At 41.5% G+C, this 282,653-nt stretch overlaps 3 protein-coding genes across 12 annotated transcripts; 2 read left to right on the top strand and 1 right to left on the bottom strand.

Moving 5' to 3' along the window:
* Nucleotides 1-52,366: 52,366 nt before the first annotated feature.
* Nucleotides 52,367-57,106, top strand: CKS2 (CDC28 protein kinase regulatory subunit 2). The gene is made up of 3 exons (XM_074954052.1): nt 52,367-52,654; nt 54,609-54,736; nt 56,605-57,106. Exons 1-3 carry the CDS (start codon nt 52,596-52,598, stop codon nt 56,655-56,657), a joined length of 240 nt encoding a protein of 79 aa, XP_074810153.1. The 5' UTR covers nt 52,367-52,595; the 3' UTR covers nt 56,658-57,106.
* A 4,411-nt stretch (nt 57,107-61,517) lies between these two features.
* SECISBP2 (SECIS binding protein 2) lies at nt 61,518-109,296 on the top strand. Of its 3 annotated transcripts, none has more exons than XM_074953096.1 (18): nt 61,518-61,653; nt 64,655-64,791; nt 67,247-67,508; nt 69,712-69,838; nt 70,286-70,521; nt 72,828-72,909; nt 75,768-75,931; nt 76,726-76,875; nt 81,507-81,611; nt 83,034-83,165; nt 85,272-85,404; nt 92,824-92,993; nt 94,661-94,799; nt 99,652-99,811; nt 102,767-102,987; nt 105,089-105,243; nt 106,159-106,363; nt 107,542-109,296. In XM_074953096.1, the coding sequence occupies exons 1-18, from the start codon at nt 61,618-61,620 to the stop codon at nt 107,649-107,651; spliced, it is 2,724 nt and encodes a 907-aa protein (XP_074809197.1). In that variant the 5' UTR covers nt 61,518-61,617; the 3' UTR covers nt 107,652-109,296. The 3 variants fall into 3 exon arrangements, with proteins under 3 accessions (XP_074809197.1, XP_074809196.1, XP_074809198.1); XM_074953095.1 differs by having other exon boundaries at nt 75,765-75,931; nt 107,542-109,295; XM_074953097.1 differs by lacking the exons at nt 61,518-61,653; nt 64,655-64,791; nt 67,247-67,508 and having other exon boundaries at nt 69,821-69,838; nt 70,290-70,521; nt 75,765-75,931; nt 107,542-109,286.
* On the bottom strand, nt 96,399-263,508 carry SEMA4D (semaphorin 4D). Of its 8 annotated transcripts, none has more exons than XM_074953104.1 (18): nt 263,216-263,508; nt 168,375-168,768; nt 161,012-161,157; nt 158,444-158,506; nt 156,647-156,745; nt 155,268-155,361; nt 154,060-154,173; nt 152,793-152,944; nt 150,658-150,833; nt 150,404-150,560; nt 149,068-149,290; nt 145,937-146,052; nt 138,131-138,303; nt 137,736-137,779; nt 133,419-133,625; nt 116,258-116,467; nt 115,328-115,425; nt 96,399-96,681 (listed from the first exon to the last, which is right to left on the bottom strand). In XM_074953104.1, exons 2-18 carry the CDS (start codon nt 168,466-168,468, stop codon nt 96,631-96,633), a joined length of 2,217 nt encoding a protein of 738 aa, XP_074809205.1. In that variant the 5' UTR covers nt 168,469-168,768; nt 263,216-263,508; the 3' UTR covers nt 96,399-96,630. The 8 variants fall into 8 exon arrangements, with proteins under 8 accessions (XP_074809205.1, XP_074809207.1, XP_074809200.1 ...); XM_074953106.1 differs by lacking the exon at nt 96,399-96,681 and adding an exon at nt 113,389-114,434 and having other exon boundaries at nt 263,216-263,507; XM_074953099.1 differs by lacking the exons at nt 96,399-96,681; nt 115,328-115,425; nt 116,258-116,467 and adding an exon at nt 170,533-170,758 and having other exon boundaries at nt 133,488-136,310; nt 263,216-263,507.
* Between the last annotated feature and the right edge of the window lie 19,145 nt (nt 263,509-282,653).

Below are 282,653 nucleotides of genomic sequence, written 5' to 3'. Positions count from 1 at the left end.
CACTTCTGGAAACCCAGCGTAGAGACTTACTCTACTCCAATATGACCATTTTGGTGTAAAACCAATTGAGATGTCCTAGATTTAGAAAAACTTTCTTTAGTGAGAAAAGCAACTATTAGGTGATTATATTTGCAGTCTGGTTATTGTTTAAGTGTACTGGAAAAAAAAAATCTCTAGTAGTCAAGTCCACACCATTCAAGTCCTTTTTATTTATTAAATATATTAAATAATTCAGTAATTCCCTGTTCAGCTTCATTGCTCTATTCCTGTTTACTTTCTTTATCCTCTGTGTTTATAGCCTGTTTTTGTTTGAAACGTAGTCTGACATATTTACAAACTAGTCCAGTTCTATTTGCTCTCTTTTAAAACTGGGAGTGAAATCCTGGCCCCACTCAAGTCAATGAGAGTTTTGCCATTTACTTCAGTGGAGCCAGGATTTCACCCTGGTTCTTTTTACACCAACCAATATTAGTGCTGTAATAATGTAACAACTACAGAAATTTTAAATGTTTCTGAATTTGCATTCAGAGACCAATTTTGGAGCTTTCCCAGATACTCTGAGTACCTTTCCCAGACCTGAAGAAGAACTCTGTGTAAGCTCAAAAGTTCATCTTTCACCAACAGAAGTTGGTCCTATAAAAGATATTACCTCGCTCACCTTGTCTTTCTAATATCCTGGGACCATCACAGCTACAACAACACTTTTTTCTAGAATTCTGAAAATATTAACAGTGCACATTTACAATGTAGTAGAGATACTCTTCCTGGTGTATGCCTAGCCAGTGTGAAACTATGGGAGGTTGGCTGAGGGATCATGAGACTGGGGCTGACACTCCTTTAAGTTGGAAGGACAGATAGTGAGCAGGAGGAATCTGCTGTGTTATGAGGAATGTTTGTGCCAAGGAAGGAAGAGGTGCTCAAAGCTCCTAAGCGGATCTGTGAGCAAAGAACAGGAAGGGATCCTAAAGAAGCAAGAGCATTAGTGAACCGGGATGGAGAAGGGGAGGCTTAGCATGTAGGGAAAAAAAAACACTATGCAGAGTTAAGACTCCCAGCAGGGAAGTACTATTCCAGTGCAGTGTGAGCAGTGTAGGAGCTTCATATGATTGCAGTGATTTCTATTCCTTCCCAGAACCTAAACTGCATGAGAACAGAGTTTTGCCGCCCCCGCATAGGAGCTGTGTAGAAGGGGAAAGCAATAGTCATGTGGACCTCAAACTGTGCAGGAGCAAAAACAGCATTAATTCTTAGTGTTCCTTCTGGTGCTGCTACTGAGTGGCCAATAGCAGCACAGCTCTTGGACAGGAGGAGGTAATCCACCAGAGTAACAAGTGCTTTGTCTGTCTGATGCCCTCAGATGGGTGGTTATTGTCCTCTCAAATACTTTGTGTCAATAAAAATAAAAGGTATAAAGGGTTTATAGCATTTATGGACTACATTTGATTATTCCTATGTGCTTGCCTAAGGTATAAAATTATGCTCCAAGGCTCAGTTCATTGAGAAATAATCTATGACTGGTGATAGATGCATTTTGATGGTATCTGAGCAATAATGACATTTAACACATTAATTAAGAAAATGTCAGTTTGGAGATACGAGAGCCTGTCTCCTGCCTGACTATAATCAACATGATTGCTCACATTTTAATACGTGTAAATAGGCTGAGTCCCTATCTATCCTCAGCAGACTACCTGGACCCTGATTTAGCATCTAAAACTCACCTCCTAACCTCCTTTTTTCAAAAAGTTTAGCTTAGTCTCATTTTTAATGTTCTAATGTGTGCGATTTTGCACACAACCATCATTCTCCTTTCATCAGAAAGTTCTGATAATGCATTCTCCCCTTTGGATTTATGAAATTATGTCTTTTCATTCCTACTCTAAGTTCCTCTTAGACTCAAAAGTGCCTCAGTTACTCATTTCAGCCTGAATCCTTTATGGAAGGCAGCTTTATTTTTACTTGAAACAGCAGAGAAAACAACAATGCTAAAATTAGTATTTATCATGGTTGCTGTCAGATATACAATGGTTGGGTGCACAAGACTGTGTAATGCATGCACAGAGACAGGACACTCAAATAACCTTGGGAATGTACATTGTGCACATCACAATCATCTAATGGAAAGGAAACCTATTAAAAGGGGCTAGGGCTGTGATGTGTGGGTGGACTGGCAACACTTACAATCACTGTTCCTTGCTAATAAAATTTTAGTTTGTTTTAATGTATCCTGACCAAAAATGTCTGTTTCAAAAGAAACATTAAGAGTTTAGTACCCCAAGAATTATTTTACTATGATGGCAATGGTGATTGCAAAAAAAAAAAAGTGCAGATTGTATTTAACTGGTTTCATCCTACAGAAGTCACAAAAATAGAAAAGTGCTTTCATCTTCCCTTTCATGGATAAAAGATGACATTCCATATTCCAATAAACTTATACAAACATAAAAGACTTACTTGCTCCCTCTGCTGTGTAAAAGGAGGAAGAAAGCATAGGGATTGGGTGTGTCTACACTGCAAATGGGACGTGTGATTCCCAGCACAGATAGACAGACTTGTGCGAATTAAACTCAAACTAGAGTGCTAAAAGTCTTAGGGCTTATCTACATTACCCTCTGGATTGACGGGCAGCAATAGATTCAGCAGGGGTCGATGCATCGCTTCTAGTCTAGATGCGATAAATCGAGCGCTCTCCTGTTGAATCCGGTACTCCACCAGAGCGAGAAGCGCAGGCGTAGTCGACGGGGGAGCATCAGCCGTCTACTTACCACAGTGAGGACGCTATGGTAAGTCGATCTAAGTATGTCGACTTGAGCTACGTTATTCATGTAGCTGAAGTTGGGTAACTTAGATTGACTTTTTTTTTTTTCCCCCTGCCCCCTCAGTGTAGACCAGGCCTTAGTATGGATGTTACAGCACTGGTGGTGGATAGGACTAGCTGCCCAAGCTTGGATCCAGGCAGCTAGCTATACCATATAAGCTACAGAGTAGGTTAACTCCTTCTAGCCTGCTAGGAGCAAAGGCCAGCTCAAATGCCACCCTGAACGTACCTTAAGAGAGAAATGGTCTGTTGGTTAAAGGTTTATTAGTATCATCAATTATTTGTATTACTCTAGTACCTAGGAGCCCTAGTCATGGACCAAGATCCCATTGTGCTATACTCTGGACAAACAAAACAAAAAGACAGTCACTGCCCTAAGGAGCTTACAATCCAAGCATAAAGAGACAGCTGGATACAGACAGGTTGTCTCCTTGTATTCCCCCATCAGTGAGACAATACTAGTCAACATGATAGGCAGTGGTCTTAGCACAGTAATAGCCTAATTGTGGTCAAGTATTCTGTAGGTATCATGGCAAAAAAATGAGCATTTTCAGGAAGGATTTGAAGATAGAAAATGAGTTAATTTTGCAAAAATTTCCTGGGAGTTCCTTCCAAATGTGAGGGGTAACATTGGAGGAAGCACAAAGGTACTTGTTTGGAAATTTAACAAGTGGGTGATGGAGGCTGGTATTGTGGGCCAGTCAGAGGCAGGGGAGCAAATAGGTAGAGTGGGGTTAGTTTTGAAGGGCCTCAAAACTGAAGATAAGTAGCTTATGTTTGGTGTGATAGAGGAGAGGGAGCCCATGGAGGGACTCAGACTGAGTGGATGACAGGTTGAGCTGCGTGAATGGATAGGAAAGGCCATGTCTTAGAGATGTTATGCAGAAAAAATCTAAAATATTTAGATGCAGCCTGGATGCGAGCACCGAGAGAGGTCTGAGTCAAAGATGACACCAAAGTTACAGGCCTGAATCACAGGCAGAATGGTGGTGTTGTCCACGGTGACCAAGAAAGGAGGGAAGAGCTTGGGGAGAAAGAGTTCTGTTTTATCTGTTACCTGAATAAGTGCTTTAGTTTGAGAACCCTCAACTCCTACTGTCTTAAATTCAAAACTAGCCAATGTACTAAGGAAAGGCATGCCCTCTTTGCATACCTCCACAGACTCCTCCAAACAAACTCTTTCACTTTCAAGGACCTCCACAACCTATCCCCACTCAACCTATCCTCTCTCATTTGCTCTCAAACTATTGGACCCCTCCCTCCGATCAGCCCATAATGCCAGCTTCCACCAACCACTTGTTACGTTTTCAAACTAGCTCCTTCATGCTTTCTCCCATGCTGCCCCTCACACTTAGGACAAGCTCCCAGTAAATGTCTGCAAAGCTACTTCATTATGCAGCTTCTAATCCCTCCTCAAACTCTTCTTTGCCATGTTGCTTACAAAATCTTGACAATGGTTAGGCTGCTGGTGTGTTTTGGCCACTGCCTATCACCAGTAATGTTGCATTGTTTCTGTCATCTCTTGTCTTGAACTGTAAGCTCCTCGGGGCAGGGACCATCTTCTGTTCCCTATTTGTATAGTGCCTAGCACAATAGGCTAGTTCTGGTCCATTACTAGGGTTCCTAGGCACCATGGTAATACAAATAATAAATAACAAAAGTTGTTTACCAAAAGTAGTCCAGCCCTACTGTTGTCAGTAGTTTTACTAAAGTAATGACCCAATAAAAGAATATTGTTTAAATAGTTGCTCAGGTCCTTAATGTGACCTGCACTACTACTATAGATTATCAGATTTTTTTCCCCCTGAAACAAGTGTGTGTTCAAAATAAATAAATGTTCCTGTCCTGAAGTTAGTCATAGGGACAATTTCATCATTTCCTTGACTCAAATCTTAATGAATGGTCTTGCGATAACATTCAACCTCCTTCTCTGATCCTTTTTTATGCAGAAAATAATTATTCTTCCTAATGTCTTAGCCACCATGCCCTCCTCTTGCATTTTTGCTTTGACTGTTCTTACATTACCATCTTTCTTCCTTCCTCTTGTGCTTCCATTTTTTATGAAGATGTTTCTTTTCTATTATTATGGGTGGTCCAACCTCTACCGCAAAACTCTCAGCCATGGAGGTACCCAGCTGAGATACATGATAGGGGAGAAGTGATAGATGTGTTACATCTTGACTTAAGTAAGGCTTTTGATATTGTCTCGTGACCATCTCATAAACAAACTAGGGAAATACAGCCTAGATAGAGCTACTACAAGGTGGGTGCATTACTCGTTCAAAAACTGTTCCCAGAGTAGTTATCAGTGGTTCACAGTCAAGCTGGAAGAGCATATCAAATGGGGTCCTGCAGGGATCAGATATGGGTCCATTTCTGTTCAATGTCTTCATCAATGATTTAGATAATGGCATAGAGTGTACACTTAGTTTGTGCATGACACCAAGTTGGGAGGGGTTGCAAGTCCTTTGGAGGAAGGATTAAAATTTAAAATGAACTGGAGAAATGGTCTGAAGTAAATAGGATGAAATTCAATAAGGACAAATGCAAAGCACTCCACTTGGGAAGGAACAATCAGTTGCACACATACAAAATGGGAAATGACTGCCTAGGAAGGAGTACTGCAGAAGGGATCTGGGGGTCATAAGCTATATATGAGTCAACAGTGTAACACTATTGCAAAAATACAAACATCCTTCTGGGATGTATTAGCAGGAGTGTTGTAAGCAACACACAAGAAGTAATTCTTCTGCTCTACTCCATGCTGATTAGCCTTCAACTAGAGTATTGTGTCCAGTTCTGGATGCCACATTTCATGAAAGATGTGGACAAACTGGAGAAAGTCCAGAGAAGAGCAACAAAAATGATTAAAGGTCTAGAAAACATGACCTATGAGTGATTGAAAAAATTGGGTTTGTTTAGTCTGGAGAAGACAGAGGGGACATGACAATTTTCAAGTACATGAAAAGTTGTTACAAGGAGGAGGGAGAAAAATTGTTCTCCTTAACCTCTGAGGATAGGACAAGAAGCAATAGGCTTAAATTGCAGCAAGAGAGGGTTAGGTTGGACATTAGGAAAAACTTAACTGTCAGGATAGTTAAGCACTAGAATAAATTGCCTAGGGAGGTTATGAAATCTCCATCCCTGGAGATTTTTAAAAGCAGGTTAGACAAACATCTGTCAGGGATGGTCTAGATAACACTTAATCCAGACATGAGTTTAGGCAACTGGACTAGATGACCTCTCGAGGTCCCTTCCAGTCCTGTGATTCTATGACAATACAATACATCAGCAACGTAGGGTTAACAATGAGTGGTGTTGTCATGGAGTTGCAATGTGGTGACACCACATCGTGACATCAAGTAGTATTCAGATTTAAGGGTTTAAACTGCATTAAGTTGTGATACAATGTTGGGGCCTCAAACCTCATTCCTTTGCTCTAAAATCTTAACATTGCTAATAATCTGGCTGATAAAATATGGCCATCTTTTAAAAAAAAATTTTTACCCCTACTTGTCTTGAAAGGTGGGATAAGTCTGCTATAAGTGCTAAACAGAATTGACTTGAATATATCTCACCATATCTCTAAACCTTTTTCCTATTGGTTTTAAAATTGTTATCCCAATTAAGGGGATGAAGTAGAGGCTGCAGCTGTGCCATGTTTCCAGCTGTCATTTTGAACTGACGAACAGGGTTGGCGGGGAGGAGGACATGCATTTGCTGGGCGGGACAGAAGAGGGCAGGGGAAGGAAAATGGATAAATGGGCACATACCTTACATATCATAGGCCTAAAAATGGTCAGATGTGGGGGGTTTACCATGAGACAGAGGCCAATTGCCCAGCCAGAGCAACTGCCATTTTAGAAACCTGTATGGTGGTGCCAAATGGACAGTGTGGGACAAGGCAGGGAGGGAAAGTGGGGGGCCTAGGAGTCTGAAAGGCTCCTAGCTCACATCCACCTAAAATGGTTGCAGACATGGGGCACCCAGAACAGAAGCTAACATGGCAGCATAGCACACTAATAAAGGGTAGAGATAGATACTTACATGTCAAGGTTCCCTCCATAGGAGGTGATGCCTCAATCCCAACTTCGGTTGCTGTGGGGCAAGGGTTGGGCTTGTCTTCTACCTGCCTGGCCACAGGGTCCTGAGTCCTGAAGAGATCCTGGCTTTCCAGGGGGATCTCCTCACTGGCCTCCTTCTGCTCAGCCTCTGATGAATCTTGCTGCTCATGGAGGTACAGAGAGAGAGCAGATAGCAGGCTTTCTCTGCTAGATTGAAGAGCCCATTATTAAATACTTATTTCCCATGTATGTACTTATAGACTGTGATCAACTCACCCCTTAATCTTTTTGATTGAGCTCTTTGAGTCTATTTAGTTTATCACTATAAGGTCTGTTTTCTAATGCTTTACTCAATTTCATGGTTCTTCTCTGAACCTTCTCCAATTTATCAGCATCCTTTTTGAATTGTGGGCACCAGAAATGAACACAAATATTCCAGCAGCAGTTGCACCAATGCAAAATACAGAGATAAAATATCCTCCGTGAGATTCCCCTGTTTATGCATTCTAGGATCACATTAGCTCTTTTGGACTCAGCACCACACTGGGAGCTCATGTTCAGCTGATTAAACACCCCAATCCCCAAATCTTTTTCAGAGTCACTACTTCCCAGGATAGAGTCCCCCATCCTGTAAGTATGGCTGACATTCTTTGTTCCTAGATGTACACTTTTACTTTTAGTTGTATTCAAAAGCATATAGTTCACTTGTGTCCAGATTACCGAGAAATCCAGATCACTCTAATCAGTGCCTGTACTTAGAGAACAAACAGTCAAATAACCCACAGAAGACAGACCAAATGCACCATTCATCAAGTTCTGCTATGTCCAAGCACAGGGTCTGTGCTATATTGAATTGTCATGTGTACACAAGCATTTTCAAACCAGATTCACTCCACTCAATCTAGTTTAAACCACCCATGTGCACAAATCTTTAGTGTGCACTGTGTTCCCAAAGTTCCACATATTAAAGTTATTACCAACCATTTCTGTCTGGCAGTCAAAAATTCATAGAACCATACTAAGATTACTGTTTGGTATTCAAATCTCAGGATTCCTTAGTGTTTTTGCAAAACCCAGTCAGTAATCCAGTTGCACTTCCGTTACTGCTGGCAAACGGACTACCACCAAGAGAAAATTCTCTAATAACAAAATATGATATTATATAGTCAACAGTTTAGCACTAGGATTAAAAACCTAACCTTAATATTCTCAATTCACAGATCCCAAGGCCAGATGGGAGTATGGTGGTGTTCTAGTCTGACCTTCTGCATAACGCAAGACTTCTCCAAAGTACTTCCTGCTTGAACTAGAGCATCTCTTTTAGGAAAGAAAAAAAAAACACAACACCGGACCTTGATTTAAAAATTGCCAGTGATGGAGAATTTACCACAGCCCTTGGTAAATTTTCCAGTGGTTAGTTCCCCAATAAATTGTTTTGTTTATATGTATACCTTACCTAAAATATGACTTCAGAATATGACCTGGCAATCATATTCACAACATTTTAATATGAAAATCTTTTGTTGACATTTGATGCAGAATGATGTATATCTAGTGCAGGGGTGGCCAGCCTGAGAAGGAGCCAGAATTTACCAATGTACATTGCCAAAGAGCCACAGTCATACCTCAGCAGCCCCCCATCAGCTTCCCCCACCCTGGCTCCCAGCGTCTCCCACCCACTGGCTGCCCCGCCAATCAGCCACATATTAACTTCTGAAGAGCAGCATGTGGCTCCAGAGCCACAGGTTGGCCACCCCTGAGTGATTCATACAATTGCATCAGACGAATGACGATAGTATGTTAACAGAACGTGGACAAAATCTAAAAGTAAAAAAGGATACTAGTCTCTGTGTTTTGGATGTGTGCTATCTTATTGTGCTACTGTTGTTTTCTGATTACTGTATATCAAGGCATTTAATGTACCAGTAATACCTATGATTTTTATATGTAACATGGAAGCCTTATCTAAAGAATGAATGGAAATTTTTCAGAAAGTATCATAGGCACTATTGGAGGGGGAAAAAAACCCTATTATTGCTAAAGAACTAACTGTGGCGGTGTATTCTAATATTGGCATTTTAGGGGATTGCTTTTTAAAATGCAGTCATAACAAATCCTTGTTGTAAATAAAATGTTAGCATTTAAGACCATGTTATTTACTGTAGGTTTAATGGTTCTCTCACTCAAAACAACTATACATACAATTTAAAGTATATTGCCAGTTTATTTCTAAGAGCTTTTCCTTTTAAGCTATGTTGATTAACTGACTCGATTATACATATAGCTTGATCGAAGATGTGATCTATGATCTCCGATTACAAGGAACCGAATAGCAAAATTAGTGAACATTTTCTTCTGTAATCCAGTTTATTTTCTCATTAATATATAGTACTTGACTAGTAAATATAACCCTGCTTTCCCCATTACTTCCTTAAAATACATATTCACTGCAGAATGCCCATATCAGTGTTTAGAGCATATTAAACTCTTTTAATTCTTTAAAGTCTGCACATTAAAATTAGCAATAATATTAAATCAGTTTTAATTTCATCAAAGGAAGCCTGGTACACTTACAAATAACTAGCATTTAAAGCCTGCCTTGCTTTTCATTTTAATTAGGAATCATGTCACTTCAAAACTAACATTTGAGTCTGCTTGATATGGAAATGAAAGTCAGTGCTTGTAGGGTTAATCTGCTGAGTCGTGACTACTTGTAACTGTCAAATTCTCTCCAAGGATAAATAATTAAAGCTTCAGAAAGAATAAGCACACAGGAAGCAGTGGAGATTGGATGTACGTAGGTGTTGAGGGCATTCATTTTTACCCAATCGCTGAATAAAAAGCGCATTATTCATGCAATCTTGTTCATTCACTGCTACGTGACCTGCACCACAATAGGAGACTGCAGCATCCAGTGCTGAACTGAACTGCATTAGACAAGAAGGAAAGAACTGTAACTGTACCAGTACAAAGAAAAGGAGGACGTGTGGCACCTTAGAGACTAACCAATTTATTTGAGCATAAGCTTTCGTGAGCTACAGCTTACTTCATACGGCTGCTACTCTGAAACCTGTACCAGTACAATATTTCAAACAAAAGAACAAAATGCTGCCCTGTAGGTGTATATACAGCCTGTGGTTAATGTTATACTGAGATGAGTTACAGTTCTGATGACTAACATTGAAGCTGCTCATAAAAAAAGTATATTCTTTGTCATAGTTTTTCTTCATACTCTACAATATGACTTGCAAATATTAGCCTTAAAGTGAAATCTCTCCCTCTCTTTTAACCTCTCTCTTAAATTTGTGATTAAATAGTCTCTTCCAGACTTTTAAAAAAACAACCTAACAGATGGATGCTGATCACCTATTCAACAATTCACACAGAAATGAAGAGAAATTATTATCTAAGAGCAGCTTATATTGTGAAATATAAAACCTGTAGTAAGGCACCTTAGCACTATAACTTTAAAAACCTGTGTTGGGTCTTTTTTAAAAGCTGAAAGTCTTCCTGTCCTTTAAATAGTTCCTTTTTTCTCTATATACTCCATGGTATATACACCACTTTTACTCATTCTGATCTCCATCTTTGACATGACACATCATATCCCTTGTTAACACTTCTCATTGTATGTCTTTCCAGATATAATTGTTGCTTGCTTACCTATTTCTAAAACCAAAGGGAAAAAATGAACTCTCCCCCCCACAACATGACTAAATCAGCTAATACAAATTTTAAAAAGCCATAATATAGGATCAAAGTCAAGGAAAAATATCATCAAGCTAGGCTTTGACATACCCAGAGGCAAAAGCACCACTCTGAGAGATTTATACCTTTTTTTCCTAACTATGCAGTTTTAGATACCAGGATCGACTACATCCAGCTTCATCATCTTTGGTAGTATATGTAATAGATTTAGATATTATATCCCAAGTCTGGACAGACCATGCAATGGTTGCAACCCTATTTAAAAATCAATAATGGTGATCCTGGAGAAAAGACTTGGAGGCTGAATAACTCTAACAAAAGATTGTTATTTTCAATGCTGCAGTAAACAGAAACTCAGTTCTATTTTGATACTAATGATAAAGGTCAAACATTATCCAGGATGCATATAAAACAGAACTGAAAGGGAAGCAGAAAAAGCAAAAACACAAGAAATTGAAAAAGTGCAACCTTTGTATACAAGAACTGGGTCGAGAAGTATATTAAACACCTCTCCCCTTCCTCAGAGGGATAACTAAATGCCATTCTTATTGATAAAACTAAAGCACGTCTCAGCTGGCTGAAACAGAGTATTATGAGTGGTGGAATAAAGCTCATAAATTCCTCACCTATAGATTAAGAAAAGGAAAAGTCAAATACAAGCAAATAAAAAAAGGAAAATATAAGATCACAGAAATTGTTGAATTCAGGAGGTTTTATACAGATCTTTATATCTTCAACTAGAAAGAGCCTATGGGAAAAATTAAGGAATATAATAATGAAGATAACATCCCAGGGTTAATTCAGCTGATTGATTTAGAAAGACAAATAGGGGAAGAGGAGGTTACAGAGGTGAATAAATCAATGTCAACACACAAATTCTTAGGACAGATGCAGCCTAAGTAGAGCTTTATAAAATATCAGAAATCACTGCAGGTAAATTAACTACTCTATGTAATGATTTGTAGAGAATAAGGAGGTTCCATATACACTGAAAGAGGCAGATATAGTAATAATACCAATGCTACAAAAAGACAGGCTGCTATCTCGCTTCTTAATGTAGACATGAAAATATTTTCAGAGACTCTTGCCAGATTCTTGCTATTCAGCACTGGTGAGGCCATATCTGGAGAATTGTGTCCAGTTTGGTCCCCCCTGCTACAGAAGGGATGTGGACAAATTGGAGAGAGTCCAGAGGAGGGCAAAGAAAATGATTAGGGGGCTGGGGCACGTGACTTACTAGGAGAGGCTGAGGGAACTGGGGTTATTTAGTCTGCAGAAAAGAAGAGTGAGGGGGGATTTGATAGCTGCTTTCAACTACCTGAAGGGAGGGTTCCAAAGAGGATGGAGCTAGGCTGTTCTCAGTGGTGGCAGATGACAGAACAAGAAGCAATGGTCTCAAGTTGTAGTGGGGGTGGTCTAGGCTGCATATTAGGAAACACTATTTCACTAGGAGGGTGGTGAAGCACTGGAATGGGTTACCTAGGGAGGTGGTGGAATCTCCATCCTTAGAGGTTTTTAAGGCCCGGCTTGACAAAGCCCTCGCTGGGATGATTTAGTTGGTGTTGGTCCTGCTTTGAGCAGGGGATTGGACTAGATGACCTCCTGAGGTCTCTTCTAACCCTAATATTCTATGAGTCTAAATAAGAACAGAAGTAGTCCATCCTCAGTCAGTACACTTTGATCAAATAGGGTTCACATGTAACAGAAAACTGAGTGATCACATTAGAAAAATTATTAGAGTAATACATGATATACAGAATTTTTAAAAGGACTACTGCTATCCTTTGACACTGAGAAGGCCTCTGATAAAGTAGGGTGGTTTTTCCTAAAGACACTGCATTTGACGACGGATTTTGGAGGTGATATGACAACTTGGATAACTATATGACTTTCTTTCTCTACTAGGATAAAAGTTAATGGAGAATATAGCAAAGAACTACAAATAAAGAAGAATCAGACAAGGTTGTCCTCTATGTCCCTTGTTGTTCACCTTCTTTATTGAACCTCTGACCCAAAAATACATCAGAATAATAGCAAAACAGGGGTTACCATTAATAAAAGATAACATAAAATTGAGCTGTAGGCAGATGATGTAGTTCTAATGGAAACCAATCCACTACAATGTATGACTTGCATTCAGAATGTTAATAATGAACTCAGTGATATATCCTGTTATAAAATTATACTAAATCTGAAATATTAAATGTAGGACTGGAGGAATGTATGATTAAATAACTACAAAATACATTTGAGTTTGTGTGGTATAAACAAATAAGCACTTAGGACTGAATATTTCTCCTAACCGCCATTGGTTCTATGAAATGTATTTTCCTTTCATTATTTCAAAATAGAAAAATGATTTCTCTGAACAGAAAAAAACTATATTTGTCTTGTCCTGGCTCTATAGCTGTGGTAAAAATGAATTAGTCGACAAAAAATAACTTCCTGTTTCAAGCCCTACCAATATGGATACCAGAAAGAACTCTAACGGAAATTCAAACAAGAATTGTTAAACTTGCATAGCACAATAAGTTCCCAAGGACAAATAGCAAAAATCTCTGTAGACTCACTCGAAAAGGTGGATTGGTAGTACCAATTTCACTAAAATATTTATTGCCAGCTCAGTTAAGATCACTATCAACCTGGCATCATAATGACCTCAATAAATGCTGGATGGAAATCGAACAGGACTGAAATATAAATTTAGTGCATTGATTTTCTTATCTAAAAGATTTAGACCAAAGCAACTGGATAACAATCCAGGTGTCCGAATGACACTTTAGTTATGTTCACCTGTTTTTTGTGGCCTACAAATCTATATGTTGTGTAGCATTGTGTAGTTATAAATATCAAAACTTTTGGATAAATTAAATGAAAAACCAGGTCATCCCATAATCTTATTCAGATATCAAGCAAATAAAAAACTGGAAAGGAGAAAACTGAGAAATAGGGGGTCTCCTTACATGAAATAGTAATTCATTCTCCAGGCCCACTCAGGTCTGACATGTTGCTATATATACATGCTGCATGTGGGAGGTTTCCAGGTTCAAAGCTCAAGTTGTATTTCTGTTGTTTTGTTTGAGCTTGTCTCCTAATGCATAATTCAGACTCAGATAATTTTCATATTTGGGTCCAAATATATGAATATTCAGAACACCAAGTATAAATCCCATACAATCTTTAAAATAAGCTATTATACTATCCTCCTTCATATTAGTATCTCCCTCCCATGCACACTCCTCTTTAGTTTTTTCTGCGGAAAGTAGTCCAGCGGTCTTCTAATCACCTCTCCCTACAATGTTTGTTGTCTTCAAGAGAAGGCTGTTTTTTCCCATTATCTCTTCCTTATGTGGCAACTTGGTGATGAGCTCCTTGCTTCTCTGGGAGAGCAGCAAGGTAGACCTGTTTAAGTTTTTTCTCAGGTATCTGCAAGTGGGTGAGTAGCTTGTCCACCCACCTCAGTCAGTAGACCAGTGTACTCTGGGGATGAGGATCTGCTGGGATCTTCAACCCCCACCCACTAGGAAGAGACAGGGCAGGAAATAAAAGCACCACCAGTTGCCTAGCTTTATTCCACAGAGTTTATTGAGAGGGTCTGAAGAACCTCTGACAAACAGCCTGTTGGAAGTTATACTGAATTACAGGATACAGAATGGTATCGCCAGACTTGGAAAATGCTAAGAAAGAATCAAGAAATAGTCAACTTTAATGCCGTGTATTTTATACACATTCTACTCACCTACCAACAGTTTAAAAAAGATTTAATATTGGAGACTAACCAGTTGATGCATATAATACATGTTTTCTTAGCCAATTTATAATTAGACAGTAAGGCAAAAATAGTGATTGTGATTATCGTAAACACAGCCCTGAGCCTCTTCAAGAAACAAAAACTTGCTGAACTCTAACATCCTTAGATATAATTATCTCATGATAAACTAAGTCACTGGAATTATCCAGCTACTCAAATTTATATTCTGAAGAAAAAAAATGTGAATTTCCTATGATGATAGGATATGTTCATCACAGCTCGAGCTCTACATAAACTACATAGTCTATGCAGATTAACCTACTCCTTAAAACCTCCACACCAACTTACGCTGCAATGCCTGTAAGAAATATAAGGTATTTCTTTTAGATATTAAAAAAAATTCTGCCTACCATGCTATACACTAGTCCTTACTGAATAACCGCATACTCTCACAGATATAACCCCTATCCATCCCCTCCCCCCTGCTCCTCTTGTATCATGGATGTAGTTAAGCCCCAATCCTGCAATAAACTATGCATAGGTGGACTTGCATACTCACACAGAAACTCAATGGCTTTACTGGGGTTCTGTACACAGTTCACTGGCTTTAGATTATGATCTCTTCAGAAGGTTCATATATTCAGGTGAATAAAAGTATTGGAAGCTATAGTAATACAATGAAATGAAATAAAATTTAAAATACCTTTCTCTCAAGCACCAATCAGTATGTTATTTCAGTCCTTACTTTAATTTTATTTACTTATTGTTGTCAGTAAAATAGTGTAAGCAGAGTCTGAATGAGCTCTCCCCTGGCATCTAGTGGTGAGCTGTAGAAAGGGATTTCAGGAGCTGATCTCATTTGCATGGGCACACCCACCCTGCCTAGGTGCTCAGCATGATGGGATTGCTTGCCCAATTGGTCACTTTTGGCTAGTGTGGGATCCCCTTTCTCCTTGTTATTGAGGCAGGAGTAATAAAGTCACTGATACCTAGGTCTAAGTATTAGACCTACTTTGGGACAGTGTCTCTGATGCAAGATACTGCCCAGTGTGCATCAGCAGTGAGGCTCCCCCGCTAACAGCTGAAATCACTGAGAGCTGTGTTAAGTGGTGGGCCCTGAAGACACCTTGGTGCAGGGCAGTTGGCAGAGAGGTGCAGCCAGCAGGGTGGCTGGTGGAGAGTACCAGAGCAGAGCCCTGCAGAGACTTGTGGCGAGTCAATGCCTGAGCACCAGAATGAGTAAGGTGCCTCCTTATCTTCCCCACCCCCCCAGGGTGGGGAGGTGAACTCTGCAGATGCATCTCTGAACTCTGGGTCTGCACTGTCCAAAAGACAGCAACTGTGAGTGCAGAGAAGGGACAGGTACGTTAAAGGGACTTTTGGGTTGCTGGACTGAAGAACCTGAGGGGAAAAGGACACTGCCCAACTTACTTGGTGGTGGGTCTTTTGCTCATGGTTTATGTCTATAAACCCTGTTTGTGGTGTTTCCCTAAATTAATGCTGCATTATTTCCCTCCTTTTATTAAATTTTTTTTTGCTACACTCAGACTCTGTGCTTGAGAGAGGAGAAGTATTGCCTCTTCGAGGCATCCAGGGGGTGGTGTGTAATTGTCCCAGGTCACTGGGCAGGGGCTCAAGCCAGTTTTGTGTATTGTTGAAAAGGAACCCCTAGATACTGAACCCAGCCTTTGCTATCAACTCTGACTGGCAGAAGAGTTACAATAGGAAAAGAACACTTTTCCTTAAAATGTAGCTAAAATGAAAATTGGGAACAAGTACATTTTAGGCCTAGTTCTCCTCTCACTTAAAGTCAGGAATCATTCCAATGAAGTCAATTAAAGTGATGCTGATGCACAAACTGTAGAAGGCTTACCAGAATCCTTTTTGCTTTGAAAGCTTATTTTTAAACTACATTGTAAGGACCCTTAGCCTTCTTGTTGGTCATCATCTTGAGGAAACAAGATCATTTTTTCAGCAGTCTCTCACAATTAGCAGCTTTGTTGGCCATTTCTGTAGAGAGATGAAGAAAAAGTTGGGCATAAAGACTACAAGGTCTGATTCTCCAGTACGTTAACTTTGTGTAGATATTTACACTTGTGATTGTAAGATGCTACTATTCTCATTGGGTAGAATTTTACACTCATTATGCCTTGTTTTATTCAGGTGTAAATGACTATATAAGGTGCAAGGTAATTGAGAATCAGGACCTGCATTTTCAATTTCACCCCCTAGGTCAAGGTTGATGTTCATTGGCAGAGCAATGTGAGGGAAGCCTGTTCTTCAGATACCTTTCTGCACCTGTACTATGGATGAAAAGAGGACATCACTTCCCAGGGCTGTCAGTCCAGCAACATACACAAGCACTAAAATTCACTGAAAAATTAGAAATAGAAACACAAAGAGCCCAATCCTGATAATTGCAGATGTCCCTTATCCATATTGTTATTTTTTTTTATTTGTATTGTGGTAGTGCCTAGAGATCTCAGCCATGGACCAGGACCCCATTGTACTGGTACTGCACAAACAGAACAAAAAGTCACTTCCTCAAATAGCTTACAATCTTAAGTAAATCCTGTACAGAAGAAGCTCCATAGGGACCTGATCTATTCTGTGAGGACACTCAGGCTAGTGCAGTAGAGACTCATGAAGATCCAGAAGCGTGCAGGCAACTTATTCAAATGATCTGCACCTGAGCAGGTCTCCACAGACCCTGAACTTTTCAGGAGAGAGATCCAGAAGAGATACACAGAAGGACAGCAATAACCCAAATTAAAATCCATATCTAGGAAAGAGAGAGGGACCAAGTGGTTGGGCAGCTGAGAGTGGAAAGGGGTTCAGACAGTACATTCAAATCTTAATTGGAGGATAGGGAATTGGATAAGTCAAGAAAGTGGAAAACGTGATGGCTTTCCCCCTCCCAATTGCCTGGGTTGTGGAAGAGATCAACCAGTTCCTTTCTCAAGAGGCAGATCCTTTCATTTGGCTCCAGGTCTGGTTGGATGTGGGCATTCTTAGCCCTTAGGGTCTCCCTGGCAGAGAGACAGAAGGGAGCCTGCCCCCATGTTGGGATGTTGTGGGGAGACACCTCCTCCACAATGTCACTCCCCTGGTAATTCCTTCACCCAGAGCCAGTGCAAGGCATAAGCAGACTAAGCAATTGCTTAGGGCCCCAGCCAGCTGAAGAGGGCCCTTTTTAATTGTTAGCATGTGTTCTGCGGGGGGTGGGGGTAGGGGCAAAAATATTCCTGCTTAGGGCCCCCACAACGGGCTAGCACTAGCACTGCCTCTACCATATGGATCAGTCAATGGGAAGAGCCATGGACTCAGCCACTGGAGGGATGGGCAGAGCGGATCAGCCAGAGACCATTCCACAGCTACTGCTGAGGAGTGCTTCCCTCACTTGAGATGCCATTAGCATTTCATGAGTGTGAATCTTAACAAGGTTAGAGAGCTGTGGCCAGTCTCTGTATGCACTGAGGATATTTCACTTGATTTTGACAGTTTCATCTCTAATCCAAACAGCTTCCAGCATTTTTTCCTGGTACTGAAGGCAAGGCAAAGCTTATGGCTTTGTAATTACCCTCTGCCATTTAATGTGTGCATGTGTATATTTAGTACTCTTGAAAGGTGTTTAAGTAACAGCCCTGGAAACTGAAATCCTCTATTTAACCATAGAAGAGACCTAACATTGTCAGTGAAACATGCAAGTTGCACCATCTGACAGGGCCTCAATGCTCACCTAAAAGGATCACCTCCCAAGCATAAGATTAAGGAGTCTTTTTTTCAAATCCAAAATCCAGGACAGTTTCATGGCAACATTTTTACAGGTATAAAATACTCAAGTGCTCTGCATTCTGCCTCTTTCTGTGATCTGCTTCACCTGGTAGAAAAAGCTCCAACTGGAGCCATGGAATAGATCAAGGCAAGGTTGATTTCTTGCTCTGCACTCCCTTTTCCTACCTCCATCCTTCACTTCCATACTATCTATGGTTCTGGTGACCATGACAAGGAAAAAAGTGAGATACAGGAGGACTGCCAGGTGCTTATCCACTTTCCTCTCCAACTCCCTCCCCTTCTTTTTTGAGGGTCCAGAGCAGGGGTTTTGCACTGGCTAGTCTGTGTCATTGACTCATCTTACAATTTGCAATGTTGGTGCCTGACAAGCTTTGGCCTTGAACAATGGATGGTTCAGAACACCTGCTCACTATGTAACAAGAGTGAAACAGCACATACAAAAGTTTCTGTAGTGGTGTAGCATTATGTAGTTATAAATATCCAAACTTTTGGATAAATTTTATGAAAAACCAGGTCATCCCAAAAAGTTCTTGAGACACCAAGACAGCATATAAAAAATTATGCGATGGTCCCGAGAAAACTGAGACATAGGGGTCTCTTTAAATAGTAATTAATTCTCCAGGCCCACTCAGGTCTTGACCTCTCTGCTGACACTCTCAACAATAACAGCACTAATTTCGGTAGGGATTAGTTTTGGTCCCAGTCCCATGGGAAATGACCACCAAACAGGCATAAGATTAAAATTTTCAGACACTCTGAGTTGAGCTGGATATGAACTGACCTATAGGTAAAAAGCTCTCTCTTACCCCTATCCTCAACCATCCAGTTCACTAGCTATACTTTTTAACTTCATCTTTGGGGGGAGGGGAAATTTACCCTCCCAGAAATGTTTTGAGGAAAGCTGTTTAGGGTTAAGAAAAGCTTGTCATTTGTTCTGGTATTAATTTTGATTTATTGAATTTTCTCATGTTTAACTGCCAGATGATACATTAAAGCAAATAATCCAGTAATGTATCATCAATCATATGAGGCATGATTTTTTGTAACAAATTTATTTTAGCATTCTGTTTCAAATTTCTGCACCAGCAAAACCCTTTTCTCCATGTAGCTCCATCTGCTGATTGAAGAAATGTTACAAGGTACCATGGCAACGCTTGCTATGCTATAACACGTATTGAAGAAATACATTTCAGACTCATGAGGCATAACTAAGACATACAAACATGCACAAACACTAAGAAAAACACCCTGGAGCAGGATTACTTTGAAAAAAAATACCACTGATTTTTTTGTTTTAAATTAAAAAGACAATGTAGTGGGAAAAAATGAGCTTGCTTTAATAAAATGCAGTTTTGTGTTTTTAAAACGTATTAAATCCTGCAGTTTGAAATAAAATTCAAGAACTTGCAGTGGCTTGAACTGACAGTTTTGATGCCTAGGCTTTACAGCTCAGTGCTCAACAACCAGTTCACAACTCCCCATGTTATTTAAAGGCAAATCCAGTCCTGTTCTTCACAGAATGCCCCTTAGCACCGGCAGAGTGTGGCAATGGAGAGGAAAAAACAGAACCTTGTCTGGCTAGATGACATTAACGGACCTACTTGGATGGAAGCAGGCAAAAGCATGAAAGGTCCCACAGTGCCTATCTCAGCCAAGTGGAACCACTGGAGGGAGGATTTCTCCTCCTGGCCCACCTACTCAAGCTAGAAGTTGGGCTTTGCATTTACTCCTTGCAACGTTGTAAACAAATGTCAGTAGCTCACTAATATGAGAAGTGCTATTCTAAACAGTCTCTCCTTTGAAGAAATGCAATGTGGTTTTCACTGCTAAAAATACAAATGTTTTTATGTAGAATACCACTCTTGCATTTGTGATTTCAATAGGATTGTGGCTTATTGTTTGTTTATATTGTCAATGATATACATGACAATGGATAGACAAGGCTATAAAAGAAAAAAAAATTCATACATGAAATGGAAAGCATTTTATCTGCCACGACCTGAATTCAGGACTCAGAGTTTCTCCTACAACAGCTGGTGACATCTCTAATACTGAGAATGGAACAGGTTAGTAAAGAAGGAAATAACTGCCAAATATTTAGTTTTTAAATTATTTTTTTGTAACACTGGGGTAGAAATCTGTGGATTAATATATTTGCATGTGCTCCATCTGTAGAAACCAGGGGAAGAGATGTACTACAAAGAATTCAATATGCCAGCAGTTTTAATTTGGGATGTTCTAGTACAGCAGAATGCTTCCCCTTCATGAATTCCTGTCGCTAAAGAGTTGAACATAGATAAGAAATATTAGTATTCCAAAAGTGGAATAAGATATGGTAAAACTAGGTAGATCTCTGGGAATTACCCTAAAATAGTAAGTTTACAGAATTGTACTGTTCATGTAGGGACCTATCCAAATCCCATTGAAGTTGAACAGTCTTTCCATTTACTTCAGGGGACTTTGGATCAAGCCCATAAGCTTGGGATGACTGTAGGATTAGAGCAGAAAAAACAAAAAGACCGACACACCAAAAAACAACAACAAAAATGAAAATAAAAAAACTCTACATTTTTCAACACATCTGCAAGTTGCAAAACCAGGGCTCAACTCAGTATCCATGACAACTCCACTGATGTGTTGCTAAAAACAAGACAAAGGCATTAAGTTTTAATACCTATACAGCTAGCTGAATCAGTTTGTCTGAATCGTTGCTGAACTATGCATTGCTTAATTTTTATTAAATTCAGACTATTCCACACAGAGGTTTACTATATACCCTGAAAGTATGTAGATGTTCTCCACTGGAAGAGCGCCATCAAGTAAGATTTCAACCAGATGTCTACATAGAATGACTCAAAAAAGGGGGGAAGGGGAGACATCATAGAAATGTAGGTCCTTGAGAGGTCATTTAGTCCAGAGATTCTCAACCTTTTTCTTTCTGAGCCCCTCCCCCCCGCAACATTCTATAAAAACTCCATATGGGCCACAACACCTGGTTTTCTGCATATAAAAGCCAGGGTCGGCATTAGGGGGTAGCAAGCATGGCAACTGCCTGGGGCCCCATGCCACAGGGGCCCCCACAAAACTACATTGCTTAGGCTTTGGCTTCAGCCCTGGGGGGGCTCAGGGACCCAGACTTCAGCCCCATGCACTGGGACTTCAGCTTTCTGCTCTGGGCCTCAGCGAATCTAATGCTGGCCTTGCTTGGCGGCCCTCCTGAAACCTGCTTGTGGCCCCCCAGGGTGACCCAGACTCCTGGTTGAGAACCACTGATCTAGTCCACTCTTCTATGCTCAGCAGAACCAAGTACACCAAGACAATCCCTGACAGGTGTTGTCAAACCTGTTCTTAAAAACTTCCAATGATGGGGATTACACAGCCTTCCTTGGAAGCCTATTCCAGTGTTTATCTATCTTCATAGTTAGAAAATTTTTTCTAACACCTCACCTAAATCTCCCTTGTTGTAGATTAAGTTGATTACTTATTTTCCTATCTTCAGTGGCCATGGAGAACAATTGATCACCATCCTCTTATAACAGCTCTTAACATATCTGAAGACTTAACAGGTCCTTCCTCAGTCTTCTTTTCTTAAGAAAAAGCATGTCCAGTTTTTTTAACCTTTCCTCATAGGTTAGGTTTTCTAAACCTTTTATCATTTTTGTTGCTGTCCTCTGGACTCTCACTAACTTGTCCACATATTTCTTAAAGTGTGGCAACCAGAACTGGACATAATACTCCAGCTGGGACCTCACCACCGCTGAGTACAGTGGGACAGTTACCTCCTGTGTCCAACATATGACACTCTTGTTAATACACCCCAGAATGATGTTAGCCTTTTGCAACTGCATCATGTTGACCTATATTCAATTTGTGATCCATTATAACCTGATCCTTTCCAGTAGTACTACCAGCTAGTCAATTATTCCCCATTTTGTAGTTGGGCATTTGATATTTTCCTTCCTAAGTGAAGTACTTAACACTTGTCTTTACTGAATTTCATCTTGTTTATTTCAGACCAATTATCCAAATTGTCAAGGTGATTTTGAATTCTAATCCTGTCCTCCAAAGGGCTTGCAACACCCCCCAGGTTGGTGTTATCCACAAATTTTATAAGCATACTTTCCACTCCATTATCCAAGTAATTAATAAAAATATTGACAAGTACCAGACCTATGATTGACCTCTGTATATGCCCTCCCAGTTTGACAGGAAGCCATTGATAACCAGCAGGAGAGCTCCTGGTAATAGCTCACCTTAAGTGATCACTCTCGTTACAGGGTGTATGGTAACACCCATTGTTTCATGTTCTCTATGTATATAAATCTCCCCACTGTATTTTCCACTGAATGCATCCGATGAAGTGAGCTGTAGCTATGAAAGCTTATGCTCAAATAAATTTGTTAGTCCCTAAGGTGCCACAAGTACTCCTTTTCTTTTTGCGAATACAGACTAACACGGCTGCTACTCTGAAACCTGTCACATTTACCTAGTTTGCTTGTGAGTCTGTTATGTAGGACTGTGTCAAAGCCTTACTAAAAACATCAAGATATATCACATCTACTGCTTCACCCCTATCCACTAGGCCAGTAACCCTCTCAAAGAGGGAAATTAGGTTGGTTTGGCATTTTTGTTCTTGACACATCCATGTGGGCTCTTTCTTATATCCCTGTTATCCTGAAGGTACTTACAAAATTGATCGTTCAATAATTTCTTCCAGTATCTTTCCAGGTATTGAAGTTAGGCCAGCTGGTCTATAATTTCCCAGGTCCTCTTTGTTCCCCTTTTTAAAGATATGTACTACTGCTGCCCTTCTTCAGTGCTCTGGGGCCTCACCCGTTCTCCATGAGTTCTTAAATAATAATTGCTAATGGTTCCAAGGCATAAATTCAAGGTTCTGTATTTCTCCTACAAGAGATGACAGCTCTAGCAACTAAGACAAGGCAGGGAGCCACAAGGGACCTAACAAGTTGAGAAATATGGGGAGGACAAAAAGGAGATTTAACATGAAAAATGCAAGATACAACACTGGGAGAAAAAGATTTCAAATGGATCTTCAATGCAAGAGAGGAACCTGGAAATGAGCAATACTCAAAATTATCTCATGGTCATAGAGAGCAATAAATTAAACAAGTTTCCATGAGATATGGCAGCAGAAATGGCAGTACAGTTATGCGGTATTATACATACACAGGCATTGCCACAAAGAACAGAATAAATGGTCCCTTCCCTGTACTGCTCTGGTGCAACATTGTATTCAGTTCCAGAACAAGTTATTACCAGAAATAGGTTGATAAACTATAGGGAGCTCAAAGAAGACTAAAAATAACTAGGAGTACTGATTAAAAACACTAAATATGTATACTTTGGTTAAATTAATTAAATGGGGGACATAACAATCAATACCAGAAGGGTATAAACACCAAGGTCAGACAGGAATTTAGGCTTGTATAAGTAAAAAGTATAATAAGAAATAATGGAATTAAATTAGGAAAAGCAAGATTGAGTGGGGTCAAATTACTCTTCCTTCAGAAACAAAATTCCCTTAAACTTCAACCAGAGCAGGATTGGGTAAAAAAATACTAGGAAAAACTGACAGTGAGATGTAATGTATTAGTCCTCAATTCTACGCTCAGACTCTTATTTCAGCAATGGCCCAGTTTGCTAATGGCCGACTCATCTTTGAGCCCAAGCTGACTTTAGCGCCATGCTCAGAATAGGGGGGCCAGAAGGCACCCCTTCCTGGAGCACCCTTGTGCAGCTAGCCAGGGCACAACAGGCATGCTTGACTCAGTTTCTCTTTCAGAGCCCCTAGAAGTAGTCCAAATAGTCTAAGTAGTCCTGTACGTCATGTAGAGCTCCTCACCATGCCCCAGCTCTGCAGTACTGTCTCACTCTCATCCTTCAGCTCCAAAAGCTAGCAGACATCTCTCTCTCCTATTCTAAGCATTCAGTTCTCACCGGCCTTCTCTGCCCTTGGTTCTTTGGCTCAGGGGGATAAGCAGCTAGCCCCTCCTCTAGCTTCCTGATAATTCCTTCCTCTTTCAGGGAGAGAATGGTAGGGGGAGGGAGGAATTCCAGATCCCCAGAGACCTCCTGCACGCTCCTGACTCTCTGCCAGCTCCCTTTTCTTGATGATTTTCACAGACTTCTGAATCAGCTAGTCTTCTCCCTCTCAGGCTATGTTCACACTAGGAATGCTACAGTGGCACAACTGTGTCAATTTAGTCTGAACACTTACTATAGTGATGGAGGGAGCTTTTCTGTCACTGTAGAAATCCACCTCCTTGAGAGGCATAAACTAGGTCAACAGAAGAATTCCTCTGGCAATCCTGAGGCATCTACAGCAGGGCTTAGGTCAGCTTAATTACATTGCACAGAGCATGAAATTTTTCACATGCCTGATCCATGTAGTTAAGCCAACCTAATTTTGCAGTCTAGACCAGCCCTCAGGCTCTCCCTGGTTCTTTATAGCCCCAGGTGCAGCCCCACCCTCTTAATTCACCAGACTGGCAGCACCTGTTCTCACACAAGGAAGCTGGACCTGCTTCATTTACAGGGGCCAGCAGCCATCCTGTGATAAAAGGGAAGGGTGAGTCTGCCAGATTTGGGGGTAGCTTTTCCATGGGCAGGAAAACCTTGACACAATGATGCAGGGTTGTCCTCTCTCGTGGCTTTTACCCAAGAGGGGACAATCTGGTCCTTGGTGTTTATTCTATGTCATTTAGATCCTCCTACTTTTGGAAATGTTCCTACACCATGAAACTTAATCACATAGCATATAGATTTTCAGATGAAAATCTATCACTATCTGTACCCACAGGTACCAAAAGTAGACATGCACAGAAATTATCTGCAAAAATTCCATTATCTTCCAATTTTCTCAAAATGTTTAATACATTTTGATCTCCTGATATTACCAGAGCCAAAAACTAGGGAAAATACTAGCTTTTAAAGACCTTCTGGTCATTTAATATGGCATCAGTGAGCCCTCCAGTGGCTGTTTTAAATGTTGCACATTATAATGCATATTATAATAAAGTGTGTAAAACAAACACACAACAAAAACACTAATCCAGGAACCTATCCTTGCAACAAAGCCCGTTGCCAACTGTGTCCACATATCTGTTCAGGGGACACCATCATAGGGCTTAATCACATCAGCCACACTATCAGAGGCTTGTTCACCTGCACATCTACCAATGTGATATATGCCATCATGTGCCAGCAATGCCCCTCTGTCAGGTACATTGGTCAGACTGGACAGTGTCTACATAAAAGAATAAATGGACACAAATCAGACGTCAAGAATTATAACATTCAACAACCAGTCAGAGAACACTTCAATCTCTTTGGTCACTCGATTACAGACCTAAAAGTGGCAATTCTTCAACAAAAAAGCTTCAAAAACAGACTCCAGCGAGAGACTGCTGAATTGGAATTAATTTGCAAACTGGATACAATTAACTTAGGCTTGAATAAAGACTGGGAGTAGATGTGTCATTACACAAAGTAAAACTCTTTCCCCTTGTTTATTCCACCACCACCCCCGTACTGTTCCTCACACATTCTTGTCAACTGCGGGAAATGGCCCACCTTGATTATCACTACAAAAGGTCCCCCCTGCTCTCCTGCTGGTAATAGCTCACCTTACCTGATCACTCTTGTTACAGTCTGTATGGTAACACCCATTGCTTCATGTTCTCTGTGTATATAAAATCTCCCCACCGTATTTTCCACTACATGCATCCGATGAAGTGAGCTGTAGCTCACGAAAGCTTACGCTCAAATAAATTTGTTCGTCTCTAAGGTGCCACAAGTACTCCTTTTCTTTTTTGCGGATACAGAATAACATGGCTGCTACTCTGAAAAGAAACATTTGTGACACTGCACTCCATATTCTTCATAGTTGTATGATTATGATATAATTATGACATAATTATGATGCATTTTGTACACCATATGTCTTGTCAGGTGTCTATGCAAAAGTTATGATTTGCTGAATATGATCATCCTAGTTGTATGCATGTATCATTTTTGTATCTGAAGTTCTGAATATTGACTAGGTATCTGTATTTCAAATGTGTTTACTCTGGGAACATCCACAGCTAGCCTTTCAGGTTCAGCAATAAAGAAGCTAGACAGTGTTGATGGCCCATCAGCAAAGACAATGGACTATGGAAGACTTAGCCTTCTTGTAAACATTTCTAGAGCCGGGGCACACCTGCTGGGAGCCGGGGCTGAAGCCCCAAGACCCACCCCCCCCCCCACTGAACAGAAGCCCCTACCCCACCACCCCACTGCAAGGCATAGGTCCCGAGTTCATCCCTCCTCCCATATGGGAGGCGGAGAATGGGCAGACTGGGGGCTTGTGAGCTGCACTTTAACAGTAAAAGAGCCGCATGTGGCTCATGAGCCACAGTTTGGACACCCCGCTATATAAGGTGGGGTGTGACATCATCTAGTGGCCTCACTCCTCACACAAGAGTACTCCTGGAAACACCCGAGAAACAAAGACTGAACTGGGGGAAATGCTGGTCCCAAGCTAAAGGGATTTCTAGCCTGTGTATGGAAACTTGGTGGACTGCTTGTATCATCAGCCAGAGTGAGAAATTGCTAATTCGTATCAAATCTATCTAGTATGTTAGGCTTAATTTGTGGTTTTGTTTATTTACTAGGTGTGCCACTCTGTACCTCGGAGGAACACCCTATATCCCCATGTTCATCCTTATAATATGATTGTGTGGTATCCAATGCAAAGTTTGTCATTTGGGGTGTCTTCAGATGGCTCACGATGCATTGTTGTTATAGTAATTGTGAAAAATGAAGTGGGGGGTAGCTCCCTTTTATGCACATCCATCCAGCCAGTTATCTATAAAATCCCTGTTAGTAGCTATTCTCTACTTGCTTTACCAGTAAAGGGTTAAAAAGTCCATAGGTAAAAGGAAGGGAGTGAGCACCTGACCAAAAGAGCCAATGGAAATGCTAGAACTTTTTAAAATTGGGAAAAAACTTTCCCTTGGTCTGTGTGTGTTTGCTCTCCCAGAAAGGAGGGACAGAGCAGTGATGCTGTAAAAAGCTTTGGGCCAGGTATGAAAATCATCAGATCATAACTAGAAAGAACTCATTTGAAACCCCAGGTATGTAGGTAGATCAGGAAATGTCTAGGAAGACGTGATTAGGTTTATCTCTTTTTATTTCTTTATGGCTTGTGGACTCCTCTGTGCTAACCCCAGGTGCTTTATGTTCAAAATGATCCCACCACTGTGCCACCATGTCAAGGCTGATTCCCCATTCTGGCACTTCGCGTGCAGAAGGTGGGGGCCCGAAAGGATTCTAAAAATTAATACTGACCACTCCAGGCTTGTATTAAACTCCCAATGTTACAGCCTCTCTCTGATCTTAGATGGGTAGATGCTGCCATAACCCAAGTGCAAAAAACCCCTTTTGGAACCCAGGAATGCGCACTTGGGAATTCCTTCCTGTGGGGTACCCTCAAGCCCTTTCACCCCACTCCAGGGAAGAGCTGAGAAAGAAAACAAAGAAAATTAGCTGTTGCCACCAGCTAATTAAACAACATATGCACAAACCTCTTAGGATGCAAAAATCCAATCCTGTTCTTAAAAAAAGGTAAATTTTATTAAAAACAAAAAAGAAAGAAAATACATTTGGAACTTAGGCTTTTTGCTAGATTTAAAAGAAAACAGTTACAAGGATTAAGCATCAAGATAGCTTTCTTGAGGTCCAGCTTAATGGCTACAAGCAAAACAAAAGCACCTGGAGTTAGCACAGAGGAGTACACAAGCCATAAAGAAATAAAAAGCGATAAATCTAAGCAGATATTCCTAAACATTTCCTGATCTACTTACATATCTGGGGTTTCAAATGAGTAGTTTCTAGGTATGATCTGATGATTTTTCATACCTGGCCCACAGCTTTTTACAGCTTCGTTGCTCTGTCCCTCCTCTCTGGAAGAGCAAACACACACAGACCAAGGGAAAGTTTTTTCCCAATTTTAAAAAGTTCTTCCCATTGGCTCTTTTGGTCAGGTGCTCACTCTCTTCCTTTTACCTATGGACTTTTTAACCCTTTACAGGTAAAGCAAGTAGAGAACAGCTACTAACAGGGATTTTATAGCTAACTGGCTGGGTGTCCATATCCCCCCTTCATTTATCACAGTAATGTTAGAGGTTGTAATTTTATGTATATAGTTATGAGGCTGAATATGTGTCCTCATGGCTTAAACCAAGCCCAGGCAAAACTCTCCAAGAGCAGAAGGGAAGTTCACACCTCATTAAGGCATGTATGGGACAATCCCAGCCCAGCCTCACAGGAACAAAGGACACGGGCCCAGGCAGCAACAAAGGATCTGTTGGACTCTCGAGTGAGTCACCCCCCTTCCCTTGGTCAGTTTGGGACTACAATGAGGTAATGCTCCCCTGACTCTGAAGCAGGGAGGAAGCCAAGAGGGAAGAAAGAACATGATAAAAGGGAGAGACATTTGCCATGTTCTCTCTCTTCCACCTCCATCTACAGACACCACCACCAAGCGACTGAAGCGCTGATCAAAGGGGAGAGCCTGGCTGAAGGACAACCAGCCAGCCTGTGGTGAGAAGCATCTAAGTTTGTAAGGGCACTGAAAGTGTTAAGATAATCTTAGAATGCATTTTGCTTTTATTTCATTTGACCAAATCTGACTTGTTTTGCTTTGACTTATAATCACTTAAAATCTATCTTTTGTAGTTAATAAATTTGTTTGTTTATTCTACCTGAAGCAATGCCAGAGACTCCCCTTGGGATAATAAGCCTGGTACATATCAATTTCTTTGTTAAATTGACGAACTCATATAAGCTTGCAGTATCCAATGGGCATAACTGGAAACTGCAAGACGGAGGTTCCTAGGGTTGTGTCTGGGACCGGAGATATTGGCTAGTGTCATTCAGTTGCACAACCAAGCAGCGGCTGGCCAAAAGTGCTCACTCATGTAGCTAAGAGCAGCTTACATGCTAGAGGCTGTGCGTGAACAGCCCAGGAATGGGGGTTCTCACAGTAGAGCAGGGTAAAGCTGGCTCCCAGAGATGAGGATTGGACTGACCTAGTGGATCACCAGTCCAGATAACGCCAGGGGAACATCACATTAGATAATCTGCTTTGTTCTGTTTGCTATCACTTATAATCACTTAAGATCTATCTTTTTGTAGTTAATAAACTTGTTTTTTGCTTTATCTAAACCAGTGTGCCTTTGAATGAAGTGTCTGGGGGGAAATCTCAGCTTGATTAACACATGCTTGTTGCATATCCACATCGAGGGGAAGGCAAACTTTATTAATGAGCTTACATTGTACAGATCCCTATGCAGTGCAAGATGGTATAACTTTGGGTTTATACTTCAGTGGGGGCTGCGAGCCTGAGGAGCTGGAAAATTGGCTGTCTTTAAGTAGCTTAGGTATGCACCCAGGTAGCTCAGTTTGGGTGTGTGGCACCACCTGCTGTCATGTCGGGTGGTAACAGGGCCTAGTGAGGCTGGCCCTCCAATCAAGTGTCTCCAATCAAGAAGTGTGGGCAGGGCTAGCCCAGCTGGGTGATTAGAGGGGTACAGTGGTTCCCACAGCTCCCAGACTGCATCCCAGGGGTGACAACCCATCACAATATTCTTAAATTGTTTTTACATAGAAGTGATTTGTTCAGCTTCTATTTAATTTTAATCAAATTCAATGTCCCAGTAATCTTACACTGCTCTGTTCATTACATGTTATAAAAACCCAGATGCAAACTTAATAATACAATTTCAGCTCAGGTGCCATCTGTTCCCTCTCATGTCCCTGATCATTTTGAAAATAAAACAAATAAATAATAACTCAAAACAGATAAAACTAGAGAAACAACCCACAAAAATTAATGAAGCAAAATAAATGTTCAGAATTCTTTGTAAATAATACCTGCCCAGCTACAGTGTTTGCTTTTGTGTCATTGTGTTTGATTCCCATCATCTTCTCTCACCATGTTGTGTTGGACTCTCTCATTGTGTTATCCATCTAATTTACCCCGATACTGCCAAGACTTAAACATGTGCTTAATTTTTCACACAAGTACTTTCAGTGAAGTCAGTAGTAAGAATGTGTTTAAATCTTTGCAGGATCAGGGTCTTAGACTTCTTAGTGTAGGAAACTTGAGTGAGATTCACAAAGGGACTTAGGCGTTGGACTGATGACCATCACAGTGCTTACCTTTTAGGCACCCAGAAAATCACAGGAACACTCCCGTTCAAAGCCTCTCTTCACCTCAGGTAGAGAGTGGGAATTGAATGTTGATCTCCCACACCCCAGGTGAGTGTCTTGACAACTGAGCTAAAAGTTCTAAAGTGGGGACTGGCAGCACCACCTCCTCCTCTGGCTGGATTCTGAATCGGATCTGATCTGGTAGGCCTCTGAGCACACTTACTGGATTGGGCTCTGTGTACAACATAGACAGATGAATGCCTATCTTCCCCTGGTCTGTGAATCGCTCTGGGGCTTAGGTAGGGAGATGGGCATCCAGATGCTTACCGGGAGGCAGCAGTGCACCTGCTCAGAGGCTGAAACTTGGGTGCCTAGGGAACTTTTACCTAGAAAGAGTAGGCAGTGAGTGCAGTTAGGCACCTACAGAATTTGGCAGTTGTTTTATTGATTGCAGTGAAACCAAAACTGCGATTTAGGTGCCCAAACCTGAGACTTTGTGGATCTGGGCCCTTATCTCTAGACTGCTATGGACATGGAAGGCAATGAATAAATAAATAATAATAATCATTACATCAAAAACTATTGGTAACTTAAAAATAAAGCCGTTTTCCCACTTTGGGGTGTTGTGATGCTGAACAGCCGATGAGGAAATTCTGGGCAGGATTGTGTCTCCTCACACTCCATTTTCTTCTGCTTGATTCTCCAATTATTATACCTTGTAATCCTGTCTTTGAGATACCAGAGTCAGTTGCTATGGAAATAATCATTTCCTAAATTCAGTGTTATGATTTCGTTAAGCACAAGTATTCTTCAATAGTGACTTCTTTTGAAATCCATCTATACCTTACTACTGTTCCAATCACTCCCCTCACAAGAAAACATCCAGGAGTGGAGTAAATGGAAGGAAATCTCAGCAAAATTATCCTCACAGAGATGATTTGCCATGAAAAAGTCTATGGGACCGGCCCCCAAACCCTGTGGATCTGCAGGGACCTGCCTCAATCCTAGTGAGCAACCAGGAGGCACATATGCAGAGGCCCTGTACTTCTGCTGTACCCAGCCCTATGCCCAGCCCTGGTAGTATGGCTCCACTGGAGCCATGCAACCAAGACTTTCCCCGCATCTGGCTGCCCTATGGACCCTCCTTAAAAGGGGAGAATGTTCAGAATTCTTTGTAAATAATGCCTGCCAGTTACATTGTTTGCTTTTGTGTCACTGTGTTTGTTTCCCATCATCTTCTCTCACCATGTTGTGTTGGACTCTCTCATTGTGTTATCCATCTAATTTAACCCCTGATACTGCCAAGACTTAAACATGTGCTTAATTTTACACACAAGTACTTTCACTGAAAGTGCATCTCTTTCCAGTCCTGCCTGGCCCACCCACTCCTTCCTAGCATATAAATTCTCCCACCAGCTCCCTACTTAGAGAATCATAGAATCATAGAATATCAGGGTTGGAAGGGACCTCAGGAGGTCATCTAGTCCAACCCCCTGCTCAAAGCAGGACCAATCCCCAATTTTTGCCCCCGATCCCTAAATGGCCCCCTCAAGGATTGAACTCACAATCCTGGGTTTAGCAGGCCAATGCTCAAACCACTGAGCTATCCCTCCCCCCCATAAGTTGGAAAACTTATGGATTTCCAAATCCATGGAGCACTCTCTTTAGTGTATGGGCTGCAGCAAGGACACTGCCATGACAGCAGCTCATTCAGAATGCTCTATGTGAGGTGTGATCTACACACGGAGGTTCCCCATTATGTGGGTGCGCATTATGCAGGCACAATTGAGCCCTAAAATGCTACACTCTGTGGCACCAAAGATCTGTAAGTCTGATCTAATTTACAGTTATACCCATATTTTTACTCCTTTCCTTCAGCCTGACTCTCAAGCTGACAGAAGTAGCAGTTCAACTGTTGTTTATATTTCCAGGTCTGATTCTGCTCTCAGGTAGATACACACACAACCCTATTGAACCAAATTCTGTACGGTTATCAAATAGCTGCAACTCTAACTGATCTGAATTTGGTTGAGTGGGTTTCCACCAACGAAACATTCTTCAGTAGAGGTATGTATACATGTTTGTGGGTAGAATTTGACTCAAGTGACTAGAAGTAAAAAACTGGAAAATTACAATATAGCTCAACATACTACTTCTTTCCTGAGAAGAAGAATGGCTCACTGGTCATGATACTAGTCTAGGACTTGGGAGATGCAATTCAATTCACGGCTCTACTACAGATTTCTTGTGTGATCCTGGGCAAGTCATTTGGTCTTTCTGTGATTCAGTTCCCAATTTTAAAATGGTGATAACAGTATTTCCCTACCTCCCAGGGTTGCTGTGAGGATAAATACATTAAAGACTATGAGGTGCTCAGATAATAGGGGCCAAAGACGTACTTTAGATAGAAAGTCACTAAGGTAAAGAACTGAAATGAATTCAGGACATACCATGCTTTGATTCTAAAGAAATCAGGGATTAAAGGTTGATTGAAAATTAAAAAAACCAAAGTTTTTCAAATGTGGGGGCTTGAATTTAAACATAAATCCATCTTTACACTGGGGCGGGAGGGGTTTCAATCTAAGGGTGTGTCTACTACAAAATTAGGTCGAATTTATAGAAGTCTTTTTTTAGAAATCGTTTTTATATATTCGAGTGTGTGTGTCCCCACAGAAAATGCTCTAAGTGCATTAAGTGCATTAACTCGGCGGAGTGCTTCCACAGTACCGAGGCAAGCGTCGACTTCCAGAGTGTTGCACTGTGGGTAGCTATCCCACAGTTCCCACAGTCTCCGCTGCCCATTGGAATTCTGGGTTGAGATCCCAATGCCTGATGGGGCTAAAACATTGTCGCGGGTGGTTCTGGGTACATATTGTCAGGCCCCCGTTCCCTTCCTCCCTCCATGAAAGCAGCAGCAGACAATCGTTTTGCGCCTTTTTTCTTGAGTTACCTGTGCAGACGCCATACCACGGCAAGCATGGAGCCCACTCAGGTAACCGTCACCGTATGTCTCCTGGGTGCTGGCAGACATGGTACTGCATTGCTACACAGCAGCAGAAACCCCTTGCCTTGTGGCAGCAGACGGTACAATAGGACTGGTAGCCATCATCGTCATGTCCGAGGTGCTCCTGGCCATGTCGGCCAGGAGCGCCTGGGCAGACATGGGTGCAGGGACTACATTAGAAGTGACTTGACCAGGTCATTCTCTTTAGTCCTGCAGTCAGTCCTATTGAACCATCTTATGGTGAGCAGGCAGACGATACGGATTGCTAGCAGTCCTATTGTACCATCTTCTGCCGAGCAGCCATGAGATGTGGATGGCTTGCAGTCCTTCTGCACCGTCTGCTGCTAGCCAAAGATGTAAAAGATAGATGGAGTGGATCAAAACAAGAAATAGACCAGATTTGTTTTGTACTCATTTGCTTCCCCCCGCCCCCGTCTAGGGGACTCATTCCTCTTGGTCACACTGCAGTCACTCACAGAGAAGGTGCAGCGAGGTAAATCTAGCCATGTATCAATCAGAGGCCAGACCAACCTGCTTGTTCCAATAAGAACAATTACTTAGGTGCACCATTTCTTATTGGAACCCTCCGTGAAGTCCTGCCTGAAATACTCCTTGATGTAAAGCCACCCCCTTTGTTGATTTTAATTCCCTGTAAGCCAACCCTGTAAGCCGTGTCGTCAGTCGCCCCTCCCTCCGTCAGAGCAACGGCAGACAATCGTTCCGCGCCTTTTTTCTGTGCGGACGCCATACCAAGGCAAGCACGGAGGCCGCTCAGCTCACTTTGGCAATTAGAAGCACATTAAACACCACACGTATTGCCAGCAGTATATGCAGCACCAGAACCTGGCAGAACGATACTGGGCGAGGAGGCGACATCAGCGCGGTCACGTGAGTGATCAGGACATGGACACAGATTTTTCTGAAAGCATGGGCCCTGCCAATGCATGCATCATGGTGCTAATGGGGCAGGTTCATGCAGTGGAACGCCAATTCTGGGCTCGGGAAACAAGCACAGACTGGTGGGACCACATAGTGTTGCAGGTCTGGGACGATTCCCAGTGGCTGCGAAACTTTTGTATGCATAAGGGCACTTTCATGGAACTTTGTGACTTGCTTTCCCCTGCCCTGAAGCGCATGAATACCAAGATGAGAGCAGCCTTCACAGTTGAGAAGCGAGTGGCAATAGCCCTGTGGAAGCTTGCAACGCCAGACAGCTACCGGTCAGTTGGGAATCAATTTGGAGTGGGCAAATCTACTGTGGGGGCTGCTGTGATGCAAGTAGCCCACGCAATCAAAGATCTGCTGATAGCGAGGGTAGTGACCCTGGGAAATGTGCAGGTCATAGTGGATGGCTTTGCTGCAATGGGATTCCCTAACTGTGGTGGGGCCATAGACGGAACCCATATCCCTATCTTGGCACCGGAGCACCAAGCCAGAGAGTACATAAACCGCAAGAGGTACTTTTCAATAGTGCTGCAAGCTCTGGTGGATCACAAGGGACGTTTCACCAACATCAACATGGGATGGGCGGGAAAGGTACATGACGCTCGCATCTTCAGGAACTCTGGTCTGTTTCAAAAGCTTCAAGAAGGGACTTTATTCCCAGACCAGAAAATAACTGTTGGGGATGTTGAAATGCCTATAGTTATCCTTGGGGACCCAGCCTACCCCTTAATGCCATGGCTCATGAAGCTGTACACAGGAGCCTGGACAGTAGTCAGGAGCTGTTCAGCTACAGGCTGAGCAAGTGCAGAATGGTGGTAGAATGTGCATTTGGACGTTTAAAGGCACGCTGGCGCAGTTTACTGACTCACTTAGACCTCAGCGAAACCAGTATTCCCACTGTTATTACTGCTTGCTGTGTGCTCCACAATATCTGTGAGAGTAAGGGGGAGACGTTTATGGTGGGGTGGGAGGTTGAGGCAAATTGCCTGGCTGCTGGTTACGCGCAGCCAGACACCAGGGCGGTTAGAAGAGCACAGGAGGGCGCGGTACGCATCAGAGAAGCTTTGAAAACCAGTTTCATGACTGGACAGGCTACAGTGTGAAAGTTCTGTTTGTTTCTCCTTGATGAAACCCCCCGCCCCTTGGTTCACTCTACTTCCTTGTAAGCTAACCACCCTCCCCTCCTCCCTTCCATCACTGCTTGCAGAGGCAATAAAGTCATTGTTGCTTCACATTCATGCATTCTTCATTCATTCATTCATCACACAAATAGGGAGATGACTACCAAGGTAGCCCAGGAGGGGTGGTGGAGGAGGGAAGGAAAATGCCACACAGCACTTTAAAAGTTTACAACTTTAAAATTTATTGAATGCCAGCCTTCTGTTTTTTGGGCAATCCTCTGTGGTGGAGTGGCTGGTTGGCCGGAGGCCCCCCCACTGCGTTCTTGGGCGTCTGGGTGAGGAGGCTATGGAACTTGGGGAGGAGGGTGGTTGGTTACACAGGGGCTGTAGCGGCAATCTGTGCTCCAGCTGCCTTTGCTGCAGCTCAACCCTACACTGGAGCATATTGGTTTGATCCTCCAGCAGCCTCAGCATTGAATCCTGCCTCCTCTCATCATGCTGCCGCCACATTTGAGCTTCAGCCCTGTCTTCAGCCCACCACTTACTCTCTTCAGCCTGCCACCTCTCCTCCCGGTCATTTTGTGCTTTCCTGCACTCTGACATTATTTGCCTCCACGCATTCGTCTGTGCTCTGTCAGTGTGGGAGGACAGCATGAGCTCAGAGAACATTTCATCACGAGTGCGTTTTTTTTTCTTTCTAATCTTCACTAGCCTCTGGGAAGGAGAAGATCCTGTGATCACTGAAACACGTGCAGCTGGTGGAGAAAAAAATAAAGACAGCGGTATTTAAAAAGACACATTTTATAAAACGATGGCTACACTCTTTCAGGGTAAACCTTGCTGTTAACATTACATACATAGCACATGTGCTTTCGTTACAAGGTCGCATTTTGCCTCCCCCCACCGCTTGGCTACCCCCTCAACCCTCCCCCCTCCCCGTGGCTAACAGCGGGGAACATTTCTGTTCAGCCACAGGCAAACAGCCCAGCAGGAACGGGCACCTCTGAGTGTCCCCTGAAGAAAAGCACCCTATTTCAACCAGGTGACCATGAATGATATCTCACTCTCCTGAGGATAACACAGAGAGATAAAGAACGGATGTTGTTAGAACGCCAGCAAATATACACTGCAATGCATTGTTGTACAATGATTCCCGAGTACGTGCTACTGGCCTGGAGTGGTAAAGTGTCCTACCATGGAGGACGCAATAAGGCTGCCCTCCCCAGAAACCTTTTGCAAAGGCTTTGGGAGTACATCCAGGAGAGCCGCGAACGCCAGGGCAAATTAATCCTTTCACATGCTTGCTTTTAAACCACGTATACTATTTTAAAAGGTACACTCACCGAAGGTCCCTTCTCCGCCTGCCGGGTCCAGGAGGCAGCCTTGGGTGGGTTCGGGGGGTACTGGCTCCAGGTCCAGGGTGAGAAACAGTTCCTGGCTGTCGGAAAAACCGGTTTCTCCGCTTGCTTGCTGTGAGCTATCATCTTCTTCGTCCCCAAAACCTGCTTCCGTGTTGCCTCCATCTCCACTGAAGGAGTCAAACAACACGGCTGGGGTAGTGGTGGCTGAACCCCCTAAAATGGCACGCAGCCCATCATAGAAGCGGCATGTTTGGGACTCTGACCTGGAGTGGCCGTTCGCCTCTCTGGTTTTCTGGTAGGCTTGCCTCAGCTCCTTAAGTTTCACGCGGCACTGCTTCGGGTCCCTGTTATGGCCTCTGTCCTTCATGCCCTGGGAGATTTTGACAAAGGTTTTGGCATTTCGAAAACTGGAACGGAGTTCTGATAGCACGGATTTCTCTCCCCATACAGCGATCAGATCCCGTACCTCCCGTTCAGTCCATGCTGGAGCTCTTTTGCGATTCTGGGACTCCATCATGGTCACCTCTGCTGATGAGCTCTGCATGGTCACCTGCAGCTTGCCATGCTGGCCAAACAGGAAATGAGATTCAAAAGTTTGCGGTTCTTTTCCTGTCTACCTGGCCAGTGCATCTGAGTTGAGAGTGCTGTCCAGAGCGGTCACAATGGAGCACTCTGGGATAGCTCCCGGAGGCGAATACCGCCGAATTGTGTCCAGAGTACCCCAAATTCGACCCGGCAAGGCTGATTTAAGCGCTAATCCACTTGTCAGGGGTGGAGTAAGGAAATCGATTTTCAGAGCCCTTTAAGTCAAAAAAAAAGGGCTTCATCGTGTGGACGGGTGCAGGTTTACATCAATTTAACGCTGCTAAATTCGACCTAAAGTCCTAGTGTAGACCAGAGCTAAGTTACGCAACTTCAATTAGGTGAATAACGTAGCTGAAGTAGACATACTTAGATCTACTCACTGCAGTGTCTTCACTACGGTGAGTCGACTGCTGCCGCTCCCCCGTTGACTCTGCCTGCGCCTCTCGTGGCGGTGGAGTACAGGAGTCAACGGGAGAGTGCTCGGGGGTCAATTTATCACGTCTAGACTAGATGTTATAAATCTATCCCTGCTGGATCAATCGCTGCCCGCCGATCTGGCTGGTAGCGTACACATACCCTATAAATTAAGACAGTCTAATTTTCAGAGGCCCCAGTCCTGCAACAAGCACATAATTAACTTTATGCATGTGAGTAATCCCACTTAAATTTTCAAAATCAGGGCTTCAGCATGGGGTTTGCTTTTTATTCTAATTGTAAGGTTTCTTGCAAAGCCTGTGGTGCTATATAATTCACAAACAACAACAAATGATCATGTGTCATCAACATGTAAGTGTGATTCACACTCAAAATCTTCCCAAACCATCAACTGCTTCAGTGATTGTTACTTATTAAGGCAGGGACTAAAGGTTCTTTTGGCAGTAATCTGACTGTTCTACTCATCCAGGAAAATATTCTGTGCCAATTTCTAATAAGAACATGTTTGAAAATAGAACTACAGTAAAAGTACATCTAACTTAAAATTCCTCAAATATTTTGCAGAATTAAAAAAGAAAAGGCTGCAGAGAAATCTAATCAGAAATCATTGTGTAGACCACAGATGGGAAGCTTTTCACCTTCCCCTTTCTGCCAAAATACAAGAAAACTATTTTTATTTTCATGTGCTAGGCACAAATCCTGGGTCCTGTGCATGTAACAGTAAGGCACAGATAAGCCCCTTGTCACCATGTGTACTGGTTTACAATAGCCCAACAAACGCAGCGTATCATCTTCTTGTCATGTCCTCATACTGCTTTCCACCACACCTGCGCACATCCAATTGCCTGATCATTGCACTCTGTCAGGTCATTGGAAGAGCATTTGTGCTCAAGCAGCTGGCATCACAAAAGATGCTTCATATTTTGAGTCTGCTATAGTCACCGGTATTGGACTCAGTGATGTAGCCCCATTTTATCATCAGGTCTCTAGACCAGCCAACTCCAGTGCAGACGGAGTTGATCTGTACCGGGAGATAGGTGCTCAACTGGTGGCACCTGGAGCACACGGGCTACAGGGTCATTCTCTACTCTTGTTTGCCATAACTGAACCCTTGGCTGTTTGGGTGATAATGTTAAGGGGTTTAACGTGGCAAGAAAACTCTGTTATGACTTCAGTTGACTCAGAGTCAGGGTTATATCATTACTCCTGGGGGAATTCTGCACTACTGTGCACTCATAATTAACGTGCCATGCATATTTTTAAATTTTTGCACAGAAAAAGAGCTTCTGGTGAAATGTTGCTGAAGTTCTGCCTTTTTGCCCACTAGAGGGCACTGTGGCTATAGAACACAGCAGGTCCCAGCCAGCTAGGAAAGAGAAAGATCCTGCAGAGCCTTCTTCGCAGTGGGCCAGGTCAGGAAACAGGAGCTACGGGGAGACAGACAGCATGGGGTTCTGGGGGGGTCAGACAGAGGCTCATAAGGGCTAGTAGGGGAGGACAGACTGGGGCAGGGGCTGAATGGGAGCGGAGGCACAGGGCCACAGTGGGGAGGGAGGTGCAGGGCAACATGGTGATGGGAGGAATGGGTGTCTGCATGGGGGTGGAGGGACACATGTGGGTGAAGGAACACATGAGGATAGGGGCAGATGTGCCTGACTGAATGGGAGAGGCTAGGGGTCAGCCAGGGTCTGCATGGGGGAAGCTCCTTAACAATCCCTCTCCGCCCACCCCCCAAAAAAAAACCCTGTTCCATACTTTTCCCACCCATACCCAACAACCCTCCAAGTTCACACCCAGGCTCCTTCCCAGCAATGTACTTCCCTCTCCCTCAACATTTCCGTTAGCCCCAACTCCCAGAAGCCTTTGCACTGCTTCTGAGGGGTGTGGAAAATAAGGGTCTGTATTTTAGTTTAAATGAATTACTCATAATTCTATATTAATATGCCTAGTAAGGAATCTATTTGTCAAAAAACATTTCCTGAATCTTTTTTGTTGTCTGTATTGTTACAGACATACTTGCTGACAGGTATTTTGAAATAAATGACCAAAAATAATTGAAACTGGTGTGATTATATTGTGTTATATTGACAAATAAAACATGCAGAATTTTTAAATACTGTGCACAGAATTTTTAATTGTTTGGTGCAGAATTCCCCCAGGAATATACTTTCTTTTTCCTCAAGAAAGGAGGAAAAATGGCTTCATGATTTAGATTTTGAGCTGAGAGTTTGACTACAGAATTCAACTAAATCGTGATGGACAAAAACATAAGTGCACTTTTTCCAGATTATTGACAATATAGAGGTAAATATCAACAGAAAATTTGTTTCTTTAGAAAAATATATTAAAGCTAAAAGTAATAACAAATACATAATTGCATTTATACAATTATTTGACAGTGAGTGCGTAGATGAGTAAGTATTATTAGCCCAATTTTGCAAATGGGGGTACAAGTGGTTATAGGAGTCAATAATAGAGTCTAAGAATAGACCCTAGATGTCCTTATAATTCTGCCTTCTCAAGTACACAGACACGTTCTAGTAATCTTATATTATTTGTTCAATCAACTGGTGTAACCAGAGATGGGTTAGCACTAGGACCTTCTGGAATTAGTCTCTTGGTTTAAACAATGTAAATGGAACCTGAAAAAGAGTTTTGTGCAAGCTTAAAAGCTAGGTATTTTTTAACCAACAAAAGTTGGTCCACCTTTGTGTCTGTACATGTAAATAGACACATATGCAGTTTTTCAGCTACCTAGAATCCTGTTAAATTTTTACTCTGTGAAAACAAATGTATCCCAAACCATTGCCAGACATCTTACGGATATCCTGTCCAACAAAAGCTAGAAAACCAGCCCCAATAAAGCATGCATTAGTCTCTTAGTCATTAACTATGATACCCAGTAACCGAGCTAAGAGAAAACAAGTACTGTGGTTGCCTGCTGGTGAAGTCAGTCTGTCCTTATTTGTGCCTTCATGACTCTTATGGATTGCTGGATCTGTGACTCTGGCATACAGCACTTAAATAGTTTTGTCATGCCAATGAAACACTTTGAATTGACTGTCTCTCAATAGCCTAAGAACATTCCTAAGTAAAAGTCTCAAAAAGCTAGAGCGGGGTAGTCAATAGCCAGACCATAGGCCAAATTCGGACTGCCACATGCTTTTGAACGGACCCCAAAATCTTTTCATTTACTTACTGTCATTATCATTGGGTTTTTTTATGAATTATTAATTATTATTATTATATTCTCTGGAGGCTGGACCTTGACTATACCTTTGACCAAGAAATTTGGACCTTGACAAAAAATAATTGACTACCCCAGAGCTAAAGTAAAAGCATCCATACAGGGAGATACATTAGTGTAACTCTATATTTATAATTACACTGGTATAGTTTGCTTGTAAATTTTCACACGTAGACAAGCCTTAAGACTCAATCCAGATAAAACAAAGGCACTGTTGGTAGGTTATAGGAAGTAGTTGGATGAACTGGCAAGTATTATAACACCATGTTTGTCAGTCAGGGCAGGTTTACACTTACAACGCTACATTGGCACAGCTACATCAGTACAGCTTGGCTACTGTAGTGCTTCAGTAAAGATGCTACTATGCCAACAGGAGAGTTTTTTCTGTCGGTGTAGTTAATTCACTTCTGTGAGAGGCGGTAGCTATGTCGATGGGATTTTTCACACCTCTGAGCAACGTAGTTATACTGATGTAAGTTTAGAGCAGACCTGGCCTCAACTTTACAATTTAGGGGTATGGTTAGACCTATGGCCACTTTAGTTGAATAAGGAGAGAGTGACCATTTATTTTTGATATGGACCTGGTAATACTTTATCTACCCATGGCTTTATCACCTAAAGATTAGACTGTTGTATGTTAAGACCATTCCAACCGAACAGATGCAGCATTTATCAGTTTGCCTACTGAGGCCAGGAGTTCATGATGGTATCTGGTATTTGCTCTGGCTACCCATGAATTTTTGGGTAGAAATAATGGTTTTAGCATTAACCTTTTATCCCTAAATGGGTATTTGAGAGAACTTGTCTCCTGTCATGCAATTCTGCTGCAGAACAAGTGCCCTTGGTCAAACTAAGGCAAGTTGAATCCTCATCCCACACTTGTACGGTACATGTATATCCCAATCCCTGGGTGCAAGCTTGCAAATTGATAGGTGTGTAGTTTCCAGCCTTACCAAGATGCACCCATTTATGCTCCTCAATAGGTACAAGGGATGTTCATTAGAGAAAATTCCCAATGTAATAAGCAGATGTACTACTTCCACTTGAGCCTGTTTTAAGGTCAAAATTATAGAGATGATAGTATCATTATGTTCATAATACGTAAAGGTGAGCATTTCACCATTGGTGATATTGTTTCTCAAAGGAGGATACCTGTGGGAATATGATTCTCTTGAATTCTAGTGGAATTCATTGATCTATCCCATCTCGTATTATAGACTTAGCCACTGCAAGTAACTATTGTTGGTACTGAATACAACTTAATGCTTCTGACAGGTTAGATTGTAATGTCCCTAAAGCCTCATTAATGCATAAGTTAACAACTGTACTTCCACCACAGTAGATATAACCAAAATTTTCCCACAATGGATGCAAGCTAATGTTGAGAAAGCGGAGGCTATAGGTTCAGATAAAGATGCATCATGTGCTTGGCTACGTGCCACTGATCAACAGAATTTAACATTTCCAAACTAGCTGCCACTCCTCCTAAAACCGTTGCTTCCAGGTCTCACTTATTACGAGTTAGAGTTTGTGAATGGGGTGGGAGAACTCCCTGCAGCCAGGTTTTCCATCCTAATATTAAAGGAGCAATATAATATGCACAGGCCTGATGGATTGTGGCCATAGAAATTTGCATGGGCACAATTACCTTTAGGAGTAAATATTGGGACTCTAACATGAGAGTTCTTGAGACATCTCTCTTAACAGTAAGAGGACCCATACGATATTGCGAGGGAGGTGGGATTACCTGTACTTCTCGCATTATCTCAGTTTCAAAAGGTGCCTTAAAGAGCCATAGTCCTGAATGCAGTAAAGTTACACTAACCACTAAATTACCTATAAATATATCAAGTTATCATGGGGCTGTTCAGTAGACAAAACTTAGAAGAAGTATACTCAGGAGTTGAAACATTATGACCATATTTCAGAGGGGCACAATCCATGATCAAGATTAAGCTAGAGTTATTTGGGGAGAGCACTCGGACCTTTATTTTGGTTAATTGAGGGTCCTGGTGGATCATTTCCCCATGGATGCGAAGCTCACCTGGGACTACTAAGAGAGGCATGTCTATTTTTATATAGATGTATTTTGAAACATTTCCAAAGGAAAGCATTAGTGAGCAATTTGCGAACATATCAGCCACAATATTACATTCACAATTTGGACTGATTTTCCTAATGGGCCCAGCTTCAGCTAGGAAGGGTCCCATTAGCTTGTTAGTTACTGTGAATGCTAAGTACTATTATGTATATGTTCTGTCATGACCAGATGACAAACACCTGCTAGCTGATTGGATGCCAATGGCAATAGTAGCCGTTGTTTGTTATAGACTGCTTCTCTTTTTCTTTTTTCGGTGACTGGCTTAAATTGAACCCATCCTTGCTGCAAGTCTCCTATGAATTGTTTTGATCTTATCTTTTCCTTCCTTTGGGGCTGCAATTTCGAGGTTGAAGGTTGTATTGTAGAAAGAATTGTGGGAACCATTACCTCGATATCCTCTTCCTATTCTTGGTTGACTATCTCTTCCCGAGACCGGAGTATGTCTTCGATGATGTTTACGCTTATATTTAGCTCCACTTGCGAGTTATCAATTCCAAATCTTGGGAGGCCTAAGTCCTGCACAATCTCTGGTTGAATCATGCACTCCCAATGCTTGTTTTCATGTATCCTAAACAGATATATTAGATGGTTCCTATCCTTTTCCAAGTTCATCTGATAAAAAGATATAGCAACAATATACAATAAAAAGAATATGGTAGTACTTTCCATCTTCTCTGGATGTTTATACCTGCAGAAAGAGAAGAGAAGACTGATTAGTACTTCAGCCTACAGAGGTTTCTGATCTTCTGCTTTATGTTTGACATCTGGAGTAACCCCCTTCCATGGCTTTAATTGGGTACTGTGAAACCATTTAAAAAAATCTTTCCTTTTCTCAGTACTTAGTTCCAGCAGATACACAGTAGGACCTGCTTTTTGTACAATTTTGGTGGGACCCATCCATCTGGGACAAAGTACATGGTACTGTTTGAGATATGATTTGAATAGGACACGGTCTCCTAATTCTCATTCCACTATTTTAAGATTCTCCCTAAGCCTCTGGTCCATGGCTTTGATATTGCTTTTGAGGTTGACTGCCACAGACCTTTGCACTTGTAAGCAAGTTTTGTACCCAAGCCTCTGTGATTTGTCTGAGGGGGAATTCCTCAGGAGGCACCCCTCCTGGAAGCCACCAGACTTTGGATGTCCTCATGGGCCTTCCAGTCATGACCTCATGTGGTGTAAATCCGTGAGATCCTACAGAGGATCTTATTGCCATGAGAAAGATGATGGGGATCTTTTCATCCCAATTCTTTCCAGAGGACTCGATTACTTTCCTCAGGCAGTCTTTTAAGGTGCGGTTGGTTCTTTCGACCAGTCTGCACAATTGCGGGTGTCCGGCAATGTGAAATTGCTGCTTTATTCCTAATGCCACGCACACCTGTTTCATGAATTCAGCAGTGAAGGGACTCCCTTGATCAGAAACTATAACTCTGGGGAGCCCGAACCTGCTGAAGATGTTTTCCAATAAAAGCTTTGGTGTTCGTCGCTGTACATCTAGTTGTCGGATAAGCTTCTATCCATTTGCTGGATGGATCTTAGACCACTAGACAATAAATATTACCCCTCCTTGATTTTGGCAAGGGGCCAATGTAATCTATTTGAAGGCGGTGCCAGGGGCCTTCTACATCTTGATGCTTGAGTGGGCCCTTTAGGATTCATGCATCAGGGTTGTTGACAGTGCATTGGAGATAGTTATTAACATAAAATGCAGTGTCCCATTGTACAGACTGCCACCATCCTATAGTTAACATGCATTGCAATGTTTTTTCAGAAGCAAAATGCCCTTGTTGGTGTGCCAACTGAATCAGTTCCAATCTGATAACTTCAGGAATCACCAGTACAGGCAGAGAACCCTCCCCTCCTGGACCGTGATCTTGAGCCATGATAAGCCCTGATTCATGGGTTGTAATAGTCCGGTGTTTATATTTTCCGTGCTTTAGCAGCTGATGGAGCTCTGGGTCAGCTTTTTGTAAAGCTAGAACGTCCATACAGTCTACTGATGACTTTCTTGGTTTTACGGCGATTATTGGAGCTGGTATTTTATTCCATAATGCTTCTGGTCCCATTCTTGCTGCCTGCTTGGCTAATTTGTTAGCCGTGTTATTTAAAACAGAGACTTCTCCCTGATTTTTCCTGTGAGCTCTGACCTTGAATAAAAATGTTTCTCCTGATCGCTTTTCTGCCACCTTCCATGCATATAACAGATATTCGGAATAGGTTATTGGATTGTTGTCACTCGTGGTCATATCTCTAGTTTTCCACATGATCATCCAGTTGATCAATGCCCTTACTACCTAATCCGAGTCAGTACAGATGGTAATATTCTCGGCAGGGTCAGCATTTTCTAGAGCTGAGGTGACTGCAACTACCTCCGTAGCCTGAGCGGAGTGTTGGGTTACTTTTTCCTGAAACATCTCCCCTATAGTAGCGTTCATGGTAGCAAAACCAGTGGCAGGCTTGCCATTGTGCATTAGGCTGCTGCCATCTACCACCCATATGGTTTGACCTTGATTTTTGGCATTCTCAGATTTCGCCTCTAATTTAAAAGGTGACTTGAATTTGACCAGCGATGAGTCCGGGATTGGACATTCATGATTGCTGGTGTTAGCCAGAAGCACACAGAGCGTGTGTGAGTTGACTAGGGGAGCCAATTTTCCTCCACACTGACCTGTTTGTTAATAAGAGTAAGCATCCAATTTGCTAACCTCAGGTGGCTAGTCTGCCTTTGGTTTGCCTTGCCAGATAAAACATATTTTACTGGTGTATGAGAAGTCCAGAGAAGCACCGGGGCAGTACCTGTGAGAAATTCCCAGTGCGATAGGGCCCACACCAAGGCCAAAACCACTTTCTCGCAGCTTGTGAATTGTACTTCCACAGGACTTAACAACCTGGACCCATATGCAATCAGTTTTACTGAGCTACCTTGTTCTTGTAGGAGCACAGCACTGATAGCAGTGGATGTACTGGATATTTGAAGGTGGAAGCCCTTATTTGGGTTGCGGAATGCCAAGGCGGGAGCCTCCATTAAGGCCTTCTTGAGTGCCAACATGCCTCCTGTTGTGAGCTTCCCCACTCCCATGGTTGTTTTCTCCTTAGTAGGGCATACAAAGGTTTAGCCTTCTCACTATAGTTCTCAATAAAAGTCTTGCAAGAACCCCACTAGGCATAAAAAACGCCATAATGAAGTGATGTCAGTTGGGGCTGGTAGTTTGGAGATAAGTCCCACCCTGATTTCATCAGGGCAACTTCTGGTAGAGTCTAACTCAGGGGTGGGCAAACTATGGCCCGCAGGCCGGATCTGGCCTGTCAGGGCTTTGGATCCGGCCCGCGGGATTGCCCCCTGTGGTGCCGCAGGCTCCGCGCCACTCTCAGAAGCGGCCAGCACCACATCCATGGGGGGGTGGGAAGGAGAGAGGGCTCCATGCATTGCTTCTGCCTCCAGACACCGTCCCCCGCAGCTCCCATTGGCTGGGAAAGGGGAACCGCAGCCAATGGGAGCTTCAGGGGAGGTACCTAGAGGCGTGGCAAGGGCAGCATGCGGAGCCCTGTGCCCCCCCCGGGCCACGCAGGGACGTGGTTCCGGCCACTTCCTGGAGCGGCGTGGTGTGGGGCCAGGGCAGGCATGCAGGGAGTCTGCCCTGGCCCCGGTGTGTGCCACTGCCACCCCGGAGCTGCTTTAGGTAAGCAGTGCCGGGCCAGAGCCCAAACCCCTCCCACAACCCACCCCCAACTCCCTGCCCTAAGCCCCCTGCCTGCATCTTGCACCCCCGTGCACCCCAAGCCCCTGCCCTGAGCCCCCTGCTGCACTCACACCCTCCTGCACCCCAAACCCCTACCCTGAGCCCCCTGCTGCACCCCAACCCCCTGCCCTGAGCCACCGCTGCACCCCACACCCTTCCTGCACCCCAATCCCCTGCCCTGAGCCCCCTCCCACAGTCCACACCCCTCCTGCACCCCTGCCCTGAGCCCCCTCATGCACCCCAACCCCTTGCCCTGAGCCTGTTCCTGCACACTGCACCCTCTCCCACACCCCACACTTCCTCCCGCATCCCAATCCCCTGCCCTGCATACAATTTCCCCACCCAGATGTGGCCCTCGGCCCAAAACGTTTGCCCACCCCGGTCTAATTTAACCCCTAAATAGGTTACTTGCTGTTGAAGCAACTGGGCTTTCTCGGGATTTGTGAGGAGCCCAGTCTCCTCAATTATTTGTAGCGCTTCTCCCAACACTCAGCGATTGTCTTCCCGAGATCAGGTGGCTATTAAATGTCATCTGTGTAACTGACAACATGCTTAGAGTTCTTCAGGGATTTCCTCATTGCTGAAACCAGCTTGTGACAGACGCTGGGGGCATTGTGCAGGCCCTGTGGCACGCTGGTAAATATGAGAGGAGAGTTGTCGAACGTAAAGGCAAATTTGCGTTGACATACCAGGTTTAGCAGAATAGAGAAAAAAGCAACGGTGAGGTCCAGCACCGAATACCCCTGTTCCCTAACTGTAATTACCACCATGTCACACTGCAGCACTCACCCCTGTGGTGCCTCCTGCTGGTCATCCAGAGAATTAACATTCCAGCCTCCAGAGCACCTTCTGCAAGCCGGTGTCCCACTTGCTGCTGGCACCCACGTCCCTCCCAGACCCCGGTGCCTCTTTTACCCAGGGTGCTCCCCCTGGGCAGTATCCCCACAGTCTCTGGGTCTCCCCTTCCCAGGGAACCCCCACCTCACCTCAGTCTTTGGCTACTGTCAGTCACCATTGAGCCCCCGCACACTGGGGCGGACTGCAGTGTATAAACCAATCATCACAGGCAAGGTGAGTTTGGACCTGCTGCCTCTGCCTACCCGTGGGCTGCCCCCTGCAACCCCAGTACCTATCTTCAGCCATCTGCTAGGCCTGCAATCTGGGGCTTTTCCAGTCTGGAACCTCCCAGCTTCTCTGGCCTTCCCCAGCCCTGCTTCACCTCTGGTACACTCCCCAGCAGCTAAGCCCATCTCCCTCCACAGCTAGAGGAGACTCTCTCTGCTTCTGGCCCACTGCCCTCTTATAAGGGCCAGCTGAACCCTGATTGGGATGTGGCCACAGCTGAGCCTGCTTCCCCAATTCAGCCTGGGAACAGCTTGCTCCCAGCCACAGCCCTCTCCTGGGCTGTTTTAAGCCCTTTAAGGCCGGAGCGGGTGACCACCCTCTACACACCATTATCTCCGGATACCATGTGATCATAGGTGCCATCCTAGGGGTATTTTTGTTTAGCCCTTGGTAATTGATGGTCCACCTTGCGGTCCCCTCGGCTTTTTTGATGGGCCATATGGGCGAGTTACACAGGTTATTGCAGGTAACCAACACCCGCTGCTGGAGTAGGGCTTCTATAGTTGGGCATATACCCTGTTGGGCTTTCATCGAATAGCAATACTGCCTTATAGGTTTTGGGTTTGGGCCTTGGATGTTAATGCAGGCATTGATTTTGCTGCAGCTTAATTTTGATTTTGCGAAAACCCTCTCGTGTTTGTTTACCACATTCATCACCTCCTGTTCCCAAGCTGGCATTTTGAGTGGTTGAGGGGCCTTAAACACAGCCACTCTATGTGTGACTGAATAACTTTGCCTTCCTTTCCCAGCTCTGCCAAGCTTAAGGTCTGATGCGGCAGATCGACTATAACTCCAAACCTGCTCAGCATGTCAATTCCAAGAATACCCTGCTCCTCTAGATCCTCTAACCCAAAAGACCCCTTCTGTTTTAGCGAACCTAGGATGCACATAATGTCCTTTTTAAATGGAATCAGGCTCTCTTTTTCATTATATGAAACAAAAGGCCTAAATTTATGTATTGGTAGTTGTATGTCATTTAAATGTGTCTGATCCAAAACGCTGGTGGAAGCCCCTGTGTCCACCGAAACCTTTTGGGAAAATGTCCCCAAGCTCCCCTTTAAAGTAATTCTCACAGTCTGCCTTCCCCATTGATCATTTTGAAAGGGGGTCACTGCGTTGGGGCTTAGGGAGCCTGAGCACCCTCAGTAGGACGTTTGCACAGACCCACCTTTGGAGGTGGCTATTGGATCCTTATCAGCCTGCTTCCCTTACTTGTATTTGATTAGTCTGGAAAATAGAGAGTCTAGGTTCAGTTTATCTACCACTTCTTGGGGTTTGTACTTATAGAGATGCTGAGCTAACACTTGCTTAGCAGCCCCAATATCTTCCTTGTTCCCTTGGATCATATACTCTCTTGGTCGATAAACTGATCTTTTATAAGACTCTGTTTTTTCTTGGATTCTATTACCTTTATTACCCTTAATTTGGTTGTTACCATTGTTAAACGCAGAAACGTGTTTTTTGGTTGGTATACTATGGGCATTGGACATTTGCTGGAGCTCACAGATTTCTTTAACCTGAGATTCCAGCTCCTGGTTTCCTACATGTTGTACATTTATAGGACTCAAGGCTAGCCTAATCCCTGGTCTGAGCCCCTGCAAATAAATACCTCTTAACTCTGCTGTATCATACGTTGTAACACCATTTATTGTTCTGCCCATTCCCGCAAGCCAAAATAATAACTTTTTTCTCAAAAATACCTTTCAGGTTTTTCCCCATCTTGCTGTTGATCTGCATATGCCAAGCCCGTTACATTCTCTTGGGGGTTGAACATTCTAAAGACACCCCTATATACTTCAGTTTGGTTGTTATGCATATTCATAATGACATCAACTGGGACATTTGCAAAATCTTCCATTGACATACATTGCCTTAGCAATGCAATGAAATCATCGTGGGTTACACTTGGAATAACAGAGATTCTAGGTAAGTACTCTAATGCAGTTTCCCGCATACACTTCCCTAGTTGCTTTCCCAGGGTTTGGGTTTGTTCTGGTGTTAACACCCTGTTCTCTTCCTTTACTATAGGAGCCTGATTTAATCCTGGATATTGAGTCACCAACGTGACGATTGGAGCCATAGGTGTTACGGGCGAACCATCATAAGTAGCATGGCTAAAATAATCTGGGGCAGTGGTGAGACTAGGACACATACTACTGTGATAGTCCCGGTTAACCATTTTTTTGTTATTATAAGTACACTGGGGTTGATTCTTTTCCTCCGCCTCCATTGTACTTTCATTGTCTGATGAGTCCGCATCCGTGCAATCCTCCTTGGTTTCAAAAGCTGCTAGAGGATTGCAATTCTGTGCCCCCAAAAATCCTTTGTCTAATCTGAGTTCCTTTTGAAGGTTAAAAATCTTAAACTGGCATACAATGTGATTTTGTTTTGAGGTGAGCTTCTCCCAAACCTCTATCAATGACTGTCTCACCACAGCCTGAGCCTCTTTCAGTTCTACCTCCCCCTTTTCGGCTGCCCTCTCTGCTGCAGTAGTCCTTTAAAATGTTTCTCCAATTTGCATTTCTAACATGGAGACTTAGGTTAAGGAAGTGGTTTGGGCCTTTTCGGCATTTAAGTCCAAAAGGCATTGTTGGGCTTGTATATCACATTCCCCTGTTTCCCTTTCTAAGCAGAGAATTTTTTCCTTTAATTGCCCAACTTGATTTTGTAGTTCTTGGCTGGTTAAAGCCAGATCGTAAATTAAGGCGCTTCATTTTTCCTTTTTCTTAGGTTGTGGTTTACCAATGTTATCTCTTTCCCATAATATGCATGGACAAGGCCTCCACCCCAGAAATAACTCCCAGTTTCCAGGGGTTACTTCCTTTACCAAATAGTTCCACACCATGATCCAGATTAAATTTATTTTCCTCTGACTCCCATCCGCAAAGACTGAATACTTGGTCCATGACAGCTCCTAGGGAGTCCTATCACACTCCCCAATAAAAGGTTGCAGAAAAATGTTCTTGGATGGAAAACCTTAATGCCAAAATTATGCGGGATCTCTACGCTGGTGGTTGACTCACCGAGAGCCACCGTTAGCTGTGAGGATATCTCCTTCACCGGCCCCAGCTTCGAGACTATCCCTCGCCTATCACAGCACGGTATTCCCATTCAGGAAAAGACAACACAAGTGCCTAATTAATCAGCTCCTGGACATTGCTTGGCAGCCAGTGCACTGTGTGCTGGGGTAGTTGAGCACTAACTAACCCCTATTGCCTACTTAAGGAAAGAAGGGGAGGGTTAAAACTAATGGGTTCTTCCCACAGACCAGCAGTATTTATGTGCCAGTTGTCCTCCTACTGCTTCGGAGGTCACACCACGCCAGTGGATTTCAGAGTATGGGCTCCAACCTGAGCAAGGACATCTACACTGCTATTTTTGCAGTGTAGACGTACCCCAGGTCTCCACCACTATTGTAATCTGAGGTAAGAACAGACAGCAGAGTAGCCAGACAGCATGTCTACAGTGCAATGTAAGTGCAAATTTAGGAAAACTTGAGTTAGCAGAGGGGATTTGTTAACGTAAGGCTTGAGCAGCTACATTTATTTGTAACCCCAGGTTAGGAATTGTTGAACCCTGATTCCCACCTGCAGATACAGCCTATCCACTGCATTAAACAGGTCCAAGTCCAGCCACCCATATCCCAGACTTCCTAGTGCCCTCCCAAAATGTGTCACTCTGGCCTTTTGTTCATGGTGCAGTGTGGAGAAATTTGACTGTCCAGCAGACAAAGCCAGGCTGCCCATGGGATACTTCTAGGGTACTCCCAGAGAGAGCACAAGTCCAATGAGGCTATGTCTACACTGTAAAATGATAGGGCTTGAACCCTGATTCCTGGCTTGACTCAGGCCTCAACCCTCGACTCCCATAGGGTCCTAGGTGCCAGCTCCAGGTTAGTGTGATTCGGGAGCAGGGGAAGGAGTTAGGCTTGAGCCTGTTTGAATCCTGTGCTGACACTACAGTATAAGCACACCCAGACCGCCTCTCACTGCTAGCTGCAGCAGGTAAGTAGCGCTGTGGGGGGGCGCTGCGGGAGACACGCCTCAGCAGAGGGTAGGAGACGAGCAGGATCGGCCCCTATGTCGGGAGGAGCGGGGCAGCTCAGCAGCCTGTCAGCTTCATCCGCACATGAAGCTGAAGGAAGTGTACAATACTGGAACCCGCCCCGTTCCCTAACCGCTGGCAACCGCAACCCATCCCGCCCCTAACCGCCCCACTGCAGCTCACGAGGCAAGCGCATGTCTGGGGAAGACCAAACGGCCTGAGCGAGCGCACGCGCTGACTCCAACTCCCTCCCAACCTCTGCGCGCGCACCGCACTTTAACCGTCCCACTCATACGCCATACCCTTCGCTCTCATGGCCTCTAAATGCTTGGTCGGGAGAAAGTGGAGGGTACGGGTGATGTAATTGTCTGACGTATGTGATAGCGCGTTCTGTGATTGGCTGGCACCGCCCGCCAATAAACGTTGAATTGTTGGATTCAAATTGAGTGGAAAGCTGAAGGGGTCAGTTAATCAGCGGGCGCTGCCTCAGGTTGAGGAACGCGAGTTGGGTGCTGCTGGTGTAGCTGCCTCCGCCATGGCCCACAAGCAGATCTACTACTCCGACAAATACTTTGACGAGCACTACGAGTATCGGTGCGTGAGTTGCTTCTCGCTGTCCTTCACCCCCTTCCGTGCCGCGGGGCGTGAGCTGGCTGGCCGCGCGTAGGGGCCTCCGGGGAGGAGGCGCGGGGCGCAGCGCTCTCTGGGGTGGGGGGTGTAAATGCTTTGCCCCGCTGCTCCCCTCTGGGGGTGTGGAAGGGATCACTGGCTCTTCTGGGGCTGCGAGGGGGCTCGGGTCAGAATATGGCGCTCTAATATCGGGACCCGACTCAGGCTCTCTCCGCCCGCCTGGAGCGCAGCCGCCGCCAAGTCCGCCCCGGGAAATGAGGGGAGGGCTGCTCCTTCCGCAGGGGTTGGGGGAACAATGGGCCCTGCGCGGGGGGAGGGGAGCCTGGGGCGGTCGGGCTGTGTGCGCTGAAGGGGCTCGCGAGCCAGTGACTAAGTCGCGGGCGCTGCTCGGAGCGCTCGGCGCCGTCTCCCAGGGAGGCCAGGTTTCCTGGAGTTGATCTTGGGAGAGTTGCTGTGAGCTCACTGTCCCCGAAATTCATTGGGGACACTCTCTAGCGGCCATTGTTGAGCACTGGCGGGCTCGCAGGTCCCCTTACCCGCTCGGAGCAGACATTGGTGGGACTGCGTTTTACTACCTGTAAACAATCCTGATCTCTGGAATGGGGGGGCAACAATGGCAACTGCCTGTTGGCCACATCAGGGGAGGCGCCTTTGGCTCCCTCCAGAACCTGACTCTGCTTTCACTACTTCAGAGTGAGGCAATTCCTGCTCTAGTCACTTTATAGACGCTCGGTGAGACCACGTGGCCTGGGCAGATGTGCACTTAGCCTTTTCGGGTGTAGCTGTTCTGTAATGCAAGGGAGTCTTGGGAGGCTAACTTGAAGTGTATTAACACACACTACCCTGAACAAATCTTAGTAGTAAAGATGCCATGCTTTCTGTGGGAAGTTTTGGTCGGGGTATATTGCTGACTCCTTATGCAGGTTAATGACATTGAGTGCAAGGCTATGGGATAGATGACCTCTTGCTTACCCCACTTGAGTGTTTTGTTCATTCAAGCCTGAAACAATGCTGTGTGACCAGTTTGCATAATAGGGAAGAGAGGGTCTGAGAGGGAAGAGGTCAACAGACTCCTCAGTACCCTATGAAATACATTACAGTGCCTCTGTTTCGTGACTTTATTAAATGTTACTCTCATGAAGATAGGTTTGTGATCTGCATGTACAGTTTGGTATTCAAGGGCGGAGGTGAGATTATGTTGGTCAGCAGTTGACTTGGCTGTCATAAGTGGTTTTAGGCAACATTCTTATACCACCAGTCCTGATTCATTTATCTGATCAAGTAGATAGGAGTTTCCTTTGTCTCTTAAACAGTGTGGCAATAACCAAGTGCCAGGAGCACTCTTTGCTTTGACTAGGCAGGCATTCTCTCCTGGCTCAAATATATTTCAGATGAAGTAGGGAATGGAGTGCATGATTATACCTTCCCTTACACGGCTGAATGTTTAACATCTACAGTACTGGCTCTTGGATTTCAAGATTTAGCATACCACCTCTTTTAAGCTTAAAAGTATTTTAATATGAATACTTAAATCTGCATGAATTAAAACTATTGAATCTTTAAATAGCCCGTATATTGCCATTGGTACATCAACATGTAGAACAGTTGGTGTCTCTCCCAGGAAACTTGAGAACAGATGGTGGGCATCCTTCTAGCAGCTGACCAAAATAGATCGGGAGGGGCACAATATCTTAGGAAAAGTGCACTGGGCTTCCCACTGGTGGTCAGGATATTGCCAAGTTGCCTGATATCATCCATCTGGAGGATATAGTTTTTCTGGTGTCTGGCAGACTGAGTCCTGCTTAAGACGTTTCTCTAGGAAAGGCAGTAAGGGTTATAGCCTACAAATACGGGTGTCCTCAAAAAGAAAACTGATCTGTACTGTAGGATAACTTTAGTACTATTATATCTTCAACAGACATGTGATGTTACCCAGAGAGCTTTCAAAGCAAGTACCAAAAACCCATCTAATGTCTGAAGAGGAATGGAGAAGACTTGGTGTCCAGCAAAGTCTTGGCTGGGTCCATTACATGATCCATGAGCCAGGTAAATAGAATGACTGTTCTATTGCTATAATGGCACTTTTAACTGACTACGCAGGTACTTGTTGGGATTAAAAGGACACCCTGAATCTTTTCCTATTAGCAATACCCAATGTTACAGGAATCAAAAGATTGTCACAGCTCTGTAGTTGCTTGGGAAAACTAACAGCCGTGGAGAAGCATTGAGGTCATTTTTTGTGGGGGGAGAATGGGAAGGGGTGGAGGGTGTGGCTTCAAATTTCCCTAACACGTATTTTTTAGATCCAGGGCAGGATTTCTCTGGGTCTAACTAGTGGGCATCTCATGTCTAGTTTGTAGCTCTCAAACTTTTCAAGCCCTGAACTAGAAAACTGACAAGTTGCTATCTGTGCTAGATTAAAGCTTAGACACTAAGGGCTACTCTACACTGGCAACGCTAAAGTACTGCCATGGCAGCGCTCTAAGGTGCCTTGTGTGGTTGTGGCACACTCTATTTATTTATTTTATTTATTAAAAAAAAAAACCACCTCAACGAGGAGCGTAGGTCCCAGCACTGGGGCACTGTTTACACTGGCACTTTACAGCGCTGCAACTTGCTGTGCTCAGGGGTGTGTTTTTTCACACCCTTGAGCAAGAAAGTTGCAGTGCTGTTAATTGCCAGTGTAGACAAGCCCTTCGATGTAGGTAACTGTATAACTTGGTCTTCGTGAACCAGAATAAAACTGTCGTCCAAGTGGCTATATTATAGCTGATTTGCTAGAAACGACAAAGGTTAAAGATTAGAAGATCTTAACTGAAGGGACATACTAAATAAAGCATTTAACATTAAACTGTATTATAATCTTTGTATCAAAGTACAAGTGACTCAATTTCAGACCCTACTTTGGTACTTATCATGAGTGTTTAAGAATAAAACTAGTACAAACCTGACTGACAGTTATGTTAACTGTCAGTGGACAAACTGCAGGTGATCTCAGTGGTCTTCCAAGTTTGCTGTTTGGAAGAACCAGCAAGCAAATTCAACCAAAGGTCGATGCAAATTTTCTGCAAGTGTGGCCTTTCCTTCCAATGACTTACTGTATTTCACTCTCCTGGTTAAGGATGTGGATGCACCACTTGGCCTGAAGGTCTTGTTTAAACAAGGAGGTTGAATCAATTAACTAGACCTGCCTAGAAATCGATCTAGTTAAATCAATGTACCCACTTGTGGGGACACTCTTGAGCCAGTTTAAAACCGACAAGCCAGCTCTCTACTAGAAAAGGTTGGCTAGTATAGCCAACCTGTAGTGTTGATAATGGAGCATAAAGGTGCTCTTGCTAGTATAAGCCAATATAAACTGCATCTACATTAGGAAGGTTTGGTATGGAAATGTTGCAAAAAATCAAACTCTACTGACTTTACGGTACTAGCAATAGTCTTCTGTTAAACTGGTACAAATTCCTTACCGAAACATGATCATATGCTTATGCATTACAGTTACACATAGAAAAATATAATTTCACACTAAAATGTGCTGATCAGTCACTCAACGTTTAACCTTCCAAGTATTTGAAACTTGAGCATTCATGGAAATACTTAACTATTATAGTAATTCCCATCTTAATTTTGAGTGGCCTCTCTTGGCACCAAGGGTAAAACTTCTTAAAAGCACCTAATTGGCTTAAGATCCTAAGTCTCTCAGGTGCTTCTAAAAGTTTTACCCCATATAGAGGGGCAAGCTTGAAGGCACTAATAGGAATGGTCATTTTTCTTACACTCAGTGGGGAGACTTAACGTTTTCTCTATTAAATGTAGTAATTGAGTACTAAGCTGCTGTACACAAATGTGCAGGACTGGCAATGATAAATATTGCAGGATAACATTGAAATTTGCGTTGAATCTTATTTCCACAGAACCACACATCCTTCTCTTTAGAAGACCTCTTCCGAAAGACCAACAAAAATGAACTTTTTTTTTCTGGAAATCTTCTATTAAATCTTCTGGAACTTTATGTATATGAGTGTATATATGTTGGTAGTATTCAGTGAATACTTGAAAAAAATGTACAAAACATACATCCGTATCTGTGCATGAGCTGTATTATTCACAGCAACAGAGCTCAGTCAAATGCAATTCCAAGTAGGCTGCTATGGTGTCTAAAGATTAATAAAAACATATTCCTTTACTGTAATATAAATGCCTATTTGACTTTTTATTAAATTACTTTTGTTTAATAAAGTGTTCATGTTGCATGTCTATGTCTTGACTATAGACTTTCACTTATTACATGTGTTTTTTTTCTTTAGAAACTTGAGTAACTCAGTATTGAAACGATGTACAGCATTGTAATTGCATATGTTTGACTAGTTCAAAGCCCATGGCTTCCCGACTCTTCACAAGGGGTCTGAAGAAATAAACACTCTCAATTCTAGATACTTACTTTTGTGAAGTCTTTCTAAGAAATCTTGTGTTAGCGGATCGGAATCAACTACATAGAATTTAGGTGTTAAAGCTAAACTAGTGGAGGAGGAGGTACCTGTCCAAAAGTGATCATGAAATCACTGCATAGGTGGAAAAAAACCACAACCGTGGCTTCACAGGGACATAGTTCTCCGCTATGACATAATGCCTGTCTCTGGGAAGACACAGTTGCTGGCTGACTACTCTGAATCAAGAATCTCTTCACAAAACAGGCTAATATAGGCTCTGCGGCCCCACAACAGAATGTGCCCCATCACTTTGCTGCCCTTAGGCTATTTGAGCCACCTCTCAAATCACTTTAGTATGATGAAGCTAGTCAGAAGATCACACTAAAACCAGCTGGAGAATGCAGTTGGCTGTCCTGGCTTTAAGATTATAAATATGCCTTGTGCTGCTTGAGTTTGCATTCAGTGAATAGCAAAAATTCCATGCTGTTCAGGTATTAGCTGTATCTAGGTCTTCTGACCACTCATTCCCTTCTGAAGAACTTCCTGCTATAATTTTATATCTATGCCATCTCAACCCAAGCCTGGCAATACACTTTCACAGGGTGTAGTGTAAATCCAAATCAAAGTTGCTACAGTAAGCTTACACCCCGCTAAGATAGCTGGGGTATCAGCTCAGGCATCTGTATTTGTGGATTTCTAGGCAATGTGCAGGTATTTGACTCTCTACTATGCCATTATACATGAGTCAAAAGTAAATGACTGCTAACTAGGCCTTCTCCCTAAAGGTCTCTTGACATTAGTGCTTCCCTTTAGAAAGGCATAATTTGTCAAAAATTTAAGTATATGAGCAAGCCATGCTGTTTACTGGAGGTGTAGGAGGGGAAAATATATTAGCTGACAATAGTCTAGCCCATGAATCATGGTTAATACTTAATCACAGTGCAATAAGCTGTGGCCTGAGAATACATCCTTGAAAGGTGAATAGGATAGAGTAAGGGCTGTTCCACTGGAGTCAGTATATTCAGAACTGTGTGTAGATTAAAAGCATTAGATTGTAGAATGGTATAGGTTGATAAGGCCATTGGGGCTAGAATTGTCTTAATGTCTTTCATTAAGTACTTTGTAGAGCTGAATCTCAAAAATCATTAATGTAACTTCATAAATTATGTTGTAGCTGTGTTTGGTCCCAGGACAAGAGAGACAAGGTGGGTGAGGTAATATTTTGGGATCAAGTTCTGTTGGCGAGAGAGACAAGTTTTTGAGCTTACACTGAGCTCTTCGCTTCTAAATTAGTCACCTTAATTGTCTCAAAGTTCTATCCTTGCACTGGTCAATAGACATACCAAGTGCCTGTGGCTATATCAGATTTAAATTGGGGCTGGCTGTCTTTAGTAAATTTACATGTTGGTATTTTATGTTCATGTTTGTACAAGCACATTGCTAAGCATGACAAAAGTTTAAACAATGAGATCCTTCTAAGAGTGAAAATGTCATCCTTGTTTTTTATTTTTCATAAAGTTAACTGACTTAGCTCAATGTAAATCAGACATTGGAAATATATTTCAGACATGTTACAGACATTGAGAATGGGCTCTCTACTAGTGCAGTTCTTCTATATCATTACTTCAGATTATTAAAAGATTTTGTGGAAGAAATAGAAATTTTACTTATGATCATAAACACACAGTTGCACACAACTGTCATAAAAATGGAACTGCCTCGGCAAAAAAATGTGCTTGTGCATGCTTCTCACAATGGTGGTGATAAACTCTCCTTGTTTCCTTGATGGAGTCATGTATCTGACCCACATGGCTTGCAGTGGAGGGCTGCAAAGACAACACATTCAGAGAACAGCAGCTATGAGTAAGTAATTTTTCCAAAACACATCTTCATATGAGTGACTACTAACTTTTAAAGGAAATAGAGACAAATTGGATGAGGTAAAATCTTTTATTGGACCAACTTCTGTTGGTGAGAGAGAGAGAAGCTTTCAAGCCACACCAAGCTCTACTTCAGATCTGGGAGAGGTACCTGAAGAAAAGCTCCGTGTAGCTTGAAATCTCACCAACAGAAGTTGATCCAATAAAAGATTTTACTTCATCAACCTTGTCTTTAATATTCTGGAACCAAAATAGCTCTAACTACATGCCATAAAGGACATTTGCATGAAAAGTTTACAGGATGCCACCCCACAATGTTTTGTTGCTGGTGCAAAATCATACACTTGTATCAATTTTTGAGTCTTTGCATTGTTATTGTTGAAATACAGGACAAGGAGGGTCCTGTATTGACTTGATGTGGAACTTTAGGCACTGCAATGTTTATCACCACTCAGTCATCAGGTTTTTTTAAGAGAGAAGACACCACACATATCAACTGGCAAGTACTTTGTTCAAGACTACTCAGAAATATCATATGCAAAGGGGAGTACTGGGCACAAACTTCCATTCAAGAAATTGAATTTTGCATTGCTGATGTACTCATAGCAAGTCTCAGAGGGATGAATGTGGTGCTTTCTTGATGGCCAAAGCTCTGTGGTTGGGAGTGGTGGTGTAAAGTATCCCCCCACACACACACTTTTTAAAATTTATTATTTTAAATAGGAAGGAGGGAAGAAATTGAGAGGCCTTCAGTTGCCCCTACGCTAAGAAGTTCTCATTCTCTTTCTCACTATGTGTAAGAGCAGCCTTAGATGTTGTGTGCATGTGCCTATTAGCTGGCTCTAGATGCCTTGTTTTATTATTACTGCGCTGCTGTCGTCCTGGGGAAACAAACAGGACGGGGAGTTTATAGAGATGCTGCAAATATAAATAGAAATGGTGAAAATGGAAAGAAATGTGCCTGATTAATTTGTGCAGTGATTGATGGGAATAAAGTGTTCTCAGATGGTTGTAACAATCTTGGGGTTAAATAACAAACGAGTGAATGAAAAAGGCATACAACTTTAATAAAATTGGAGAGTAGCTGTGGTGAACTGAGGCACACAACTATGCCGTGTTACCAACCCTTGCCTCCAGGGCACATCACCAAATGCCTAGGTTCATAATGTTAGGGGGCTTATTCCTTCACCCACTTACTTCCCTGGTCCCTCTCGCATGAACAGAGAGCAACGCTACCCAAAGTCCAAAAGTGCAAACAATTTGATGTTTATTGGGGTGAACTTCCAGCAAGCATGATTCCAGTTTCCTTCCTTAGTGTCCACCTTCCCAGCTCTGACACCACAGAGCCTTACCTGTGTCCCTGTTCCCGTTCCCATTCCCTGCCCCTTAGCAAAACATGATTCCAATTTTCCCATTCCCACTTCCCCCCCCTTAGCAAAACATGATTCCAATTCCCTGTTGCCATTTCCCCCCTTTACTTCCTGACTGACTACAGACTATATAGTAAAACTTGAGTTCTGCTTAGCTATACCTTAACCAATCATTTTCCTGAAATTTAACTAACCAATCCTAACCTATTGTAACATGATTTAACCAATTATATCCCACTACCTTAATTAGTTTACACCCAGCAAAATTAATTATACAGCAGACAAACAATCTCAGAACCAGACAGAGATTATACTGACAAATAGGGAAATGGGGACTACAATGATAGAACAACACAGAAATGAAGATTTCACAACTACATCTATAAAGACATAAGGGTTTCCCAGCTGTGTCTATTGATAAGTGAGTTCTTGCCCGACAGGATGCTATCAAACTAAGTGTCCTTTTACATCTTCTAGGCACTTCCCTTTCTCTGGAGGTGATAGGTATTATCATGACAGGATTGTATTCCTAACAGCCCAATAGCACCTTATTTCAGTGTGACTAGTTTGGAATGTGAGGAGGTGACCGGTCACTTCCCAGCTTATGGCTGCCTCTGCTGCTTAGCCAAAGGCCTTAGCCTAAGAACAGGGCCTCAGACTGTCACAGTAAGAGAAGGCCCTTACACTGGCAGACAGTGATTTTGATTCTTTTATACCTCTATAACTAGTGAAGTGCTAAGAATACACCTAAATTCTCAGAGTATAGGCCTTTACAGACAGGCCTGAATATCTATATCCTAACACGTAATACTATCCCTCATAAGGGAGCATTTCCAAATTATAATAGTCTACAAACATACCACTATAGTGGTTATTTGGCCATGGACTGCAAGAGCCAGATAAGAGGGAAAACGCTGGAAAACGGACAAAAATACCATCATTCCAAATGGATTATTTTCACAAAATAACACAAGCACCTTTCCGTGAGGCACACGCACAGGAGCGTGTCACCCAGTCTTGCGCACTACCTTCAAACTCTTGGGTGGCAGGTTGGGCAGTACGGTCACGTGACCAGACCAACAGGCTCCTCGTCAGTCCCTCGCTGCTGCCGTTGATTGGAAGGTGACGTAGAACCAGCTGCGCCGCGGCCCTTCTGACGTCTTTGGCGGGCGTCGTCGGCCAGTCGGGCTCGGGAGCTGGTTTGGGGGAGAGGCGGCGTGTGGTGTTGTTGCCCTTCCCGACCAGCCATGGCCACGGAGCGGGAGCCGGGCACGGCCAGCGAGGTAAGGGCGGGGAGGCGGCTCTGGGCCGCGGAGCCCCCCAGCCGTTACATAAGCGGGGGCCTGGTTGCACCGCTGGCCCCGAGGCGCCCTATGCCGTTCCCGAGTCCCTGACAGCGGCGTCGGGGGAGCCGTCGGGGGAATCACTTACCATCCCCGCGGAGCAGCCGCCCGGACCTGCCCCCGGGGGTCCGTGTCCTGCACGGGGAGCCGGGTGGAAACCTCCCCCGGCGCTGGACTGCCCCTGCGGACTCGTGCGCTCTGCAGCTCTGCCCTGGGGTGGAAGCAGCGGCGGCCTCAGCCTTGGCCCTGCGTGTGACGGGTTAAGGGGCTCCGAACTGGCCTTTGAGTCCAGTGGCTTTCTTTTTAAAGGGACCATCAACTTGAAATGATACTTCTGGTCTGAAAATACTTTACCTGCTGTTGCTGCAAGTACTCCACCGGTATTACTGCAGCTGAAAGGGAGCCGGGTCAGGGAGATACCTTGTCTTTAAGTTTTTCTTGTGCTTTTAACAGTTGTTTAGCCTTGATCTTACAATCAGATCCGTGCAGGTGAGCTCTGTGTGCGTGCAGAGCCATGTCCAGGTGTAGGGATTTGCTTATATATGGCTCTGATTGCAGTGGGAGAGGCAGGTCTTTGCCTGTCATAAGTTTCACACTTTCTTTGTGAAGTCTTAAGACTTGTCTATATGGGAAAGTTATACTGGTGTAAGCTAAAGTGTGCATATAGATCTACTGGTATAACCTCCTGTGTGAACAATCTTATTCTGGTGTAAAGAAATGGCTCTTTTCTGTGTAGCTGGTGTTGCTTGGGAATGGGTTTAATGGATTCTGCAAACACTCAAGCATGTATGACAGGGTTTCAGAGTAGCAGCCGTGTTGTAATTTTACTCCTGATTAGTCCAAGTAGTGTTTGTCCCTGATTCTGCTGCTGGATCCATGCAACCTCTATGGCTCTCTGCATAGGCGTTGGCGTCTGCCTCCTCAGATCCAGTTGCAGGATTGAGATGTCAATCCTGCAAAAACTTAAATACGTGCATAAGCCTTTACAGAATCCAGACTCTGTTGTTTGTGTGAGGCTTTCACGCAACATCAAGGAAGAGAGAAACTTTTTTATGAAAAGGAATATATGTTTATGAAACCACAAATAGTAGGAGAGTCAGGAGCTTATGTAGTAACTGAAATATCTTATTAATTTTTAAAGATGGTGTTTGTTCTAATTATCCCAAAGAATTAAAAACCTTTTGTGAGTATTTTGTGCAGCATAGGAGACTAAAATTCTACGTGCTGATTTATATGTGAAATATACTTTTCTCCCAAAGCCCTGAAATAGTTACTTTTGTCAGATACTTGTGGAGGAGAGAAGCAAGTAATTCAAAGAAGTATATACAATATTAAGAGCATACTTAAAGGAAACTGCTCTAGAATGCTTCAAGTTCTTTGACTAAAATCAGTCTTTTTACCATTACAGCGTTATCAGCAGGAAATGTACTTGAATAAGCATTCAGTGAATATATTGCACCAGTACCTTAAGAACCAAAATCTCATGTTAAGAGACTAAACACACTGTAGGCATGGTGAAGTGTGTGTGTATGAGAGAGAGAGAGAGAGAGAATATGTATGAAAGGAACCCATTACTTTTAAGAGTCAACTATGCTATGGGGTAGTCTTCTATTACATTCATTCTGTAAATAATGCCCCCTAGGTTGTGTGTCAAATATAAAATGTACATATATAACCAATATGGCACTAGATTCCGTAGAGATCTCCCAGTCAGACTGAGGTGTTCTTAAAATTAATGATCAACCCAAATTAAAAGTATTTTTATGGTTGGTATTATTTATGCCTTATTCATTTGTCTGGTAACTAAGCTTTAACTCCAAAAATAACTTGGATTTGTTTTTATATTCGTGTGTACATATTTCATGTCCTATTTCTCACCAATGCAATCTATATTTTGTATTTAAATGGCCAGGATACATTTGACAACAGTTGAAGTGGACACACTTCCTGACAAACCCATGAAGCCAAGAATCCATATTATCTGTTGGGTTGTAAAAGCCTTAATCCTCAAATTTCCAGGTGCACACTTAACCACAAGAGGGTGCTCATGTGCATTCTAAACACTGAAATTACTGTCAGTGAAACATTTATATAAACAAGTCTCCATGTGCCCTTGCATGGATACAGCAGTTCATGAAGTTGACTTTGTTTTACTGCTTTAACAATGAGAACTAATAAAGCAAGTTATGCCATTGTCTTAGTTATGAAGACCTATATAATCAGCTTTAAAATGACTTACTGCATGTATTAGAATGAATAGAATTATGAAATACTACTTTGTCCAAGCACAAACTATGAAGTGCAAGCAACAAGTAACATCAATAAAGACATTCTGGTTTTAACTTTGGAGCCTCCTTTACATTCAGAAGGCCTCTTGAAGGCAGTAGTAGTCCAGCATGTGGAACACCTCCAAAATTGGGCACGTCAATATGAATATATTAGTGCTGTGACAATCTCATTAAAAAAATGTAGAATTTAATGTTTGATCCATATTTTTTAAAAAGTATGCTTATAGTCAGTCACAATTACTGTACCTTTGGAGACAGCTTTTACAATAATGCTAATAATCTGCTGAGATGATTATACTGATTAAGTGACTAATCTGAAAATGGAATATTCTTATTTTTGCATCTCACATGTTAAGCAGGATCCTAGCATTTTTGTAATGTAGCTTTCTTTGTGTGTTTTCTGTTAAATGTAGGCATTATGTGGAAATAACTTTCCAAAGCAATCAAATCTTTGCTGTTTGTTGTTTTCCCCTTCACTTTCCTTCTGAGAATTTTGTTGTTTCACAGCTATTAGTATTATTATTAGAACAAGTGAACAAACTAGCTCTTTCTTGTGCAGTTTTGCTCTCATAGAGAAGGCTGGTTCCCCTCCACCCCACTTACTTTTGGTTCATCTCAAAATGCATGTATCCAAAAAACGTTTTGTTTCTCAGGGCTTCAAGTTCTCAGCAGATGTCAAACCGTTTGTCCCAAAATACACGACAGTCACTGTGGCATGGTCAGAACCCTCAGAAGCATGCGTCTTTCCTACTACATACTACCCATGTGTTCAGGAACAGTCTGTGGATAAGTATGTATTTTTCTGAATCTCATATGGGTAATTTTAACCTTCTAGTGCCTTGACTTTGACTACTTTTTCAAAATTGCAGTAGGAGCCTCTAATGCTTTAATTCTTCTAACTGTAGTAGTGCTTGCCCAATGGTTTAGACTTCTGCATTGCTCTCTGAGTGATACAGATTTGGTACCTAGGTTGTTGATCCCAAAGACCTGGTATTGTGGAGTCACTAGAGAAGGACAAGGAAGAGTCGTGTTGCTCTGCAGTGCCTAATCTAGCTGATTCAGATGTGGTGTTTGGCTCTGGAAGGAATCACATTCAGTCCTGGGGTAGAAGAATGATAGACTGTTATATGGATGGGAGAAACAATAGTTATATATAGAAGGGGAAGGGAGGACCCTTGAGAATGGGGAAGGGGGAGCCTCCCCAAATGCCTTCATTCTAGATATAAGGAATCTTCAAGGTCCTTCCTTGGCGCTCCCCTCCTCCTCCCCCCCCCCCCCCCCAAAAAAAAACAAACAAAAAACCAACTTATTTTAAAAGGTAAATCTAGTAAGAATAAGATACATTTGCAAAAAAAACCCCAAACAAATCTATTTTCAATGTAGCAGTTTTCAGGATTTCCAAAAGTAGATTTTACTAAATGGATTGTTAATGCTGTATATTAGGATAAGAAAAAAACAACAATTAGAAGGGTTGGGTTTCATATTCAGTAAGTGTCCTAACTTTTTTATTAGTTTCTCAGAATGGTAAGCGTTGGTTTCATTTTAGGCATAATTGCAGTGTCCTGCAACTCATTTATTGCCTTAAAAAAAACCCCCAAAGATTGTGTTCTTTTTTTTATGCCTTAACTGACTTTTCCCACGGGCGACCTCAGAATTGTGACAACATTTTCTTTGTATGCAGCCTGTATTCTGGATTGTTCTGATCCATTTAATGATGAGCTGAATTGAAGTCTGATTTATGACAGAATATAATATAATTAAAGACATAGTGAGAAGCACCAATATTGTGATTAAGGTTGCATTGTTGGGGACTTAAGTCAGAAAATGAAGGTTAATGGTTGATGCACTATTGTGCATATTTCTCCATATAAATTAGGATAGGCTGAAGTCAAAACAACTCTTACTACCAGAGAAAGAGCATTTCTTATTTTGTATTGCATATCTGAAGTATCTGCTTATTCCAGAATTGAACAGATATATGAAAATAGGAAAACATCAGGCTTATAAACTCTGGCCACACTAAACTGGTTTTTAAAATTGGATATGCATAAGCTAACATTTGTTTGCTCAAATTGAGAATGTCACCGCTAGCTGTTCACTTTACATCTGTAAATATAATTTATGTGGGAAATGTGTCTTCACTTTCAGAGGCCTGCTTAGAATTTGGCATGATCTGGGTGGTGGAGCCCTTACTGATATCAATTTAGAAAATGTTTCCTTTTTCTCTCTTTTTTTTTTTTTTTTTTTTTTTTTTTTAACTTTCAGATACGTTGAATTTGCGGAAGCTGTATGTAAGGCTTCCTTTAGCCACTAAGCACAACCCAAATATCTACCATCTAAGCCAGTGGTTCCCAAACTTGTTCCGCCACTTGGGCAGGGAAAGCCCCTGCCGGGCCGAGCCAGTTTGTTTACCTGCCTTGTCCACAGGTTCGGCTGATCACGGCTCCGAGTGGCCGCGGTTTGCTGCTCCAGGCCAATGGGAGCTGCTGGAAGTGGCGCGGGCTGAGAGACGAACTGGCCGCCACTTCCAGCAGCTCCCATTGGCCTGGAGCAGCGAACCGCAGCCACTGAGAGCCGTGATTGGCCGAACCTGCGGATGCGGCAGCTAAACAAACCAGCTCGGCCCGGCAGGGGCTTTCCCTGCACAAGTGGCGGAACAAGTTTGGGAACCACTGATCTAAGCACCTTTTACTATATTGTTTTATTGGGATAAATTCTGTCCTACAGAGTACTATATTTATACTCCTGTTTTTAAACTGTATTTTAAAACAAGTTTCAGTACTTCATATTCCATTCCTTGTAGCGAAGTGCATTCACACACACCTCTTAGTTGTATTACACTTTCAGTCCTCTCTGTCTTTTAGTTTAAGCTCACTCTTTACCACAAGGAAGTCTGGCAAAATAATAAAGAACTTCCCATCAACTGTTAAAGCTGAAATAGGGAAGTATAACTTTAAGTAAAGCAGAATAGTTTTGAAACTCAGTAACAAATATTTTATAGGTAGAATCATTGTGGTTTTTGAATTTTAAATAACCATTATGAAAGTTTAACTGTAAAAAGGAGAGAAACATTAATATTTTAATCATGTTTGAGGAAAAACTTGAATTTTATGGTTAAAACACTTATCTAGAAAGCAGTGAGTAAATACTTAATTGAAATTATGGACAATGCTTTTCTTGCAAAATATTATGCCTGCCTTGATATTGAACAAAATCTTCAACTAAGGAATGGTGTATTTATTTAGGCCACAGATGTGTGCGGAAGATGTGTCCTGGAATGGCGCTTCATCTCTTTCTCAATATATATCTGGTAGCGTTATGGGATATACTCCACTTGGTGAATACTCCAGCTCGCTGTCTTCGTCTGATGCTGCACCAAATATGTACTCACTAGCCAGTGCACGGTGTAATTATAACAACTCTCAACACTACAGTCATTCCAGGATAGTTAATGAATGTGCCGAACAAATTTGTCCAGTCAGACAAGAGACTAGAAAGACTCCTAAGGTAAGTGAATAACTTCTTCTGTGAGCTTTAAAATGAATAATCACTATTTGTTCACTATTGCTACTACAACAGCATTTAGAGAGATGTTATTAGCAGTAATATAGACTAGATTTAGATTTTTGTAGCAGCAAGATTTTTTTTACAGAATCGAAGACCAATAGAAGTATTTCTATGAAACTCTTACAATTCAAGTATGCACAATATTTTAAAATTCCGCATCTTTTATTTGTCAAAATAACACAATATAATCATGCCAGTTTCAATTAGTTTGTTAATTTATTTCAAAATACCTGTCGTCAAGTACATCTAACAATACAGACCCCAAAAAGAATTCAGGAAATGTTTTCTGACAAATAGATTCCTTACTAGGCATACTAATACAGAACTGTGAGTAATAGTTCATTTGAACTACAATACAGAAATGTATTTCCTGCACCCCTCAGAAGTAGTACAAAAGCTTGGGGGAGTCAGGGTAACGGAGGAGCTGAGTTGCTGGGAAAGAGGCAGGAAGTGAACCTGGAGCCTTGTTGGGTGTGGGTGGGAGAAGTACGGACAGGTTTTTTTTTGGTGGGTTTTGGAAGGGGTGGGGGATTGTTAGGGAGCCTCCCCCATGCAGACCCTGGCTGACCCCTAGCCTCTCCTATTCAGTCAGGCACATCTGCCCTGTCCCAGTACCTCCATTTAGCCAGGCATATCTGCATATGGCCCCTCACCCCCACTCACATTCAGCTCCTGGTTCAATGTTGTCACCCCACTAGCTTCCGTGTCTCAACCCCAGTCTGTTCCCACCACTAGCCTTTCTGAATCCCAGTCTGAGTGAGCCTCCCAGCAGCCCTGTGTGCCCTGCTCTGTTCACCCTCCCCTATGCCTCGTGCCTGATCACCTGGCTCTGTGGGCAGGGTGCTGTGAGGAAGGCAGCCTCTGGCCTATGAGCCAGTTGCTCTCTCTTCTGGCACCACATCAGACCCTGGTGGGTGAAAGGTTTAATTATAGTGCAACCCCTTTCGTGGCTTCCCTTAGCCTCCTTGTAAGAATCAGTTCTTCTGCTGGAGGAAAAATCTGTGGTGGACATTAATTCTGCACTTGCGCAGTGGTGCAGAATTCCCCAAGGAGTAATATATATTTGAACAAATAAACACATCTCTGAACTGAGTTGTCAATTCTCCCAGTATTTTTGTGAGTTGCCACTTCTTTTGTAGCATTAAAATTGTCCTCTTACCATATCGCCAGAAATTCTTGGTGGGTATCTCAAGGTTTCTGACTGAGATTAAAGAGATACTGCAGTTCTTGCTGCATCCATCAAAGGCCACAGGTAGGAGACTAAATAGCGGGGTTTGGATTTCCGTTCCAGCTGCCACCAGCATAGGCTGCTTTGACAGGTTTCAGAGTAACAGCCGTGTTAGTCTGTATTCGCAAAAAGAAAAGGAGTACTTGTGGCACCTTAGAGACTAACCAATTTATTTGAGCATGAGCTTTCGTGAGCTACAGCTCACTTCATCAGATGCATACTGTGGAAATTGCAGAAGACATTATATACACAGACACCATGAAACAATACCTCCTCCCACCCCACTCTCCTGCTGGTAATAGCTTATCTAAAGTGATCATCAAGTTGGGCCATTTCCAGCACAAATCCAGGTTTTCTCACCCTCCGCCCCCCCCACGCACAAACTCACTCTCTTGCTGGTAATAGCCCGACTCAGACTCAGACTGCCTGTCCTGAAATTGCATCCACATAGCTGGCCTCCTGCGCCAGTGCTGAGCCCTACTGACTCCAGTAAAACCTTGTCTTTGTGCGGTAGCCCACCCATGTAGATACAGTTGCAGGATCAGAGCCTAAGTATGCATTAGCATGAAGTGTCATGAGAACCTCAAAGTCCAATTGATTAGAAATAAGTGGACTAATGTAGTTTTGTTGTCCAAACTGTGAGATATGCAAAAACTAAATAGCAGAAATAACAAAATGTAAATCGGATTTAATAATCTAAGATGTTCCTCTGATTTTTATTGGTCCTCAAACTGTGTTGGTTATTTTAGTACTAATTTAAAGTTCAAACTCTTAAGGTTATTCTAGTTAAGTATAACTTAAGTTATGGTAATGCAAATATAGTGATCTGACCAAGTGTAACTAAAAAATCTTCTGGAAAGGTTTTCATTTATTCAGTTGTTTCTTATTCAATTGCCAATTCATTGTTTCTTACAGAGGAGATCAAAAGGCGATGAGCAGAAATTGGACAATAAAAGGCTTGATGGAAGTGAGTCATCAGACAGAACAGCAAATAGAAGTTCACTTCATACTTCTGTGTATGGCAGAGATGCTTTGAAACCAGGTACAGGTGCTAATATGTGGCTTAGTTAAAATATATGCAGTAGAAATTATAATTGTTAACTATTTAGTAGTTTCTAGTTTAGTGTGACTATATGTTTCTGAATCTCGAGGTGCCAAGTCAAGGGGTATGGGGAGAATACTTCTTCGGGTGACTCCCTTTTTGAGAGAGGACCATGAATAACCTTATTTGCTGACTCCACAACATAAGGTAGATTGATATGAAGAACTTCCTAGGCAAGCAACTAACTTTAAAATTACTCCTAGGTTCATCTTTATGCACCTTTATTATAATGATTAGTGTACCAACATCTTCAAAATGAGTTATCGTTGACCTAAAACTATTCTATTACAATCAGCGTGCTTGGATATCATGACATTTGAGGTGACATAAAAATCTGGGTATAATTTAGTGATAGTTGGCTTCTTTGACTTTACATGTTTTAATTAGACAGGTCTCATAAAGCCATGAACTGGAAATCAAAACCGATTCCAAAAAACGAGTCTCTTCCAAAACCTGCTTTTGAAGTTACCCTTTCGGATTTCCCTAAGTTGCAGAGTCTGGGAAGCAATGATGTAGTGGACCTACAAAAACATAAATGGGGGCCGTTATGCTCAACTGAAGGCAATACTGCACTCTTGAGACAACCAGTGAGAACACAGACTTCTGCTTTGGTGACCACAGAGGTTAGTTGATGTTTGCACTTTGGAGCCTTGTAGGGTATTTCATAAAAGACTTGTTTAGTGATTCATTAAACCACTTGTGTCATCAGTAGGGTGATTAAGTAACAAACAGCTTGTAGGGGGAAAAGATAGGGCGGGGCAGGCTGCAGACTGTCACTGTAATAAAGTAGGAGACAATTGCTTGAGAGTAGACTAGGAATTTAAACTATTACTCCTGGGGGAATTCTGCACCTAAAGATTCTGTGCACAATATTTTAAAATTCTGCATGTTTTATTTGTCAAAATAACACAATATAATCACTCCAGTTTCAATTATTTTGGTAACTTATCTCAAAATAATTGCCAACAAGTACGTTAACACCCACAAAACAAAAGAGATTCCCCCGGAGTAGAGTTACAGAAACCCCTACAACTACCCAGCTCCAGGTGGGGGGTACTGGAAGGGGCTGTGTGGGGCCCCCAGGGTTTTTGTGAAATCTGCAGTGAAAGTGTTCTTAACATGAACAACATGTGCTGGGTCATCATCCAAGACTGTTATAACATGAAATATATGGCAGAATGTGGGTAAAACAGAGTAGGGGACATATAATTAATAATTATAATAAAATCATGAGTGGTATAGTAGTATAGAGAAAATAAATAAGGAAGTGTTATTTACTCGTCCTCATAATACAAGAACAAGGGGCCGCCAAATGAAATTAATAGGTAGCAGGTTAAAAACAAACACACAGTATTTTTTCACGCAATGCACTGTCAACCTCTGGAACTCCTTGCCAGAGGGTGTTTTTGAAGGCCAGTACTGTAACAGGGTTCAAAAGGGAGCTAGATAAATCCATGGAAGATAGGTCCATCGATGGCTATTAGCCAGGATGGGCAGGAATGGTGTCCCTAGCCTCTGTTTACCAGAAGCTGGGATTGGGTTACAAGGCATGGATCACTTGATGATAACCTGTCTGTTCATTCCGTTTGTGGCACCTGCCATTGGCCACTGTTAGAGGACAGGATACTGGGCTTGATGGACCTTTGGTCTGACCCGGTATGGCCATTCTTATGTAATTCTCCCCCAAGGAGTTCGGTCACAAATTTAATTAATGCATTATTTTTTTAACGAGCGTTATCGGCATGGAAGCACGTCCTCTAGAATGGTGGCCGAAGCATGAAGGGGCATATGAATATTTAGCATATCTGGCACGTAAATACCTTGCAATGCCACTACAAAAGTGCCATGCAAATGCCTGTTCTCACTTTCTGGTGACATTGTAAATAAGAAGCGGGCAGCATTATCTCCACTGTAAACAAACTTGTTTGTCTTAATGATTGGCTGAACAAGAAGTAAGACTGAGTTGACTTGTAAAACTTCAGCGCCTACATTGTTTTGTTTTTGACTGCAGTTATGTAACAGAAAAAAATCTACATTTGTAAGTTACACTTTCATGACAAAGATTGCACTACAGTACTTGTATGAGATGAATTGAAAAATACTATTTCTTTTGTTTATCATTTTTACACTGAAAATATTTTTAATAAAAAATAATATACACTTTGATTTCAGTTACAACACAGAATACAATATATGAAAATGTAAAAAAAAAAAATCCAAAATATTTATTTAATAAATTTAAATTGGTATTGTTTAACAATGCAATTAAAAGTGTGATTAATCATGATTAATTTTTTTAATCGCGACTAATTTTTTTAGTTAAGCTCATGAGTTAACAGCCATTAATTGACAGTCCTACTTATTAGCAACTGATGGATAACAGCAACCCCTCAGGTGCCAGCAAAAAGTTGCTAATAAGTTGAATCTATGCTAGTAAGATGCTTCAGTAGCCCATCCCCTCCTTGTTCCCTCCAGCTACTTTCTTACGGGGGGGGGGGGGGGGGGGGAGGAGGATAAGGCAACAACCACCACCTCTGTGCAAGGCATTGCTTGTGGATTAATGACTAACTGGCATCAGCTTCAACCAGTCATTAATTACGAGGAAATGCTCTGCATCTCATTTTTATTGCTAAAGTAAAGTAAGTCTGTGTTCTGATTTGCATTTCGTTCACATAATTACTGGAGCCTGAGAGCAGGAGTGTCATGGAACCTTTTATGCCAGATCTCCACTGGCAGGAGGTATTCTCAGGGTGCCATTTCTACCCCCTTTTAAAGATGCTTTTTTACTAATTGAATGGTATAAAAGGGTCTTGGTATAGATGCAGAATATAATCGGGCCCAGTGATTCTGTTCCAGATGAGTCTAAAAAGTTATGTACATTTGGGAGTCTTCTGTATTTAAGAATACAAAACAATATGTTGCTTTGTAGGATGAAGCATCCGTGGAAAAGAAAACTGTATCAAAAATTTATACAGGAGCAGGTTCAGTTTCCTCTTCACTTGATACTAGAGGTAAGTGCTGGAGAAACCCCAAAATATCTGCCACTTACTGGGTTTGAATTGACTCTGCATCTCCTGAATATAAAAGTTACAGTAGTGCTGAATGCTTCTTGAGAATAAAATAAGTGTACACATTTAAAAATAAAAACCTACAATGTGAAAACTAACCAGTGAGAGATAATGAAGCAAACTTGAAACCAATTTCTCCTTCACTGAAGTGTCTGTGTGGCTTGAGGGGACACTTAACTTGAGTAATTGTTTTAATTGCTATGTAAATATCTTGACTTATCACAAACTACTTCCAAAATATATGTAAATAATGGATTTCTAATGCAGCAAGGGTTCTTAGTTTGTAGCAGATCTCTAGGTTTAAAGTTAAAAATTCACTTTTTAAAAGCAAAAATGGCAAAAGGAAAATTGTTCTTCGCAAACCACTTTGCATTGAAAATGCATTCATTTTTCTTTTAGGTCTTAGGTCTCCTCAGATTTTATGTATAAGCTTCTCTTGTAGGGTTAAGAATATTTTATGGTAATGTATCAGTTTTTATATGTTTCAAAACTATATCCATTTGTATTGCAGCATAAATATCTGCTCTCTCAATTAACCGCAAGTGGTTAACTGGTGTATATAGAATTCACAAGCTAATTGTCCCATTTTCGTCTGTGATGTCGTGGACATTTAAAGAGTAGTGCTGATGTACTTATTCCTGTGCTGCTGCTTTTTTTTTTTTTAATTAAGAGAAATTATCAGGTATTGAAGTATTTGAAGTCTAGTGATCTTCGACTTCTGATGTTAAGAGTACTCCAAGTTTAGAGCTTTGCTTTCTATTAAAAAAAAAAAAAAAAAAAAAAGGATCAGTAGCAAATTACAAGTACCCTTAACAAAATTTAGTAAACCTTGATAAGCAAACTTGTTTTGAGTGGTTGACTACCTGGTTGTTAATAGCTGTCTTCTTTCACTGGCTGGCTGAGTCCTTGCCATTACAAGTATATTTCATGCTGTTTTGCAGATAAAATGGATCCAATTCAGACTTCACTGTCTGTTTCTGTGGCTGCAGGGCAGTGTCTTGAGAGGAGAAATGCAAGGTCTTCGCTGCTTGAGTTTGGGATAGTCAGTCTCTCTCTCTCTTCTCTCCCCCCCCCCCCCCCCTGCTCCTTGAGATGGCAGAAGTGTTGTGAATACTTTTTGTCATGAGCTGTGCTCTGGACTCGTGTTCCTTGCTGGCTGAAGGCCAGGATGAAAAATCTGGCTCAATTTATTGGCAGAGGTCATCAGTGCCTACTTTAGGGAGAATAGAATGCTGGCTTCTGCTAAAGAAATAGCCAACTATCAGCAGTATCATCCAGTATTGTGGCAAGACAGTTCTGAATATATGGCTGCCTCAGATCTCCTTGATGCAATCTCAGTACAGACTTGAGCACAGGAACTGGTAGCGCTATTAGATGAACTCCTAATGTCTATGCTGATATTAAATCTATCTCTGCCTTTGATCCATTGATTGTGAGGTGCTGATGCTTTGTCTCTGAACCCCGGCAGGAGTAGATGGGACTGCCCTTTGGTAATTTTGTTCTTATGGTCCATGTTGTCTCTCCTCTATTGAATAGGTAAGTGTTGCCTATTATGGAAGGCAATTGAAGGGTTTGAGTTGCTCTCGCCCAGCCCAGCCAGTGCTGTCAAGACATCTGGTCAAATATCTTGGTATAGTAGGGTAGACAAGGCAGGTAAGATGGTAATGTTTGTTGGACCAATTTCTGTTGGTGAGAGAGAGAAGCTTTCAAACCACATAGAGCTGTGTGGCTTGAAAGCTTGGGCTTGTCTACGCTTACATTTTATAGCGCTCTAACTTGCTGCGCTCAGGGGGGTGATTTTGCATACCCCTGAGCCAGCAAGTCTGAGCGCTTTAAAGCGCTAGTGTAGAGAGGCTTCAAGCACTGGCAGCCGCACTCCCAGCTCTCGGAGCTAATCCCCTTATGGAGGTGGATTACCAGGAGCGCTTGCGGTTGCGTGCGACCACACTCGCACTTCAAAGTGCTGCTGCGGGAGTGTTCCCACAAAAGCGCTTCGAAGTTTCCAGTGTAGCCATGCCCCTTGTCTCTCCCACCAACAGAAGTTGGTCCAATAAAGGATATTGCCTCACCCACGTTATCTCTCTAATATCCTGGGACTGACACAACTACATCAATACTGTATACAACATTGATATGGTTGGGACATGGATAAGAGCTAGCTGGCTGAAGTTCAGCCCAGATAAGACTGAGGTAGTATTGGTAGTTTGAGTGAGTGGGAGAAGGGAGCTGCTGGCAGGAGGTTCTTAGTGTGAGGATTCCTATTTCTCTTTGACTCTCGGGGCACTCTCAAACCTTATTTCTTTATCAGGGCTATTGTGGGGTAAGGGGTGATGAGGTGGTATTTAAAACAAAGTTATGTTGGGGTGTTCGGTTTCTCATTTTGGCTTTATGGTGGCTGTTTATAGTGTTTGGTTTGTTTTGTTTTGTTAAATCGAACACTTGAGCCTAGAATAGTTCGGAGGGGGGGTCCTCTTGAATTTAACTGCAGTTTTCCCAAAACTTAATTTTCAGTTCTCTTTTGCAAATAAAAATTAATGTCAAAGCCCACAATCTGCATAACAACAAAGAAGTGTGCATGCCCAGTGGAGGAAAAATGTAGTAAGGAAACACCTTGCTCTCTAGCTGCCAAGTAACTAATTTGAACAGCAGTCAAAGAAACTAAATTAAAAACATTCAGAATACCTTGTCACTAACTGTAGACGTGGTAGTATTTGATTAATTCCTAAACCTTTTAAATATTAAGTAGCTTGTGAAATAATTTACCTTTAGATATCTCTGAATATTTTTTTTCTTTCCAGCAGCCCTTCCTCCGACATCTGCACCTTACTCCACGCAGTCACATTTATCACGGGCCACCATACTATCGCAGGCTCCAAAGAGAGTTGTTTCCTCACCAGCCTCTGAACTTATTTCCAATAACCATTCTTGCAGCAAAGAAAAACCAGATGTACAGGCAAATAGTAAGGTATTCAGAGAATTGTCTGTTACATTCCCTTGATCTAACAGTGGTTCTCAAACTGTGGGTCAGGACCCCAAAGTGGGTTGTAACCCTGTTTTAATGAGGTTGCCAGGGCTGGCATTAGACTTTCCGGGGGCCGGGGCTGAAGCCTGAGCCCCACCGACTGGGGCTAAAGCCCTTTAGGCTTTGACTTTGCCCCCCCCCCCCCCCCACCTGGGACAGTGAGGCTCAGGCTTTGGCTTTGGTACCCCTGCCCAGAACGGCAGAGCTCAGGTGGGCTCAGGCTTCAGTCTGCCTTCTTGGTTCAGCGAAGTTTGAGAACCCCAACATCATCCATTGACACATTAATGGCTTTTTTTTTATAGTATCTGTAAACCAAATGCCTCTTTGCTAAGGTAGTTTAGGTGTAATTTTACACTGTTTGTTAGAAGTGTTGTCCATAATTTTAAATTACACTTCTTCCACATCTTGCTGTCTTCAAAAGTTAAAGTTGAAACATGTCCTCTTTTAGGAGAAATGTTTTCTGCCCAAATCACTGTATCCAAGGTATGCTGTGATAGTTGTGCAGTATGTTTACAGCAATATATTTTCTGCTGTGCTCTAACTGCTGCTGGGTCTTAAATGATGATCAAACTCTGCCCATATGCTATCACAATGTAGATTGGTTAGGGCATACTTTGTTGTACATGTTTGATCATTTGCATAAGTTTGGTGGTTTTTTTTTTTAAATATTTTTACTTGTATTCTGATACTAGTCGTCTGTAAATTGTTGATTTACTCCACTCGTGGTCTTTCAATAGACAAAAACAAGAAATGATGCTCGTGAAACAGAGCCTGAAGAAGGATCAGAAAAGAAGAAGAAAAAAAAGAAAAAGAAACCTAAATCAAATCCTGAAGTGGAAAAACCTCAAAATGACAGCTTTATAGTACAGGAACCACCGAGGATTGAGGTACAGTCGAAAGTTTTGGTAATGTGTGCACATTAAGGGGTTGGTATATGATTTCTAATTTGTAGAAACCTGGATTCAGATCTGTGGTGTAGACTGATTCTGTATGTATATTTAAGAAGGTAATTTTCTCCCTAGTCCCAAAGTACAGTTGTGACCAGAATCCCAAGGGATCCAGCTGAGGTCACTCAATTAAGGTGAACTGCAAAGAATGGGGCAGACAATCCCCAAAGCTGGTGGATATTCCAATACTTATATTTACCAAGCCAGCACAAAACAGCTTCCATAATAACCTCACTGGTTACCTAGAAACCAACAACACAGTTTCCTTAAAGTAACCCAGCCTCAGGCCTCCACCGAGGCACCCACGTTAGATATGATGAGGATTAACGAATCTTATTCATCATACAAAAAAAGGTTCTACCAGTCCCAAAGGATCAGACACATTACTTCCCAGGTCAATGAATCTTCCAGATCTTACCTAAATACGCGATAAGAATTACAGCCAATTCTTATTAACTAAACTAAAATGTATTTAAAAAAAAAGAAAAGGGAGAGAGGATTGGTTAAAAGATCAGTATACATACAGACATGAGTCAATCTTGAGATTCAGATTCATAGCAGAGATGGTGAGCTTGTAGATGCAAAGAGTTCTTTCAGAAGTAGTCCATAGGTTATAGTCCAGTGTTTATATTTCAGGGTGGTCCAGTCAGAACTGGGATCTCAGTCCTTGTGGCTTAGGGTTCCCCTGCATGAAACCTCAAGCAGATCTGAGATAAACAGGATCAGGACCCAAGGGTCTTTTTAATACAGTTTTGTAGCAGCCACTTGACCATACAGTCCTGGGTAAACAATAGGCTTTTGATGTAACCTTCTGTTTCCTAAGCACCACCAGTAATTAGTTACACAAATTAACATAGACTGCCTAATGGATAAATTGCTGTATCACAAACTTCAGAGAGACATATAGACATTGACATTATTTCACCCAAGATTCATCTAAATGTTAATACTCCCTTTTGATATCTGAATTAATAGTTCTAGTCACAGATAGGAACGGTCTGTTTACATGGCTAAAGTTTGAGTGCACACAGACAATTAGTATCACTTCTAACAATATAGGTTTGCATTTCAAAGTTCTAGCCAATCTAACATCGAATGGTCCTAATTACCATTTCTAATATTCTCTACAGGTTGGCTCTGGATTGGTTAGCCTGCAAGCTATTTAACCCTTTCTGGCTGCGTGTTACACTTTGTATAAGATTCGTTGCAATTATATAACAGTGGTAGCAATGATGATTTGCATGGTTATATTTTAATTAGACAATGTCACAACAGTATATTACAAAACCCTAACTAAGAAGTTAGGCAAATCAGACTCTGTATGTGACAGTGGAGATCAGAGGGGAAAACAGGGTGTGGTAGCATGACACTTGCACATGTTAAGTCCCACTGAATTCCACACCAGTACTAGTAGATTCCTCTGCAGGATTTGCAGCCGTAATGTGCATCATGACTACAAGCAGCTAAAACCTTCAACTTGGGATTTCTTTTTGGTAGCAAAGGAAGCAATTAAAATCTGCTTCTTATTGCTTTGCTACACTGTACAGCTAACAGTGTGTCATGTGCAGAGCCTTCCTTACCCATATGCAAAGTACGCAGCTGCGTAGGGTACCAGGAAATTTGGGGCTCAAAATTTCCTGGTGCCCTGTGCAGCTGCATACTGCTCCGGCTCTTCCCCAGGCCCCCGCCCCTGCTCTGCCCCAGCCCCGCCCCCACTTCCCTGAGGACTCCAGAAGCAGTCAGGCCTGCACTCACCGGTAAGTAGAGCTACCCGGCCCCAGCCTGCTCCGCTCCCGTGGCTCCCAGCTGCACCGCCGGTGAGTGCTGGGGGACGGTTCCCCCCTCCCCCCAAGGCTGGGAGCCAGGGGAGCAGAGCAGGCTGGGTCTGGGTCATTCCACTTCCTGCAGGAAGTGGCCCGCCCCGCTGCTCCCCCCTGTGGAGGCCTGGGGTCGGGGCCCCCCCGCGGAGGCCTGGGGCCCCACACCGCCCCCTGTGGGGTGGCTGCATAGGGCACCAAAATAGCTAGGGACAGCCCTGGTCATGTGCTTCAGATTAAATATTATATTGGAGTGAGGGAAGATCCAGTTGATTTGTCCAATATAATTATTCAGGAGAAAATCAGGTATTCTGCTAGGTAAAGATTACACATGTACATTTTTGTGTTACATTTAAAAAAAAAAAACAGAGCCTTTTAATGGTAAGTAGTAACTCTGAACGTTTTTCCCTAAGATTACAGAATTGTTCCTGTGTTTGTGCATTGGACAGCACTTTGTATGTTAATTTTTGTTTCTCTAGTAAATGAAGCAGTTTCCATTTGTTTGTGTGACTCTTTCCTCCTACAGCAGTGGGGAGAGAGGCTTTTTCAAAAATGTGTGGTAAAACGTTGAACTGACTGGGACTTGGAGGGCAGGACATGTGTAGGACCTCAGATTACCCTATTTTTTTGAAATTGTCTAGATTTTAAATTGGTTTCCCTTTTAAGATTTTCATATTAACCTTAACTCTTCCACCTTACCTACATATAACCCAATTTGGTCTTCAGATTCATGCAACTCCTGCTGAAATTGATCAATATGAAGGCATAAGTACTCCTATTTTTATATAAATGGTATATGTTTACAACAGAGCTATTTCAAAATATATGTGTAATTTGGGCAATTTAAGGTTACTGTGAGAGTATTAATGTAAATTTGTGTTTTTCCTGCCTCCAGAAAAGAATAGTTCTAATCAGCATTATTTTTACTCTAAATTCCTATTGTGGATTTTATTAATCTATTTTATCAGTTGTAATTTACTATTGCACAAATAAAACTGAGAAGTAGTTTTCATAGATAACATTCAGTTTATTACTTAGTGTAAGTTGCATTTTAAAGTACATTTTGATTGAAAACTGTTTTTTTAATATATTCAAAAATTCCATTAAGCATAGTGTTATGGTGCTAATTGGCTGAGCAAAGAAGTCTTTCACTCAGCTCAGAGATGTCAGTCTGTTCATTACAGATATTTGAACACCACATCCTGTCAGTTCCAAAACTTAATGTTCTAAGCGTCAGTGAGCAAAACTCCAGTCGATCTGGGTAAAAATTGAAAAAACCTGAAGGGGAAAATAGGGGATTCATGGAGCTCCTTGAATCTTGTAGCAGCTTCAGCTACCTCTGTAATGGTCTTTAGATTGAAGAACTAGTTGATGGCAGCCATTAACACTTTCCAGTGTATCTATATCACCCATCTCAGATCTGCCTATCCTCCAAGTACAGTTTAAAATTGTTGACATCCTGAATTACTTACCTCCCAGTCAGAGAAAAAAAGAAATGAGAATGTGGGGAGAGGGAATAGGGAGGAATGAGTAGGCAGGCCATTTGTCCTGCTTTTTGAAGGTTTGTTCCTGTCTGGTACTGAGACAAAATTAGACGTGGCTTCCAGCGGAAGTGGAGACATGCCATTCCCAGAAGTACTCTTGAAATGTCGTATTCTGGGAATATGTGAGTAGCCTTCTTAGGAATGAGGGCACATACAGAGCCTGGGGACCGCAGGGGTGGGGTGGGTGGGGAAAACATGGAAAATGGTATGGTGGGAAAGGGAACATGGGGGAGAGAGACGCCTACCATGTGGCAGAGTGTCCCTGCTCATTTCCCCACAACTCCTGGCATGGGAGGAGGAGGACAAATGGAACACAGAGCTCCTGGCATGTGGCAGCAGGAAATGGGGAGGGCACACAGAGCCCATGGCATGGAGAGAATGGAGGGCCGTGCTATCTTTGGCCTGAGGTGGAGGGTGGGGTGGCTGCAAGGAGCCCCTGAAATTGTGGGAGATTGGAGCATGGCATACAAGGAGCTTGTGCGGAGAATGAAGGAAGTCAAGGAGTCTGTAATGTGCTTTTTTTAATGCCCTCGTCCTACAGAAGCAACAAGAGTGTGGCCTTCTAGTTCGTTTAATATTGTATACTGCATACATGCATTCTCTGTGCTGTTGTTTCACTGTAAAAGTACATAGTCAGTTGTATCAAAACGTGCATATACTGATTTCTTTGAGTTCACAATTCCATAGTCCAAAACTTGTGGCACTCCGCTATTTTGTCCCCCTTCTCTCTCACCTACGCTTTTTAAGTCAGGACTACATAACTGGAGGCTAGAGTTGGAAATGGGGGCTTTGTAGTTCAGAATGCTTGTAAATCATCTAAAGAGTGGTTCCTAAAAGGAGCCATTTTGTTACTTTTAACTGTCCATACTAGTTGGCTGCAGTACTGACTGCACTCGGAGTACTAGAAAAGATTCAAGGTCTGGCATCTGTTAATGCAAGCTTTTTTTTTTTTTTTTTTTTTTTAAATAATCCCTTCATCTCTGAACTATTTGCTGCCATATGCAAAATCTGTGCCTTCTGCAGCTTTTAAGCATTAAGATGTTGTTAATAGTTGAAGGAGACGCACTCAGATCCGTGAACCTCTATACACCAAAACAGATGATGTATGTTTCTTTATGTGGAAGAGAGGGAGAGAATGTATATTTGATTTGTAGCTGGGAATTTGGAGCTGATTGTCTTCTTTAAAAACGATGGCTTGTATTTTATTTAGGATGCTGAAGAGTTTCCTGACTTGGCAGCTGCTGCTGACCGAAAAAACAGGGTGGGGACTCAGAAATCATCCTATACTCCTCCTGTTAGCAGAAGGCAGCCTGAAGTAAGAAATCTTGTCGGATGACTCCCATACACTTGCTTTGTATCTCCAAAAACTGAACAGAGAAAAATGGAAACTTTAAAATGTTGAATTTCCATAGTAGTTTTGCTTCTATTTGGTGAAGAGGCTTGCTCTTAGAACGAGTAAGGGAAAATGGACACAGATGTCTACTGCAGTGTTGTAGCCATGTTGGTCCCAGGACATTAGAGAACAAGGTGGGTGTGGTAATATCTTTTATAGGACCAACTTCTGTTGGTGTGAGACAAGTTTCCAAGTTTACACAGAGCTCTTCTTCAGGTCATATGTAAGCTCGAAAGCTTGTCTCTCACCAACAGAAGTTGGTCCAATAAAAGATATTACCTCACCCACCTAGACTCTCAGATGTCTGTTGCTGAGTATCTTCAACTTCTGGCTCTGCAGCCTGATCAGTGTTAAATCTACTCAATTATATATCTAGGGCACCTAGAACACTACATTTCAGTGCCAGTCTGCAGCAAGGGTAAGAACTGTGCAGCTTTTTGGCAAAAGTAATCTACCTGCATATGCATTCCTTTCACTATTTTCCACTTCAAAATTATTCTGCAGTGAAGGAGTAAATCTAAGGCTTGACCTGTACTATCAACTTATGTCAGCATAACTACATCGCTCAGGGGTGTGGAAAAGTGACATAGCTATACCAACCTAACCCCCAGTATAGACAGCGCTGTGTTGATAGGAGGGCAGCTGTCATGTCAGCATAGGTAGTGTGTTAGCTAAATGCTACAGTAGCACTGTGAGTGGGTAGACAAGCCCTAAGCCATTTCTGTATTACACTGGAGTAGTGTTTATAAATCTTTGGGCTGTGATCTGCAGGGGGATAACAAAAGACAATCAGGGGGTGGGGTGTGTCACAAAGTATTAAAAACTTTTATTCTAAAGCAAAAAATATAAAAATTCCAGAATAACTTGGAGGCAGCCCAAACCTTCAAAGTTTGTGAGATGAAGCATGGTCTCAAAACACACACACCCACCATATAGGCTTGTCATATTTTTTTTTATTGTTGTAATAAATGTAGAGGGGTCGCAAAAATATTTTTCACCACCAACCAGAAAAGAATGAGACATTGCATTAGAAGAATCTAGGTACTGTCATAGTAGGCAAACTAGAAATACTGAAGAAAGATAGAGGGCTTGGATGTAGTTGACCAATCTAGCAGCCAGTGAATGCTCACTGTTTCCTCACAGTGAGAGGAAATTCATTGCTTACTATTTCAGGTCTGGGTCACAGCTCCTGTTACTATAGGTAGACTTGACTACCACATGTTCCCTTTATTCCCCTGCAGATATTCATATTGCTTACATTTTGGTGTTTTAAGTCTATATGACTGGAGTCTAAACATTTTCTGTTCCTTCTTGGCACTTTCTTTCTGTCTTTAAATTTCAAAGGTACATCTAACGAAAGAGTCCTGTGACCGCCATTATCAAAATGATATGTCGCACTTGGGAGCTGTTGTAACAGCAGGGAAAAAAACAGGGAAACAGGCTTCATCTGCTATGTTGGAAAGAAAAAAACCTCAGGTAAACCAGTTCCCATGGAAAGTAAGTGATCATAGGCTGAAATTGCAATAAGGACCAAAAGGTTCAAGCTTAAATGCAGGTGTATCTTTTTTGTATCTACAGTAAGTGACCTGATTCTTTAGTTGGAAGCACTTGGCACCTGTGAAAATCAAGCCACTTTAGGTTATCAGATGTGAAAAAATTTGGCCAGTGTGTCTTTTCACTTGTTTTTGCAGTACATATGTTTTAAGTATTGGAGATTGTCCCCTTAGCCCAGGGGTTCTCAAACTGGGGGTCGGGACCCCTCGGGGTCATGAGGTGGGGGGTTGCGAGCTGTCAGCATCCACACCAAACCCCCCTTTGCCTCCAGCATTTAGAATGGTGTTAATATATTTAAGTGTTTTTAATTTATAAGGGGGAGGGGGGTCGGACTCAGAGGCTTGCTATGTGAAAGGGGTCACCAGTCCAAAAGTTTGAGAACCACTGCCTTAGCCCATCTGACTTGATCATGACGTGCCCTATCCTAAACCAGTGTCTTAAGAATTCAGGAACAGTTTGAGCTGGAGTCTGAAGGATATTACACACCCAGAGATGATATTCTCCCTTCTACATCCAACCATAGGCTCATCATTTTTAAGCTGTGGAAGGAAAGCAACTTCTCTTTCGGGCTGCAGTGCTGCCCCAAGCTGCCTTTTAAGACATAAGCTGCCTTATTCCAAAAAATTCTTGCTGGATCAAGCTTGACTTGGATTTATTAGCATTCTACTGGGTCTATATTGTTCTCTCTAAACTTTGAGAAATGCTTTTACTGTTTTAGTGAGCTCTTCAAAATTATTTCTATCTTGATATCAAAGAGGTGGTAGGGCAAGCTAGTAGTCAGCCATGCGGAGCTAGGTTGTAGCATAGCTCTGGTAATGGAAGTAAATCAGAATGCCCTAGTCTCCTGCTTCCTGGCTTGGCTTGTTATTGGGTTGGTACATTACTAAAATGATGATGGCTGGGACTATGAGGGAAGAAAGAGTTACAACAATTTAGGAAGGCAACCTTGGTTTGGATATATTGCTTACTCTGGCATGGTTTGTGTACAGAAATCAAGGAAGACCATGATCCTGCAGAGATCGTCTTGTGTCTTATTTAGGTAGCTATAAAATAACATTTTGTTAATACTTTCTGCAACCTTAGGCCTGGCCTACACTTAAAAATTAGATTGACTTAGCCATGTTACTCAGGACTATGAAAAATTTTGCACCTGGAGTACTGTGGTAAGGTTGACCTCACCCCTGGTGTAGACACAGCTAGGTTGATGATAAAAAAAAAAAAATTCTTCTGCTGACCTCACTACCACCTCTTGGAGTAGTGGATTAACTACATCAATGGAAAAAACACTTCTGGTGATGTAGGAAGTGTCTGTTAGTGGCACAGCTATAGTAAAGACATACCCTAAGTTTCATGTTTCTGCCTCTGTTAGGTTATTTATTTACAGTAATAAAAGCAAGTACATGGAGCTTCTATAAATTTGGATCTAAAATTAATTTTGTCTCTGGACAGAAGAGGCTACTGAGAAGTATAGTGCCAGCCATGGAGGAGGCTACTTGCCCACCTTCTTGAATAGAGAGACAGGAATATAAGGCTATTTGTCAGATGACTGCACATAAAGTGGGAATCACTAGAGAATTCTTTTCAAAGAAAGTCATGGGGAAGGGTGAAGTATCTGCACCAGGCCCAGGTGTTGAAAAACAGCTGCTAAAAACAAAAATGCATCAACTATTTATCCTATATATTTCTGAAGTAAAATTAGTAACTCCAGTAAGCCTTTTTAGTAAAAGGTACCCTACATACTTCCCAAAGCAGAAGCCTGTTCAGTCGTGAAATGTCTGCTGATGCTAGTGTAAAGAGGTCTTTGATGCTCCATTACAGTAGGTGTCAAAAAACATACATCATTAATCCAAAACAATCACTGTTCCAAAACATTAAGATTTGATGTGTTTTTTCCACTTTAACTTGTTTTAATCTTTGAACACAAATATTCCTGAATGAATGTGTCCATAGTATATTGTATGTCACAAGAAATGCAGCCTCTTAAGATCTGAAATGGGACAACCCCTGTTTTATTCCTGTCTTCCTTAGGAAGCTTCTAAGAGCAGTGGAAAGAAGAGTCAGATTCCAGTGAAGTTGGATTTGGGAGGCATGCTGGCTGTATTGGAGCAGAAGCAACATGCAGAGAAATCAAAACAGTCCTCAAAACCTGTGGTGCTTTCAGGTACAAGCTTTGATTAATTTCCTTTTTTCATGTCAACTGTGTTGGTTTCAAATATGGGAAATTTAAAAATAGCCTCACTTTTAATATGTGGTAATTGGAGGAACATACTTCACATTTGTGATGGACAAGAAAATCAAAGTGAAGCAAAGTTATATATGAAAAGTTAAGATAGATAACATGGGGTGGAGGTAGGGAAGAACCACAATTTAGCTGGATAATATCTATTCAGATGCGTCGGAAAGATGACTGAAAATTAACCTGAAAAGTTGGCAAGAGGGGGACATATTTGGTCTCTTTTCTGCCCTATGATGTATAGGGATGGCCGAAGTCTATTTTAGCTTTTGTTTTTAAAATTAAAACTGTCGGGTCTTGTTTGCTCTTCCTTTGCTTGAGGTCCTCCTTATTGACAGTTGGGGAACTGATAAGATTATGACATTGCAAGTGGTAAGATTGGAACCTGAGCAAATGAAAGCGAAGAGAATTTCAGTCAGTTTCATTTTTTTGAACACTGATTTAACTGAAACTCCTGACCAACACTTGGGAGAAAAGCTCTCTGGTAAAGATTCAGACCTTTCCATCTCAGCCCTTTCAGCTGAGGGCTGAGAACTCCCACAGCAATTCCCTGGTTCATGGAAGAGTTATCTAGGCAAAAACAAAAGACAAGACTTAAAGTGTCTGTTAGTTGTAAGGTAAAAAATGAGCAAAAACCTGGCTATGGTGAGGGAAAGAAATGCTTTCAAGCTTTATTTGTATATCCTAAAGAAACAAAATGGCACAACACATTGCATTGTAGATCACCTATAAGGAAAACTTACATTTAACTACATTAGTTCAAGTAGAAAGGAAAAACTTAGTAATCCATATCACTCGGCAATGATTAAGAATTTCTCTCCTTATTTTGGTACTGTGGAAACAATATACTGACAATATACAAATGTTACTGAGCCCTTGTAACTCAGGGCTCAGTAACATTTGTATATTGTTACAAATAATTTAGTAACAATATATTATGACATTTTACATTAATTTTACGGTAAATACGGTAAAATTAATTTCATAACTTTTAATACCATGCCATTCTTGAGATATCAAAGGAATAACTGGATATCAATTATCGGTGTTTTTTGTCTTTGTTCACTGTGAGAACTTGGAATACTTTGTGTATAATCTCTCTTCTAGCATTAAAGGCAGCCAAAATATAATATTGGAGAGGTTCTAGCAACTACAATTGTTAATCCTAAATCACAGAATAGTTTTTAAAAGTACTTACATGAGGATAATTTTAGGTGGGGACAGGGCGAGTGGTGTAGCAGGAAGTAAAGCATCATGAATCATAGCGTCTGCTCTTGTAGTAGTAATTACATTAGATTACTTGTGTCTGGTCTTGTCTCGTAAGAGGGATGAGAATGTCTTGTCTGTACCGAGGAGGGATAAGACAGCTATTGCATTATTAAGAACTTTTTGAGACTCAAGTGTTCACAATAAATCACTTGAGACTGAGCCAAAATTTGAGTCTGGCTTATAGGTTGTGAAATACCTTTATGCTAACAGCTGATATATCTGCAAAAAAGTAAAGAGAATAGGAAAAGCCACAGAAATCTAATAGTGTGACAAAGATAGCGTTTATTCACATTATTGCCTTTCTACCTTGTACTTCATTTTCAGAGTATGGTGAAAGTGAGAGAGTGGCTCAGTCATAGTAATTTAAACAACTTTAAATTTTATAAAGGATGCTTATATATAAAGACATCTGTCATTTTAAAGAACTGGAAGGAGATCACATCTTAACTATGTTAAATTACTGACTTGTTTGACAGCTTCAGAGATTATTAAATGTGTGTTAATTGGTCCTAGAAACAACAAATATTAATCTCTTAGGATCTGCCTTACATCATAGTTTAAATTCTAAATCATCAGCTGATTGGTTCTTGAGTACTTAAATTGAGCAATATCCTTATTTTTTTTTATTATAACTGTTAACCGTTAGAGGGCAAGACAAACACACTTGGATTTATTAATGTCTGAAGGTAAAATGTTTGACTCTAAGGGCTAATTTTTGAAATGCTATAACCATATACAAATGACTACAGTATTTACATTTTTTGCCTTCAGGAATGCTAGCAAGGGCTCAGTAAATGTACAACACTGAGTAATTTCTTAGGGCATGGCTACACTTGCAGATGTAGAGCGCTGTGAGTTAAACCCGCCTCCTTAGAGCGCAGTAGGGAAAGTGCTGCAGTCTATCCACACTGACAGCTGCAAGTGCACTGGCGTGGCCACATTTGCGGCACTTACAGTGGCATTGGGAGTGGTGCATTATGGGCAGCTATCCCACAGAGCACCTCTTCCCATTCTGGCGCTGTGGCTTGTGGGAAGGGGGCGGGGAGTGTGGGGCATTCTGGGTCCTGTCCCAACACCCTGTGATGCATTGTTTCACATCCCAGCATTCCCCTTGCTTCCGTCCACATTTGGTGCCATCTTTCAACGTTTTTTGTACTGCGTGCTTTGTCTTCCCTTTCGGTCTGCGGGAATGGAGCCCGAACTGCTGAGGAGTATGCTGCCGAGTCTCGCCAGCGTGTCATGTTTAGCAGTCGAGTTTATTCCTTATGATCTAAAGTGACAGTGAGGGCTCCGACGATGCTATTGACTCGAGTAACGCATATGACACGAGTTTGCTTGTGGCATTCACGGACATACTACCATGGAACGTTGCTTTTGGGCTCGGGAAACAAGCACTGAGTGGTGGGATCACGTTGTCGTGCAAGTCTGGGATGACGAGCAGTGGCTGCAGAACTTTCAGAAGAGAAAACCCACTTTCATGGGGCTGTGTGAGGAGCTCACCCCCACCCTGCGGTGCAAAGACATGAGATTGAGAGCTGCCCTGATGGTGGAGAAGCGGGTGGCTATTGCAATCTGGAAGCTGGCAACTCCAGACAGCTACCAATCAATTGCTAACCAGTTTGGAGTGGGGAAGTCTGCTGTTGGAATCGTGTTGATACAAGTTTGCAGGGCCATTAATCGCATCCTGCTCAGAAGAACTGTGTCTCTGGGTAATGTGCATGACATTTTGGCTGGCTTTGCACAAATGGGTTTCCCTAACTGCAGAGGGGCGATAGATGGCACGCATATTCCAATTCTGGCACCAGCCCATCTAGCCTCCGAGTACATTAATCGGAAGAGGTATTTCTCAATGGTTCTCCAGGTGCTTGTGGATCACTGTGGGCGTTTCATTGACATTAACGCAGGCTTGCACAGAAAGGTGCATGAAGCACGCATCTTTCGGAACACTTGCCTGTTCAGGAAGCTGCAAGCTGGGACTTTTTTCCCAGACCAGAAGATCACTGTAGGGGAAGTCGAAATGCTCATTGTGATCCTTGGAGACCGCGCTTACCCTTTAATGCCGTGGCTCATGAAACCCTACACAGGGAGCCTTGACAGCAGCAAGGAGCGGTTCAACAACAGGCTGAGCCGGTGCAGAATGACTGTGGAGTGTGCGTTTGGCCATTGAAAGGGCCGCTGGTGCTCTCTGGGAAGCTGGACCTGGCCGATGACAGCATCCCCACGGTTAGAGCCGTGTGCTGTACCCTCCGTAACATTTGTGAAGGGAAGGGTGAAAGATTCACTCAGGAATGGAACTCGGAGGTTCAACACCTGGAGGCTAAATTTGAACAGCCAGAGAACAGGGCTATTTGAGGGACCCAGCACGCGGCTGCAAGGATTTGGGATGCCTTGAGGGAGCAATTTGAGGCTGAAAGCCACCAGTAATGTCTGGTGCCCTGCACGGGAGTGAATTGCAGTGGTTCCAATGTTAGTAGGAATCTGTGCTACGCTGACTTGCAGTGCCTGTTTCTTTCATGGGCTAAGGTACCTTTTACTTTATGCAATAATAATGTTTTCAAAGCCAAAAAATCCATTTATTGAAAAGAAACGTAACTGCTTGGGAAACAGAAAGGGGTGGGGAACAGTACAATCACAGATTTGTGTATGTCTTGTTATCATACTCGACCTTCTTGTCTGGAGTGCTGTGCAATGCGTGCTGCACTTCAGAATGGCTATACTGCATGGTGGTGGGGGTTGAGTGCAGTGGGTAAGGGTCGTAGTTTTCAGGGCTGGGTGGTGAAGCTACAGTTGTTGGAGGCAGCTGGTGGCGGTAAGAACCCGGATGTTGGGGAAAGTGGGTTGGGGGTGACCTGGGGGCACAAGGGAAAGAGTTTTGGGGCAAGGGCTGCGGGGGCGGGTGGGTGCGGTAGTGCTCCGCCTGCATGGCTACAAGCGCCTGGATAGAGTCCACTTGGCGCTCCATTATGCTTATCAGCTGATCCATGCTTTGCTGCCAGAGCACCACACTTTTGTGTCGGCGTTCCTCATTCTGCTGGCGGATCCTCCTTTCACTCTCCCGCCACTCCTACACTTTTCGATTTTCATTACTTGAATGCTGCATTACTTCATGCAACATGTCTTCCTTGCTTCTACATGGCCTCTTTCTGATTCTTTGGAGTCTTTCGGCCGGTGATAACACGGACGGCTGAGATCTCAGTGTTGCATCTGTAAAGGCAAAATGCAACACTTAACAGAGACAGCATTGTTTACACCAGACAGAGCAATGATTTCCCCTGTATTTAAGGGCAAGCACAGTCTACACAATAGCATAATTTGCCCGTCCCAAAGCGAGCGCACATAACCCACAGGAGCCCCAAAATGGTGAGTAAGCACAGGGTCAAGCGTGACTGACTGTTTCACGGCTGTACTGTCCTCCGGATTTCCGTGCCTTGGGGAGAGCCAACAGCGGTAGGGGGCCCCTATACTGAACACTGTCCCCACATTTTCCACAGGAGTTCATCCTGGAAGATATCTCGCTGCTGAGGGTGACCTGGGAAGCAAGGGAGGGTCTTCTGCTGCAATGTGGATTCCGTCCTGTCCCATATGCAGCTTGCCTGTGTGCAGCAATGGTCCTCCCGCCCCTCACGGCACAATGGCGTGGACAAGTTAGCCTGACTGGGACAAGGAACACGGTGGCTCTCCCAAGAAACCTGCGTAAGCACATTGCCCAAGTTCTGGATGAGACCTTTGAAGAGATCACTGAGGCCGATTACCATGATGTGAGAGAGCACATCAACGCCCTATTCCGCATCTAGGCATGCTTGCAGCCCTAACCCTCCTCACCCCAAGAGCCTGCATCAAATAACTTCCTTCCCAAAATAAAAGCCACTTACCGGGAACCTCCTCTGGTGTTTGGCCTTCCCCAAGCACCGGCTGCCACGGCTGGCTACCTTCCTCCTGGCTTGAGAACAGCTCCTGGCTGCATGCATCTAGGGATTCTGAGGTGTCTTCCTCCGCCTGGGCACCCTCGCTCCCGCTTTGCTGCTCCTCCTTCTCCTCCCGCCTTGTTGAACTGGGCTCTGAAGTGTCCATGGTGGTCCTCGGAATGGAGGTGAGGTCGCCCCCAACTATCGCGTCCAGTTCTTTGTAGAAACGGCAGGTTGCGGGGGCACCACAGGAATAGTTGTTTGCCTCATGGGCTTTGCGGTAGGCATTCCGCAGCTCCTTCACTTTAATCCTGCACTGCAGTGAGTCCCAGTCATGGCCCCTTTCCATCATGTCCCTTGATATCTGCCCGAAGGTATTGTAATTCCTACAGCTGGAGCGCAGCTGGGACTGGACAGCTTCTTCCCACCGAACACTGATGAGGTCCAGCACCTCGCCATTGTTCCATACTGGGGCTCGCCTGGCACATAGAGGCATGGTCACCTGGAAAGATTCGCTGAAAGCACTCCACACCTGGCTGAGCAAACAGGAAGGGGATTTTCAAAATTCCCAGAGAAGTTAAAGGGCAGGTCTGACGGTTGGTTACCGGAGGGCAGGGCAGTAGAGTTCAAAAGTGATGACCGGAGTGGCTAGAACAGGTATTGTGGGACACTTTTGGAGACCGATCAGAGCTCACTATAGGATCAGGGCATCCACACTGGTGCTGCGGCAGTCCAGCGGGGGCGCAGCAAACATTATTCCACTCACCGAAGTGGAGTACCAGCAGCGCTGTAGCCGTGGAGTCAGAGTGCTCTACGTGCCTTGCCATTGTGGATGGGTAGTGAGCTAGGGCGCCCGGGGTTCCTTTATTGCGCTGTAACTCACAAGTATAGCCAAGCCCTTAATTATTTTTCTCCAGGCTGTGAATACGCAGGTGATATGCATAGATTGACAGATGTATTGGAGCCTCAGGATTTTATGCATATTACTGGATATGAAGCAGCACATAACCTTTAGCTCTTCCTACACACGCCTTTTATATTGCAGAACTTCCTTGGCTGTGTTCTCAACTCAGTTCTCGTTTACTAAGTCTAGCCTGAAAAGAGAAGCTGTCTTGTATCAGCTTTAAGTAATCTGAGTGCACAGTAGCTAATCAGCTCTGAGTAACTTGCTTGATATTAGAAAGGTACTATGCAAATTCCCTTGACAGTTCTAAGTAGAGGTGGCTGAGAGATACAAAAAGTGACTTGCAATATTTTCAGGAACAAATGTGGCAATTTCACTCTGCTGTTACTTCTAATGTCTTATTCATTGAAGTACTAAGGTAAAATGATTTCTGTGCAGATCCTGAAAGTTTCATAGACTTAATGCATCTACAGATTCTTATTGGAAGCATGTTAGAGGAAAGATGGTCTAATGGTTAGTGTGCTAGCTTGGGACTTGGGAGATCCAGGTGTAGTCTGTGCTGTATCACAGACTTCCGGTGTGACCTTGGGCAAGTCACTTACTGTCTCTGTGCCTCAGTTCCCCATCTGTAATGGGGATAATACTTCCCTACCTCATGGGAGCATTGTGAGGATAAATACATTAAGGATTGTGAAGTGCTGAGATGATGATGGGAGCCATATAAGTACCTTAGATATCTCGTTCGTTTGTTACACTCCAGTAGAAATAGTGTGATGTTGGCTTGCAGGCAGTTCACAAATAGGAGGGGTGGAGGAGGTTAGACACACTTAACTTATTCACAACAAAGAATTCTAGAAGCTCTAGCACATCCTTGAAGCTACCATAGAATCTGTTTGTGGAGGGGACAAAACCCCAAATGGCAAGTCTAGTAGAACTTTAAGTTTCCTAAAATATCCCAAATTGGATTGGTATGATATTGAATGAAGCTGCATTGCAATATTTAGCTTAATTTCTTCTCCATATTTTTGAGATTGAGAGATCAGAGCTAATTAATAGAGATGGGTGGGGTAATATTTTTTTGGGAAGGAGCCGAGATAAACTAAAGCTCTTCTCTCGCCGCCCCCCCCCCAACTCGATATTGCTTAAAAAAGTCTCTTTATATGATAGGGGACCTGTTGCATATGACAGCCAAACACTAAATTTGCCTTAGATTTTGTTCAGATGTTAACATTGAGTTACAGCTGTCTGATTAAAACTCTCTTATCTCAGTTGGCGGTGCCATACCATTGCTTTCAAAGGAACCTGCAGCGGTAACAAAAAATCAACAATTAAATCAAGGGAAGACACCACATAATCCATTGGACTCCAGCGCTCCTTTGGTAAAGAAAGGAAAGCAGAGAGAAGTCCCCAAAGCAAAGAAACCAACATCTCTTAAAAAGGTGCTCCAATTTATTACCTTTTATTAAATAGCTCTACTATTCTTTTTAAGCAATCACCATCATCTGTTAAATGTATTAATCTGGATTTTAGCCTTCCTACAAATTCAGTTTTAGATATCCTTGATTTAAAAAAAAAAAAAAAACTTTGTATATGATGAAGCTAAATATATTATTCAGTGTTCCAAATCAGCATTTTCTAGTCCTAACTCAAGCCACTTTATAGCACAGGGCTGTCTATATGAAAAAGTGCTCAACTCTTTGGGATGGGGAAACGTATTAAGTACCAAGTTTTTTAGTTTAGCCAGACTGTGCTCAGTGCAGGTTTGGGCAGGATGGTCTGATCCCTAGTATAAATTAGAGCAGCCCGAAAGCTTCTCTAATTTCTGCCTGGTTGCCCATGGAGCTTTTATGGAAACTGAAAATATAGGGACATCCAGGCCCCTTCGCATACCTCTTGGACATCCCTTTTATGCTGTGGGCAGTGGCGTAGCATTAGTTCAGTATCACCTGGGATTCCTTAGTACAAGGAGATCCTCATGGAGCCAGTTAGGATGGCTTAATAACTACTCTGTACTGCTGAAGTGCACCTGAAAATTGTACAATATAAAAACTATAGCTAACAAGCAGTGTGCAATGTGCTGCCTTGGACGACATCACCCTTTGTGTATCAGTTTTCAGACTGTAAACTTAAGGGATGTGGACCATGTTTTGTGGGCTTTTCTGGGGGTTGGGGTCTGTACAGTGGTTAGTACATTTAGGAGCCATTGTAATAGAAGTATCTGATTTTGCTTTTTCTTGTTTTTCCCCTCTTGAACTGGGCCCTGTGGTGTGAGTGGTCACAAAGCTTGGACCAGTCAACTGAGCCAGTAGCCCCATACATGTTACCTGCTGCAATAGCAAGCTACGTTGGGGGCTGTTGCAAATGCAGGGAAGGATGACTGATTTCAAGAAGCTGTCCACTGCTCTAGCTATAGCAGTACACTTGGAATGAGTCATCAAACTGGATCCAGTGTTACACAGCTTTCCTCATCCCCAATACTCCCCTTTATCACCCTGTACCACCACTCTCCTTTCCTTTGTGTCTTCTCTGTATCCCTCAGATTTGTGTCTTTTCCCTCCCTCCCCCATGCCTCACCCCCACAGTTGAGGAACACTGATGTACTACAAACTGACTGGATTTTACATAGTAGGATGGGAGGGAATAAAGCGTCAATCCAGCAAAGTACCTTAAATGTGTATGCAATTGGACTACTCCCACATTTTACGTTCATACTTAAGTGCTTTTATCTGCCCCTTTGTTTTGGGCCAACTTCTTGCTCTGACTCATCCCTACTCTTCAGCTTTTCTCTCAGTCCTTGTAGTTGGCCACCAGAAGTCTCTCTTCCAGTTATGATGGTATCCATTAGAAAGCATCAATATTAATGTAGGTGCAGAAAATTCATCTTTTTCCCTTTGATACAGAGGCAGGCTAGGGCATATGTGGCTTTTGGCTTGAGACTTTACACTTACTCTGACATCAGGCTGCTTACCCCTGGTGTGAGGGGATACACCTACAATGAAGCTCAAATGTTAGTGACATGGAGGATTTGGTGTTTGTGTATTTGGTCTTGGTGTTAAAACTTGATTGTATTGGTGCCTGCTTGACACTGAACTGTTTAATTTTTAAGATTATTTTGAAAGAGAGAGAACAGCGAAAACAGCACCTGTTAGAACAGACAACAATTCCAAAAGATGACGGAGATACTGTTCATCAGTGTGAAGAATCCACAACTGAAGATCAGACACTTACTCAGGATACCAAAACAGGTATTTCCTGATGCTGAATGTCTTATTTTTTTATTGGTATGGGGGAGGCTCTTTAATTTTTTTAAAGAGCTAGCTAACTGGATACAACACCAGCAGTGTCACACTGCAGTGGTACTTTCTGCTGAGTAGACAATACAATGCGTAGGTGGCGGTGTGGGTGTAATTGCGCTTGCTGCTTTAAAAAACTTTTACACAAGACTTGTGAAATGAAGATTAGTATAGAGCTCAGGCCTCCACTAGGGGTTTTCTAAAAGTTTTTTTTGCAGAGAACAATTCCAGCCCAGCTAGAAGAGCATGTCCGAGCTGATGTCTGTGCTGCTGGATAATTGCAAGTCTAGTTGTTGTTGCCTCCTTTCTACGCACATTGGATTTACTGTATTTGTAATGGTGTCACAGCCCTGATAAAGCTCCTCCTGCTGGACGCTCACCATGCTCCTGTGATTGGGTCCTACCACACTTGGCCTGTGTGCTCTTAAGCTTCCCATTGTGTCTTTTCTTGACCCCTCTGGCACACTTATGGGCACTGGCTCTGTCACCACTTCATTGAAATGGGGTCCTGCCTTCCCGGGGGCCTAAGCCCAATAGCATTGACACCCCCACCCAGACTCCCTAGAAGCTTAAACATACCCTTTCCCAGAGCTCCAACCTTGTGGGCACTCTGGATTTATACTTCACTTCTTCAAGGATTATAGACTTTGTGTGGGTTCCAGTCATTTTACTTTAGCTAGTACAAGAAACATGCAGATGTAGAAAAAACAATAAAATATCTATACACACTTCCCTGCTCAGTTTCTGCACCACTCTGGCGTAAGCGCAGAGAATGCTTCAGAGGCCTCTACAGTGTCAAGGATCCACTTCTTGCAGCCCATGACTTCTCTGAATCATGGAGTCTGTTTTGCTCCTGCAGCCAGCTTTCTGCTCCTGGTCTCTTCTCCCCCTTACTCTAACTCCTGCATACAGTGCTCTTCTGCTGTCTTGGACAAGCTTACTCTAAAATGGCTGGTGAGTGACCCTTTTTCATAAACTTCAGTCCCTTGTGTCAAGTAACCCCACCCTGCCCTTCCCTCCTCTCCCCATCCTCCCCACCCCTCATCTGCCTTGTCAAGTAAAGAAAGTCCCCAGGAAGTCCCCTCTCGCTCACATACCACCACCCCTGGAATTCAGACTTGAAAAACAAGTTTGCCATGGGTGGTAGCTGTTTGTCCAGGGGCGCTCTATATGAATGAATGATCAGCAAAGTTTAACAACCCTCCATTGTTATCCTTGTGCCAGGTGCAAGAATTTCTTCTGTCAGTTCCTGTGGGTTTTAGCTCAATATGGAGGCAAACAAGCCCCATGTTGAAAATGAAGTTGGAAGTTTGATATAGGCATGCAGTGTCTCCAATATCAAACAGAATTTGTAAATTGTACCAAGATTGCCCAAATTGTCAAACCGTAGTAGTCTCCAACGGAAGTGTTACCTAGCGTGCATCTATGTCTTTGTCTCTCTTAGGTCATCTGATCTGTTGTTATACCAATAAAATAAAAACCAGCAGGATCTTATAAAGGGGATAAGGCAAAATGCCATGTTTATTGTGAATACAGAAAGAATCAGAGTAAGAAATCAGTTATAGCTGTAATATCTCATTCACTCTCATACACATACACATACACACACAAGTTCTGCAAAGTTGTTATAGTTACCAGCCTAGGAGTTGTTCGTGCCAAGTCACTGGCTAGGTGGCCTGGACACAAGGGCGGAGTAGGGCCGTGTCAGATGCTCCTGGAGGTTGGTTTGCAGAATCAGACCCAAAGTCGAGGAGTACTTGTGGCACCTTAGAGACTAACCAATTTATTTGAGCATAAGCTTTCGTGAGCTACAGCTCACTTCATCAGATGCATACTGTGGAAAATACAGAAGATGTTTGTTTTTATACACACAAATCATAAAAAAATGGGTGTTTATCACTAGAAAAGTAGTGTTTATCACTACTCCCCCCACCCCACTCTCCTGCTGGTAATAGCTTATGTAAAGTGATCACTCTCCTTACAATGTGCATGATAATCAAGGTGGGTCATTTCCAGCACAAATCCAGGTTTCTCCCCACCACCCCCCCCCCACCCCACCCCCAAATCAGCGGCACTGCTATGGGTACCCGCATGGCCCCACAGTGTGCCAACATTTTTATGGCTGACTTAGAACAACGCTTCCTCAGCTCTCGTCCCCTAACGCCCCTACCCTACTTGCGCTATATTGATGACATCTTCATCATCTGGACCTGTGGAAAAGAAGCTCTTGATAAATGATTGGTGCACACAAGAGGGCTTTCACTCAAAGATCCCTTTTTTTTTTTTTTTTTTTTTTTTGCGCCTGAAGTGCACATCTGAAATAGTCTAGAGCAACCCAGACATAGTTATCCAAAACCTGAGATGGTGTTGAATGGTCAGTGGCAGGTTTCTGGTGGCCAGCCTTCCTCCTAGTCTCTGGGGACTTAGATGTCAGCCTCCTAGCTTGTAGAAATCCTCTCCGAACGTCTCCAAATTACACACACTAACTAACCTTTTAATAGGTTTGCTCAAAACAAAGGACCTAACTCGTAGTAACCCCTAGTGGACTACCAATTTTCCTAGCATCAGCAAAAAACCTCAGAATTCTACTCTGAATTCTGTCACCAAAGCAACTCCTAGTCATAACAGCACGAAACTCATGGTCATAGATACCCAGGTCCAAGGTCAGTAATCCACACTTCTCCCACTCTCATGAATCTGTCACTTACTCTGTCCGTATTAGCAAAGCTACCACTGCAGCTATTTCGCATGCTTATGCAAACCTCAAGTTATTCCTGACTTTGTGGTGGTCTCGCTTGCAGTTAATGATGGCTAAGTGCACAAAATGGCTGTGGTTATGTCAAGTCCAGTTCTCTCGTAACAATAGCCTGAGTGTGCTCAAAGAAAAGAGAGTAGCTGCAATTCTCATCAGTGTCAGAATGATCAAAGTGGTTGCTGAGCATTACGAAGTGAACCCATAATAGAAAGCTGTATTCTAATTGTTGGTGTAAAGTTTACATTTTTGAATGTAAAACCATGATCCTGGCATCAGTCAAAAGAGTATTTTTTATTTATCATGAAAACTTAACACAACAAATTTCAACTGATAATAATCAATCCCATCTCTGCCAACCAAGGGATCATGCTTATCAATTTTATTTCTTAGTGATGTGTAATTATTTAGAAAAAGGGATCGAAGGAAATGTCAGACATTAGAAAAATTTTAGTCACGTTGTCCTCTTTAAAACAGTCACAGCAAACTTCAAATTGTATTTTCCCCCTGTAAATTGCTATAGAAAAATTGAGTAGTGCACAAACTATTTATTTATTTTATTTTATTTTATTTTATTTTTTAAAATGATACTCTAACCCAAATGTGTGTAGAACTTTTTCACACCTATTAAAATGGAAAATCTGTGTAACCTTAACTGTGGTGGCACTGCCATCCATATATTACTGTGCCACATTAGGGTCAGGGATAGAGATAGTGGTGCAAGTTGGAATTACTTTGTCAAGGGATTCTCAGGTACAGCCGCCCCATGAAGAGCTCAAACACTTATGAGCACAGTGAGATTATCTTGAAAATTGGTGTACTTTAACAGGGGCTGGGGTAGATTTTGGGATAGTGTGGGAGGATAACACCCATTAAAATGAATAGGTTAATTCACACTTCTCAGAGTTAAGGTTGATTGACAGTGTCTCATACCCTTTCAGAATGTCTAATACAGCTAAACTTCTTAAAACCTGGAAATACAAAATTAAAGTACATACCAGCCCTGCACTGCCCTTCAACCTTAGCTGTTCTCTTTGAGTGACGCCCTGTGCAACACCTGACAGGTGTCGTAACAGTCTATCTTTGCTGATGATATGGAGCACTGTGGGGATACAGCATGAGTACGATAGGAGAAACCGAGAATGGCGAAGTTGCATTTAGGTTGGCATAATGAACAGCAGTTGGCTATACCTGGTGTATATTCAACCACTTCATCTGCTCTTTCCAAGCAGCCAGTGTTGCCAGGTGTCACCACCCCCTTGAACCTTGTCCTGTAGATTCCCTCTAGAATATTACTTGCACTTACCTCTGCTCTGTATGCTAGCAGACTGCTACAAATCCCCATGGCAAGGATAGACTGTTGTGCTCCTTTACTTGCACAACTGACATAACTTAGCCCAGAAAGCAGACGGACCTCTCCTCATTACAGTGGCAACCTGCTGCAAGTAATCTCTGCACTGTACATTCAGCTGTCCCTGACACAGTAAAGGGCAGTTGGGAGTGCATACAGGTGAATGAGAATACGATTCTGTGGGACACACCACACCATGTAAAGTGGCATACTTACTTAGTCATTCCTCATATCTGTTTATTGTAGGGCAGCTGTGACTTACAATATATTGTATCTTGCGGGTCCAGTGGGCAGACTTAGTGTTGGCACAGGGCTGGTGTGTACCATAACTCTATTTCCTTTCCTGGTTTTCAAGGAACTGCCAGTCAACCATAACTCTGCATTAACAATGTTTTTAGGATGTAAATTCTTATCTAATGCTGCGTCTTAGCCAAACCTATCTAAAATTGAAAGATCTGAATCTATAGGGAATAGATTCTAAAGCACTGGGGTCATATTTTAATAGTACTTGCTGAGTTATTCACTTCAGTAATAGAAATGATCCAAATAACCCTGAAACAAGTAAAAGAAGGGCTTGTAGGAACTACCTATCCTATTTCTGTGTAGGAGAGTCCTTGAGTTATAGTCTCACTTATAGATCAGTTCAGTTTTTCATCTGCCTTTTATAACACAAATACAACAGTTTATTTCTTTATGCTTAGATATAGCAGATGATGATCCCATAACCTCAGTTTCTGTGGCTCAGAGCAGTTCAGAAGTATTCCTGGAATGTAAAGACCTCAAGGATTCTACAGAAAGTTCCTCCAATCTAACACAACTAAACTCCAGCCTTCCAAAAATTCATAGCAGGAGATTTAGAGAGTAAGTATTTGTTAGTATTGGCACTTCCTTTATACTATGGTACCACAGGCAGGACCTTGCTTGAATAAGGTAAGTTACATCAGTAACATCCTGTGAAATGCTAACTGAATTTTAAACTCACAACTCTGAATTCTTATTTTCAGCTATCCTGCAGGTTGGCACCTAATAAGTGACATCCCAGTAAGCAGCAAGTGCAGTACTAATATGTCGTCAGTCAGGCTAGGAAGGCAAATCCAAGATCAGCAGAGGAGAGGAGGATAATAGGTTTAGTGACGGAAAAAGGAAGGAGCAGCAGATACTCTTAGAAACATAACACCTTGCTTATAATGTGGAATAAATCACATAGTTATACAGTAAAAACTGTGTTATCTGGCCCTGTAAAAACCGGAAAGCTCTCTAAACCGGCATTTCTAACCATCATAGAAAGCCCGGTTTATAGTCCTGTTGGGGCGTGGCCGGCTGGCTCTCTGCCCGGTTCCCTGGAAGGGGTGACGTGTCCCTGCCGCTCCTAGGCAGAGGAACAGCCATGAGGGGTTCGGCGTACAAGAGGGGATGCGGGGCTGGGGGTTTAGGTGTGGGAGGGGGCACGGGGCGTGAGCTCAGGAATGGAGTTTGGGTGTAGGAGGGGGTGCAGGGCAGGGAGTGGAGGCACAGGATGGATTTCAGGGTGCTGGATCCAGCGGATGCTCACCTTGGGCGGCTCCCCGCAAGTGGGGACCTGTCCCAGCTGCTCCTAGGCAGAGGCACAGCAGATGGTTCCTGGCCAATGGGAGCTGTGGAGCCAGCACTCGGGGCAGGGCGGGGGCAGTGCGCAGAGCCGCCTGCTGCGCCTCTGCCTACGAGCAGCTGGGATAGGTCACTGTTTGTGGGGAGCCGCCCGAGATGAGCCCCCCCAGATCGGGCACCCCGAAACCTGTCCCCAGCCCTGCACGCTCTCCCGCACCCAAACTCCCTCCCAGAGCCCGCACCCCCTTCTGCACCCAAACTCCCTTCCTCTTAGTTAACTGGCATTTTTCACTTACCAGCAGCCCCCCATACTCCAACATGCCAGATAAAAAAGCTTTTACTGTACTGAGAGAGAGAATTAGGGCTCTTTCACCTTTCCGAAAACACTCTTATTATGGTTAGAATATTTTTGTTTTCTGCTGCCAGACAAAATGATTGAGAGGTACAAAGCAGAATGTGATTAGCAAGATGACATGTTTGTGTTGGATGGAAAAATCAAGGGGACAAGTTAGTTGCCCTCTTGTACAAACACTTTAAATGTTATGATAGCAGCTGTGTGTACGTGTTTCCTTTTAACAAGAAACTTTGGTTATTGTGTTTTGAACAGCAGGTCAAAGATCCACTATAGGAAAAATGAAACTCTGCCATTGACATAACTGCTTAATATGTGTTGCTTTCATCTTCATTCTTCAGAAAGGCACCACAGCCTTTTTATGCGTCACGATTTAGTTAATGTAAAAAAAGTCACTGTTTTTGTATTCCCTCTATCCTAGGTAAAAGTAAAAGCAAACTTTTAATTGCTTTTTTTAAAGTGAACAAATTTCTTGGGTCCACAGCAACCGAACATATTTCACTGAAATGGCAGATAGATCTGGATATGCTCAGGGCTACTCAACCAAAGAGATCTTCTATTGCTTGGCATTCAGGGTGGAGGATTCTTTTATACAGCTAGATTACATTGTTTTGGATTTTAATGGGTTTGTCCATTAAACTGTACTGAGGTAAATCTGAAATGGTAAATGAAGTTCTTCTACCAAAAAAATCCCACTGAAATATAAGACTAACCAATATGAAATCTAGTTTCACTTGTAAGATGAGTAATGGTTAGAGATAGGGGGCCAGATCTCACCCTTCATGGTAATACCTGGAGGAAAGGGCAAGGAACTCTTTGGCTCCCCTTGTGGATTATCCCTGCATTCTTCTGGTGTAGGGAGAGTTAGTGGGCTCCAGTATATCTCCAGAGCAAGAAAACAAGGGTCTGACTTGCAAAGTGCTGGGATCTGTGGGGATACAGGACCATCCATACAAAGGCCCTATGAATCTGTAGCCACTTATTTTCTGGTAGCCTGGCTTCATGGTGCCAGGGATTCCCTTCACTACAGCTGTCCCCAAAACCCTTTTTTAGAGTGGTTACCAGTGTTGAGGAAGTCTGTGGGAAACTTCAGTGCAGCTGTCTAAGGCTACGTCTACACTAGCACTTCTGTGAATAAAATTTATGTTGCTCAGGGGTGTGGAAAACAGCCCCCCCACACACCCTGACTGACATAACTTACATCGACAGAAGCTCCAGTGTGGACAGCACTATGTCAGTGAGAGATGCTCTCCAGCCAATGTAGAGCTGATGGGAGAGCTCTCCTTGTTGCCATAGAGAGCTACATGGGAGACCTCACAGTGGTGCAGCTGCATCGGTGCTGCTGTAAGGTCTCTAGTGTAAACAGCTTAACTTTCCATACTGATTTCCACTGGGTGCTAAGAGGAATGAGGTTCATCTACTCTTCCTGTGGATCCCCCTCCATGGGCAGATCACAAGGGGATCTGGCCCAGAGATAAGTAAAATGATGATACAGTTGATTTTCTCCCTTGCCTTTGGCTCTTGCTCCAACTTTGACATTTCTATCTTGTTATAGGTGACAGTGCTATAAAAATCAACTAGTACTTCTACAATATGGTTGCTATCTCTTGATTCTTGTGAGTGAAAATAGGCTGTGACCTTAGGAGAACTTTTTCGTTAACAAAACTTGTCCTTTTTCTTGATGTGCATGTCTTGGTATAACTTGATACAGGAGCTGGAGTGTCAAGAAACAAACCTCCCTATACCTTTTAATACACTGAAAAACCTGGAAAACTTTTTTTATTGTCCTGTACATAGAGCTTGTATTTGAGAGAGTGCAGTTATGTTTGCGATTGCAGAATATTTAACACTTAAACAACTGATTCTTTTTTTTCCAGTTACTGTAGCCAGGTACTTAGTAAAGAAGTTGATAGTTGTGTGACAGATCTTCTAAAAGAACTCGTTCGTTTCCAAGATCGCTTGTATCAGAAAGATCCAGTGAAGGCCAAGACAAAACGCAGACTTGTTATGGGACTCAGAGAAGTTTTGAAACACCTGAAGTTGAAAAAATTGAAATGTGTCATCATCTCTCCAAACTGTGAGAAGATTCAGTCAAAGGGTAAATGTTTTGTTTTCAGAAGATAAATGTAGAACAGACTTGTTATATTGATGGTAGTACCCTTTGAGGGCCACATCTTACACTTGGAGAAAACTGGCATGGAAGACCAATGATTTATTGGTGCCTTCCTTGAAAAGTAAATCAGATTAAGGAATGTGAAAGCAAATGACTGGTTGGAGGACGTATCAACTTGTCATTGACGTATTGTTGTAATGTTATAAGTACACCTCTATCCCAATATAACGCGGTCCTCGGGAGCCAGAAAATCTTACAGCGTTATCTTCGAAACTGTGTTATATCGAACTTGCTATGGAGGGCCGAGTAGGGAAGGCTGTGCCTCCCCAGACAGCCTGGCCCCACCCCCATCCGACCCCCACCTACTTCCCGCCCCTTGACTGACCCCTCAGAACCCCCGACACATCCAACTCCCCCTGCTCCTTGTCCCCTGGCCGCCCCCCGAGACCCTCTGCCACTTATTCCACCCCCCGCCCCCTTAACATGCCGCTCAGAGCGTGTCCGAGCCAGACATGCTGCTACCATAGGCGCCGACTCCGTGGGTGCTCCAGGGCTGGAGTACCCACAGAGAAAAATTGGTGGGTGCAGAGCACCCACCAGCAGCTCCCAGCTCTCCTCCGCTCCGCCTCCTCCCCTGAGCACACTGCTGCTTCTCCGCTTCTCCCCACTCCCTCTCAGGCTTCCTGTGAATCAGCTGTTTGATGCGGCAAGCTTGGGAGGGAGAGGGGAGAAGCGGAGCGCTCTGGGGAGGAGGCGGAAGTGAGCTGGGGCGGGGAGCAGTTCCTCTGTGGGCTCTCCCCCCCCCCCCCCACCACCACCACCATTACTTGCTGCGGCCCTCCCTGTGCCCCGCCCGCTGCCTCCCCCCCCCCTCCCCCCCAGGCTTATAGATTCATAGATACTAAGGTCAGAAGGGACCATTATGATCATCTAGTCCGACCTCCTGCACAACGCAGGCCACAGAATCTCACCCACCCACTCCTGTGAAAAGCTTCTCACCTATGTCTGAGCTATTGAAGTCGTCAAATCGTGGTTTAAAGACTTCAAGGAGCAGAGAATCCTCCAGCAAGTGACCTGTGCCCCATGCTACAGAGGCAGGCGAAAAACCTCCAGGGCCTCTTCCAATCTGCCCTGGAGGAAAATTCCTTCCCGACCCCAAATATGGTGATCAGCTAAACCCTGAGCATATGGGCAAGATTCACCAGCCAGATACTACAGAAAATTCTTTCCTGGGTAACTCAGATCCCACCCCATCTAACATCCCATCACAGGACATTAGGCCTATTTACCATGAATATTTAAAGATCAGTTAATTACCAAAATCATGTTATCCCATCATACCATCTCCTCCATGAATTTATCGAGTTTAATCTTAAAGCCAGGTAGATCTTTTGCCCCCACTGCCTCCCTTGGAAGGCTATTCCAAAACTTCACTCCTCTGGTTAGAAACCTTCGACTAATTTCAAGTCTAAAACTTCCCAATGACCAGTTTATATCCATTTGTTCTTGTGTCCACGTTGGTACTGAGCTTAAATAATTTCTCTCCGTCTAGTATTTATCTTGCGCAAGCCTGGGGGGAAGGAAGGGAAATGCTTTACCTCGTTATATCGGATCGCCTTATATCGGGGTAGAGGTGTAACTACTGTTCAGATTACTGTCTTTGATCTGTGATCTTGAAGTGATTTTTCTTTTTTTGACAGCCATACTTTAGCAACACTGCATTGTTTCATACTGTTTATAGTGGTGCTGGTGTGTCAGTCCAATCTTTGTTCTTCAAATGTAGTAAAATCTGGAATTTAGTAGCAGTGTTATCTGAGGATTCTTGTTGATTCAAAGGGAGAATTGTCAGACTAACCTTTTAGATGAGTAGATCCTCCAGTACACTATCGAGCTTCAAGTAATGTTTCTGTGCACTGCACATTCATAAGTATATTTTAACACATACATTCTGGCATTTCTAAATGCTGCATCTTAAACCTGTAGCTTTTACTAAGGGACTTCTGGCAGTAATGCCTTTTAGTTATAACTGGATTGAATAAATGATACTTTTTGAATAGTCTCATTCTCAGTTCGCTGTCTGTTCCAGGTGGGTTGGATGAGACTCTACATACCATTATTGGCTGTGCCTGTGAACAGAATATCCCATTTGTCTTTGCTCTCAATCGCAAAGCTCTAGGACGTTGTGTGAACAAAGCAGTGCCTGTCAGCGTGGTGGGAATTTTCAGTTATGATGGTGCTCAGGTGAGTTGAACAAAGACACTGGTTCATAGCTTTAATTATTATTACTCTGTGTGTGTGTGTGTGTGTAATGAGTACAATAAAGACCTGCCTCTTAGGCAGCTAGACAGTCTCTCTCTCTCTCTCTCTCTCTCCATTTTCTGTATAGTCGACAGGTCAGTTGCTTTATAATGTTATACAGAATTAACATTCATTTCCACACCACCTTCCTCCTTTTTGCTTTGTTCACAGATGTATTTTTGGCCAGCTCTCTGCCTCTTCTCTACCCAAATCTGCTCTTCAAAAAGCTTTTCTTGAGGATAACTGGTATTTTAAATACCTGATGAGATGTCTGGAGGGAGGAGCCTAGTGGCAGCCCTTTTTTAAAAAACAAAAAAAACCTTGTTGCAAATTGGGAGAACAACTAGGGACAGAGAGGCGGATACTGAATGTTTTTAAAAGAGACATTTGAAAACGTAAAATCTTCCTCTTCTAGCTGGTAGAATATTAGTTTGAATAACTTTGCAGGAAGGGGGACTAAATTTTCAAACTGGTACATAATAAAAATAGTATTTATAACCCATTAAGTTCAAAGCAATCTATAAAAATGCTATAGCAATACATGTCAGATGTGTGGCTAAAACCACACATTGCTTAAAAATGTACCTTTGAGTTCCTCACTGCATCAGAAAGTCTCTTGATCTATTTCCCTGTTTATCATTAACCAAAACAAGATAAAACAGTTACTAAACAAAATCCAAGTACATGGTTTATTCTGTTTTGCCTGCTCATGTGCTTATTCAATATGCGGAGTAGAAGGCGTGCAAAAACTGTACCCTACATCTTTACACACTTCAACAGAGAAATATGGTTTAAGCCATAATAGTGTTTCATGTTCTCTTATCACTGGCTTCTCTCCTACTTTTTTTCCCATGTTAGGACCACTTTCACAAAATGGTAGAACTGACAATGGAAGCCAGGCATGCATACAAAGATATGGTGGCAGCTTTAGAGGAAGAGGCAGCTGAAGGGGGAGGAAGTGAAAAGCACAGCACAATCTTAACCACTCAATATGAAGAGAAGAGCTTGTCCAAGACTGGTAAAACACCCCATGTGGAATCTGATGAGGATGTACCAAATTACAGTGAGTGTTCAGTGGTTTATTCTTTGTGTTCAATCAGTTTTCCTTCCTTTGTACTAAAATTCTCTGATCAGAATCTTCGTGAGGCAGTGCAGACTAAGGATGTCTGGTTAGGAAGGGCAAACATCTCTCTTTGGCCCATGACCTTACCAGACTTCATGAATTGAAGGCCGACCTGGTCGCTGTTTGGATGGGAGACATCTAAGGAAAACCTAGTTTTTCATGAAGTTGTATTGTTTACACATCTGGGTATGTCTGCACAGCAAAAGCTTTGCATGGGCTAGCCTACCTACGCTGGATTTAATCCAGCTAGCGCAGGTAGTAATAGCAGTGAAGTCAGCATAGAGCAGGCTAGCAAGCCAAGTGTAGTCAGGCTCAGTGCTAGGCTTGTGCTACCTGCGCTGTTTACTAAGTTACGCATGCTAGCTGGGTTTAAGTTAGCTCAGGTAGGCTAACCTATGCACAGCTTTTGCTGTGTAGGTGGACATATCCTTTGTAAATGGCACTCTTCCTTTAAGTAATTTCTGAAATAGTCCACCTGGTGGTAGATGGTATATGCTGCTCATTCATATAAGACTTGTAACAGAGCTCCTGACTGTTTTTGTGGCTAAAATTCCACTGGTGGTACTTGTAAGATTAGTTGGCCCAAGCAGGCTGGCTAAATTCTGATTAGTTTGACAATTTGCTACTACAGCTTTCTGTCCTAAAATATTTCTATGCTGTATGAAGGCCTTCAACCCTGTAGGTAACTGCATTTGCAGTACTGAAGGAATGATCCCTTTTTGTGTATAACTGTGTGCATATTAGGATCTGTAAATAAAATGTGCTCCTGATAGAGCATTAGAAAGTTATTAGTCAGATCATTACTTTGAAACAGCAGTAGGCAAATGAGTCTGTATCCATTCCTAAAATGCAGCAAGTAACATAGGGTTTAGATAATCTGAAAATTCTCCAGGGGGACTATCTTCCAGCAGGTGCTCGCAAAGTATGTTGGCTTAAGAGTCCCTTACATGCTGATTTCTCCCTCAGTTCTTACATTGTCCTTCATACCGGGAGATAGAGCATTTCAGTGCTTAAGTAGGGTTGTCTTTGAATACTAAACTGGGGGGAAGAGAATCTGTGGGATACTCTAGGAGAAATTAAAGTGACTTTCGTACTAATATTCTGTTCTTTGTTTATAGTCAAAATCTGGAAGAGAAAGCTTGAGGAGGAGTATAACCCTTATGCCTTGGAATTAGAAAAGATTGCAACTACTGAAATGCTGACCTTGAATTTAGAAGAGCCTCAGTAAAGCTGGATCATATTTTATTGGGCCTTATTACTTTTTACATAGATACGTAAATATTGAATTATCTAAAATCAGTGGTCCATCTAAGCTGTGAGGTGTAGCAAATAAAGTAATCTAGGAAACGTTTAAAGTTGGCTAAGACGACTATTCTGATCTCACTTAAAATGCATTGGAATGCATGAAACATTGGCTGATTCTTACAGGTTTCTGTGTACTTGACTGGCTACTAAAGCTGCTGCTGCTTCATTCTTTGTATTAGAGAATTAATTTGAAGGGAGGGGAAACTCGTTTTAACCCAGGACCACTTAAGAATGGGCTTGTTTTAATACATGCCATGTTTTTAAGGGTTGGTAAGGCTGATTACTGCTGGTGTCTGGTGCCACAAGTAGGGCTAGCCAGAAAACAAAATTTCAACATTTGTTTGAGAGACAGAAATTCTGAAAACCTTCATTTTGGGAGAATATTTCACGTTGCTGGTTGTCTGCCTGGAAGACTCTGTTAATTTCACTTTCTCCCTGCAGGCAGAAAGTGAGATTGATAAGAACCTTCCAGGTGGGAGCAGTCACTTTAGTTTTCCCAATAGAAAATTGAAATTTTCTGAAGGGAAAATAGCCTCCTCTTCCCCCTACCCCCCCGCCAAACAAAAATCAAAATTATCAACCAGCTCTAGCGTCTACTAAAATCTCCTTTCCTTCCCTTGGGGCATGCAGCAGCTGGGAGGGGGATAGGGGTAATGAGTCAAGAAATTCCTGAGAGATGGGGAAGCTGGTAAAGTTAAAATGGACCACAAAGGAGATTCCTGCCCTAAAGAGCTCTTAAGATCTGATGCAGATAGAGCCCTTCTGCTGGCAGAGCTTAGGAATGCTTCAGGGAAAGAGGTGGGCCAGCCTGTTCCTGCCCCCTCTCTCCTCTTACAGAATTTCTTCTCTGCCTTAGGAGTACCACAGCTTGGAAGAAGCAGGGCTATAGCAGTGGTACTCAATTCTGCAGGGAAGGGCAACTGCTTTCTTCAAAATGCACCTGCTGCCTGCATTTTCTTTAGCTGTTGTCCGGCTGCCTCAGCCAAGCCCCAAGGGCAGCCATTTGTGTAGCATTGTTGCATAAGGGAGAATTATACAGCAATGTGCTTGGCTGCATAAACACAGTATGTGAGCTCTTAGCCCTTCCCTTCAGAAGAATTCGTCAGTCTTGTTGCTGCTGTTTTTTTAATGTACAATTGTGTATTTTGATTCAGATAATGAAGTCTTAATTTGAGGAAAAAGAACTAATATGTTAGAGCCAAGACTGACTGTATATAATTGTGTATCAAATGTAGAGAAGTTTTCTGAAGACAGGCTTAATTTACTTTTGATATTGAGACTTTTTTTAAACTGGACATGTACCTGGTGGTGGTAGAGCACTTTTGTGGGAGATTTCTTTTATAAATAGCAATGCTTATATATTTTTAAAATGAAGATGGCACACTTAATGGAGAGGGCCAAATAGTGTAGTAGAGTATTCAGATTTGTATAAAGGTGAAAACGAAAATTAGGATTTCTGATTTCAATGTGTGCAAAATAAAATGGGTGTAAATCCCAGATGCAGCTAGTACCTCTGTGTCGTCCACTATGCACTGCTTCTAACTTCTCAGAGCAACTTTCATTTCAGCTTCTCTAGCACAATCCTCCTGAAAAGCAAGTGCCAGGGGGAATCACAGGTAAGCCAAAAGCAACAGAGGTAAAATCAAGAGTCAGCCTTGAAATGATTTTAAAGTATAAAACTGATGTCATTTTATCGTATGTAAGATACAGTATATTATTTATATTAATTTCAGAAAATATGGTTGGGGTTGTCATCTTTCTGACTTGCATAGCATCCTGTGGTTAGAGCATAGCTAATGCTTGAGATTGATGTGTGAACCACAGTCTTATGCTCTGGGGAGTAAAGTCAGTAAAGGAAACAAAGCAGCTCTGCATTGACACTGAACTGATCACTGGATAGGAGATTGTTCTATTTTTCCATAATTGCAGCTGACCTTAACTTGACTTTGGGAGTGGGGAAAGAGTCCAGTGCTGAAAGATGATTTGGGCTGGCAGTAGACATTCCTGGCCCGGTAGGAGGTTGCTGTGTACTCACAGCAATGCAAACTGTTGTGTATGAAGGTAGTTATGGTTGCACTCTGCTATTAGACTGTTTATTGCTGCAAATACCACTACAGGAGAAGCTTTGGTTTTGGTTTGTTATGGCGGGGGGCAGGTGTTGGGCAGGTTCGCTGCATCATGGAAAACTCTCCAGCAGCTGAAGAGGCAGCTAGGTTTTTGCTTTACACAACTTCCAGAAGGCAGAAGTGCAGATGATAGAGAATCTGTACGCTCTAGGGTTGCTACTCTGCACAGGTCATTTTGCACTCCATGGAAGTGCATAAACATGACTGTTAGCCAAGACTTAATGCTAGCATCCTTAGCAGTTTTCATTGTAACAAATTTAGGGAGTTACTCACCCATGTCCTCCCTAAGAAACCCACTGTGTGTATGGTGAGAGCTGTTGAAGGCAGAATTAGTGTGGAAGATGATTAAGCAGTGAATAGATATTTTTCCTTCAAAACAGCTTTTGAGGGGTTGAAGTGTTCAACCTCATTATCACTCAACCATCCCCTTTAAGACAGTAGTTCTGTGGGCAACATTGTAAGAGAATCTCTGCTGGATCCCTCCCCCCCCCCCGCCCCCTAATCCTGTTGCTTAGTTTCCAAAGTGTTTTTACTTCGCATTGCCACAATGTGCTCTGCTTCTCACAGTTTGAGATCTAGCTTAAGTTAAAGCCAGCCTCGCTGCCAACCAACCCCCTCTGCTGGGCCAACAGTCAGTTATAATTTCTACACATTTAATTTTTCAGTATATAAAATCACCTGATAGTAGTTTCGTCCCCATAGCGTCCACTTTTTTGTGTGGTTGGGAGGGGGGCAGAAAGGCCTGTGGTGTGCTGAATTACAGCCTAGCCAATTGTAAAGGCTTCCTTTCTCCTTGATACTTTGGGCCACTGGTTGGGGCAGTTCTTGCTGAGGTAGCACAGCAGTAGCACATATCTTTGCGCTCGCCCTCTTTCGCTTTTTTTAACAGGTAAAGCAGCAGTATTTTAAAAAATTGATTATCTTCAGTGATACCGCAACAGACCTTAATAGCAAAGGGAAGTCAGGTCTCTTGTAGTTTCGGGTAGGAAGAGGAATTGGCCTATTTGCTCAAATTATGCACAGGCAGGTGAAGTGTAAAGTAACCTAAACTGAGAGTAATGTTCTGAGAACAACTTACAATAATGTATGTCAAAGAAGCTATCAGTACTTCATAGTAGGCAGGTAACTTCATTTCTCTAAAGACCGGGTGTAATTCAAGTGTTTCTCTTCGTTAGCCATTGCACCCCAGCGTAGCAGTAGTCTTAGCAAAGCCTCTGATCACCGCTCCTTTAGGACTTCAATAGCGTAAAAAGGAAGGGCCTGATTTTTGCCTTTGTTTTGCTTATTAGTGCACCCAACGTTTTGCTCCAGGAATGTCACTTAGTGTATCAAACTTTTTGAAGTGGGAGGACTTTGGTCCTCTTTTTCACAACTGTCATTGAGGAAATGCAGCTGGCTTCTTCATCCTAAGATTCACAGCTCTGTTAGAATGATACTTCAGCATTGGTCAGTCACTGGCAGGAGGGGAGTGTCCAGTCCCTGAAGTTCCCTTCAATTTTTCCTGGCACATTAACCAGGCCCCCCGATTTGCGAATTCCAGCCTGTTAAGTCTAAACATTTGAAATGCAATGTGTCTCATTCCTAGCTGTGTCCGAGGGCAGCATTTGATTTTAGGGGTGATTGTCCCCTCAATTCTGCTTCCCCTTTTGATGCATTTGCAGATGCTGGTTCTCCTACAGGCTTGCCGGGGGGGGGAGGAAGAGTGCTAGACTGAGAAAAGCCAGAGGCACAAAGGAAGGCCTGTCTCTCCAGCTGCCCCCTCTCTCCTCCTTACCAGTTGTCTTGTGGGGGGCTCTGCCAGCTCTGTGTAGAGGGCATTTTTTCCTCACAGCTCAGGCCCGGTGGAGTTGGCTCATCTCTTGCCTATGGAAGAAGAGGCAGGTGGGATTGGAAAAGAACAGGCTCTGGGGCAAGCAGTCCCATCTCCATGAGGGGAGCGAAGCCAGAAGGGCAGTTGGAAGACCATGCTTGAGCTCCTACAGCCTGCACCAGCAGCCATGCCTCTGACTGTAGAGCTCAGCTACCTCATGGATGGAGGGAACAGGACACAGCACAGCTGCTACCAATTCCAGAAAGTGGTAAGGGGCCTTCAGACCCAGCTTCCTCCTGCTGCTGCCACCTCTAACACCCTTCTGCCCAAGGCAGTCAGGGGCTCAGCAATTCTAGCTGGTAAATTTTTACCTGAAAGATTAACCTCTCTTACTCTACAGGCCCTTCACAGGCAGCCACCTCACAATGAAAACTCAGCCCAAAAAACTAAATATGAACTATCAAAGTGCCCCTGCATGCTTTCACAAGCAGTGCTAACATGAGTGGACAGTATTTCACATATGGTCCTTCTCAACCTAAAAATCACGTGGCCTTTCCCTGAGGTAGGGAAAGGGGGGATTTAAATCTGTTTCAGGGAAACATATGGGACTTTGATCCTTGGGATCAGCTACTGTGACAAATCTGTGCACTGACAGCTGGAAACTGAACTTAAAGTATGGACTTTGCACCAGCCAGTAGAATAACTACCATGTTAAATAAAACCCCGAAAGGTTTTATTGTAGGTAATATTAAATGTCCAAGCAAAAAAGCCAAGTGTCTGGAGTGCGATGTGTTTAGCATGTTATGAATCTTCCTTTTTTTGATGATTCCCAACATGAAATGCTTCCTTAGGGCAACCAACTTATTCCAGTTTCGTGATGTCATAGAACATGACCTTCGAACCTCATTCTGCTCCTCACTGTACTATCCAGATTGGACATGGGGAGCTTTCTCAAACAAGACCTAGTACTGTACTTCTAATTCAGAAGGTAGGTGTAAATTCTGTAAGTAAATTAGAAATATTGTTCTTCGGTTAGGCATTCAAGTTCAGTCCTTATGAGCACCGACAGTCTCAGGGCAGAATAGTCATGTCTTCTGTACTGAGACTGCCTTCATCAAATTCTACATATTACGCATCCAGTCTTGTGCCAAAAAAAAAGTAAATGGCACTGGCTAAGTCTTCTCCAAGGGCCGATGTCCATGTCCTGCTTCCCACCCTAGAGGCAAACTGCTACGAAAATCCCATTGTAATGGATCTGTGGACCCTAGAGTCAAGTGGATCACTGAGATGAAAATTAACATTCAGGGACTTAAATTTTACTTAATGAGGACAAGCCCACCATGCTTTGCTTGAGGAAAAATAACAATTTCTCCAAAGTATATTTAACAATTTGAAGTATCCTGGCTGTGGAAGTGCTTAACAAGAGGGAACTTCAGGCATGGGGTATTCCCCTGCTGCCAGATCTGGTCCCCCAAGCTGCAGGCAGGCTGAAGTACCATTGTAAAAGATCTGTAGAGCTTGCTGCTTAAAGAAAGGAATTATTCAGGTAAGTGGGGAAAAGTTTTATTTCATATAAATTCAGGGTTATGGAGAGAATACAATACTTTTTGAATGACCATTCCCAGCACAATCAAGCCAAAGCTTTTATATAAAAAGTGAGGGATTTATGTGCAATGCTAACAGTGGAAATCTTGAGGACAAGAGAAGAACAATTAAATGTCTCAAACTTTTTATTGATCCTTGGCAGAAAGATAAAACTTATTTTAAAACAGCACTGTGGAACAAGTAGGTCCCCAAAATTTGATTGGCTACCTCACTGTTAAGTCTGCAAATGTTTACTAGGAATAATAAAAACAATCCTGGTATCACATTAGCCCTTTATCAATTGCTGAATATTTGTTTAGAGATGTTTAGCATAAATCAGACTTGATCTTCCACAGTACCAAATATTATGCATATTTTGTAGCTCAGTGTGTGCTGTGATTTACAGTATGCCAACTATTTTCAAGTCCTGTAAATAAATATTTACTGTACCTTAAGTTGTCAAATTTTGTTTGGTACAGGAAAAATTGTATAATCAACAGAAATTTAACTTTTCAAAACAACCTTTGTACATTAAATTGAAAACTAAATTCATGAAAAGTATTAAAGTCTCTCTACTGTGATTCATCATGGACATAGTTTCTTTTTGAAATACTGTTGTAGCTTTGCTGCCTATTTATACAAACAAGGAAAGTGAACTTGCCCCCACCAAAAAGGAATGTTCTTTAAAATGCCAGAACAGACTTTCAAGGTAAACCTTACTCTCCCCGTTACTTTTCTGAAAAACATAAGTGATCCAAATCCTTGTTAAATCTGCACTGCTTTAATAATGTTAAAGAGCATCACAATCAAAGTTACCTCGTCTGCTTAAAACAGGATTTAGGGGTTGCATTACAATGTTTGAGCACCACAAGTCACAGGAGGAACACTGTGTTCCTCAATAACTAGCAGAAAAAGAACTGATATCAGGTTGTTCAAAAGGGGTAGGAGAGTTGTCTTGGTAGTAGATAAATCATTCTTCAGTGCAATGAGGAAATCCTGTTTTGCCTAAATTTTCAGCAGATTCTCCTGAACAGCAAGCTCCCCTGCCAGCTACCGTATCTGCTGAATCCTTTTTCAGATATGCTGGTTAGAGTACTAGAAGCCTCGTTTTACAGACATTTCCTTGTCAGCCAACTCTTACTCCTGTCTCTGTCCATTAGGGGGTGTCTTTCTTCTTGCAACTCTCCTGAATGAACAAGACCATTTCATTTTACTTTAGAAAACTAGATTAAATAAAATCAGCTTGTTTAATATGAAAATATTAAAGCCAACCCTATGAGCTAGCAGTAGATCTATCAAGCTGAATCGTCATGCCCATAAGGGTATGTTCTCTTGAATCTGCTTTTTCCTCAAGACCAGAAGCACTGGAAGTGGCTACATGGAACCAAGAATCTGGTCATCAGACTGGTGGTGCAGAGGGGCAATAATGGCAGCTGAAGGGACATACCCACAGTCCTTGGTGTTGGGGTAAAAGGGATCAGCCAGGAAGCAGCCCTGTGGCTCCAGCTTTCCTTAGCAGCTGTAACAGTCCCTTGGAGGCAGGAGCAGGTGGGCATTATTTACAATAGCCAAATAAGCCCCTGGTCTGTACACTTCTTAGAGAAAGGAATAGATGTAGCGGTAGTGGAAAGCCACTTCAAATCCCCACCCCACATTGGTCCTTTATCAAGGAAAGTTGGGCCTACTGATAGTACCATCCATCTCATAGAATCAAAGGGGAGGAGGAAGGGGAGAGAAAATGTGCTCACTGATTTGTCCTGGTCCTAAGGTGGACTTTGAGTTGATGACAACATATCCAGGTATGATTCAACTGGCTGGAGACAGTTTGGTGTTATCTATAGGAACCTGGATTTCATTCCTAGCATCAACCCCCAAGATCTTAACACCAGAGGAAGGCAATTTTTATCTAGAAGTAACTGAATGACAAGCAGGCAGTACTATATATGGACTACAAATGGAATCCCATCCTGTTCTCTCAGTCCAATATAGTGGTAAGTCAAAAATAAGGATTTTCAGGCTCCTCCCACTCACTCACTTAAACAGCATAGCACAAGACAACATGCATGTCACGAAGCTTACCCAGGTAGTCTTCCAGCTTTGCATCATTGCATGATGTTCACTGACTGCACTTTTCCAGCTGTCATACTCCTTTACCCATCCAGCCTGACCAGCACTATCTGAAAATTGTAAGTAATGAAACAAGCTATATGAATAGGCTGTGATTAAATAGATGAGTATCTGCCATTGACTTCAGGGGAAGCTTTGAAAAACATCTGAGTTAACATCAGTGGAGTTTGGAGAGAATGCTGGTGCTCTCTTGATCCCCAGAATCAGTAGGCACCAGAGCACTTGGCTAGATTTTCAAAAGTGCTGAGAATACAACAGCTCCTATTGCCTTCAGGGAGAGCTGATGGGTACACTCAGCCCCTCTGAAAATCAAGCTCCTTATTTAGGTACCTAGAGATGGATTTAGGAGCCTAATGTTAAGCACCTACTTTTGAAACCCTTCAGCAAGTGCTTATTCTGGAAATTTTACGTGACTTCAGTAATATAAATGGCAGGGGGTTGAAGTAGCTACCAAACACAGTAAATCAGTACTGGAAATATAGAAAGCTGACAGCTGTATTCAGTCAGGAAACTAAAAATCCAAGCTTGTCTAAATGAACATGTTTTATGGTTGTTTCGAAATTACCCGTCAGCAGACTGCCTGTTTTCATAACTCACCAGCTATGTAGTCTAGAAATGAAATCATAACAGCAATCACATTAGTCAATATGGATATGCTATTTATTCCTTCCAGAAACAAATGCAGCCCTCATGGGAATAAGCCAGTCTTTTAAATATTGTGAACTAGGAATCCCTTCTACAATAACATCTGAAGTGGACACTAAATTTACTTAGAAATTAGAGTGTTTTTTTTAATAGTGACAGTCTTCAAGCATGTATATGGTCTTTATAGGTGAGCATCAGGGCCAGGATGAGCAGTGCATACCCACTGCAAGAGCCTACCTTTTCCTTCCACTGTGATGAGCACTTTTGATGATTTATTTCCAGCTTTTGAGAGGACTGAACAATGGTATTCTGAGTTTTCTGCTACAGCATCTTTCACCCAGCTTAGAATATGCACTCTGCCATCAGCCAACGCATGAGATTGCTCACTGACACACACTTCCACTTTCTGTCCATTCTTCGTCCAGACAAAACGTGCATCACTGGGACCTGTGAAAATGTTAGTTTAATTACTGAAGAAACCACTTGTAAGAAATTAAAAATGAAGAGAGTGTCAAATGTAGATTAAAGTGTGATGAAACATTAACATGAAACCCTGAAATTGTGATGATTAGACAGCACCAGATTCTGGATTTTAGAATATAAATAGCTGAAGATGATAAGAACTGTTCTGAGGGCTCTGTTTGTTCTTATGGTTCTTGAGTGCAGTGTGGTCAGAAGACTGGGGACAAAGAGCCAGTGTTGATGATCAAGTAAGAATAAAAGCTTAGCACTCCAACAGAAGAGATTCTCAGGGAATTGTTAAGTGGGAAAGAAACACCTGGATTCTGACATTCTCAAAAGTAGAAGCCACCCCTGGAAGAAGTAACATGATTATAGACTGGACAGTGAGGGAACCTAGGTAATCCCATGTGCAAGAGGTACAGCATTCGTTTTCTTGAAAAGACCAATACCAAGTACAAGCCAGTAGCAGAAAAAAGGCCAGAAACTCAGAGCAGTTGAAGATATTAGGTGTAATGGAAGCAAAATCAGATGAAACAGAAGAGACATCACAAATGTCAGCAGGGTAGTCAGATAAAGGAGGTGAAAAAACTTGGCATCTTAGGGTAAGAGGAGCAGAGGGCAAATAGCTATCTAGCCTTTTTGCCTAATCACCAATATTCATACCAGCCGTGAGGAACAGAATGCAACCAAGCCAAAGATTGACATTGTTTTCTTGGGATAAAGTAAAATGGGGGCTATCAAAGACAAACAAATGCAATTCTGCTTGGTGTGTACAGTTAGGAATTTAGCTGAGACAGATGTAGCCCAGATAAAGAAAACAGGGATGTATGCTATCTTCGGCTTTCCATATCGAAAAACTTTAAAAAAAAAATCCATTACCATTCTGAAGGCAAGTCCTGATGTGCCCATGAGACCTATAATCAAACACCCTTATTGAAGAACAGAGGAGGGAAGATAGCAGTGAGGCAGGTGGTCTTAGGCTTCTTTTTGTTGACAACGAAGGGAGAAGACACCATATTAGAGAGACTTACCTACATTGCAAGGGGTGGATTCACTGACCACTACTATGAACTGTATAATGAGTTGATTTGGATTAGTGATTGTCACATAAGAGAGACACTGACCTAGGTTCAAACAGGCAGACCTTATTAGGTAGGCTTTGCATGGAAAATGGGGAACTTTCACATTAGTGTTCTACCACCACACCCAATGCAGTAGGCATTGTACACATACCAAAAAATCTTCGTCCTTAGCTCGGGTTTCAGTAGACAAAGTGGAGTGGTTTGGAAGTTAAAGGAATAAGAAAAGCTTCCTGTTTGTTAAAATACCTTACACAAATGCAAAGAAACAACAAAGTGGTAGTGAGGATGAATGATGGAGATTATGATCTAATTAAACCTTGATAGGACCATTCTGTAAGAGCAAGATAAAAGGGAAGAGATTGGCACAATATATTTAATAGTACTTAGATACCAGCTGACAATCAAGATGGGAGAGTAAATTATTTGGGAAAAATATATAATGAACTGAAAATACCTAACCCTCAACATCTGCAACAGCCCAGGTGTGCAAGAAGACAATGGAAATGAAAGTTTGCTGGACTATTTGCAGGACACTGGTATTTTAGCTTCCCCAGTATCTGTACAGTAAACTATACACAAAAAATGACAAGGTCAGGATTAAAAAAAAACAAAGGCCACACCAATTCTGTGATTTAGACTGATAATTAAAAGGACTCTTGTGGGACTAATGCCCACAAGAAACTTGAATTCAGTATAGTAGTGAATCGGGCAAGGATAGAGATTTTCTTGCTATTCTTTCTACTGATCCCAGATGTGTCAAAGTCCAAGGATATTTTAATTTCAGGAAATCAAATCTTGGAATTAAAAATTTAGATCCTGATTCTTCAAAGCCTTACGTAGTTTCCTACTGACTTTCTGGCATTGTATTGATAGTAATGTTGCAAGGGACTGCATTCTTCTTGCAAATAAAGAGTAACAAGTTAATGTAGCTTTTACTATCCCTGGAAATGGAGAAGTGAGAAATGATCCACCACAAATATGGAAGATCAGTTTAAAAAGAAAAGGCTGATTCTAACTAAAAGGTTAGAAGACATAAAATGGCCTTTTGCAAATGTCAAGATAAAAAACGCTTGGAGAGAGAAAGTCCATTGATACAGTGGAAGGGATAAATTTAGTAATGACTTCAACAGCTGAGGAAATTAGTTGCTTTTCCAAAATTTCTTAGAGAAATTGAAATTTGACCAATTGAAAGTCTAGAAATACTTGTTAAAAAGAGCAAGCTAGAGAATACTGTGAAAGTTTGAACAGAGAACAGCTACTAGGTAATTGGTTTACTAGTATAACACACTTCATTTTATGACATGTCCCATAAGAATTCATGTGACCTTATCTAATCTTATCTTCCCACTCAGTTGGCATCGTATCATATATATTACTAATCAACTAAATTTAACTATTTGTTGCTTTTAGCAGTGACCTAACCCAGAAGGGGGAAAAGAGATACTAAGCTAGTCTTTGCCTGGTTCACTATTCAAGCTTTTCAACAGTTGCAATATGCATTTTCTTTTAAATGAGCTAGTGTAAAACTATTTAGTGTACTCAAGTACCACAAAGGGTAAGAATGCAGTGTATGACAAGCCATCCTAGATAATACTAACTCTTCTCAAAACCTTGCAAATATACCAGTGTCTGGATAAGTATATATATTTCCATGCAAAAGTAATTGTACAGCAGAATATCAAGATGACTGGCACTAGAAACAACATAAATGGCATACACAAGAAGATGAAGCAACTTATTCCCTTTCCCTCAAAATCCTAATTCTATTCGAAATACAGATCTTCACTCATCCTCTTGCTGTTTGGAAGAGAGGGTCCCGTGATTAGGCCCTTGCTTGGGACTTGGGCTATCGAGGTTCAGTTCTCTGCTTTATCAGACTTCCTGTGTGACTCTGGACAAGTCCCCTCTCTCTGTCCCTGATCTGTAAAATGGCTAAGATACTTCACTATCTCACAAGATTTTTGTGAGCATAAATACGTTAAAGATTGGCAGGTGCCCAGACACCACATAAGCATTTAAGAGTGTCATTTTCAAACAAATGGATTCATAGTAGCTCAGCTACTAACTTTACCAAGTTTGATTTGAGCTACTTACTATCTTGACCTTCTAGAATGTCCCTTTTTCCTACAGTAGTGGGCGGGCCATATCATGAAACAGCACGGTCAATGCAGAAGACCATTTCCTGCAAGCTTATTTTCAATTAATTAGAAATGCAAGTCAGTGTGATTTCATGCTATTTCCCATTTATACTGAAGTGCCAAAAGAGTTGCCAAGCGCCTGCTCTGTTTTCATTACCAAAACAATCTCAATTCTTAAAAATCATAATGGTCTTGGAAAGGCTTCAGACGCTTCAAAAAAGCTGTAGTTTCCAAAAACAAACAAACTTGGGTTTGGCAATCCCTTTAGAAACTTCCTCGTTCTGGTTATCTCACAAGGAGTGTGATCCTGGGTCATCACTCTGGGGAGTCACTGAACAAGTGACTACTTTGCTGTCTTCCCACAAACATCCATCATATGCATAGTCAACAGTACTGGGATTTCCCCCACACACTGCAAGATTTTTGCACATCAGACTTTTACAACAACCAACCAGGATGCAAACAACATGTTTGTGTCCTTTTTGGTCTGCTTGGGAAAGAAAGCTTTACTGGCCTTTCTGCACATTTCACGGTAGTTCAGTCCTGATTCTCTAATCTAATCACATCTTTCACTGTGGTACTTAGTTTCATTTGCTCAGCTTCCCAGAAGCATGCAACAGGTTAAAAAAAAAAAATTGCTAGGAAACATCTTGATCTCCCCAATCTTCTGGGTTACATTAAGTACTATATTATTATTTGCATAAATCTTGATTCAAACACCTATTATGTGTAACTCAGCTTTAACTCTCCAGAATCCTCTGAGATACGTTGTTTCTGTAAGTGATATTTAATAGATTCAATGAAAGAATGTCTGCTAAAGTTTCTTGCAGAGATGTGCTTGTGAATCCAATACAAAGGACTGTGCTTCTTTTTAAATTAGATGATGATACCAGATGATAGAAGTATTGATACTGCTGAGAAATAGTTGGCAATCAGGTGTCATAACTAGAAAATTTATAGTTTCCTTTGTATTTATGAAGTGGGTAGAACACAGATTGAATACAAGAGAATTGCTCACTGAGTGACCATAGAATTTCATATCTTGGGGTCTTCAAACATATTTAAATACTTACATTCAGTTGTTATCCTCTCTTTGTGAGTGCTTGAGAGATTTAAAAAAAGGATTATAAAATGAAAGAAAAGGATCAAATTAATGCATAATAATAGGAGTGCAATATTCATCAGAAGCCATTCTGCACATGTAACCATCAATATAGTAAAACCAACCTTAGGAAATGGACTTTTCAGGGGTGTTATCTCAAAGCCACTGTTTCAAGCAAAGTCACTAGTTAAAGAAAGCCATCAACACTTGGACAACTATTTGGAGATTTACTTGAAAGGAGTAAAATTAATGGTCTGTCATATATTCACATAAAAAAGCCCCACGCACCACTCTCCCAACAAGCACTCATCTTGAGACTGAACTATTCTTTTCCTCTGGAAAGCTCCTCCTGGTCAGTATGGAGTGATTATCTGGGTAGTGAAAAGAAGCTTGCATTACCTGTGTTATGCTTGTGTGCATATATACAAGGCTTCATTTTCCAGAGCTGCCACCCTAGTACATTTCACACAAAGCCAACATTTTTAGACTTAACACCTTTGAAAATCAGAAACTTAAAGTTCCCCCAGCTCCAGTTCACATCAATGGGAGCTGCAGATCCTCATCACCTCCAATTCGGGTTACTTTTTAGGTGCCTAATTAGGCATATAGGTGCCTAACTTTAGTCACTGAAATTTGAAATGTTCTAAATTCCCTTAAAAAATTACAATTTTAAAAAGCAAAGTAAAAAACTCTCCAATGTATGAAGAATACAGCTGCAGATGTTCTACTGGCAACATGCAAGAATACACTTAGAATACTAAAATTCTACTACCAATTTACTGATTATTAAAGGGTTCACTGTATACAAACCTAATCCTGAAACAGAGTGCAGACTGCTTCCAAAAAACCTCTGAGATACTAATTTAAACAGCTCATTGGAATGAGCTGTTTCCTTGACACGAAAAGCAGTAGTACGAGAAAGAAAGATTGCCTGAAGGAGAATATTGGAAAATCCTGGGTCCTGTGGCCAAAAGGCTTCCATGCCTTGCAAAAGAGGGGAAGAAAGTGAACGTCCACCACTTAATGAGCCACTTAAAGATGCATTATGCAGAACACAAGAAATGCTGTCACACTGCCACTACACAATTTAATGTAGTATTTTTCCAGAATCATGCTATTCCTGGAGCTAAAATGAAGAAGCTTAGATCAGGTCTCCCTGAAGGTCACTCTAAGATTATCAAGGATGGAAATTAAATAGTAAAGGAATGTGACTAGTAATCAGGTAAAAGCAAAGAGTGAGCTGCTAGCAAGAATAAACAGCTTAGAGTTGTACCTAGCTAACCTCTAAAAGTCACCAGTGAATTGATATCCAATGAACTTTAGTGATTAATCAGCAATGGCTGCAAGGGAATCAGAGAACCTTCATCTCAGAATAGAAGGGCTTTTGTACTAGCCTAATGAAAATTTACTCTGGCATCTCAGGTGTGTGCTAAAGCAGGATAACAAGAAGGACTCTTTGTACTGATGGTTGGAATGATGAGAGAAAGGCACTATAAAGAGAGCCAATAGAAAAGGGTGTCATTAATGAATGGTGTACAGGTATGGAAGAACAGAAAATATATACAGATAGAAGATGTGGCTGGCAGCCATGGAGCTGGTTCAGAAAAGCCATACAGGAACAGTGACATTTCTTAATCTCAAAAATGAGAGACATCTGGAGTAACAGCTGGTCTACAGGTTTGGTTTGAACTGAACATACTGTACTGCAATAAAAAAAATTAAAACATCAGAATCATTTAGGAATCCCTCATCCAAAACTAGGATTAGGTTTTAACAAACTGTATAATCTGGTTGCAGAAAAAATGATCAGGAGCCACAGGACAGAAAAGTGAAAGGCAAGATTAGTCTTTTCAGAGCAGTGAACAGAAAAAGAGAGCGCATGCGTCAGGTGGAGCAATTCCTGTTACATTAGAAAGGCAACTACCAATACTATACTTTGAACAGAGGGCGAATGAAAACTGGGTGTTAGGCTGAGTGATTCTCTATTTGGAAACTGTAAGGGCTAGATGAGAAGCAGAACTCTTGAGGGCTTGTCTAAATTACCCGCTGGATCGATAGGCAGCGATCAATCTAGCAGGGGTCAATTTATCACGCCTAGTCTAGATGTGAGAAATCAACTGCTGAGAGCGCTCTCCCATCGACTCCAGTACTCCACCAGGGCGAGAGGCGCGGGTGGAGTCGACGGGAGAACGTTAGCCGTCGACTTACCACAGTGAAGACACCGCAGTGAGTAGATCTAAGTACACTGACTTCAGCTACTTTATTCTCGTAGCTGAAGTTGCATAACTTAGATCAATTCCCCCCCTAGTGTAGACCAGGCCTGAGTGAGTCACAGGCTAGCTGATAATGAACTGACACAACTGAAGCAGACATAAGAGCTGTGACTCAGCAAACCCCTGTGAACAAGTAGTAAGAAAACAGGGCACTTGCTGAGGGAAAGGAAGTTTCTTGACATGAACAGATTGCAACAAGTCCAGAGATATGACCTAAAGTGTGGTCTGCTGTTGCGCTTTCCAGATAATGACAAGGAAGATGGTTGTATGGAGGTACCAGCTCCTTACCCTTGTAGAAGAGAAAGTGGACTAGCTTCAATAGAAGCTAAAGTCACAAAGAGAAACATGGGAAAACAGATCTCTCCAACTCCTGGACAGAGGGTTCATTATGTATCATAAAATACTGTTTGTTTCAATTAGCAGCCAATTCATATCTAAAGAACACAACCTGCTGCTTGCACAAAACTGGATTTTTTGTTAAATTACTGCTAAATTTACAGAATAGCTACACTGAAAATGTGTTGATGTCAGCCTTATGGAAAAGATTAAATAGATTGCACATGAGATGCTGCACGTACAAACTAAAAACAATAGAATGTCTCTTGTGGGGAAAAATATCCAGTCACCACTGCACTATACACATGTATGAATGTAAGACCAAGCATCTAACCTGAAGACGGTAAAAAATGCAAAGAGAACAAACCAGAGGACCGCTGACCTGTCTACAAGGCTGGAAAAGTCAGTCCACTTACGACCTATTGCTTCCAGTGTGTCAACAGTATGAGTTTAGGTATCAGCTAGGTGGGTCCAAGAAGGGTCTCACAAAAGGAAACCTACATAGTCGCCTGTAAAAGATAATACATGTTAGAAAGCTGAACACTAGGGATTAGTGGGATTACTTAGTTTCCAGATTATGGGTATTCTAATTTAAAGTACTCTAACAGGTTGGTAGCCTCTTGCATCTAGTAGCAGGGATAAGATGTTCATTTCTTAGTTTAGAGGTAAGGCAAAATAAAGTTCAGCTTCCCAGACTATTTATGGAGAGCATCTACATAGCCACTGTCTGGGGGCAATGGGGAAGAAAAGCATGTACCAAAAAACCCTCTAACTGCGGTGCTCTAAAGTGAACAAGGGAATACGTCCCATCATTTTACCTTCATCTTTTGGAGGAGAGGGGATATGGTGTGAAGAAGGCTAGAGAAGGGCAGAAATTAAGTTTGATCCTTGCGGGGGGGGGGGGGTACATAAAACCTATATACAGCAGGTGAGTGATTTCAGCAGGAACAGTAAAAGTTAATAGGATTTACTCAGGCTCCAGATAATGGAAATACCAGCAGTCTGAAAGGTAAGGATTTTTCATTAAAAGAGCTGATCCTAGCTGGAGGCAGAAAATTAGGTCCTCATTCGTATTCATGACCCAACACTAAGCAAGGACACCTAATCACCCCTTCTAAGAGAGAGAACATGGAAGTTGGCAAAACATATTCTGTTTATAGTCCTCAAATGTTCTTAATATAGTGCCTCATTGCTGCAACATGGGTCCACGCATATCACTGATCAGTAACGCATTTTACAATCTAGGACTGTGAAATCCAAATTCTTACTGGTGCCAAGGGCTTAGGAGTAAATCTTGGCTTGCTAGTCTGGTCTAAGGCACTACAGAACCTATGAGATACACGTTAGGCATGGGGGAGGAGATCAAAGAATGGTTTAAGAACTTTTATCTGTATTACAAAAGAAGAGAGAGGCTAAGATATGAAGTCTAGTAAAACCAATCTCCCAATATTCAGAAAAAGCTATCTACAAAGAACCCCTCTCTCTTCTGAGAGTCTTGGAGTCCACTGCAAGAATCTACACACCATATTTGGGTCAAAAACATACCACAAGGTAACTCAGAGTGCAGACTTTACAAACTAAATTCAGTATATCTGGATGCTTATGTCTTATCCTTTGTCACAGTGTAAGTTTACCACAGCTGATTTTGTAAACAATTTGTTCGTGTGTCTTGCATTGTATGCCAGCTCAAAATATCACTTCCTCCCCCACTTGGAATCTCTTATGAGAGAGACTGAATCACTGATTTTAAATAACATGTGTGAGTGCGCTAGGTTGGCAGTGGGAAAACTGGTATTTTAATAACCAGATCAACTTATGTAACTGAGGCAAAGGCTATGGCTACACTACAGTTTAAGTTGACATAAATTGTGTCACTCATGGGTGTGAATTAGCCACCCTCCTGAGCAACATAGCATGCCAATTTAAGCACCGGTGTGGACAGTGTTAAGTTGGCAAGAGAGCTTCTCCTGCCAACACAGCTACCGTCTCTCACGGGGGCTGGAGTAATTAAGCCAACGGGAGAGCTCTCTCCTGTCAGCTTAGAGCGGCTACACTAGAGACCATACATCTTACCGATCCTAAGTACTGCACTAATCATTATGTAATGCACTAAGCAGCAAAGTGGTAGGTTCATACAGGTATCCAATGGTAAGTTTTCTACCCAAGTTAGAAGGTACACATCATCAGCTGTATATTTGAGTCTCAGGAGATTATTCACTTTCTATAATAGGAACTCAACAGGGTACATTGCCAAAAGAGAGTAGAGATCTCCTTATTAATGTAACACATAGATACCACTCTAAAATTAATTTTAAAAATGTACTTCAGATCTTTGAAGTGTGATCAATAAGGCAGTGATAAAATCCCACTGCAAAGAATCAGATTTCACATTGTCTTGATCTTAACTTCCTTGTTATTATTAGTTACAAAAACCCACCAGATTGATGTACCAACTTAAATTATCCAATCTCTTAACAGTGAATGTGCATCAAATTTATAAACAAAATTCACTGATACTTTGTCGAAAACTAAAATAAAAAATACCACTACCGTTTGTAAGGTGCATTTGAAAACATTACATACATGCTAAGAATAACTATTATAACTACAACACCAGTTCTAACTTGAGAAAAAGACCTCTCGAATTTTTTAAGGGGAAAATGTTTTTTATAGCATTGCCATTTTCACTATGCTGGTTAAGGTAGTAGTTTGGAACATATGAATGGTATACTAGAACAATGTAATCTACTGCTGTACCTAATGATTCAGTAGAAGGGGAAAATCTCAGTGATCCTAGCCAATTGCACAATATTATACTATGGGGGAATTCATTTCTCTCTGATCTCAGCTGCTGATTTATAATTAGGGCCCTACCAAATTCACAGCCATGAAAAATGCGTCACTGACCATGAAACCTTGTCCCCCACCCGTGAAATCTGGTCTTTTGTGTGCTTTTACCCTATACTATACAGATTTCACGGGAGAGACACGTGTTTCTCAAACTGGGGCTCCTGACCCAAAAGGGAGTTGCAAGGGGGTTGAAAGGTTATTTTAGGGGGGGTCACAGTATTGCCACCCTTACTTCTGCGTTTCCTTCAGAGCTGGGTGGCCGGGCAGCGGCGGCTGTTGACTGAGGGCTCAGCACAACAGGCGGCAGCGCAGAAGGAAGGGTGACAATACCATACCAGGCCATCCCTACTTCTGCGCTGCTGCTGGCAGCTGCTCTACCTTCAGAGCTGGGCTCCCGGCCAGCAGCCGCCGCTCTCCAGCCGCCCAGCTCTGAAAGCAGTGCCGCTGCCAGCAGCAGCGCAGAAGTAAGGGTAGCAGTACCGCAACCCCCTCCCCCACAACTCCTTTTTGGGTCAGGGCCCCTACAGTTATAACACCGTGAAATTTCACATTTAAATAGCTGAAATCATGAAATTTACAATTTTTTAAATTCTGTGACTGTGAAATTGACCAAAATGGACCATGAATTTGGTAGGGCCCTATTTATGTCCCAAAGAGGGATGATATAACCCTTGTAATTCTTACCCTGTTGATTCAGAGTTTATACAATTTAGGCCTAACGTGCTCCAGGCTAAATTTGTAAACAACCATCTAGGGGCTGGAGGATGGTACAGACTTTTAAGGAAAACATTCACTTAAAATGAACCAACAATGATAATTGTCCCCATTGCAGTTATTTCTTTTAGGGTTCCAGGTTATACTGCATTCAGTTTTGTCTTCAAATGTATCAATGTATAGCAACTGTCAGTCTAACAAGGGAGCTGTTTTCTGTTTGTTCAGATCTACCATTATCACCAAGAATTTAAAAACATTACATTAATTTCAAAGGTTTCCGTGAAGATGCTGTTAACTGACTAGATATTTTTCCAGAAAGGGGGAGGCAAAAAGAGGTGTGGAATAATATTGGCACTTAGAATTGTTTTGCATACAAGATAGGTGTGATCGGTCAAAGCAGGGTCACTGGTCTCTGAAACAGGAAGTGCTCAGTTAACATTATAATGAGTCAAGAACAACTGTAGGCTCTCAATGAATTTGAGACATAAACCAACAAAAGCAAAGACATTCTTAGTCTAGTTTAACAGGACTACATGCTTTTGATGCAAGTCTGTCTTCAATACGAATTTAGTTGGTTGTGTAAGCTTGAGTGACCAGCTTTCAGGCCTTGTCTGTTAATATGTAATAGGGACAGTATTTTTCAGCCTTGCAGGTTACCTTTGATACTAAAAACAAAAAAGAAATAAGGGGACACAGATGTATATGTAAGGCATAAAGATATCTCAGTAAAGATCAAGCTCCATCAGATTACTATATCCACAGAGGCTGATATTAAATAGTCCTGGGCAGTCAGCTTCAGATTAGAAACAAAAGGTTTAGGGACAACCTAATACGAGAGAGAGGATATAAAACTGGTTAGCAAGTTCAAATTTAGCATCCCCGCATGAAGATAAAGATAAACCAAGCATGGATTAATAATGACTGTGCAGATTAAAGTCAAGGGTATGGGCTGTAGCAAAGAAAAAGCACCACATTATTTTATACTCAAAATTAATTTACTGTCCATAAAAATGTTACAGTAAAACCTCAGAGTTATGAACTGCTCGGGAAGGGAGGTTGTTCGTAACTCTGAAATATTCATAACTCTGAACAAAACATTATAGTTGTTCTTTTAAACATTTACAACTGAACATTGACAATACAGCTTTGAAACTTTACTATGCAGAAGCAAAATTCTGCTTTTAACCTTCTTAATTTAAATGAAACAAGCACAGAAACAGTTTCCTTACCTTATCAAATCTGTTTTTTAAACTTTCCCTTTATATTTAATAGTTTACATTTAAACACTGTGCCGTACTGTATGAGCTTTTTTTATTTGTCTCTGCTGCTGCTTGATTGCGTACTTCCAGTTCCAAATGAGCTGTGTGGTTGACCCGTCAGTTTGTAACTCTGGTGTTTGTGACTCTGAGGTTCTACTGTACAGATAAAACATTTTAGGAAGTATTCAAATACTTTTTTTCTAAGGGATTGGATGACTCTAGAAGACATGAGGCTTTTCACCTCTAAGTTATAAATTTGATTTAGGAACAGCTTGTTTATGAGCCATCTGACGGCTGCTCAGTATTCTCAAACTCTGATCTATGAACCACTACTATTGAGCTTTCAACTGGTCCACAGAAGTAATAATTAAAAACCATGTACTGATGGGAGGTAAACTCCAGGAATAGCCACTCTCAGAGAAGGAGAAAGCTTGTGTGGAGGTGTATATTGTTTTATTCTTTTGGATTATCAATAAAGCCAAACCTCAGGCATTTGTCTGAACACTAGCTCAGGCGTGGCCTGTTGAGGACATGATAGACATACATTCTCTCCAGAGTTATGGGTAACACAATCTGAAGTATTCTCAAAATAACTGTGAGGCTTGTAGGGTAACGTCTACACAGACTGAGGCAACGAGCCTCCCGGCCCAGAGCAATGGACTTGGGCTAGTGGGACTCATACTAGTGCTCTAAAAATAGCTGCCTTGACAGCTCTCTGAAGTTGCAGGTGGGGCTGGAGCTGAGCCTTTGCAGCCCAGGGATAGGGGTGGGCTTCAGAACCCGAGCTCCAGCCTGAGCCACAACTTCAAAGTGCTGTCTACGCAACTGTCAGCCTTGGCTGGGAGACTCGCTGCCGCGGCCTGTGGACACGTACCCTAAAGCAGAAGTTTAAAACAAGAAGCGTAGAAATGTTTGCAATGGTAATTCAGTGGAAGCAATATTTGTCCTGAAAAGTGAGAAAGAATAGCCTTCAGAAGTCATTTGTGATTTTAAAGAATTATGGGTCTTTTTTCCCAGTAATATTACAGTTGAGGTTTAAGGGAGGACGGGGGACTATTTGTTTGCGCCATATTTTGATAAAGTGACCCTCACATGGTGATGTGCCCAATCAGGGCAAAGTAATTAAAGGGCTTATTACCTGATTAAGGTATAAATAGCTCCTTTAAAATCTGCTGCTGAACTTAGGGAGCATTTATTGTCATTCACATGGGGTTGTCACTCAGGCTGGAGAGTTGGGAAAAAATAGTAATGGAAAACCTTCAACTTCAGAGAAAAACATCTAGGGAAGGCAGTTAGAGTCCCCAAAACAATGAAAAGCAATACTATCTGAACCTGAAAGCCAACACCACAAGGTTTCTCCCCATTACCGCTAGACCACTTAAACCTTCATTGACTCTGACCTGTTTTTATTCTTTTAGTAAAATGAGAACAAACATAATATATAACTGTAATCACCATTAACAAAAGGAGCTGTATAGCTAGCTATCTGTACCCTCTAGTAGCTCAACCCCATACAGAGATTAATGAGTCTGCTACTGCCTGTGAACTAATGAGCCTGATCCCTTAGCTCAAGAAATACAGCCTCATGATTTTACATTCAGCAGTGTCCTGGGTCAGTCCTCACAAACAACCAATTATTACAGAAGGAAAACTTACAAAAGAGTGTCCTTCCAATCCCATTTCTTAACCTCATTAAAACTTCCACTAATGACAGCCACCAAGCTCTGGGAGGCTCCTGATAAATGTTGGCTTCCCAGATATGATGTCCAAAATCAAGAGAGAACTCTCTTATGGCATGATTATATGAGTCTGTTCAGAAAGAACATTAGCTAATTCTTCCTGCCATTACAAATAATGTTAAATGTGGAACACATCACTCCATTGCTCTCTGGACTTTCTCCAGAAATGTTCAATGAAGCTGTGAAGTAAAGATTAAATTCCATTAAGGTAAATTATAACTACCTCGAGCGGGTAGACAAACTACAACCAGAAAACTCCCATTAATAAACAACAAACTTCATCAGTGTCCATAGTGTTCCTGCTTGTTTTTTAAACATCTACTTTAGTCAGCTCATGCTCGAGTGATGGGATAGAGTAATATATTTATCTTTATATTCACCCTCCCTTGGTGACTGTTCCTAATGATACAGGATTAAAACGGGGGAAATTGGCAGATGACTGTTACACCATCGATGACATACTACATTTTAACAAATAAATACTTATAATTTCTCCAAACTTAGGCCACAATCTTGCAATTGCAAGTGCAGATCGTAGCATCTCTATGAAGTCCTACTGACTACAACAGAACTCTGGAGCTGTGCATGTTGGCAGATCCTGATGCAGGCATAAGTGGCAGTAAAATGACAAATAACCCCTTCAATAGGTTGCACATCTCTGGGGCTGGTGTTTGCCTGGAGCAGCCTGCCATGACACACCACTGAATATTGTGGAAAAGTTAATCATTTTGTGGTAGAGAGAGTGAGTGAGTGTGTGTGGGGAGGGGGGCTCAACCAGTGAAGGAGAAGGAACTATAATTGTCCCACCTATGAACTTACTTTACTATTTTTAAACAAAATTCTCTGTTGGTAATAGCCAAAACCCTTGTGTCCTAGACCTGAATTCTTCACCAGAAACCCCAGAATCATGTGGCACTCTGCCCCCTCCAGCCGATTCCCCCTAACAGGAGTATAGCATTCTTTTTGTTATTAAATTCAATTTATTTTAGTATGCGCCAAAGCTTGTTTACAACATGCTGCAAATTTCTAAATCCACAGAGAGTTGTTGCATTATAGAGATTATCAGGGGAAGCTGGAGATTTGGCAGGTGGGTGACCAACTGTTTGGTCTTCTAGGACCCTGGATAACATAGGAGATTTTGTTCTTTTGTAACCAGCAGGCAGTTTAGGCTTTTGGTAATGGGAAGAACTGCATCCTTTTGGACAGCAGAGGTGACTTTAATTTTGGGGTAGGAAGATAGGAATTCTTTCCTCACCTCAGCAAAATTTGACAACTAGCTCTCCCCCCTGTACCCATGCTGCTGCTAAAATGTTCAGCCGTGACCTCGTGAGCAATGTTTCCATTTAAGGTATATTATAGTAAGTCTTCAGTGTCAATAGGACCTTGAGATGAGTGGGAGAAGTTCATACCTTTTAGAACTATTGCTTCAAGGTGTTTGCAGACTTGGACAGAGATCATTTACACTGAATTCACATTCAACTGTTTTCTTCCCCACTTAATTTTTTAAAAATAAAGCATAGATTCTGGAGTGCAGTTATGTGGTAGTTTATGTGGCTGCATTATACATGCGCTCCTGCTTCTTTGAAACGATAGCATTTATTTCTCCACCTGGAAGACAGGATCCTAGGCTAGATGGACCTTTGGTTCGACCCAGTATGGCTGCTCTTATGTTCACCCAGGCCATGTTATTCTTCTCTGTGTAGCAAAACACCACATTTTGTATCGCATGTAGTACTGCGGGCAATATGACTCCTTTATGGTGACTTCTAAGTAAGATGCCACCAATATTCTCTGCAAGAATGCAGTCTGCTCTTAATAGAAAGCTTGTTAGATAACTAGTGCTGCTCAGCAGTAAAAGCAGCATACACCGTTTTCAGAAGGTCCTGCAAAGTTGTGGCCACTGCTTCAGTTTGGTGATTTTGTCATTTTTCAGCAGTGGAATGTGCCCATTCTGCCAGCTGAAGATTCCTAATGTTTCAGAGGAAAGCAAACAGCGCCAGCCTCTGCAAAAGGCCCAATAGTTCAATGCTCTCTTTTGAACCCCACAGGTGGCTAAGTTGACACCCTGAATAAAAACACATTTCGTTTTCCCGTATCATTGTTCTCGCCTGCAGAATTTCAAAAGTAAAAATTTATGACATTAACCAGCTCTTTTCAACTATTTGTCTCTACCTTCTGTGAATTCCATAGACTGGCTTTAAGAAAGAATTCCTTTTGTTTTAAATTTACTGCCAATTTTTTTTTAATTATAATTTATATTTGAGAGAGAGAGAGAGCACATGAAAACAAGTTAGAACAGACATTTCCAAATACCAATTGAAGAGACACTACATTGGTTAAAAAACAATTTTTAAAAATAAACAAGTTTCCTACCTACATTACTAACATCAACTTAGATTATTGAAACAAAGAATATTTACACATTTTCTTTTTACTATTTATGCTGTTTGCTCTTTGCATTTCCTCATCTTGGACAATAACATAATTATTTTCACTTTAGTTTATAATAATCTTAAACTTGCTACAACATTTGTATCGCAAACACTGAAAGAAATGTTTGTTAAACAGTTTCCACTAACATTTTTTTTTAACTTACGGAAAAATGGCCTTCAATTTTGTAAAGATTTATTTTATAAAACAAAATATTTTGATCAAGTTTGATCTGAAAGTTGTCCATTAAGAAACATGAAACATATGCAGAGGCACAGCAAAATGAAAAAAATGCCTTACTTCTAGGGCTAACAGTCTACCAAACACTTTCAAATCTATTCTTCAAATCAGAAGATAAAAGCGTTTAAGAACATATTTCTACATGTTTCGTTTCACGCTCCAAAACCCCCAAAGTAAAATTCTTTTAACTCCAAACAGGACAAATTCTGTACCACATACCTGTTAAAGACAAACTATGAATTTCTGAAAAAATAATAGCTTTGGCCTCAGAGTTACAGCTTTCAGCTGACGTATACTGTGACATGAAAGATAGCAAAATAAGAAGAATTTTACCAGACCAAAAAAATATGAAAAGTAATCGGTCAGGTCTAGGTAATGTTCAACTCAAATAAATGCAAGCCAGTAAAATTATATAATGAAAAAAAGATCATATAAACCGTGAGACTGAAAATGTTTATTCATGTGAGTGAATTTACATATGGAAAGCCACTATTCAGCAAACTACTTAAGCACATGAATAATTTAATTAAAGGCAAGGGACTATTACATGCTTAATGATAAGGGCATGCTTAAGTATCTTGCTGAGCTAAGGCTGAAGCATTTACAGTACAGAATTCAGGCCTAATCCTGAAAGATACTAAACACCCTCTGCAGCCACTGATTTCAGGACAGATCCTTAGACTTCCACATTCCATTTATTAATCAGGACATGGGGATGGATACAAAATATGCAATGGAGAAAGTGTTGGTTTACAGAGGGTCTTCTTACTTACCAGTGGCTTGACAGAAGAGGTGAAAGGTCCCCTGGACACTAACATGCTGTGCCTGGTCACTTAGGAAAGGTGGTAACAACATGACCATTACAAGCTCTGTGCTAGCCCAAACATCAGGCATGGTATTGGTGGGTGAAGGAGGTGAATCACTTCCCACACAGGACAAAAAGGAGGTACCAGTAGGAGGGAAAGGTATAGAAGATGAGGCTGTGTGACAGAAGAGGACAGAAAAGAAAAAAGAGGGCACTAAGGAAAAAAGTTTTAAGAAATACATAACACACTGAAGAAATAATGCAAAAAAGGACACATGAGTTTTAGAAGGATGACAAATAAAAATCACTAGATTCCTGAAAATGAGCTCTATTCACTATCTACCCCCTAGGAATTTGAAGCTGAAGAGAAAACCTCTGTGAAATTCATTACAGAAGTCAAATTAAAGAAAAGCACAACTTAAGGCTTTACAATATTTAAAGTGGTTTCACTATGTACGCTGGATGAAAGTCAAGGATATAATACAACTTATTTTAATATTTATTCTGTTGCTTTTCATATGTACATGATTAAAAATAGAAAAATAAAACCAAACTGAATCTTATAAAATATAAACTGTTTACACTAAGATGATCTATGTTTGAATGAGAGGTCAACAAAAACAACAAAAAGAAGCCTGGGCATACTGCTATTTACTCTGACAATTCTATTTCTAACAACATTTACAGAAAGACACAATGGAAGAAACAATTCTTCAGAACTGTACCGCACAAAAAACTTTTACAGACAAATAGTGCCGCTGTTAACCAGGTTTAGAATGCTTGTACTTTTTCCACTTGCAGGCATGATTCATGTGACAATTCAGCTAACCAATTCTTTTGAGCAACTCCAGTTTCAGTCTCCAGTTGCATACGAGATTGGTGGAAGTTATCCAGAAATAGTGTAAAATTGCAAAGACTTCGTTTTTAAAGAGAAGTTCAGTTACTTTTGAGTATAAAAAAAACTGCAGTGTTGTCTTGTCTAGCTATCAACTGCAGCAAGTTTCCCCCATTCAATTATTACATCTAATTCTTCTAATAAATTCTGAATTGGTTCCACAGCGCAAAAACCTCTCAGAGAGGCATGGCTAAGTGACAGCTGCTTCCTGTGCCATTTCACTTAAAAAAAAAAAATCTAGTTTTATATAGCAACAGAATGCAATGGTGTCCATCTTGTTGGTTTTTTTTTTAAATCTTACCTATGTTCCTGCAATCCCGAAAAAATAACATTATCTATTCAAATGACTGTTGTACCTAAATTTCTAGAAAGCAAAAAGATAGCACTTAAAGCAAAGATTATCCCTGAGAATCTTAAGCAAATCAAACCAGCTCTTTCCCAATGCACATTTAAATCTAAAAGGTACACAAACAGCAATTTTTTAAAATTAATTCTGAAACCCATTAAAGCTACCCAACTTGCCAACAGACTCAAAACATTATACTAAGAATAAGAATCACTAGAAGCAAAGAAATGTCCCAATCGGGACAAAATGCTATAATTTACCAATCTGATAAACTAAACTTCATTTCCAATTTGGAATTAAAATGAAATTAGTTTTTTTTAAAATGGCAGCTAAAATATGTGCAGACTGGAAGTATTTTATTTAGTTGATTGCATTAGAGAGTCATTTTTATTGTATGGAAGGAAAGGGATTAAATAAAACAGTAATTGCATTTGCAACTGTTAAAAGTACTCTGAAAAATCCTGGAACAAACATGGTGATCTGCAACTGGCCATTTTTTAAAAACCATGAAATACGATTATCGGATACACCAGTACTTTGTTTTCTACTCTAGCGAGGTTTGAAACTGGCGTGCTGAATCTTTTAAGCGCACATAACCCTCTATGGCTAAGTTGTCACATCCAAAGTATCCGTGCTCAAATAATTAACCGTAAGAACCACAGTTATTTTTATGATTAATGTGGAGGAATTTCTCCTTCAGTCACCCTCTGCATCTGAGTCAGCATATTTTAGTTCACACTTAACATCAAAAGGTTTGTCCTTGACTTCTTTGTGAGCCTGCGAGGAGACATCATCATGTTGAACCTGGCCATTTCCACAATCTGGTTCAGTCTCATATCCAGTGTCATGAGCTGGCTTTGGCTGCTCTCCAGTTTGATTCTGGATAATGCCTTGCTCCACTAGAGTTTCTTTTACACTTTGCTCACAATCAGAAAAATCTGATTTGGGTTTTTTCTTACCAAGTAACATAGCAGAGCGGAATTTTAAACACTGGCCTGGTAAATAGCCTTTGTAACAGTTGTAGGACAACAGACTTAGGAAGAGAACAAAAAAGAACAGAAAGAGAAACATTAAAAGGAAATTATCATTTGACTTTAAGAACATTGTCTTTTCGGGGACTCCATCAGGAACAGAATTGAAGATTTCAGGGTTGGAGGCTGCGCTTGTTAGGATGGGGCTGATTGGCTTTGTAATTATCCTTCCTGTTGTTATTGATATAATCTGGGTGGTCGAAGTTTGAGCAGTAGACCCTTCTGTTGGTACAGTTGACATTTTTGGTACATCGGTATTACCTTCTGTCTGTGTTGCTGGTTGGATTGGACCCACAGTACTAGGCTGGATTTTTTTCAGTTTCAAGACATGTTTAGCCACCACTTGAGAAAATTTCTTATTCTTCACTTTTTCTTCTGACAAACACTGATAAATACCACTATCTCCTTCTGATAAATTGAAGATGAGCAATGCTTTCTCCAGAAGACGATACTTGGGGCTCTCAACTTTCAATACATCATCTTTGAATTTCCAAACTACCTGCGCCAGGTTGGATTTTTGAGAACATTTGAGTTCTGCTGTGCTCCCATGCTTGAATGTATGCTGCAGAGAATTCTCTCTTACTTTATCTGGAACATCAAAATAAATTTGCAAAGTATCAGCAATGATTTTTGATTGCATTAATCCCTATAGTTTCATGATTCTGATAGTCGTAATGGAAATATAAAGTTTACTCCATGAAGTCTACCTCTATTCCTCAGTTTGAAACAGGATTACATCACCAACTAGGTACTTTTTAGTTCACACCAGCAGGGTCTACACAGGACAGTTAGAGCGCAACACTTCAGAGTGCTCTCCAGATCAAACCCTCTTAGTCCAGACTGTGGTGATGGGTAGACAAGCCCCTAGGCCATGAAGACATTCAAAGTCTGAACAAACCACCAAACAACAGCTATGCCTGAGATACTGAAGATACTGAGGGATATAAAACCTCAGGCTTTAGGATTTACACTAACTTCTTAATTTAGGAATTAGGATTAGGCCTTTACAGGGTAGATTATCCCACATCTTCCTATTAAGGAGTGTCTTGCACCTTCCTCTGAAGGACCTGATGCTAGCCACTTTTAGAGACTGCCAGGATATTGGCCTAGATGGACCACAGGTCTAATCCCATATGGTAATTCTTATGTGTAAGTAGTACGTTTTTGAGTAGGTAAATATTGTAAGCATCTAAAAGAAATCGACATATGATATTGATATTACTCAGAAATACCACTTATCAGTTGTAATACACTAACCCCCCCACACCTAAACAAAACACAATTTAAAAAAACAACATATACACAAAACATACAGCATGATAAAGCTAATCAATCAGCAAATAGCATTCTGAAAGTGATCCATACAGTGCTTGATTTAATAATAAACATGGTAAGTAAACCCTTTGAAAGCCTCAGCTACTGCAATGTAAGTCTCCTGGAATCCTAATTCTCCCCAAGGATTCCTTGATGTGGTGACAGCAGCAACACACACATTACAAAAAAAGAAAAGCTGTGATTATTTGAGCTTTCAATACCCTGGAGCTACTCTAGATATCTGCTCAGTGGTATTCAGAACCTTTCTCCCAACCATAAATCAGTTTATCTGAAGATCATTTCCTTTGCTCTAACCATAATAATCAGGTATTTCTTAACACTGCCATTAAAATTCCCAAGTCAGCTAATAAGCATCAAGAATGTAATTAAGGACTCCAATGTAATTCCTTATGGCAAACATCATTCTCATTCATAAGCAGTAGCTGCAATGGCACACGTTCACTGTATTATTGCACTGACTGTAACACTATGCAATGTATGTCTATCAATACAGACATTCTAAGATAATACATATATTGTACAGATTCTCAAATACAATATATACAACTTAAGTTTAAACACATGAAATGGAAATGCACCTTGATAAATAAAAATATAAAACAAATGAATAAACATGACAGTTTAAATGCACCACATATTTATTTTTTAAATCACTTTTATAAAAAAAACAAAACTTACCAGGGCAGGAAGAGGCATCACCACCTATGTTCTGAATCCAATCCCTATACAAATTAATCAAGCATTAGAAGTTGTAATCATATATTCCTCACCACCACCCCATGATTAAAAGGATCAGGATAATGATGATGCTTAAATTATGCAGACAATAGTCAACTAATAGGAAAATCTATGTTTAAAGATACACCGCGTGCATGGACCATGAATATAAGTAAATTGTTACAGCGTGCTTCTTGTTCATTAATGTCAACTGGACTTTTTAAAATTAAAAAAATTATAAATGATAAATAAGGTAACAAGTGTATCAATATTACATAATTTTGTCAGGGAATATTCACACTACAAATGTAGAGTTTCTTATTGCTAATCGCAGGACAGTCAACAGGTGCTATTACCTTTCAATTTCATCTTCTTTAAGAATATTAATACAGGAGGCTTCATGTGATTTCCAAGCACAGTAGGGATCTCTAGCTAGAACACAGTCAACACAAGTGCTGTACTTGTCACAGAGTGCAACGGGAGACTGAACCACACCAGAATTGGAACCTGCATAGAGATACCTTTTGCCCTGCGGATGTAACAGAGAGAGATCGTCCACAATCATCCTCTGGAAATCAGGTAACAAACATATTACATTCATTCATTAACCACATTCTTAAGACTTGCAGGCAGAGAACAAGAGGACAGCCAAGAAAATGATGGATAGACCATCTACAGGAGGACAGAGTGGATATGGGGCAAGCATTGGACCAGCAAGCCTGGAAAATACTGATCCAGTGACCCAGCCCAGTTAGCTAAGGAAAAAAAAAAAAAGGGGGGGGGGGGACACAGAAGAAGAAAATTAGGACTTGAGGGGGCATATTATAAAATACAGATATATACTAGTAGAGGACTGGTGGGAGATGAGGGAAGGAGTACTTTGTTTTTAATAGTATTTTAAAAAGGCAAGGAAGCTGTCTCAGCGTGGGGGTGTGGAATAGATGATCCCTCAAGGTCCCTAGCAGCTAGGGTGACCAGATGACCCGATTTTATAGGGACTGTCCCGAGTTTTGGGTCTTTTTCTTATATAGGTTCCTATTACCCCCCACCCCCTCTCCCGATTTTTTCACATTTGCTGTCTGGTCACCCTACTGGCAACCCTACATTTCTATGATTCTATGATCTTGACAGTGTTCAATGACTGGAAAAATGAGGAGGAAATTGTGAGCGTTATGAGCGCTTGTAATAGGAGTAAATATTCAACTTTAAACCTAAGAGTCATCCATCGATTTAGAGCTGGGAAAACAACAGATTTTTCGGTTCACTGGCAATTCCAAAATAAAAAAATGTGTTTCAAGTCAACCACCACATTTTCTTTTGACAAAACTGAAATCTTTTATTTAAATTTCAACCGTTAAAAAAATCAAAAACATTTTAAAATAAAAGAAAATTGTAAAACTAAACATCATTTTGAACCAAAAAAAAAAAAAATCAAGACGTTTTGTTTCAAAAAGGTCAAAACAAAATGTTCACATTTTTTCAGAATTTATATGAAGTTTTGTTGTTTTTTTAAAACCAAAACAATCTGGTAAAACTGACATGAATTAGCAGTATTGTTGAATCTGCCTTTCTGAAAAAAGTTTTAGATGAAAAATTTCACTCAGAGCTGCGCATGCAAAGCCCATGCTGCTGAGGACTCCAAAAAACAGGAACGTATGGTGGGTTGTGGGATCCACACTGACACCAACATCTCAGAGACTCACAGTTACTACAGAGTAAGGTAACTTCTCTCTTCTGAGTGTGTCACAGTGCGAATCCCACTGCAGGTGACTGGCAAGCAGTATCCTTCCTGGACTGTGGAAGTGAGGAGTTTCAGTTGCATTAGACAAATAACTGAAGTACCACTCTCCTGAACTTGGCATCAGACCTGGTTGCTGTGTCACAGACATAATGTTTAACAAAGGTCAGTGGGTTCTTCCACGTTGCTGCCCTGCAGTTCTCGGATACAAACACATTCCTAAAGCAGGTCAAAGATGCTACCTGTGCACTGGTGGAGCATGCCTTGATATTTGGAGGGAGAGACTCAGCAAGTATCTGACAGCAGGCAGAAATGCACTGTGATCCACTTAGAGATCGTTTGTGATGAGATGGCTTGGCCTTTTGATGGGCTGGATATGCCCATAAGGAGGCAGGGAGACCAGCCTAAAAGATTGGTTAAGCTCTGTTAAGGTAATATAACAAGGCTCCTGAAATGTCCAACATATGTAGCTTCTTCTCTCCTGGGGCTAAATGAGGTTTCAGGAAAGACTGGCAAGTTGACTACTTTAGATGAAATTATGAGACCACTTAAGGATGAAGTTAGGTTGTGTTCTCAGAACGGTCCCTATGAAAAGAGGCATTCCTTCCTGTTCTGCAGAGCGCCATAGTGCAGATCCTGATGGACAACACATCTGTAACGCACTTACAAATAAGTAATAAGTAAGCACACAGGCACTTGTTCATCCCCTCTCTGCCAGTAGGCCATCAGACTGCAGACTTGGTGTCATCACCATGAAGTAAACCCCACTGGCTCTGCACCTTTCAGGAGTCAGTAACAGTCTGGCAGACCTCTTAAGCAGACGTATACTGACATGAGCATGAGTGGTCATTGCAGAATTCCATCACAGAACTGATATTTCACCATCGGGGGACTTCTACAATAGATCTGTTCATCACAGAGGACACCACCAAATGTTTTAATTTCTGCTCTAGAGGGGGCATGAGGCTGACCACCTTATCAGACACCTGCCTGCTCCAGTGGTCTCCAGGCCTCCTGTGTGCCTTTCCACCAATTCTCCTGAGCTTGAGAGTAGTATCTAAGGCTACTCCAGACAGGCTATATTGATTGTGATAGCTCCCTACCAGCCTGATGGCTTGGACGTTGGCTGGCTGAGTACTACCCACAGGGACCATTCTTGACAGGTTTGAGAAATTCTCATGCTGCCCAGGAAGCCATCTGCTAGGAAGACTTACTCCTCCAAATGGAATGGTTCTCCGTATGAGCAGTCCAACATAATTTAGACCACATCAAAGATCCTCAAGTACTTGCAGCATTTGAAGCATGCTAGATTGGCATTTAGTTCTCACAAAGTCCACCTTCCTGCCATGTCACATTCTGATTCAGTCATATTTGGTTTCACATCTGATGGTATCAAGGTTCCTCAGAGGCCTCCTGATACTTACCCACCTGTCTCCTATGTGGGATCACAACATCATCCTCCTGAAATCAGTGAAGCCTCTGTTTGACAGATCACCTTACCCTCAAGGTTGCCTTTTTCTGGTGATTGTCCTTTCAGCTTGAAAGGTTAGCAAACTCCAAGCCCTTATTGCTAGACCTCCTTACAATGGCCCTAGGCTCCAGGTCGTTCATACGTACATTCAAATAGATCTGAGACCATGTCCCTTGCATCTGCAGATGGTTCTGATGGGTTCCCCAATCTATCCCCAAGGTGTCCATGATGAATGTCATAATCAAGAAGGGGGCAAAGAGGGGCACCCCCTTTTGTATATTTCCTGGGCCCAGCCACCAAGTGAGCTTTCGCAGGACGTAGGGTGAGACTGTGATTCTCTTGATCATACAGTACTTGGACAGAGAGTACACTGATCTCAGCCATAGTTCTAAGGGTTGCAGGTGAAGTCTGGCAATTGGCATCACTTACATACTTGCCAACATGTGACCTTGTAGCCCCAGACATATCCAACATCACTGTTGGATTTGATTTTATTGGATGTATTTATTGTTGGATTTGATTATTTGCCATTGACTGGAGAGACTGCAACCTGTCCATTCTCTGGGAGATAGGGCAATCCTGGCTAGCCCGGAAATTGTCAATATGTTGAATATATGAAATTTCTCTTATATGACAGATGTCTCCTCTCTAGGAACTCTAAAATTCTCATAAATTCTTGAAACAACTTTAAACCATCCAGCACTGGCACCAGTGCAGAGACACTGCCTTGTCGGGTGATGAAGAGAGATTTTTTGGTCATTGAGTGGGGCCAGAGCAGCAACAATGTCCTGAATCCAGTTCTTGGTAGTCCTCTCTCTCCAGGTCTGGCCAGGGATACTGTTGGGGAGAGCATCCTCTTCTTAGAGGGCAGTGGAGATTGGCTCCTAGAAGCACGAGGGGTGACACGAGTAAGCCCACTAGGACTATGGCAGCATGCTGTAAGGCTACTGCTAGCTTGTTTGATATTGGCCAGTCCACAGCCATTCCTGATGGGGGCAGTGGTTGAGCCCTGTAGGAACAGCTGACTGGCCTTTTGGAGATACTGCCCTTGGATCTCAGAAGAGAGGATTCTCTGCTTAAAGGGGGCAAGAAGACATGCCCCGGTGACAGGGAGAATGAGTAAATCTCTTCTAGAGACAATGCTAAGGTATAGGCACTCTCATTACACAGTCTGCAGTGGTACCCAAGATGGTCCTGCTTTCTTGCAGGGTCATGTCAGTTCGCTTTATTTCAATTGTAGGGGTCGGTATGGAAGCTTGTGTCACTGGTACTGGGATTGGTGTCGGAGAAGTTTTTTTCTCCGTCACAGGCTACTCCTTATCAACAGCCTTCAGTGCTGTGGGGGATTTTGTGGGTCTCTCTCCTGAGGCTTTAAGAGGTTCACCTTTGTGCAAAGACAATAAGCTCCACCTGGATTCTCTGGCTTTGCGTTTGGAGAGGCCCCCTTGGAGCTGGGCTTCAATACCGGTGGTGTTGGTGTCAGTGCACTCTGCTTTGGTGCTGGTGATGCTGATGCCAAAGCGAGTGCCAGTCTTTCCTTGATGTTATCTTTTTCTGAGCTGGTCTTAAGCACCACATGTCTACTAGATGAGGTGCTGGTAGAAGCTGCCTTTCTCTTCAGCTCTGAAGACACAGTCATTGATTGTTCTAGTAGACAAAACTTCAACCGTGTCTCCCATGATTTACATGCCTTCACGGAGAATGAGAGGCATACTAGGTATCTGCTTAGCACATGGGACTCTCCTAGATAGAAGAAGCATCTGCTGTGCTTGTCTTTTAATGGAATTAGTCTATTGTGGGAAGGGCAGGCTCGCAGGTTTATAATCCACCATATTGCAGTACCTTGTACAGGAGAGGGGTGTTTATGGGGATATGACCATACAAATTCAGTCCAGATGAGTCTAGGTCATTCACAGCAGTTCTGAAGAGTTTGGGCAAGAAGAGTTCTGAAGAAGTTTGGAAAATTTAGCTAGAGTGGGTTAGACAGTTGTCAGGTTTCATCTCGCTGCTCCAGGCGATATCGGGGACCTGGGAGAAGGTTGCAGTCACCCTGCACCTTATGCTCCTGCATAGGAGTCTGAGTAGACACAGTGCCCCTACATGACCCTAACAGACACTGCTGTTCAAGAGACTCCAATCTCATGGGCATGAAGCCCATGGGCATGCACATCTACCGTGGGATCCACGCTGACACATACTCAAAGAACCAAAAAGAAATTGGTGAGAAAGTTGTGGGGGAAAATGGAAGAGGAGACATGACTACAAAGGAAACATTTAATATACATATTCTCCCTGTGTGCGCAATGGTTACCATTAAAAAAAATATCAAGGGTTGCTAACAGTTGCTAATTGCACATTGATGTTTGAGTTACTATTTTATTTCCCTTTACTTAGTGATTGAAATAAATACAGTATCTGTTGGTTAATACTGACAGACTGGCAATTTGTGTGTGTGTGTGTGTGTGTGTGTGTGTGTGTGTGTGTACGTGCGCATTTTCCATTGTGTCTGGTAAAATTAAACACAGAACAACCCACTTCTGAATATTAAAATATAATATTAAAATATTATTTTATATTAATTTACAAGTTTTATTTTAATAAAATAGTTTAATACAATATCGTAGCATATATTGAATTAGAACATAAGAACGGCCACACTGCATCAGACCAATGGACCATCTAGCCCAGTATCCTGTCTTCTGACAGCAGCCAGTGCCAGATGCTTCAGGGGAAATGAACAGAACGGAGCAATTTAGAGTCATCCATCCCCTGCTGGCCAGTCCCAGCTTCTGGCAGTTGGAGGTTCAGGGACACCTGGAGCATGAGGCTGCATTCCTGATCATCTTGGCTATTAGCCACTGATAGACCTATCCTCCATGAACTTATCTAATTTATTTTTTCCACCTAGTTATCTTTTGGCCTTCACAGCATCCCACAGCAACAAGTTCCACAGGTTGACTATGCATTGTGTGAAGAAGTACTTCCTTTTGTTTTAATCCTGCCGCCTATTAATTTCATCGGGTAACCCCTAGTTCCTGTGCTATGTGAAAGGGTAAATAACACTTCCTCCATACCATTCATGATTTTATAGACCTCTATCAATTCCCCACCCTTAGTCATTTATTTTCTAAATTGAACAGTCCCAGTCTTTTTAATCTCTCCTCATATGGAAGCTGTTTCATACCCCTAATCATTTTTGGTGCCCTTCTCTGCACCTTTTCCAATTATTTTTTGAGATGGGGTAACCAGAACTGCACACAGTTTTCAAGGTGTGAGCGTACCATGGATTTATATAGTAGCACTGTCATATATTCTGTTTTATTATCTATCCCTTTCCTAACAGTTTCTAACATTTTTAGCTTTTTTGACTGCCGCTGCACATTGAGTGGCTGCTTTCAGATAATTATTTAAATAATGCTGTTAAAATAGTTAACATCCCAACAAAAAGTCATAAAGGCAAAAGGGAAAAGGAAGGAATTTAAATAAGTGATTAAAACTTTTTTTTAAATGATAGTTTCTTAATTATATGCCCTATATCATTAAACTAGCTCTTATCTCTCAAATAATTTGAGTGAAGAAAAGAAGAATTTTCATTACATTTCTTTTGAGAGTAGAAACCTTTTATTGCTTTTGAAATTCTACTTGCATAAGATTTTTCTGTGGTGCAGCACAAATACATGGAGGACATTGGACAATTACCTAGGAATCTATGGACTGGGAATGCGTTATCACACTGCAAACCCATCCACTAAAACAAAAAGTGGGCTCTCTGCATTTACAAAGTTTCTCTTCATCTTCATGAAAAATAGGAAAGCTTTCCAGTGACAGGTGCTGGAAAAACACACAGTGTAGGGCTCTATGAAAAAGAGGCAATACTGCTGACATGCAAAATGTATTTAAATATCAGACTCAGCACAACAAGGCATAGATTGCCTTTCAGATACAGTGGTAGCCTCCCCAGTCGCAAGCTTCACGGCATTTACTGATCACCACAAACTTGTAAAGGTTAGGATAATGATCTTACATTTATAAAAAGTCTTTCATTTCCAATGAGCCCAAAATGTTTACAAATGCAAGTAATTCCATTGACATTTATGGCACTACTACTGCGGGTAAAGATTACATGCATAAGTAAGGGTTTGCAGGGTCATGTCCCTAACTAGTGTACAAACTACATACAGAATGATCATCCACATCTTGTCAGAAAACCACCCAGCAATTGCTTGACAGTACAGAGCAAACTAGACTAGAGTTTAGGACATGCAGTGAAGAATCTCTTTTCCAATTGGAACAGCAGGGGAATTTCAGTAGGCAGAATGCAATGATCCATGCTGGAATGTGACCAGGACACTGGAATTAGACACACCTATTCTTATGAAAAGTACACTACAGAAAAATCTGGTAGAATTTATATCGAAATGAATCATATCAATAACATTTGCAGATGACATCCTTGCTATAGAACTCCATTTGTTGGTTTAAAAATTCCACAGAAAGGATACCATTCCCTTAAATTCTACAGAATTTTTCCATAAGGGGTAATGACTTCTGCTTTATATTTAATCAGAAAACTGGTACCTCCTGCAGCAGCAGAGTAGTTCCTAATATCATGCTGGGGAACTGGTTCTAGTATAGACTCGGGGAGAAGAATGCCACCTACTGAAAAACCACTATCTCTTTCTTCCCCACCTATGCATTCACCCTTGGAAGCTCCCCATCCACGTACCAAATGACCCAGCCTGACTCTCCTTATCTGGTGATGTCAGACAGTATCACAACACAAGATGTTATGGCCACAAGTCATATCCTATATTCTGAGTATTATTTCAGGGATAGTCACATTTTCCAACAAGCCCTTTTCTCTTTCTTCACACTACTGGGGTTACCTTTTTTTTTTTTTTTTTTGGATCTTCCACAAAATGTCCTCAACACAGTCCTGTTTTTCACGCTTACCTTTTTTGATGAAAGCAACAGTGTCTGAACTGGCTCAAAATTTTGGAAAAGCTGTATTTCTTCAATAATATGCATTCCATTTTCATAGCTAATAGCTTTATGCAGGGCTCCTTTATCTGAAATATCCAAGCAATATACCTTAGTAAGGACCTCAAAGAAGAACTGTGTGTAAAATGTGTATGTTTGCTATAGCTCGCATCAATGATCTTCACTAGAAGACTTCATGAATGATAATACTTTGTGTTCCATCAGACAATCTTGAAGTGCACTGTAAACATTAACAAATTAGGTCCCAACACAGCCAAGTAACATCAGTATTTCAGCCTCTATTTTACCAAGAGGGAAAATGATGCACGAAGAGGTTAATGGCCAGAGTATACTCCAACTTAAGTAACTGGTAGAACTTCTGTTCATTTTAACAGAAGAAGGATGAAATAAAAAACATTGGAAAATGTCCTTTTTTCCTGCCTGTGGAAATTCTTGACTTCTTGTCAAAAAACCAAAACCTGAAAAATTGTGGGGGTTTTTATGAAAAAAAATCAAAAGTTTTTAGACAAGCAGACGCTTCTCACAAAAATTTTTGTTTAGTCAAAAACTCAATCTTCCATAAAAAAATAAAGTTTAAAATGGAAAATTTTCAACCAGACATAGGATTAAGGGCTAAGTGGCTTGCTCAAGGTCACACTTAGTAACCCAGTCCATGTCTAGAATACTAGGAGCTAGACCCAGAACCCAGACCTTTTCATATCCAAGTCACATGCTTTAATATTAGATTATGTTTCTTCTAGCATATTCCTATGATTCAACCATTAGACTAGATTAAAAGAACCATGCCTAAGAAAATGTTCTCTTTAGCAGTTAACCATCATATCCAGTCTATAAAATCTAAGGTACAATTCTGTTGGAAGCATTTAATTGAGACTATATTAAATTTAAATAGAGATATTATGGCTATAAATGTGATTTTTTTTTTACTCTTGTGCAGCCATTAAAATGTTCCATTAATTATGTTTTCTCATTTAATTCTTGGAATTTCAGTGTATTTTCAGTTTGAAACAAAATACTGCAAAATTTGTTAGTACCTAGTACAAAGTACAATTTGAGCAACTGAGCCAAACACAACTGCTGGACTTGGTAACTGAGTTTGTTCAGGACCATGTTATTGTAAATGTGAGAGAGGAAAAATGTCCAGTTAGCATAACTGTAGAAGGAAGTGCAGAAAATCTGGATGGGAAATAAAGGGAGAGACTTGATAACACTGACTGACCTGAGTCCATGCCAAAATGTGTTCAGGCCAATTTGGCAACTAAGTGATGATGTGTTGTGCTAACAGCACAAAGGCTTTTCTCATTTTAAAATCCTGTTTTGTACCAGAAAGTCTACTGTCTTGTCAAGTATGATCCACCTGTCCCAGTTTTTAAATCTTTGCAGTATCTGTTTGTGTCTTTTTAAATTTCCATTCCTTACTGATTTTTAACCTTAAATCACTAATCTGTATTGCACTTGTGAACTAGGCCAATCTCCTTGTGTGGTATATTCATTTCCTAATTGGATCTGCTTCACTAAAAGGAATTGCTTATTTTATTTTGTACTAGAGAAGGCAAGTTATTTGAAGACTATTCATGAATGTTTGGTTAGGTCAGGCGGATAGGAAGAAGGGAAGGACCCCTCTGAAATAGACATATACACAGATCAAACACGGGAAGTTAAGCATTAAAGGAGACACATTTTTATCATGTCAATATGCATATAATGCCAAGAAAAACATAATTTTGTATTCTCCTGAATTTCAAATGCAGGGACACCTTGATTAAAGAAACTAATATGTACTTAAACACAACCGTAAGAAATAAAAATATTCCGTAATTGTGAAACCTTTGCATCAAAGGTCAGAAGAGCTTTTTGTTGGCTTAAATTAAATATAGCATGAAAATATCCCAGGTGTCGTTATCAGGCACAACAGATTCTAAGTTGCAGAGACCTACTAGTATAGCTGTATCTATGTGGTGTGGCATTTTAAAGTCACCCTTTTTCAGTATTACAGAAGAGTTCTTCAGGGAAATTAACAGTAGAGAGGAGGAAGAAGAGTCTCTCGGACAAGTCAAACACAAAACTATACAAAAAAGTGAACTCACTCTGTAGCTTTCTGGGAAACATTCAGATTTTTGTAAATTATGCAACTACCATTTCAGTTTCATAGATTTGCCAATGATCTTTTTTAAAACAAGGAATGCCCATTTTTGTGACATATACTGGACTGCCAAAAGCATGTCTGGGGTTTTTGTTTGTTTGTTGAAAGTGAGAGTCTCTCACTCTTTAAACTCTCACTTTTTTTTTTTTTTTCAATTAAGAGATGGTCAAGGTGAAGGAATGGCTAATCCTGGTCTTTTCTTTAGTTATTTTGATGTTAGATTAAAATATTTATTGGTCCCTGGCCAATCCTCGCCTTTTTACAGGCAGACGCCCTTCCCTACATGTGTCTCTTACATAAGCAGATGGTACAGCACTTGGCTCCCAAAGACAAAACTGACGTTTCATACAGCAGTTATTGGAGATGCCTGGGTAGAGGAGGACGAGGAATACATGTGACCTTCCCCTACCCCTGACCTATTTGTCTCCCTCCAGAGGTTGATCCCCTTCCTACAGAACCTGCTCCCCTCCTTTCCATCTGCCACCAGGAAGACTTAGGGCCTGTTTGCTTCCCTGAGCCTCTTTCAATTCAATACTTCTCACACTGCTTGTAGGGACAGGGGCATACAGGTGCATTGTAGGCTGCTGCTGCTAACTGAAACAACAGCTGGCTATTACCTTTAGGCAAACAACACTGTCAAAGGGTACTGTTATTGGCCTTTCCCCTTCTGCTGCTGATACAGGGAACTCTTCAGCAAGGAATGAAGCTTCAGAAAAGACGATGATCAGTTTGGAGGACCCTAACACATCTACAGTTAATTTTATGGGGATTTGTTTGTGGGGATATTTTTTTAAATGGACCAAGACTGGCCATCATGGCCCTTACTTTTTAAAAAGCATGGACACCAGTTGGTATGAAAGTATTGTTCATTCTGTTTGTTGACAATATATTTCACCCTACTGTACTAACAGAGACTTAAAATAGTGTAATGCAAACTCACCTGTACTAATAAACATAACATCATACATGCTGCCATTGAGTGCTGGGACTCTGTCTACCACGATCTGTGTATACCTCACATCTCGTTTAATTAATGTGGGTCTGTCCCCTATCGGGGCCACCGAGTCATCCATTAGAGGGTGATCTTTAACAAACTGTAGTGTTTTGTCTGGTAAATTTAGAGAACTCAGGTACTTCGCTGCTCTTGCCTCCTTGTTTATACACTGTCAAAAGAAAAATTGTATCATTTGTTTTTACCATATTGTACACTGTTGACAGCAGCAACACCTGCTTTTCACCAATCTTATTTTTAAAGTTATAAAACACTGTAGGAACATAGGCTCTGTTCTTTGTTATTTCTCTGTGCAGTGCTGAGTACAATGGGGCCCGAATCCCCACCTTGAGTTCCCAGGCACAAATAAATACTTACACACATACTTGCTGTTTCAAAGGGATCGCTGTTTTTTAAAAGATCCTATTGACATAGTATGATTGGGCCATCTGTAAAATGGGTCATGTATTTAGTGTACACCTTTCAAAAAGAATGTTTACTATATCTTTGAAAGAAGCCGATAGCTAAAACTGTGGAAGTGCACCTTTAAATAATAAAACTCAAACCAAACATACCTCTCAACAGTTTTTTCAGGTGTGTACTCATATTTTACAGCTTCCTGGTTTGCACAAATACCAGGTCTCAATTTGTAGCAGGATAAGTGAACAAATATATTAGGCATTGGACCCAACCAAAATATATATTTAAACACCTCCCCCGGGGCCCACACTTCTAAGCTACAGTCAGTTTACCATGCCCCTAAAATTAACTAATATGAAAGTAGAAAACATGTAAAAGCAGAAAAAGAACTGTAAGGACCCAATCCTATAAACACTAATTACTGTGAGTAGTGCTTCCTAGTGAGCAGTCCCACTGAAGTCAGTGAGATGACGTGAAAGAAAGGATTGCAGGATTATGCACTACTTTTGTTCCTATTGATCTATAATACCTTTTACACTATCATAATGTGCTGTGCCATCTATGTAATTATAAGACAATTCGTTACCAAAAACTGAAAAAATGAATATGAAAATTGTGATATAAACCAACTCTGTGAGCTATAAATAGAAACTACTTCATTGCTAGATACAAAACTTCAAGATCAATCAGTTGGCAATATGGCAGTGATTAAAAAAAAAAAAAGTTTTCTAAGGAAATAGTATCCGTATCAGGGCACATATATTAACTAATATCCTTCTCTAATATTTTCCCTGAATTTTTTATAGGTTCTTTCTTATGTGCAAGAGAAAAGGAACTGCCGTCATCCGAGTTTATCCACACTTACAGCTCCAGGTCGAGGTTTAGGAATCTCTCCATTGTATCGGACCCACTTTGTATGAGACTGTTCTACTGTGGCACTCTGCATATACTTTCCTTTGGAGAAAACTTCTTCCACAGTAGACAAGTTGTATGCACACACGGCTGACAGCCCCACATTATTCCTAAAATTAAACAGTGGAAAATGTTACCATCTTACTGTGTGGTGGTAACCAATCGAGATTAAATTCAATTTCTGGAAAAAGATTAAATGATACTCACAGTTGTGGGGTAAAAACTCCATAAATCACTGGTTCCTTCAAACTTGGAGACTTTAGAATAAAAACATCATTGATAATGTTGAAAATTAAATTCTTGTCAGGTGTGGTACAGATCAATCTGGCCTTGAGAAAGGAGGTCCATTTTTTCTGCAAAGTCCTTAATCCTCCTTGGTCCCTCTTTCAGAGGGGTTGAGGGAAAGAGAAGAAAATGTAAGGTATATTTTCTTTCTTAAATAAAGGTTCAACACATACAACACTTATGTACTATCTAAAATTTAAACTGAATAGTCATGAATAAAAGCAAAAAAGCAACTAAAAGATACAACAACAAACAAATTAAACAAGGCTGAAGAGGTTTTTTTTGGATACAATAGAAACCATGTAGAATGGTTTCTCTCAGCACACACAGATAGTGTTATAGGGCCAAATTCTACTCCCAATTAAGTTGTGCAGCTCTGAAGTCAATGGAGTTACTTAGATATATGCTAATGAGTACAAAAAGAAAAGGAGTACTTGTGGCACCTTAGAAACCTGCTAATGAGTACAGATTTTCTGGAGGGAAGATGAGACTGATGACAGCTTCAAAGAACTGTATTACAATAATAGGCAGTAAATTGAACTGAGCACAGAGCTTTAAAAAAAACTGTACATAGGACAACAATTTAAAGTACATAAAGCTGCATTATAACTGCACTTACAAAATAAATAATATGATGACTATTCTGTGATCATCTCAAAATGTTAGTAACTTAAGATCTAGTCTGGCAAACACATATGCACGTATTTAATTTTACTTCATGTGAATAGTTCCTAGGAGACAATGAGTATTAGGGCCCAATCCTGAAATTAGGGTAAGTACCATGAGTAACGATTTGCAGGTTCAAGGCCTTAAAAATAAGAGAGATCATTCAACTACTGAGACTGTATGCCCAGAAATATAATGAAATTAGTTGTGCAGTGACTATAAGAAATTTCACAATATTTGGGATCTCAAACTTCAGCTGTGCTACTAATCTTTAAAAGCAGGCATCTCAGACCCAAATCCTTGACAGAAATTCCTGACCTTTCTTTAAGGCTGCTATGCAGAATATTGTATAAATATGCTAATTCCAAAAAAGCAATCAAGTATTTTTTTTCCTCTTTTTAAGATAGTGTATGCATATAGATGTGTAATCTGCAAGTGGTTCCAAATAGATAATAGTTAAAAAGCTATTCCAAATTTTATGGTTCTCTCACTTTAAAGCATTGACAAACTGTCAGCAGGCAAAGGACTATACTAACAAGACCAATCTAAATTTGCCTCAAGCTGCTGGAAGATAGAAGCCTCCAGGGAAACATTTGTTATTGGTGTTTTAAAATTAAATTAAATTAAATCAACGTAACAAAAGTTAAAACAATAAAATGTTCTGACCTTATAGAAATAAAATGTTTAGATAATTTCTCATTGCAATTTTGATTAAATCAATACATTCCAGCAAAACATTTTGTATTTGTATAATCAGCATCTTCTGTTCCATCAGAAAATTTTCACACCAGCTCTAATGAGTAGAGAATCAACTCAGCCTGCCATATCCAGATTTAAACACATTAAATGTGACAGAATCAGGTTGCTGGTGATTGTTTCCTTCCAGGCTAGGACACCTCTCCATGAAAGTACTACCTGTCACACCACAGTGAAGAAACTAACCATCTCTACATAAAAAAAAAGCCTTATTTGGCTGGTCTGTAACCATTTAAAAATAACTCATAAAAGTCCATGACAATCACCTTATGGGCTCAGTTCTGCTTCTACTGAAGTCAGTGTAGCCTTTAATGCAAAAAAATCAAAGAATTGTTTCTGTGTTGTATAAAAGGGAAGGAAAGGGTAACCATCATTACTTTTTCAGCTGGGACACATGCTGAAATCTTACTCACTTCAGTTGTAGAGAGCTTAAAAAAATATTTGTTTTCACAGGCACCAACTAGACTGTCTGAGTAACTATATTTAGGTACAGAAGACTGATATGAATATTTCATTTGCTAAGAATAGATCTGACTACTTTTAATGTGTGTGTAAAACATAATATGAAATATCTTTCATATCTTGCGGATGTTGTCTCGATATTGGTTAAAGCAAATTATTAGATTGTGTCCCACCTTGCACACTCTACTTATTCTTGGAATCATCAACTTTCCAACAAATTCATATTCCACAGACATCTCAGTGAAAAAGAAGTACACTTTGTCATCTTCTTCTTCAGTGCTGTTTTGATCTGCTCTTATCACATCAGCAAAAACAAAACTGGGTTCTACGGATACAAATAAAGAGAAGCATTCTACATTAATAGCTACTTTTTCATTATTTTGTCATTTTCCTCTAGAGTTCTCTAGGACCATCCTTTCTCCCAAACCCCATGTTGTGGGCAACTGCACTCCGTTTAGAAGGCCTGGAAGCGGCTCCTCCATGAGCCCATCAATATCGTTCCTATTTGGATAGGGCTGCTGGAGAGCACAGCTGTGTGAAATATCTGCATTCAGACTCAAACTGATTGGAATGGAGTTACAGGTTTGCGATCCCAAGATTTCACATGCCCACACTCAACAGCATGATCTGAGGCTGCTTGCTTATCTGATCATCTGTCTAGTCACCCTCCCTGGCCAGCCTCCACCTCCTGTGCCAACAAGCCCTAGGACCTGCTGGAAGAAATGCAAGGTAAGAAGGGGAAAGTGATGTACTACGGTTCATGCTCCTTTGAGGTTTGAGTTAACTAAATATGAACCTCAAAGCAAAGGTGCAGGGGTTGGTCAGCTTCCATTTTCCGAAAATCCTTTCATGAGTTGAACCCTATCTGCACAGCCCAATTGAAAATCCACCCAACACACTCGCAAATTCAGCTGGCTTGGAGTACAGGTCCTTAAACTGAACTTGAAAACATGCTGACAGGAGGGTAAGGACACTTTTTTCCTTATCATCTAATAGTCTGGCTAGTCATGCCAAAGCAAGGTGAAAGGTGAATGGAGACAGGATAGACTGTACTGCTTCTGGATCATGTCAAAACCTGAATGTCCTTCTGATGATTTCAGAGTCAATGCCACTGAGACTCGAAGTCTCAAACTAAGTATTTTCTCTCTCACACACTCAAACAATTAAAAAAGTAAACAAAACACCTTTTTCTTCTAAAAACAAAACATAGGAAGAAACAGCACCTCAGAGCCATCACAAAATTGCCTTTTTTCTTTGAATATATCCATGGACTTCAAGGTAACTATGCCCAGAGATCTGAACTTTCATAAGGGAAAAAAATATCCATTTTGGCCTTTTTTTATGTATTAGGAAGAGGTTTTAGTGGTAGTAAATAGGGAAATGTGGTAGGAAAAACCTTCAGTAAAGGAAATTGGCTTAGTTGCCTTCACATTTACTTACCATTAAGCCAAGGTATTGCATATTCTGTTCTCAACGGGCTCTGATGAGAGTTTCTAGAAATAATAGGCTCACTTCCCAAGAAGTTATAGGAAGTTCCTGAATAAAGCTCTCCATCTTTAACATAGAAAATAAAACACAATAAATACTTCAAGCCATACTACTTATTAAGTAACAAAAAGGTATAGAAATATTTCAAGACAAGTTTTCAAGAGAATATATGGTAATTTAAACCTCTCTTGAGGGAAGATGGCAAGAATTTCCTCTATATTAAATTTGACATTTTTAGTGCTTATGTTTCCCCTCTGATCTTCTTTAAAGCTGATGTTTTTATATCTAATTTGTTACTGTTCTAATACAACTTTGATGGCAGAAAGTTACCAGGATTGCTCCTGCAGTAATTGTGAACGCATCTGCTTCCAGCTGATTTATATTGTATACATAAAAATATAAATGAACCTAAAATATGCCACTGAATTTTTGTAATTGAATAATTTTTTAGAAATTATTCAGAAAAAGTATAGGATATTCCTTCAAAAGTGAATCAAACTGAATTAATAAGAAGAATTTAAGGATCATAATCCAGTAAGTGTGTTCCTTCTGTTTCCCGTTTCATATTAATTTAAACTTTTCTTCCATGGTCTTGCTATATAAACATACAACCACAAACTTCACTGGTTTTCCCAAATGAAGACTTAGTGTGGTTTAACCCTCTGATGATATGTTCATGATCACTGATTTCCCATTAATCTATTCTGTTTGGAGAAAAAGAAAGTATTCAGCCCACTTACTTTTTCACTTTTTAATTTACTGACACACATTTTTAAATTACTTATATTTATACACAGATTCTTCTGCAGTGCAATTTTCTTTCACTGACAGTTTCATCAGATACTAAAGTGATGGGTGCTTTGGAAATACAATCTGGTGAATAAATGACTATATCAATAGCTATCATCTGCTTGAACTGAAAATCCTAAACATTATTCCCAAAAACCCAAAATGAAAAAAAGTCTAAAAACTATCAATTGCTGCAAGTTTTATGTTAAAAAAAATCACTTTAATTATAGAATACAAATATTTTGATGTGTGTCTAAAAAAAACCAACATCACAAACCCTGGTATTATGTCCTAGTGAAAAGATTAGGGCATGATGGAGGAGAAAGAATCAATGATTTTGTATTGATGATGTCATTAAAGTTTGAACTTACCAACCATAACTGATGTGTAGCTTTGGGCAGGGTCAAATGGACATCTACCTTTACCATCTTCATTTTTACCTCGGAGTTCAAATGACGTTAAATTCTATACAGAATTAATTTTTAAGTTAAACCAAAAGAGTTACATTCTTTACTTTCTAATTCAAACAATACATGTATGCAGTCAAAAATAGCTGTATAAAAATATAAAAGTAAAGTTTTCTGTATTATTAATATTAAACACCAAAAGACACTTTAAGAGACTGTATACTGAATTAAAAAACAAACAAAAATCTTTAAGTAATAAAGAGAGGAAATAACCCAACAGCTTGGGAGCACAAAGGGAAGCGGAGGAAAGGGTAGTGGGAGGGGAGAAAAGAGTTCCAGACAGATGAGGACGCCCAACTGAAAAGGTGCAGGGAGAGAAGACAGTTACGATGTGAAGAACAGAGAAGTGGAGAGAGAGGTCAGAGGAGGTGGTTACAAGGTGGGAGAATTAGTTTCAGAAATGACTATGCAGAGTTTTGAAAACCAGAGATGGACAGGAAGACTGTGAAGTTGTCAGATGATGGGTGTGATATGACCCTATTTTTGTAAGTGTGGGAGTAATCTGTCTGCAACTTTATGGACTCCCAGATATTAAGAGAATAGGGGTTTAGGAAGACCATTAAAATGGGAAAGGAGCAAAAAAAAAATGGGGGGACTGCATGAATAAGGACTTCAAAAGAGGCAGAGTCAAGGGATGTACGAATTCTAGCAATGTTCTGGAAGTGCTGATATACAGACTCAAAGACAAGCCACAGTCTAAGATAATTCCTAGATTTCTAGCCTTGGAAACACATGTTAAGGGGAGCAATAGTGGAGTTAGAGACATGGAACAGAAAGGATATTTTATTTTAACCTAGAAGAAGGACTTCACTCTGAAGGTTTCAGTGATATGAAGCTCTGGAATACCCATGAGCTGATAGAGACAAGATAGGCAGAGACGGGAATCTGAGAGAGGTCAAGGAGAGACAGAAATGGGTATCATCCACACAGAGTGTCAATACCATTTAAAACTATGTATTTCGGCTACTGCAAATTTGCATCAATAGAACGTAATGAAAGCAAAGCCTTAAAGTAAATATGTTTCTGTTAATAACCAAGCTAAATCAGGATTTTGTTAAAGGCTTTGTATAGGAAGAGTGAAGTTAACCTCCAGACTCTGTGGTTATCATGAGACAGTATCACACCCGCTGGAAAACTATGACTGGCACTGGAATTCCAATTGCCTTAGGAAACAAAGATTAACTCATTAGGTATACTTTTCTCGAGTTCACCTTATTATTTAAATGAGCCATTTTAGCTGGTTTTAAAGTTACTATTAAGAGAGAATGCATAGTCACACTTACCAGATGATCACAGATTGGCTGAAATGCATTTGTGCCACACACATAGAGAACACTATCATTCAGTGGTTGTAAGACACGCACATAGTTAAGGCACTCCGTCTGTAGTATGGAAGGAAAAAATGAATCCATTCTGATCAGCCACAACTTCAACATTATAATAGGAACACAGCTGACAACAAGCTATGTTGTCAATTCTTCCATTTCTACTCCTCATGTTCTATCACAAGCAGCATTTCATATGTTTAAAAAAATACAGGGCTAGGTGATATGATTATTGAGACCAGAATCCACTCTAGCCGACTCCCTAAGAGCAGCATCCAGTGTTATATTTTTGGTGTACAATTGTTTCTAATATGCCCATTATCTCCTAAGTGACCAATTTTGCTTCAGAATTAATATGTTCGTATACAATAGCTAAAATTCGGATTCACTTGGATCTTAAAATTTTGTCTCAAGTCTAGTTCAGATAAAATGGCCTGTCATAATCCAGAAGTAAAGTCTTCAATCTGCCACACATAAATGTCACTTAGCTTCAGATTATCATTTCCTGGATTTTTGTATATACTACAACTCTGATGTGGGCAGCAATCATTATGACAGTTAACAGCTCCTAGTGTGTGAATTTGCCATGTCCACGGGGGTTTCCCACAACCTCGGATGGCACGCTGTAAACTTAGCGGCTTTTATAGCTTCCTGCAGCCTTTTGGGATGCTGGTGCTGGCAGCCCTCACTTTACTCAAAAAATAAACATCCAATTACAGCAATTAATTCCTTTAGCTTTGGAATGAAACTGGCAGTTTGGACATAGCTTCGAATGTCAAGGGAAGAGTACAGATTCAAAATGCTGAAAACCAATGAGAATGCTTGTTAACTCTGAACACCCATCTGTGTTTATTGACTTGATCAATAATCCCTATCTGTATTGTGAGCCACATTTGGCAAGTTCCTGATGGAATACAGAAAGATACCACCATTGTTCAAAACGTACTGGGAGCTAGAATAAATAAGCATGCACAACATCACAGTGAATACACACAGAAAGTTCCAGAGAGAGCAACAGAAATTCAGTGAAAAGAATAAAGGATGAGACAACAGAAACCATACGAAGTACCATTAGGTAAATTACATATAGCTAGCATAAAATACTCAAGAACCAAAGTAACCTATGTGAATTACGGCAGTGTTTCTCTAACAGTTGATCGGGACTCTCAGAGTAGTCACAAAAGGCAATCAGGGAGATCACAAGGTACTGAGAGTTTTATTACAGTTCTAAAGCAAATAAAATAAAATTTCCAGAATAATTTTAGGGCAGCCAAAACCTTCAAAATCTGTGAGGTCAAATGTAGTAGACAGGGTAGCAGTAGCAGCTCCACTCCTTTCATGTGAGCACAAGTGACTCTCTCGCAATACACTATCGCACTCTCCAGCTCCCTGCACACCTTTTCTATTCAAGTGCAAGTGTTCTCTATCACCACTCACAATGCACGCACGCACACAGAGTATAGACTTATCCATATTATCATTGATACAATTACTATAAAAGTAAAAGTAACAAATTGAAGCAGGACATAAGGAAGTGACAGCCTGAAAAGGTTGAAAAAACTGTACCAGAGTAAGTAGTTAAAGTGCAAAATTAACTGCTGCAGTTTACAAAACCCACTGAAATTAACCATTTGCTGGAATTTTTTTTTAAAATTATTACTCCTAAATAGTTACATTCAAAACACTGCCGAAAATGCTTTCCAGAAAACTAAATTCATAATGCTTTGCTGAAAGCTAAAGGACAAACAAATTCACCTGTTTGGATTTGCCCTTGTCTGCACATTTAGTTTTTTTGTCTTCAGTGACCTTCCAATACAACTGGGGAAAAAGAAGCGAAACAAAAACAAGTTCAGTGCACTTCACGTTCACCTGAAAGCTATTATTAAGCACAATGCATAATACAGAGAGCAGATCATGTTTAAAAGACAGTCCGCTGCAAATAAGTCATTCTGCAAGTAGCTGTCAGGGACCCCTCAGTGTCTGTCTTTATCCTCTGGGGAGGTGGTATTTCTGAATGCGTGTGCAGTAATGGAGGTTTCAGCCACGGCCAGCACCTCTTAGAGTTCTATACAAAGATATACTATGACGTTTCTTCTCAAATTATTAATGAAGTTCCCTGTGTTGTATTTACTAGGGAAATAAGATTATGGTAGTTTTAGAGACTTCTACATTAAAAAAGCTGAGGGAAGAATACAATTATTTTTGGGAAAACGTCAATAATTCCTGGACCGTTATGCAGATAAAAGGGCTTCAGTGGCTGTATGTGTCACCATGGATACTGGACTGTGTCCAGTATATCTATCTCCTGGTGTTTTTCACTGAATATCAATGTGGTTCTAGAGTAGTTTTGCTTCTTAATATGTTTCAGATAGTTTAAATGAAAATGATCAACTGTTGAAGAGGGATCAGTTTTACGTGCAGCTGAAAATCAATATAATCACGGGTCATGAGTATTTCCTTACACAACTTTGTGAATTAAACTTAAGAATCAGAAGGAATTTTCTCAAGACCGTTCTAGGTGAGAAACTGTGCTCTCTCTCTTAAGGTACGTCACGCTCCTTTCCGAAGACCCTAAAGTACATGTACACACAACTCTAGCATGGATATAAACAGCAATGTAGATGGTGAAGCACTGCTTAGGCGAGTAAAAGATGTGCCTGAACCCCGTAGGTATGTACTCAGATATATACCCTCCATGGCTCTCTATTTGTTCAAGCAGCGCCTGCCCAGTACAGTTTTAGCAGTAGAGTGTCCCACTGCCTCTCCTGCAGCACAGAAAGGCTCCAACAGAGTGAAGTCAGTGGGGAAAGGCTCAGGCAGCTCCCAGCTGCTGAGTCTTTCCTCTCTGCTTCCCCCCTGCCACAGTCTTTCATTGACATGTGTAGCTACGCACTGCAGCATGGACGTAGTGTGCTTTTCACTGCGACTTTCAGCTACACATACCATAAACACTACTGCAAGAGGTGTGCAGTGTAGATGTAACCTTAGAGACACATTGCAAAACTTATAGCCCAGGAGGAGACTGCTGGCTTTAAGCCACCTTTGCACTATCCCAATCCTTGGATGTTATGGGGTGTGGAGAGGCCCCACTTCAGGGTAATTCAGACAATGCTAGGGGTCGGTTAAAGTTATGGCAGCCTGTCCTATGGCCTAAAGTGCTGCCTAGAATCTCTGCAGCGCTGTTTGTTGTAGTCCTGCTCCTGACGAGCCCTTTCTGCCTCCAGCATGCCCCCTACACCAGGATTTGAAAAAGGGTCCTTGGAAGGCAACCTTGCAACTGTCTCCCTCAGTGTCTGCACCAGATACGAGGCTTTTCAGACCCCTGTAAGCCATTCCAGCCCTTAATGCATCATAAAGGGACCATAACAGGGATGAGGATCTCATCCTCTGGCTATTTAAAATCAAGATGGCCAACCTAAGCTAAACCCTCACAAAGTTTTAAACACATGGAGGGGCAGCAAAACATTTATTTTCCCCCTGATTCTGCTCCACATTAGAAATGCAATCATGCAAGGAGCTCTGCACTTTACACACCCAGTCATAGCTTCATAACTGAATCGTTTATCAAGATGGCAGCAAGGCTATAGAAGCCTCTGACTCCACCTTCAAATTTATTTTACTTGACAGTAGCCAAGATACTGTAACAGGGAGGCTGTTGTACACCTCATTCATGGTTGCTGAAGATGGCTTGTTGTTTTTCTTTTTAATATTCAAAATTAGAGCTCAAAATTTCAGAATTTAGGAGGCAAAGCACAAGTTTTCTACAAAAATGTCACCAAAATGGCATTTATACAAGAATCTGTTTAACATTTCTTACTGCTAGGTAACATGAAAAAAATACTTAGGAGTTTAGAATTAGAAAAAGCACAGTAACTAGTGATTCCAGGGTGAATTTTCAGAGTAATGTGCATGGATGGAGCAAACTGTCAAATTCCCACTAATGCTCATGAGAATCACAAGGTGAAATCACCTATTTGCCAAACTGAAAATTAATCCTTTAAAGAATAAAAAATACATTTTTCGTTTAAAAAAAAAATCCAGTGTATTTAAAGCAGTTCCAGACATAAAATACCTCAGTGAATCTTTACTAGAATGTTTTAAAATTCACTTTTTTCAATGACATTACAAAATTACCTGTAATTTTTTCTTCCTGAATAATATATATGTGCAACATAAACACAAATATATTTACTATAGTCTACACACTATAGCTCCATGAAATATCCTACTATCTATAACATTAGAAAAACGAATCTACCCCAAAAAATTCTGGGATGCAATTTTTTTTTAAAGGTGAATAGGAAATTAAAAATGCATACCTACCTCATGATGTTTTTCAGCAATATTCACTGAATTTAATGCAAAGATCACTTCTCTAGCTCCTACATATAAAACGTCTTTGTCATCACTTAGTAATAAAGTTGAATAGTTAAACACTTCTGGCTCCTGAAAATGGACCAGTTGTACTTCTGTTAAAGTAAAACAAACAGTGATGTGTAAAGAATGAAAACCATTTGAGGACTTTTTTTTCTAATCTATCTAACCGATACTGCAGTACTTTGACAACATCTTAAAAGCAGCAAAACTGAACACAGAACCCTATTATAATAAAAATATTGGGGTCATCAAAAAGAGTAGTTAAATTGTGGGTTCAGTTAGTCAGGAGTTTGGGGCTGCAGCACTGACATACAATTGCTTTTTCCTGGATTTCAGTTTAAATTAATATCTGGGATTTGTGCTGCTGATCTCAGTTTAATTTACAACTGGGATTTCAAACTACTGCACATTTGTTGCATCTTTATTTCATATTGTGTACACGTGCACACAACAGTATACAAAAAAATGACATTAAAACTCTAGAGGTCTGCCTTAAACTTTAACCTTCTGCTTCATTCTTAACTAACCCTGTGCAAGACTGAACAAAGTGTTAGACTGCCCAACCAAGATGCACCTTGATAGGGGTAGGTAGCGAACTACATTTACCCCCATACACCAAACTTGCATCCACAAGTGCCACCATCAGCACAGAGAATAGTATCATGCTCTTGCAGGGAACTGCTTTACTCTCAGCACTATGTGCTGCAAGTGAAATGGATTAGGCTGTCGTTCTCTGATCCTAAAGTGAGATGAGTACAAAAGAGCAATTCAAAATGGCCAAACTTTGCAACAAAACGCTTGATAAGGGAGTGAGGGGAAACAGAAGACACAGGCCACTCCCTTTACTTTGGGCTTTCTAGCTGCCCTCCTGAGGCCTGCAGCTTTCCTAATCAGTCACAAATGCCTCGGAAGGGAAATGAGGGCTGGCAGGAATTAGACAAATTATTGAGCAAACTTGTCAGAAAGCTGGAATTTTCTCAGAAAGCTCTGCTGCAAAGAGGCCTGGTTGAGCTGCCAGCTGCTTGGGAGGCAGGAAAAACTGGGGGAAACTTCAGAGACACAACATAAGAATGGCCATACTGGGTCAGACCAAAGGTCCATCCAGCTGAGTATCCTGTCTACCGACAGTGGCCAATGCCAGGTGCCACAGACCGAGTGAACCGAACAGGTAATGATCTAGTGATCTCTCTCCTACCATCCATCTCCACCCTCTGACAAACAGAGGCTAGGGACACCATTCCTTACCCATCCTGGCTAATAGCCATTAATGGACTTAACCTCCATGAATTTATCCAGACAGGGCGTTCCCCTACTGCCAGTGACTGACAGGTCTGGCCCACACCAAAGGTGCAAACAGCTGAAGTACCACTGTAATGGATTTGTGGACTAGAGCTAATTAGGAATTTTACGACAAGTCGTTTTTGCATCAAAACCAAAACTGTGAAACTGGATCGGATTAGATGAATTTCCCAACTCGAAAAAGCATAGAGAAAACAGTTTTCATATTGTTAAATCATTTTGTTTTGACATTTTCTCAGTGAAGATATTCTCATTTTCTGGTTCAAAATGGACTTTTGGTTTCAAAATATAAGCTTATTAGACCAAAAAGTCAAAATCAAACTTTTCAAAATTATTGAAACATTTTTGATCACCTAATTGGGGGCAGGGGCAACAGTTTTTCATTTGTGAATATTTTCAAGATTTTTACTTTTTGTCCCAATGCAAGATGGAAAACAAAAATTCAAATACTCAAAAATATTCATGAGATGGGAAAACCGTTTCCTCTGTGGACCTTAGCACAAAGAAGAAATTTTCTCTGCACGGAGAACTAATGACCAGCCAAGCTCATGTTTAATGCCTATGAATTAAATTTCTCACTCTCATTTCCTTTCCCTCATTCTGTCTACCCTTTTGTTCCTTTTTCTGCTCTACCCTTTATACCAGTAGTGAGCAACCTGTGGCCCATCAGGATAATCTGACTGCGGGCCGTGAGACATTTTGCTGACATTGACCGTCCGCAGGCACGGCCCCTCGTAGCTCCCAGTGGCCGCAGGTTGCACTGCTTCATACCACTGTTTCATACCATACCCTATCTTCATTATCAGCTCCTTTCTCCTTCCTGCTATCCCCCAATCTTCCTCTTTTTCACTCTCATTGCATGTGTATTTGAAACAGAGAAAGTCACCATATTCCCTACTAGTAGTGGGGCAGTTGCCCCACTTTGGCAGAGGAGGGGTTAAAGCAGGCTGAAGGGAGCCTGTGCAGAGAAGGGCAGAAAGTCGGCCAGGCTGGGCCCTATATGAAGGCTGCAAAGCAGAGGAGACAGCAGTCTCTTCCTGACAAGCAAGGGAGAAGGACTGTTACCTGCCAGGTGGCGGCTCCTGATGAAAAGGGCCAAGAAAGTGAAAGGGCCAAGGGGAAGTGGCCCAGGGTACAAAGGGAGAATAGGAGATTGAAGGAGGGCAGTGGGAGGCTGCTGCTAGAGGGTCCCTGGGTCGGGACCCAGAGTAGAGGGCGGGCCTGGGTCCTCCCCTCTCCCCTTACACCACACCTTACCATGGAGGAGCATGACCGATGTACTGTGCCTGGTTCCTGAGGCAAGGGACTAGACTTTGGGGAGGCAGGTGGCCACGAAGGCAGGTGCAGACTGAGGACTGCTGATATCCCCGGAAGGGGGTGGGGGTGGGGGCGGGGGGGGGGAGGGAGGACAATAGAGCAGGGGCACGGCCAGAGGGCTGTGTCCAGAAGAGGATGCCGCAAGCCAGGGATTAACGCGGGTTCCAGACAGCACAGCTGAGCAGGCAACGGGTGGGACACCACCCGCAGAGGGCACTCCATGGCTAGGACATCGCTAATTCCCAAAGCAACCCACAGGAAGTGTCACAGTGGTGAGGGCCCAACATGTTACACTACTACATAAAGCTTTTCCAAGAGAACTAATAGAAAATCCCGCACCCTATTAGAAGAGACTGCAGGCAACATGTTAATGTATAGCTGTTGTGTGAATTTAAATTGGGAGTTCAATTGGAAATATGCATAGTTTGGCTGGGGCCCTATGATTTTGGTGCATGTTTGTATTTAAACACACCCTAATTTAGCAATGTAGCATAAAATTCCAGATTAATACTAGGTATGGACCTGTACATATTTTTGTATAAAATTTGTTTTCTCTATTGTCTTTAAAGAGTCTTTCATAATGCAGAAAACTGCACCTGATATTTCAAATATTTTTCCAGAGAATGTCCCAGGGCCCCCCCCACAATATGCTAAAATTCCCCCTTCTTAGTGAAATATGAATGCAAGAACATATCTCCATACAACATGCCTAAGACTGACATGTAACATTAAAAGTTGTATGTGCCTAATGGAGAACAAGAAATTGTGGTGCTGGACAGAGAACAAAGGAGCAGTTGTGTTCAGGGGCAGGCGTATACGTCAGCGCTAAATCAAACCAAGAGAAACTACTGCTGTTAACTGTAGTCACTGCTATATGGGAGCTCCAAGATGCCCAAACCTTACATACAACATTTTTTCTCCAAGGTAATAAATCTTATATTCCCATGTTTCCTGGCTCTTTATGCCCATAAACATGGGAAATATTTTCAGGGCCTTATGCCAGTATTTTATTGTGGTCCTAATGTCCATTTATATTTTCCTACAATAAACTCATTTGTACTTGACATCTGTGCTTAAGGCTATTTCTTCACACTGGCCATAAGCTTGCTTCGCTACACACTGCAAGGCTCTCATTTCAGTTGCGGAGTAAGGAGGAGTCAAGGACTCAATGGTATCCTTCACTCAGGATTTCCTCCTTGCCCAGTAAAAACAACCTTTATGGTATCTAGAAAGAAACGTCACAGACATTACATACAGTAGCTCAACATATTTTATTGCCTTATAATCCGTGTTCCAAAAATTATTCAAGTCCTGGGCTATACAGAGCATGTAGAATTCCATGGATTTACTTTTTCACCCCATATTTGTTCCATTTATGCTAACAGAAATCAGAATGGTTATGAGTACTAGGTGTGATAGTGGCCATGGGGGGAAAAACGGCTCAGTGAAGAAGCTGGATTGTGTTCCAATTCCATGTCATCACATGGCAGATGGAGAAAGGATCAAATATTTATTTGCTCTTATTTGGTAGTTTATACTGAGATGTGGATTTATACCTAAGCACACAAACCAATTGAGTTATAAGAACTTACATTTCTATCAAGCCTTCAGAATGGACTGAAGAATTTTAGCTTCAAGCAACAAAAGGGGTTGCACATCTAGGCACATGCAAAGTCCCCCTTACCCCACATCCCTACAAAGTTCTCCCCTTAATAGTAATTTAACTTTCTACATTTCTTTTTCATCAACAGCAACAAGAGAGATACAAAGGGAAGAACAGGGCTTCAATTAACAATGAACTGATCTCAGTGGCTTTGGGACTGATTGGGACCAACTGCAACTGTAAATGAAATGGCTACGCAAAGTACACAATACTATATACATTGACACACTCCAACAGTTGCTAAAAAGTTCTGACTGGTAAGATGACTGCACTGACAAGGTACTTCTACTCACAAAACATCATGTCTGCTATGGTATTATTTCAAATCCTATTGCAATCAATGGGACTTTGTCTTGTATTCACACTCCACTTAAAGCTCTACTATGTAATGTAAGTGTAAGTAAAAAAAAAAAAAATTTACGACAATAGTTATTGTGCAAGTACAACAGCTGTGTTCCAGAGTTTTAAAAAGGCATGAACTGCTTAGTAAGAAACTGATTTCACAGTTCCATCCACCCACCAAAACAGTACTGACAGGTCTTCTCTGAAAAATTTTGCCGCACATCTCTCTGACAGGATGTGATTTAGATCTAAAGAGAGTTATTGGACATGATTGCGAATTAGCAGGAATGTAAATAATTCTGTTTTAAACTTTTGTCCAGATTTTATTTTATACTAAGTAGCCTTGGGCTTCTGACTACCTCTCAGTTGTGGACAATTTCTCCTTATTGTTTGTCCATCATGAGACATGCTAGTCTCTTTTCTCTGTCAATCCTGCAAAAGGATTCAGCGTAGCTGGGGAAATGTACAGAGACCTTCAGTGACTCCACTCGCCAAAAAAGTGCCAAGATCCCCCAAAACTCAGTTTTTCCTATGTAGCAATACAAACAGCTTAGTGGCTATGATTAAGGCTAAGATTTTGTCTCAGATATTTTTAGTAAAAGTCACGGACAGGTCACGGGCAATAAAGAAAAAATCATGGAAGCCTGTAACCTGACCCTAACTCTTATTAAAAATACCCCTGACAAAATGGGGAGCCTAGCTGTGGGGTCCTCATACTGCCTGCAGAGGTTGGGCAGCTGCCGGGGCAGGTAGGGGCTCATCGCTCCAGGGTCTTGTGTTCCCTGTAAGCTGCGCGCTTGGACAGCGTGCACGAGAGATTTAAGTGCCGTGCACAGCCGGCAGCATTTGTTCAGGTGCCCCTCCCCCATGTTGCTCTGTCCTGCAGTTGCTCCTGGGACCCTGCTGGCTGTGCAGGGAGGGAAAGGGGGGGTGCTGATGTCAGGGTGTCCCCCTCCCCTGTACCCCATCTCCACAGAGCAGGACAGGTCAGAGGGGACAGCCTGGCTCAGGAGGACTCGGAGCTGCTGCCGTCTGAATGGTGAGTGTCTGAGTGCACTGTTTCTGAGATTTCCCCAGCAACCAGCTCACACAGTCTCTCTGTCTCACTCACACACACCCCACACACTTGCTCTCCCCCCACCCCCGAAGTACCCCATTTCCACAGAGCGGGGGAGGGGAGACAACAGGACTCCAGACAGAGCAGGGGAGCTTTCAGTGTCTTAAAGAAACAGAGCACAGCTTTCCCCAGCAGCCAGAACACACAGTGTGTGTGTGTGTGTGTGTCTCTCTCTCTCTCTCACACAGTCTCTGTCTCTTTCACACTCACCTCCCAACACATACTTGTATTATTGTTGTAGTTAGTTCTTGGTACTTCCTGTAATGCACATACTCTCTGAAATTTTATTCTTTCAAAGTGTACTGGTCTATGCAGGCCATAATTTTTATTTCTCTTACACTTAAATTTAATTGAGTCCTGAGTTCTAAAATGCCTAATCTGTCCTGGTTGGAGCGATTATCCCTATGGTAACTTTTTAAAAATATATATTATATCTAGGTTTTTTGTTTCTACTGATGGCACACATAGGCACATACCTCGGTGCACATATCAAAATGTATTCCGCACGTGAATGGAAAAAATTAGAGGGAACATTGCCGTGGTCCCCTGGCTCAGAGCTCTGGGGTACCCCCGCCACCTGCAGCAGCCAGAAGCTTTGAAGGATTCCCGGCACCCTCAGCGGCTTGGAACTCTGGGGGGCCCCGGCACCTGCAGCCACGGGGAGCTGCGGGATCCTCCTGCCACCGTGGGTGGCGGGAGGACCCTGCAGCTCCCGGACGACAGGGCTGAATTCATGGAGGTCGCTGGAAGTCATGGGTCCTGTGACTTCTGCAAACTTCTTGAAAAAAATCGTAGCCTTAGCTATGACACTTGACAGATAACGATTTACTCTTTCTTGAAAGGAGGCAGGCACTTTTCCGTAACTCAGTAAATCACATGAGAGAGAAATGACAATAGATTGAACAAAAAATTCCATACTAGTAATATACTATAGATTTTTTTTTCAGCAAACAAAATCTGAATTAATAGGTTACTTATTAAATGCTCTAAGACAAATATACACATTTTCCCCTGACTCTGACTTTCCAGAACTTTCTATTGCTGTAATGATGCTTGATAAAAGAAATACATGCAGGTGTCGCCTTATGTACCGTATGAAGACACATTCTAGGAATTTTTCAATTTTTTTCATATCAAGAAGCAAAACAAGAAGCTTTGGCATATTTTTCACAGCACAGAAACAGTCAATTAAACGAACATTTTTATATTGTTCTTTTTCCTCGTAGTGAAGGGTCTAGTCCATGCTTTTCAAAAGTGACTAGTGACTCTAGGTTTCTATTTAGGGTGCTGAAAATGGAACAAATTCAAGGGGCCTGGTGTTCACACATTAGCTCTTTCTGAAAATCAGGCCCAGAATCACTAGTTACTTTTGAAAATGTTAGCCTTGATCATTCATTCAAGTTTCATAATAGCAACAGCTAAGCAAAGTCTCTGTTAAATTGGGGGTTGAGGAGTTAACAAAGAGACTGGCAGGGCCCATATCACATTAATAGTTTTCTGTTACAAAGTGTTTAAAGAAATTACATAGAACACCCACACCCCATTTCACTACTTAAGTCATTGTTTCTTACCTCTATGTTCCCAAGTGATCCTTGGTACTGGACCAAATGCTGCTGCTGCTCCAAACAATAAACCCAAAGCTGCATACAAACTAGAGAGAGCCATGATAAGAGTCCTTGCTCTACTGAAGTTGGAGGATAACTGCAACAATTAATATTCCTTTTGCGAGGAAATCTCCAGTTCCAAATAGTATGTTACAGGGTAGACATTGCCGAACTTCACGTTGCAATAAACGGGTTGGAAAGATGTTCCCAAGCCTATGCATCCAATAGATTACTTCTCGAAGGTAATACACATTTTCCAGGATGCAGAATACAGAGATTGTTCACACTTTCCACAGTGTTTCTCAGCAATTATTCTGCCTCTTGAGAACACTCTTCCGATTCATCTTAGTAGTAAATGAAACTGCATGGGGAAAGGGGATGGAAAAAGAAAAGAGAAGGAAGTGGGTTGACTTGTCAAAAAGATCAATGACTTACAGCCACATGGTATTTTTGGCAAGTACTTCAATAGCACTATGCAAAGTTTATAAAAAGAGTAGTTTTCACAAATTACATGATTATAAAATTATACTTTATACGATAACCACAGGCAACTACTGACAACAGTAATTTCCATCTACTACCCATATTATAATTCATATTTTGAGGCACACAGTACTGCCATTTATGTAGAGCTGAAAGTCTACTCTGATTTACATCTTTTCCTGCCTTTAAACGTGGTTGTTTTTTTTTTTTAAAAAATACTGCTTTTCTGAAATATAAAAAAATAAATACAATGGTGAGTTTAGCAAATTTATATTTCAACATGATCTCTTCTGGAATCATGTTGGGACTAGAGCTGACAAAAATGTTTCACCAAATTGCGTTGAAAGAAAACATTCCAAAAAAGTCAAACCATTTTGTTTCAATGTTTTCAAAACACTGATTTTTCAGTTTGAAAACTTTTTTAAAAAATTTCCTTCAATTTTATTTTTTTAAAATTAAAATAATTGAAAATACTTTAATTTGAAATGAAATATTTTTGTTTGACCCAACACACAAAGAATTTAGACTTTTTAATTCACCAAAAATTTTGAAAACATTTGTTTTCAGTATGAGGCAAATTTGTTTTCCCCATTTTTTCAGAGTTCTCAACAAACCAAAAAAATCCATTATTTGCCCAAAATGAAATGTTTTTGCTCTTTCAACAACCTTAATTTTTTTTATGGTCAGTCTACTTCCTACTCAAAAGCTCCAAATCAGTCATCAGAGATGTGTGGATCCAAGACACAAATACAGGGCTAAATTCTTATATCCTCACTCATGTAAGGGTATCATAGTACTTTATGCCACAAGCGGTTTCACAGAAGTCAATGTGAGTAAGTGTAATAGGCTGGGCCTTTCTCTAAGATCACACTTGAGTGGTTTCAGAGGCTCTTCTCCCACAGTTCTTTTCCTGCTTTGGAACCGTATTCCAGCCTTTCCAGGATCTCCGGTCTGGGGGTCTTCCACTAACATTCAGTCTCTGAGTTTCCTGTAAAGGTCTGATTTATTTATAGCAGTCCAGTAAGGCTGGACCCCAGGTCAGGGTTTATCTTTGCCCCCTGCCCCACCGTGATCAGCTCTTGGGTCTGTTAAGTCCTTGTGGTCAATGGAGGCTTGTCAGCAACATTTTTAGGGTATTATTAATATTTGGAATCGAACAAACAGGCCAGCATGCCCTTAAGAGACCATGTTTCAAGCACAATAGTACTTAATAAACCACACATTTTAAAGGCAATTTGTAAAGGTTTTTCTGGTTTTGTTTTTAAATCCCCCTTCAAACATTAGATTCCAGAAGAGGAACAAAGCGAAATGTAGTTAGCATTTACCACCACCAAAAAAATCATTAGAAAATCCTAGCTACAAATATTCTCATTTTCCTGACACAGCAAATTACATTGCAACCAGAACAAAGATTTGAAAAAATCCTTTCCATTTTAAACCTGTATATTCATTCCCTGTGTTTATGGTACAGTGGTTGTGATGTCATTCAGTCTGGCAAACAAATGAGTAAGTCTGCAGTTCAGACTTCACAGGATATCAGAGAGATAACTTTGTTAAAATACAGCACTAGCTGTGTTTCTAATAAATTATATACTCCCCCTCTGCCTCCCATCCTTGGAATCGTACATGTTTAATTACTTACCCTACAAGAACTGCAGGTTTTCAGGATGATTTGCCATATGTATATTCCATGTTTGGTGTGTGTACACGCTATGTACTGGAGACTGATTCTTTTGGTCAGCAGTAGCTGTTGTAGCTGTGCCTGAGCCCTGAGTGTCCTTGTGCCTCCAGCTGAGCACATAAAGGGCAGGGCTACCTCAACCATCTCTCAGTTCCTTTACCCCACAAAGTCTGGATGTTATCAGACTCTGTAACAGGAGGGATGGGGGGCAGGTCAGGGAATATATACGTATGGAGCACACATCTTGAAGAATTACAGTAATGGTAAGGTAAGTAATCATTTCTTCTTCTTCCAGAGCTTGCCTATATAATATCCATTCCACTCATGGTGATTCCTACGCAGTGATCTAGTCACAGGAGGTGGATACGATGTGCTGCAGTAGAAGTGTTTTAGGGCATTGCTACACTGAGTGGGAACCAGTTTAGTATTTTTATTTCATGTAATTTAGTAGAAGTGTAAAAAACAGAACAAATATTTTTGTAAAATGGCAAAACATTTTAGTTTCTTTTGGCTCCCCTTCCAGTTGAATGTTAATTTCTTCTTCTATTCTATCACTTAGCTTACTGAAGAGACTTGGTAGGTCCCCAGTCCACATTAATCGGTTTTCCTCTCTCCTCCTCTCTTGCTCTTTCTTTATAATTACATAGCACCAATATCACAGGAGCATAGAGGCAATCATTTCTCTCTACCATTTATCTAATAGGCAGCTGAAAATACAATGACCTATTAACCCTCCTATAATATGAGAGAGAGGTCTCCAGAGTGATACTGTTAGTGTCCTGTAAGCTTATGAGTCCCAAAATAGAATTATTTTAATCCTATGGCCCCATGATGGAAAAGTATTAATGCTTACTAGTTGCCATGGCTACTGTCTTGGGCTATCTCACCTTTCTTAGACGATGAAAAATGACAAGGAAAGTCTGGAACAAACTATATTATCTTCTCAAACTGAGGAAGAATAAAAATTGTCTGGTTGGCTCATTAAGTGCTCATTTTTCTATGTTAACTGAAAAGCCTTCTGGATGCCCGGCAGAAATATCATAGAATCATAGAATATCAGGGTTGGAAGGGACCTCAGGAGGTCATCTAGTCCAACCCCCTGCTCAAAGCAGGACCAATCCCCAATCAAATCATCCCAGCCAAGGCTTTGTCAAGCCTGACCTTAAAAACTTCCAAGGAAGGAGATTCTACCACCTCCCTAGGTAACGCATTCCAGTGTTTCACCACCCTCCTAGTGAAAAAGTTTTTCCTAATATCCAACCTAAACCTCCCCCACTGCAACTTGAGACCATTACTCCTTGTCCTGTCCTCTTCTACCACTGAGAATAGTCTAGAACCATCCTCTCTGGAACCACCTCTCAGGTAGTTGAAAGCAGCTATCAAATCCCCCCTCATTCTTCTCTTCTGCAGACTAAACAATCCCAGTTCCCTCAGCCTCTCCTCATAAGTCATGTGTTCCAGACCCCTAATCATTTTTGTTGCCCTTCGCTGGACTCTCTCCAATTTATCCACATCCTTCTTGTAGTGTGGGGCCCAAAACTGGACACAGTACTCCAGATGAGGCCTCACCAATGTCAAATAGAGGGGAACGATCACTTCCCTCGATCTGCTCGCTATGCCCCTACTTATACATCCCAAAATGCCATTGGCCTTCTTGGCAACAAGGGCACACTGCTGACTCATATCCAGCTTCTCGTCCACTGTAACCCCTAGGTCCTTTTCCGCAGAACTGCTGCCTAGCCATTCGGTCCCTAGTCTGTAGCTGTGCATTGGGTTCTTCCGTCCTAAGTGCAGGACCCTGCACTTATCCTTATTGAACCTCATCAGGTTTCTTTTGGCCCAATCCTCCAATTTGTCTAGGTCCCTCTGTATCCTATCTCTGCCCTCCAGCGTATCTACCACTCCTCCCAGTTTAGTATCATCCGCAAATTTGCTGAGAGTGCAATCCACACCATCCTCCAGATCATTTTATACTCCCTGTGTTGATCTGCAAATGAACCAATCTATAAAAAAAATTAAATTTGACTTACAGAACATAGTCTGTTTAGGGCCAACTTGTGACACAATTAAAAATATATATAGGTAGTTTGGTACAAAATATACTGTACTGAGGGACACAATCCTACAAGGTGGTGTGTATGCTCATCCCCGATTAGTTTCAGTAAAAGCTGGAGCGTGACAGGATCTGGCCAAATCCACCACAGCAAAAATTACAGTATATATTTATATACAATACACACAGAAAATGCCTAGGATTTACCATTTTTGCAGTGTTGAAAATTGTTTGTAGGGGCTAGTTCTTTCATACTTGCAGGGAACTTATCCCGAGTGTGCAAGGTTTCAGTATGAGACTGCTTTGATGTAATTCAAGTGAGAGAAAGAAAACAATGCAGAATATACAAAACCAGTGGCCTGATTTTCAAAACTGCTGAGCTACTGCAACTCTCATTGACTTCAATGAGATTGATGAGTGCTCCGCACTTCTGAAAGTTAGGTAATTGAGAAGAGATTTAATCCCAAAAATGAGCCATAATTTGTCCAAAAACAAGTAAATATTAGAAAGAATACATAAAGCAACCTTGAAACCTTAAGTGTACTATCAACTTTAAATATTTAGGCTATGTTCTTCAGGGCAACGAATGTTTCTATGTTCTGTAACACATCTATAAGTTTTCAGTGGCAGATACATTTAAAATAATAATACATGATGTTAAAACATATACTCTGCTGCCAAGAATGTTTTCAGTCATCATTTGGCTGCAATTAATCACAATACAAAGGGCACACTGCCTGTATGATCTCTCCATAATGCTCTATATCAACAGTTGACTGAAATACCACCTTTATACAAGAAAGAAACAATTAACAGAGCACATGGCAGTTTGCCAGGGCACAGCTGGAATTCCAGAGCTGTGAACGTCCCTGTGTTCATCAATAATGCTAGTGCACAGACAGAGAAATAAGAGATGTCAATTTCTGATGCAGCAAAGGAAAAATAGTAAAGTAAAACACCTACTCAAGAGGGCATACGGAATTGGTAGACAAAGCCTCCATGGTTTGAAAATTTTATTACATAAACAACGGAGAGTAAAACAGTAAAGTCTAAAATACAAAAATGGGGAGCTAGATGGCTTAAAATACTGTTATAGAGACAAAGACACATTCACCTCTGTGTCACCAGCTTGAACTTGCCACAGGTTAGTAGTGACTGAATGTTAGCATGCTTGGTGGACTGTGTGGAATGATTTAGTCTCTCAGGCCATTGTCTGCCGGAGCCATGTCCCTACCAAAAAACGAGCGCCGCAACAGGCACTACTGTTGGCAGACTTAACAGAGAGACCAACGATGAAATGGGCCTGAAAGAAAAACTGCCTTCTTATCGCTCAAGGTGGTCAGGATGGAGGCCCCCAGTAAAGTTAAAAGCAGTCATAAACAGGATCTTATTAGTTAAATTTTCTAACAAGCTTAAACTATACCTGCACTGCCTATAAAATACACCCACACCCTACAACAATTCTAAGAGATGCATGATACAGACTATTCTCAGATTATTTTAAAAGATTCAATATTATAAAGTCCAGAACCTTCTATGCTATCTGTGCAAACCCAAAACATTATGATTTACTGTCATATATAAGGCAAGGAGGGCCTGGGAGCAGTCTTGTTGCAAAACTAGCCCAAGGTTCTCTAGCATTTATCTTAGTATTTCTCACCAGTAGTGGGAGCAACAGTGGGAGCGCTGGTGCAAACAAGGTACCAGTGTGTTAAACGCTCATCTAGACCTTCTGTACACAACATGACGATTTAAACACAGCCAGCCAGCCAGCCCAAAATAGTGCCTCTTGATGGAATTGCAGCACTGAGTAATGCAACAGTGGGAACTGTTAAGGAAAAATACTAGTATGGTCACACTAAATGAGTGAAATGCTACTAGGTAGCATCAGTTAAAACAATGGGCCTCATGATTTTTGATTAAGAAAATACGAAGGAAGCTTGTAATCCTGGGCCTCATGGAAGCACATCTTTTTTATTTTTATTCAAAGATTATATTACATTTTTGCATAAATAGAAATAAAAGAGGGAAGGAAGGCAAAAAATCTCTATTTGGCAGTGAAATGGGAAAAGAAGCTGGAAACCAAAGGGTGGCATTATCAGAAGTGGTAGAATTTGTGTGCAACAACCAAGGTACAGTTTAACAAAAACAACAAAATCCCACACTCTACAAAGCTAATCAGAGGGTCCCAAATTTTGTGATGGGAGTTTAGAGTTCTCCAAACTCCCGGTACAGATATTTTGGAAGTCATGCAGATGGATATGGAACATTTGTTCCTTTTCTTATTTAAAAATATGTTTGACTTAATTATTGTGCTGTAGTTCAGGGGGAGCACCAATAATTTTTATGTCTAGAGAAATTAGTATGTGCCACCCTAACATACAGCTGGTGGCAGCTGATAGTGCTAGGTAACTTTCATTGTCTGTAAGGGAGAAACATACAAGAAAGGAATGCTTATTTAAAATGTTCATAAGTGACTGGCTTCTCTACATAATACTGGGATTATTGGTTAATATAACATCCTTCAGAATGAAATTATTCTACGGATTGTTGAAACTGGCAGGTCACAAATAGTGAGATGTAAAGACATTCTCCATCCCATAATCAAATGAAGCATATCTTTTAAAAGGCTAGTTAAAAACCCTATTTATTCCCAAATGTAAAATATAACAAACAGGGAGCCTAGGATGATTAGATAATGATTTGTTAGATTCTTTAGTAAATGCTACTGACTCTATTCCATATTAAGTTGAAGAACAAAGAACAAAAACTAAACCTAACAATCTTTGTAAACTATAGAAAAAAAATAGGGACTTCTGTGATCCACTTGCTATGCCACAAATAATCTCCACAACTTTGTTCTATGTAAATCCACCTCTCTCTTATCCATTCATTTGAAGTTCTCTCTCTTTGCTATGGCTAATGAAGGACCTGTCTACACCATTTAAAGCATGATGGGCTTCCTATGTGAACCAAAATAAAGCCACGTCACAATCTTAGAGAACTGCATTTTAATCCTGAAAGATTCCTAGTCTAAAACCCAATTCCCTAACATGGCTTCGAGTATTTCACGAGCATGCTGCCCCTGTTCTTACAGGTGAGAATCAGACATGAAACATGAGTCAGAAACATGTTAAAACACAATCTATGAACATGGTTATTTTTGCAGGGTAATAGAGTACACAGAGCATTAGGCTTTAAGCTCATTCTGGGGTAGGTATCTATCCGTTGTCTGTAAAACACCATGCATAACTGTGCCACACTATAAATAAATAATAATTTTGAAGTAGCATTCAATTCTGGCAGTTATTAAATTCAATTCTGCTTATTAAATCAACCCTCTGACAAATCTCCTGTGTCCAGAGTTTACTTAATGTGTTCCTCAGGGATAGGGAATATTTTTTCTCAGGCATCTGTATCAAATATTGTTGATATGATACAGGATTTGAGGCCAATAACATGTGCTTCAAATCCAATTCTACTTAGCTGCTATGGGGAATGTTTGCCAGCTACAGCTATGATAATTCAGGTTATAATGAATTTGGAAATGTTCCATCAAATTTTAAACAAGACTTAATTTATTTGTTGAAGAAACCTTCCAGGAAAAATGATGTGTCTAATATTAATCCAGCTTCTAATTTATGCTTTTTAATCAAGAAGTAACTTTTCCAATTACATATATTTAATTGCAAACACAGCTTGCTCAACTCGATTTGCTTGAAAATTTCAATCAATTTTCAGAATGCATCAGAGAAACTGAACTGTGAAAGAGTATACAATAGTTCTGTTAACTGCATCGGATTCATGTTTCTTTCACATTTGATTACATCAGCCTTCACAACATCTGACACTGATGTACATAGTGGTTTTTTGTTTTGTTTAAACACAAATTTATTTTTTTACTATGCATACTGCACTGTGTGTTTCCTTTTCCACTTGAATAATCTTGGAGGATGGAAACAGAACAGTCAGGCTCATATTTGTTTCAGATCAATTTCACTTACAAGGTCTCCTAAACTAGAAAAATACTGAAATGTTTGGGTTGCAAACACTGGATTTAAAGAATCCCTTCAACAAATAAACAATTTCCATTACATTTTTTAATAACCATGGAACAACTTCTCCTTTCTATACTGCACCAAAGATGTGGTCCATTTTGTGACTGATTACTTAATGGAAAGACCATTACTATAAACAGAGTGTTGTAACGTACATGCCAATGTGTAGTTCAAAATTTAACCATCAACATTTAGTGCTACACGGTTGTTATCTCTAACATGGCCATGCAGGGTGTAAGAAAGACAGCAGCTCTAGGTCCCTCCACAGCAAGTGATCTAGGTCCCTCCACAGCAAGTGAGAGGAGAGGGGGCAAAGCCATGACCGCTCTCCCCAACAGAGGCAAACAGAGGTGGTAGGCACCTTTTTCAGGGCTGCAGTTATTTACTTCTGCCCCTACTACCATCACCATAGACGGAGGGGAGCCACAATTCCCATATACTCTGGGCTGACCCTAAAGGATCACTCTAGCCCATGGGAAGATGATTAGTTTTTCCCTTTACATTTTTATATCTTCTACGTTTGCACCACTGACCTTCACATTGGGCATACCTAGGTAGTTGTTGGCCAGTGAGGTTAAGGGCCTCGAAGTGAGCATCTCCTCCAGCCCAACATTAGCTGCCAGGAAATCTTCTCCCAGTCAGCCAGAATGGAGTAAGTAAGTATGGTAGCTTTTGAAGACAACTGAATATAGCAGATTGTTCTTTTCATGATAATTGTTTAATTATATGATTTCATAGAGGCACATTATTGAGGTAAGGGTGAAAAAAATCTCACTAATAATGTAATAATATTTTAAATTGAAGTCTATCAATTTAGAACAGTATTCTGAATGCAATGGAGCCGTGGTGAGGATTAATTCCACAGGAGCTTTCACGGACTTTTCTTGTTTAATCCCATTTCTATTGGCTGCCTGCCTGTCCAGGAGACATCTGTAGTAATACCATACAAATAAACTGCTATTCATAGTTTGCCAATAGCTATGACACAGTTACACACATTAGCGCACTGGGACTTGAATATCAAATTGACATTCCCATCAATTCCAAAGATTCAAACAAATCCAGGCGTCCCCCTCAGGATCTACCATCTGTCCTAAAACTTTCACAAAAGCCTTAAAACCACAAGATGCAGGAGTTCCACAGAGACTGTTTTATATTTTCAACCTGTTGAAATATTAAATTATATTCTTCTATATCAGCTAAGATTTCAAAGCCCATACTGAAAAATTATTTATTTCGGTAAGTTATTTAAGTATGGTGACTTTTTTTTAAAAAACCCAAAAATTTACAGTCTGAACAATCATTCTTTGTAAATTTTCAATAAAAACCTCCCAACTAATTATTTTGACAATTGTGACTAAATTATGAAAGGTTAAAGAAAACATCCACTGGATTACAGATGAATGAAAGTATGGAAACAAGTTAAATTCATTATATTCATCTTCAAGGAAACTTTAATTTTACTGTAATTCTTTTACATAAATTGAACATAAATCCTTCAGCATTATAAAAGGGAAAGTGTTCACACCTCTAATATAAAACAAACTGTATGAAACATTAATCTACTAAAGGTATTTCTGAGAATTTAGGATAACTGACTAAAAATAACTGCACTACTTCCTCTTTAATATAATTTACCAGTAGAACCTATCACTCATGTGTACTCCTTCCTGTAACCAGCCTTTTGAAACGGCTGCTACTCTGAAACCAATCAGAAGGAAAGAAATTTAAAAGAAAGCCTCCAGACAAGCAGCAGCTCTCCCCATCTTTTATTATTTATTTATTTATTATTTTAAGGTCTGGAATGGTAGCATTCAAACAAAAACATCCACTTTTCTCACCAAAATATAGTTTCCATTCCAGAGGTCGGCTGCTGAAAAACACATATACTCTTGCTGCTAATGCAAACACTTCACTCATACAAAAACCAGCCAAACCGCCTCAATATAGTTCAGTCTTATCAGTGAATTTATTTTAACACACACAGAAGCAAACCACAGGTTAACCAGCCAAATAGTAATGAACTACCAAAACTGCATATGCTATCGACAGATTGTTTTCAGAATGAATTCTCATGAATAGCCTGTGTGGTTCAAGAGTTCTAAAATAGAACAAGTCAGTATATAAAAAGGTGGGTTAGAGCTTCTGAACTGAAATATTGTAATACACATAATTAGCATTTTGTTTTAGTAATGTGGATATCTAACATATCATAAAATATTTGCTGCTACATCAGTTTCCATCGTTCTACCCTTATGCTGGAATTCTATGACATCTCCTAATTTGGTGCATAACAGGAATGACCAAGAGGCAGAAAGAAAACAAGAATGGTAGAGCAGCAAAGGAGCTAGGGCTATAAATAAAAATCAATGCAAAAGTAATCTGCCCATTCACTGCTCCTGCAGCTTCTGTTTTCATGGCAGTATCTAGTACCATATCTGCTATGCTGGCTATATTTTAGCTCATATAACTATATCCTGGTCTGCAAAAAACTAAAAGGTAGCACTTTGGAGAGGAAATCAGTAGCATCACTCATGGACTTACAAACAACAACTTAAGGTTTTCACATCTACGACTTTCTGTGGACAGCCGTCAGCTTGCAGAAATCCTGTGCTTCACGGGTGTTCTTATTAAAATAAATAAAGATAAGTAAATGATTTGTTTCTGAAAAGGTATTGGGAGCTACTTTAGTCTACTACAATTCAGCAATTTATTTATAGTTCTCCAAACCATTCCTCAAATACTTTTTTTTTAAGTCAAAAATTCAACTCGTAAACTGCATGTGGGTGCTCTCTTTTATTGTTCCCACACTGTCATAGATTCCAAGGCCAGAAAGGACCACTATGATCATCTAAGTCTGATCTCAGGTATAACACAGGCCATAGAATGGTACCAAAATAATTCCTGGAGTATATTTCTTAGAAAAACATCCAATCTTGATTTTAAAATTTTCCATGATGGAGAATCCACCATGATTCTGGGTCAATTGTTCCAATGGTTAATTACTGTCGCTGTTAAAAATCTATGCCTTATTTCCAGTCTGAATTTGTCTAGCTTCAACTTCCAACCACTGTTATACCTTGCTCTTATAGACTGAAGAGCCTAATGCTAAATATTTGTTCCCCTTATAGGCACTTATAGACTGTGATCAAGTCACCCCTTAATCTTCTCTTTATTAAGCAAAATCGATTGAGCTCTTTGAGTTTATCACTATAAGGCATGTTTTCTAATCCTTTAATCATTCTCATGGGTCTTCTCCAAATACTCTCCAATTTATCAACATCTTTCTTGAATTGTGGGCACCAGAACTGGACACATTATTTAAGCAGTGGCTGCATCAGAGCCAAATATCAAGGTAACATAACCTCTTTACTCCTACTCTAGACACCCCAGTTTATGCACCCCAGGATTGCATTAGCCCTTTGGCCACAGCATCACACTGGGAGGTCATGTTCACCTAATTATCCACTATGACCCCTGAATCTTTTTCAGAGTCACTGCTTCAGAGGATAAAGTCCCCATCCCGTAAGTACTATCTACATGTACTTTATTCCTACAGGTATACATTTACATTTAACTTTATTGAAACACATATGGTTTGCTTGCACTCAGTTTACCAAGCAATCCAGATTGCTATGAATCAGTGACCTGCCATCTTCCTCATTTGCCACTAGCCCAATGTTTGTGTCATCTGCATATCAGTCATGATTTTATGTTTTTTTGCAGGCCATTGATCAAAATATTAAATAGCAGTGAGGCAAGAAGTGGTCCCTGTGAGATCCTATTGGAAACATACCTGCTCAATGATGATTCCTCATTTAGACCTATCAGTTGGCCAAGATAAGCTTAATACATAATACAAAAGAACACACTATCACAACTAATTGCAGCAGAAAGTTCCTGCTCCTAACTAACAAACCACATTTTGTGTTTGGGTGACTGCATCTTCTCATGTGGCCTCAACAATTATCTTATCCTGGTGACTCACAATCATACCTTTCTATTCCCTCAGCCCTATTTTGCATCTCAGCCTGGCTCTGTGACACTTCCTCCTGGTGTCTTGCTCTCAATTTAAATTTAGCATGGCCAAAACTGAGCTCTTTCACTTTCCACTCCCCATCATTCCCCTGCCTCCCACAAACTTCGAGTAAAGGCTGGTCAGTGAGAGCCCAAAAAAGGACAAATCCTATTCCTGCACTCACACAAAAAACCATAACTCCAACATTACGTATTTTACCACCACACATTATTTTTATATATATAAACTGTAATACGAAGTTGCAGTTTATCTTGGACATTTGAGTGTTTGTGAGGAAAGGAACACATGCATTATGAATGGTGACCTGTTGGAATTGAAAGACAGGTTACTGTGGAGCTGAAAAGTCTATGAATGTTCTAATTGCAAAATAACTGAGTGATAAAGCATGAATGCTGAAGTTGGTCTGGATATTAATTGTAGGCTTAACTCGTGATTTCCTCGATTTTTAGTGACTGTGTTGATAGAAAATGTATTTGAGCAACCTGAACTCTTTATTAACAGAGTGGTGTGTTTGGTGATATATATTTATTAAAAACTCCTCTGACAGGGGATTTCATCTTATTTTCTGCCTAAATGAGTGACTAGGATACTAATTAAATTTTAACATACAAGAGTAAATATTAATTCTAACTGTTCACTACAATTTCAGTTAAAGCATACTACTAAGTCTCTCATCACGAAGTCCAGCAAAGAACAAGGATTCCAAGATTACAACCGTCGGGGGGCTGGGGGAGGAGGGAACGGGTGTTGGGGATCCGTCCAACACTGAGCAAATGAAAGACCAAATCCAACTTCACTTCAGATTCCACTTTTAAAATAAAACTGTCATTTTCTGGCCTTATACAAATTGTTTCCCGAAAAACTATGATGAACTAGGGCATGGACACTTTAGAGCAGTCAGCAGATGCTCTTCCAGAAGCAATGTCAGAAAGCATTTTTGTGGTCACTAAGCAATGCACTTCATTAGGACAAAAGATACTGGAGTATCTGTGCACCCAACCACCTACATGTATGAATGCTCGAACAACATATCATCCGCACATTTTAAAAAAATAATATTTCAATCAATACACAGAGAAATACTGTTTCCCTCACCATACACATGCTGTTTATTATTTTGGGAGGTCCTCTGAAGTGTAATCTCATCCTCTCCTTCTTCCAGAGGAAGGGCTTCAAAATAATATGTTGGTGCTAGTAATAGCAGAGCTGAAAAGTATGTGGAATTCTTTTTCTTAAGATGAGGGGAGGGGAAAGATAAAGAATTTCCATGTAATTTTAAAGGTCCAATATTTTATCAAATACCAAGGGCAGAAAAAACTGCTCTACATCATTCGACAGCTAAGATTCCAGGTTTTTAAATGCTGTACAGTATTATGCCAGTGGTTCCTGAGTTAGTGGACCCTAAATTGTTCACATCCTTCACAGTACGCAAACACACAAACCATTTACTGTGTAGATCAGAATGCTTTCAGTATCCCAGCATCCAAGACCAGTCTGCCCCGAAGACAACTCTACTGGTAAAGGACATTCTTTTTTGTATTAAAAAAAATGCACATACCACAATAGCAATAATGAAAAGAAAACAAAAATCCACTTTGAATAAACTGCCTTCCCCCTCCAGGGAAAGCGATATGAAACCAATTTAAGTAGGGGTGGTGAGTAGGCAACAACAAAACCCAGCTGGGGATTGGTTCTGGTTTGAGCAGGGGGTTGGACTAGATGACCTCCTGAGGTCCCTTCCAACTCTGAGATTCTATGATTCTATGAAAAACAAAAATAATCCCACCAAGGAAAAGACCCTGATGAGCCCTCTCTGTTTGAAAAGGTGAAGAGACCTTGAAGTTTGTGATGACTTTTAGAACATGACTGCAGTAGTGTCAAAAACTCCCTAAAGTCTGGAGTGCCCTCATGGCATTTGTGGAGAGTGAGGGAAGGAGGAGAGGGCAAAAAATAATTTCAACATGAAGTAAAGGAGTGAAGTGTTTTAATTCCTCAAAGAAAGGACATGTCTCAGACCCAAGTTCAAGGACCCCACTTAATATTTTAAAACAGACAACTTAAACCCATGAAGTCAAATTCTCTGCTGGTATAAGTTGGTGTAGCTCCACTGACTTCAAGGGATCCTTGCCATCTTACACTAGCAAAGGATTTGGTTCAGGTTCTTCAAAGAGGTAAGCAATATAACTTACTTTATTTGGCTATATGTAACGGACAAACCTTGCCCTCAGTTCAAAAAAGCTGAACCTTGAAGCAGTATTTTAAAAATGTGATTACAGTCCAAGGATGGAATTTACCTAAGTCCTGTAAGAAACAAACCTCTCACATCCCAAGAAACAAAAAACAAAGGATTGCCTCAAGCTCTAGTGAGTTATGAATGGTCATCCCTAATTCATAAACTTGAGCTAGGTTCATTTAGGCTTGTAAGTACACTGATCTTATACTGTAAGTATACCATCTTATACTGATCACTAAGCATATTTTCTACTATCATGTGTATTTTCTTTTAAAATTTCTCTCTCATATACTCTGTGTGTGTGTGTGCGCGCACACGCGAACCTGTGTGCATACACTCATTCATATATAATTCAACACTAAACTAAGTGAACACAATTGCAGACAACAAATGCTGAAATGCGTGTATACTTACAAGACTTAAAAACACAATGTTTTCTGTCATGTGTTAATGTATTTGTTCCATTAATGGTAAGTAACATAAATCACTAGAATTACAGAAGAACTATCTGTACCGTTGTGCAAGACTGTGTGTTGATATTAACAATGTGAAGGTCACTTTATGACCTTCTCACTAATTACTGTGTATCAGAAATCTGTAGTGTGTTTGTACCATACTACCACCTCTCGCTTTGTTAAAAAAACACAGGTGCAGATCTTTCAATGTAGGTACTTCAAATTTCAGTCAAATTATGTGAGCATATGGGATTAATAGAAGTTTTGGTTGCTGAACAGGATCCTAGTAATGCCAATGAGACTAACTCCAGCAAAGCCTAACACAGGCTTTTTTCTTATGCCAAATGAAGAGTTTATGCCAGAGAAGAGTCATCATTATAGTTGATGATTAACTTTTTAGAATTTGGCTGGTGCAGCGATCATCACATTATGAAAGGGGAAGGGTAGATGTGAAAGTCAGCTGCACTGGAGAGGTTTTGTCTCAGCAAGTCTGCAGGAAATGTTGACCACTTTAGTTGTAATTTTCTAGTCCATGCATGCCAAGCAAAGGAAGAGAAATTAGAACTTTTCAGCATTACAAAATGTCAGAAGAACCATGAAAATATATGGAAACATTAATTGAAGGCACACTTGTGTTCATGTACTTCCTCACAGATATAAAATCGAACAGTGGGATATAAAAAGCTGAGAAGACATCAGAACTGTATACTGGCCACAACTTAGCTCAAGTGGAAATATTGCAATTTGTCAAGTTTCACTTTCAAGTTAAGAAAGCAGAAGTGTGACTAGATGCATAACCAACCCATAAGCAAAAATAAATTGTGGTCTAGACAGACCTGTCAGAAAATTCAAATCCATTTTAAAAAAATAAACCTATTTTAGTCAACCTGTGGAACTCATTGCCAAGGGAAGTTCTGAAGGTCAAAACTATAATAGGGTTCAAAAAAGAACTAGCTAAGTTCATGTAAGATAGGTCCATCGAAGGTTATTAGCCAAGATGGTCAGGGACACAGCCCCATGCTCTGGGTGGCTCTAGTTTCTGACTGCCAGAAGCTGGGAGTGGACGAAAAGCGACAGATCACTCAATGACTGCCTACTCTGTTCATTCCATCTGAAGCACCAGGCATTGGCCACCCTCGGAAGACAGGATACTGGGCTAGATGGACCCACTGGTCTGACCCAGTATGCCCATTCTTATGTTGTTCAAGATTAATTTTTTTAAGAATATATTTTAATGGCAAATCAAAAAACTCCACACAATGTAGTGGGTAGATATCTAAAATTTTCAGGATTTATAAACCTTGTAAGTTTTAAAACTTAAAGATGCAGCCAATATACCAAGGGTGGCCAAACTGCGACTCTTTTACACTTAAAGAGTGGCTCACGGAACGCCCCACTCTCTGCCGACCAGACTGTGGGGGGGAAGCTTGGGGCTTCTGCCCTGTGGGAAGGGGTGGGGAGGGGGTCTCAGGGCTTCAGCCCTGCAGGAAGCAACTGCTGGGGCTTGGGGCTTCAGCCTCACAGCAAGGTGGTGGGGCTTCAGCCCTGCAGCGGGGTGGGTGGGGCTCGGGGTTGAAGCCCTACCGGGAGCGCCTGTTGAGGCTTGGGGCTTCAGTCCCACAGCAGGGTGGTGGGGTTAGGGGCTTCTGCCCTGCGGGAAGGGGTGGGGTCTCAGGGCTTCAGCCCCTAGCCTCACCACCCTGCTGCGGGGCTGAAGCCCCTAGCCCTGGCAGGCACATCCCACTTTGGATCATATTAAAGAAGTTCTGTATTAAAATCACAAATGAGTTTGATTCCCCAGAGTTTAAATTCCAGGGTAGTACTAATTAAGAGGTCTCTTGGTTTTTGGTACTGTTTCTCTCCCTCTATGTGTGAAACTTGCAAGCTGCTAATTGCGTTAGTACATTCTAAGACAGAGTCTGTTCTCAAAGCAATTCACACAGAGAGAGACTCAAAGCAATACTCTGTAACAACAGAAACAGCATCCAGAGACTCCCCGCCCTTTTGTTGTATTAACAATTGTGATTAAAATAGAGATAGAGGATGTATGTGGATGGATGCTTGGTGTGGATAATAACTGAATGATCAGGGAGGTGCCAGCCTAAGAATCCAGTTTCCATCGGCTGAAGAAGGCGTCAAGTGGAAATAACCAGAGGACCCCCAGAGGGCAGACTGGAATCCACCCAACAGCCTCAAGAATGGGAGAACCAAAGAACAAGATAACATCTAGCAGCACGTCAGGAATGTGCTATCTGCTGATTGATTCAGCAACAGCATGATGAAGCAATTCCCATAGACTGGCATAGGAAGAAATTCCTATAAAAATAGACTCTAGAAAGTGAGAACTTTGGGGTCTGATTCTGCAAACCAACTTCCAGGAGTATCAGATGAGCATCTGACAAGGCCCTGCTCCCTCCTCATGTCCAGGCCACCTGGCCAGTGGCTTGGCATGAGCAACTCTAAGGCTGGTAACTATGATAACAACCTTGCAGAACCTGTGTGTGTGTGTGTATGAATGAATGTGTGAATAAATATGAGATTGAATGGAATGTTATAGCAATAACTAACTGCTTACTATGATTCTGTCTGTATTCACAATAAATGTGTTATTTTGCCTTTTCCCCTTTAATAAGATCCTGCTGGTTTTTATTTTATTGGTATAACACCATGGGGCAGAAGCCCTGAGCCCCACCACTCAGCCACAGGGCAGAAGCCCTGAGCCCTGGCAGGCATGCCCAGCTCTCAAAATTCTGAAGATTTCTCAAACTTCAGAGAGTCAGTAAGTTTGGCCACCCCTACAACATACAATATTAATATTTTCTGCAAAAAATCGAATGCATCCATTTTTGTTCTGGAGAAGAGGCCCTACCAAAGTCCCTCACTTCTGATCCCCACTACAGCTTCAGGGCCAATTTAGTGGTCCCACCATTTTTGCCAGAGAAGGGACCATGGACATTCCTCATGGAGCTTATCGTATTTCTGAAATAGCACTCAACACTGTTTGGTACTGTTCAGTTAAACATCGTTCTGCTGTTATCAGCAATGCATATATTGACGAGGTTCCTATGGTTTCAACCCAAAACCATGTATGACCCAGGGCTTGCTTGAAACATTCACAGACCTCGTGAGCATGGCAAAAGAATTAAGTCTCACAACCCTGTGACATAAACAAGCATTGCCCTGTTTCTACGTTTGGGGAAATGGAAGAATAATGAGGTTTAGGTCAAAATTTTCAAGAAACTGTCCCCTAATTTTGAGTGCCTCAGTTTTTAGGTGCCTGATCTGAGACTTGTCCAAGATAACATAAAAAGCCTGTAGCAAAGCCCGGAACAGAACACAACTAATTTGAGTCTAACTCTTGTGCTTAAGCCTCAGGCCACATTTCCTTTTCAATTCCTTCCTAGAGTTTTGAACTCAAAAGTTACAGAAATTGTATCCACATTTCAGCATCAAGAAATATGAAGGGGGAAAGGAACTCATGTTGTGTACAGCAAGGTTAGGACACACAGCAAAAAAAAAAACCCTAAAATAAAACTAGGGAATGGAAGACAAAGAAAATAAACAATGATACCCAATTGAGGTTACATTTTAGGAAACCTTTTTTCCTTCAAGTTCCTCAAGACATTGGAATATTACAGCAATACACTTCATGCTTATTCCAAAAAAGCAATACTCACGTGCCACACATTTATCTTAGTACAGTGAAGAACAATTTGCAATCCCCAGATGGGTAGTAAAACTAGCAATGAGATACATACATCAAAATTTGTCACCTCACATTAATTCAAATCAATTTAAATTCTTGCCTTACAGACTCATATTTATTAAAGTTATATTTTATTTTATATTAAGGGTATATTTCTTTCACCAAGGCTAAATTTTATAGTGCTGTAGTTTGTTTTCTGAAACAGTTTCACAAGTTACCATGTCTTCAAATTCTCAAAAATGTAATTAGCTCTCAAACAGAAAGGCATAAAACAATAAATCTTATTAGCTCAATTACCCTCCCCCGCTTCCCCTCCCAACATATTTCCCCAAGTCACTGGAACCATTAGCTTTAATTATGACTAGTGTGCAGAATGCCAAATCAAAATAGTGTACATATATTAAATGTGGAGCTTGTAGAATCTGTCAGGGTTCCCTCCCTACTCTGAACTCTAGGGTTCAGATGTGGGGACCCACATGAAAGAACCCTTAAGGTTATTTCTACCAGCTTAGGTTAAAACTTCCCCAAGGCACAAATTCTTTGCCCTTGGATGGTATGCTGCCACCACTAAGTGATTTAACAAATAATCAGGGAAAGGACCACTTGGAGTTCCTATTCCCCCAAAATATCCCCCCAACCCCTTCCACCCCCTTTCCTGGGGAAGTTTGAGAATAATATTCTAACCAATTGGTTACAAAGTGATCACAGACCCAAACCCCTGGGTCTTAGGACAATATAGAAATCAGTCAGGTTCTTAAAAGAAGAATTTTATTTTAGAAAAAGGTAAAAATCACCTCTGTAAAATCAGGATGGAAAATAACTTTACAGGGTAACAAAAGATTCAAAAACACAGCAGAACTTCCTCTCGGCTTAGTTTCAAAGTTACAAAAAACAGGAGTAAACCTCCCTCCAGCAAAGGAAAAATGTACAAGCAGAACAAAAGATAATCTAACACGCCTTGCCTGGCTTTTACTTACAATTTGTAATATGAGAGACTTTTAGGATGGTTTATAGGAGAAGGAGTTTTCTGACCTGATGCTTCTCGCTTCCCAAGAGAACACACAAAACAAAGCCTTCCCCGCCCCTCCAAGATTTGAAAGCATCTTCTTTCCCCATTGGTTCTTTTGGTCAGGTGCCAACCAGGTTATTTGAGCTTCTTAACCCCTTACAGGTAAGGAAAAATTCTAGGCTACCCTTAGCTGTATGGTTATGACAGAGTCAATCTTTGTTTTGCAGCTGTGGACATGTCGACTTCTCACATTGTCTCCGCTTCCTTTTGGCAGGACATTGATCATTCTTCTAGATGAACAATTGTGCTCCAATAACAATCTTGCTAACAGAATGTTGGGAATCATTAAAAAAGGGATAGATATGGTAATGGAATCTCCATCGTTAGAGACTGGGACTTTTCATAGAATCATAGAATATCAGGGTTGGAAGGGACCTCAGGAGGTCATCTAGTCCAACCCCCTGCTCAAAGCAGGACCAATCCCCAATTAAATCATCCCAGCCAGGGCTTTGTCAAGCCTGACCTTAAAAACTTTTCATCTTGGAAAAGAGACAACTAAGGGAGGATATGATTGAGGTCTATAAAATAATGACTGGTGTGGAGAAAGTAAATAAGGAAGTGTTATTTACTCCTTTGCATAACACAAGAACTAGGGGTCACCAAATGAAATTAATAGGCAGCCAACCAACAGGAAATATTTCTTCACACAGTGCACAGTCAACCTGTGGAATTCTTTGTCAAAGGATGTTGTGAAGGCCAAAACTACAATAGTGTTCAAAAAAGAACTAGATAAATTCATGGTGGATAGGCCATCAATGGCTATTAGACAAGATGAGCAGGGATGGTGTCCCTAATCTCTGTATGCCAGAAGCTGGGAATGGGCGACAGGGGATGGATCACTTGATGATTACCCGTTTTGTTCATTCCCTCTGGGGCACCTGGCATTGGCCACTGTCGGAAGTCAGGATACTGGACTAGATGGACCTTTGGTCTGACCCAGTATGGCCGTTTTTATGTTCATCCACACAAAAACAAATACCAGCCAAAATCAGGCTACCATTTTTCTACCAGTTGTTGCTAGGTGACTCTTCATCCATTTGACTGTATGTTAATGGTCGTAATGTACTGGATAAAAGTATAAAACTTTTTAAAATGTAAGGTTCATTTGAGCTTTCTTGTTCTTTCCACTGGGAAAAGCTGTTTATCATCTTTGGTTCACCTTTAAGTCAGAAAAACATTTATATTACAGTGTGCATGTAAGAGAATGAATAGCGTAGTAGCAAGGACAGTGGGTCCTAAGTATCGTAACGCATGAAGCAAGCTGCTCCTAATGAGCCCAATCCTGGAAGGTGTAGAAGGCTCTCAGATTCTCCAGGATCAGGCCCAAAATCAAATAAATATCTGTTCAACAGGAAAGTTGACTGTCCATGTACTCATCACTTTTCCATGCCAAAACTGTGTGTTTTACCACGAGCTCTTCTGAGCAAGGACACTTTAAAAACATCAAAACTGACTATAATTTTTTACTATATAATATGCTTTGAAAGACTTGCAAGTCCATCCTAAAAACCATACATGTTAAATTGACAACTATTATGCAAGTGCACTTAAACAGACCCTACTCTCAAGACTTCCAGCAACTCTACTGTCAGATAGATGTATATCTGATCATGTCACTTGACATCAACTTGTTGGAAGCAATAAATAGATAAATAAAAATTCTTTGCTTAAATATTCTTAGCAAGCTTATAGAGAGGAATTCAACTATCCACAACATTTCAGTATTTATTTTTTAAACTAAATATTATCAATGTACAAAACAGATTAGAGGAGCTAACAAGGTGATTTACAGTGCTTCAGCCTAATCAGGTATAAGCTGTTCTATCTGGTTTCTATGTTATTCTCATAATGAAAAAAAATTAATAATTAAAATAGTTAAAAATAAAAGAATATAAAAAAAAGTCTTACATAAGATGGCCAATAATGGAGGAGAAAAAAGAAATTTGAAGTTTCCACCAAAATCTAAATAAACTACTCTACATTTTGCCTAGGAGGACACTTCAATTCTTGTTGCTTCAATTGAGATACACTGGATAATTCCATTGAGAACAAGTTTTCCACACATCTTAAACAATTTCTAGAACTTTAGTAAATGCATTGCCTAAATAGAGTGTTCTACTAACAATTCCAGAATATGAAATTTTTTAATAAGGTTAAAATCATTGGTAATTTCAAGAATTTGGGTGTCAGAGAGAGTGAGAGAAGGCTTTAATTTGTAGTTATATCACAGTGTTAACACCTCTTGCAATCTTATAAAAATTGCTAAACCCTCCTTTCAAGGATCCCATCCACAATTAACATCCTCAAATAAAGACAACATAATCAACACACAAAAGTTGTGTCAACAACCAGAAAATGCTCTACTACTAAAATAATTTTTTAACACAGAATTACACAGGAGAAGCCTAAAGCCACACAAAAATATTAATATACCACTGAAAATGCATAACATAACACACAACATATAATTGAAGATAGCTTTGAAGTGCTGTGTCCCCTTTTAAATCTCCCTTCCTAGCTTCCTGGACTTCTGGACACAGCTCAGACAGGAACTCTACTTTAACATGTTGGGTCCAATACAAGTAATAAACATTACTGGTCACCTTGTGATCTCGGCTGCTTGCCTTTTAATTCCTGATTCTGTCTAACACATAGCACATTTTTATTTGGCTTGTAGAGAAGGCAGAGAAGGCCAGCATGTCTATCATCTTCTGATCAAAAGTCCAAAACAAAAGATTAGCAGTTGGGCCTAGGGAAAAAAAGTTTATGTGGAAATCTATATACTGGCGCTTAGCAGTCATAGTAAGTGGATATAGCATAGCACAATATGAAAAATTAGGACATGACATATAGCAGCCATAATTAAACTTTAGTAACAGTGAGACTAAACTGCAGGAATAATTAATCCATGCTTACTTTTGATGGTTAGAGTTTAAGTTGTGCTTCCATCTTATTCAACCAGTAATATTCCTGAACTGCAACCAGATCAAATTTTAATGAACACATTACATTAATATTTCTACAGTGAATATACGCTTGAAAAATTCTGGCTGCACCAGTCATTCTTTTCCTGCTTGCACAGTTTCAAAAATAAAAATGAAGAGTTACATACTGCGCTTAGGGTATGATCAATATATTTTCAATTCATAGAAAAAGTCCTCTTTAGAACATCAGCACTGGACTTTAAACATTTTACAAAAAGGTTAGAAAACAGTAAAATTTTAGGGATGATGGTCTCATACACACCCCATCTTCAAAACTGCAACATTCATATTTTAGTAATATTCATTGTTGTATCAGACCCTTAACTACTTATAGACACAAATCAAACTACGTGCAGCATAATATGGTTCAAAAATATACCTTAATACCATGAGATGAAATTATGCCTGAACACCTTGAGTGGGGGTCTCATTTATTTTCTCCTCAGTCGATCGGTACAACATACACATCTAAAGAGCGCAGCTAAAATGACAGGTTATCCACTTCCCAAAAGGCTATAGTTCAAAACAGAAATAACTAAATCACACAGTGCTGCAAATAAAACATCTCCACGCAGTTTAGATAAATGAGTGACACGGGTGCAAGCAAGGGCGCCACTCACTCCTTTCACTCACTCAGATCCAAAGGCTGACTAATGCCAGGTAACCAGCCATCTCCCACCGCTGTTCAGCATCTCATTTCCAAGTTTTGACTCCTGTTTTGATGATAAATTGCAGAGCTACTGACAAACAGCAACAGCAGCAGCCACTGCTGCCCACTCATGCCTGTACTAGTCTGCAGGCTGGTTAACTACAGCCTATTCAATCCTCCTGTATGCTATCATCAGGCGAAGAGACATGGCTTCCAAAATAACACAGAATGGTCATATATGACTGTTCAGACCACCCAGATGTGTGTACACATGTACAAAGTCAGACATGCACTCCAAAAAACAAGGGGGCAGGCCATCTTACTGTGAATACAGCCTTACACAATAAAAATCTCATTGTCCTTCAATTAGTGCCACACTGACCTTCTAAACAGAGCTAAATAACCAGATCATGAACCATTAAAGTGATCCATTGGGGAAGACTGCATGAATATTTCAATGTATTATCAGAACAACTTAAATCCTGTGAGTTTACAGAATTTGGTTATTATTCCTGAGCAGAGAAGTTATATTGTTAATCCACAATGCAGAGAGAAGCTGTCTTTAAAATTTCTCCTCACTGATGCCCAAGACCCTAAAGTAAAAGCAGAGCAATGGGTTATTTCTTCTCTTAAATTATTCCATTTAAATTGAATACAAAATCATTACTGAGCTATTTGGGGAGTTTGCAAATAGTTTATTTTCACTGTCTTGCAAATAGGCAGTTTTGAATGATCTAAGTATTACTCATATTTCAAAAGATGGTTATTTTATTGTGCTAGATTAACAGAAGTGGCATATCTTTTACAAAACCTCCCAGTTAAGGTTGTAGCCATAAGACAAGTAGGTGTATCTCTAGCAGAAGAAACTGAGTTGAGAAAAAATCTCCCCACTGTATTTTCCACTACATGCATCCGATGAAGTGAGCTGTAGTTCACGAAAGCTCATGCTCAAATAAATTGGTTAGTCTCTAAGGTGCCACAAGTCCTCCTTTTCTTTTTGCGGATACAGACTAACACGGCTGCTACTCTGAAACCTGAGTTGAGATTGGAGAAGTGGTAGTTTTCAGCACCAAAAAGAGCATTGCAATATTAAAATACAGCAACAGTGGCTTATTGAGTCGGGTGCCAAACACTTTATACTCCGAACTACCATCGCTATGGGAAGAATAGTATTGATCTTTAGGTTACTTCCATTTTCCTTCTTTAGCATGGCAACAAATTGGTGAAGGAATGGGTAAGAGGTGTATTCATTCCCAGCCAGGTCTCACTATGTTCTGGCCACCTCCTCCTAAGAGAGCTTGCTATCCTCCGCCAAAAGATCTTCATTCACTCTGAAACTAAATTAAAATAAGGGACGCTCTTCTTCAATCACTAAGCAGTATCAAGCACACACACATAGCTCTTTAAAACACCATAAATCATTATTTTATCAGCATAGCATGTTCTAGAATTTAAAAAAAGGGGGGGAAAACAACAAACCAATGAAAACACACCCACTGTTTGAATACTAGGACAAAGGAGACATACAATTCAGTCATTTATTCAGAATTTCTCTGTAGGTATACTGAGCAGGCTTGGAAAATTTACTCAAACATCTACTAACCCAAAGGCTAAGCCTATCAGCTTAATACCTGTGAAAAGAAAAATACCTGTGAGACAAAGTCCCTGAATGCCATGCCTCCTACCAGTTATAGGAATAAAGTAATTGTATACTGATTCTTCTGTACATGTATTTAATTGTAACATATTGCCAGTCAACCTTCTATTTAATTTTTTTTTTCAGTGTAACAATCTCCTTTTGCTGTTCTCATACATTCTTTCCCTTCCTGGAAAATAGATCATAGTTTGTCCTCTGCTATATTATTGTCAGTCTGTTTCCTCTTTACTTTCTCTCTCCCCACCCTACATTGTGCTATCTCCTCTATATTTTTAATTTCTCCTTTCTTTTCAGCCTCAACTCGCTCTCTCTCTCAACAGATGTACACAAACACACAAAATGTTAAAAGAACAAAGTAAAGCACATCTAAGTCAGGAAAATGCCAGAATTAAAGACTGGCCTGTACAAGCTTAATTTGGCCCACTTGTACATATGCACTGATACAGTCTTTAAATATATGATCACGTACTCTTTTCCCCACAGGACCCTAGTCTCATGCATTGCACAGAATGGATGATGCTCATCTAATGAGAAACTATTCAATATTTTGTTTTATCTTTCTTGTTCAGTGTGTGACCCCATGCCTTGTCTATTTACTGGACACAATTACAACCCTGCTACAAAGACAGAATTACTCATTTCCCTGTGGACTTTTCTATGGTGCTCATCTCTAGAGTATCTGAATATTTCACAAATATTAATTTATCTTCAAAAAAACCCTTGTGAGGTGAGGTGGAGGTACTATCCGCATTTCACAGATGGGGAGTGGAGACACAGAGTTATTATAGGTCAAAAGTATCCACTAATTTTGGACGCCCAATTTGAGACACCAAAGATCTGTTTTTTCATAGAACTTTCCATTTTCTAGTACTTCATATGTTCAAAGCACAGTTCCAACCAACTTCAGTTAGAGCTGTGAGTACTCAGCATTTCTACAAATCAGACCTCAGGGTTTCAAGTCAGGCCCCCAGAAAATGGAGCACATTTCGGGATCACTGTGAAAGGTATGGTTTAAGTGACTTGAACTCTGTGGCTCAGACAGGGGTAGAATCCAGTTCCCCAAACAGCATTCAGCTCCCTTAACCATGAGACCATCCTTTCCCTTCCTGCAATCCCCTGCCTCATTCACTACACACTTTCAATTACTGTAACAAATGAAGCTGGAGTCCTAAAGAGCAGGTCTATCCTGTGCACTGAATGAGACAGGGGCTTGTAGAAAAAATTGTTTGGGACCATGTAATTTAGACAAACTTATGCACAGTGGGGCCAAATTAAAGTTGCATGACAATCAACCTTAATTCTGGCATTTCCTGACTTTTGAGTGCTTGAATTTGCATCCTTAATAATCTTCTTTTAACTAGCTACCAGCTCTACCCCAACCCACACATGCACACCAGGCTACTCTTTTCTAATTCACCCCATCAATCTATTTCCTACACACACAAGCATGCCTATGTACACACGCCAACCAGAACCCACACTTACACACATCCCCTCATCCCAATCCACTGATAAGAATAATCCGAAAAATCTTACTAGACACCTAATAGCCACAGAACTAAACTATTACCCAAGGACTGATAATGAGGATAGGAAGCTCCTGGCTGTTCAAGGGCCACACCAAGGCGAGAAGCCAAATTTCCTCAGCTGGGATTCCTACCAGAGTACTATCACTCTACGCATGATAAATGTGGAGCTTTTCCTTATTTCCCCCAACCCCTTTTGGCTGCTGGGAGGAAAAAGGATCATTCTTTCTCTGTCCCAGTCCTCTTTGTCCCACTCAGAGTCTACTGGCTGCTGCAAAGGAGTGCTCACCACCAATATACACCTCCATCCAGTCTTCTTTTTTGGGTTGTCTTTGCTTATGCATAACTCCCAGTTCCTCCCTCTGCTGCTGCTCATAGCTTCTATCAGCAGCAGAATGATACTGACCCAATTCTTCTAAGCTTCATTGCTGCCACTGGGTTATGAATTGCAGCAGTTACAAACAAACAAGATTCTGGTCAGTTTTTCTTTGCTGCACATTAGGAAAGCTATGAGCAGCAGGAGAGACACCAGAAATGTCAGCAGACACTTTACATTCAGGTAATACTGGGAACATTATATTTACAATTGTAAGGGCCAAAAACACTTTTTAATGAAAATTTAGATTCTGTGAAAGCTGATGGCATTTGTCTGGAAGAGAAAAATAATTGCCACAGGCAAGTGGAATTTTCACGCCCTAGGTATTAATGTACAAGTGCTGACTGTATGTACAAAGAAGTGTCTGAGATGTAGTACACACACATACGCACTAACCCCCTTCCCTCTATTCAAACATACAGATGCTATATTTCACAAATGCTCAACACAGCAATTGCAAAAATTAAAGATGTCTATGGGTCTTAATAATCACTTCTACACTTGTGAGCAGAAAAAAAATTAGAATAAGAAGAGTGATTTTTTTAATCATAACCATACTAAGCTGTTCATCTTTGTGGCAGAATGCAGCTGACTTTATAGCTAACATTTCACTACGTGAACTGATAGAAATATTTGCTCACATAAGCTGGTTAAATGTGATTCAGCGCAGACATCTCAATGGCTTAAACAGTCTTTGTTAGGAGATGTTTACAAAATATCAAAAAGTAAATACACACACCATCATATCACAAGGTTCCTACACAATGTACAAGTGGGGCTGTGAAAGAATGAGGCCATATTTTTCATATTGGTGTTTCTTTATCTAGTATACAGTAATAATTATAGCATAGTAACATGATTAAAACAATGTTGCATTGAGTGTTTTTCTCACAGAAAAGACAAATAGAAGATAAGAGTTCTAAAATGGACCAGTATGGGGAGCAGTTCATTGCAGCTCTGTTGTATTAATTTAGATGGAATAAAGGGCCCAAAGAGTTAAAGGTGTTAACATTACTTTGTGAATAGTTAGTATTAAATAGTGTTAAACCAGGTTTGGGGCTTGGTATACAGAGACTGTAGTTTGTTAGTTTTACGGCAAACATGCAAGAAACTTATGCCATGGTTTAGAAAATTGTTAACTAAGATATGTAAAAGAAAAGGAGTTAAAACAAGTTATAATGTAGTTTAAAACAGACACTGAATGATTATGCAAAACAATCAATCAAAACCTTTTAAAGTTCCTTTTTAAGAGAGGATATCAGTCAGAATTCCTTACTGAGTTGGACAACACTTTTTTGGGGTTAAGAGGGTAGCTCAAGCCTGGTCTATATCTATTTTTTGTACTGATATAGTTACATCACTTAGGAGTGTAATTTTACCAAAAAAATTATCCTGGTACATCTCCTAGAACAGACCCAGTTATACAAGTATAACGGTGCTCATACCAGTATAACTTATTTCCATACAGGAAGGGGAATAAGCTATACCAGAATACGCACTTTTATACTGGTTTAACTGTCCACAAGGGGTAGGAGTGTGTGTTGCACCACTTATGTCAACTATACTGGTATAGTTAAAGTGGTACAACCTGTGTGTAGAGATAAGGCCTCTGTCTCCATACTCTCTTCAATCCTCAGTATCTCAGTTGATACCACAAATACATGTACCAATTAAGGCCAGTTGTGGTGGTAGCTTTTATTATATGAACACCTGTCTTTCAGCAATTAGTAAGGAAGCAGTGTAATTGCCTTTACATGCCATTTATTGCCACTGTTTACCCTCGTTAATTTTCAAAATAAGAAGGAAAAAAATAGTACAACATTTAGCAGGCAATCCTGTATGCAAATCTCTGATTCAGGTTATGACACTAATAAGCTACAATACAGAGACAACTCAATGCTCAAAAATGTCTAAGTTCTCTCTCTTCCACAGACATAACAGTCTACTCAGTGTTCATCTCCAAAACCAACAGAGACTTCCAAAACCCAGCCCTGCATCAAATGCTGATAGACCATAACTAAAGAAGGAGCTCCATTCTCAGTCTTCAGAGACAGGAACAAAGACAGAAAAGAAGTCCCAAAAAGAGAGGCAGGCAAGCACTAAAAACGTAGAGATTGATTTTCATTTACACTAAGGTCACTTTCAACCATTCTAGCAGTGTAAAGGGGCCTTAAAGTGGGTGTGGACCCTTAGGATACATGTACATCGCACACTAAGCCCAGACTCCAATTTGGGTTTGAGCACAAACCCCCCTTCCATCCACATACATATCGGTCTGATTTAGGTCAGCAAGCACTCAGAACCCAGGTCCTAGTACCCTGGATGGGGCGGCAATATTCGGGGGAAGACCCATTGTGACCCAGGTCCAAGCCCTGCCATTTTGCAGTGAGGATGCAGGTCAAGCTGCAGACCTGAGTCTATATCTGTATATTTTGTGCCATGTTTGGTCAAATTCACTTTGCAATCCAGATATGGGGAAAGATTTTAAAGAATTTTATTTCTCAAAGTGCAAATAGCAATTTTTGCATAAAAAATTTAATTCCTTTAACTTTTTTCTACATCAGCCAATTCTTTCTACCCTTAAAATCAAATCTTAGCATCAAGCAAGATCATAGTAAAAATCCCACTGACTTCAACTGGACCATATTTGACTCTTACAACAATAATATTCTCTGTAAATCCACAGGAAACATCTACATTCTGTCCAGTTTAATGGATGAAACAACACTGATACAGTCTGTAACCATGTCAATTATATGTGGAATTGCACATAAATATAAGAATCAACTTAATTAAGATACACATTAACCAAGAGCTCCTGAAAAAAATCATATTTGTTCTAGAAAGAGAAGGGAGAAACTGATACACTACATACATTTTAATATAAAAAATTATTCGTAATATTGGAAGTCTTTTTAGCATTTTGCGACACTTTTAATTCTACTATAATAATAAATCATAATACCACCACCCAGTTCTTAATGCCACTTATTACTGGAGCGCAAACAGGATAGCTTTCATTTAAAAGTTATAGTTTGCAACAAACTAAGTATCCATAAGACTTCTCAGAGAAAACTTGGGGGAAGGGGAGTGTTGGAATTCCCAGAATGAGATCAGTAATATCCTAGTAATTTATCCTTCAAACACAAGGTCATTTTCTTCTCTCAGATCGTGGAATGTATTGATTCTAATTAAGCACACAGTCTCCTGCAGCAACAGTAGTTAATGTAACGTCTGGGTCAGAGGGTTTCCGGAATTCATGCACACATTGTAAATTCATCCTTGAAAAACATTTTTTTTAAATATTACTTTCTATGTAATACAAATGGCTTTTTTTTAAAAAAAAAATTGGAAATTTCACAGATAAGTGCACAAGTAAAGCACATCTGGTTTGCCAGTTTTAGGTGTAGTACAGTATTTCAGCATATACAGTACTTGCTGCAGAATTCTTATACAGTACTCAAGTATTTGATGCAACATTGTTATAGCTAGGTAGGTCCACGATTAGCTGGTGTAAAGATTTCATATACAGCTATGTACATGATATTTGGTGCAACAGCTGCCTCCAACTGTTACTAGTGTTGGCCCCCTTTCACAGTTCACATTCAGATGATCTTCTTAAAATGCCCCAGGCATAACGCAACCCATTTAAACCCAAGCCCACGGCCTGGGCAAGATACAGCATGAGCCAACCAGGAAGCCCCACCGTAAGAGCTCAGTCCTCCCAGCAGCTCCAATCCCGTTTTCCACTAAAGGTGGGTTGATATCAAATTTGTAACAAAGGGGCATCGCCACCCATCCCCAGCCTCTTCAGCATCAGAAGAATCAAGCAACAGCTCCCATTCCATCCCTACTGAAGGGAACCTAACCCCTGGTGCCAGGGTGCTAATGTTGTATTCCTGTGAAACAAATTAAATGAACCATACAATCTATGGAGAGTGGTGCAGGCAGGTGTCCACTTCCACCCACCAGTGGCCACCACTGGCCCATCTGCAAGGATGAGGCCCACCCATTCAAAGTCCTCCCAATCCAGCACCATCTCTAATGGACAGTGTTCCTTTCCTGGTTCCTGGTTCCTGGTTCCTGGTTCCACGATTAGCTGGTGTAAAGATTTCATATACAGCTATGTACATGATATTTGGTGCAACAGCTGCCTCCAACTGTTACTAGTGTTGGCCCCCTTTCACAGTTCACATTCAGATGATCTTCTTAAAATGCCCCAGGCATAACGCAACCCATTTAAACCCAAGCCCACGGCCTGGGCAAGATACAGCATGAGCCAACCAGGAAGCCCCACCGTAAGAGCTCAGTCCTCCCAGCAGCTCCAATCCCGTTTTCCACTAAAGGTGGGTTGATATCAAATTTGTAACAAAGGGGCATCGCCACCCATCCCCAGCCTCTTCAGCATCAGAAGAATCAAGCAACAGCTCCCATTCCATCCCTACTGAAGGGAACCTAACCCCTGGTGCCAGGGTGCTAATGTTGTATTCCTGTGAAACAAATTAAATGAACCATACAATCTATGGAGAGTGGTGCAGGCAGGTGTCCACTTCCACCCACCAGTGGCCACCACTGGCCCATCTGCAAGGATGAGGCCCACCCATTCAAAGTCCTCCCAATCCAGCACCATCTCTAATGGACAGTGTTCCTTTCCTGGTTTCAGTGGGGTTAGGACCATTGAAATATCACAAGAAAGGCTATTAGTACAGCTCATTATTAGGCAGAATGATTGTTCGGTAGATACCTAAACCAAACATCTGAGCCTTTCTTCATTTGTCCATCACTCTTTTCAAACATCAAACACAATATGACTACATAGTTCAGGGCGGAGGCTTGGCTCCAAGGGAAGCACATGCTTAACTTTCAAGTGCCTAAAGTTAAACGTGTATTTCAATGCTTTGCTCATCGGAACTCAAGTCCGTAAGACCCCACCACTATGGAAATTTTTCATCAGCAGTCTGGATAAATACACTAGAGTATCATATAGCAGGAATATAAAGGAGGAGGAGGAAAAACTACCCTTTGGATTCTGTCCTTGCTCTCATCCTCAGAAATTAAATTCTTACCATAACTAGAAGGGTACAGCACAGCACTACTTGGTGTTTTCCAGAAAGGGAAGGCAATAGAAAAAACTTTACAGCATAAGATCAAAACAACCAGAGGAAAATACAGATAATTTGTCTCTCTGACAAATTATTCAGGGTTAAGGAGGCCAAAAATAAAACTGTCAGAATCTATTATCTCCTTTCAAGATATACAACACATGTACAGAAGTGAAATTAAAGAAACAGGCTATCATCTTAGTGTGTTCATTTCAAATTACAAATCATAGCTTCCACAATTCTTCACTCCATATTTAATAAAACAAAAAACAAAAGGCACTTGTATTTCTGGCAGCTTTTATGAAAGAATTGCCATAAGACAAAAGTCTGCAACCTCCCACTCGTTCAGCCGCAGAACACTAGTGCAAAATAGTTTTATCTGGCCAGTTTTCTTCCCCAAGCAACACCTGCTGTCCTTATTCATGAAGAAAATTTAATGAAGCCATCTGCCCCACTGTTCAGAGAAAACTAAAAATATCCTGTATTCGGTTCTCTTTCACATTCCACTAGCTAACATCCCGAGGCTGCACTTCTCACAAACAGTAATCCAAGAAACAGAGTGAATATACATTAGTTAAACATTTTATACATTTAGTCTGTCACTGATCACAAGACTTTTACCCTCAATAATTTACTTTATTGCATATTACTGTTTCACAACAACCGCCTATTAAACAACCTCCTATAAAATAATGTGTCTCAGTATCTAGATGTTAAAAAAATTAGACTCTCACAACAATTTAAGCCTTTGTTGAAAGCACTAATTTCATGATAAGAAAAAATGTTTAAGCAGCATGTTAAATAGATTCCTTAATTTCAACTGTTCCAGGTGTTTAAAATAATCATAGAAGCACAGAAATGTAGGACTGGAAGAGACCTTGAGTGTCATCTAGTCCAGTCCCCTGCACTCAAGGGCAAGATGGTACAATACACTATAATCATTAATTGTAATCAAGAACCAAAAGTCCATATTCTTTCAGTTTTCTCCAAAATAGTGAGTAGGAGATCCAAATTCTACTCCTGGGGGCAGGGCCATCCCTAGGGGGGTGTAGGGCCTGGGACATAGGCACTGACTTTATATCTGCCAGGGGGGTTCTATCCGAGTTTCTATCTGCCCCCCCCCCGACACCATCCAGGCCCCGCTCCCACTCCACCCCTTTTCCTAAGGCCCCACCCCCGCCCTGCCTCTTCCCATCCCTGCTCCCCACCCCCCACCCCTTCCAAGCCCAGTTCCGTCTGTGATGGATTCGGTCACAGAGATCCCCTTCGGACTGTCACCTGAGATGCTGGAATTACCTCTGAGCCTGTTTTCCACTGCCAGCTTGGGACTCCAGAACCCGGCCTTGTTGAGCCAGACATGCTAGTCTGCTACAACACAGACCCAAGTCTGGTCCATGCCCCCAAAGCTGAAGACTTCAACCAAAAACTGCTCAGCAAGTCACTTATCTCCAGCACCCAGATACCCAGCTCCCAATGGAATCCAAACCCCAAATAAATCAGTTTTATTCTGCATAAAGCTTATACAGGGTAAACTCATAAATTCTCCACCCTCTATAATACTGATAGAGAGATATGCACAGCTGTTTGCCCACCCAGATATTAATCACTTACTCTGGGTTCATTAATAAACAAAAGTGATTTTATTAAGTATAAAGAGTAGGATTTAAGTGGTTTCAAGTAATAACAGACAGAACAGAGTAAGTTACCAAGCAAAATAAAAAAAAACATGCAAGCCTAAGCCTAACACATTAAGAAACTGATTACAGGTAAAAATCTCACCCTCAGACATGTTCCAATAAGCTTCTTTCACAGACTAGACTCCTTCTTAGTCTGGGCCCAATCCTTTCCCCAGTACAGTTCTTGCTAGTTCCAGCTCAGGTGGTAACTAGGGGATTTCTCATGACTGGCAGCCCCCTTTGTTCTGTTCCACCCCCTTTAATAACTTTTGTACAAGGCGGAAATCTTTTGTCTCTCTGGGTCCCCAGCCCACCCACCTTCTAAACGGAAAAGCACCAGGTTTAGGATGGATTCCAGTACAGGTGACATGGTCACATGTCTTGTGAGACCCCAAGCCTCCATTCTTTCCGCCCTGACACACAAGAACACAGGAAGGCTTACAAGTAAACAGAGCCATTTACAACCAATTGTTCTAGTTAATGGGAGCCATCAAGATCCTAAGCCACCATTAATGGCCCGCACTTTGCATAATTACAATAGATCCTCAGAGTAATACTTCATAGTTCTAGTTTAGATACAAGAATGATACATTCACACAAATAGGATGAACACAGTCAGTAATTATAAGCTTTGTAATGACACCTTACAAGAGACCTTTTGCATAAAGCATATTCCAGTTACATTATATTTACACTCATAAGCATATTGCCATAAACATATGGAGTGCAACTTCACACCACCCCCTCCCCTGAGCATGCTGCACCCTTCTCCTCTCCCCTCCCCCCAGTGCCTCCAGACATGGCAAAACAGCTGATTGCTTGGGGGGGGGGGGCTGATCTGCGGGGCCCACTGGCAGGCAGATGGCGCTGGAGGGAAGGGGGGCTCCTCCTCGTCCCCCCACCTCACCTCCCCACCTGTCTCTTCACGAAGCGCAGGGCTCCAGGCGGTCACCCTGATTTCCCATAGCCTAGGGACAGCTCTGCCTGGGGGAATTCAGTCCAAATCACTAAAGCAACATAAGCATTTATAAAGCCATACTGTCCTTTACACCAGTAAAAAGAAAAGGAGTACTTGTGGCACCTTAGAGACTAACCAATTTAATTGAGCATGAGCTTTCGTGAGCTACAGCTCACTTCATCGGATGCATACTGTGGAAACTGCAGAAGACATTATATACACAGAGACCATGAAACAATACCTCCTCCCACCCCACTCTCCTGCTGGTAATAGCTTATCTAAAGTGATCATCAAGTTGGGCCATTTCCAACACAAATCCAGGTTTTCTCACCCTCCGCCCCCCCACGCACAAACTCACTCTCCTGCTGGTAATAGCCCATCCAAAGTGACCACTCTCTTCACAATGTGTATGATAATCAAGGTGGGCCATTTCCAGCACAAATCCAGGTTCTCTCACCCCCTCACCCCCCTTCAAAAACCACACACACAAACTCACTCTCCTGCTGGCAATAGCTCATCCAACCTGACCACTCTCCCCACAATGTGCATGACAATCAAGGTGGGCCATTTCCAGCATAAATCCAGGTTCTCTCACCCCCCCCCGCGCGCCCCCCCCCCACAAACTCACTCTCCTGCTGGCAATAGCTCATCCAAACTGACCACTCTCCCCACAATGTGCATGACAATCAAGGTGGGCCATTTCCAGTATAAATCCAAGTTTAACCAGAACGTCTGGGGGGAGGGGGATGGGAAGGAAAAAAAAGGGGGAAATAGGCTACCTTGCATAATGACTTAGCCACTCCCAGTCGCTATTTAAGCCTAAATTAATAGTACCCAATTTGCAAATGAATTCCAATTCAGCAGTTTCTCGCTGGAGTCTGGATTTGAAGTTTTTTTGTTGTAAGATAGCGACCTTCATGTCTGTGATTGCGTGACCAGAGAGATTGAAGTGTTCTCCGACTGGTTTATGAATGTTATAATTCTTGACATCTGATTTGTGTCCATTTATTCTTTTATGTAGAGAAAGTCACAAAGTTCAGCCACCAGGTTAGCCGTGACATTATCGGGTGACTTTGTCCTTACCCATAACTATTTTACATTTAGGGACAATGTATACCTTCAGATCAGCGGCACTGCTATGGGTACCCGCATGGCCCCACAGTATGCCAACATTTTTATGGCTGATTTAGAACAACGCTTCCTCAGCTCTCGTCCCCTAATGCCCCTACTCTACTTGCGCTATATTGATGACATCTTCATCATCTGGACCCATGGAAAAGAAGCCCTTGAGGAATTCCACCATGATTTCAACAATTTCCATCCCACCATCAACCTCAGCCTGGTCCAGTCCACACAAGAGATCCACTTCCTGGACACTACAGTGCTAATAAACAATGGTCACATAAACACCACCCTATACCGGAAACCTACTGACCGCTATTCCTACCTACATGCCTCCAGCTTTCACCCTGACCACACCACACGATCCATCGTCTACAGCCAAGCTCTGCGATACAACCGCATTTGCTCCAACCCCTCAGACAGAGACAAACACCTACAAGATCTCTATCAAGCATTCTTACAACTACAATACCCACCTGCGGAAGTGAAGAAACAGATTGATAGAGCCAGAAGAGTTCCCAGAAGTCACCTACTACAGGACAGGCCTAACAAAGAAAATAACAGAATGCCACGAGCCGTCACCTTCAGCCCCCAACTAAAACCCCTCCAACGCATTATTAAGGATCTACAACCTATCCTGAAGGATGACCCAACACTCTCACAAATCTTGGGAGACAGGCCAGTCCTTGCCTACAGACAGCCCCCCAACCTGAAGCAAATACTCACCAACAACCACATACCACACAACAGAACCACTAACCCAGGAACCTATCCTTGCAACAAAGCCTGTTGCCAACTGTGCCCACATATCTATTCAGGGGACACCATCACAGGGCCTAATAACATCAGCCACACTATCAGAGGCTCGTTCACCTGCACATCCACCAATGTGATATATGCCATCATGTGCCAGCAATGCCCCTCTGCCATGTACACTGGTCAAACTGGACAGTCTCTACGTAAAAGAATAAATGGACACAAATCAGATGTCAAGAATTATAACATTCATAAACCAGTCGGAGAACACTTCAATCTCTCTGGTCACGCGATTACAGACATGAAAGTTGCAATTCTTCAACAAAAAAACTTCAAATCCAGACTCCAGCGAGAAACTGCTGAATTGGAATTCATTTGCAAATTGGATACTATTAATTTAGGCTTAAATAGCGACTGGGAGTGGCTAAGTCATTATGCAAGGTAGCCTATTTCCCCTTGTTTTTTCCTACCCCCCCCCCCAAGACGTTCTGGTTAAACTTGGATTTATGCTGGAAATGGCCCACCTTGATTGTCATGCACATTGTGGGGAGAGTGGTCAGTTTGGATGAGCTATTGCCAGCAGGAGAGTGAGTTTGTGTGTGGGGGGCGGGGGGTGAGAAAACCTGTATTTGTGCTGGAAATGGCCCACCTTGATCATCATGCACATTGTAGGGAGAGTGGTCACTTTGGATGAGCTATTACCAGCAGGAGAGTGAGTTTGTGTGTGTGTGTTTTTTGGGAAGGGGGGGGTGAGAAAACCTGTATTTGTGCTGGAAATGGCCCACCTTGATTTTCATGCACGTTGTAAGGAGAGTGGTCACTTTGGATAGGCTATTACCAGCAGGAGAGTGAGTTTGTGTGTGTGGTTTTTGGAGGGGGGTGGGGGGGTGAGAGAACCTGGATTTGTGCTGGAAATGGCCCACCTTGATTATCATACACATTGTGAAGAGAGTGGTCACTTTGGATGGGCTATTACCAGCAGGAGAGTGAGTTTGTGCGTGGGGGGGCGGAGGGTGAGAAAACCTGTATTTGTGCTGGAAATGGCCTACCTTGATTTTCATGCACGTTGTAAGGAGAGTGGTCACTTTGGATAGGCTATTACCAGCAGGAGAGTGAGTTTGTGTGTGTGGTTTTTGGAGGGGGGTGGGGGGGTGAGAGAACCTGGATTTGTGCTGGAAATGGCCCACCTTGATTATCATACACATTGTGAAGAGAGTGGTCACTTTGGATGGGCTATTACCAGCAGGAGAGTGAGTTTGTGCATGGGGGGGCGGAGGGTGAGAAAACCTGGATTTGTGCTGGAAATGGCCCAACTTGATGATCACTTTAGATAAGCTATTACCAGCAGGAGAGTGGGGTGGGAGGAGGTATTGTTTCATGGTCTCTGTGTATATAATGTCTTCTGCAGTTTCCACAGTATGCATCCGATGAAGTGAGCTGTAGCTCACGAAAGCTCATGCTCAAATAAATTGGTTAGTCTCTAAGGTGCCAAAAGTACTCCTTTTCTTTTTGCGAATACAGACTAACACGGCTGTTACTCTGAAACCTTTACACCAGTGGTTCTTAACCAGAGGTATGTGTACCCTTGGGGATACATAAAGGTCTTCCGGGGGTACATCAACCCATCTAGATATTTGCCTAGTTTTACATGAGACTACATAAAAAGCATTAACGAAGTCAGTACAAACTAAAATTTCATGACTTGTTTACGCTGCTCTATATTCTATACACTGAAATGTAAGCACAATATTTATATTCAGATTGATTTATTTTATAACTATATGATAAAAATGAGAAAGTATGAAACATTTCCTGTAATAGTGTGCAGTGACACTTGTATTTTTATGTTTGATTTTGTAAGCAAGTACTTTTTAAGTGAGGTGAAACTTGTGGGTATGCAAGACAAAATCAGACTCCTGAAAGGGATATAGTAGTTTGGAAAGATTGAGAGCCACTGCTTTACACCATTCTAGCAATGTAAAGGAGGCTTAAAACTTTTACACCTGTTTTATACTCCTGGAGGAATTCTCAAAGACAATGGGAACAATTCACTAAGCAGGCAGGCTGCCACATTCTGCTCTGCCTGAGGGGACAGAGCCTGCCCCACACCTACATCCTCAGAAACACCCCAAGCCCCTGCCCCTCCATGCCAAGCATGCCACAATAGCGAGTGAGAGGGACAGACTGTCTCTCTCACACACACGTATAACTGCCCAGCCCCCCTCCCCTCCTGGCGGTTATTTACATCTCTACCAGCTGCTCCGGGTGCCTGAACTGACCTGCCTGCGCTGCCAGGAAGGGGCATGTGACTGCTCTTGCGGCTTCTCTTTGCTTCCCCATCAGAAGTCGTGTGCTGAAAGAAGCATCCATGGATGAAGCTTGAATGAAAGCATAATGCCGAGTAAAATATGTACAGAGCCCCATGTAGCCAACCTACAGATTTCTAAGAGGGGAATTCCTTGCAGAGTTGTCACTGAGGTACCTTGTGCTCTGGTTGAGTGGGGCCTCATCTTATTGGTGAGGGGTTTCCATTAATTCACAGCAAAGCAGAATGCAGCAAGAAATATATTTGGAGAGTCTTTGTGTATGAAACTGCATCATTTGCTTGTGGATGGACACAAATATTCCCAAAAACTTCCTAAAGCTGGGTTTCTCAACCTTTTTGATACCAGGGACTGGCTTGCTGCTTTCCTAAACTGTGACAGGGAAATCTAAGGGATCGACAAGGAGGCTGCCATGGACCAGTCTTTGAGAAGCATTGTCATCTGCAAGTAAAAGGCCAAAGTTCTAAAAAACATCCAGCAAGTGAAGCATCTTGTTGTCCCTGTTACCATGAGGTTTGTGGATAGAAGATAGGTAAATGTATAGTTTGACTGAAGTGAAATCTGGAGGAGACCTTTGGGATGAACCTGGAGTGCAATATCAGAGACACTTTAATCCTTATTAAACACCTGTAGGAGGAGTTTGCCACAAGAGCCCCATGCTCACCCACTCTCCTGACAGAGGTGATTGCTGTTAGGAAGGCCACTTTCATGCAGAGGTATAAAAGGAGGCCGAAGATTTTAACAGTGGATTCATAAGCACTGACATCAATAGGTTCAAGTCCCAGGAAGGAGAAGACTGAGTAGCTCTCCACTGCAGGACAGAAGGTATTAAATGCTACTAGATGTACAACCAGCGAGCTAGTGGATAGATCCAGTGACTTCAGAGATAGAAGACAGTTCAAGACGAGAGTGATCCCAGAGTCCTCTGGAGGTATGTGAGGTTGCTGGCACCAAAGAGAGAACCACTTCCATTTGTGGCATAACATTTCCTTTTAGAGGTTTTTCTGCTATTATTGAGGATGAATTGGATCTCTTCTGAACATGCTCTCTCTCTCTACGTTTGTTGTCTGTCCAAGAATCATGCTGTCAGAAGGAGCGATACCGGGTTGGGACTATTGGTTCTGCCCTGATTCTGAGTTGGTAAATCCAGGAACAACTGTATGCATGCATGGATGGAAATGTCCTGCGGCACTGAGTAGTGGAGGTCCCACTTGTGATCCTTTTGGGCAGGGCTGGCCTTCCCATGAGGCGAAGTGAGGCAGCCGCCTCAGGTGCCAGACGATGGGGGGATGCCACTAGGACCCAGTGTAGAAAATTGTGTCTGCTGCTGCTGCATATGTATTCTCTCTGCTCTAGATGCACAGAGATGGTGGAGTGCTGTGCTGGAGGAAGGAGGGCACAAGAGACATAACAGGCAGGCAGGAGAAAAGGTGAGAGGGAACAACAGAAAGCAGCAGGAGCTGCAAGGAAGAGAGCAGGAGGAGCCTCGTATGTACCTCTCTAGCACCCCCAGGAGCCTGGACTGATTAACACCAGCGTCTCAGGGAGCTTCCTGTTTCCTGCTGCTTCCCTGAACCCACTTGAGGAGAACAGGCAGTAAACTGAAGTAGGAGGAGCCAGTTAGGCCCTTAAGACGCTGATATCTTCCCTCACTCAGGCCCTGCTACCAGCCTGCTTATTTGTCCCCTTCAACTGAGTGTTGAGAGCCACTATAGCTGACACAGAACAGCAGTTATGAGTGAAAGAAAACACTCCTCTTGGGCAGCATTCAGAAAAAAAAAAAGCAAGCAAGCAAAGGAAGCTTTTCTATCTAAGCAGGAAGGAGCTCTCCTGAGATACATAGACACAAATGTTCACAGTGAGCCTTCCAGCCCCAGGGAGGATGTGAGTGGTGAGGAGATGCCTGAACTTCCAGTTAGTCAGAGTGCAGGTGACCTGGCAGCTACTGCAGCATCCATATCTCCATCTCAAATGGATGTAACCATGCACATTCCTGAAGAAAAGTGTAGATCAGAGAAGAGTGTGGTGGAGGTGCAAGAAACAACTGCTGCTGAGTTTAGTTCCTTAAGTCTAGATGATCCAGGACTGTGGACCCACTTGAGCAGTAACCTGAGGGACTTCCTTGTACGGCATGGGCCACAGCAAGTGAAAAAAATCATGTTCCCCAAAGACAATGAAAATAGAAGTTTCCATCCAACACATTACTGGCATCAAATCCCCAATGGTGACAAAGTGGAGAGGCCACTGCTTATGTACTCAAAAATCCAGAATGCTGCATACTGTTTTTGTTGCAAACTCTTCCAGTCTAATGTTCCAGCCACATTGGGTTCTACAGGAACAAAGGACTGGAAAAATCTGGCTAGAAATCTGGCATGCCATGAGAAGGCAGAAAATCTCCAGAGAGCATTCCATAGGTGGAAGGAGCTTGAGATGAGACTAATGTTAAAGGCCACCATAGATCATCAGCATCAAGAGAAGATTGCATCAGAGCCTCTTTACTGGCAAAATGTTCTGAAAAGGCTCATTGCCCTTGTGAGAATGCTTGCTACCCAAAACCTAGCACTGCGTGGCACTTCAGATCAGCTGTATGTGCCAAACAATGGAAACTTCCTTAAAATTGCGGAGCTGATGGGTGAGCTTGATGATGTACTCCAGGAGCATCTAAGAAGAGTCACCACCCAAGAAATGTACACGCACCACTACCTTGGAAAAACAATTCAAAATAAGACCACACAGCTACTGGCAATGAAAGTCAAACAGAAGACTGTGGCAGATCTGAAGTCAGCAAGATATTACTCGGTTATTCTGGACTGCACACCTGACATCAGCCATACTGAACAAATTACTTTAATGGTGCATTTTATAACAACAACAGAACCTAGTGAAAATGTCCTTGCAATGGTGACTGTCAGAGCATTTTCTAGAATTTATTGACTTTGATGATACTACAGGAGCTGGTATGACAAACGTGCTTCTTAAAAAGCTGGAAGATACGGGAATTGCAATAGCTGACATGAGAGGTCAGGGCTACGATAATGGTGCCAACATGAAAGGAAAGAACAGAGGAGTACAGACACAGATCCGAGAGTTAAACCCTCGAGCTTTTGTCGTCCCATGCAGTTCTCATTCATTGAACTTGGTGGTCAGTGATGCAGCATCAGCTTCTAGTGAGGCTGCTGAATTTTTCAAATAATTCAAAGCATCTATTTATTTTACTCTGTATCAGCTCATCGATGGCAAATTTTGCAGCAACATCTGGGAACATCCTCTCTGACACTGAAACCACTGAGTGCCACACAATGGGAAAGTCGAGTGGAGGTGATAAAGCCTATCACACACCAAATTGGGAAGATAGATGATGCCATAGTTGCCATTATGGAGGATAATGCTATGACAGGAACTGTTCGTAGGAGAACAGTGGCAGAGGGAAATGGAATCACCAGAAACATACATAACTTCAAATTTCTGTGTGGCTTAGTGTTGTGGCATGACATACTGTTTGAAATAAATGTTCTAAGCAAGAGACTCCAAGGTGTTGACCTTGATATATCTAGAGCAATGGAACAACTGGACAAAGCAAAGTCATACCTATAGTCTTACCGGTCAGATGAGGGATTTCAGAACGTTCTGCAGAGTGCCCAGAAGTTGGCAGAGGAACTTCACACTGAAGCTCTTTTCCCACCCATTCAAGAATACAAGAGTCACCGAAGAAGACGACACTTTGATTACGCAGCACAGGATAATCCCATAAGAGACCCCAAACAACAATTCAAAGTTGAATTCTAACCAGGTGCTAGATTATGCAATACAGTCCGTTGAACATTTCATGCAGCTCAAGGAACACAGCAGTATATTTGAGATGTTGTATGTTATTCCAAAATAACTCACTATACCTGAAGAAGGCCTACACCAGCAATGCAGGGCACTAGAGACAGTGTTGACACATGATGACATGCGCAATATTGATGCAAGTGATGTAGGTGATGAACTGAAAGCCCTTTCAAGATACATTTCAGCAGGATCAACTCCAAAGGCTGTTCTGGAATATATGTGCACAAATAAGATGACCACCCTCTTTCCAAATGCTTTTGTTGCTCTGCGCATACTTCTAACACTTCCTGTAACAGCTGCCAGTGGAGAACGCAGCATCTCCAAGTTGAAGTTAATAAAAACACATCTACGCTCCACAACAACACAGCAGAGGCTGGTCAGCCTTGCAACCATCTCAATAGAGCATGAGCTGGCCCAGACTGTGGACCTTCAGGAAGCAGTTCAAATCTTTCCAACCAAGAAGGCACGGAAAGCACCACTTTGATTATTGAAACAGATAAAAATGCCAGTGTTTACTATGCAGACAAGAAAAGTTACATTTGCTGTTCAGGCGTTTGAAAGTTAAGTGTTACTTAAAATTTTTGAACAAGGCATTTTAAGTGGTTAGTTCTCCTTTATTGGGGTAGGTAGTAGAGCAGTACCATGAGAGGAGTAGAACAAGAAGGTGGCAGAATTGAGACCTTTCAAAGTTTTGGCCCAAGTGAGGGAGCATGGAGGCGTCATTTGAGCTCCCCGCCTCAGGTGCCAAAATGTTGTGGGCAGGCCCTGCTTGTGGGAGTGCTTGCGGAGGCTGTCAGCTAAAGTGTAGCCAGATTGTCCAACACGACTTGAACATGTACAGCAGGTAGATAGGTAAAATCTTCCTGCAAGCTTCATACACTGCTAGTCTGAGTCTGAGAACACTGATGTTCAGTTTGGGCTCTCACAGAGTCTGAGAGCCCTGAGCGACATGGGCATCCAGGTGCACTCCCCAGCCCAGTATGGAGGCATCCAAAAGGAGCTTCTTTGTGGATCGTGGAGACACAAAGGGGACCCCAATTTGCAGTTTCTTTGGTTTCCCACCAGGTGAGTGACGTCAGAATGCTCTGAGGAATCAAGATTCATTTGTCCTTTGTCTACTGTCTAGAGAGTAGACCTCCACAACCATGCATGGAGGATAGCACTCTGCAAAGGGAAGCTATATGGCCTAGAAGGAACAGACAGGATCAAATAGTTATCTGGGAGCTCAGCCAGAGTTGGGCAATGAGATCCCTCACTGCAAGAAATTTGTCCTGTGGTAAGCAAGCACTGGCTGAAATCAAGTTCAGATTCATTGCAATAAATTCTATAACTTGTGTGGGGAATAAAGTGGACTTTTCTAGATTGACCCAAAGTTCCAACGAGTGAAAGATGTTGAGTAAGGAGAGGGCTACGATCTGTACTTCCTGATATGACCATCCTGTGAACAGCCAGTTATTGCTGGAAATAAGGCATAATTTTTTTAACAATGACAGTAATTAACCATTGCAACAATTCACCAAGGTTCAGGGATGGATTCCCCATCACTGACAATATTTAAATCAAGATTGGGTGTTTTTGAAAAAAATATGCTCTAGGTATTATTTTGGCAAAGTTCTATGGCCTGTGTTATACAGAAGTTCAGACTAAATGATCACAATGGCCTTGGAATCTATAAGGTAAGGATATACTGGGATGCTCTGCCGATGCGGATACACTGCTACCATGGAGAACACCCTCCTGAAAACTCTAGGGTCCATTGAGAGTCCAAAGGGAAGAACTCCAAATTGACAATGTTCCAGACCCACTCTGAAGTGCAGGAATAGCCTGTGCACTGGATGAATATCTATATGAAAACAGACATCCTTCAATCAAGAACTGTAAACCAGTCACCTTTATTTAAGGAGGAGATTATGGAGGCCAGGTTGGTCTTCCTGAATGGTATATGAAGATACTTAGATGTCTTAAGTCCAGGATGTGTCTTCAGTGTCCCTTCTTTGTGTGGATGAGGAAGTATCTGGAATAGAAATTCCTCCCTTTGTGTTGAGGAAGCACTAGTTCTATTGCCTGTAACTGGATCAAGGAGGCCACTTCCTGTTTTGAGAAAGGGGTTTTGGAAGGTGGGTTTTGGAGTAGGGGTGGAAAGAAATTGTGTCATGTAGCTGGTTAAGATGATTCTTGGACCCATTTGTCCAAGGTGATATGCTGCCACATTGGTAGAAAATGGCCCAGGTGGCCACCGAAGGATGTGGGGACTACTGTAGAGGCTGGTTCACGGTTCACAAGGGTGCCATCAAAATGACTGTAGGGTGGGAGGCTGGAGTTAAGGAAGGAATGACCGCAGGGCATTAAGCCTGCTGCGTTGTATCCTTTTGTGCTTCTTGGGGGCTCATAGTCTCTTTGATGGTACAAGGGCTAGAGATCAGGATGGTGTCTATAAGGAGGCAGTTTGTAGTACTTACTCTGAGATGCCAAGGAGTATATTCCAAACTAATGGAGAGTGGTGCGGGACCTTTTAAGAGTATGCAGTGACTTGTCTGTTTTCTCACTGAAAGGATTAATGTCCTCAAAAGGGAGATCTTCTACCACCTGGGAAACCCTAATGAATGACACGTATCTCATAACAACCAAAGTCACCATGTAGCAGGAAGCAGCCCCTTTTCTTAGAGGATTTGGCAGCAGATTTCTCCCCTTTCTTATAAGAGTGTTTGACCTTACCCTGATCACATCTTTGTTTGGATGAGTCCTTGGGTCTGACCTCTGAAGATGCAGAGCAGGAACTCTAGCTGCATTAGAGCAGGAATGCTAGCAAAGCCTGAGGACACTGAGTGGTTCCATCTCAGACCATGAGCAGTAGAAAAGAACTGGAGAAGTGGTCAGTCCATGCTGTGCCTTGTACCCTCAATTTGGAGCATGAGGAGATGCAGAGCCCTGGCGCAGACCAACAGATTTGGCTAGTGAAAAACTTTTAATCTCAGGCACATGGAGCACATGTGCACCCACAATGAATACCTACAGAGACCATTACTCAGAGAATAATTTTGAAATATCAAGTCAAGTAGCCGTTGCCTCTGGCATGACCTTCCTGCCCTCTGCCCTCCCTCTGGCATGTCCTACATACAGAAAATTGTGAGGGCATCCTTGCAGGGCATTCTTATTGCTGTCTGCTGCAGTTCCTGTGCTGGGAGAACCCTCCCTGGCTCGAACTGGGACTTTTATAGCCACGTTACGGTGCATAAAGGGCCAGAGTAGCATAAAGGGACAGGAGCAGGAGTGAGGATTTCAGTCAGGACAGGTAGACCCGATTCTCAGCAGGAAGGAGGGAAAAGAAAGACCCTGGGGCAGAGATAGTAACCTCAGAATAGAGGTGAAATCCTAACAAGTTAATTATTTTGGCAATGTGGAAATTTAAGTGGATGTTGGACTCAAGATACTAAGATTAATAAATCTATACTCATTAGTCCCAGACTTTACTGGAGGGATGTGGTGTTAGCAAAGAGTGAGAATAATAAACAAAGTTATCACTTGTAAGCCATAAGATTCCTGATGTATCAATGACAAAAGTTATAGGAACAAGTGATTAGAAAATGAGGGAAGGAGCTTTTTTGTGCTCTTATATTATCTTTGTTGCCTTCCCACTTCATTGACTTTAATGTTGTTAATCTTGATTTGAACTGCTGTAGGGTAAATGAGAACCAAGCCCTTGAACTACAGTTTTAGCAGGTAAAGTTTTATCATTTTCATTCACATTTATCAGAAAATTTGGTACATCAGAAATCAGATAAAGCATAGAAAACATAATTTACATTCAGATGCTGGTTGAATTAAACATTTCACTTGCCTACCACAGTGCTGAAAACTATAAGAATGGGCAATAAAATCCCATGCGAAGGAATATAGGCACAAAATGACAGGCATCAGCCAAAATTCTGTAACATAGTAGATTTACAAGGTTACATTTCACACAGTGTAATTATATTGTGAATTCCTTGAGGCAAACAACCCTATCTTCCTATGTATTTGTAATAATAATAATAATAATATTATAATTATATATTTATTATATATATTATAATTATATATTTATATATATATTATATATATATAATTATATATTTATTATATATATTATAATTATAATTATAATAATAATATTATAAAATAATAATAATAATAATAATAATATATTAGCACAATGGGATCCTGATTGTAATTGGTCAATGGGGATGTTACCTCAGTTCAAATGAATAATAGAAGAAAAAGTAGTTAATATTTGATCAATTTAAAATTGATTTTTTGACCTGAAGAAGAGCTCTGTGTAAGCTAGAAAGCTGGTCCAATAAAAAATATTACCTCACTTGCCTTGTCTTTCTAATATCCTAGGACCAACACAGCTACACCACTGCATATATCTTTGACCATCAAGTTCACAATTCAAAAACAAATCTCTTCCATGATAAGGCCATTTGCCAGTCAGTCTTCCCTCCACATTTGGATTATATAGCCTTTAAAGAAAGCTGTCCTGGATTGTTAGGAACTCTGAAAAGGAGCAAACTAAATCTAACGGGTTTTAGAAATATCTCTCTTATTAATTGTTTACTGGGAGGCATTTTACAATACATGATACAACTGCAGAACCAGTGTAACAATCATATAATGAATAAGATTTACGCCACCTGCAGAACTCTGTAATTTCAGAAAACAAATCTAAAATTAGAAGAATTTGCTGTTGAAGGCACTAGTGGAAGCTCTTAAACAAGAATTTAAAGAGTGCCCTTCCACCTCATCATTTAAACAACAGCTTTTTCCCACAAGCCAAGTGAGTAATTTGATGACAGCAGCAATAGTATTTAATACACATGCTAGAAAGGATAATTTTATTATCCTTCTATTTCTTTCTCAGTTGTCACATATAATATTCCTCAGCAAGTTTTCAAATTTAGTCTACCCTTTTCTAAAAGGCTATCCTTGTGAGCCATTCACTTGTTACAGAGTGTTTAGAACGTGTTTATAAAGAGTATCAAGTCAAGACTACAGTAGCATTATGGAAGACATTTTTATCAGAACAAGAAGCCCTGTAACAACCCCTGGATTTGGGGGTTTTAATATGTAATGTTGCTCCATATATTTTGTATAATATGATGTTTGAACATCAATGGAATTATTTTTTTTTAAATTCATCATCATCATGTTTAAAAATATATAGAATATTAACAATACTAACTTCCAAACAATGGTCATGATTGTTGTAATGTACAACCCAATTAGGAATTTCAAAAACATCCCTATCTCCCTGTAGAAGGGAGTATCGAGGAAAAATATATGGAAGAAAAATAATGTCCAAACTACAGGGAGAGTCAAAGAATGAAGAGACAGAGAAAGAAAACGATCCTCCCCGCCCCCCCACCCCAAGTCTAAGAATGTAACAGACCAAGATACAGAAGTGCTTCTAATGGTATTGATTTATTCCATTACAGCCTGGGAGTGTCAGGTTACGTGAGGAGGCATGTTGATGCATGACTGCACATAGGGGGAAACGTTTTTTAACTAATGATACTGATCTTGTTCTACTGATGTCAAGTGACAGTGTGTCTTAAGAAGACGGATGAAATCTTTAACAGCTCCTTAGGATTTATTACATTTTTCTAACTTTCTTGAAGATCCTCTTTGCACTTACAAAGATTTACTCCTCTTCCCTCAAAACAGACTGAGAAGACGACAAAAGAGATACAAAGTGGTTTTATTCAATAATATTTCATAGATACCATTATTCCTTTTGCCTTTCCCAATTGTTTTTTCTTCTTCTTACACTTGTGCTTTCAAGAAGTCTTTGCCTTTCCAAGGCACAGATCAAATGCTGCATATGATTAGAGCATGTGGGAGCATGCAGCAGCACCTCCATACTACAAAGAAAAACTGGCCCTGGACTTGAGCAGAGAAACAAAGTAATAGTAATAGTTCTTATACAGCACTTTACATCAACAAATCTCAAAGCACTTTTCTGAAGGAAGGAAAATTCTGGAGAGGCTTTTATGATGTGTGAAAACAGCCGCCACTTTAGGCCAATCTCCTGGGATGCTGGGTGGCTACACTGTGCCACACCAGTGATGGAATCTTCTTGTAAAACTGGACTAACATGCCCTGGGAGAATTACCCCAATGTAGGGGAAATATGTAGTAGCATACAGCAAGCCTACTGACTCCTACACCACCACCACCCTTCTCTAACCTACAACACACCTGGCTGCTGGCAAAGAGAACCTGAACAGAGCTTCCCTATAGCCTACTGATGCTCCACTGCTGTTTCAGCACCCTGGGGTTTATTGGCAGGTGGAGCAAGTTTAGAGGGGCAAGGGGGGATCAGCCCAGCACAAAGTGGTCTCAGGACTGGGGACACCCAAAGGCAAGTTTTATGACATCTTTGCATTCCATTGCTCCCGAGTTGTACTGCATATAGTTTGGCAGGATACCCACGATCTAGCTCTTTATTTTGTCTCCCAGGGAAGAAATGTCTTTATCTGGATAAGAGATTATAATGAAAAACAATTATCTCTGCCAGAATGCACATGTACTGGACAGTTACTGAAGCATAACTACAGATTTTCCCAGTTATGCAACTCTGAACTTTGATTGTTACTGGGTGCGTGACTTGCATAATCATTTCTTTTCAATTATACTGAGAATATGCACATTTCTCTACTAGGACTGGCCTTAGTACTCTGAATTGTTAAGTTGTTTGACAGCAACAAAAACACTTCATCCTCATTCCCTTCAACTGAAGCAGTAAAACTTCAAAAATGTACATGACAAATTCCCAAAACAGAAAAGAAAACAGGGTTATGAAAAGCCCAAGAGACTAATAAAAAAAGTAAAACCTTGATTAATTTCTCTTTTTCCTCTCTTCCTCACCCTACAGATCAAAAAGGCTCTTACCTATACTTCCTAAAGTCAATGAACTATATTTTTGTTTACATTGCTTACACTATGAGAATCCCAATACCACCTTCTCAATTTCATTTCAAAACACAATGTAAACAAAAAAAGATTCTATTTCTATTGGACACAAGAGCCTTGTGAAGGAAAAGAGATAAAAGAAAGGCAGTGAGGAAAAGAAGAATAAAGAGAAAGCCAGTTTTGTTTTAAAATTATCTTTCAGCAGTGTGACAGACCATTTTGATTTCTGTAAAAAATTTGTTTAAAATTTGGATATTGTGTTAAATTTGTCATTACAGTAATTTGATTTTCTCTCTCAAATCAATAATAAATATACCATGAAGCTAAAGGCTCAGGGAATCTGAGGTGCTCACAGGAAAAAGATCCAAGTCTCTGAGTATATTCAGCTGAGGATCTGGCTACTACCCTTATTCCAGGAAGTACTCAAGTTCTGACAGTAATACCTTACAAAAAGCTGTGGCATAAAAATTAATCTACATGATTTAAGGATGTTTTAGGATACTAAAGGGGGAAAAGTGAAACTAAGTATACTAACAAATTAATCTTAATTTAGCCCAAATGAAATTAATAGGCAGCAGGTTTAAAACGAACAAAAGGAAGTATTTCTTCACACAACACACAGGCAACCTGTGAAACTCTTTGCCAGAGGATGTTGTGAAGACCAAGACTATAACAGGGTTCAATTTTTTGAGAACTAGAGAAGTTCATGGAGGATTGGTCCATCAATGGCTATTAGCCAGGATGAGCAGGGATGGTGTCTCTAGCCTCTGTTTGCCAGAAGCTGGGAATGGGCGACAGGGGATGGATCACTTGGTTATTACCTGTTCCATTCACTCCCTCTCAAGCACCTGGCCTTAGCCACTGTCTGAAGACAGGATACTGGGCTAGATGGACCTTTGGTCTAACCCAGTATGGCCATTATTATGTTCACTGGATTACAAGAGTAGGGTGGGAGGGACAACACAATTCCAGTATGAGAATAATCTGTGGAAAAAAAATATTAATGAACAAAGTCTGAACTAGTGACATCCCTTAGCCTCTTAAAGAGTAACTCCTTCATTAACATCATTATTGTGAGAACAACAGATACTAAACTCTACTCTCCCCTGCCCCCTCCCTGTAACTGATCCCATCATTGCCTGGTTAGATATGAATGCACCGTATTTGTTAACCAGTACACTGACGATCAAAAGGGGAACAAAAATGAACTGTAATATCTGAACAGCCAGACTTCATGGCAATTAGAAATTCTTCAATAAAAACTAACAGGCATCATCTTAACTCAAGCTATAGTGACAGTTGCACAGCTAAACCCCACATGTGCAGCTGGAAAAAATCCTCATAAGAGAAAAATAATGGCCTTGTAACTGGATTACACATTAACCTACTCTACACTATGCTTAGTATAGTGTCAATATTTGTAAATAACGAATTCAACTTAACTAAATAATCCTGAGCAACCTCATTTAAATCATTTCCAGAATAACAGTGAAAGTAAGAAATTAAATGTGCGTCTTAAACATTTAGGGCCTGTTTGTGGCACTCTCACTAGTACCAAATAGTACCTTACTCCTCAAAAGTTCATAGCTCTTAGATCAGTAGTTCTCAAACTAGGGCCGCCGCTTGTTCAGGGAAAGCCCCTGGCGGGCCAGGCCGGTTTAACTGCCGCATCCGCAGGTTTGGCCGATCGCGGCTCGCCACTCCAGGCCAATGGGGGCTGCAGGAAGGGCGGCCAGCACATCCCTCAGCCCGTGCCGCTTCCCACAGCCCCCATTGGCCTGGAGCGGCAAACCACGGCCAGTGGGAGCCACAATCAGTCGAACCTGTGGACGCGGCAGGTAAACAAACCGGCCCGACCAGCCAGGGGCTTTCCCTGAATAAGCGGCGGCCCTAGTTTGAGAACCACTGTCTTAGATGACCTATGACAGGAAAAAAAAGTGGGAAGGAAGTGGCATTGGTGGCAGAAAACACAGTTTGATACAGACAAACTCAAACAAATAATTTTTACAGACCAATGCCCTTGTAGTAATGGAGGCAGGAAGGGCCTGAGAGCTAGGTATTATTACCACCTTTCTTCCGCCATAGCGATCGCAAAAATCACACCACACAAAACTTTTCCTGACTGTAAATCACTAAGTGAAATCCACACTGCTTTCACTCTTTCCCAGCAGCTCTCACTGCAAGGAATTCTCATATTTCACAGAAATCACCTGCACCTTGGATGGGCCATGAAGACCGAGAGGCCAAACACACACCGGAAACATAATTTCTTCCAAGAATTCGCCTATTCACACAAGTTATAGTCATGGAAGCAATGATGACAGTCTGCTTTTCCTGGATAGGCAAGACAGTAGACCTCTCAAACATCTCATTTGTGGCCACCCACCCTAAACCACGCAGTAGTCCAACCAATCCTAAAAGGATCATCTCTTGACGCTAGGGACCTTGCAAACTACCACTTAGTGTTGAACCACCCTTTTTAAAGCAAGCTAACCAGAAAGCTAGCAAAAATGAGCCTCTGCAACTCTGCCTATCCAATGCCTGTAATGTACCCTGGTCTTTCCCAGTCAGGCTTCAGGTCAGAGCAGGTACCAAGACATCACTTGTGGCTCAGATGGATGACCTTATGTCCGCACAAAGTACATCCATACTTACCCTGCTGGAACTCTCCAAAGCATTTGAAACTGTTGATCACCAAATGTACCTGTCCGGGAAGCTGCCAGGGTTCACAGAAATACCTTGAAGTGACTTCTTAAACTAAACCCAGGTTGCCGTTATGAGCAATTGTTCCTTCAGTTTCAAAGACCTCACTTACAGAGTCCCATAGGGCTCAATCATATGTCTACAGAGTATCATTCAACATTTATATGAAGCCATTGGGAGTGGTGGCTTGAGCTAGCACACTAAAAATAGCAATGAACTACACATAACTGGAGGCTGCATTAAGGTTTTTTTGAAAATGTGGCCTTCATATTTTATATGAATTTGAATATTTAAATCAAATTCTCTGTGTTTGTGTTACAGAGAATATTAAGGACATGGTGATACTGCCATAACATCTATTGAAATAACCACATAAACATTATGAATTTTTCTACATAAAAAGTAATGAAAGAAAGGTAAATATTATCATTACAGAGACCTTGCTGAAAAATCAAGGTGACACACAGGCTTAGCATCTATCATCCTACCATTAGGTAGCCACTAGAAATAATTTAATGCACAATTCTAGACAGCGTTATAATTTTAAGAAGTGCTGTCTTTGTTGAACATTAACTGTGTAATTGATTTATCTAAAACTTAAAAGGTATTTACCCGTGCTGAACACATTAAATGATCAATCCGTTTGACTTAAGGGTCAGCTCCTTTTTGCTCTAGACACACAAATCAAAGGCACAGCAAATAGAAAGTAGCACAATTTACTTAAAAATTCTATTATGTATAAAATATCTACATGCTGTATGCACAAGTTTCTCTAGAGTAGGTACAGTTTCTCTTTGCCCTTGCAACCAGTGCAATAAATCTGACAGAATAAGGAGTAATGGTCTCAAGTTGCAGTGGGGGAGGTTTAGGTTGGATATTAGGAAAAACTTTTTCACTAGTGAAGCACTGGAATGAGTTACCTAGGGAGGTGGTGGAATCTCCTTCCTTAGAGATTTTTAAGGTCAGGCTTGACGAAGCCCTGGCTGGGATGATTTAGTTGGGGACTGGTCCTGCTTTGAGCAGGGGGTTGGACTAGATGACCTCCTGAGTTCCCTTCCAACCCTGATAGTCTATGATCACACATTATACCATTATAGCTCAGAAAATGAACTGACCTGAGCTCATCTGACCCAAACATATAAAAGAAAATACTGTGTACCTATTTAAAAGAGAAAAGCTTCAAGAGTATACTCTTATAGACAATGTGAAACATTAAACAGAAATCTGAGTCTAAAACCACAGTCTTTCACAAAGGAATTCCTATTTATTTTCAGGCTTTTATTCTTTAAATGAGTAAGAAATTAAATCAAAGTTCAAACTGGATCAGAAATATATAGTATCATTTAAAAAAAAAATCAAATTATACATTTTACAGAGATTCATGCGCCAAATGAGCTACCACAAAAACTGCAAATGTGAACCCTCAAGTTGGAATCTAATCCTATAGGCATTATTTGTTCCTTAAACCTTGTTTTATTACACAGGTCATGCCACTTTAAACTTTTAAGTGCTGAAGAATCACATTCAATTTAATTATGTACATTTTATTCTTCAGGCATTCCTCATCACGTAGATTCAAGACCCATCATGCCTAAAATGTCCTCTCTGCCTCAGAAAAAAGATTAGAAATCAGATGCTCTGATCTGGCTCTGTAATGCAAAATGTTTAATACAGTGATGTTTGTCTGGTCTTATGAATGTCAGAAATCTCATTCAAAACCAGCCTTCCTAAGAGAACATCCCCATATATTTTCAAAATGAACAAGGCTTTTGTAGCTAGCAAAGCCCTTATATTCTTCATTGTCAAAATCCGGATATTGCTTCTCAATGAAACTTCCAGTATCTTACATAAATATTTGATGAAAAATAATACAAATCTAAAGAAATTCAGTGCAGATCGGGGTAACAATTTTCATATTCAACTTATAAAATTAGTCTGTGTACTGCTTACCTAATAATGAGTTTATTTCAAGTCAGATGTACCAATACATGTAGGCGAGACTCTCCACCCAAAGTGTGGGTTAATCACAAAAAAGACTGATAAAAGGCAAGTAGAATTCTGAAAAACACAAACTCACCAACAAGCCAATATGTTGTAGAACATCTGAAAATACATGACTTTGCTATTTTAGATACAGACAGGCAAAAATAGAAGATTAGTGTCTTTTTTGTGCCTCCCTATCTCTCTTCCTCATTCTTTTTTTTTTTGACCTGGTAACATTTTGAACTTGATGGCTAAATTCTGATGATAGGTTTGATCTGTTGACTTTCAGAAAATAAATTGGTTGGGTTTTTTTGTTTTGTTTTTTTTTTAAGATGCTTCAGTCTTTAACCATTAATAAATCAATGGTGTAAAACTTGGTGAGTCAGGAATACACAATTTCTTGTGAACAGGATACCTATTGCTAACAATCATGAAGATGTCAGTTTAGATGACAATCAGTTACTGTAAAAGTATATATTCTTGTATTTATGTTCTTAATACAAGAAATACTTCAGCACCATGAACCTAAATGTTAATCCTCATGAGACATGTGGAGTCTTAAGTATCCCCTTTCACAAGGGCTTTTGGTCAAATACATTGTGTACTTCAGTGCAATTTATCTTGACAATTACTAAAATACGCAGTTGTACTGAAAAAGAGATTTTAGCCATTTCATTAGCTTCACAAAAGAAATGAGTTTAATTGCTCAGGTTGAATTGCTTTTTCTAATTGTCAGTGGAATGTGTTAGTCTTTATACAGTAAAGACTCCTGATACATTTCCTTTTGCATTAGCCAGGCCTTCTGAGAAATACATGGAGAAACGGAAGATTTTTCTCTACACCCCTCTCCCACAGGAATACATAGAAAAACTCCTTGGATCTGGTACACAGAGTAGAAAAGTAATAAAAAAAATCTATAGTCTTTGAGCACATGTTAAACAGAAAGACCTAATCAAAATATGATACAAACAAACACAGAATCTTAATGATTTTTTTTTAAATTATTTGTCTTTTATTTGTAATCCGTATGTTGTGCTGGTGGTTGTTTCCAAAAAAAGATATTTAAAACTATTTTAGCTCCATAACCTTTGCCTGCCCTTCATTTTTATCAGCAGTATGTGGCTAGTCAGCCAGAAAATAAAATTAAACACCTTTTGAGATTACCATAGTATTCTAAGGGTTTGTCTTCACTGTCAGTAAATGATAACTAACAGCCTGCTAGCTTTAGCTAACCCTCTGTAAAAGCCCAGTAGAGACAAGACACTGTAGTTTTTACCACAAGGTAGCTAGGTGAGGTCAACACTATACCTATACCCATGGTTCATCTCACCTAGCTACTGCGTGATAAAAACCACAGTGCCTTCTGTCTACTAGGATTTTACAGTGGAGTAGCTAAAACATCAGCAATCCTGCTTTAAAAAGCATAAGAGACAAAAAACCCACCTTTAGTTTAGTGAAGACAAAACCTAATATACGTTGTCGTGTAAGTGAGCAATAAATATTCATCCTCACTGAGCCATCCATGCACCGTTTGCAATCACTAGCCTTAGACTAACTAAACTCCTAGAATGCATGTGTGTACATCCCCAGGTCCATTACTTTGGACTCATGGGTAATTCCTCCCTTTTGTTCAAGGCAGACAACTTTCTCAGTTGCCTTCTCCGTTCTTTAACTCATTTCCCCTACTTCATCAGCAAATAAGCAGCCACAGCAGCTCTGCTCCTTGGAGTAATATTCCTTTATCTGCTGAGAGGAACCTTCATAAATGCTAATTTTCCCTCTATTTTATCCAGTCTGCAACTGAAAGTCTTCCCCGCTGCCATTCAAACTAGAACTATGAAGAGGAAGATCATTCCTTCACCCAAGTTTTCACCAGAAGCAAAAGCTTTTAATCTTTGCATCTAACTGCATTCTGCTGAATCTGAGGTCCTTGTCTACACTGACAAGTTTCTGAGCAGTAAAGCAGCTTTTTGCAGTGTAACTCCCGAGGTGTACACACTGCCAAGCCACTTAGTGTGCAGAAACTGCACAGTTGCAGCGCTGTAAAAAAAACCACCCCGACAAGAGGCATACAGCTGTCTGCACTGGGGCTACAGCGCCGCGGTGCCAGTGTAGACACCCTGGTTGATTAGAGTGCAGCAATTGGCCTCCTAGAGGTGTCCCACAATGCCTGTTCTCGCCTCTCTGGTCATCGGTTTGAACTCTGCTGCCCTGCCCTCAGGTGACCAAGCATGAGCCCCACCCCTTAAATTCCACAGGAATTTTGAAAGTCTCCTTCCTGTTTGCTCAGTGACGCGTGCAGTGGTCTCAGCACATCTTTCCAGGTGGCCAGGCCTGCTCCATGCACCAGGCGATCCCCCACTTGGAACAATGCTGAGCTGCTGGACCTCATCAGCATTTGGGGAGAGGAGGCTGTCCAGTCCCAGCTGAGCTCCAGCCGTAGAAATTATGGTACCTATGGACAGATTTCACGATGCATGACAGAAAGGGGCCATGACCGGAATACAGTGCAGTACAGGGTCAAAGTGAAGGAGCTTTGGAATGCCCACCACAAGGCGCGGGAGGCAAACCACCACTCCAGGGCTGCGCCCACGAGCTGTCAGTTCTATAAAGAGCTGGACACGATACTCACTGGCAACCCCACCTCCACTGTGAAGGCCACTGTGGATACTTTGGTGGCTCGCGTGCCAGCTGAGAGTGGACCGAACCAGGAGGAGGAAATCTTGGACGAGGATATGGAGGGGGAGGGGGACCCAGAGGCAGAGGATGACTCGCAGGTCAGAGACGCATGCAGTCAGGAGCTTTTCTCTACCCCAGAGGGAGCTTGCCAGTCACAGCTGTTGGAGCTTGGCAAAGCACAAACAGGAGAGGAGGCCCCTGGTAAATGGCTTTGATTTTGGGGGAGGGCATGGGAAAGGGAATCACTGAGGTGAGTTGTTGGGGGCAGAAGAGTTGCAGAAAGCAGGCTTGCGTCTGTATGATGTATGCACAAACCACCACACGCCTACTCTGAGCAGCGGAACAAGGTGTTGATTGACTCCTTCACTTCACGGGAATCTGCCTCAGAGATCTCCACAAAACTCTCATGGAGATACTGGCTAATCTGCTGCTGCAGGTTCTTTGGCAGAGCTGCTTTGTTTCTTGCCCCATTAAGGGTAACTTTCCCACGCCACTCTGCCATCATGGGGGGACCATTGCTGCACACAGGCAAGCCACATAAGAGCCATGGCAGAAGACCCTCCCTTAATTCCCTGCTCACCCTAAGCAGAAAGGTATCTTCCATAAGGAACAAAGCCTGTGGAAAATGTGGGGACAGTAATCATTGTAAGACCCGCCCCGAACAGTGCTGGCTCTCCACAAGAATCATGTGTACAGTACGGTCCGGAATACTGATTTCCCCTGCCTCTGCAGTTACTCACCATTTTGGGGGTCTTGTGGCTCATGTGTGCTTGCCTGGGGTCAGCCAGCTAGTGACAAGTATGTGGATCGTGGCTGTGTTTTAAATCACTGAACCAGTGGTCTGTGTGTTGCAAACAATACTGCTTCTGTAGAATGTTACATTTTGGCTTCACAGATATGACCTTGGGAGCCCAGCCTCGCTCTTTGTTATCGCCAGTTGAACTGCTGCTCAGAATTAAAAAGCATCCATGAAGAACTAAAGAGGACTTTCTGCGTGATGTCATGATGCACTCAGCCACTTAGAAACAAGAATTGAAGGAGTGGCGGGACAGCGAGAAGAAGGACCAAAAGGAGAACGCAGTACGCCAGAACAAAGCCATGGAGCGGCTCTTAAACATTATGGAGCACCAAGTGGACACGCTCCAGGCGCTATTAGCCCTGCAAACCGAACAGCTCCACACCCACCCTCCCCTGCAGCCACTGTCGAAAAATTCTTTCCCATGCCCTCCCCCAGACACTGCCAACACACACTTATCAACCTTCTGGCTCTAGTCTATACCCATTGCATTCCACTCCTCCCCCGTCACAGTCAAGCCCTGCAGACACCCAGTACCCACTGCACTCAACACCCATCCCTCTGCAATGTCACGCACGTTGCCCAGAGTCACAGTCTATTGGAGCAGGATGTGATTAATGGCCTGCACACTTCTGTCAACATGCGTCCAATGGTAGACTTTCCCACTCCGAACTGGTTAGCGACCGATCGGCAGTCTGGACTAGCCAGCTTACACAGTTCAATCGCCACTCACTTCTCCAACGGGAGGGCAGCTCTCATTCTCATGTCCTTGCGCCATAGGGCTGGGGCGAGCTCATCACACCGTCCCATGAATGTGGCTTTCCTCATCTGAAAGTTCTGCAGCCACTGCTCGTCATCCCAGACATGCATCACGATGTGATCCCATCACTCAGTGCTTGTTTCCTGAACCCAAAAGCGGTGTTCCACTGTGGTCAGCACCTCCACGAATGCCACAAGCAATCTCATGTTGTAGCTACTACGCATGGCGAGATCAATGTCGAACTCCTCTGGCCTTTGTAGTTTAAGGAATAACTCCACTGCCACTCATGACGTGTTGGTCAGGGCGAGCAGCATACTGGTCAGCAGTTTGGGATCCATTCCTGCAGACCGAAGAGGCAGAGCGCGCAGTACACAAACCGTTGAAAGAGGATGCCGAATGCAGACAGAAACACAGGGATTGCTAGAATGCGAAGCAATTCATCACGGGACATTGGGACTGGACCCAGTATGCCCCGCGACCCCCTCCACCTTCCCACAACTCTTAGTGGCAGAAAAGGAAGAGATGCTCTGTGGGATAGCTGCCTAGAGTGCACCGAATACCACTGCAAGTGCCACAAGTGTGAACACACTATTGCTCAGGCAGTTGTCAGTGTGAAAACACAACAGCGGTTTCCCTTCAGTTCTCTCTGAGCGGCGCTGTAACTGCCAACGCTGTAACTGTGCCAGTGTAGACATATCCTGAGTCATTTGAGTTCCTGTCTGAATCAGGAAGGATGTTGCTTTTGAGATGTTTTGCCTTCTTCTAGGGTTTCATAGTTGAGGGTTTTTCTCCACTCCCTTTGCAATAATCTATTTCATTTGAGTTCTTATAATGATGCTCATCATGGTAGTCTCTCATGGTGTTGACTTCTTAAAGTGGATTGCATATCTTTTTACTTTATCCAGAGTCAGTTAAAAATGTCATGCTTGTGAAAGCAAACTGGCTTCCAGGATACCTGGCTGTCACTACAAGCCTTCCCCCACCTCTAATGCCTCTGCACAGTTTCTAAGCTGCAGAGCATAGCAAACAATGGGAGAGGCAAGGTATGCTGAAGAGGGCATTCTCCATAGGGTAGTCCAATGGGCACATCTCATGCTCTGGTGGCACCACAATCTCTCACAACCTCCCCCATTGTAGGGAAAGCAAGACTTTTTGAACCCTGTCCCCACCCACTTCTGTACCCTCCCTCTGGCTCACACTTTTATTTGATAAAAACAAAAAAAACACTGCCATCACACACCTTTACATGTGTTTTCTTGGACTAACAGTCTTTCCTCTATCAGTGGGTATCTTTCACAGTTCTCCACAGGCAGATTCTGCAGCACTGACCTGGCACCATGCACCTATGTCATCCTGCATCTAATTACTTCGGCATACCCTGGAATGGCCTAATTTTTTAGCAGTAACTTCTACTATGCTCTCTCAACCCACACAACATAAAATTTGAAAATACATACAGGCTGCTAACCCCATGGCCACACATCAGTGATCAAAGAATGAGCGCCCTCTTCCCAAAGCACACATTCACCTTGTGCTCAGCCTATCTGAAAATTCCACTGGTACATAAATTCCCCTTAAAGGCCTGCTTAGGATTTAAGTCCCTATTTACCTGCATAAACTGCTTTGGAAATTTCATCCCAGATTTAATAAGAAGTTGTAAAGAAGAGTCTTAAAAATACATATATCCAATGCTGGCCTGACTTACAGTGTTTTAATACATTTCAATACAGCTTCTCTGTACCTAGTACTGTTCAGCATAATCATACAATGTTCTCTCTCTCTCTCTGAATGTTTTAGCAAGATGCATTTAAACATAATGTGCATAAACATTTTCATTGCATATCTGTTTCAACACTGTCCTTACACTGTGTCATGTCACTTATTTCTTAATTTGTAAAATGCACCTATAAACAACCATGAGCATATAAATGGCCATTATAAAATACAATGTAAGTATTCTGATAGAAATGTCCACTGGAGGGAAACTTCCGACACTGCCGAAGAAAATTAAAAGCACCCAAGAAAATGCTGAATGGACAAAGACCTTTTAATATGTTAGGAAAGTGGAAAAAAAAATTCTGACTGTCAAACCAATGTAAAAGCAAAGTTCAGAGTTGAGGGCTGTCCAGACACACACACCCTGAGCATGCTTATCACCAGCCCCCCAAACTTTTACTTGTCTTTGTGACAGTCTCCATAATACCTTGGCAGAACTCAGCTGCAGGAATGCAGCATAAGGAGAGGAGTATACAAGTCTTGCTACACTAACATTTTTGAGCAAATCTCTCCCCATTACTACACGAATCAGAAATAGTACTAGTATAGCCTGAGCTCAGACATTTGTGCTCCCACCATTATTACACCTCGTGGAAATGCATGAATAATGCAATGCTAGCAGATTTCCCCCCAAAATGGTAGTGTAACCATGTAAGGTTTGGGAGATTAAAATCAACACCTTGAAACACACCCATCAACAAACAGGAAGCCAATGCAGTCTACTGGCATAATATTCAGTGTGAAAAGCCAGTTACATTCTGCAATAGATGAAATTTTCAAAAGGTCTTCAAGGATAGTACCCTGCACAGTACACTGGAGTAGTCCAATCTGGGGGTGACAAACGTCCAACAGCTGAGAAGAGGTCTGCATTCTAGAGGAGAAGTCGTAACCCACCTCTTTGCCATAAGATGAGGAGAAATAATGCACATATAAATAGATTTTTCTTGTCTACTCCTTAGTATATATTCATGTTTGCTGTATGTGAAACTATGAGTAGTGGCGGACCCAAAAAGTAGGCATATTCTTCTCAAATCAAGTTAGCAGATACAACTTCCACTATGTACTCTGGAAGTTTTTCCTGGTCTCAATAATATCACTTCCCATCTATAGCCAACTAGCTCTCGCCAAAGCCCCAGTCTCCACTAGATTCCCAGACAAAAAAAAAAAAAGAAAAGAAAAGAAAAAAACACCTATATTAAGCTGGAGTTACTTGTAAACACATTTTAGTAAAAATAAAAAAAAACCTTCAAGAATAGCAAACTAATCCTAAAAACCCATATGTTCGAAACCTACAGTCAGTTAAGTGATATCTAGATTTAAAGAGATTTTCAATAGGCACAAAGGAGAGTTAGACACCCAACTCATTGATTTTTAATGGGAGTTGTGGACCTAACTTCTTTTTTGTGCTTTTGAGGATTTTTCACCAACTCAATAGAATTTAAACCAACATATCTTGTGTAATTTAACTTAACAATATATTGCAGCCCCTCAAGTTCCTGTAAAGCACTTAAACATCTTCCTCATTTTGTATCCAGCCATTCTGTAGTTCTCCCAGAGGGATGAACAATAATGCAACATATATTTCCAACAAAACTCTTCTCAGGACTCTTGATCATTTGCATCTCTGGAAGCTAACACAACTGGGTGACTATGTCAGCACTATTTTTACAAGCCATTTTAATTATTAAAGCCAGTATGCACCACTGGATCCTGCTTTGACATGCTGTGTTTTACATCCCCATCTGGTCCTTGTTCATACTGCTAAAGCAAAGATGGACTAATCCCAAACATCTGGGATTCTTTTAAGGACATTAGTTTCATGGCAGTTCTTGTGGATGTTATTTTATACTGATGAATGCAAACAGTGGGAATAACAATGTCTACCTTGTCTACAAAATAGAACAATACAAGCTGCCTGGACCATTTTAAATTAAGAAAAGGAGGACTTGTGGCACCTTAGAGACTAACCAATTTATTTGAGCATGAGCTTTCGTGAGCTACAGCTCACTTCATCGGATGCATACTGTGGAAATTGCAGAATACATTATTATATACACAGAGACCATGAAACAATACCTCCTCCCACCCCACTCTCCTGCTGGTAATAGCTTATCTAAAGTGATCATCAAGATGGGCCATTTCAAGCACAAATCCAGGTTTTCTCACCCTCCGCCCTCCCACAGACAAACTCACTAAGTTTGTCTGTGGGAGGGCGGAGGGTGAGAAAACCTGGATTTGTGCTGGAAATGGCCCATCTTGATGATCACTTTAGATAAGCTATTACCAGCAGGAGAGTGGGGTGGGAGGAGGTATTGTTTCATGGTCTCTGTGTATATAATAATGTATTCTGCAATTTCCACAGTATGCATCCGATGAAGTGAGCTGTAGCTCACGAAAGCTCATGCTCAAATAAATTGGTTAGTCTCTAAGGTGCCACAAGTCCTCCTTTTCTTTTTGCGAATACAGACTAACACGGCTGTTACTCTGAAACCTGTCATTTTAAATTACTGATTTTTAACCCCTTTTGTACATAAATTAAGTTCAATACAATGCAAAATTGTAGAACTAGTCCTAGATTTTTCCTTCATTTTCTTTTACTATCTCGTCATGATGCAGGTTAGAGTTATTGGGGGGTTGGGTCACACTGTATTTATGGAAACAGCACATATATTACCTTACCTAAGAGAAAGCTCTCTGCAGAGAGCTTTCACAAATGTTCACATTTGGGTCAATCCCCTCATCATGGTAACTGTTAAAACTGATGAAGAGATTAAAAAAGATGGATCTACTTTGCATTTTTAAATATTTATCCCTCTGATCTCACAAATAAAGTTTCCATAACTAGGCAAGAAGACAAAAAACATCAATACACGGTGTGATAAAATGCACGAGGAGAAAATGTAAAATCTTTCATAAAGGTGACTTATTTTCAGCAACAGGCTATACATTTGCTTTCTGTGAATAGAACAAACTAATTTAAGTGAACACAGGTGGAACATTAAAGCAGCAATAGTCTACTAAAATAACAAAGTAAGGGATGGAAATCCACACAATTTTTGTCCATAGAGACTGGAAAATCCCTCTGCAGCATCTGCAGAACACTTTAATTCTAATCGCTATCACCCAACATAGAGGTCAAATTGTGGACCAGGTTAACTAGCTTGTCAGCTAGGACTAAACTTATCCCTGATCCTTAGTCACTTTTTCTATTAAAAAATAGAATATAATAACTGAATCCCACTAGGACCTACTTTCCTACTTCTCCATACTGCCACCCATACACGCCATGCCTGTTGGTGACAAGTGCAGCCCAGCAAGCTTCTTACAGGGGCATAGCCCTTTTAAGGACAGAGTTTGGGGCATTTTAGTCACCAGAAAGTCACTTTATAAGCAAAGCTCTTGGCTCAGTATGAGAGCCTGGAGATGGTCCATTCAAGCCAGGCACAAGGCCCAGTGGAGCTCCCAGTGCAGAGAGAGATAGGGCAGCAGCAAGATTAGTAGGAGGCCTTGCTAGGGTGGCTCTGTGAAGCTATGATACAAGAAAAGAAGGACCTGTGGCACCTTAGAGACTGACAAATTTATTTGAGCATAAGTTTTCGTGAGCTACAGCTCACTTCATCGGATGCTGTAGCCCACAAAAGCTTATGCTCAAATAAATTTGTTAGTCTCTAAGGTGCCACAAGTACTCCTTTTCTTTCTGCGGATACAGACTAACACGGCTGCTACTCTGAAACCTATGATACAAGAGTGATTGAAGCATGATGTAAGGATATCTACGAAGCCCAGGACAAAGGACAAGTCATGATTTGAAACCTGGATACAGAGGTGAAGGTTAAATACTTTTTGTTGAATTATATTAATAAACCAGGTCCCAGAGGAGAAGGCTCTCACTTTTTACACAAGTCACGAGACACTGATCAAAAGAAGGAAAACTGAGGCACAGCAGCATACTCAGACAGAGAGGACACAGTGACCTTATGGCAACATCAAGAAGCATAATTGAAAGAAGAGTGATTTTTAAAAACAGAGCATCGGGTTACCACCATATCAACTTAAAGCAAACTGATTATAAAATATCTCAGTGTCTAAAAATACTGCATTTTGCAATTTTCAATAATATGTATAATTATCAAGAAGCTGGGGCAAATATTCTCAAAGTACTCAGATGGAGCATTAAGCAAAATAATTCAATCTCTATTTAAAATAAGTCAGCCCACCCAGTTACCAAGTGCTTTAGTACACCACACAAACCAGGGGTATTATCAACTGGGAAAAAGAAAAAAGAAAGAAAAAAGAAAAAAAAAGCCTCTGGCTGCAGTGTAATAGATGAGTAAGTGAGGATGACAAATTAGTAGACAGACATTAGCTTCAGACACAGTCAGATAAGAGTCATTCCTGTCTGCACATTTCCCGCTACTCATTGCATAGGATTCATAACTTTAAATTGTGAAACCCTTTTTTGCAAAAATCTGTTGTGAACAAATATAAGTTCTCTCAAGAGAGAAGTTTGACCTACCCTTTGTAGGGAATGTTTCATTACTTACCTGTTAATTTAGTTTCTCTAAATTGTTCCAGATTTTAAGGTTTTGTTTCTCTCTACCACCTGCTGATAACCCTAGAATATGAAGAGCTAAAAGAGAATGATAGAGCAAAAAAGGGAATTTTTAGTATCTCAAGATTTAACAGCACATTTTTTAGATCGCTATATTTACTGACCAAAGCTACCTCTGAAACACAAGCTTGTTTGTATGTCATTGTTTGTATTTTTGTTGTTACTGCTGACTGAATTTAAGGGTTGACCTAACAGAAAAGCTTAGTAAAAGTTAACAGCTGCATTCATATTTTGATCTGGGAACCATATACAAGTGGAAAAAATAAAATATTTTGAATTAGACAGTTGAGACTACACAGTTCAAATTTCAAGTTAAATTATTCAAAACATTTGTAAATTTTGTTTTATTTCCGTTTCCCCTGCACTGTGTGGGTGTGCAATATCATCAGCACTGACCACATGCATTAACATGATGACAAATCTAAAATATTAAAATTTTCTAATAGGTTCTCATTGCAAGGGAAGAAAAAGTCTTTTAGTAACATGGTAGAAGGTTCTGATGGCCCTTAAAATACAATTTTTAGCCTTACAAATTCCTCTAGCTAGAAGGCCAAATGACTAAAGTCGAGTTAATATTAGCATCACAGCTTGAAAGGGTGAGCTCCAGCACCACACTGATAACAGAGGTGTACTCAAATTAAAAACATTTAAAAATAGAAATACATATACTGGTTATTCAGTATCTATCTACAGTACAGTATGAGCAAATGCATCAACTTGCTACAATAACCACACACCCAAATAATATATTCTAGGCACAACCATAGCTAAGAGAAGGCTTTTCCACTTAACCTTTTAAAGCAAATGCTTAAGTGTGATGTTACTGACATGAACTGTGACCGTATAGACCATTGTTGCAACCAGTGTCATACAGTGGCACCAAATCTTGTACGGGGAGGTCAAGTGAGGTGTCTATGACAAAGTTATGATTTGCTGATTACGATTATGCTATCTGTATGCATGTATCATTTTTGTATTTAAAGTTATAAGTACTGGCTCTATTTACTGAATGCTGAACTGTGTGATCATGTAAAATAAATAAAAATGCATGTATAAAAGCCTCAGCTCAGCAAAGAATTTAAGCACATGCTTAAATGCGTTCATATTCAGCAAAGCACTTAAACCCATGCTACACTTTAAGTAAATGTTTAAAGTACTCTGTTGAAGAGGGATGGACCTCTGAAAAGAGACAATAGTACATAGATGAAAAGTGAAAGGAGGAAAAAGATCTCAGTCCGACACATGCACAAAGATAAAGTCAGAGTGCTTTACAATAGGCTGTAATTTGGAGGACTGAATCAATTTATAGTTTATTTGAAGAATCCAAGTTAGTGTAACAGATCCTAAATCCATTAAACAGATTAAACAACTCTATTTTAGTAGCTACCCCTTCCTATTTGCATATTGACTCAACTTTACTGAAACCGTTTAAGTGAGGGGGAAAGCAGTACACAGGTTCTCTTTAGCGAGGCCCAAATTATATGATGTTTTTACAAGACATCGGCCTAGTGCTGTCTCCTGAATTATTTCTTATTGTGCCAGATCTAACATGATAAAGCAGTTTCCTGTGATCTTTCAATTCATGTAGACTTATGCAGATGCCTAAAACTTAATTTCCCTTATATAACTTATGCTATATAGCTGTTCTCACATATCTTTTTCACACAGATGTAACCAAAAAGTCTCCCTCGCCTCTAGGCAATGTAGAGATTTGTTATCAAGTAGTAAGTCCTCCGAGACAAGAATGACAGCTCTGTGGAGGCCTGCTGCACTTAAACCCCTATGTAGCCTAAACTGGATTTAGGATCAATACTATATTCTTTAAAGCAAAACAAATCTGGGCAAAGTACAATCTGCATATAAGGGCATCTGCAATACATATATGTTCCTCACATTATAACTGTAAAATATGATGCAGCATAACACTAGATTAATTTCTATTTAGCCAACTGTAGAAACAGAACATTTTTTATTTTATATCTGATCTTAACTTTGCACAGTAAATCAATCATAAACTAAACAATTAGCTATGCAATCCAGAAAACCCTTTCGAATGGGATTGACTGCATTTCTGCTGGGGGAGAAGAGAAATGTTAAAATATTTTCTTTGTCCTTGCCTTATATTTTTCCTGCAAGGCCCCATATCACAGTTAACATCTTTCTGGCTGAAAATGATTGGCTGGGACTCCCTTTGGAGATAGTCAATGTCACTCACTAATCAATGGAAGGATGGCTCAGTGATATAAGGCACTTCCAACTTCTCCCTGGGGGTAAGCACAGTGCCTCAGCAACACAGCACTTTCTGTCAAGAATTAAAATGAACTTTTAAACACTGTATTCACCTCTATGAAGGAAGAGTCCAATATTTCAATAAGCCAAAAATAATAAAGCTATAATCATTAGACCACTCACAATTAAGACTCTTACATTTGTAAGTAATTTATTCCAAAGAATAAGTTTTCTGATCCATGTAACAGATCAGAGAAAACTACTTGGAAAACAAAAAAAAGAATGCCATTTCATGAAGATATGAAGAAATATGCACACACGTTGGTGACACTATTGATGACAGCAAAACACGTAGGAAAATGGATTGGTCTTCCATCGGGATAACAAGACAAAACAGTTACAAGGTCACATACCAGTGGTACCAGACACCAGACACCAGTAAAACTAAAACAGATTGATAAAACCAGACACCAGACACCAGTAAAACTAAAACAGATTGATAAAATGAGACCCAATTTACAATGAAGGACATGAAAACATAAAATTACATTCCTATATACATGGTGAAAGTACTTCATAAAACAATTCTGGATAGATATTTGCTGGCTAACTGAGGAAAAAACAGGCAAGTGGTTACCAGTGGACTTTATGGTACTTTTATTTATCAACCAGGAAATGGAATATCTGAATCAAAGTGACAAGAATTAATCAGCCATCTACTAATAGCAGTCAGCACATACTGTGAAGTTATTCCAGATGGAAATGCCAACATCTAAAAATTATTCTGCAGGTATGTTTCTTCAAACAAATCCAATCACCTTTTTTTCTACTGTGCACACTGCTAAAAAAAATTTATCTTGGCCCTAATCAACCCCATTAAACCCAATCTTGATTATTGTAACATCATCTTCCCCGATACCAACATTCCCACTCCCATCCACACCAATATGCAGCTGTTGTGATCATCTTCCCTGATCATCCACTGTGACACATTTTAATCCTATATCTGACTCCCTTTTTTTCACTGCATCAAATTCAAGTTTTGTCCATAATCCCTCCATACCTTGTTGCAGCCCCAATTCTATATTCCCCATTTCCCCCACCTGCTAATCCCCCTGCCCTCCCAGCAAGCATTCACATTTGTAATTTATTTTCTTTTTGGGAATAGCTTGAGCATCTTCTGAATTATCTGATGTATTCAGATTACATTTCCCCCCAAATAACACCCACTGCTCCAAACAGAGGAAGATTTTTGCAACAAGCCTAAAAATCTCTCTTCAGATTTCTGCCATGGGTAGGATTCAAATTGATACTGGCTGGGTGTAAGTCAGGTTCAATGGCCACAGCATGTCCCCTTTAGCCCCAGATATCCTGTTAATATTGGCTGGCTAGACACCCTTTTGGGTACCCTGCACATCCGCCATGTAATCCATCAGGATCAAGACTGATGGCCATGTTTCAATCTGTAGAGTTTAACTCTTTCTTGAATAACATTTTCAATATTGCTTCCCCAAAGAGGTAGTGGGTGCCATGCACTAGCTGGAGTAAATGTTGAGTGACTGAAACCCTTTGGGACCTGATGAGATCCATGGGAATCCTTTGGTCAAATAACTCCAAATCTGGATCACTAACCCTACCCCATACCCACACGAGGCACAATACATTTCAAGGCATTTCAAAACAATGCAGATTTTAGAGCATTTAGAAGAGTCATCCTTTAAACGAAAGGGCTTCTCAACCAACTTTACTAATAGTGGAGCTGGCGCTCCCTTATAATTATTCCTGTACAGTATAAGTATTTAGATAGCTACTTTAATGCACAAGAGAGCTGTTATACGATATATATTAAGAATCACCAGCATGTTTTCTATCCTGCAGGAGCCTGAAAAAGAAATGCTCAACTGCTGATCTTCCAACTCCACAGCTGCTTTTCTGCTCTTCCCCATTCGTCAGATAGACTTCTGACACTACATGACCATCCTAGAAAAGGGATTTTTGAGTGAATTCAGGCTTTTTAATACATTTATTTTCTCTTCTTGCCAGGGAGGTAGACAGAGCATTATGGTCAAAGTCCATAATCATTCCAGAGTCTCTACAGAAAAAAAGTCTCTATACAGAGATAAACTGGAATTAATGAACTGTGATGTTTAAACAGTATGAGCCCGATCCTGCCAATACACACAAGTAATTTTACTCATGCGAGTAACCCCACTGATACTACAGGTACACATGTGAGTTTGCAGGACTGTGCCTTAGGCTACATAATTTAAGAACATCCTGGCACTTTTTTTTTTTTATTGACAAAGACAATTTAATACACGTACAGTAGAACCCTATTTATCTGATCCTCCATGATCCGGCTCTCCATATCAACTGAACCAGCGCACACAGGTAAAGAAGCTGGTGATCTCTCCTGTGGATGACAGATGGCGCTGCAGCCTTTCACCTTCCCATTCTCCGGATTATCCAATCTGGTTCCAGTCCTAATGAGATCAGATTAATGGGGTTCTCCTGTAATATCACCATAAAATATAATAAACCGCACAAAGCCCTTGTAAAGACTAATATTTGGCTCAAGTAGAAAATATACATAACAAAACTCTCTTTACTTATCCCCCTGACACTGGGAGGAAGATTTTTTTTGGCACACATCCTAATGATAGCATACATTTTCCAGACCCACTACACTGCTCTGATGTGCATGTGGCAGATATGGCAATGTCCTGCAATATCCTGGACCCAACTTATTGAATTAAGTTTAAGTATCTTAGGTGTTCATTGTATTAAAAATGGAAATGCTTGTATATTATTGTGGAATTCTATGTAATGTCTCAAGGGGGAAGAGATGACTGATGTAAACTCTGGTAAGTATTATGAGCTTCAACGGACTCTCTTAAACAATGCACTTTCCCCTCCTCCGGTTATACAAAAACCCAATGTTTTGAAGATTTGCTCTGAGGAGGGGACCTTTGTCAGCTGAACACCTATTACATGAAGACAAGATCAGAGGCCCACAGTGTATAAAGGAGTGAGTCTCAGACTCATGGGTGTGCTTGTTCTGAGCCAAGGCAGTTATGAACTAGTAATCACAGAAAAACCCTTGCTTGGGGTTTGATGAAACGTTTACCTACCAGGATAATGCTTTTATCTTAAGAATAAATGTACTTGCTTAGAAACAGCTGTGTGGTAAATTAACTGTGGCCAATCACACTGTTTATAGCCTCTGAGGAAAAGGCAAAGCAGGCCTGCAGAGACTGTCTGACTTGCTGGGGAATTCACAGTGTAAGCATGGAACTGCAGCCTGGAAATACCCTAGTCAGGAGGAAGAGAGACATGTCTGTGCCCAAAAGAGGTGACAGTTGGGGAGCTGGAAGCCTGCATGTTGGTGCCCATGCTGGACCCGGGAGTCGCCCTAAACTGTGACAACGCGTACCTGCACCAAACACAGCGAATAATATGGTCTCTGTGTGTTTTGTTACTCCTAAATGATGTAGCAGTTCCACCATTTAAGCCAACCTAAAATGTGCAACTTTTACATACAGTTCATCACTGTGATTAATAAGATCTGTGTACTCTGAATGGGAGTTATAAAGTACTACATTCAGACTTGTTTAAAAAGGAGGTTTATGTATTTCTGTAAATTAAAGAATATTATAGTTAAAACTTAAACAGGAATATAACTACAATAGTTAAATGAATGGCAACTAAAAATATTGACTCTGCCTGAATGACCTGTCTAAACAGCCTACCTAATATTAAACTTGTAACGTAATTTAAAAAAAAATTTTTTTTAATTTCCATTAAGTCCAAGCTCCACTTTATAAGGAAATATGCTTGTATGTTTTTATTAAAAAAAAAAGACCACCATCCAGTAGGCATTCCTCAATTACATAATAAATAAATAATGAATGGAGAAAGAAAAGCCATTCAAAATTAACCAAAAAAAATTTTTTTTTTTATTAAATGAAATTCCATCACTTGGTTTTAGCTCAGTTTTCTGCCTTTATATGCAATGGAAGCCATGAGACAATAAAGCTGCTGTTTTTCATTGTGAGCACTAGCCATGTGACAGCATTCATGAACACAAGAGCACAAACAGCCTCATAAATGTATTCCCAGAGCATGGCCTGCTGAAATTAACACAGCGGTAAAAAATTATTTGCGTTTTTCCACTTAAGTGCTGAAATCTGTAGACATTTACCTTTCTGGAATCTAAGCAATATAACAAATTACCTTAAGATTAAAAAAAAACAAAAAAAAGCCCAATTCTTGTCCCACATACTCCTAGAGATTTTTGTTAGAGATTTTACAGCCTTACTTTCAGTACTTTGGTAACATTAGTACACCTCTTTGATGATGAAATATAACAGCTAATATAAATATTTTAAACAAGCAGCTTTTCCAACTTTCAATTTGCAAAGTCTTAAAATTCAAAATACACAGTCTTGTTCAGGTACATAGAATCAAAAAGGTATTTAGAGGTTACACAAGAATGGACTGATATCAAGCCCACTAAATTCTTATAATTGATTACAATGAGCTTTGGATCAGCCCCGAAGAGCCTGATTCTGCAAAAACTTCTATGCAAACTTAACTTTATTAACATGAGTAGTCTCACTAGCTATAATGGAAATACTTATATAAGTTAAGGATTTGTGTAACACCTTGCAGGATCAGGGCCAAAGCTACTACACTATGATGTAACAGAGTCAACCTAACAACAAAAATGGAATTAAGGCTGCCATAACTCATACCTGTTGTGCCATTGTCTTATTTGCGCATACTTGATTTCTGTAGTACTTTAAATGAGTACAGACTTGCTCCTGTGTGCCCACAAATCTTGCATAAAAGTCAGCTATTAGGAGCATGCAATGTAGCCCAAGCAGCCAGTTCAACAAGAGCATGAAAGAACAATGGAGACACATGCAGAGACGTGCATGAGGGGTCAGGAGTGCAAGGTAAAACAACGCCTAAAATTACTGTTTTACTCTAAATTATGAATTTGACTGTATAATCAGAGATTTTATAATATACTTAGTGAAAGATAATTGAAATTGTACAGATTTGAAATCCTAAAGAGCAAACAGATGATTTTTCCTTAGCACAGAGGGCAGAGAGAAACTTGCACACTTTTTTGATGAGTTCTGTCAAAGTTTATGACAGAACAGAAAGCAGGATGGAAATCAAAAATTAGGAAAAGTTCATAATGTAGATAGCTTGGTCATCAAGAGTGCTCAGGGCCAGATTTTCAGAGGTGCTGAGCTGCTTCCACTTTAACTGGAGTGTTGAGCACCTCTGAAATCAGAGCCTAGTTATCTAAATTGGGCACCTAAAAACTGAAACAGCCAAAACTAACCAACTAACCAAAATCTGACCCTTAATCTCTTGGCATCTCAGTTTTCCCATCTATATCTACCTACATGCAATTTTGGAAATTTTAAGTGAAATATTTTCATTTCTTCAGATTTCACTTTATGGTAAAACTTGTGACCCTAACGGAGATGGGAATAGAACTTGGAACCTCTGGCTCACAGTCCTGCACTCAATCAAGAAATACATGGGCCTTCCACAGAGACACTATTACCACCACAAAACTGGATTTTTGAATACAGTGAAGCATGCAAACAGAGAGATTTCAGTCTCCTGAAATACTGAGAAAGTTTTTAATTTCAGGAGGTACAGAAAGCACAAAAGCTAGCTGGCAAAATAGCTCACTAAACTGTTTCCAGTTATTTTGACCAGTTCTACTTCTGATATTATTCACAAGATATACATCGTAGACAAAAGCCCATTTGGCCTCTAACCACAAGTTAGAGTATGCAAGATTTTTTCCAGTTCCACACACTATTACAGTACTTTGGTATAAATCTTGGTATCTATGTTCAAGAAGAACAATCCATTCCATCTCTTCCACCCCTTTAAGGAATCAATGAAATTCTGATGGCAAGCATCATTTCAGGCAATATTTCCCCTTTTCTGACAATTAACTTTTGGAACAAACTAACAAGGGAAGTGGTGGATTCTCCATCTCTTAATGTCTTCACATCAAGACTAGATGCCTTTCTGGAAGATATGCTTTAGTCAAACACAAGTTACTGGGCTCAAAAGAAGTAACTAGATGAAAGCCTGTGATCAGTGTTATACAGGTGGTCATACAGATCTAATTCTTCCTTCTAGTCTTAAAATAAATGACTTTACTACCACATTAAACAGATCAGATACCCAGAAAGACCACCTCATATAAGAGCATCTCATACATACAACCCAAAAAGCTGTTCTGGCAGAGAGATTTTCTTTTTTTTAGGGATTTAAGAGTCTTCAAATTCAGAGGCTTCTCTTTGGCCCAACTGCTGACCTATGACAAATTCTGCCCTCAGATTCAACTGCAAAAGAAAACAAATGAGAGTTGCATGAGAACACTAACTGAGGGCAAAATTTCATTCTGAGTTATTTTAGGCCGTTCACTCTCAGATATATCTTTATTCTGATTAAAGTGCATCTCTTTCACATGTAGGTACTTACAGACCGTGATCAAATCACCTTTTAGTTTTCTCCTGGATAAACTAAAGAGAGTAAGTTTCTTTAGTTTCTCACTGTAAAGGCATGCTTTCCAAACCTTGAATTAGTCCTGTAGCTCTTCTCTGAACCCTTTCCAATTTGTCAACATGCTTTTTGAAATGCAGACACCAAAAAGAGACATAGTATTCCAGTAACGGTCTGACTAATGTTATCTTCAGAGGTAATACCACTCTCTACTTCTATTTGGTATTTCCCTGCTTACCTATCCAAAGACCATTCGCCCTTTTAGCGACAGGAGCTCTCGTTCAACTGGTTATCAGTAGACTTGGAAGGATAGATTTTTATCAGTAAATGCTGGTAAACATTGATTTCACCATACACACACAAACTGGAAAAAATATTTCCATAGATAATAACTGAAATTTGCAGACAAAGTACAAAAAAAGCTGCTTGAGCTAGATAATAACTGAAATTTGCAGACAAAGTACAAAAAAAGCTGCTTGAGAACTTATTATAGTTTGATTTAAGGAAATTTACTTTGTACATTTTCACATGATGTTAACAATTTGTGTTTTAACAGTTACAAAGACTTAACTTTTTGAATATCAACACCTACTGTCATTAAATTATTGTCTGACCCCCACATTGTCTGACCCCCTCCTTTAATTTTCCACAACTATGAAACTTTTGATCTATAAAAATAGGAAAAAAATGCTTAAACATTGATATTATCCATCAAAATTATAAAAAAGAAAGAATTGAATTCTGCCATGCCTAGTTATCTACCATTACACCTAAGTCATGTTCGTAGTCACTGCTTTCCAGGATACAGTTCCCATCTTGTAAATGTGACTTATGTTTTTGTTCATATTAAACAGAAATCAGTGAGTATAAAACCAACCAGATGCTAATTATTTCATAATCTCAGAACAAAGCAATTGTCAAAACACAGTGATAAAAACAACTTGCATTCTATTTCAGATGATATGGCAAGACTTTGAAAGGAAATAGAGGCAGACATAAAACCAGAAGGATATAAAGCCAACAATTGAATTAAAGAACACGAGACAGGCATTGAACAGAGATTACTTTCCCCCAGGGTCTGTCATTTCAAAAGCAGGAGAAAGAGGAGTTCCTAAATATCAACATGTATGATCAGCTGTGTGATCAAGCTACATACATAAGAGGCCCATTTAAAAAGCACAGGTGCAGGGAGAGCCTTCTAAAATTGAATCTAGATAGAAAAATTCAACCACATGTGAAGTCAGATATCAGTATCATCGAATTGGGAATGTTTAATACTGACTGGCTTTACAGTTAAAAGCACTTTTCATTTTCCTGTGTATCCAACACAATATTCCCCCAAAGTAAATATATGTGCATTAGAAATGAAAACACTACTATCTTCTCTACCTCACTTCAGTTTAGGAGACAGTCCACTTTCTCCACTTGTCATCTCACTAATAATTCTGTTGGCACTCTCAGTAAAATCCTGGTCCCATTAACTGAGTGGTAAAACTCATATGGACTTCAGTCAAAATTAAGCCTATTTTCAGGCACAGACAAGGGAACGGTGCATGTATTCACCTCTGTGTATATATAGACCCATCCAAAAAAAAACTCTTAAAAAGGAGAGGAAGGGGGAATCCTTGGTCCCACTGAAGTTAAAAAAGCATAAGGAGAAATATGTACTTTCTTCTCCTGAAGCTAGTGAAAATACTGTGAAAAATAAAGTAGTACTATCTTATTCAAAAACAAAACTAGATAGTTCTAATTAGCAGAGCTATCTATTCTCATTCACCTAATGATCACTTCAATTTTTAAACAATGTTTTCATTTTTAACACATCTACATTTCGGCCTTACAGAAGGGTTAAGTTTCTGATAAGTGGGCTCTCCAGTTACAGCTAAGTAAAGGAAAAGCTAATACATATGCATGAATTCTTAGCAAACCCTGAGCAGTTGTGCAACTACTGTGTGGAGATGGTTAGGTAGAATTTTGCCTCCTGGGGATTTGTGCAACTACTCCTTCTCCCTCTCTCTCATCAGGAGAAGGCCACGTGGGCATGTCCTACCAAGGTACATTAACCTATTTAGCTAATATTCCTGTTTCATAATGGATCTTCTCTCTCCCCCACACATTTCATACCCATTCTTCTGTTCCACCCTTTTTGGGATTATTTCACTGCCTCCTGGAGCAACTTCCATTGGCGAAATCACAGCAGTGACCTTGCATTAGGCCTCAATCCTACAAAATAATCCATGCGGTGGGTAGGTCAGTGTGGCTTAGTGTGACTGCAGAGATCTGCCCACGCTTGCAGGATCAGAGCCAATGTCTATCAATGTATGCAGTGTGGAGCTATGCAATCTTCCAATCTGTTCCTACAGGCTTTGCTGCAATAAAAATAGACTGTTCTTACCAAGCTTTATCAAAACAAAAAACAAACAAAATCTTCTTGAAATGTTGGCAAGAAATTCTAGCAAGCTAAGCATACTCGTAGACTCTATTCTATCTCCACACAATCAATATGGTACATTTGCCACATTTTGGTAATGTTAAGATCCCAATTTAGCAAGATACTTGAGCATGTGTCCAATTTTATACACGTGAATAACCTCACTAATTTCAGTAGAACTACTTACATGAGCAACTGTTTGCAGAATCAAGATCTAAAAATGCCCACAATGAAAACTCAAGGCTGACCTGGTGAAGTCAATCTAAGAGACTATTTAAGCAGCCCACAATACTTATTCCTTTACATCACAAGTGAAACTATACTTCAGAATTGAAACAAAGTGAAACATTTAACTGCAATAGTGTTATGAATTTAATTTTTTAAGAATTTCCTGCAGATGCTGAGGATGCCAGGATGTTAATAAAACCACTTAAGGGGACAATTTCAAGTTAAATTTGACACAAACATTTAGATGTTATCGAAGTCTAAAGACATAATATATGTATTCCCAAGAATTTATTTTGATTCCAAAGGAGTGTTTTTCTTCTTTTAACAAGTATTCCCCCTGCAGTGTTTGCAAACCAAATACTGTACTAGCACACAGAGGAACAATTATCCTGCTTTCATGAGCCAAAGGGTTAAAATTGGCAGAATCAAGTGACCTCTGTCATCAAACATATACTGAAAGATTGTGAGTAAGCACAGGCCTGTGAACCAAGGCTATTTGACTTCGTCCAGGTCTGCACTATAAATCTTTGCTGGCATAGTAATATTGGTTAGGGGTGCAATGAGATGTGATTTGTGACTGACATAGCTATGCCACCAAAAACCCCAAAAGTAGATACAGTTTTGCCAGTATATGCTGCATAAATTCTAGGAGCACTTACTGGTTCAGTATATCTATACTGGCAAAGCACTCCAACTGTCCACCTGGTCCTTGTTTATGTTCCTTTAGTTGTTTTCTTCCAAATCAATGCAAATCTGGCTGAACTGGACAAAACAAGAGTGGCAATCCTTATTGCCAATTTGAGGATTGATTAAAATTAGGCTAGCAAGAGCCTGGAGCCTTCCCTCCTACACCATTTTCTTCAGGAGAATGAAGTCGTCAGACAGATGTGAACCATCAGAAGAGATATAGGTAAAGTTAGAAACCTGCAAGAAGTCACTAGTCACAGGCAACTCAAGCTCTGAGCTTAGCCTATGCAGGCTCCACTGTAACGATAGGGCCGCTCAAACTCCTGAGCCTCCCAGCATCCCCCTGGACCGTCCAGTTCCTGTCCCAATCTCAGGACACTCCATATTTACAGAGTAACTGCTCCCAAAGGAACAGTACGCTTCAGCTTACCTGTTACACCTCAGATCCCAGCTCCCCTTAACACACTGCAATTAATAATGTTTACAGTAAAACAAGCAAACGTTTATTTGGCAAAGAGTAGAGATTCTAGTGAAAGCAAGTAGAAGTACTGGAAACAAAATGGTTACCTATAAAATATAACATGCATTCTAGACTGACTTACTTAATTACTGCAAGTTCTTACAGAGCAAAAGCCCACTCCAAATCCTTACAGCACATTACAGCCAGGCTTGGCTGTGATCTTCCATTTGTGAGACAAGTCACACTGTCCTTTTGCCTCTTCAGTGGGAAGGTTCACTGGGGTACCTCTCCACCCTCCTCCATGCTCCAACAATCTCTTGTCTTCATTCATAAACCAGATCCCCTCCCACTTTTATTTCTTCCTGTAAATTTCTTCTCTTGAAGATTTCACAATCTCTTAATGAGTATTTTGGCTCCAAATGCAAACTGACCTATATTGTTGAACGGACAATACACAGTGCCCAGCCACGGAGAAAAGCTTCTACTGCCTGGAAAGAGCCAGTCTGAGTCATATCACCCCGTTTACCTGCCTTAATGCCAAGCCTTTGAAAACACAATTTCCAGTATAGATACATAACTCCTTAAATATTATCCATACATACATTTTGCAATGATTATGATGACTAGTGGGCTATTGGCTCTCAGTACAAACCGCACATGCACCCTTTGGGAAATTATTGTGCATGTATTTGAGCAAGAAGATCTCTATAAAACTTTGTTGTCCCCCCTCCCTCATGCCCTCTGCCAGTTGGCACAAAAAGGTTCCTGGGTCACAGTCAGAAAATGCAATGAATTTTTCACAGAATTTATTGTGAAGAATATGTCCCTTTTTTTGTCCAAAATTTTCAACTAGCTCTAGCCAAAAAAAAAATTAAAAAAAGAATTTAACCAACATCTGGCTCCAAAATAGTGACCTCAGAGGAAAGTACCAAAAGGGCCTCCTATGAACCAAGAACCTAGCTACGGAAGCAAACAAGCTTGGCCTAGCCAACAGTGACAAGACCAAACGCAAAGGAAGAGCCCGAAAGTTCTGCTGTACCCATGTCCATCAGTCATCCACAGTATCCAGTACACTAGGAATCAATCACACTCTCATACTTCCAATCCAAGCCAAGATGTAGTTAAGCAGACACCTGACATTTAGCACAAACGAATGATGAATTTGATGTTATATATTGTTCTTCAGTTGAAGAATTTAAAGATTAGACTTTCAAATGAAGTTTCTAACTGCACCATAACATAACTTCATTTGCCAGCAGATTTACAGATAGTAAACTGCCAATACTAGAGGTAATTACTTAGTGTGTGTCACATAAATACTTATGTTTAAAGTTGTCTTTGAAGTGATACACTCTACTGAAGTCCCTAAACATCACTGGGCTGTAATTTAATACCTATCTGTTTCAGCATCTGGCCAGCGATAGTCACAGACAATATTTGTATTGATTTTAAAAGGTGTTTACCATTTTAATCCAAATATGTGTGTGTGTATACACACACATTATATATATATATATATATATATATATATATATATATATACTTCCAGTTAGTTATATTTAACTTTCTATGTAATGTCACAATATTTTTACTTCCTCTGAAGTGTGAATGAATTGCAGATGAAAGCTATGTGGTTATTCTACACTGAAACGTACTATCAAATGCTATTTTACTTCTTTATTGTTTTAGTTACTCATTCAATTTAAAAAAATGTAATTTATTAGACCTTAGAGCTTCAGGGCTTCCATTTATTCAGAGAGCAAAAGCAGTATCTTTTTCCATTTCAATAGCAAGTCAACCTTCTAATAGTTTGTCAACATCCATTTTAATATTATTTGGATTTATCTATATTGACTGATTGCTTTTAGAGCATGAGAATCTGAAAGTGAACTCACTAGAAACTGACTAGCCTATTTTCATGAGGAAATTATTTCAGATTTTATAAATAAGTTATCTGTTACATAGGTAAAGATTTTTAAAAGATGTAACCTCACCGCTCGTGAAACTATTATACTTTAACAAACTACAAGGTGCTTGTTTCTCCATATAGTTGGGAAATATAAACCCTGCTGCAGCTCCAGCTTCATTATAAAAAAATGATCCATCTGAAACTTTACAAGCTGATTTTATTATATTTTTCTGGAAAGGCAAACTAGCATGTGGTTTTGGGGAGATATGGGGGTTCAAAAATATAAATCATCTACAATTTTTATTTTGTTATACCATGTTTTGTTTAGCAATCAAGTGTCAGATCAGGGAGCAGACTGTCATTTCTTATCCAGATTTGTCTCAGGATTTTGGGCATGTTTTTGCTTGTGGTGAACTGAGAGCCTTTTTTTAATCACTGCGGTATGACTAAACAAATGGGATCTCAACAAATTAGAACACTTATGCAAAGAGGTAGGAGCACACATTACCATGCATTCCTATGAATATGTACAAATACGAATACTGTAATATTGCATCACTTTTAGGTTTTATATTATTATTTACAGTTTGAACCTGTGAATGAGGAATTAGAATCCCAAAGAATAAACTAGCTTCACCCATATGTAGATGACTTAGGGGGCTGAGGATGGAGGGATAGCTCAGTGGTTTGAGCATTGGCCTGCTAAACCTAGGGTTGTGAGTTCAATCCTTGAGGGGGCCATTTAGGGATCAGGGCAAAAACTGGGGATTGGTCCTGCTTTGAGCAGGGGGTTGGACTAGATGACCTCCTGAAGTCCCTTCCAACCCTGATATTCTATGGCTCTATGAGAGTTTCATACTTAGCACTGAGACACATTGTTACATACTGTTTTTTCTCTGCCCATCATAAAACAGGATTCATCACAGAGGAAGTCACAATAATTTCCAGATTTACACACTGTGTATTCTTTGCACAGTTCCTTATTTTTATTTTAGACTAATTAAAGTAAAAAATGGCTAGTTCATTCTGCAGCATATCAAAGCTGGGTTTTTTAGACCAACTCTGAATTTAGCCATGTATTATGCATAAATGAATAACAAACAAAAACAAACATACATACATACATGACCTCTGACACATCAACTAAGTCTCAGTCCAGCTCCTTTATAATCCTATTCCTAAAAAACTCACTCCTCCAAGACACTACTTAGGCACCTATACAGCCTAACTCTAGGAGACACATCTGTGTTTTTGGATTGCTAACAGAGATCTGCAGCCCAGGCTTAGGCACCTATCTCCAGGGCTTAGGACAGAGATCATAGAATATCAGGGTTGGAAGGGACCTCAGGAGGCCACCTAGTCCAATCCCCTGCTCAAAGCAGGACCAAACCCCAATGTTTGCTCCAGATCCCTAAATGGCCCCCTCAAGGTTTGAACTCACAACCCTGGGTTTAGCAGGCCAATGCTCAAACCACTGAGCTATCCCTCCCCCTAATCTCTCACCAGCATCTCCCTTTGGTTCCTCACCAAGCATGCTGGCTTTTATGGACTGCAGTCTAAGATGCCTATCTCTCCCCATGCATTGTATAGGGAACCTAGGTGCCTAACTCAGGCTTTGTGCATTGCAGTGATCTTCCTATGATTTTCTAGGTGCCTAAAAGTTAGATGTTACAATCCTCAGTGTTACAACACCTAAGTCCTTCGTGAATCCAAGCCAAAGTGATTTTCTTATGGTCACCCCACAGGCCAGTGGCAGAGCAGAAACAGAGCCCAGGTTGGACTCTTAGGGTATGTCTACACTACGGAATAAGGTCGAATTTATAGAAGTCGGTTTTTTAGAAATCGGTTTTATATATTTGAGTGTGTGTCTCCCCACAGAAGTGCATTAAGTGCATTAACTCGGCGGAGTGCTTCCACAGTACCGAGGCTAGAGTCAACTTCCGGAGCGTTGCACTGTGGGTAGCTATCCCACAGTTCCCGCAGTCTCCGCTGCCCATTGGAATTCTGGGTTGAGATCCCAATGCCTGATGGGGCTGAAACATTGTCGCGGGTGGTTCTGGGTACATATCGTCAGTCCCCCCCTTCCCTCCCTCCCTCCCTCCGTGAAAGCAAGGGCAGACAATTGTTTCGCGCCTTTTTTCCTGAGTTACCTGTGCGGACGCCATACCACCGCAAGCATGGAGCCCGCTCAGGTAACCGTCACCGTATGTCTCCTGGGTGCTGGCAGACGCGGCACGGCATTGCTACACAGTAGCAGCAACCCATTGCCTTGTGGCAGCAGACGGTACAATACGACTGGTAGCCGTCCTCGTCATGTCCGAGGTACTCCTGGTCGCCTGTGTGAGGTCGATCAGGAGCGCCTGGGCAGACATGGGCGCAGGGACTAAATTTTTAGTGACCTGACCAGGTCATTCTCTTTAGTCCGGCAGTCAGTCCTATTGAACCGTCTTATGGTGAGCAGGCAGGCAATATGTCCTTCTGCACCGTCTGCTGCCAGCCAAAGATGTAAAAGATAGATGGAGTGGATCAAAACAAGAAATAGACCAGATTTGTTTTGTACTCATTTGCCTCCTCCCCTGTCTAGGGGAATCATTCCTCTAGGTCACACTGCAGTCACTCACAGAGAAGGTGCAGCGAGGTAGATCTAGCCATGTATCAATCAGAGGCCAGGCTAACCTCCTTGTTCCAATAAGAACAATAACTTAGGTGCTCCATTTCTTATTGGAACCCTCCGTGAAGTCAACCCTGTAAGCCGTGTCCTCAGTCGCCCCTCCCTGCGTCAGAGCAACGGCAAACAATCGTGCATCTGAGTTGAGAGTGCTGTCCAGAGCAGTCACAATGGAGCACTCTGATTGGGCTAAAACATTGTCGCGGGTGGTTCTGGGTACATATTGTCCGGCCCCCGTTCCCTCCCTCCCTCCGTGAAGGCAAGGGCAGACAATTGTTTCGCGCCTTTTTTCCTGAGTTACCTGTGCGGACGCCATACCACCGCAAGCATGGAGCCCGCTCAGGTAACCGTCACCGTATGTCTCCTGGGTGCTGGCAGACGCGGTACGGCATTGCTACACAGTAGCAGCAACCCATTGCCTTCTGGCAGCAGACGGTACAGTACGACTGGTAGCCGTCCTCGTCATGTCCGAGGTGTTCCTGGTCGCCTGTGTGAGGTCGATCAGGAGCGCCTGGGCAGACATGGGCGCAGGGACTAAATTTTTAGTGACTTGTACATTCAGAATCACTAGAATTTGTGTGTCCAGGCAAAATGCTCATATTCTCCTAAAGGTGCTTTTTCAGCAATCCTGCTTCAAGGATTTTCTTAACAGAGGCTTACAGGTAGCTGCATGTGTTTTTTGGTCAAAGATTCTGAGTTCTATTTTCCTTGACACTTGTATATAGTTAGCTGATGACTTCTTGCTTCTATAGATCATTGTTAAGAGTATACAATTATAGTAAAGCTTTCTAGTGTGTTAATTTAAAATTTACATGTGGAAAGGTAGGGGACTCTATATTGTAACTTGGCTTTCTTCAATTAGACAAAATTATAATTTACATTCTAACCAGCCTCTGATAATGTGGACAGATTGCTGAAAAAGCACCTTTAGGAGAATATGAGCATTTTGCCTGGACACACAAATTCTAGTGATTCTGAATGTACAAATACAAACTTTTTGTAGTCATAACTTATTCTTTAGGGTGGAAAGGGCAGTCATGGTGTATTTACTTAGGAATAACTAAGATGGGCATAAAGGCTTTTAGTTTTCAGTGCAGTTTCATCTGGGAATGAAGCAACATGTAATCCATGTTCACATTTTACAAAACGAAGAGTGTTGCAATTCTGAGACCTCTTTAGAAATTCTTTATTCCAGAAGGACAGTAAAGATGACTTCTCCATGTTTTTCAGCAGGATGTTTTTTTCTGTTCCTAACCAGAACAAAAGTACTGTTACTAAAAATTAGTTTTAGAACTATAACAGATATGTAACATTCTAACCTCAATACATAAAGATTGATTCATAAAACTCACTGCACATCAAGATTATGCAATCATTCTTCAGTCACTAGACCATTTCCCACCCCCCACAAACATGCTTCCTCCCCTCTTTGTGTGTACAGTGGTGAACTCATTGATATCTAATAGGCACCCTACACAGTGAGCTTCTTAAAAATTAGTATTAGCCTATATCTGAGCCAAATCCTGGCAGAACTGTACACACTGCAGCAAAATTAGAACATGTTGGCCTCATTACAGGACCAAGTAAAATCTCCAGGTTGAATTTCACTTGCTCGCTCACTCCAAATTATGTCTGTGGGTATATAACAGGGCATGGGCCTGATTTTAAGAAGTGCCCATGCATAATTTATCCTGGACCTAATCTACACGTTCATTTATATCAACTACATGTGCAAACTAGGTAATTATGCACATTGATAGCCAGTTAAACTAGGAAGTTGGTCACAAGGTGACTACCCCTTATAGGGAGATAGGGCCAGCCAGATCTGTGTCATAATTAATTAGCTGCTTCCCAGACTGAGGCGGTCCACTAAGAGGGACAGGCGATAGCTTATAAAAGACCTGAGACAGATAAGTCTGGGAGGGGGCAGATTCCTGCAGAAGACCCTAAGCCATCATCTGAGAATAGTACTCAGGGGAACCAACTTTTAGGGCCGAATATATGGGAATAGGTGCCAGAAGGTGGGTTGCAGAGAAGCTGTAAAGAACAAAGGAACCTTTTTTATTTGTTTGGACTTTTTTAGTTTGACTTTTGCTGGAAGAGGCTATGTTTGTTTGGGACTTCGCCAGAGAGCTAAGCCAATCTCTAGCACAGCTATAAGGAGAGCTTAAGGGACCTACTTCGGAGAGGGAAACTGAGGTAGAGAATGCTGCAGTGCCACACTTTGCCAGCAGGGACCACGAGGAGGCAACCATGCCCATACATCAGGGTCACACATTTCCTAGCTTCTGTAGGCCAAGTGTATTGCACACATCAGGGGATCATTCCATCCTTTCATTTCCTCCTCCCCGCCAGGTCCCTCTGTGCATGTCTCCTTTCCTCCATACAAAAGGTTCTGTACGTCCCTCTCCCTTATACCATAGTCCCCCATTTTGCCTTCCATGCCAAGGCTGTATGCATGCATGCCCCTATTCCCTCCCCACCCCCATGTTATTTTCTCCCACCACTATTCTTCTTTCTGTCTGATAGATAAGTCATTCCAGGTGTCAACATATTAAACTACATTGGGAGGATAGGCAGAGATGAAAGAGAAGTACTCTTATGTTGGAAGGCATTAAACCAATTGTTAGATCTACAGATTATGATAGAAGTGCTTGAAGCTGCAGCTTTGCTAAAGAACTGACTGGGAGGGACTTCATGTACTCCCAATTTTCCCACTTTTGGTTTTCCCTAAAATCAACAGGGTTGTGGTCACTGATATCTAGATCTTTTCCTGACATTTTGGAGTTGGCTGGATGCAGCATTCAACAATTATCAGGTTAGACAGACACACACATGGAGAAATGCTGCCAAGTGTAAGGCCTTCGCCAGCTCAGCCAATTACTCCTGGGAGAATTCTGCACCACTGTGCACATGCAGAATTCATGTTCCCTGCACATTTCTTTGCTTCCTCACAGAAAATTATGGGGAAGCAAAGGGAAGCCACATGACCAGTCAGGCACCCTTCCCCAGCAGCACAGGTGCCTATTTTTGGGTGCCCAGAACAGCCAGAGGAGAGGTAAATACTGCAGTGAGAACCAGGCTGGGATGCCCCAGCTGGCAGCTCCTACCCTGCGCTGGGCTCAGCTGCTAGTCCTGGTTGTGCTGAAGGCAAGGAAGGAGAACAAGACTTCCTCTTCCCCTGCAACAAGTAGCTGAGTAAGACTCACACCCAGAAATCTTCCCAGCTGCAGGAAGCTCCGCACGACCCCCAGCTGCTTCTTGCCCCCATCGCTCCCCAGCTGCAGGGAAGGGGTCACTGTATGGGGAGCTGCTCCCCTGTCCACCCAACCCCTGTGCATCTGGAGCCCCTCCCCCAGCCACCCACCCAGAGGCAGATTACTGTTTTATGGGGTCCTGGGCCAGAGCAACTGGGGGCCCATCCCCACCCCTTCCACCTACAGTCCCCTGTACTCCTCCCCTGGTGCTCCTGCCGGGGAGCAGGGTCAGGGCACAGGGACTTGACCTGATTTCCAGCAGGAGTGCTGGGCAGAGTGGGGCAAGTCCCAACACCCCAACCCCACTTCCCAGGCAGACAGATCAGGGCAAACCCCACTGGTTCCTAGGGTCCGCTACCTATTAGGGACCCTATTAGGTAAGCACTGCACAACAGAAGGATAGTCCCCCCAAAGAGCTTACAAGTATTTCAATAACTAATGACATGTTATTAATTTTGTTGTAGAAAAAAATGTTAAAGTGATACTTTCAAAAGTTTCCACTGAACCTGTAATGACAAGTAGAGAAATGGACACGAATGCTTAAATGTGAGAAAGGAGCTTTTTTTACTTAGGCTTGTGACCATTTTTTCTTCTACAGGATGGAAGAAGCAGGGTTTTGAGGTTTTAATTAATTTAATTAAGTTTTAATTTTCTTCCCTCTACCCACTCCTCATAGAAATATCAAAAATGCCACATCTGATCTCCTTTGGGTTTGCCAGTTGACTCACAGCATGTTTAATGTGTCCTGGCACAGCTTAAATGAAGGGGTATAAACTTTGAAATTTTAAGAGACTTTCTCCGAAACATTAATCAGACACTGAAGTTAAATAGGTGTTAAGAACAAAGATCAAAGTGTTTTAAGTAATTTGACTAAAAATCCATTTCCCGCTCTGCTTTTACTCTTCATATGTCATATCACTAGTCTCCAGTCATTATAGTGCTTATTTACACTAAGAAAATAGACATTCAATTCACTCTCAGCACAGCTCTTCTGGTGGTAGCCACAGTAGAAACTGTTATATAAATGAGACTCTGTGATGGTGGTAAAAATGCTAGAAGTTACCAGAACCTTGTCTACACTAGTGCTCCTATCAGTGCAGCTGAAGCTGGCAGAAGCATAGGTGGGATTATTTTCCCCCACCCTCAACATAGACAACTCTATAGAGTTTTCCAAGATAGAGAAGACCTGAATGTGAAACATGAACAGAAGTGTGTGTGTGTGTGTGTATATATGTGTGTGTAAGAATACCTCAAAGGTCACTGATTACACCATAACCTTACGTACCAAGATGGATTTTCCAACACTGCCAATTTTTAAATCAAGACTGGATGTCTCTAAAAGATATGCTCTAGGAATTATTTTGGGGAAGTTCTATGGCCTGTGTTACACAAGAGGTCAGACTACATAATCACGGTAGTCTCTTATGGCCTTAACATCCATGAGTCCACAAAGCAACAAAACAGAACACAAATCCATACCTCTTTCCTTTAAGGCACCATCTCATTGTTATATATCATCTTATGCATTTACTACTTCTTGCATTCTCTAAAAATGAATCATGGAATATAAAATCAGTCACATGAATAAGTAATTAAGGTTTAATTTAAAACAAGAAAAAACCTACTAAGTTTACAAACAACACAAGTGACCTTGCACCTTGAAAAATCCCCTTTAGACTCATGTAAATCACAGAAAATTTTGGTTCTTATAATGATCTGCATTTAAGTTTCACTGTATAAATTATGTCAGTCAACTTTGATAAATACCGCTCTCCGTCACTGTCACTTCTTATTTCAATATGTCTTTGCCCAACAAATACTATTGAAAAAAGAACAGGAGTGCTTGTGGCACCTTAGAGACTAACAAATTTATTAGAGCATAAGCTTTCATGGGCTACAGCCCACTTCATCGGATGCATAGAATGGAACCTATAGTAAGAAAATATGTATACATACAGAGAAGGTGGAAATTGCCGTACACACTGTAAGAGGCTAATTAATTAAGATGCGCTATTATCAGCAGGAGAAAAACACTTTTGTAGTGATAATCAAAATGGCTCATTTAGAGAGTTGACAAGAAGGTGTGAGGATACTTAACATGGGGAAATAGATTCAATATGTGTAATGACCCAGCCACTCCCAGTCTCTATTCAAACCCAAGTTAATGGTATCTATTTTGCATATTAATTCAAGCTCAGCATATTAATTCAAGCTCAGACTCCTTGGAGTCTGTTTTTGAAGCTTTTCTGGTGCAGAATTGCCACCCTTAAGTCTTTTACTGAGCAGCCAGAGAGGTTGAAGTGTTCTCCTACTGGTTTTTGAATGTTATGATTCCTGATGTCAGATTTGTGTCCATTTATTCTTTTGCGTAGAGACTGTCTGGTTTGACCAATGTACATGGCAGAAGGGCATTGCTGGCACATGATGGCATATATCACATTGGTAGATGTGCAGGTGAACGAGCCCCTGATGGCGTGGCTAGTGTGACTAGCTGTTATGATGGTATCACTTGAATAAATATGTGGACAGAGTTGGCATGGGGCTTTGTTGCAAGGATAGGTTCCTGGGTTAGTGGTTCTGTTGTGTGGTATGTGGTTGCTGGTGAGTATTTGCTTCAGGTTGGGAGGCTGTCTGTAGGCAAGGACTGGCCTGTCTCCCAGGATTTGTGAGAGTGTTGGGTCATCCTTCAGGATAGGTTGTAGATCCTTAATAATGCGTTGGAGGGGTTTTAGTTGGGGGCTGAAGGGACAGCTAGTGGCGCGCTGTTATTTTCTTTGTTGGGCCTGTTCTGTAGTAGGTGACTTCTGGGTACTCTTCTGGCTCCGTCAATCTGTTTTTTCACTTCAGCAGGTGGGTATTGTAGTTCTAAGAATGCTCGATAGAAATCTTGTAGGTGTTTGTCTCTGTCTGAGGGATTGGGGCAAATGCAGTTGTATCGTAGAGCTTGGCTGTAGACAATGGATCGTGTGGTATGGTCTGAATGGAAGCTGGAAGCATGTAGGTAAGTATAGCGGTCAGTAGGTTTCCGGTATAGGGTGGTGTTTATGTGACCATCAGTCATTAGCACAATAGTGTCCAGGAAATGGACCGCTTGTGTGGATTGGTATAGGCTGAGGTTGATGGTGGGATGGAAATTGTTGAAATCATGGTGGAATTCCTCAAAAAGCCCAATGCCAACTCTGTCCACATATTTATTCAAGTGACACCATCATAGGACCTAATCACATTAGCCACGCCATCAGGGGCTCATTCACCTGCACATCTGCCAATGTGATATATGCCATCATGTGCCAGCAATGCCCTTCTGCCATGTACATTGGTCAAACCAGACAGTCTCTACGCAAAAGAATAAATGGACACAAATCTGACATCAGGAATCATAACATTCAAAAACCAGTAGGAGAACACTTCAACCTCTCTGGCTGCTCAGTAAAAGACTTAAGGGTGGCAATTCTGCACCAGAAAAGCTTCAAAAACAGACTCCAAGGAGTCTGAGCTTGAATTAATATGCTGAGCTTGAATTAATATGCAAAATAGATACCATTAACTTGGGTTTGAATAGAGACTGGGAGTGGCTGGGTCATTACACATATTGAATCTATTTCCCCATGTTAAGTATCCTCACACCTTCTTGTCAACTCTCTAAATGAGCCATTTTGATTATCACTACAAAAGTGTTTTTCTCCTGCTGATAATAGCGCATCTTAATTAATTAGCCTCTTACAGTGTGTACGGCAATTTCCACCTTCTCTGTATGTATACATATTTTCTTACTATAGGTTCCATTCTATGCATCCGATGAAGTGGGCTGTAGCCCATGAAAGCTTATGCTCTAATAAATTTGTTAGTCTCTAAGGTGCCACAAGCACTCCTCTTCTTTTTGCAGATACAGACTAACACAGCTGCTACTCTGAAACCTGTTGAAAAAAGGATATTTTCCTTGAACATTTGAAATACTTTGTATTCTTTCATCAGAAAATGTTTCATTTCCTACATCAGACAAAAAAAGCAATGACAACAACTGCTTTTTGGAAATTTTTATTTTCTAAAGCCAACAAACAAATCATAAGAGATCTATAAACATTACAGAATTTAAATTAGGGATGTAAAAGCTTAAACGTTAACTGGTAAGTATTAGGTTCAGCGTTAAGTGGACCTTAACTGTTAACCCCGGTGGTGGGCGGGACCCCATCCACAATGGGCAGGTGAGACCCCAGCCACAGCCGTACCGGAACAGCTCCAGCCCCAATCCCATCCATAGGGGGCAGGCAGGACCACAGCCCTAGCCCGCAGCCCCTGCTGCTGGCCCACCGGAGTGACCTCGGTTAATGATTAACTGGTTAACTGATATAATTTTAATCGTGTAACCGCTTAACTTTTTTAAGCAATATTTACATCCCTAATTTAAATAATATTCCAGAGTAATTCCTTTATAGCAGCACCATTTACATTGATCTAAAGAAGAAAAAGGCTCTCTTTGGTTTAAAGTATTTCCTAGAGACAATGCATATCTGTTGATTTACACATCACTTTCTGCAGACTATGTACGGCAAGTCTTAGATCTTACAGTAATTAACTCTTGGCTTTAAAACAAATAGACTATTTCAACTCTGCATGTAATTTAAAGAACTCATTATTTTCACTAACATTTGTAACAAAATACAAATATGTTCTACTTTGTAAGACAAAAATTCTTACTACAACAAACGTTCAAGTAAACAGGCATTGTGCAGGTGGTATGTGAGAGAGTTGAAAGGAGCAGGACAAAGAGAGCACATGCAGCCCGCTGCAACCTCACATCATGGCCAAGCAGCTCCACACAGCTGGTACCTACTCACCATGTCTCCACAGTCCTCCCTCACAGGATTCACACAGAGACAGCCACTGTAAAACAGTTTGTGCTATGGCAACTGGGGAGGGCTCCTTAGGGAAATGGGAATGGCAGGGCCAGGGCATCCAGGGGATTCACGTAACTCTCAGGCAGTCTTTATGGCAGGGCTCATAAAAAGCCCCAGAAAAAGTTCAAAGCCATTCTCCTTTGGCAGAGGGCAGTTGTACTCATGCAACGTATTATTATGTCTGTACAATACAATAGTTGCTTAAGCATTTTTTTTTAAGTGACCCATCTATTACTAGGAAACAGAAAGCAGCAACAGCGTTGGTTAAATGAAACTAAGTCTTCACGCAAATCTTCCCTTGAATCCTTAGGATATGTCTACACTGCAATAAGATACTTGCAGTTGGCCCATGTCAGCTGACAGGCTCGTGGGCCTCAGGCTGTGGGGCTATAAAATTGCAGTATAGACGTTCTGGCTCAGGCTAGAGACCCCTAGGTTATTAGGTCTGTTAGGCCTCTCGTTCCACAACTTCTGGCCCTTCATCAAAATAAATAAATAAATAACATCAGAAGAACAGTGGAGTCTTGAAGTTTACACTACATTCTGCTGTTCCACTCAGCAATTTAGGTTTTTTTCTATAGCAAGGCCAGCATTTTCCAAAGTAAACACTGATTTTGTGTTAACTTTTGAATGCCCAATTTGACACCTAACTAGACCTGTGTGAATAACTGATTTTTCTGTTTGCTAGCAGTTCTTAAAATTGGATCAAATGAAATGTTTTGTTTGACTGGAAACTAAATGTTTTGTTCTGAAGCTTTTTTAGATTATTTTAAATAATATTGAAGGAAATCTAAAAACAGTCTTCTTGAATTGAAAAATCAAAATATTTTATTTTGAAATTGTCAGAACAAAAGATTGTGGTTTTTGTTTTTGTTTTTTTTTTTCTAAATGTGTAGGTTTTTTTTAAACTGAAACAATTTGGCAAAGTTGACACAAATTCTCAAAATGTTTCAGATGACCCAAATCCACATTTTTCAGTGGAAAAAAAGTTTCAGCTGAAAAATTTCATCCAGCTCTTCACCCAATACCCAAGTTTTCAGAGGCACTCAGGATTCATAGCTCTCATCAGCTGGAATGGTGGGTCCTCAATGCCTAATTTTTACAGGTACTAAGTGTCTGAGATTGGGCATGCAAATTTAGTTACTGCCTCTTATAATCTGTCTGAAATACCTATTTTGTTAGCACTTTCCTAGAAAACTGTGTAAACATTTTTCCTGTTAGAAAATTGCGAACTTAAGGCCTGATTTTGCAGTTGTGTCTGAGCACGCATATCCCTGCCCCCGCATGAAACCCACTGACTTCAGCGTTATTCTGCACGGGGTCCACCTGTGTGGATGCAGTTGCAGAATTGGAGCCATGGTTAGTAAATGCAGTGTAGAGAGTAGGGATGTAAAAGGTTAATTAGGCTTACCATTAACCGGACCTTAACCGTTAACCCTGGTGGCAGGCCGGCCGCACAGGGCCAGCCAGAGCAGCCCCAGCTGGGCGGGCAGGACCCCATCCACGCAGGGCAGGTGGGACCCCAGCCCATCCGTGCTGGGTGGGCAGGCAGGCTTTGGCGGGCTGGCCCGCCGGTGGGATCCCGGCTGCGGCGACCCGGAGCAGCCCCAGCCGTGCCACCAGGACCCCAGCCCCTACCTCCCAGCACTGGCCCGCCACAGCGACCTCAGTTAATGGTTAACCAGTTAAACAATGTAATTTTAATCATCCCTAGTAGAGAGGGCCTTGAATGAAATATTTACGTCCCTAGTAGAGAGGGCCTTGACTGAGAACAAACCAACTATGGCAACAGCAGAAAACCCTTGTACCACTCGAAGGGCAAAACTGTGCCCCTGCCACATCCCCTGCATCAAAGGAGGACCCTAAACACAGTGGGTTCCAAAATCTGCAGAGAGGTACTCTGAACTGCCTGCAGGTATCAGAGAAGTGCACTCCGATTCCTGTAACTGCAGCAATCCATTGGAAGATTTGAAGGCAAGCGAGTAATCAAATTTGCCACTACACATTGTCTGGTGAGAACGCCTCACTTGGTGGGAAAACAAAAAACAAAAAACAGGTGCTGAATAAGCTAGGGGCTCAGTAGTGGCTATTAAGCTTCTCTGCCTGAAGCAGAGAATTCTGGGTCTCCCAGGGCAAACCTATGCAAAGTTTGTTTGCTCAGATTTTGCAGAGTGGTCAAGGATTTGATCCAAAATATGGTTGCAGAAACCTGTACACAGTCAAAAGGTAAGTTTAGAAGAGTGTTTTTTGTGTTGCTTTGTTTTTTAAGAACTAAAGCCATGACAGTTATTTTAGCTGGGCAGGAAGGAAAATGGCTCCTTTCACAAAGAATGAGGTTTTCAGCTCTGCTGGACACTAAAGATATGTCTACAATTGCAATAAAACACCAAGACCCAGGCGGTGGGGCTTCGGCTTTGTACCCTGGTCCCCAGCAAGTCTAATGTCGGCTCTGCCGGGCAGACCCCCTGAAACCTGCTCGCAGCCCCCCAGTGGGCCCTGGACCTCTGGTTGAGAACCACTGACTTAATCCATCCACATGCTAGGGCAGGTACAGTCATCCCTCACAGGATGCATTATATATTAATATCAATACATTACATCTAAGCCAAAGTATGCACCATTGAAATTTATGATCACTGCATTATCTTTATGCAAAAGAATTATAAACTGGAGATTGCCTGGTGTCTAAACCTCAGAACACATTACCAAATAACATATACCTTAGACTGACAGCACAGAAGATTTTCATTTATAATTAGCTTGAGGGCAAATAAGAATTGACAAGAAACTCTGATGTCATTTCATGCATCTTTTGTAATCTCATCACCTCTGCAAAAAGCTGATATAAAATCTTACCACAGCTGAGAAATAAAAGAATACACAGTGGTTCTTTGAAAACATATGCAGCAAATTTCCAAACATTAAGCATCAAATACAGGCTTGATTTCTGTTTCATATGAGAATGAGATTTTAAACAGAAATCCTGACTTAAGCACCATGATACCACAAGTTCAGTGCCAAGCAATCTACACCTTTTGATTAGAGGTAAACAAGCCACTTTCCTGTTCAATGAAAATGTCTCAGATTCGTATTTACCAAAAAACAAGCAGCCAGCTCAAATATCCTTTACTTGTTGATCCTGGCAACACACCAAGAGGTTCAACTCAGTGCAGCCAATCTGCTACAACAGGTGCAGCACAGACCAACAGCGTCCTCTTCTCTATTTGGAATAACAAAACCAAATAACACGGTTGTGACCAGAAGACAAACAACACCACAAAACGTATTGCTTTACCCCACCCGAACTGCCTGAGGATAGGACTCCCAGTGCAAGGTTAAACCAAACGAGCAGCCTCTCCTTTTCGCTGGGCAGCTGGAGTGGAGCTGGTGAGAGAGAGAACCAGATTTGGACTGCAGGGCTGGAGCAAGGGGGACAACAGCCAGCGCGGGCAAACAGGGCTGGAAGGGGAAAAACTGATAAAGCTGTCAAGGAGAGACAGGAGGCGTCTCTTCCAAAGCATCTCACGCCAAGGCAGAAGTTTTGTAATGGGTCTGAGCAGAGCTTAAAGCTCGCTATTTCATTTTTCTCCAGCGCTCCCTCCTTCAGTTTGTCACAGCTGGAGAAAGCAGCAGCGCCTCGGCCTTCCCTTCACTCCTCTCCCAGACTCTCCCTTCTGGCTCCTTTAAACTGCTGCACAATCTGATGGGGGGGGGGGCACAACCCCAGGCGAGGATCAAGCACTTTCACAGCTCTCCCCTTGTGACCGTGAAACGCAAGTAGAAACCTGCCTCTTTTACATGAGACAGGGACCGGAACAAAGCGGGTGTGGTTTGTCCCCAGGCTTCTGGGGGGCTCGTGTCCACGGCAGGTTCCCCACTCAGATCAGGTGCGCGTGTTCACACGCAACGCGAACGAAGCACCCCCCACCGCCCGCGAGGCACGGCGGCGGGGGGAGGGGGTGTCACCCCACTATCCCACCCCTCCGTTTCCCCGCCAGGCTGGGGTGGCTGGCAGCGCGAGCTCTTGCTTGGGCAACAGCAGGGAGGGAAGCGGCGGCGGCTTTAGTGGGGAAACGCCGAGCCCAGCCCTGGGAGAACCGGAGCCGCGTTGCAAAAGGCGACCTGTGAAGCAACAAACCCACCCGAGAGAAGCGGTCCCTTCCCCTCACCCACCTCCCCAGCCCCCCGCTCCGGAGCGCCACTTCCCAGCCACCTACCATCCCCCTAGCCCTGCGCACAGATTCTGCCCCCCCTCCCCTGCCAGCTGCCCCCGCAAACACCCTCCCCGCCGCGGCAACCCGAGACAATTCCTCCCGGGCCTCCGGCCAACCCACCCCTGAGCCGGCCGGCGCTCCCAGACACGGACCGCAACCCAAATCCTGGAACCGTAGATGCCACTCACTCAGCCCGCAGGCGGCGGCGGCTCGGCGTCCCCGCGCAGCTCCAAAGAGCTCGGCCAGGCACCCGTCGGCGTGCAACGTGCACGGGCAAAAGCTCCTACCTGCCAGGCTGCAACACCCCCGCTCACACTCCGCTTCCCGGGCCGCCTTCCCCTGCTCTGCGTGCCGCTGCTGAGGCGCCTGCAACAGTGGGCAGCAGCAGCAGCAGCAGGAGGAGTTGGTGCCAGTGTGTAACAAGTTTGGGTTGCCCCGCAGTATGGCGGCGGCGGCGGCTGGTGGAGGAGGGAGCTCAATGCAGCAGCCCGAGGGCTTGTTGCCCTGCCGAGAGCAGCTCCAGGGGGAGGGGATGCCGGGGGCTGTGACTTGGGGGGAGGGGAGCTGTAGGCAGCCCGGGCTCACGCTGTGACCAGCGAGGCAGATTTTGATAGTTGTTTTCAGAGGGAGATTTTGGTCAATGGCTCGGGGAAGCAGGCACAGAAAAACCTGCCAGCCCCGGGCTGGGGGAGGGGAGAGCACTTGCAAACCCTGCCTCAAAATGATGATGGATGTTAGCTGCACGTCTAGGGAGAGAGGGGGTGCTGACGTTTTTGTACACAGAAACCATGCTACATTTCCATACACTGCTGCTGGTAGCTGTAGGCACTGATAGACTAAAGGAGAGGAAGACCTTTCTCTTCAAAATACCAGGGCTGGAAATGGAAACCTCCAGAACGGAGGGTTTTTCACCTGTAACCGACGTTATTTCTCATTTGTGTGCCATTTGATCCGGCCTTGAATCATAAACCTGGATGTCTTTCTTCTCACACACAGACACTGTATAATCACCTGACTAACCCAGGCAAGATTGCTCCTGCTGAATATTCACAAGTGCCCTGACTACTGTGTCATCTCCTGTATATAGAATGAAGTTATGTAGCTGAGACAGAAGGAACTGGAGAACTAGTGTGTGAGTGTGTGTGTGAGAGAGAGGAGGGGGGATACTAAACAAAAAACAGGAAAGGAACTGTCAAACACACTAAAGATTGCCTAGGTGTTGGGAGACCACAGAGACTAGATGTGATAGAAGAACCAGTAGCCAAGGCTTACTTTACACAGGTACTTTATGGATGTAATTTCATTTGGTGTCAAGGGGACTATTCGGGAAGCACACACATACATTGTTTTGTAGTTTTAAATTAATTCCCTTCACACATCATCTAGGCCAGTGGTTCTTAGCCTTTCCAGACTGCTGTACTCCCTTCAGGAGTCTGATTTATCTTGCCTACCCCAAGTTTTATGTCACTTAAAAACTATTTGCTTACAAAATCAGACATAAACATACAACTGTCATAGCACACTATTACTGAAAAATTGCCACTTTCTCATTTTTACCATATAATTATTAAATAAATCAACTGGAATATAATATTGTATGTACATTTCAGTGTATAGGATACAGAACGGTATAATAAAGTCATTTTATGTATGAAATTTTAGTTTTTACTGACTTCACTGGTGCTTTTCATGTAGCCTGTTCTAAAACTAGGCAAATATCTAGATGAGTTTATATGCCCCCTGGAAGACCTCTGCGTACCCGTGGTTAAGAACCACTGATCTAGGCACTATAGCCTTTGACAGCTGGCTCTCTAACCGACTGTGCAACACTGACTTTCTCCCACAGTGACTTCACTCTCCTGCTCCCTTGTCAAAGGATAATACCACAATGGGAGGTTTAAAGTTGGTCTGACCAACAATAAGCTCCAGGCATGCTGTTCCCTGGTACTAGCATGACAGAGCAGCATTGAGTGGCTTTTGCTACCTTTTTAGCTATTTTCAATAGTCATTTTTCTTTTTTCTACTTCTGTGCTTCCTTATATGTTATCAAAAGGAAAGGGGATATCCATTTTTCAACCAGAACAGAGCCACCCTTAATGAAAAAGATGGCAATTGCATACAATAAATCAACCAATCATTGATTATTTGATTGTGTACCATTTGAGGGTACCTTAATGTATTTATATTGAAAAAATAGAGTTGGTACCTTCAGAAACCTATCAAGCTGCGCACTAGCTACCTTTGTCCTCACTCCCCCTTTGCTCCTTTTTATTCGTCACACCCACCTTCTGCAACTTGTCTTAAGCTAGACTGCAAAATCCAGACTGGGACAGTCTCAGTGCAAAACACAACAGGGCCCAAATCCTGATTGGGGGCTTGCAGCAATAGCACAATACAAATAAATAATAATAATTAATAAGCAAACATATACTGTGCAACAGCAATTTCAGTTAAGTGTAGATGACTTTATCTGTAATAAGAGGGGAACAGTAGCCTGGCAGAGGAAAGGAAATAGGCCAATGACTATGCAGATGTGACCCATGGTGCTTCTGCTGAGTCACTGATGAGTTTTTGATTACAATCATATCCTATGCAAAGCTATGATAACTGTTGTTTTATTTACATTACAGTATAGGTGAATATGAACCGGCACTGCAGACACACAATTTCTTAATCACTGGGGCAGCGGTCAGCAACCTTCAGCACGCGGCCCATCAGGGTAATCTGCTGGCAGGCCGCGAGACATTTTGTTTACATTGACTATCCGCAGGCACAGCCCCCCGCAGCTCCCAGTGGTCGCGGTTCGCCATTCCCAGCCAATGAGAGCTGTGGGAAGCAGCGCAGGCCGCAGGGATGTGCTGGCCAGCATTTCCCACAGCTCTGATTGGCCGGAAACCGCAGCCACTGGGAGCTGCGGGGGGCCGTGCCTGCAGACAGTCAACGTAAACAAAATGTCTCGCAGCTCACCAGTGAATTACCCTGGTGGGCCATGTGCTGAAGGTTGCCGACCCGAGGGCCCTACCAAATTTACGGCCCTGAAAAACACATCATGGACTGTGAAATCTGGTCTTTTCTGTGTTTTTACCTTATACTATACAGATTTCACAGAGGAGACCAGCGTTTCTCAAATTGGGGGTCCTGACCCAAAAGGGATTTGCAGGGGGGTCACAGTATGGCTACCCTTACTTCTACGCTGCCTTCAGAGTTGGGTGGCCAAAGAGCGGCGGCTGTTGGCCAGGTGCCCAGCTCTGGAGGCAGCGCCCCGCCAGCAGCAGCACAGAAGTAAGGGTTGCAATACCAGACCATGACACCTTTACTTCTGTGTTGCTGCTTTACTTCAGAGCTGGGCAGCAGGAGACTGGCAGCTGCTGACCAAGGATCCAGCTCTGAAGGCAGCAGCGCAGAAGTAAGGATGGCGATACCATACCATGCCATCCTTATTTCTGCGCTGCTGCTGGCAATGACTCTGCCTTCAGAGATGAGCTCCGGGCCAGCAGCCACCGCTCTCCAGACGCTCAGCTCTGAAGGCAGCACCCCCACCAGCAGCAGCACATAAGGGTAGCAGTACTGCAACCCCCCCCTCCCCCCAAACTCCTTTTTGGGTCAGGACCCGTAAAGTTACACCACCTTGAAATTTCAGATTTAAATAGCTGAAATCATGAAATTTACAATTTTTAAAATCCTATGACCATTAAATTGACCAAGATGGACTGTGAATTTGGTAGGGCCGTATTCATCACCACAGAATGGAATTCCAGTGTCCTTTGATTATTCTTGTTTTGTTATCAGGAACCAAATAAACACATTTGAACAAAATATTTAGTTTACTGGAGAGGGAGTCTGTAGCGCAAAAGAGTGCTTAGATCCAGCACTACAAAATGTGCATGGGTTAGTACAGTGATGTCACAGTTCTCCATTAATCTGTCCATAATTCACATTAGATATAGAAAAGAGATATTGTTAAAACTGAGTTACTGAGAAATTGGAGCCAGATATGGATTCAGACTAACACCTCCAGCTAGGGACAATTGACCTGCAAATCAGGAGCTGGCCACCTTGACACTTTAGGCTGACTGTGACTTAGGCTTTGTCAATACTAGCACTTTTGTTGGTCAGAGGTCAGGGTGTGAAAAAACACACCCCTGACCGACAAGTTTCACTGACAAAAGCACCGGTATTGACACCACTATGTTGGGAGGAAGATGTTCACTGGGGATGGTTCAATTATGCCGGTGGGAGAGCTCCAGGAGACCTTACAACGGCGCAGCTGCAGTGGTACAGCTATGCTGCTATAAGGTCTGTAATGTAGATATAAGAGGCATTTGAAATGCTAGGGTTTGAGAGAGGTGGCAGAATGTTAATAGATATAGGGAACGTTAGCTATTATACAGAGGACCGTGAGTAATCCAATCCCCTTCAGATGATACTGCTAATCAAACATTACATTGTTGAAATGCCAATCTAATCCAAGCCAGCATGCCTGACACTATAATGGATTCTGTCACACCTTTAACATCAAAAAGGGGCACAGACTCTAAAGAACTTCGATTTCAGGCAGCAAGAAGGGGCCGATGACACATGGTTTTAGAGCAGTTTCTGAAAGGCTGCCTGACAAAGGGTCTGAGAACAGGACGATATGGGGAGAAAGCATATGGGTTCTCGAAGTGTAAGGCCTGGTCTACACTTAAAAGTTTTGTGGCCGTTGCTGTATCTGTGAGGAATGTGGGGGGGGGGGGGGGAAATCACACCCCTAACCAACATAGCTATTCCAGAAAAAGTTTTGTGCGTTTGCTCGTATAACTTATTTTGTTTGGGGAAATGGTATAAGTTGTACCAGCAAAAGCATCTTTTCCCAGTACAGTGGCATCTCCACTAGGGGAGTGGAGTATATCAATACTGACAAAGCCTTTCTACTTCAGACAAGGCCTTTGATTATGGGGGAGGCTGCTGCATCTCCTGAGGGGTGCAGTACAGATGGCACAGCCCAAGAGAAGAAAGACAAAGATGGCCTTACACCACCTTTTCATCATACAGATTCTGGGTTGCTACAGGAGTTGAGATGGCCCTCAACATAAGGTAAAGCAACCATAGGGTCACTAAAAAGAAAAGGAGTACTTGTGGCATCTTAGAGACTAACCAATTTATTTGAGCATAAGCTTTCGTGAGCTACAGCTCACTTCCGATGAAGTGAGCTGTAGCGCACGAAAGCTTATGCTCAAATAAATTGGTTAGTCTCTAAGGTGCCACAAGTACTCCTTTTCTTTTTGCGGATACAGACTAACACGGCTGTTACTCTGAAATTAGTCAAAAGGGCACAGAAGAGATCCTCTCCCATGAAATTTGTCACTGTCAGAGATGCGGCCCTAACGATGCATGAGAAATGCCTAATAGCCAGTGATGAGACTGAGTTTAAGGGACATAAGATAAGGGACAGTATCTGTGTCACTGTAAATTCCTGTCAAAGTTCCCACTACAAATAACATCTTTCAGAGGATTTTAAAAACAAGTGGCAGCATTGTGCTTAAGTGAATGTAGTGTTGGCAAAAGGTGCTGACTGACAGCCTTAGAAACTAAGGTCTGCTATTTATCCACTGAACAGATACAACACAGGTAGCAGGGCTGCTACTGTCATATCACCTTTCCAATATGCCTCAGGCCTAACATTCATGGCTCATTCGGTCCTGTGATTGGAAACAAGAGTACTGTTAACATAATTTGTGATGAGGATACCTGCCTATTAACCTTGCCTAAAACTAATTTCACACAAAACTATCAGATACTTCTCATACCATTTTTATGAATGAATTTTGAAAGCAAAATTATTTTGACAATTAGTAAAGAGCAAAACAAAAATCTAGCACAGCAATGTGTTTCACTTTTTTTATTTTTATTTTTTAAAGCTGTCACTTTCTTTTTTTAAATCAAATGTATTGCGGCAATGAGGTCATATAATGAACAACTATTAATACAGGACGACAGCAGTTGCTTCTAATGTGGATTCCAAAGTAATGCATGAAACATGACTTTAAATAACTCTGTTATAAGTAAAGCATAATCTTCTAAACACACATTAATATATGCTACAAAGAAATTTTACACAAAGTCTGGCTCAGTCTTAACATAGCTACTGCTTTGGTATCATGTTCAGAGGAGTATTACACTCCATGGCATATCAAAAGAACATTTTAATTACACAGTAATCTGCACCCTATCCCAGAAAGAAAAGTAATTAACAATGAAAAACTAAGTTAAAATAATCTGGAGACTCTGACTGTACTCTCAGAAACAAAGATATAAATTTAATCATAGGAGAAATATACTGTAGTAGCAAAAGATCGCAGAGAGCTGTGGTGAGCATGTAAGTGAATGCATAGCTGAACAGGTCAGACTATATTTTTATATAACTATATTGCTGTGATATTTCAATGTCAGTTAATCAGTGCTGTATCAGTGCAAAAAAAAAAATTACATGTATTTCTAACTAGCCATTTCAAATTGACCATCATGAAAAGGGAACCATAGTGAACATATTTTAATAAGTATTTAGTATTTAAGTGCACTTTAAAATTCTGAAACCAACAATAAAAATCCTTTTGGAAATCATAATTAAGGCTACGATTTTGTCACGCAGGTCGCGGAAGTCACGGAATCCATGACTTCCCATAACTGTGACTTCAGCCCCAGTGGCTGGGAGCTGCAGGGTCCTGCAGTGGCAGGGAGCTGTGTGGTACCCCCACCGCCTGAGGCAGCGGCCCCCCAAGCTCCCAGCCACTATGGGCGGTGGGGGTACCCTGCAGCTTCCAGCTGCCACGGGCAGAGGAGGGTACTCCTCAGCTTCCAGCTGCTGTGGAGGACAAGGGGACCCCGGCAGCTCCCTGCCAGCCACAGCAGCTGGGAGATCCCTGCAGCTCCCTGCCACTGTGGGGCGAGGGGGCAGGCGGATCCCCGCGGCTCCCCAGCCACCACGGTGGGGCAGAGGGACCCCAGCAGCTCCCCACTGTGGAGGTGGCAGGGGAATTCACACAGCTCCTAGCCACTGGGGAGAGGGCAGGGGGGCCCTGGAGCTCTGAGCCCCCACGGGTGGTGGGGACCCCGCAGCTCCCAGCCACCCTGCAACTGCCTAGTCCCGTCCCATTTTATCATGGATGTTTGTAGTAAAAGTTAGGGACAGGTCACGGGCTTCCGTGAATGTTTCTTTATTACCCATGACTTTTACTACAAATATCCATGACAAAATCTTAGCCTTAATCATAATGTACATTTAAGAAGTGGAGACTTTTTTTTAAATGCAAGCAGAGGTTTTCCACAGGCTTACACTGTTTAACAACAACTCCAAAGGCAATATTGCTACTACTAATAATAAATAATAATAATAATAGTACTTGGCACATTTCATCCATAGATCTCAAAAACATTTTCAAAGCTGGATATGTATATTATCCCCATTTTCGAGATGGATAAACTGAGGTACAAGGAGGTGAAGTGACTTATCAAGGTTACATAGTGATTCAGTGGCAGAACCAGGAACAGAGAGAAGCAAGGACTTGTGCTACTGTGCCCTACCCACTAAACCACATAAAATGTTTTGTCATTTGCTCCATAAAACTAGAGCAGCTATAGAACTATAAAATACGAGCCAAGGGATGTACTTTCCCAGGGATGTGGGGATTTATCTAAACACTTCCTAAAGGTAGAATTCACTCTTTTGCAAATTCCAGGCCCTTATAATTGCCCCTTTACTAGACATGGTGTATGGGTGGTGGAGTAGCTGCTGCACAGGCCTCTGCCTAGCCTGTGGTTCTGTGCTGGCTCCAAATGAGATAACATGGAGGGGGTAGATCACTAGATTCTCATGTGCTTGATCTAGTGGCCAGTAATCCCTTACTGGGGGCACAGAGGTGCAGTGTCCCCCATTCCAGCTCATAATCTAGATTAACAGACTCATAGGGGCTACAACAGGGGTAGGCAACCTATGGCATGTGGGCCAAAGGCGGCACGCGAGCTGATTTTCAGTGGCATTCACACTGCCCATGTCGTGGCCACCAGTCCCGGGGGCTCTGCTGCTGGGTACCGGCCCCCAGCCCTCTGCCAGCTGGGGTTCCATCCGCCGGTCCTGCTCAGCCCGCTGCTGGCACCGGGTCCTGGCCACTGGTCTGGGGGGCTCTGCTGCCAGCCCGGGGTCCCAGCTGCCAGCCCGGGGCTCTGCAGCTGCCCCCAGCTATGGCCCATTGGCCCCAGCCTAGGGCAGTGAGGGGTGCAGACAGGGGTAAGAGGTAGCGCAGCTCAGCACCCCCACCTTAAAAATTGTTCCAGCACCACTGTACTGGGATATTTTAAAGTCCTGATTTGCTGCTTACATCACTATCACGCCACTTGGAACAGCACACTGCATTTGACGTTGAGATTAGAATGTACATGCAAGAACTGGAATCAGAATTTTCTGACAGATTTCAAGATTTCCAGCGATTTGGCCCAATTCTTTCTTTTCTAATTAAACCTAAAAAGTTCAATGAAAGTGACTCGGATTTCGCTGTATTTCAGTGGATGTGTGTTCAAGGTTTCGAAATGCAGCTCATTCAGTTAAAAAGCTCAGAACTGTGGGCATCAAAGTTTGGAGATCTGCGCAGTGCACTTGAAGCTACCAAGAAAGATCATGCGACCTGTATTCTGACCTGCTGGACGTCCCTGCCAGTGAAATTTAACTGTTTGAAGAAAATTGCGTTTGCAATGCTTTCAACATTTGGATCTATATACCTGTGTGAACAGGTATTTTCACACATGAAATCTGTCCCCTGTCCCTCTCGGAGCCAGTTAACAACTGATCGCTCAGAAGCCTGTGTGCAGCTTAAAATATCCAAATACATGCCAGACATTGGAAAACTCAGCAAGGAAAAGCAAGGGCAAGGATCACACTAAACTGATAGGATCTGCATTTTAATGTAATTTTAAATGAAGCTTCTTAAACATTTTAAAAACCTTATTTACTTTTCATACAACAATAGTTATATATTATAGACGTATAGAAAGAGACATTTTAACGTTTTTAGAAGGTATTACTGGCCCGTGAAACCTTAAATTAGAGTGAGTAAATGAAGACTCGGCACATCACTTCTGAAAGGTTGCAGACCCCTGGGCTATACTGTAGTTCAGTGCCCAGCCAACGAGATAGGGAAGAGAATTTCGCTCCATTCCAGCACCATTTAATCAATTTAAGGGCCATAGCCTTTGGCCCTTACTCATGTGAGTAACTTCACTTGAATTACATATGAGAGTTGCAGGCTCCAAATTCGGACACTAAAAAGAAGAGAGTATTAACTTTGAAACTTGTATTGCAGTTCCTGCTGCTGTTATACTGGCTCCATGTCTCAAACTGTTTCAAGTAACACACAAACCACTGAATGCCGTAGTCACTCAGCCAACCAATGAACCCACAAATGGAGAAGTCATCATCTAAAATACCCCTGGAATGAAATGTGAAAGTAGACTCTTCCTCTTCTTCTGTTTCCTCCTCATCATATTTTTTTTAATGTTTTCTTGCCTGCAATCTTTGTCCTTCTAATTCTAAAAGAATGTAAAAACTTGACATAACTTGCTACCCGATAAACTGAATCTCTTTGCTGAAGCTAAACCAGGTCACGATTCCCTGAAGTGTGGTGTTATTTTCCTGTCCAGCTGTGAGGTTTTACTTTCCACCACTTGCTACTATTGAATTTCTGTTATTTCAAATGGAGAATAATAGCTCAGGATCCAATTGCTTCACAATTATACGTTAAATAAAAGGATACAAGGTAAAGGAAAGAATGGGATTTTCTAAGATGGTATGAGTAAATTCAGCAAACAAAGATCTGATGGGAACAGAGTTCTTTGTCCTCGAGAATAAGAAACAGGATCATAAAGAGCAGGGTAGAAGGGATAAAGATCAAGGACAGTCTTTGATAACAGACTATTATAGGCATAAAAGATCACTGTTAACAGCATGAAATAAAAAATGATATATGTAGGTTTTATATACTTTACATAAGGGCCTCAGTGAGTTATAGTGCAAAATATCAAATATCACAACTGTGTCTCAGAAAAAACATTGAAAAATCACAGAGCAGTGCACTTTCTTTCAGTTACTGAAACTATTTGCAACCTCCCCCAAAAAGCACTTGATCCTATCATCAGCTGATCCTCCTGTGACCTGCAAAAATTATAGACTCAAACCTTTTAGCTGACAAATCCACCCACCCTTTACAGCTTCCTCACTAAGCTCTCTGGAGAACCGCCCAGACCCAGATAGATATGTTGCAAAAAGGGAGGAAAGTCAGGGAATGAGAAGAAATTAATTAATAATTAATGGTCCAGCACAGTGTGACACAGCAATGGAGATAAATTAGATTAGGCTGGAAACACAGACTCAGTCTGACTCTTCTGAGACAGTACTTAAACACAGAGTTGGGGGGGCATCATATGGCTGGAGCTGCTTCTTTTGTTCATTTATTAAATATGTCTTAATTTCTAACAATTTTAGAACAATACAAGCAAGGAACTACAAAGAAAAGAACCAAAGATATAGCCAATGACATCAACTAGTAATTACCAATGTGTTGCTCTGTAGTAAGAATGAAAATGGCTACAAAAGAGAAAGTTCTAGAGGACAGGAAGTGTGTGACAAGCAGAGAAGGGTGCCTCTACTGAGAATTCACAGGGGTGGGGTATGTGGAGAGGGCTCAGGGCTGGGGCAGGAGGCTGGGGTGCAGAAGGGGGTTTGGGTGCAGGCTCTGGGAGCTGCCCCCGCCTGCAGGCGCTGCCCCTGCAGCTCCCATTGGCCACAGTTGCTGGCCAATGGGAGCTGTGGAGCCTGCGCTTGGGCAGGAGCAGTGCATGGAGCTCCCATGGCCAGCTGCTCCTATGCCTAGGAGCCAGAAGGTCATGCCGGCTGCTTCCCAGGAGCCACGCACAGCCAGGTAGGGAGTCTGCCAGCCCCACACCAACCAGACTTTTAAGAGCCCGGTCAGCACTGGTCCCTTTTTGACCAGTTGAAAACCGGGCACCTGGCAAACCTAGTGGGCACAGGAGGAAATTGGGTAAACAGAATTAATTGCCTGAACTAGAATTTGGCCAGGTAACAACCTTAGATTTTAAAAATATCATTCTGGAACATTAGATCAGTACATTTTTGTAATGCAACAAAAACACATGTAATAGGATGCAGCTGCCCAAAACCTGTCTGGATTTTTGTGGTATGACATGCCTAGAGCCAAACAATTTCAAGCCAAGGCCTTTTTGAGTCAGTGAATGACTGTGTGACCAGTCTACTTTAACTATTATATGTTTTTCTTTGTTGAAAGAAAGAAAATAAATGACCTTTCCAATAAAGGATAAAAATATGGTCATTATTTCTGTCTATCCCCAGTTTTTCCACGACCTTGCACATGAACCAAAACCAAGGATGAATGAAGATTTAAGGATCTTCATCATATCAATCACATTCAGCTTCTGCCACACGTCAGATGTCTGTGAACTCAACAGGAGGTGTAGGCAAGCAGCCTTCTTTAAAGCTGAAATTATGCTTTGGCAGGGTCAATCTGCAAACAGTGTGTGAATTTGAGGCTGGCACACTATACACCTCTAGAGCCCGAACACATTACCTACGCAACATGGGTTATCTGCTGGCAGGAGATCTAAGATCAGGTCTCTTCTGAAACTCAGTTTTCCATGTCAGAACATGCAGGACTGCTGAAAATTTGAAATGATAAAGGAACACATTTGTTAATTCATTCTCTATGAAGCAAACCACCCTCTCCACCAAACAAACAAATCCAAATGTGAAGATATGAAACACTAACAAGCCCTTAAACAAATGTTATGTGAGAAATGTTTTTAGAGAAAATAAGGTGCAACAGCAAACTTTGAATGCAAATTTGTGTGGTATATTACTAAACTGTTATTACATCAAGAAAATAGCCCTGAGGCTGAAATGAATTTGAACGAGAGGCTGCATTACCTGAGGCTCAGGCATGATGGATTGATGGAAAAATATTCACTTAGAGAGCTTTTATATTTCAGCATTATCTGATTGAAACTATTTAACGTTCTCAAAAACTGGACCATCTGGGTCTTTTGCAGACACCCAAGGTCTGCTAAAACAGATTTTAACATAATTGTTATTAAATTGTAGATTTATAGGCTGTCAGTATTTTGTCTCACAGGCCTTTACTGAGTCTTGGCTGAAATGTTGACTAACTGGTTAACCACGGAAAGGAACAAGGGCCAACTTGGCCCTTTCCAGGTTTCATAATTTCACAAGTGAATGGAAGGGAAAACTCATCCCGCTGAATCAAAGTGTGTGGGACCAGTCAACCACCTCTGTGGCACTGTTTCACCAGCCTGAAGCCCTGCAAATAGCAATCTGTGCATCTGGAGATTTTGTATATGAGCATGGGTCAGCCCTAGGAGAATACATATTGCCCCATTAGACCTGAAAAATTATGGCCTCAGGCTATAACTACGTTCCTGTGGAGCCTCTCCATGTTGTAAAATCCCCTCTTCATGGAGACTTTTGAGCAGCCGCCACTGGATGAAGGCCTGGCATCTCAATCCTATTCCAAAGGAACCCCAGGAGGATTCAGAGCTGGTACTGAAGCACAGGGCTTCACTGTAGGTCGCCCTTGTCTCCTGAAGTATTTAGATCATGCATAGATTCTGGGGGAGGAACCCCCTGTTCATTCTAGGAGAACCCCAACTTCTCAAAAAAGTGATTTTGCAAAAATTCTGCAAGGGTAACCTTCACATTTTTCCTCCCTGAGCAGAGACCCCTTCCTCAGGTTTTCTCACAGGAGAGGGCAATCTAGACAAATATTTCTTTTAGCTTGATTATTTAGATGGCTCATCTTTTTCCAGAATTTTTACGTCTGCTGATCCCCTCCCTCTTTTTTGTTTACAGACGTTGCAAATTTTGTGCTCATTGGACCCCAGCCTACTCCCCTGGAAACCATAGAGTTGTCCTATTGACTTCATCAGGAATGCCGTCAGTCCCCTTAATGTCTTGCAAAATTCTGATGGGTAAAAAAAATCCCAGTATAGGTATATTTAAAGCAAAATGTGATACTGTTAAAATCCTCAGTTGGTGTCAATCAATATAAAATGCTGATTTACACCAGCTCAGAATCTGGCCCATGGTTTGAAGGGTATTTTTTCATGTTATAGAACCAATAAAGTAAATTAAACTAATAAACTGAAGAAGACACTTTTCGTTCTGGTGCGCATTGAACTCTTGGGACTTAGTTATAGCAATTAGTGTACGTTACAAAAGAAATGTTAAAGGCAGCTTTGGAGTACTGGTTAAAAATATTCCTGAACCCCAAGTTAATTTAAGTAGGAAAAAATCTCAGTGTTTTTAAAAAAAATAAAATGGTCACCAACTGATATACTGAGGGCCAAATTCCATGAATGACAGTTCACTATGGTATAGGCCATTGCAAAGTTGGGGTCCATGCTTGTTATGTCTTTCTCACAACCTACTGGAGGAAGGCAACTCCACTGAAGTCAGAAGAGGCACCAAAGCCTGTCCACTGATATGTAAATCAGAAACAACACACTATATGATTTAATTAACAAAGTAAAAGCTAACAAAGAACTATGCTGAACATGGTTTGGTCTTGTCTATACTTGCAGTTAAACCATTTTCAGTACCGCTGTCTCCCATTATCAGAGCATGGTTTCATGAGGCAGTGCTGAAAATTCTTAAGTCTGGTATGCCAGCATTTACACCATTGCTAGCACTGGGATATCTTTTATTTCAGTGAGCAGCTCACTCCTGTCTTTTTAGTCACAGATTCATAGATTTTAGTCCCTTATGGCCTTATTAGATCATCTAGTCTGACCTCCTGCATAACACAGGCCAAAAAATTTCATCCAATAATTTCTGCAGCTAACCTAATTTGAAGCTCTTATTACTTTTAATAGTTCTGTAAGGCACTTATTATACTTTTGGGAACAATATAAATAAATACAACTAACAAGAACCTTATTGCAGCCTGAACAGAGTTGCCAAAGACTGAATTGGTCTGGCTACTGAACTGCTGTGCCACCCCTATAAATGGTTCCTTCACATCATAACTGAGACAAAATGGCTGGGTAATGTAGGGAAGCTTTCACTGCTGCTGTGCAACACGTCAATACAAATTCTTAGCATTATAGTGATTTTGATGTTTGAAGTGTTTTTATAGACATTAATTGATTCTCACAATACCTCTGCAAGGCAAAGGACTTTGGTATTCATTGCTATCAATCCAGCACCTTTCAGAAGCACAGTGACTTACAAATGTATACACAGGCACACTCACGCATACAGTATTATTATTCACCTCTGATACTAAAATCTGTTACTTTCAAAGTATTAGAATACATGAGAAAACACGTACTAAAATATACAGCCTGATAGGCACAAAAGACTGCTTGCATTAAAACAGCGCATCACAAAGCACAAGGGAACTATGTGTTTTTGCATGGAGCCTGCAAGTCTGAAAGCCAAACATATGGGAACCAAATAGATTTTCTATATATATGTTAATTCTGCAAGAGCTTCCAAGGGGCAGCCTTGCCCCAAGTGATAATTAATGTATTTTCAGAATCACAGTAGCACATCATCTGTTTAAACTGAGGTGTGATTGACTAAAGAACAATTGGTATCTCTTTTATGGAGCATAAAAAAATTGCGATAACCCTCAAAGCTTTTCAAATTCTTTCACTGCAGTACCACAGTATTAAACTGGTTTGTTTTTGAGGCTACCAATAAACATAGGCAGTCTTGACCCAGTCAAAAGTAATGGAATTACTTGTCACAATTCTGTTTACTGTGGTCAGTGCCATCTACCTCCATTTGAAAAAATAATTTTCTTGAAAGCAACTGTGCTCTGTAGTATAGCAAAGCTTGATAAAACCAAATCCTATCTCTGGCTAATCTTTGTCATAATATAAAGTGCCTTATTTCCTTTTTCGTTAAGTAAAGTGCCTTGCAAAGACAAAATGTCAGTGTATTAATGGTATCAGAATAAAGGGCCAATATATTTGATAATATATTGACTCTAATCTAGCAGACAGAAATAATCAGCCTTGAGAGTTCAGAAAAAGGAAGGAACTAAAATAAATCCTTTGGTAGAAAGCTATCAGAGGTACTGGATGGCCCACTGAGCTAAGATAACACAAACCTGTCTTTTCTGGAAATGTTATTACTATTATTAATTGTTTAGTGCCAACACTGTGTTCAGTATCTTATGGTACACAACATAAAGTCTGTTTCTTCCCCAAAGAGGTTGTAATCAAAGGGACCAATCCTGCAAACACTTACATGTGCATAATTTTACTCTTGCATGTAGTTCTATTGACTTCACAGGTAGATACATGGAAGACACTGGAAAGACCAGCACTGGGGCTCAGCTGTAGTGCCCAATACCCTCCTGGCACTGCTAGATCTGGTGCTGCTGAGAGACTGTGGCAGTTGAAGGGGGTAGAGGAAGTCAAAAGTAAAGGTAGTAATTAGCACTATGCTGAAGTTACTAGAATTCAGGAGCTGTGAAGACATGCAGCTCCTCACTTCCTGAGCACTCTTCAGGTTTCTGGAGGGTTTGGCTCTGCCTTGTGGGGTCCTGTTTCTTCTCCAGCGCCTATGCCTCCCTCCCCTCCCCCAACTCACCTCCTTATGTGTCTTTACCGTGCTTCAGTGGTCCTATGCTGCCTTTTATAAAATGGTTTTGTCTATTTCAGAATGTAGTATTTCAGTCATTATTAATGGGAGAAGGGTTGGAATTTGGGAGGGAGCATGGGCGGTTATAGCAGCGATAAAGGAGAGACAAGACAGAACTGGGGGGGAATCAGATCAGTATCTTAGATGTTTGTATACTAATGTGAGAAGTATGGGGAATAAGCAGGAAGAACTCAAAATGCTAGTAAATAAACATAACTATGACATAGCTGGCATCACAGAGACCTGGTGGGATAATATGCATGACTGGAATATTGGGTACAGCTTGCTCAGGAAGGACAGGCAGGGGAAAAAGGGAGGAGATGTTGCCTTATATATTAAAAATATATATACTTGGACTAACGTTGAGATGGAAATAGGAGACAGACTTGTTGAAAGTCTCTGGGTAAGGATAAAAGGAGTAAAAAACAAGGGTGATGTCGTGGTAGGGGTCTACTACAGACCACCAAACCAGGAAGAAGAGGTGGATGAGGCTTTTTTTAAACAACTAACAAAATCATCCAAAGCACAGGACTTGGTGCTGATGGGGGACTTTAACTGCCCAGACGTCTGTTGGGAAAATACCACAGCAAGACACAGATTATCCAACAAGTTCTTGGAATGTACTGGAAACATTTTTTTATTTCAGAAGGTGGAGAAAGCTACTAGCAGAGAGGCTGTTCGAGATTTGATTTTGACAAATAGGGAGGAACTGGTTGAGAATTTGAAAGTGGAAGGCAGCTTGGGTGAAAGCGATCATGAAATGATACGCAAAGCACCTTACCGTATGCAAATTTCCTGGTGCCCTGCGCAGCCGTGTGCTGCTCCAGCCCCTGCTCCGGCTCTTGCCCAGGGCCCCCGCCCCAGCTCCCCTGAGGAGTGCAGTCGGGCTGGGCCTGCACTCACCGGCAGCGGGAGTGCAGCGACCCGGCCTCAGCCATGCCGCCGGTGAGTGCTGGGAGGTGGTCCCCTCCTGCTCCCCAGCCAGCCCCACCCCACCCCCGCAGAGGCCTGGGGCCTGCCCCCCCCACGGGGGGGGGGCTGTGTAGGGCCCCAGAATTGCTAGGGACAGCCCTGAGTTCATGACTCTAACGAATGGTAGGAGGGAGAACAGCAAAATAAAGACAATGGATTTCAAGAAGGCAGACTTTAGCAAACAAAGGTATTTGGTAGGTAAGATTCCATGGGAAGCAAGTCTAAGGGGAAAAACAATTGAAGACAGTTGGCAGTTTTTCAAAGAGACTTTATTAAGGGCACAAGAGCAAACTATCCCATTGTGTAGGAAAGATAGGAAGTCTGGCAAGAGACCCGACCCTGGCTTAACCATCATCTTCAATGATCTAAACATCAAGAAAGAGTCCTACAAAAAGTGGAAACTAAGTCAAATTACAAATGATGAATATAAACAAACAACACAAGTATGTAGGGTTGCCAACTTTTTAATCCCACAAAACCAAACACCATAGCACCGCCCTGTCCTCAAGGCCCCTTCCCCGCCTTTTCCCTGAGGCCCGGCCCCCAGCTCACTACATTCCCCCCTCCCTCATTCGTTCACTCTCCTCCACCCTCACTCACTTTCACTGGGCTAGGGTGGGGGTCTGGGGTGCAGGATGTAGTGAGGGCAATAACTGGGGGTGCAGGCTAGGGGTGGGGCCAGAAATGAGGGGTTCAAGGTGTGGGAGGGGGCTGCAGTGCGGGAGGGGGTGAGGGCTCCAGCTGGGGGTGCGGGCTATGGGGTGAGACTGGGGATGAGGGGTTCAGGGTGTGGGAGGGGGCTGCGGGTTGAGGCAGGGGTTGGGGTGCAGGGGGGATTAGGGCTCCATCTGGGGGGGTGGGGTCAGGGATGAAGGCTTTTGGGGGCAGGAGGGGCTCCAGGCTGGGGGGGTGGAGCAGAGGGGTTCACGGTGTGTGGGGGCTCTGAGTTGGAGCGGGGGTTGGGGTGCAGGAGGGGTGAGGGCTCTGTCTGGGGGTGCAGGCTCTGGGGTGGGGCTGGGGATGAGGGGCTTGGGGTGCAGGAGGGGGCTCAGGGCTGTGGCCAGAAGGTTGGGGCTCAGGGTTGCGCCACAGGCTTACCTCCGGCAGCTCCCGGTAAGCAGCACAGGAGGGGGCTAAGGCAGGTTTCCTGTCTGTCCTGGCACCACGGACCGCACTGCGCCCCGGAAATGGCCAGCAGGTCCGGCTCCTAGGCGGAGGTGCTGCAGGAGGTTCTCCACGCTGCTGTCACCCACAAACACAGCCCCTGCAGCTCCCATTGGCTGCAGTTTCTGGCCAATGGGAGTGCAGAGCTGGTGCTTGGGACAGGGGCAGCATGCAGAGCCCCGTGGCAACCCCGCCTAGGAGCCGGACCTGCTGGCCACTTCTGGGGCACAGCGCAGAGCCAGGACAGGTAGGGATTAGTCTGTCTTAGAGATCCACAGCATCGCCGACCAGACTTTTAATGGCCCGGTCAGCAGTGGTGACCAGAGACACCAGGGTCCCTTTTCGACCAGGTGTTCTGGTCGAAAACCGGACACCTGGTCACCCTACAAGTATGTAGGGACAAAATTAGAAAGGCCAAGGCAAAAAACGAGATCACACTAGCTAGAAACATAAAGAGTAACAAGAAAACATTCTACAAATATATTAGAAGCAAGAGGAAGACCAAGAACAGGTTAGGCCCATTACTCAATGTGGGTGGGGGGTGGGAAATAATAACAGAAAATGTGGAAATAGCAGAGGTGCTTAATGACTTCTTTGTTTTGGTCTTCACCAAGAAGTTTGGTGGTCATTGGACATCTAACATAGTGAATGTCAGTGAAAATGAGGTAGGATCAGAGGCTAAAATAGGAAAAGAACAAGTTAAAAATTACGTAGACAAGTTAGATGTCTTCAAGTCGCCATGACCTGATGAAATGCATCCCAGAATACTCAAGGAGCTGACTGAGGAGATATCTGAGCCATTAGCGATTATCTTTGAAAAGTCATGGAAGACGGGAGAGATTCCAGAAGACTGGAAAAGAGCAAATATAGTGCCAATGTATAAAAAAGGAAATAAGGACAACCCAGGAAATTACAGACCAGTCAGCTTAACTTCTGTACCCAGAGAGATAAGGGAGCAAATAATTAAGCAATCAATTTGCAAACATCTAGAAGATAGGTTTCAGAGTAACAGCCGTGTTAGTCTGTATTCGCAAAAAGAAAAGGAGTACTTGTGGCACCTTAGAGACTAACCAATTTATTTGAGCATGAGCTTTCGTGAGCTGTAGCTCACGAAAGCTCATGCTCAAATAAATTGGTTAGTCTCTAAGGTGCCGCAAGTACTCCTTTTCTTTTTATCTAGAAGATAATAAGGTGATAAGTAACAGTCAGCATGTATTTGTCAAGATAATGTGATAGCTTTCTTTGACAAAGGTAACAAGCCTTGAGGATGGGGGGAAGTGGTTGACATGGTATATCTTGACTATAGTAAAGCTTTTGATACTGTCTCACATGACCTCATAAACAAACTAGGGAAATGCAACCTAGATGGAGCTACTATATGATGGGTGTAAAACTGGTTGGAAAACCATTCCCAGAGAGTAGTTATCAGTGGTTCACAGTCATGCTGGAAGGGCACAATGAGTGGGGTCCTGCAGGGGTCAGTTTTGTTCAATATCTTCATCAATAATTTAGATAATGGTATAGAGAGTACACTTATAAAGTTTGCGGATGATACCAAGCTGGGAAGGGTCGCAAGTGCTTTGGAGGATAAGATTAAAATTCAAAATGATCTGGACAAACTGGAGAAATGGTGTGAAGTAAATAGGATGAAATTCAATAAGGACAAATGCAAAGTACTCCATTTAGGAAGGAACAATCAGTTGCACACATACTAAATGGGAAATGACTGCCTAGGAAGGAGTACTGTGGAAAGGCATCTGGGGGTTATAGTGGACCATAAGCTAAATATGAGTCAACAGTGTAACACTGTTGCAAAAAAAGCAAACATCCTTCTGGGCTGTATTAGCAGGAGTGTTGTA

Source organism: Natator depressus, chromosome 5, assembly GCF_965152275.1.
Source record: "Natator depressus isolate rNatDep1 chromosome 5, rNatDep2.hap1, whole genome shotgun sequence".
In the NCBI taxonomy this organism is placed as follows: Eukaryota; Metazoa; Chordata; order Testudines; family Cheloniidae; genus Natator; species Natator depressus.
This window is presented reverse-complemented; position numbering and strand designations above follow the sequence as displayed.

Coding starts and splice junctions, on each gene's coding strand:
- SEMA4D (XM_074953100.1), bottom strand. CDS start 168,468: ATGGCTCTCTCTAGTTTGTATGCAGCTTTGGGTTTATTGTTTGGAGCA. Junction 161,158..168,374: donor GATCACTTGGGAACATAGAG/GTAAGAAACAAT, acceptor TTACTTTAACAG/AAGTACAACTGGTCCATTTT. Junction 138,304..145,936: donor TGTTGCTTTCATCAAAAAAG/GTAAGCGTGAAA, acceptor TTACATCCGCAG/GGCAAAAGGTATCTCTATGC.
- SECISBP2 (XM_074953095.1), top strand. CDS start 61,618: ATGGCCACGGAGCGGGAGCCGGGCACGGCCAGCGAG. Junction 76,876..81,506: donor AGGAACCACCGAGGATTGAG/GTACAGTCGAAA, acceptor TATTTTATTTAG/GATGCTGAAGAGTTTCCTGA. Junction 81,612..83,033: donor TTAGCAGAAGGCAGCCTGAA/GTAAGAAATCTT, acceptor TAAATTTCAAAG/GTACATCTAACGAAAGAGTC.
- CKS2 (XM_074954052.1), top strand. CDS start 52,596: ATGGCCCACAAGCAGATCTACTACTCCGACAAATACTTTGACGAGCAC. Junction 52,655..54,608: donor GACGAGCACTACGAGTATCG/GTGCGTGAGTTG, acceptor TATCTTCAACAG/ACATGTGATGTTACCCAGAG. Junction 54,737..56,604: donor TTACATGATCCATGAGCCAG/GTAAATAGAATG, acceptor TTATTTCCACAG/AACCACACATCCTTCTCTTT.